General features: G+C 34.8%; 10 protein-coding genes and 2 long non-coding RNA genes across 20 annotated transcripts; 5 read left to right on the forward strand and 7 right to left on the reverse strand.

Annotated features, from left to right (window-relative positions):
- Nucleotides 1-40,160: 40,160 nt before the first annotated feature.
- On the reverse strand, nt 40,161-42,596 carry LOC130613473 (zinc finger MYM-type protein 1-like). Its single transcript, XM_057434812.1, has 2 exons — nt 42,547-42,596; nt 40,161-42,432 (listed from the first exon to the last, which is right to left on the reverse strand). The coding sequence occupies exons 1-2, from the start codon at nt 42,594-42,596 to the stop codon at nt 40,161-40,163; spliced, it is 2,322 nt and encodes a 773-aa protein (XP_057290795.1).
- Nucleotides 42,597-48,121: 5,525 nt separating this feature from the next.
- LOC130614038 (kinesin-like protein KIF15) lies at nt 48,122-159,911 on the reverse strand. Of its 5 annotated transcripts, none has more exons than XM_057435433.1 (35): nt 159,722-159,911; nt 132,686-132,719; nt 132,384-132,567; nt 132,149-132,225; nt 129,052-129,089; nt 126,043-126,143; nt 125,687-125,968; nt 123,419-123,526; nt 121,811-121,936; nt 121,035-121,093; nt 109,773-109,924; nt 109,675-109,707; nt 89,038-89,144; nt 84,732-84,902; nt 83,909-84,002; nt 82,889-83,268; nt 82,421-82,498; nt 81,762-82,121; nt 75,058-75,271; nt 74,749-74,879; nt 73,709-73,786; nt 72,839-72,955; nt 68,801-68,869; nt 68,541-68,618; nt 68,214-68,444; nt 67,756-67,839; nt 60,912-61,010; nt 57,883-57,930; nt 57,393-57,682; nt 55,916-56,003; nt 55,741-55,778; nt 55,494-55,565; nt 48,954-49,047; nt 48,625-48,756; nt 48,122-48,323 (listed from the first exon to the last, which is right to left on the reverse strand). In XM_057435433.1, exons 1-35 carry the CDS (start codon nt 159,894-159,896, stop codon nt 48,273-48,275), a joined length of 4,473 nt encoding a protein of 1,490 aa, XP_057291416.1. In that variant the 5' UTR covers nt 159,897-159,911; the 3' UTR covers nt 48,122-48,272. The 5 variants fall into 5 exon arrangements, with proteins under 5 accessions (XP_057291416.1, XP_057291415.1, XP_057291417.1 ...); XM_057435432.1 differs by having other exon boundaries at nt 48,122-48,326; XM_057435434.1 differs by lacking the exon at nt 159,722-159,911 and adding an exon at nt 156,114-156,392 and having other exon boundaries at nt 48,122-48,326.
- A 5,549-nt stretch (nt 159,912-165,460) lies between these two features.
- LOC130613882 (uncharacterized protein K02A2.6-like) lies at nt 165,461-175,330 on the reverse strand. Its single transcript, XM_057435236.1, has 5 exons — nt 173,981-175,330; nt 173,808-173,884; nt 167,617-167,701; nt 167,445-167,498; nt 165,461-166,836 (listed from the first exon to the last, which is right to left on the reverse strand). The coding sequence occupies exon 1, from the start codon at nt 175,322-175,324 to the stop codon at nt 174,512-174,514; it is 813 nt and encodes a 270-aa protein (XP_057291219.1). The 5' UTR covers nt 175,325-175,330; the 3' UTR covers nt 165,461-166,836; nt 167,445-167,498; nt 167,617-167,701; nt 173,808-173,884; nt 173,981-174,511.
- Nucleotides 169,497-169,952, reverse strand: LOC130613474 (transmembrane protein 229B-like). Its single transcript, XM_057434813.1, has one exon. The coding sequence runs from the start codon at nt 169,950-169,952 to the stop codon at nt 169,497-169,499; it is 456 nt and encodes a 151-aa protein (XP_057290796.1).
- On the forward strand, nt 172,615-179,246 carry LOC130613883 (uncharacterized). The gene is made up of 3 exons (XM_057435237.1): nt 172,615-173,995; nt 178,110-178,219; nt 178,303-179,246. The coding sequence occupies exons 1-3, from the start codon at nt 173,921-173,923 to the stop codon at nt 178,739-178,741; spliced, it is 624 nt and encodes a 207-aa protein (XP_057291220.1). The 5' UTR covers nt 172,615-173,920; the 3' UTR covers nt 178,742-179,246.
- A 3,149-nt stretch (nt 179,247-182,395) lies between these two features.
- On the forward strand, nt 182,396-183,332 carry LOC130613475 (uncharacterized). The gene is made up of 2 exons (XM_057434814.1): nt 182,396-182,483; nt 182,560-183,332. The coding sequence occupies exons 1-2, from the start codon at nt 182,396-182,398 to the stop codon at nt 183,330-183,332; spliced, it is 861 nt and encodes a 286-aa protein (XP_057290797.1).
- A 23,708-nt stretch (nt 183,333-207,040) lies between these two features.
- On the forward strand, nt 207,041-209,133 carry LOC130613994 (uncharacterized). 2 transcript variants are annotated; one of them, XR_008975790.1, is made up of 4 exons: nt 207,041-207,164; nt 208,305-208,351; nt 208,646-208,706; nt 208,987-209,133. It is a non-coding gene; the product is annotated as an uncharacterized LOC130613994 (long non-coding RNA). The 2 variants fall into 2 exon arrangements; XR_008975789.1 differs by having other exon boundaries at nt 207,042-207,164; nt 208,992-209,133.
- LOC130613993 (uncharacterized) lies at nt 207,171-208,160 on the forward strand. Its single transcript, XM_057435374.1, has one exon. The coding sequence runs from the start codon at nt 207,221-207,223 to the stop codon at nt 208,157-208,159; it is 939 nt and encodes a 312-aa protein (XP_057291357.1). The 5' UTR covers nt 207,171-207,220; the 3' UTR covers nt 208,160.
- An 8,257-nt stretch (nt 209,134-217,390) lies between the features above and the next one.
- Nucleotides 217,391-218,893, reverse strand: LOC130613995 (uncharacterized). Its single transcript, XM_057435375.1, has 3 exons — nt 218,304-218,893; nt 217,758-217,878; nt 217,391-217,668 (listed from the first exon to the last, which is right to left on the reverse strand). Exons 1-3 carry the CDS (start codon nt 218,584-218,586, stop codon nt 217,464-217,466), a joined length of 609 nt encoding a protein of 202 aa, XP_057291358.1. The 5' UTR covers nt 218,587-218,893; the 3' UTR covers nt 217,391-217,463.
- A 22,162-nt stretch (nt 218,894-241,055) lies between these two features.
- Nucleotides 241,056-243,792, forward strand: LOC130614400 (uncharacterized). The gene is made up of 2 exons (XR_008975867.1): nt 241,056-241,927; nt 242,198-243,792. It is a non-coding gene; the product is annotated as an uncharacterized LOC130614400 (long non-coding RNA).
- Nucleotides 243,793-254,223: 10,431 nt separating this feature from the next.
- Nucleotides 254,224-256,624, reverse strand: LOC130613712 (uncharacterized). Its single transcript, XM_057435045.1, has 3 exons — nt 255,631-256,624; nt 255,253-255,303; nt 254,224-255,115 (listed from the first exon to the last, which is right to left on the reverse strand). The coding sequence occupies exons 1-3, from the start codon at nt 255,664-255,666 to the stop codon at nt 254,873-254,875; spliced, it is 330 nt and encodes a 109-aa protein (XP_057291028.1). The 5' UTR covers nt 255,667-256,624; the 3' UTR covers nt 254,224-254,872.
- Nucleotides 256,625-256,753: 129 nt separating this feature from the next.
- Nucleotides 256,754-268,293, reverse strand: LOC130613711 (uncharacterized). 4 transcript variants are annotated; one of them, XM_057435044.1, is made up of 9 exons: nt 266,047-268,293; nt 265,288-265,350; nt 260,365-260,559; nt 260,249-260,293; nt 259,801-259,839; nt 259,468-259,507; nt 259,128-259,312; nt 258,327-258,399; nt 256,754-257,105 (listed from the first exon to the last, which is right to left on the reverse strand). In XM_057435044.1, the coding sequence occupies exons 3-7, from the start codon at nt 260,387-260,389 to the stop codon at nt 259,174-259,176; spliced, it is 288 nt and encodes a 95-aa protein (XP_057291027.1). In that variant the 5' UTR covers nt 260,390-260,559; nt 265,288-265,350; nt 266,047-268,293; the 3' UTR covers nt 256,754-257,105; nt 258,327-258,399; nt 259,128-259,173. The 4 variants fall into 4 exon arrangements, with proteins under 4 accessions (XP_057291027.1, XP_057291026.1, XP_057291025.1 ...); XM_057435043.1 differs by having other exon boundaries at nt 256,754-258,399; XM_057435042.1 differs by having other exon boundaries at nt 256,754-259,312; nt 266,047-268,288.
- Nucleotides 268,294-274,743: the final 6,450 nt, after the last annotated feature.

Raw genomic sequence — 274,743 nt, forward strand, 5'->3', positions numbered from 1 at the left:
AGCTTTTCGTACCCCTGTCCAGCTAAAAAAAATCGCTCAGCCATTGTGTTTCGCAGAAAAAGTTTCCAAGAAAACAATAAAAGATGTAGCTACGTAACTGCATTTGGCATAAGAATTGTTGCTTAAGAATACTGTTGTAGCCAAACTGCATTTGGCTACTATCACTTTTGAAGAAGAGGTAGCTAAAAAGCTAGCTAGATAGTCACAACCCAAACGTAAAAATAAATAATATTGACTATGACAAAAGCTCTTATATTAAACTGAATAACACCCTAAAAGAATAAATAAGGCTAGCTAGCTGGTTTTAGGATGTTTCCTCAAAGTTTACGTTCATAGCAAAAATCATAAAATTGGTGGTTTATGATTTGTAGCTACGTGGCTAAAATTATATTTACCTTAACATGTGGAAACATACAGAAAACATATATTATATACAAAATAAAAAAGCAGTGAAGATAAAAAGGTCAAACAGAAACCTTACAAAGCTAGCACTAAACACACCACTTCCAAAATCAAAATGGCCTTTGTGGCTCTGCTTTACATGTTCTTTCGTGGGCATGTGAGCTGCTACACGCGGGCGATTAAAACAAAGACGATAAAAATACGTCGCATTTGGTATTTTGTGCAGATATGAAAATTTTGTGTTACCGTAACATTAGGCGTCTTTCGCGGACAGACAGACAAAATACGCCTTTTATTAAAGAGACTAACTGGGTAAACCCGGCATCGAAACGCCGGGTTAAGCCACAAGTAACTGTTTTTGAACGCCCTGAGGAGCGCTTAGTAAGAGTCGTAGGTCAGGTAGAGTGGTTTAGTACAGATATGCAGTATGTCGTAAATCAAGTAAAGCGCATACACCATTGTAGTGTTGCGACTGTCACATATTTTAAAAAATAACTTTCGCGCAACAAAAAGCTGAAATAAAAAACAGAGTTTACAAATCGTTTTTCTCCGTTATAGCAAAAAAAAATTGGTCAATATTATTTTATAAGTTTCAGTAAATATTAAGAAATTAATTGTGACACTGGACTGGGTGCTTAGCACGGCTAAACCGTGTCACACATGAGTTAATAGCCGTATAAAACCATTTTCCAAAAAAACTGTATCGCAACAGTTAAAATAAAAACAGAGAAAACGTTTTTGGAAAATGTTTTCGGTGAAAGCTTAGTACAGTTATACGGTGTTGTACAGGCGTATAAAGATAATGCCATTTTGAAACACAGTTTCTTGCAGACTGTGTTTCAATAAAAACACAAAAAGAAGTCCTTTGATAACACGGGGTTGAGCGGTTAGCCCAGTAAACAGTGTTGCACGTCCGTACATGCGTGATTCCCAAAAAAGTTTAAAAATCAATTGTCACAGTGGGCTGACCCCTTAGTACAGGTAAACCACATTGCACATGCGCCTAGGCGTAACAGCCTTTTTCAAAAAACAGTCCGTTGTTAACACTGAGCTTAGCGCTTAGTACAGGTAAAATGTGTCGCACATGCGTATAAGCTTAATAGCCTTTTCCAAAATACTTCAGTTTAAATAAAAACATAGGAAACAGACCGTCGTTTAACAACATGGGATAGGCACATAGCACAGGTACTCCGTGTCTCATTAATAAACTTTTGACTTTTGCTAAAGTTTATATTACAGTAAAGTGGTAGCTAACTACTTAACTGCATTTAGTATGAAAAAGATTACTTGAAGATTCTGTTGCAGCCAACTGTATTTGGTTACTTTTACATTTTAGCTAGAGGTGGCTAAACCCAGTCACAACCAAGTAAAAATCAGATTGGCTAAGATAACACAAAAAACGTTGGTAGCCAGAATCTTAAAATTGGTTTTGTTTAAGATTAATATATGGCTAGAGAACGTGACAGTAAGAGGTAAATAAGACTAATACAAAGCTTTAGGTGGCTGAATAGGTAGCTTAGCTTTAGCTAGCTAGCTATAAAGTATAGGTGAATAAACATGTAAACAAATAGAAAAAATACCCAAAAGTAGTTTTAAATGAAACTGCGATCTTGTTAGAATACAAATAGAAGTATCAGAAAATAAAAATGAACCAAACAGTTAATGAACTTTTCTTTTCCCAGCAATGATTTGGTTCAATCTGCTTGCCAAATTTTGGACCGTAACCTAAAAATCGTTGCTAAGAAATATAAAGAGCTTTAGCTTCTGATTGGTCATTCATATAAAACTCTGCTCCTGATTGGACCAGCGGGAACCCTTCCCTGTGCAAGCGGAGGCCTGACGGGTTTTCGTCCCTGCGCTAGCGGGCTAGTATTTCGTGTGTGGTTAACACAAGTCGCTTTTGACGCACAAACAGACAGACGGAATACCGCTATTATAAAAGAGACTAGTCGATAAGGCCCGTGGAAAAATCCACTGAGGCAGAATAAAATTTTTGATGACGTCAGCAACCCATCCGCAAGAAAAAGTTATAACTTTGTTTTCACGTTGCCTCTATTGTGTAGAACTTAAACTGCTGATCAAAAAAATATATATATTCGTTCGAGTGGTTTTGATGAGCGATTAATAAAATATAAGGGTTCAAAAATTTTGCTGACGTCAGCAATGACCCGTCAAAACTATTTTTTAGAAATTTGTATACCTGTTGCCTTCATCGTATAGATCTTTAAACCCTGATCAAGAAAATGTATAGGATCATGTACTTTTGACAAACGGTTGCAAAGATATGAGGGTTTAAAGGTTTTTTGATGACGTCATTAACCCGTCCATTCCGAAAGGAATTCGGGGACCCAGTTTTGAGAAAATAACCCAAATTGGTCCCAGGTGGTCCCTAGTTACCCACGCGGTGAAAAATCATTGACGTCACCACCTCGTTGTCAAGTTTTTTGGACTCAAAGTTTTAGGTGCACTGTAATGGCTGCATTTTTTAATATAGGATATTGACGTTAAAGTAGTGTTATTTTCGTTGCACTGTAACGTCAGAATATTTAACATAATAGACATGCATTTTTCGGTTACTTCAAAGAAAATTTCGGTAAGATCAAAGGAAAATGACGATATCAACTTTGCTTGTCACAGAGACACGGAACTGGCGTATTATTATATAAACTAGTCGATAAAGCCCGTGGAAAAATCCACTAAAGCAGGATAAAAATTTTGATGTTAATGAGATATAAGAATTTAAAGATTTTGCTGACGTCAGCAATGGCCCCGTCAAACCCCCAAAAAATCTTTTTAAAAAATTTTTATACCTGCTGCCTTCATTGTATAGGTCTTGAAACGCTGATCAAAAAAATGTATAGGATCGCGTATTTTTGACAAACGGTTGCAGAGATATTGGGGTTTGAAGGTTTTCTGGTGACGTCATCAACCCGTCCATTCCAAAACGGATTCGAGGACCCAGGTTTGGGAAACGTACCCAAATTGGTCCCAGGTGGTCCCTAGTTGCCTACGCAGGAGATGACGTCAGTTATTTCAACCCGTTTCCAAGTTATTTAGCCTTAAATTTAAAAGTGCAATGCAATGGCTTCACTAATCTTAATATACTTTCCTTTGACGTCAATATTGCTCTAACGTCAAAGTTTGCTAATTTACAGAACAAATTTATAGGCGATGTTTTATAGACTTTATAAACTAGAAATTAAAAAAAGGTTGCGAAGCATTACGCAAGTTGCAAGCAAAATTGAAACTAGCCAATAGTTGACCCTAGTGCTTTTGTTTCTCTTTGATATAATACGGCGAGGTGCTAACATCTTCTGCAGCCGGTATCTGGGAAATACACCAAAACTGAATATCATAGCCGTAGAAAACCCTGGAGACGAGGTTGCACGAAAAAATTTACCGCGGAACAACAACAACTCGTTGTGCAAAAGTAGTTATTTTTTGGCAAAATTACAATATATATATGCGAAATAATTCTTTTCAGAAGGTACGAGAAATTTAGATGGCGCGAAACTAAACAAAAACGATAACTAAGAAATTTTGGTAAAACCTCTTTTTCACAAAATTATAAAATTAAATATTGATAATAATCACAATATTGCCAGTGGTGGCCGACGTAAATCCAACATTGCTGAAGCTTTTAGTGCCAAAAATCCATGCAAAGTTATACTTTTATGAAGTTAGAACCCTTATTTTGAAAGAAATGCAATACATCGAGTTGTACAATCCGTAGTGTGCGAAAATGTCACGAATTAAGGGGATGCGCGTCGTAAGATACACTCTTCCAACAGGAAAATAATACTCAGAACGCAGATAATAATAGAGACTTTCGGAGATAAGAAGCCAAACGAAGCAGCTTGTGGGGTTTTTTTTCACGTAAAAATAACGGCACTAGTTATGAAAACCGATTTCTTGAAGCCAATGAATCTGCTGCAATGAATTTTGTAAACTCACGGGAAACAATAAACAAAAACAAACAATCTACAGAAACGAAAACAATTTATTAACTTTATCAAGATTTATAAAACAGCTTTAAATTTTTGACAGAAAAACTATAACAACACGAGATTAGGTTTCGCTTTCTCCTTTTTATCTCACGTATTGGAAGATAACATCTCTCGCTCTCATTGTACGCAATCTAAAAAGAAACAGAAAGCATTTTTATGTAGTACATTATATTATATATATAGTAAAGTTTCTAAATACAATAAAATCCAGTGCCTTTGAGGGACGATATTTAGAGCTAAATTTCCAAACTACAAATATATATCATTTTTTGGGACAGAGTGCTCAAAAAGTATTTACTAAATACAATATGCTTGACATGTGCATAATTAATAAAGTCATGCAAGTCTGTTTACTTTGAGGGTTGTCTTCTTTTGGGGATCGGTAGTTCAGTCGGTAGAGCGTTCACTTCATATTCATATGGGTTCAATCCCACATAACAGCTGTTCCTCATTGAACAGAAATTTAAAGGGTTTTTGTAGCTCAAATGGAATCTTTTTAGCACTCTAGAACCGTCATGTTGTCCCTCCTGGAACAAAATTGATGGGGTAAATTTATTGGAATTAATGAGGCTAACCAAATCAAATATAGATCACTACTTTTTGTGGCCAAGACAACAGAATTGAAGGCACTGTTTTCCATTTGGAAAGTCCAAATTGTACTTAACAATTTGCTCATGGTTGCCCTCATATTTATGTTTTTTTTGCCAGTTGACACGCATACTAATCTACCATACTGAACACAAAAGTTACGAAAAACACAAAATTTGATTAAGGTGTATTATGTGCTTTCGCATTCTTAAAGGATCATTTAAGAGTAGTTTTTACATATCAAAACTTAGCTATACCACATTATTGTAAGCTCATGAAACACAATGCAAAAACATAGGGTCATAAAGAAAATGATGAAGCCCTAAATTTTTTTTTATCTTTCTTAAATATTTTATATATGTCCAAACTTAATCTCCCCAAAACAATAATTACATTAACGGTTGCCACCATTATTGAACACTTTTACGATAATTCAATTGTACATGCGTTCCTACGGCTCTCCACCGTTTTACTATATCGGAAAAAAGGAGGTAAAAATCGTGTTTTTATGAGAGTTTGTTAGAGAAGAAAGCGTGTTTTCCCCAGTTTTTTAACTTCCGTTGTATCAATTTCTTTCAAATTTTCAGGAAACGTTAATAATAATAAGATACAACTTATGTGTACTTTTCATTAAAAACAAAACGCGGCAAGAAAATTTATCATGAAAAAACGTGTTTTCTCCTTAATATAAAAGTGTGATGGAGTGTTAGTTTTCCCGAATTATCGTAAAGGTGTATTGGTCAATTGTGACTTCACGCATCGTACATAAGCTCACTTCTTGAAAAATTTATTGCTATAGGTTTGAGTGTTGAAGAATTTAACAACATGTGAAAGTAGGTAAACAAAGTAGAATTTCCAGATAAAGGCACCATTTGATAAAATAGTTCAGATTTAGAACATATATAAGTAAAAAAACCCTAGTAGCAACAGTACAAATGAGCAAATATACCTTAAATAATAAATAGTTATTTTCCCCTTTTAGTTCTGGATTGGTGACTTAAATTTATTTCCACGACGCAACAAAAAAAAGAAACAACTTGAGTTTTAGGAAATATTTAAAAATTGTATAATAAAATTTAGAAGAAAGAGTTTTGTTAATCATTATAAATTGAATTTTCTTCTTCTGACAGTAGCTAGCTAGAGCTCTACCTCTAGAGGTAGCTAGCTAGCTAACTAATGATTTGATTAAAGGATGACAGCGAAAATAATTTTCCATGATGCACCAAAAAGTAATTTAGTTAGCTAGCTAGCTACATCAAACCAAGGAAAAAACGTAAATACATCTTTCAAATCATCCATAGCTTCGCAACTCACTTTTTTCTGCTGTATGAAAAGGATACCACAAACATGCCAATTCCAGCTGATAATTTGGTACTTTTAAATCTTCTTTTTAATGTAACCATAAATATAACACGTTTTTGCGTTTATAAACGTTCAAATTAATATAATGTGCCTTCAAAAGGTATATACAAGATTTCCAGGTGCAAATATTAGGAGAAACAGCATGCCTGCTAAGCCAATTATTATCAGGACTAAGTTAAGGATTCCGTTAACCGTTAAAGATGGCGGCACGAAAACATAAACAAGAAACCGAAAGTAATTAATTAGTAAACACATCTACGCGAAACTTGTGTTAAGACACGAAACGGGTTTCAAAAGATTAACAAATTAATAATCACTTACTTCTTGACATTGTTGACTGCTGTTTAAACTGGAACTCATAGTATAATTGACACACGGCTTACATCCAACACAACGCTGAAAAGACTTTACGCAATTAAAGATTTGTTTTGTTTAAAGATTTGCTTTAAAAGGGCACCCTCCTCATCGGGGACCTCTTAGGTAAGCCAGTAAATTTAAAATTCATTCTTATCTGACAGTTGGTGTTTGCGAAGAGTGTTTGGTATCAAATTTAAGATTTAAAGAAGGCGCATTATAAAGGCACCCTCCTTATCGGGGTCCTTTGAGGTAGGAGAGAAATTAGTTTTAGTGTATTTGTTTTGCGTCTATCGATTGTACTGAAACAGCATTGATGGAATGATTAAACGATTATTTTATAATGATCAACCACCACCACAAGACAATGATTCTAAGGAAAGAAAAACAAGTTTGGGTGAAAATTCTATGGTTGAAACAGGAAATCAATCTTCTGGAAACACTGCTATACCCAACACAAAATGGTTTGAAAACTACAATTGCACGCATTGTGAGAAGAAATGCAAGAGTTCCTCTGGACTTAAATTGCATTTGAAAGCCTGTAAACGAAACCTGGTGATAAAAAACCCAGAAAATACAAGGAAAATTAAAAAAGTCATTGCAGGTGTGTCTTTAACGGAAACTTCAAAAAAGGAAAACATTAAATTGAAGTCAACAACGCAAAGCTCAGGTGTCAAAACTTTGGAAAATCATTACGAAACCACTGTTATAAATAGAAATCAAGCACAAATCAAGATTTGGGGTGATCATACGTTAGATGACGTGATACAAATCTTCAATGCCACGTACGACGAAGTTGTGCACTGGAGAAGAAACTTGTTTTTACTACCAACGGGTGCAGCAGGAAAGAGATATATTACTGAAACAATAAGACTCATAGAGATCTGGAACCAACAAGTAGATTTATTAAAGGGGATTTCTATCAAAGCAGTTATGACGATGCCGATGCTTCTACTACAAAAACCATCATACAAGTCCAAAGCGAAGGATCACTCTGAATGTCTTAACCGTAGATTAAATCTCTGGGTGGAAGGAAGATTCGATGATTTGATGAGAGAATCGAGGACTATACAATCTAAAATCCCAAAACCAAATTCCCTGAATACTCCAGAGCAATGCGCTAAAAAATTCGCAAAACTAATGCTTCAAGGAAAGATACATGCTGCACTAAGATTATTGGATGATAAGATGTCTGGTGGAGTACTGGATCTAACTGATGAGACACTCCAAGAACTGAGGTTGAAACATCCAAATCCTGTTGACGCTGATGAATTTGTGCTTCTCAAAGGGGAAATCCCATTTATCGATCCTGCTATTTACAACAACATAGATGAAACAACAATATTGAAAGCCGCACTTCATACAAAAGGTTCAGCAGGACCGTCAGGAATGAAATCAGATGGCTGGAGACGTATATTAGTGTCAAAGAATTTTGGAAAGATCGGCGTGGAATTGAGATCATCTTTGGCTCGGTTCGCGAAAAATCTTTGTACAACTGCATTTGATCACACAGAAGGCAATTCACTGGAAGCATACATCGCTTGAGGTTAATACCACTAGATAAGAAACCTGGTGTGCGGCCTATCGGTGTGGGGGAGGTTCTTCAAAGGGTGATTGGAAAGTCCATAATATCAGTAATCAAACCGGAAATACTTGAAAGCGCTGGTTCTCTCCAATTATGTGCTGGTCTACCTTCTGGATGTGAGGCAGCTGCTCATGCCATGACAACAATTTTTGAAGAAGAAGGAACAGACGCATTACTTTTAGTAGATGCTACGAATGCTTTTAACTCACTTAATCGGAAAGTGCTACTTCATAATATCCGATACATATGTCCAGCTATGTCTACGTATATACAAAATTGTTATAGCTCACCATCAAGGCTGTTTGTTATGGGTGGGAAAGAAATATTATCGGCAGAAGGAACAACTCAAGGTGACCCGTTCGCTATGCCACCTTATGCAGTTGGAATTTTTCCTCTTCTCCCGCTGTTGAAGAATGACGTGGAAGATAGAAAGTTGAACATAACTCACTGCGCTTATGCTGATGATCTGGGAGGTGCCGGAAAAATATTTGAATTAAGAAAATGGTGGGATAAAGTTGAGCATTATGGTCCATTATTCGGCTATTATCCTAAAGCATCAAAATCATGGTTAATAGTAAAGGATGAACATAAATTAGTAGCTGATGATGTCTTCAGTGACACGGAGATAAACATCACTACAGTTGAAAATAAATATCTTGGCAGCTTTATAGGCACACAAGATGAGAAAGAAAAGTACATCATTGGGTTGGTAAATGAATGGATTGTTCAGATAAAGAAGTTAGCTAAAATTGCACTTTTTCAACCACACGCTGCCTATGCTGCTTACATAAGTGGATTTCAACACAAATTTACCTATTTTATCCGGACACTTGGGGATATGAGCAAGTATATCAAAGTACTGGACGATGTTATCGACAATACATTGATCCCAGCATTGACAGAGGGACATAAATGTACCGAAAACGAGAGAATATTACTGAGTTTACCAATTCGCTATGGTGGTATGGGAATTGTGATATTAGTCGAATCATCAAAGAGAGAACATGAAAATTCTATTGAAATGACAAAACAACTAGCAGAAAGAATTAAACTACAGCAAAGTCTTATAAATTTGACAAACATTTACACAATAATATCAAAAGCAAAATCCTTAAACAGAAACAAATGTTGCATAACGAAAAGCTGACGTAAGGGTATTTAACCCATTCGCTTTGACATACCTCAATCAGAAACTGCCTAATGCATTCAAATCGAATGAAAACATCAAGAAACGTGCATATGGACAAAGAGTGCTAGAAGTAGAACACGGATCATTTACACCGCTGATTTTCACACCATATGGGGGATCCAGTCGAGAGACAGAACATTTTATCTCCACTCTGTCGCATAAAGTAGCGGAAAAAAGAAATCTAGAACAAAGTACCGTTACAAACTGGCTTCGGACGAAATTACCATTTTGTTTACTGCGTTCAGCAATACTCTGTATTCGAGGATCAAGAAATACAAAACGAAGGTTGATAAAAGTAGATGTTGATTGTCTCGAGATATCAAATGCAACGAGCCAACTTGTCAACTGAGAGATTTTCTAAAATTTTTATGTTTCAATATATTGAAACTCGATTATACTACGCACAATCGCCTGTACTATATCAGTCTGAGAAACGGAGAACTTTGTTTTGCTGTTTAGCTAGCTATTTTCTTGTCACTTGTAAAGTTTATAACTATTTAATATAGGATATTGATTATTATTAAAAAAATTACAAAAAAAAAAAAAAAAAAAAAAAAAAATTTAATATAGGAAAAATTATTATCAGGACTTGGTATAAACTATGTATTTGTTTTAGGTCTGTAAAATACACGATAATTCAATTTAGCCGATAGCCGTTTTCTGATTGCTTTAGTGTACTTCGCAGTCTTTCGCTTCCGGCAAACGGATAATCGGGAAATAACGGGGGTGGGGGGGGGGGTACGAAAGACGGAGGGTAGGGGGGTACAAAGCCTATTTACTGGCACTTTTAGCTAACATTTATAAGAGCTGCTTGGTCCAAACTTATTTTTTCTATTAGACAAAAAAATAACCTACCTTTTCATGAAAAAATATCAGTCATATCTCCTTAAGCTGATTTTATATGACTTTTTTTCTATCGAAATTTTGAGAATCTCAATAATTCTCTTGGTATAATTCGTGTAGCAAACGTGCTCCACAATTTCGCTTCGCAAAAATTTTACATAATAGCTGTATGAAGTATTCTAAAATAACAGTTAAAACTTTAACTGGATATTTTCAGAACTGATCAGGAAAATTCCAGAATACAAATCTTGTTATGTATAAACTTGACGATTCGAATATAATAACTTCTGAACAAGCTCAATTTAAATGAATGAAGTAGTTCATTGTTAATTAATTCAGCAATAAATACATATTAGCATTTGAATGTGTCAGTTTTTAGGCCTTTAAAATTTACTCTCTTGCTGAAGATTTTTTGAAAGTGCTGATGGTACATGGTTTGATAACAGCTGATCTGAAAAAGAAAGTACGCTTTAAAAATGAGAAACAAGAATACAATTTTGCCATAAACTAAATTAACACCAGATTGCTTAATTATTGTCCCTTTAACCTTAATTTTTTAAAAAAAGATACAAATCAATGCCATGTGATACACAAGGTATATTATATATATAAATATATGTATATAATTTTAATCAAGCTGGCTTTTGATATCTTTGTTAAACAAGTAACATATTAGGCAGGCGATACATGATTTTGAAACCTGTGGACAAAACAGGATTAATTTTGTTGAAATCGATTTCTTGAATTCAACAATTTTGACCGTTTATTATCCATTTTTGATTCGAATTCTCAAATTTGAACTTTTTTTTGGAGAGTCTGATTAGTCGCAATTTTCCATTTTGAGGACATTGATTGGTCATTGCTTTGTTTGTACATATCTAACTTTTCAAATTTTAAAATGGCAAATTGAATTCAACAAATTGAAACAAAAAAGGGTAAACACACAATTAATGAATTTGTCGGATTTGATAAATCGATGGCCCTTTTGATGAGATTTTTTAAAATCAAGTCTTTTCTAAGAAATCTTAGAAAAATATTTTATGATACTTTGGAGGAGTTCAAGAAATTTTTTCTAGCAAATTAGGCACCCAGGCAGAACTGATAATTAGCCAGTAACAGAACAGTAAGCCGATGCGGAATAATTATATATATGGTGCGTACAGTATAATTAGCCGCTCATAGTGGTAATTATACGATAGATATTTTTTTTACTTAAATGTCCACAGTTTTCTTCGTTATCGATCTTTCCATAGCCATCTATTTTTATATAGATCAACATAAAGTTGAGCTTCAATTACAACCCAAAAAAGGAACAAGAAACGATTGTGCAAAATAGTTATTAATTTTACTGTATCAGTATGTCGTATTATTAAACAAGAAAAGATATGGAATACACTTAGTTAGCTGTAAAGAACACAAGGAAGCATTTAACAGCTTATACTGTGCGTAGCGTCTAATTATCATGCATCGGCTTATATATTTTGTTACAGGCTAACAGCTCACCCTGACTGTTCGGTGCAAGCAAAAGTAAAGTTTTTGTCACCTTTCGACAACTTTTCTGCAAAAAAATATAAAAAAAACTGTGCGAATATATATCTTTTTATCTGATAGAAGCTCCCACAAAGTGTCGTTTGGAAGTTATCTTTAGCCCTCTTTTTTACCATAAGAACAGGGACAGGATTTGGGTGTTCAGCCATGGAAAAAATACGCAAAGCAGGACAAAGGTTTTTTGTTGCTGACTCTTTAAGAAGAATAAGGCGCTCTAATTAAAGCACTATTTTGTGTACCTAGCTAGCTTGATAGCTTTAGCCATAGCTAGTAAGTAAGTAATTTCAGGTTATCAAGAAGGGTATGTCAGTACCAATGAAAAGGAGATCCATGTCACCACTTAGCTCATCACTGCTTAGCTCTCCAGCTACATCAATAAAGCTACTACGACCAAACCAGACCAGCAAGGGGGCGACCAACAAAACGTAAGCACTTTTAGTCATGGCCGTACACGGAATGTTTTGGCCACACGAAGAGTATACAATCTCTGTTCAGATTGGTCATTAAATTGACAGAGATTAAAATGAAGGATCTTCATTGGCTTTCGAGAAGACGGAAATTTTCCCAGGTTGTAGCCTGGGACATAAATTTAGCAGCGTCCGGGCTCTGTGCTGTCTCTATCTATATAGATATATAGTAGTATAATTCCCAAAAATGGTATAATTTCACTTCGCGATTTCCTAATTACTCTTTTGTCTATTTTAGGTCATTTCTCCGTGACTAAGACATTTTAATGTATATTTTCGCTATTTTTTATTGTGTGTGTGGATTCACTAATTTATTCTGATTTCAAATTATTACTGTTTCGGTGGTGTTATTGTCATGGTCAAAGTCTGCTAAATTTTCGACTTCTCATAATACGCCTGGTTTAAAGCAGTGGTCAAGCAGTGTAATAAAATTAAATAAATCGTTGTAACAGGTTATTTATTTGCTGCATGATTTTGAAAATTTCTTTTAGAAATATACCTTATCAAGAAAAAGAAATCGGGGAAAAGTGACTAACTTTAAGGGTTGGTGACTGATTTTTCCCCGATTAACTTAATCTCCGACTAAAAATTTTCCAAGAAATTTACTAACGGCGTATTTTGCATTGAAATGTTTCGATTTTGTTTTAATCGACTTAGTTTTCATACTAACTAATGAATTGTAATTATTACAAATAGGGAAATATAGCAAGGAAGTAGATATATATTTCTCTTTATTGAGACCCAATTTTATTCTGGGGAAACTGATTAATTCTATGTAATAGTGAGTTAAATTTTCACCGATTACTCCCTACTTTTTTTATTCCCCGATGAGGTATTATATTTATTGTTCTGAAAATACACGCATTTTTATGTAAGCAACAAGCTGTAAGCAACATAAGGTCAAATCTTTAAAACACGAAGCAACTTGTCCAACACCGATCCCGAAGTGAGTAAATAAAAAAATAAAAATAAAAGGACAAATTACAGAAATTTTGACAACAGCAATAGCTTCCAAGAATTTCCTTGTGTGGAAGTTCTTGTTACATACAACGACAATGTCAGTTTACCAGGCTAATTGATCAAGCAAACACATTATTTTGGTCCGATCTCAAGTTGATCATCACAATAAAAAAGCGTGGAAGTGTATCCTCAATATATGTTTATTCATTTACACACCTACCACCCCCTTCCCCCTTCCCTCATCCTTTTACACACACGCACAATTATACACGGATTAAAAACTAGATAAAAATAAAATAAAAATAAAAGCTTGGTGTTGTGAGGGAAGCACAGGAAGGACTCAGTCGAGAAAACAGTGAAAACACCCGACTCTTGATTACCAGAAAGGGAACAAATCGCGTGGCGTATAGAAACTTGAAACCACAAACCAGGTTGTGGGAAAACTACGAGCTTAAATCTTTACCTTAAGTACAAAAGCTAGCCTAAGCCACTAACAACATTGTCCAAACGGATCTCCTCAGTATTGTACGATCTGAATGGAGTCCTTGACCCTCTTAAACAAAGCAAGGAGGCACGTGTCAGTTGCATAGAGAGTCGTGTACGTAACCATGTAATTGTCATCAGTTAGCTAGCTAGAAAACATCCGCATTTGTCACCAACACCTCCATTTGTCCCAAAGAGAAATGGCGTGAAGCAGGCGTGCTCAACTTCCAGTAGTCGTTCAAGGTACTCGCATTTTTTGGCTTCTTCGTGTCTTCTAAATTGTTTTTGCGTCTCAAGGTTTCTGGAGGATTCTGAATTAACGGGCGTGACTTTAACATCGAAAAATGCAGTATCTCCCGTCCTCCAAAAACCTTTCGCTTTAACATCCAACCTAGCATCGTCGCTTGTTTTAGCAGTTTTCAAGAAAAATTTTTCATTTGTGATAGACGTTAAACGCGGTTCTGTTTCTACATCATTGCAGACTTTCTTTAAACACACTGCCAAAAAATCTTTAATGTTGTCGTGTCTGTTTATTACAAATCCACCCTTCTTGAAATTCATTGCGTGACATTCATTTAATCTTTTGACACACGCACAATATGTTGGTAAGTTTTTGAGTGGCGCATTGTACCATAAGCAAAGAGCGTCTTGGAATTTCTCTTTGTCAAGGTCTAGGTTTTTCTCCTTAATGGGTAAAGCATTCAACCATCCACTAGCTCCTTTGTCAGATGCCTGATCTACCAGTGATTTTAAGTGATTGGGTAGTTTTTCGTGAATGGCTTTAACCTCATCTTTTTTCGACATCGTACGTTTTGATTTTACTTCTGCTTTTAATTCGCTTATCGATTTTCGTTACCATTGGCTTCAGGCATTATATTTTTCTGACTTAAAATTGCATTGACATGTATCTCTGTAATTTTAACGGAGACTTGGTGTTGTTCGGTTGCTATTTATGAAATGGTTCCAATTCCGAGTCCTCCTTCTGATGGATTCAAGGAGAGGAAGTCTCTATAATTGTTAAATACATCGCATTGGCCTCCGAACAGGGCCGGTAGGAATTTGTCACTAAGCAACGGGTCAATAGTTCAGTGAATTGCTCAAATCCTTCGATTGTCCGGATGAAATAAGAAAATTTGGATTTGTATCCTTTCGTAAAAGCTGCATAAGCAGCCTGCGGTTGGGTGTAGGCGAATTCACACAATGTTTTAAGGTCTTTAGTCCAACTTTCGATCAAATCTCCACAATATCCTCGTCGATAGTCCTCTGATCCGATAGAGGCACCAAAGGGCCTAAATCCACAGGTAGTGATATTCACTGATTCACCGAATATTGTAGCTGCTTCTGTTGCTAAGTCGTCAAGTTTGACAATGAGCCAGCATTTTGATTGATTAACATAGTAACTGTAACTTTTGCCAATTTTCGCGAGTTGTTCGTACCACCTCTGCAGTGAACGTAAATTACCAGCTGCACTTGCATCATCTGAAGCCACACTTGCTTAATGGATTGTTCACACTGTCTCAACGCATCGATAATTTTCACTGTACTCAAGGAGTACCATGGCATTGCAAGGGGGTCTCCCTGAGTCGTCCCCTCTTTTGAGAAAATAATATTTCAGCCTGAAACAAATAAGGTCGCTGGTTGACGGTATGTGTTAATCAACTACATCGATAAAATTGAGCAAGTTATTCGAATGTTATGTAAAGCAGCTGCTCTGTTTAAACAATTAAACGCATTTCCAGCATCGATGAGTAGTACACCATCACTGTCATCCTGCTGGAAGATAAGTCGCATGGCATGTATTGCTGCTTCTGCTCCTGCGCCATGCCCTGCACATGTTTGAAGAGGACCCGCGGATTCCTTTATCTCCTGTCTGCAATGGCGACTAATTGTCTTTCCAATAATCCTCCGTAAAACTTCCCCCACTCCTTTGGGCCGCACACCAGGGTTCTTATTAAGAGCTATGAAACGACATGACAAAAAACTATCCAACAAGTACGGGTTGGAAGAGCGTGTGGCTTCGTTTCTTGTGAAATTTGCAATTTCTTCACGAAGCGTTTTGCACTGACTTCCGAAGGACCTGGAACATAAAATTTGCCGATATAAATCACAGTCCATTTCACTCCAGATCCCTTTGTTCGTAGTGCAGCGTTAAAGATGTGCATTTCGTCAATTGCATCGAAGAAATAGGGCGGTATATTTTGCAATAGACCATGAAGGAGACTGTCTTTCTAAATTTCTGCCGCGTCCGGATGCTTAGCTTTAAGGACTTGCAAAATTTCAGAAGTATATTTTAGAACTCCAAAGAAAGACTCTTTAACCCAAAATTTCAATGCTGCCGATATTTTTCCTTCCATGACCAATTTCGAAAAAATTCTCGAAATATCATTCGCTATCCTCTGTTTTTTTTGATGTACCAAATTTTCGCTGTATTTGCCTTGCTTCTCGCATTATAATCTCAAAGTTCCCACTTTGCCATTGCTCCAATCTCATGGTTAAACAAGCTACAATCCCGGACTTAATTTATTGGAAAAGAGGGCCGAATTTCATAGTTCGTCCCACAAGCAGTTATAAACACTGTTTCTACAAAAGACAAAAGCATTACGAACTTGTCAAAGTTCACTTGTCAATGATCGCACGGATCTTAGGTTATTTGGTTTGTTTCAAATTCTTAACCCATACTAATTTTTGCTGACGTCAGCACACCCCGTTTCCCCGAATTTTAGCACCTGAGCGGGCCGTCGTGTAGATTGTTCCGAAATGCGGACATGGCAGAAACTGCCAGTAGCGCATTTTTTACGCTATTTACCTGGCCTACACATCTCCCAAAGCGAAGCTTTTGCAGCCTGCCGGTTGCAGAGTTTTAAAAAGGCAATTCCATTTGGCCAGTTCGAGAAATAGCCAAAAATCGGCCTTTTCCAATAATATTATGTCCAGCATTGTAGATGGTCTTTTGCTGTGGAACGCGGTGACGGTCTTTGGAGCAATAACGTGGGCAATATCATGAATACTTTAATCGCTATTGCATTAAGTTTTGTATTGGCGTTGAATTGTTGCAACCAAAAGCTAAGATTATCAATAAACATTTTCCCAGCCTTTCCTGTTGGTACTCTAAACATGTTCTTGTGAAACTTTACGGTCTCACTGTATATGGCCAAATCTCACTGTAAATGGCCACACACCCACATGCACGTTTCTCTTTTTTAGTGAGCGCATGTAATTCTACAGCTGCAGAAAAAACATTAAGCTACCAACGACCTAAGTCGACATTAAAACGTGTTCTGGTAATCCTTGCAACAAAGAAAAAGAAAAGGCATTTTTCTAGAATACTTTGATTTATCCATTAACTGTTAAATGGAAAATTCAACACCACTAAAATAACATCAGCCGTCAAATAAAGTAAAGGCCGGCCCCCACTTACACGCGCGATCTTACACACAAGAGTTGAAACAACTTCCACTTCCAGACGTACAAAATATGCGCGCTAGCTTTCGCTTTTTGCTAAATAAAAACAATAGACTGCCGTGATTACGGTTGTAAGAGGAGGCCGGCTCTAGTGATTTGAATTAGCACCCAACGCTTTTGAATATGTGCCATGTAAATTCCTCAAATTTTCGTAAGCCGCCCCATCTATAAACAAGAAGCACTGATTATGATGATTATTCCGTTTTTTTGTGTATATGGATTTTATAGCATTTTCATGATGTCAATTTTTTTGCAAACATTAGCTATTTTATCGAGTCACTCAAGTTTCAAATTTCATCAAACTTTGCAAGATCTATTTTTCGCAAATCATTCTGCGCACCAAATCTTTTGCAAAATAAAGCAAGAACTAGAACCTATCTTTAAAATTCCTAACGTTAAAGTAACAACTAGGAAAAAATATTAAAATAACAGGAAGGTACCATGAAAAAATTGTCTTCACGAAAGATTATTGGTATACACCTTTAAATAGTTTGTTGTTGCCTATAAAATAATTTAACATCCTCACACCACTTTCCCCATTTTCTCAACGTTTTAGCGTTTGCACTTCTAAATTTATTGCGCAGCGTATGCACACAGTACTTCAAATCATTGACATTCATCTTCTTTATTATGTCAAGCCACGGATGGTCAGATACTGCCAATTTGTCATGTAGCTCTAAAATAGTGAACGACTTCATATTATACTCGTTTGCGTAATCAGTACGAACGACGATATCACGAAAAATATTGGTTAGGGCCAAGTATGTCTTTCTCCCAAATCTTCCGGAGGGACAAAAATCGTCAAGTTTGGCCATATCTTCGTCATCCAGGCGTTTTCTCTTATTTTGTTTCCGTAACGGCTATGGATATTATAATAAAGTTAGACAGTTTTAATCTATAAATTTCTACAGAAACTGTTTTCAAGTTTGTTTTTAATTATTATTTTAGGGTGGTTATAAAACTTTAAATTTTTCAAAATATTTCTTGGAAAGGCGGGCTGGCTCGCTTTTCTTTTGAACACATGTTTTATATAAGGTTTTCTGAACAATAGCAAGATGCCGAGTCAGCCAGGTCAACCGAACCTGCATATGCGCAGTTCATAACTCGTCTCCATATGCACAGCCTCGAAGTTTACAAATTACCACCGAACTATTTTAATTTTGTAAACAAAAGAAAAAAATGGAGAGAAAAAAGTGCGGGTAAAAGCACCTTAACGAGCTCCTCGTCGTTCTCACATTCAAGTTCTTCGCTCAAATTTTGTGACTCTGGATTGTACGCATCATTTGACTTAAGTAACAAATAAATAAATAAAACACACATGCATGCACTAAAATTTAAAATGTACAAAATAGAAAAGTTTTTAGGAGCGCTTATTGCTGTTTACCAGTTCACGATTGCATTGAACTAAGTTTGGATTGCAATGAAAAAATGGCCTTAGATTTCTGTTATTGTTAAAATTATGGCTTGACCTAAAGTTCGCGTAAAATAGAGGGCTCCAAAATAGTACATCAACACGAAAGTAGGTGAATTAAGATTTTTAACATATTTAAGTAATTGTTGAAATCAGTAATACGAACCGTGGATGGAGCATTAGCTAAATCTGTCTTTTGCAATGGAAATTTACATTCCTCCTGAAATAAATTCTTTAAAAAAGGACTGAAAATTAGATTAGAAAATTAGTGGCGCCGTAGATTAGTGGTTATGTGGCGCCGTAGATTAGTGGTTATGTGGCGCCGTAGATTAGTGGTTATAGCTCTCGTACTCTGTGCGGGAGACCGGGGTTCGATTCCTCTTGACGGCGATTCAACATGGGCGAGTGAATGTTACCATAGCATATAATAGACAGGGTATATCCCTCGATATTAGTGAGGCTAGCCATGCAAAATATGCAAATCTGTCTATCTATCTAGACAATGACTTTCATAATCAAATGAGCATTGAATATCTACATCTCTTATAGGTTTGGTTTTGCAAGTATCTACACAATAAGCAGGTTAGATTTTAAAAAATAATCTTAACGCATATTTAGTGCAACAGCTGGCCAGTTGAAATTATTTTTATATTTTATAAATTTTTATTTTGGGCATTTATAATTAAGCTACGCAAAGCTTTAAGGAAGATATTGTAATATGTATGTTATTTATGCCGAAAGTTAAGTGTTTTGTTAAAGAAGAACCACAGTTAATTCACAAAGCGTGTTCTTCAAGGCTCGATGCTTGATTAACATCGTTCTTATTAAGCTTTATATCATAGGTTACTAAAGTTTGGAAAGTTTCGTTACTATTGGCGGTATTTATCCTTTATTAAAAATATCCTTCATTTGAAAGAAGTTTTAACCAATAGCTATAAATCATGTTAAAGTTACCTTTTTTCTCCACCAGAGATTTTTTCTATGATGGTATGTCTTTGTCGGCAAAGAGACACAAAAAAGGCGAACTTCTGACGATGAATTTATTCATCACACAGTTCGGAAATGCAGAATCATTGACATATTTGCAAATAGGTTCCGTATTGGTTGCATCAACACTAAATTAAATAGACATAACATATTTCAAAGAGACAAATGCAACGATTTGGTTTCAAATCGCTGACATGCCGAGGCAGTTTGTTTGTTTTGGACAAAAAAAGGTTTTTATACCTTCGCTATTTTTATACTGTGTGTTTTTTGTTTTGTTTTCCGTGAAAATTTATAACATTCAATTCAATTTGTCTCACAGAAAATTAGAAGCATTTAGTACAGCACATAATGTGTAGTAAAGCATAGCATATTTAGTACAGCACATAATGTATAGTAAAGCATAGCATATTTAGTACAGCACATAATGTATAGTAAAGCATAGCATATTTAGTACAGCACATAATGTATAGTAAAGCATAGCATATTTAGTACAGCACATAATGTATAGTAAAGCATAGCATATTTAGTACACCACATAATGTATAGTAAAGCATAGCATATTTAGTACAGCACATAATGTATAGTAAAGCATAGCATATTTAGTACAGCACATAATATATAGTAAAGCATAGCATATTTAGTACAGCACATAATGTATAGTAAAGCATAGCATATTTAGTACAGCACATAATGTATAGTAAAGCATAGCATATTTAGTACAGCACATAATGTATAGTAAAGCATAGCATATTTAGTACAGCACATAATGTATAGTAAAGCATAGCATATTTTGTATAGCACAGCTTATACTGGTTTTCTTTAAAGAATTAAATCTAGCATTGATTACCATAGTGTTTCTTTTCTCTCGTTCTTTTTATGATAAAAAAAGTAGAGAAAACAGCCGGAACCATCCTCTTCGTATCGCGTTTCGTTCTTCTCAGCTTCGTCTTTGGAGAGTAACTGCCCTTTGTACTAAAGAAGGAACTCCCCTTTCTTAAAGCTTTTGATTGAAAATATCCCAAAACCTAAGAAATATAAAAAAAAGAATGCAAACAGTATACGTGTAATAATATTCTACTGTATTAAACTAATCTTTGACACTAGCTAACTATCATACCAATGTCGTCGTTAATAAAAACGTTTTCAAATCCGTCTTGGTCAATGCCGAGTTCTACAAATCTTCTCTCTTTCTTCTGTTCATCTTCTATATAAACTTTTCCAATACTTATAAATCCGCACTAAATTTGCATGAACTATTAACTCTAAGATGCATTTTAACTAACTTTTCTTCTACCACCATATTCAAAGAATAATTTAATGTTGTAGAACCTTATGATTAGACTCACTAAAATTAGTTCTTATGTTATAAACAAAACTTTCTTTCTAAAACTGCTAATTTGAATCATGAAATACACGACCCCTTAAAATGAAGGTTTTTAGAAGCAAAAGTATTGTGTAAACAGCAGATAAGGATTAAAATTTGCTAAATCCTTTCTTTTACTTAATGTAATACCAAAACGAAATAGATTGAATAAAGGCCTTGAACAGGCATAATCCTGCTTATTCTATTCAGTGAGGAAACAAGACAATGATTAGAGGTGATCACGTCACTTTTTGTTCTGGGAAAATTGAATTAAGTTTAATATTTTTTCGCGAGCTAGCAAGACAGGACAATAACGAGGCAAGCATGTTTCGTATCACAGGTACAATGGAAATATTACGTCGGTATGAATTGTTATTAGGACATATATCATCAAACGCCCTTTATTACAAGCAGATAATAATTCCAATGTTTATATCTTTAAAAAATGGCATTTCTACAAAGCAAAGAACATACCGAAGCTGTATTCTCCATTACGGAGTTTCATACCGCGCAGGTCTTGGCACTAGCGAAGCGCTTGTAGGGATATCCCCCGCAGACCGTAAGGCATTTGCTAAGAAAAACATGCAGTACGAAGAGAATTATTCACTTTTTCCTTTGTATTTTTACTTTTTAAACTGGTGCGATATATTGATTTTACAATTATTTAAAGGAAGGATACTCAGTATTGACTTAAGATTGTATATTATGAAGGTTCAAGACCTAAACTTGGTTATTAATTTAACTGCTTCAAGTTGTGGGGTACACTCATCATGAAAAGTTGGCAATCAAAAGAGAAAGAAACCTTATTTTGGTAGCTAGTTACATCACAAGTTTTAATAGTCTTAAAAATATCACAGTGCTGATCAAAGAGTGATTGCTAGCATGTCATTCGAAATTTATATAGCTACTAGTAAAGCCAAAATAATGTAGCTTATTAAACACATTAAAGAAAACAATGGGTTTTTTTCTAAACTAATAGTTTCATGCTCATTAAACAGATACCTAGCTAGCTATAATATTAAAAAACAATTCCAAAATTTATTATTTTGTGTTTGCTAGAAACTTTATTTAACTAACCAGGGCGGAGCTACAGTACCGCCTGCGTGTAACTTTACATGTACGCGAGTTTTACGACCTCATGTAACGATCTCATGTCTACATAAAGAACGTTCACATATCTTTTGTTTACACACGAACTTAATTGCTTTCTATTGTTATTGTCGTGCGCGAGTCATAACAATAAGATTTGGTGAATCCTTTTGTTGTCACATGTAACATGCATGTTATTGTTTAAAAGTGTTAAAGATCACGAAGGCTATTGAAATATATTATTTAGAAAAATGAACGAACATAACACTAAATTTAAAAAAAAACTAATGTTGCTACTTTTTAAAACTTTTAGTAATAATTCTTTATCATCGAAGCATATTTTTTAACATGCAAAACTTTTAAAAGTTCTTCTTATAAAAAGCAACGTTTAACAGCGCAAACGGAAAAACCCTACTTTCAGGACTTTCCCCTTTACGATAAGATTTTGAAAACAAATTAAATTTCAATACCGAAGAAAGAAAAATCTAAAAATCTAACTTTTGGCGTTCTTGACAGATCTAATTGTGAGAACATTTTTTTTTGCGATGCGATCTAAAAAAGCTTTTCTATCGCCGTTTTTCGTTCTTAAATTATTAAAACGCGATCTAAAAAAGCGTTTCTATCGCCGCTTTTCGTTCTTAAACTTTTAAAATGCGATCTAACAAAGTTTTTTAATCGCCGCTTTTCTATAATTATTTTGCTGTGTTATAAAGTCGAGAGTATCAAAAAACAATATGTAGAAAACATTTTTTTTTTAACTTTTTATATATATACAAGTTCTCAAAAAATAAAAAAACTTAAAAAAAATACAATTATGCTGAATTAAAATCAATGTCACTTTCATTATGTTTTTTTCTGTTTAAATATTCATTCATGCTATTTTTAGCTTCACACCAAACAGCTTTCTTCCGACCTCACTAACAGAATAAATGTTAAATAGAATATTTTTAATATATTCCACTTTAGCCACATTTAAAGGTTCTTTCGTTATCACTTGTCCGTTTTTAACAATACTTGTTCCATACATGCTGCGTCCCTGCCTTTCTGAAAACGGGAAAATCCGTCGCATCAATCTTTGCGCAAAAATTTTTTCGGAATGCGAACGGTTTTTGATGTTGACAATTTCCATGTTGCTCAACATCCAATTGTTTTGCGCGGTAGTCTGGGTCGAAGTTGGAAAGAACGGCTGACGGATAAAGGGAGGATAAAAAGGATGGTTACATTTTTTATAAAACAAATTAAAAATTGTCAAAAAGCTGGCTGTATCTGTCTCGTTGTAGTTCTTGTTAGCTAGTGGTCACACTAGGTCACTCATATATATCGTAGCCTTATTCATACAGTAATCAGATATATAGGTGGGTAAGTGCCCAGATGCTAAAAATAGGATAATAAAAAGTCATTTCTAATATCACTCAACTTAACAGTGCAATTCAAACACCAACTTAGCCTTAAAAATTGCTACGCCTCAATTTTGCATTGGAATAATTTTAATCTGTAAAGTAAAAAAGTTTCGACCGCTACGAAATATAAAATAAAATAACATACTGTGGTTAAGATAAACAAATTTAATGAAAAATAACTTTTTAAACAAATTTAGTGACTTTAACTGTTTTCGTCAAATATTTTCGGTTGCCAAATTTTTCTTTTGTCAATGTAGCTACCAAAATTACTATAGCTATCACAAAATTGTAAAAGTGGACCTTGCCTAAATTTATTCTTGCATTTTACCAAAATTAAGAACACAGTGTAACATGCTATTATATATATCCCTTCCTAGCTAGTTATGTAATATTTATATACAATAAGTCAAAGCCAGTCATTATATCATTGAAGTGTGTATTTTATTTTCAGTCGATTTCATCTGTGCTCTTTTTTATATAACTAGTTAGCTATACTTTGCAAATAAATCCTTTATTAAATCCTCTTCCACGTTAATCCATGTCAAACTTGCAGATCCATATATAGCTGGCTAGCTATAGCTTTACTGTAAAAAAACTTCCTTTAAAGCTTACCTCCCACTTTAAAAAAAGTATGCGAAAATCAACTCAAAATATTGTACTATTAACGAAAAAAAAATTCTTTTGTACCTATTTTGATTTGTTCGCAAGATATTCGTTGTTGAAGTTGTAAAATATTAGCTGAAGAAGAAGCTTCGTGCCAGTCGCCATCTTGTGTCCTGATTGTAAATAAAATTCCTTCACGGAGGGCTTGTGACGTCAACTCCCGGATGATAATTTCGCTGACTCTGCCGTTGGCCCATGTTTTTATATACAAAGCGGTTTTTTATAATATGACAAAGCGGTTGTTGTTTTTTCAACATTTGTAACGGGTACTGAAGATGAGTTTGCAACAGGTATATACTGAAGATAAGTAAACACTTGTTTTTTACTTCCCTTTTTAAAACTGAGTTCCCGTGAAAAAGTTGTGGGCTTTCTTAGTTTTGAAGTTTCGGCCAGTAAAAAGTCTACAAAACTTGACAGTGATTCAGACTCTAGCTGGGAAAGCTGATATGAGGATGCGAATGGAAGTTGAAGCAATAGCTTAGTAGTGAACCGTGGCCTTTTTAGCTATTCCAATGCTCTCAGAACGAGATTGGCTCTTTCTGACTTATGTAGAGACTTCAATGCCCACAGGAGACGGGTCGCGGCGCCGGAAAGTATATTTTAAAGTGAGAAAGAAGTCTGTATAATCTGTACAAAATAAAGAGACAAAATGAGTTTTTTTAGAAATGCAATCAGCGCAATATACAACGCTGTATCAGCACCAGTAGCATCCACTCCCGATGCTCTTACCGCTAGATTGCAGAGTGTGCAGATACTGTTACTGATTATTACAACAAAATAAAGGACGGAATAAAATAACGAATTAATCCAACACTACATGATGAAATCGAAGCTGAGGCACAGGAATACTATCGTGAGCGCGAAGACTACCAAGGAAAAAACTACATTGAAATCGAAGACATTGATGAAAATGATATCGAAATGTTGAAGGATGGGAATCGTGTTAAGACATAGCGGTTTAGGAACAACCTTAACCAACCGCTTACGCGTGTTATTATGGATAAAATCACCCCTACTATAGACATGCGGGTAAATGTTGTTTACAGTTGGAGGTGGTGTATCTCCCTATCACAAAACTAAGAGCTCCAAGTCTTTATCAAGCATCGCAGAGATTGAAGCATTCATACAGGAATGTGAAATGAAGCGTCTGGATCTGGAGGATGGTGAATTTTAGAGTAAGGGATATTTACTAGTTTGAATGACAACCCAACGTTCGTAGAAAATGAAGATCCTAAAGTTTTATTGAAACTTTTTGTAGAGGAGCTAGTAAGGAGACACGCTCTTATTGTCGCCGATGTGGAAATAATGTACCCGAAACCTACAGATTTCGACATGCTTCCCAAAAACACACAGGATATATGGAACGAATGGATAAACCAAGTAGCTGTGATTGCTTTCAACAGTGAAAAATGTGATCTAAATATAATCAAGCGGTATTTTGTTGAGCAAATTGCTCAAAATAAAAGTGAAAAAATAAAAGTAGCCAAGAAAGTCAATAATTATATGTTCGTGACAACATCTAAGTTTAAATTTCTAGACATTAAAAATTTTCTTGCTCCTGGTATGAGTTTAAAGCGATGGTTCAAGTCTCTCAGATGCAAGCTGCAAAGCTTGTATTCCCCTACGACTGGTTAACGAGTTACGACAAGCTGAACCGTGTCGGCCTGTCGCTCACGAACATTTTTATAACCGATTAAAAGGTAAAAATACGCTATCACCTGAGAAATACGAAGCCTTCTGCACAGAATTCCATAATCGAGGATGTCACAATGATGAACTGGTTACGTGAACACAACATGGGTGACGTTGAACTCTTCATCGAAGCAGTTAATAAAATCAGACGTCAATATTACGGAGATGATATAGACATTTTAAAAGATGCAGTTAGTATCCCGGGCGTCTCTATGAGATATGTGCTGAACAAAACTCTAAAACTAAACCCTAAGGTAGAGCTCTACGCACCTGGTAAACCATGCAAGCACAAATGTTAGGAAGACTGCCACAGCAAGATCTGTAAGGATTGGAAAGAGGTGCGCAAAGCCTGTACGGAATGTACGAAGAATGAGGCTTACGAGCTGCTACAAACAAGTATGGTAGGAGGTCCAGCTATCGTGTTCACTCGATACCACGAGCGTGGTGTTACAGGGATCAGATCCCACATCTACACGAAACCACAACAGTGCAAAACAATCTTGGGGCTAGATGTTATAACATGTTATATCCTAGCACACTGATGCATGACTTCCCATGTGGTAAAGAAAAATTGTTCAAGATTGATGAACCTAAATCGCCAGAAAACGTTGATAAACTAACACGACGCGTGCAAGAAGGTTCATGGTTTGGGTTGCCCAAGTGGGCATTGAAGTACCTGCGGAGTTGTATGATAAATTCTCCGAGATGTTGCCTCTATTTGTGGTAAAGGAGATACCAAATGAAGCAATTCCGGATCATATGCACGATTATTTAAAAGCTACGGAACGCAAGCGTATTCCTGGTACACGTAAGCTGTTGGGTGTGATGAAAGCAGAAAAAATCTTGTTATATACGCCTTTTCTAAAATGGTACCTGGACCATGGTTTGCAAGTGACAGCGATCCACCAATTTCTTAAGTATGAGCGAGGTAAACCATTCGCTTGGTTCCCTGAAGAAATTGCGGCTGCTTGTAGGCAAGCTGATAAAAAGCCAGACAAGCGGATAGCTGGAGATACAGCCAAGCTGAAGGGTAACTCGTTCTATGGGAAGATGATCAAAGATCTAGCAAGGCATATAAATAAAATGTTCACGAGTAACGAAAAGAAGGTCGATCAAGCGATAAGATCTCCCTATTTCGAAGACTTGGAGCCGATAGGCGATGCTTACGCAAACACAAGTGCAGCATTGACAGATCCTACCAATGTGGGGTTGCAGTGTACCAACTAGCCAAGTTACGTATGCTTGAATTCTACCACGATTTCCTGGATAAATATGTAGATCGTGGAGACTTCGAGTATATCTACATGGATACAGATAGCGCGTATTTTGCTATCTCTGGTTAAAATCTTCGTGATGTTGTGCGTCCTGAGCTGCTCGAGGAGTACGACAAAGATGTTGAAAACTGGCTGGTGATGGATGATTACTCGAAACGAACAGGAGGGTTATTAAAACCAGAATTTATAGGGTTTAGAATGATTGCTATCACAGCTAAGTGCTACTTTGTGGAAGGAAAAAAGGGCACCGAGTTTTCATGTAAAGGGATGTCGAAAAAGCAAAACGAGAAAACATGGAAACGATATATGAACGCGTTGAAAGGACATCTAGACACTGCGAAAAAACTAGGTTTCCGGGTACACAACCAGGGGGTGATCACCTATGAAGAAAGTAAGCTAGGGCTCTCAGCATTTTACGATAAGAGAGTGGTGCACGACGACGGTATACACACCTCTCCGCTTGTGTTTTAAAGTTTCTCACAATATTGTGTATGACAAGATCAAAGAAGATCAAACCTCATTTGCCTCATCTATTCAAAAATGTTTACAACATTCCTGAATAATCAAGGGTTTTCTGCATGATGCGCAAATAAGATGCCCGGTGAGGCGTGATTTGCCACACGTGCAATACTCAAGGTCATAGTGCAAGAGTATATACGAAATTTGAATTATAGTACAATTGTGGTACCAGGCTTAGTCCTGGCGGAAGGGTAGGGATGCGCCAGCGAGGGCATGCCTTACCTGAAAGCAGCCGTCTCATACCGGTTTGTACCACACTGTCGGAAAAAATGTGCAGGAACGGTCTCTGAAAGTTCTCACTTAAAAAAGGTGAATTCATTAAAACGAAGTACAGCACAGACATTCAAAAAAAAACTCTAGGTTTCAACCAATAACAACAACAAACAAGAATAAAAAACCCTGAGGGTTCTCCTATGGAGATAAATAAAACATGAATCTATATCTCATAAAATGCGATAATTATAGCTTATATGATTGTACTTCTCTGATTTGAACGTTTTCGATCTATAATAAATAAAATGACTGAACTTGCTAATATATTTGATGTTGTTGATACTCCAGCAGAAGCTCTACAACAGCAGCCGAAAAAATCAATCGATAGACGCCAAGTTTTGAAAGATGCAATCAGGGAGGGTAAAGCACATCTTTTACCAAAGAGATGTACTGAGGGCTTTGTAGAAAAGGCGTCAGATGATGCGGTCGAAAAAGTTTATGGCGAACATACCCAACGAGAAATTCAGGATAAAGGGAAAAAAACAAGCCAGGCATTATCTGCGCATGTAGTAAACTTGTATTCCAATGCTGTAAGCAACCTGATTTGTATCGACCCTGTTAAAAAATTGAGAGAAGATATCAATGAAACCCAATCATTAAAGAATCCATGACTGACCTCGGTATTTTGTTTCATGTTACATTCGGTGAATGTTTAGCACCACTTTTAGTTTTGGCGCACACTGCAAATCATACCAAAGTGCTTAACGCAAAATATTTTGAAGCATCAGGCACTCAGCAGCGAAAACCGAAAAGAAGAAGAAGATAATGGGAATAATCTGTCAAAAGTAGCTCTAGGATTACGCGAATTATATGATCAAGACATTGCAGTAGTTTCACGCTTTAAGTGTAGGAATACAAGCTTTGACACATGGCTCAGCCATGGTCTTGATGTGGCTAGAAAAATTATACTCACTCCACCCGCGGGTAGGTTCCCAGCCCATGTCTGCGTGTTGGAGTTAGGTGAAAAGAATTCGAAATATGTTTATGAGAATTGAAGGAGAGCTTTGCAGAGCGCATGGTACAGCGCGAAGCTATTTAAATTTTATAGAGGTACATCTTTTATAAAATAAATGGGTGAAGAACCAAAACAAGTTATTATAAAGAAAAATGAAGGTCGAGTTGCCGCCGGTCAGAAACTTGCCGAATGAAATAGGAAAATAAGGAAAACCTGCACAAAAACAAGGGTGAAAGTGGTCAAGTATCTGAGGGTAGTACTTCAACAAGTACCTCATCAAGTACCTCATCAAGTTCTACAGCCGTTTTAGGAGTGAAAGCAGTAACGGTAATTGTTATAGTAGGCGTTGGTATTTGGTATAATTTTTTTAAAAACCAGCAGCAGCAACCTGAAAAATCATTAGAGCAGCCGCCTCCTGTTGAAAAAAAAGTTCAACACCAAAAAATAGACATTTTTAAAATGCATTAACTATAGAATAAATGTCAAATGTTACACCGTACGAAAAAGAAATAATCGATATGTTATACGAAACCTTGGTAGATCTCGGATTAACCTTCGGTATGCCCTAAATTTTTAGGAATTACACGACCCTCTGCAAATATGGACATGAATGATGTGTTGAAAATGACAGGATATTTTGCTGCAGGTCGCGCCAGTCTGGAAATGGCCGTGAAAAAGGATGGATTCCAGCGAGTATTGTTCCAAAAAAATAAATAGAATAAACTATAGGCGTTCTTATCGCAGGAGCAGCGATAAATGCACTTGCATTTTCTGGTAGTAATTTTTTAGTCAGTAAGCTCTCGGGGCGTGGAGAAGAACGGAAAAGAAATGATAAAGCGATCGAACAACTATAAGCTGCGCAAGCACAATGGGTACAGGATCGTCAAGCAAAAATTGATTGGTTAATCATCAACGAGAGCTGAAGAGGCAAGCCTGTGAGGATTTGAAAGAGCTCGATGAAGGGATACGAGAATATTATATTGCAACAATCGATAATGCACCAAAAATTTCAGTTTTTAATGTACCTTCCAAACATCAACAGGACGGTGAAATCACGTTCATTGTAGGATCACTAGCCCTTTTGGGGTTTGCAGCGTATAAACATTTGTAAGAAAAAAACAAAAAAATACACATTTTAACATGCAATAAACATGTCAAAAGTAAAGAAGTCACTAGCAAAACAGGCAGCTCCAAAACATATGGTTACAGAAGAAGAGGCAGAAAAATTAAGCAAGAACTACTATCAGCCTGAACATCTTTGGGTTGGACGAAAAGCTATCAAGCTACTATCTGAGGAAGGTGAATTACCACGTAAAAGAGTCGTACATTGGTTGTCTCGCCAGCTCCTATTGCTGCGACATATTCGGGGCCCAAAAAAGATTGACTATCCCCATTTTACAATTACAAAACCGAACGAAATGCACCAGTTCGATCTTTTGTCTATGCCGCTTGACAAAGTTTATGGAAATGTCTATAAATCCTGACAGGGATCGATGTCGCTTCAAGTTACAAGGTTGCAAGACCTCTACGTATGAAAAAAGCTAGTGAGGTTGCAGATATGATCAAGGACATATATGAAGCAGGACCTTTACGCTATCCTACAATTTTTCAATGTGATAATGGTTCAGAATTTAAGTCAGATGTGACAAAACTTTTGGAAGGTAAAGGGGTGGAGATTAAACGGGCTACACACAAATCTCATCACACCTTTACAGCGTTCGTTGAATCGTACAACAAGGTGCTTGCGGAAAGACTTTTCAAGCTCAAGGATGCACAAGAGTTGGTCACTGAGGAGCCAACTAAAATATGGTTGAAAAACCAGTACACTACAGTGGATAATCTATACAATAGCAAGACTGTAATGATTGGAATGAAGCCTTCAAAGGCCATCAAGCTGAAAGACGTACCACTTGTAAAAAACCAAGAGTATCCTGATGAAAAATCTTTACCTGAAAATGGGTTGTATTTATCTTTGTTGCAACCTGGAGAAGAGCATGGTGATCAGAAAAGACGTGCGACTGATGCTATTTGGAGTAAGAAAACATATGGACTGAATCACACTGTAGCAGACCCGAAAAGTCGGGTCTTTTATTATTTGAAAGATGGACCTGACCGTAGTTTTGTTGCAGAAGAATTAATGCTAGTACCAGAAATACCTCCGGATTAGGTGAAAGAGTGGTGAAATGGTATCTGTCATCAAGGACGTTTTTATTGTGTGACTCGCAAAGAGTCACCAAATTTTAGTAGATGCATTAATCGTCATCCTGATCATCGTCATCCCAATCATCTTCATCTGGATCTCGCAGATAATCATCAGGAGGTAAGGTATAGAACGGATATCCATAGACGATTCCTTTAATAACATTTGGCTCGTTATCAAGGTTAATGTCAACCAGCCGTCTATCTGCTATAGGAAAGTCTAGGATGTCGTCTATTTTTTCCAAGTCTGCTAGATCTGATAGCTTTGCTTCTTTATTTTTGATTACTTCGTAACAGATATCACCATATTTGTTAACATCCGCACTAACCATATGCAGCCCTAGACGTGTTATAAAATTTCTAACATCATGTCGATCTCACATCTTGCGGATGTTGTCCATGCTTTTTTTGCCTGCTGCTACTCTATATAAAAGCTCTTCATCTTCATCAATTGGATTTTGATACTCAAAGCCTTCATAGTATATTCCATTTCGAAATCTAAAATCTTCCAAGCATTGCGGGCAATAACCAGTAACTGACGCTGCTTTAATACAACGTTGGAGTACAGGCACAGAGATATTGTAAAGATCCGTAAATTGTAATTTTTGTACGTATGCTTCCATATTTGTTTTTATATTCCATTACTTTTTTTGTAGTGGTCAAGTAATAAGCATTTTTTGTGACTCGCAAAGAGTCACAAAATTATCGCCTGCTTACACCATATCGATGGCGACGTTCTCGCGTATCTCCATCAGGCAATGTGAAATGGTTGCGAAAAAAGTTGTCGGTACCAAGGACATCTTCCTTGAAACGATACCAGGCATGTACAGCATTAGGATGGTCGCATTCTGGTTCTCAGGGTACCTCACTCCTAAAAGATTTATTCTCTCCGTGAGCAGTTTACGCTGGCATCGGATCATGAAGTGGCTATGTCTGCCAGCCATGCTATGCTCATGAGGATCGTTCTTATCCAAGACACATAGCACGGTGTCTATAGGAATTCGATGTGGAACATAGCGCGGTGGGAGTTGCTCGATCTGCTGGCGCAGAGCTGCAGCTTGGCTATCTCTAACCTCGAGATCATCTTCAAGGATCGCAATGGCTACGTCTCTTTCTTTGATGGCCGCGTTTTTTTCTTAATGAATCCCTGCGAGCTTTCGCATTTCTCTAGGCAACACCTCCTCAGTAACTTAATCCACAAATGGTTCCGCTTCTTTTCTACCACATATCAGCAGAAAGCAATAAAGGCCTGGTTCCGTCAATAAAACCGTATCTGGCTGGGGGAGGTCACGGTTGACCTGACTTTTTTTCACAACATTTTGAACGTCCTTATAGCGTTTTATATCATTCACCCCGCCCCTCAACATACACAGATCGGACTTTTTTTCTATTAAAATTAAAGGATTTAACAACTGATCGCTGGATTAGAAGAGGCATTTTTATCTTGTTATTTTTTTTTTTGAAAACCGAAAATTTTTTGTATGGACAAGAAAAAAATATACGGTGCGGCTTGCCTCACCCCCATGATATCACAACGAGGGTTGGTTTTCTCGATTCTGAAGGCCAGTTGACCAACGTACTTGCCGCAAACACCTTGGTGAAGTGACACCTCTGAGCGTACAATGTTCTCTGACAACGCGAGCAGTCACGCCGTTTTGTGGACCAAATCGATCCATAAAATCGCCTAATGGCTCCGCAGGAGCACCACCATTCACTCGAGAATTTTATAGCTTCTAGGGCGCTGTAACCTAATATACAAGCACGCATGTTTTGATTCGTCCAGTTAATCCTTGATATTGGAAATTTCTTTCTTAGTCGAAATAACATGGCTTTCTTCGTGAATGAGATCAAATTCTTTCCGATTCTGTGGGTACCAAAGAAAAAGCATCTTTAGCTGGTCCCATACCGTTATTGGTATCTTCTTATATCTCTGTGTAAGCACCCATAAACTATACCTTCAATGCCTTCCAGACACAGCTAGTTCTATCAATGGTCCACGAGTTTTATCGAGAGATTCGTCTCCTATCACATCATCGACAATGCACAGAATTTCTTCACCAGCTAATCGCGAGGATAATTTTTCAATCCATTCAAAAAAAGTCAACGTAGCATTGCGCTAACAGTTTATCCTCGGAAATAATCAAGAACACATAGTCATCTTGCCGAAGCGAGGATCTCTCGAGGTACTTGCTACTCCATCGTATAGTCGGGCAGAGGATGACTATATTGTCAAAATGATACCACACCTAATAAAGGGTTTACCGACGATGCTACACCTATTAAGAGGTTTACCGACGATGCTAAAGTCCAAGCCAAAAACCTTCTGGGCAAGTATAAAAGAGTCGAGAAGCCTGCTAAGACTAACAAGGCAGACGATATAGTGATGGACCCACTACTCGGAAATCTTGTTGATGAAACGAAGAGCCTTCTGGAGACTTCCTTTGGCGGCGGCGAGGCATTTACGGAACGTAAAAGAAGAGGATTTAATCGCTAACTCCAAACCGTTAAAGGAAATTTAAAAAATTTGAAAAGTAAGATGATTTTCTATGATGGTGAGATTGGAAAAACAGAGGGCAAGGTGAAGGGGCTTGAAGCGAAGAAAGCTGCACCTGGAGTATCAGAACAACAGATAGAGATTTGGAACAAGGACATTGCAAACTCTAACGAAGATCTAGAACGACTCCAACGTGAAAAAGAAGCCGTACAAGAAGCGCACAGTTTACTATCATCCGAGATTCAGCTTACCGCTATTAAAGACACGCTGATGAAAATTGCAGGAGACGACAAATCTCTGGTTGAAAACTCAAGATTTCTTTAAAGGAACAAGGAATTGCTATAGCTAGTATCATTTCTGCTGTTGGTTTGTTGATATCCACCATTGTACTAGCAGTTACAGGTGGCGCAGCAGCTGGTGCTGCAGCGGGAACTGGTGGAAGTAGTGAAAATTTTGTGCAACAGCTGAAAAGACTTGGAAATTCTTTAAAATATTGGGCAGGAAAAGCCGGCGCGGCTCTTCCGGGTATTATAGGGACAGTAGTCTCCTTCTTTTTCAAGGTGGCAGCAAAAGTTATTGAATTTGTTGCGCAGCAGTTGCATATTGCGATCGCTGGCGCTGTTGCTATTGTTGTAGGCTACATGGGTAGAAGCAAGGGTAAAAGATTGTAAAAAAAGTCGTGTGTGTGCAATCACACACATGACGTTTATTAATTTTTGAGCCATGTATAAAATAAAACCAATTCCTGTTGAAACTAACGCGGTCTTAGTGTCATCGTGTTGCTCTGATTCTATTTTGTTGCTGTCACAGTCTGCGACTCTGACGTATGACTCGCCACATGTGTAAGACGCTTCGTTGACCCTGGGGACTTGTCAACCTGCTTTGCGTTAATCTTGGGATTGACACCGATAGAGAAATAATCCTTGTGATCAAAATTTTGTTTGTAAAATTCACGATTTTTCCAATGTGCAGGTTTATATCACTAGGTATCATATACACACCATGGGCAACACTGAAATCAACCTTGGATCTCGCATACTTCAAGACATTTTGGAATTGAGCAATTTCCTGACCCGTATCGCTATCCTTAGTTATTAAATCTTCAAATGTTGTTAGGTACAACCGTGGGGCATCGATCGCACTGCCTTGGTTTCCAATTATACTAGATCTCGCGCTCGCCTGACTTTCGAGAATTAAGTAAGCATAAAATCTCACACTTTGCGATAATCGTTCGATACCAATGCGAGTAAGACCTTCGCTTTTTTCAATAATCCAGCGACTCCACGAGTCTTCATCGAAATAATTTGGGCCTGAACCAGGATAGTCCTTACGATGAAGTTGCCAACTACTGAAAATTGTTTTGTTCCTCCAATTCTGTTCAGCATCGGGTACTCAAAACTCACGAGCTTATTACTGGAGTTTCTGTTGATTGAATAGGTTGTTCAAACGTCGAAATCTGGCCGAACCCGATAGTGAAATTTCTAGTTGGGATAGGTTGTTCAAACGTCGAAATCTGGCCGAACCCGATAGTGAAATTTCTAGTTGGGATAAAACTTTACGTATTATACACTGCACGAACCATAGGCAACTCAGCGTTTAGATGTTGCATGATTATACCGCAGGCGGACGTTGCACAATAAGCAGAAAAATTAATTTGCGTAGACCAGAGGCTGAAAGGGTGAGCTCGTACCAGAATGGAATTCATAATCAACAAAAATGTCTGGAAATTTTACAGTGAAAGAGGACCCTTTATCATCAATAACAATGTTCTGCACCGTAAGGTCATTTCCTCTGAGACGTTCCAGATATCTCCCATGATTTGGTGTATACTTTGTTTTGGGGTTATACGAGTAAATATTCATAGTTTGTTATAACAAAATAAACATGAAACAACTCTTCATCACTGAGATTGTTAACCCGACTATTTTTGATGATTACCTAGGTCAGTGCACGAGGATCGCTCTAAAATCGATCAGCATTCGAGGCGGTCGGCCTAATCTTGGTAATGATAATGATTTTATTATCTAGAAGGTGGTACCTAATCAGAAGGAGACCCGGATCTGGATCGTGAAAGGTTTGTACAAAATCGAGGATCTGGCAGATATTATCAACAAACAGCCTAATGGAAAGGAAGAGATATTTATGTTGAATAATGGATACTGCCGACTTCGTGTAAGTGACGGAATTAAGGTTGTTATTAATAAAGACCTTTGAAAACTCCTTGGTTTATCTAAACCTATTGATGGTAAGAATTATACTAAAGGCGACTATGATGTATACTACATGACCGATGTTTATCAGAGATTAAGTCTTATATGCCCCCAGTTAGATGAGGATGATTGCTTGTATAATGGTGAAAAATCAAAAATTCTCGCGATGCTGCCCACCAAAGAGTTAGATGCTTGGGGAGATATGCTCACCTGGAATTTTGACACACCAGTATATCTTCCGTTGAAAGGGTCGACGGATAGGCTCGAGTTCATGCTTACCGATCAATATCACCCTGAAAAAAAGTAGCTTTTACAGGACTAACGATGCAGTTGCTTATAGAATAATAAAGTAATTAAAGAACATGGATAGTATGAAATTAGACCCAACCTTATCGCCAAGTGCGTCTGAGGACGATACTATGCAGGATGAAAGTCAGGTCTATAGATTAAAAAAGATGGAAGAGATCGAAAAGTTTCTACGATCAGAAGTGAGCTATAGAGACAACCTTACCAAGCGATGCAAGCGTCGTGCAACTGCAGCTACAATCAGTGACACTTCGGTAGTCACCGCAATCACTGTCCTTGAAGTCGCTTCAGTCGTAACCATCACTACAGGAGTTGGAATTTCAGTGAGTATTGGTCTGGCTTCAGCTGAAATCATCCTTGGAATCTCTTCAGCTGTCGTGCATAAAGTGCAAAAAATCTTTTACTCAAAAGCCAAGAAACATGACAAGATTAGGACTCTGGCTGAGGCCATGTTAGACTCCATCTCGACCCTCATCTCAAAAGCAGTAGAAGACTATCGGATCTCGCATGAGGAATATCATTTCATCCTTAAAGCAGTAGAACACTACCGTAATTTGAAAGAGCAGATTCGATTAAAATCAAAGCGTGTTGTAGAGACCATCACTACTGAGCAACGTGAAGCCATCTTAGCCGAAGGTAGGAAACAAGGAAAGCATGATTTTTTACAGCAAATCGCCCGCACTCCCGATACCCCACCAGTCAATGTCACATAGCCTATGAAGATCCACCAAAGTATTATTTGTGATGGGTTAACAATTACAAATCATTATCTCCCATAGTCAACCTCGCATCCTAACACTATCACCATCGATCAGTAGATCCCCCATCATGTACTATGCGTCGCAGTTTTTTAGCGAATTGTCGCAAATATTCTTCAAGATTTTTTTCATATGCAATTTTAACGCAAGGTTTGCAATAAGGACCGTCTGTCTGTGTTGGAGCGTCCTTGTATTTGATTTTACGGATTGCCTCAACAAGATCTTCCTCATTCAATGTAGAATAACGAGGAATTTTCATTAATTTGGCTTTTTTTCAAAGTGCGTTCATTTATTTTCATATAGTTCCTTATCAATTATATAAATGCAGGTGATGCAAATAAACTATAACTCAGTACTCTCATCATCCTCAGATTCAGATTCTGTAAGATAATTAGCACCATACCTTTTAACCTCTTTATATTTACACTCTTCTAGGTAGGTTTGTCCATAATAGTTGCGACCCTGTCTATAGATGCTCCCTATTTTAATGATGGCCGTACATTCGTATGGTCCTCCTTGAAGTGGTTTCCTTTGCTTATGAAAATTGGTTCTAATTTTACCTTCCCATTCCTTGCGCTTAGGATTGATATAAAGGTCTTTTTTCACAATTATGTTGGTGAAGCAATAACCTCCCAAATCCTCCACTTTTTTCAGTATCTCCTCGTATTTTTCTAACCATTCAGGATAGTCACCAAGATCAAAAGACATAGTGAACGCGGAAGTCTCGGTGTATTGAGAGACACCCTGGGAGTAGATATTTTAGGGGTTTTTATCAGTAACGGTGTAACTCGACTTGGTCATGATATCCAATCACAAACCTTTCGTCTTTGCCTTTGTTTGCAGGGATTGAGTCGCTTAGAATTTCAATTTTCACATCTTCGATGTTTAGTGGTGTTGCATTACAGTAAAATTCTTTTGATTTAACAATTTTGTCTCCAAATTTCAACATGCTCTTTTATTTATGTTAAAAAATTTTATCAATAAATTTTATAAATAAATTTTATTTTTCTGGTCAAAGATTTACAACAACCACCGTTATATAAAGTGTATTCCTGATAACAAGGCCAACATAACATTTTACCTTTCACCACAAGTTTCCTTCCACATTTGCACCTATCATATATATCAAGTAGACATTCATCACACTGTTCTTTCATCGTTTATCTTATGTTTCGCTAGAAACATAAAATCCTGAATAGTGTCATTACTCTAAATCACGAACCCTATCCTCCAGGTCTTTAATCAATCTATCGTTCTCCTTCTCCTTATCGCTTTCTTGTGCGAGAGCCATGGCCATAAGTGGCAGAGAGATACCAATAGCAGCCATAAATATCGTGAGTGCTGTCCCCAGAAATATGTCGAGTGTTGATTGCTGTTAATTCATTCATTATATAGATTTTTTTTCAATACACCATCCACGGCTTAGTTTTTTTCAATACACCATCCACAAATCGAGCTTCAGAAACGGCTCTCGTGCACATGTTCAGATCCAGGAGATAATCTGGAACATATGCGACCATAGAGGTATCTACCTCAACGGCTTTCATGCACATGTACTGGCTCTTGAATTGATCCGAAACATGCAAGAGCGACAGGGGCCTTTCTTCAACTGCCTTGCTACACATGTACTGAGTCTTGAATCGATCCGGAACATGCTTGAGCGCATAGGGATATCTCCCAACTGCCCTATTACACATTTCCTGCGTTTTTAAACAATCTGGAACATGCTCGAGCGCTTCGGTATCCCCCTCAACTGCCTCATTGCATCTGCAACTTTCTTTTAGTATATTCATCAATCAATGGGGTATACTCCTCCTCAACTAATTTCAACATTGCTGGCGTAATAAACCAATCCGGAACGAAGCAGACCGGATTGAAGCCGATCGGCGATATAAATCCTGCGAGCGCTCTATTACACATTTTCTGCGTTTTGAATATATCCGGAACATCCGGGAGTGTGTAGAAATTTCTTCCAATGCCCTGGCGTACATTTCCTGGGTCTGGAATTCATCTGGAACATACTCGATCGCTTCGGGACACCTCTCAACTGCCTTATGACACATTTCCTGTGTCTCGATTGATCCGGAACATACTCGAGCGCCTCGGGATCCTCCTCAACTGATTTATTGCACATGTCCTGACTCATGAGATGATATGGCACATACTCGATCAGCCAGAGATCCTCTTTAACCTCTCTCGTGCACATTTCCTGCGTCTTGAATCGATCCGGAACATACTCTATCGCATAATTCCCTCCTCCAACGGCTACATTGCACATTTCCTGTGTTTTTAGATGTTCTGGAACATGTATGAGCGTATAGGGATCATCCATAACAGCATTATTACACATTTCCTGGGTCTTGAATTGTTCTGGGACATGCCTGAGGCACCAGGGCTTTTTTTCAACGGCCCTGCCACACATTTTCTGTGTCTTGAATTGATCCGGAACATCCTGGAGCAACCAGGGCCTTTCCTCAATTACCTTGCTGCATATGTCCTGAGTCTTGAGATAATCCAGAGCTTGGCAGAGACTCCAGGGATACTCCTCGATGAATTGTGCAAGGGCATTTCTAAACAAACTCATATCTTTTATTTATATACGGAAATTTTTTATCAGAAATTGAGACAACTTGCGCATGATGACGTCAAATTCTGTCGGATTTATCGGATGCCGTCGAATTTTCCGAATATATTTGCGCATGCACAGATGGGGTGTCGGGGGAGCTCTAGAGAAGCGGCGGCTTTACGCATGAATCCCAAAACTATGGGGGTGTCGGGGATCTCTAGAGAAGCGGGGGCTCTACACAAAATATATACATGATTTTACGTAGTAAAGCGGGGGGTGTCGGGGGATCTCTAGAGAAGCGGCGGGTTTACACCTGTAACCCAAAATGTTGGTTTGAGTGACCCCCTACATCTACTAAAAAATCTCATTTAGAACTACCCAAATTGTTTTACACAAAGTTAGAAGCTAACGTCCGTCCGACAGAAATTATTTATTTAAAATAACGGTTTTTAACTTGAGATCTGGAGAGCAGTGCCGTAACCACGAATTTCGTTTTGGGGGTGCAGCCTAGTTTCAGTGTCTAAGGAAGCCCCACCATGGTTGGGGCCGACGAACCAAGAAAATTTTTGAATTTTGAGTGCGCTAGATTGGCTAAAACAGCCTTTTTGAGAGTACTTTTTAAAGAAATTTAATCACTAGAAATCACGAAAATAAAGGAAAATACAGACAATTGCTCCAGTTTTCTGAGTTTTTTTTTTAAAATCAGGGAATAAACGTTTACATAAATTTCATGAACAAAAGACTAAAAATGTTATCTATTGTAATAGCCAAAAGTGTCTATTCTGCTTTGGTGTTTATCGATAAATTCATCTCCTATTTGAGTTAAATCCATTTTGTCAACGGAATCAGTATGAATATGGAGGACCATCAAATTGTTCAAACGTAAATTCGTGGTTGTTGATCTAAGGTACGTTTTGACTCGTTTCAAAGCAGAAAACGATCTTTCGCTGATGGCGTTTGTGGACGGCATCACCAACAACAATTTCGCTATTTTGACAACTTCACTTAGAAGAGTTCTTTGAGATTGATCAAAACTTTGTAACAGCTTGATTAGATCGGTTACTTTGAATTTCTCTTTGTCGTAACCAAGGTTGGATGCGATGACTGGGAGTAGCGGTATTTGGACTTTAGCAAGTGACTCGTTGATATCTCCTTCGTAGAAACGACAAACTGCTTTTAGATGACTTTCCCATTCCTGACCAGTGATCGATTTTAAAAGAACTTCCTGTAAATTGACGTATGTCTTGTAATCAGGTTGATCGAATCTTTGTTGGATGTAGTTAATAACTAGATCGAAAGTTTCAAAGTAAACGTGGCGATAGTGATCTTTGGCAGTGTCATGAAAATGATATGTTTCAGGAGGGCCATCTGATACTTTGTTAAAATAATCTGGCATCTTTCTTCTTCGTGGGAGTTTAGGATCAGATACTCCGAGTTGTGATTTCCAGACAAGAACTCGCTCCGAAAATAGCTCAAACAATTCGTTGCTTCTGATCTTCTCTAACACAGCTAGAACTTCCGACACCCGTTGTTGTCCCTCTGCTGCCGAAATATCTCCTTGGAGAGACCTGCTAAGATTATCTGTATGTTTCAATAGGGTTTCACCAAGACAACAGCAGAAGACAAAATTAAAACTAGACATAACAGTCATTACTCCGTTGATTCTCGCTCTCATATCTGGAAGCTTAACATTCGATAATGACCATGTCCAAAGCTCCATTAATTCCTTATGGTTTTCAAGAAAGGATTCAAGAACCTCACCTCGCACAGTCCATCGTGTAGGAGAAAACTCATGGACCGACTTGGATTCATTTCCTGTTGCTTCTCTGATATTCTTTAATTGTGTGTCTCTCTTTGGCGATTTTTTGACAAGTTTACATATTTCATAGGCAGTTCCAAACGCTTCTTTAAGTTCAGGGATTTCTTTTATCACATCGCCAACAGCTAAATTCAAAGCATGTCCGTAACAGTGTGTGTACAAACATTTTTCATTCGACGATTTGATTTGGGTAGCAACTCCAGATCTGTGACCAGCCATGGATGCAGCTCCATCATAACATTGGCCGCGAGATTTTCTAATTTCAAGTTCATTCGTAAAAGAATATCTTTGCTTAAAAAAAACGATTTGGTCAGCACTAGTATCAGGTAGTGGATGGAGGCCAATGAACTCCTCGTGAGCCTGTAATTCATCATCAACCCACCGAATGCAAATGACAAGTTGTTCCGTATTTGAGACATCCCCTGTTTCATCTGCAAGGATTGTGAAAATCTCAGCTGACTGAATATTTTTTGCAATGTCACGTAAAATACTAAGTGCTTCGATTCGCAGCATTTCGTTTTGAATAGCCGGTGACGTGTAGCTTTGCTTTTTTGCAAGCCATGCACTCAGTTCCTTATCATCTTCACATCGGAGTAAAAGTAACTGGTGGAAGTTCGAATTCAACTCGCTGTGTGTTTCCTCATCCCAATTGCCTCTAAACGGAAGTGATTGTCGCCCTAGATGTCGAACGCTTTGCAACAGTTTTAACAGCATTCGTCTATTCCTTTCCTTCGTGGCTGCAAGATTATCTACCATGATTTCACCAATGTCCTTTGATGTACCTGGCGCAGTAATCAGTCTTTCAGTGGCTTCTTTATGGGAGTCGCTACATTCGTGTTTAGAAAATCCTCTTCCAGATTCAAGCGCCTTTTTCCAATTTCGGTAGCCGGTTTCAGTAAAAACTGTCTCTGCTTTTGTTGCAGAAATCATGCTTTTTCTAAGAGCACTGAGACAAGTAAAGCAGAAAGCAGCGTCTTTATCTTGGTCGTAATGTAACCAGAGGAACTTGTCAAACCATGTTGGGTTAAACGATCTTTGTTTCGGATCTTTACCAAACGTTGTTTTTGGAAAACTCAAAGAACGAGGTTGGTTCGGTTTAGATGGATCACTCGTTGTTTCCTTAAAATTATTCTCCAAGTTTGTTGGTGCTGTCGTTGTAGGTGTCGTCGTTGTAGGTGTTGTTGTTGCTTCTTCGTTTGTTCGTCTGAAAAGCAAAACAAGTGTAAAGGTTGCTTGGATAACAGTTATGGGATGAATTAAAAAGCAGTGGTGGGGTTAACAAAGTAATTAAATATTTATTTATTAATAAGTCACTTACTTTTCAGGTCTAATGAGCCATTTTGATAAATCACTTGTTTTCTTCGGCATTTTCACCCTTTTTCAAATTAGTCTGTTACTTTGTTAATTCTATATTCTTACACGTTTTTTTTTTTTTTTTTTTTTTTGAAGTCAGTCCAACTCGTTCTCGTCTTCTCACAAACACTATTTTCAGAATGTAGTTTCCATCCAATTTCATCATCATTTCCATGCAGCAAACACTATCAGAATGTAGTTTCCATCCAATTTCATCATCATTTCCATGCAGCAAGTATAAGAGTCACGCGTTTTAAATAAATAAAAGAGTGGAAATCGGTTATAAATCATTCTCAATAAGTGTTTAGTTTGTTTATATATAACAAATGGTCTTTAGACATAAGACAAAACGTTTTTCTTAACTTGTCATAACCATCTTTGAAAAAATTATTGGGGGGCCCGGCCCCCCCTGGCCCCCCGGTGGTTACGACACTGGGAGAGTTTTAAGACACATTTATCAGTGACATATTTCCAGTTAACCTTTTTTAAGGATGCTTTTACCTCGGAAGATTGTTCTAGAAGCAGAATTAGTATTTTAAAATTCGTCCGACAGATTTTTAGTAAGGACAACTTAAGGCAGTTATATAATGATAATATATGAACTTTATGCAGAAAAATAACTACACACACGTTTTACGTTTATTTGCCAGTTATTAGAAGCTGTTGCAGTGTCATTTAAAATTCAATTTTCGAATGAACATAACAAGAAAGTTAAATGGAATGATTGATTGAAAGTTTTTGAATTAAAGGAACATAAACACAGAAAGCGCATACAAGTAGAGATCTGTTCTAAAACTACAGACGAATGCGTAGACGAGTACAGACGAGTAACATACGAGTACAGACGAATCACAGACGAGTACAAACGAATCACAGACGAGTACAGACAAAGTACAACGAGTACAAACGAATCACAGACGAGTACAGACGAATCACAGACGAGTGCAGACGAATCACAGACGAGTGCAGACGAATCACAGGCGACTAGTGTAGAGTCATGGGTATACCAGTAGTACCTTAATTATTTTTTAAGGTTTTAACAGTAACGTTGAATTGCGTAAAATGTATGCGGGTATTGAAGTGACAACCATGGAATAATAAGCAAGTCTCATATTCATAACAAAGTTCATATGATAGATAAATATGATAATATGATAAATCATATGATAGAAATATCAAAGAATGGGTGAGATCGTACGTTGGAAGTGTTCGCATGCGCAAATTGTCATTAACTTCATCTAACTCCATCACGAAAATCACGTTGCGAACAAAGTTGAAGGCGGTACATTTCTCTGTCTCTTTGTGCTCTGCCCTACGTCTGATCACCGCCACAGTTTTGATCAAATTCGCTTTTCGATTAATCCAACGTTTGCCATTTCCTTGACAGTTTCCGAAATAACTTTTCCTGAAGCGTTTTTTGCACGTGTTCGTCAGAATAAATCAGGGAATCATCATCATCGAAATCCCACTCATATAATCGTATTTTGTCATTTTTTTAAAAAGTTCCTGATATATTATAAGCATCTAAATCGTATGGATGTTTTATGTTGAGGTTCTTTTGGTGCAGTAAGAAAGTCACCTTAACTCTATACGGTCATCTTGTTGCGACCAAATCTCTGTCATATTTATCTCCTAAACATACTTCTAATATCTCTCTGATGTCTACACTTTTTTGCAATAAACAGGAAGCGTTGTGTCATCGTTGTAAAATTTCGATAAGTTTGATACAGCCTGTGAAAAAGAAGAAAATAAACTACTTGCTACTACCTCTTTATATTTTTCACAGTGTTTAAATATGTGGTTTACTCACCTGTGGTATTTGATTTCATGTCTGAACTGCCGATTTCCGTTTTGATTTTACTTTTTTCAAACCCATTTGCCTCACAACCTAAGTTAATGGTGTTTTAAATTATATTGGATATTTTCACTACTGGGGAGAGAATATTTTAAGAAACGCACCTCCAGTTATCATTTAATGGTCATTTTTTAGTTAAAAGCCTCTAAAGGTGAAGAAACTCTTACTAACTGGCCTTTTGCTTCGTTTCCTATAGAGACAAAGACGAAAAAAGGGTACGCGCTTCCTTTCAAACTTGAATTACAAGAGGCGTCGATTATATAACGTTAAAAAGATAGGGAATTTACGATAACTATCAATTGGGAAAATAAATAAAATGGGAAAATAAATAATATCAACATATATATATTTCAACATACTTTTGTGGCGCCGTAGATTAGTGGTTATAGCTCTCGTACTCTGTGCGGGAGACCGGGGTTCGATTCCTCTTGACGGCGATTCAACATGGGCGAGTGAATGTTACCATAGCCCCGGGTTAACCCAAGCCATGTGAGGGAAATTGGGAAGATGGCACACTGTGTGGGCCGTTGGATGTTGCCGGGAGTTGTCTAGTAGAGCGCGGGCTCCAATTGGGTCTGCGTAGCTCAAAATGAGCATTAAATACTCTAGGACTCTCCATCTACGCCATGGCCCCTCCTGGAAATAATAGACAGGGTATATCCCTCGATATTTGTGAGGCTAGCCATGTAAAATATGCACATCTATCTATCTATACCACGAAATTTCACTGCCTTTGCATTTTTGCCTTTCCAAATTTTTTATTTGGTGTTTCAACAACCTTTTTTGGACTAAAATCTTTGCGTTTCCATATTTCATCCATTTATGAACACGCGCTCACATGAACAGAACTGTTTGTTATTTTATATTTATGACACAAATCGAATCATACATCGAACGAAAAGGTGAATCGAATGTCCTTTCTGCAGTTTCCTCTAATTTTCCTATCTTTAACAATGATGTAGCATCCTATACATTTTTGAGAAATTTGGAAAAACTACATTATTTTAAAATTTTAAAGATTCAGTGGGGAAACTCACTTTTCTTCTTATGAAGTTTCATTTTTAAAGATAGAAAAATAAATCGACTAGTCTGTGACTTGTTATTTGTCTGTGATTATCTGTACTTGTCTGTAACCCGTCTGTGATTCGTCTGTAACTTGTCAGTACTTGTCTGTGATTCGTCTGTACTCGTCTACGCATTTGTCTGTAGTTTTAGAACAGAGTACAAGTAGATGCGTATAACTCTTGTAAAACAGATCTAAAGCAGGAAAATCAGTCTTTGGACTAATGGATGTGCGGCGCAATTCAGATGACACTTTGTATTCAAGCTCGTATCTACATACCATCCCGATTTGCTCATCGATTAGCATTACAATGAAGCCCAGCATGGCAAAGGGCCTATGGACGGTATAGGTAGTACACTAAAAAATGTTGTATTTCGTCAGGTGAAGTCCGAGAAAATCATTATTAACTCTGCAGAAGATCTCTGTAAGGCTGCGAATAAAATTTGCCCTTTAATAACCACATTATTTCAAAAAGTGGACGTGATCCTTAGTGGACCTGACGACATAGAGCAGGCACCTGTAATACCAGCAACACTGAAAATCCACAAGCTAACAACAAGATCTAAAATATGCTACTAAAAAAAGATGCGGTCATGTAGATCGTGATTATGATTCTTTTGCTCAATTCAGAAGCGCATGCGCCTACCGCATGGTAAAACACTTGAATGATGATGAAATCCAAGACTGGCTGAGGTGTCCCATTTGCATGAAGCTTGCTGTAAACAGTAGCTTTTAAATTACTTTATTTGTCGGACTGATTAATTTAGTTGATTTTCTTTTTCATTTTACGATTAGAAAATACATTTTTGATGCTTTTTTGTTTAAATTTTATGTTCGTTAAAAGATTATGAATATGTAGTTCAAAGAACGTTGTTTTACTATATCATAAAGGTGGTTTTCAAAATATCAAAAAATCTGTAGGACAAATGTTTTATTTCAATCCTGATGAAATTTTAGGTAGTAAAAGGGAAACAAATAGAACTTTAAAAAAATGAAAACCTCTTCCTTTTTTTAATTGAAAAATGTGTTTACAGGAATATTTGACAATGTTCGATTGTTGTTGTCAAAAACGTTCATTCAACAGATCCGTCAGACAGATTTACTTAGTAACTAACTTGTAAAAATTATTTTTAGGCAATGTAACATTTTGCCAAAATGTTTTCTTAAACGAGTTTCAAAAAGATTATTCAACAAAATCGATGTGTATTGTTTTATTCAACCTAATTAAATTTGATGATATGGCACTTAAAGTTTTAAAACGTAGAAATTGAAAACTATCGAATCCGTCCGACAGATCAATATTTCCTAAGAATATTCAATGAAAAATAGGGCAGTCCAATCCTTTATAGCGGTTTTTAAAACTTGCAAATGTACCCTTATGAGAAAATAAGGCAAACCGAGCTAAGCTTCTTCGGTCCATTTTCTATGTTGCTTCAAACTATCGATAATCCGTCCGGCAGATTTACTTATTAAAAAACAGACCCAAAACATCTCATAACATTCTGAGGATTTTAAAGGATTACGTGAGCAGAAGCAGATGTAATTTGTTCCAAGTTAGGACGAAGAACGGTCCAAATCTGCGCATTATAAATAATTTTTCATTGCCGGTTGTTGTAATGGCAAAAAGGCGTATTTATTTTATATTTTATTTTTCAAATTCTTGCGGTTTGTCCCTTTACACCTCGATTGGTACTGGCCTCTGATATTCCTGCTAGAAAAACTAAAAAATATGGAGGATTTTACAGGTTGTCCCCTGATTTTAAAATTTACAAAGAATTTTTAAGTACTTTAAAAAAGCTTTTTAAAAATAAGGGACTACAGAAGACATGGTCAAGCTATTCTAGGTAGGTACAATACCAACAGATACGCATAACACACACAAAAAAAACATAACAATAAAGAGGACATGAAAGAAGTAAAAAACATTATTCCAAGATCAGAAAAAGGTTACACAGCTGTTAAAAACGTCAACATAATAAATTTTTCCAAATAATAATGTTAAAACTATCTACACATTTTAGATTTTTTAGAACTTCATGTCCTAAGATAACATCAATAAGGCCAGCATGTACAAACAAAGATAACAGACTATTGTTGGAGAGAAAGTTGTTTTAGACAACTATTCTCCATAAGAACTCTAGGAGAAATGCTGATAGATTTTAAAAATAGATATATAAAAAACTGGGGAGTTTCCAGAAGCATAACAAAAATTTCGTGGCAATCCTGTCGTCTTTACAAGTTAAGTAACGTTCAACCAATTAAAGAGGAACAAAAAAAATAATATAAAATAATTTCGACGGGATCAACATTATAGCAAACTTTTTAGCGGAAATATGACCTCGGCTTTATCTCAATTATTCAGGTGGTTGCTAGCAAAGAAAAACATGCAAATTTCAGTGTTGCTCCTTTCATTTTTCAGAAATATGCAATTGCGTAAAACCGCAATTTTTATTAAATCAGACATATTGAATGAATCCGAAAGTAGGTGACACATCTAAAAGAGATTTCAAAATTTTTACGAAAAATTACAGTGCTTTTCAGAAAAGTATTAGGTTTTTAAATTTTTTAGGCCTCAATAATACACGGCAGATAGTAATACTTCGCAATAGGAAAAAACCTAAAGAGTGGCACATATCATATATTTGCGAAATTGAAAAAATTGATACATCATAAAACGCAAAAATTTAGCAATTGTTTGAACAGAAAAAGTTTGTTTTCGTCAAGCAGTTTCGCGCCGGATGGGCGATGTCACTTATGGTTATGCAATGAATGGTCACGTCTTTGATTTTCCACCACATGAGCATAAAGCGACGAATTTGTTGACCTGCTAAAGAGTAAATTAATGCACATAGGGAAGACTTGTAAATTGTTTGAAGATAATAGAACCATTGTTACTAGAACAATAATAGAACAGCATTTAACAATTGAAAACAGCTCACTGTACGAGGGCGAGAATTCCAAAGGTAAAATTAACACATGCCTCCAGAAAACGTATAAAAAATTACTTGAATTGACACCTTATAAGCTGGATTTCCAGTACGCAGAATATTTCCAGCGAGTTAAGTTAAGGTTTATTCGCTGGCAGAAGTTTTTTCTCAAATAAGAATGCATAAAAAATCACATACTTCTCTGAGAGCTAAATTTTCTTTCTTGATCGACATTAAATGCTCAATACGCTGGTTATGGTTGTGATGACCGAAATGTTTGGATTTCTCCAGTTCTAACGATTCCTTATCTTTCAGTAACTGAGTAATTTGCTAAAGTGAATAAAAAGTCAAGAGTAAGTTCTTATTTTACTAACACAATGCCCGCAAAAGCGGAGAACACCCTTACAATTAAGGAATTTGGAAAAAAAATTAAATATGCTGTAACTGACTCGTTAAAAGATGGTAATTAAAAAATACAATCTTCCATGCATCTTGTAGGCGAAAGTTAAGGTGCGGCAAACAAATACCTGTTCAAATCTTGTTTTTTCTTCCACTACAACAGCCAACTTTGATTGTAAGTTAGTTTTCTCTTCAAAGTATTTTTCCTCCAGCTCTTTTGTTCTGTAAGAAAAAGTCAATTTTAGCTTCATTCCTCAAACTACAACCGGAATAAGTTTCATTAAAATCACGTATCCATGGCAACTTTGCAATACGTCATTTTTCTGGAAGGAGGCTTATAAGTGTTTATCTTTGAGATTTCGATAATAGACAATTAAGAAATAACATTGATGAGTGTTGTCATAAAAAGGGACTAGGATTTAGTTAGCGAAGGGCCGATACAGTAATACATTAAGTAGTTAGCTACAACTTAAGCTGCAAATGATTAATCCTTTGTAGCGTAAGCTGTAACTTTAAGGGTCAGGAGGCATCTATAAAGTATGTACAGAAGAAGGGGAACACAGGAGGAGAAGAAAGAAGGCCGTGAAGGTACGAGAATACGCATGCTCAACAAGCGGTACAACTTCGTCACATTGTTTTTTTAACTATTACTGCGATATTTTCCTCTTTTCATCGAGAAGCGGCTAGAAAAAGAAAAATGTTCCGTATTAGAATTTTTAAGATAACCAAAATTGCTATTTTTTACCATCCATGTCCCCAGGGTTATGTCAAAGCCGCTAGCGCTTACTTGATCGCTAAACAAGACGCTGGTACAGGCTGCTTTTCATAACCAGTATATTGGTTACTATAAATAATTATTGAGTTGTCTCGCTGTTACAATTTCTGCGGCTAGTAAAAGCAACTTGATCGAGTCCTCGTTTTTCACATGGCTAAGAAGATGTCTTTTGGTTGCTTATGTTTTTTAACGCTTGTATTTAGTTTTATTCCAAACCAATTTATTATGTGTTCACCCTGAAACTATATTTTATAGTGATGAAATATTTAAGAAGCATTATTTAGCGATATAACGTGGTAACGTGTGATTAGATAAAGCTGATTTGTTGGGGTATACCAATAGAAGACAACTTAGGCCCCATTTAGCTGGCTAGCTTTCATATTTTACAAGTCTAGCACCTCTTTGGGAAAAAGTTAAGTCTTAGATTGTAGCATCTAGCTAGTTATTATATATTAAATAAGGAAACAAAACCGAAGCTATCTTAGATAGCTAGCTAAGTATAAAATATATTTTAAACGTCTTATATATGTTGGCTGAATATTTTTTATAAGCAACCCAGTTGATAAGACTAGGTTTAAAACTGAGTGAAAAATTAAGCATCTTGCTTAGCAACCTTCAGTCCTTATATCTACACTACGATCTCCTCCCTTCTCTCAGCTATCAACTTTCCAAGTTGAACTATGGCGATAGTTTTCCCAGAAGCAATATATACTGCGTTTAAACAGCAATATTTAGCATGACAAATTCACTACTGATGAACATGATCTGAAAGGTTAAGGTCTGGTTCACATTTCCCGAATTCTGCTGGTAAAATAATTATAGATTATAAAAACAACCACGTGTGAAACTTGTGGTCAAGTTAGGCCTCCCCAATCTAATGTCTTACCCAAGAGGTTAGAGAGTAATCTACTTATTACTTAAACGTGTTATATAGCTAGTTACATAAACTTTTTCTTTGGTTCGTACTTTTTGAGGATCTTTAACAAAATATGTCCTGTGGATAATTTCATTTCAGCTGTAAATCATTTTTGTGTTGTTTTTAGAACTAAGTTTCGGTTTAAAAAATTTTAAATTTAAAAATTTGGTTTAAAAATTTTGCAAAGTGTGATGTGTCTGCTAGCTAGCTATACAACTGAAATCTGCGAAAATAACATCTTTCATAAAAATATTTACTGTTGGCTCACAGCTTTTTTTGTCAATCTTCTTGAACATTTCTCATAGTCAGGAATCCTCTTGTGTTTCAATGTTTTTGTAACAAAATCCGCCATCTTTATAGTAAATCGTTGCATATACAATGACGCGTGATTAAATTATCTAAGTTGGATGTAAACCAATTGCATAACAGAACGTTTTTCGCCGCCGGCCTCAATGTCAAAAGGGCAAAAGTCCCTGGGGACGAGGTTGATTTTTGTACACAATCAATCTCATTTGAAAGAGAACAAAAAATGAAGCCTATTGTGCATGCGCTTTCTTATATCGATTGCAGAAAAGTTCGTTATTTGTTTCGTGAACATTTCGCCGAAATTAACCGAAGTCGAGGAGATATTGGAAATGTTTTTCAAAAATCGGAGATTTACCCATTTATCCATTACGAACAGAATACCAATCCTTTATAGATATAGGTTTACTTTAGTAATAACCTTTGAGTGAAGGACGATCGCTAGCGAAAGTTTAAAGTCAAAATTAAACTATTGATTTTCAGTGTTGATAAAGTGTCCGTTTAAATTGTGCTCGGTGTATTATCCCACATTTTTTTAACGCAAAAATGGCGGTCTTTGAAAACTGTTTGCTTTTCATTTATAAGTTAAGTAATATCAAAACAGCTTTAGCTACCTACTATCTTATTTCCATTCGAAATGATTGGATTGCAATGGGCAGCGTTTATTTTTAAATGAGTCATAACTTTTTTTGTCACAACTATCAGTTTTGACTTGCTAGTACTTGAACCACATTCAAGTGATTGTAAGCTCTGAACACAACTGTATTTACATAAGAAGACTAAAATATACACTGCCAATTAATTACCAAAAATTTCACAACACACTTTATACGAATTGAATATGGCAGGTAGAAATGAAAATATTGACTATCCGGAAGTTACTTAGGTAATATCAAAATACGCCATACATAGCTATTGAATTTTTTAATTTTTTGGACTCAAGTATTGTCCTAAAAGATCCATTTTTGATCAGTGATAAGTTAATCGAGCTACACAAACATGCTATACTGACACATAAACAGTTATAAATGGACATTGAATTGGATTGAAATATTGAATGGTGAACGATGTGACACCCGGAAAGTTAGGAAGTTCAAAAAGTCGAGTTGGGTTAAAAAAAAAAAGAAATGTGGAAGAATTTAGTAAATTTTTAAAAGGAATTCTGTTGTTAAAATTTTAACAATACGAGTATACCCAGAAAATGTTGTTCTTATAAAAATGTTATTAGTACTGCATCAAAGCTTGATATCACTTTTCTGATCCAGAACCATGGATATTTTTGGCTTAGCTTGGTGTTTTCTTCACATGTTCAGCCTGAATTTTGAGCATTCTTTATTTATTTTGCAGTACGTACATTACAAATATTTGCAATGCAATATCTAAGTATATACACGTTTCGAACAATTGATTCTGTGAGATTTTTGCCTTAGGGATATTTTTGAGTGTGCGTGTTTTTTAGAATAAAATATCGGTAAAATTTCAGCCTGTTCCATGTTCTTATTTTGGTCTTATTTTCCAGCCGTTCTCAGCCTAATTGTCTTTAAGTTATAAGTATACTTTGCATGGGAAAGTAAGGGGATTTTCATGTCAGTCAGGCGAAATAAAAATTAACTGGATACTACAAACTACAAATTTTGTGATACTTTAGCAAGATCTCCAAAAATGAGTTACTGGTTTGATAATATGTGGCATACATAATATTTACATAGGCTTAGCATTGGAATGTACCAAAAAAACAACTAACTTTTGTAGTTTACATAGGCTTGTTTCATGACTGTTTGTTTTATGTGCAAAGATGTGACTGCATTTTCGCAGATGAAACAGTATGAGGAGTGTACTCACTTTCATGACCAAAATCAGTTGAGAATGGAAGTTATGTCAGTATGAATAAAATTATGTTCTTGTGATTTTAACTGCAGTACAATGCCTACTTAAAATTATATTTATTTTACTTTTGCTGATATCATAAATGCACCATCGCAAATGTGTATTTACACTACCTGCTGGTTGGTATTTATAACATTTACAACATTAAGAGCATTTTAGTGGATACCATCTATACTAAACAAGAAAAGTTTTCATCTATTCATTTACTACAAAGATAATCCCATTGTACTTGTCTTCTTCTAGAAGGAATTGACAAACTTCATGAAGCAATCAACTTTCACATGAAGCTATAAAAATAAACATTAGTAGTTTACATGTTTTGTTAACATATTCTGTGTTTTCTGAATATGTTCACACCCCAGTTTTCCGGATATGTTTGTATCCATTTTTTAACCTGTAATTCGAGGTAGAATCTTTATAATTTTCCCACGTGTTTGTGTTTAATGGATAATGGGCTGTATTCCTTTGTCCGAGCAAAGGCAATAGGGCCAAGCACCTCTTTCTTAAACAAGATTATAATTAACATTGTTGATAATATTGAAGAAACTAGACTTACATCTGTTAGTTGTATAAATACAGTTTTCAGTTCATTCATTGCTGCTAGATGCATTTTTTGAACTTGGTTGCAAAATCCTTACAATGTAAACCACAAATAATCACACAAACCTTGTAGCCGTAATTTAGCGGAGGTGGTAGCGCATTCGACTTGTAATCATAAGGTTTCAGGTTCGAGTACCCACTCCAGCGCACTTTAAATGCAGTGTTGTCACCCCATTTGGTGCCATCTACTGACCACTAACCGGCTTGTGTGGCAGGCAAGCAAGTTAGAGCAATGCTATACGTACCTCTGGCAGTAATGTAACATAGTTACAGTCGAAGGGGAGGAAGAGGCAACAGTTAGGATGTAATCCCCAAGGACGTCAAAACTTCCCGTTACTTACTTACTTATTTTTTCTTTGAAATTTCTTTTAAAGTATAGTTCAAAACTCAAGCCTTTTATCTCAAAGCAAACTAGAATTTAATCGAAAGTGTGAAAGCTAAGGATTGTTTTTGCATTATAAACCACATAAATGAACATATAGCATTATTTCCTTTTGTAAAATTATATAATTTTAGGTTCTTGCTATTAAAAAAGTTACACATTTCATCTTTTAAGAGAGATCGTGTGGATGTCATTTAGAAACAGTTATCAGAAAAGAGTAAACCACATAATATCACATTAAGCCTCATAAATAAGGTTCAGTGATTTTCGGTTCCTTGTTTTCTATGCATATTGTAAGTATCAAGTTAAAATAAGATTGTTGATAGAAGTAATTGCAATTCTATTGTTCCCCCTTATAAAATACCGTGGAAATTTAATTCATTAAAATCCACATAAAGCCATGTAAAATACATCACACGAAACTATGGACCTAATGATGGACACAACATTATCAAGTTTTCTACGTATATTGTTTTTTTTATCAGCTATGTGATTTTATTTAGCGGACATTTACTTTAAGTAGTTGTTCTTTGCTAGTTGTGTCTTTACCTTTTTGTGAAAAATCAGCATATTTCAGAAGTTGAATAATTAACTATGTTATTACTATAGCTTTGTATATTTTTGTTCATTTTTGCATTGTTAGTTTTATTCTTTGTTTTTTATGATAGCTAAAAAGATTTGTTGGTCCACAACAACAGGTCAATTTAGGACTACCTAGCTCTGCTTAGCTAAGACAAAGCGTAATGATATATTTGTCAGTATTTTTGAGCTTTTTTAGTACGGCTCTCATATATTTACACTGTATACGGTAGAATCCTTTAGTTATTCTACTTATGACTTGATATAAAATGCTTTTTATTGACATTTTCACATTCTTCTTTTCGGGCCTTAAATTTTAAATTCAGGACAACTTTCTTTGATGTAATTTGACGAACAACTAGAACAGTCGTTTTAACGAGTCTAAATTATGCAAACACGTGCACTTAGCCCTCATACACCCTCTACGGGGAGAAAAACAAAACAAACAAAAAAGCATATTCAAAAAAAAAATGTTTTCAAAAATTTGTTAAAAACTGATAACCCTGCACATCACAGCTAATACGGAAAGTCGTATGGTAAGAAATTATCTAATAAGTAGCAACAACCAGTAGTATTATTTCATGTTTGTTTTGCTACGTCCTTTGTTTTATTATCAACTTCCCTACATTAGAAAACAATCGCAAACTTTTATTTTTTCCCCAGCGTGCGACGCCAGGTCTCCCGGCTAGCATGATCTCATTGTATGCACAAGACGACTTATATCAATCAGCTAAAATACTTTTAACAGAAAAAATGTTCTTTGAAAAGATATATGTAGTCATAAAAATAACCATTTCTTGGTGTCAATATTTAGCTTCTTTCGTTTTCTTCTTTTTCCCATGAAATACAAATACTATTTCATTATTATAAGCAGCTGATGACCGAAATATTTTATACGTTAGCATGCGAACTGGGAAAATTGATAGTTGATCGATAGGTGATCATAGCCTTCTAAAGTATTCCTAATGTCACTTAATCCTTTTAAGTTTCCGACGTTTTGTCATTTGGCGAGTGAAAAATGTTTCTTTACATAAACAAATACTAAATGTTTCCACCCTAAAAAGAAGTCAAATTGTCATGACGTAAATACTAGAACAAATACATCATTGACCCAACATCAGTTACATCAGCTATGACTCTTGTTTACCCTTAATCACTTCTCAAAAACTGGTCAATAGACCAGTTTTTAAAAAACATTGTATTGTAATGAAATTTGAAAGATATACTTCTCTAGTTCTTCTAGGTTAGCTTCCAAATCGTCTTGGACGTTACAAAGATTCATCTCAAGTGCAGCAAGTCTGGAAACAAAATAGCAATTCCAAAAATAACAACAGTAACGACAACAACAATAATGATAACAACCCCTACAACAACGCCAAAAACAACAACAACAAAAACATGAACAAAAAAAACAACAACAACAAGACAAGGCAACAAGATCCCTGCAATCAAAACAACGAAAAAAGCACTTACTGTTGCCGAGATTCTAATGTTGCGTTCTCAGCTAGTTGCTAGTGGAAAAAATGGCTGATGTTAGATACAGCTAAGTTCCTATTTACATTTATTATTTGCTACCTAAAATATTAACAAAATACCATGCAAATCAAATGCATTATATCAAATACATGTAGCTAACATAACGGCTTACTTTTTTTTCTGTTACTTCTTTTAATGCTACTTCAGACCGCTCTTTTGCTTTCTTGTATGTTGCAACTTCCTTTTGTAAGACTGCTTCCCTAAATAACAATTTACATTTTAAGATATTTTTTCTTAACGATAGGCAATATCGCTTCATATTGGCCCGTCGCTGAGAGCGCTAAACCAATCAGAATGCCTGAAAACCCGTATTGCCCGCTTGCAAAATCCAGACGGTGAACAATAACATGTTGACCAGGTAAACAGTAATTTAGCGCTGTGTTTTGTAGCCGTTTAAACATTTTTTATTAGTTTATATACATTATTTGCTAGAACGTAAACATACTTTGTACATATCCACCCTTTCACTGACTGCGTATTTGTACCAGGTTTCTAAATGGAGACACCCGCACTAATACTTTTAACTTATTTATGTGTTATTGAAATTATAAGAAATTAAAGGGGCTACAAAACGGCTGTTGGTTTTCGACTTTAATGACTTACACAAAAGTCGAGCAAATGGCGGTGGAAAAGTTTATGATCACTGAGGACAAAAATAACATCTGAAATCATCTTTAATATCGAGCATTTAAATATAAATGAAAATGAAAGAAAAGTTCCCTATATATATTGTATATCTACAATAATTTATTCGATATAAACTTTTTGAAGTAGCTACCGAACTGTATCCTTCGAAATTTTGCACATAAAGCCAGTCGAAGCAACAACAATGTCTGTAAAACCTTTTTATAGGTTTTAATTACCTTAGCACTTTTGATAAATACAGCTCCTCGTGTTACCTCTGTTCCCTCGTCCAAACAAACTTTCGATTTAATGATATTTAATATATTTTACAGACCGTAGGTTATTTTACCGTCAAAAACAACACTGAATTTTTTTTTTCAGAAAATGAAAATAAAAAAATCGCAAATTCATCATAAAAAATTAGTTATTTATAAACAGGTTGTCTAGACGTCTATGTGGTTCTAAAGTGTTTTACAGGCTATTCTTCGCAATGTGCGAGGATTGAGCTTATTGAACCGTTTCTTAGCCCCTTTAAAGGCGACTCGTCATATAAATTTCGACCCCCTGGACTACTACTAAAAAGGATCAATTTTTTTCTGGATTTTTGGAAACTTTCTTCATTTGCAAGCCCCTTGCAGCAGATTTCCTCAAACCATTTAAATAGAAGCGATAACTGATGTCCTGCTGATAAGTTGTAGACAAATATTTATTGCTTTTTGTACAATATAGAATTTGAAATTCTCTAACTCTAACAAAGGGAAACAATTGATTGTTTAGGAGTAAGATGATTGAACTAGCTGAATAGATGTGCATATTTTACATGGCTAAAATATGCACATCTATTCAGCTAGTAATAAAGATTAATTTGCATTTTCACTAACCAATCCTGCCGACCATAGCATGTTAACCAATAGAAGTGCGTAGCATTTATGCTGAAACAAAATAATTGATACACAAAGCATTACCTTTCCAACCACTCTTTACGTTCACTTTCTATATCCTCAAGTTCCAATTCCAACATTTCGACTCGACCCTCCAGCATTTCTTTACCTGACTCGATTATCTCAAATTCACTGCAGCGACGTTTCATTTCTTCCAAATTTGTTTTGTCATTTAATTTAGATGATTCCCAATGTTCGGACAGGCGAGCTAATTCCACCAGTTGTGCTTTCGCCTCCATATGTTTTTCCTGTCCAACGAAGACTGAAGAAGTATTGATGTTTCCCTCAGTAAGCTTGTCTTCAAGGCCAGTGATCTGAAGAGTTTTTAAAAACGTAACCATAGTTGGAGTCTTTCTAACCAATTCTATATCTAACTCTTCTTTGAAAATTTTTTTACATAATTTCTTAAAATTTCAAAAAGTTGCAATAACCATAAAGAAAAGAGCAGGTAAAAAGCATGGTAGTAGATTATTACAAGAACATTTAAAAAATGATTAGTTGAGAAGCAACTTACCGTGCTGATCTTTTGAGCTAACGTCACTTTTAGTTCGAGGTGTTCACTCTATAAAATACACGTCAGATACATTTTATGGATCACAGTTATTTCAAACAACACTTTTTATGTCTTATTTCAACGTTCTTAAAAATAAATATAGATTGAGGATAAGCTATTTGTTTTTGAAAGAATTTAAATTTTGAACTCCAATATTACGACGATATTTTACAAGAAAGTGAAAAAAATAAAGCAAAATTGACAAAATAAAATAGTTAACAAAATACTTAAATCCAACAAATAAAAATTAATGAATTTTCATATTCATAACACATTATGATGGAGTGAATAGTCTGAAACAGAAGGCTTGCATAAGTAATGTGGCAAAAAAACATGGACTTGATTTTAGAGAAAGTTGGAAATTGTGAATGGGTTTTAAATTGAGGAGAAAAACGCAGTTGAGAAGGTTTGAGGAATAGTGGGGAGAATTAGAGGTATAAAGCGAAATTTTAGTCGGGAGTTACAACTTTTATCTGCAGAAAGTATGAAATTGATAAATGTACACTACTTTCTGTCTGGATGTTTTTTATACCAAATTTTTCCCGTTATAAAGGTTATTCAGTCATTAAAATTTCTGAACTTTTGCCATATCAATTTACACGTTTCTTCTTTCAAAATTTAGAACGATTGACCAAAGGTTGAATTTTTTACAAAGCAAAAGTATTACTCCTACATTTTTAAAATTTCTGTTTTTTTTTTTGAGACTGAACGGACACACTGTAAACATGCAGACTCTGATAATCAACAAAAAATGTTATATTTCGTAAACGTGTATGTTGTTTAGCCACTGTGGATGGAGACGGTTGATATGTAACCAAACTTCTGAAACACGACAGGTCAAGCTACCACCTTGAAAAACAACTATTTAATAGTGTTCGTAGCACCATTTACAAAGCATATCCTTCAATTATCCACTTCCTTGAATTTTGAAGTACTCATCTCCACCGATTTTGGCAAAGTAATTTAAAAATATTGCCGCTTTAAGAACTGCATAATTAGCTAGGCGAGAATTAATATAATTAATGAATTAAGTTAAAGGTGAAGAGTTCATGATAAATTGGACTTGTAGTTATCACACTCTGCAAAATCTTTTCCGTGCATTTTCCTGAACAAATTCGTCAGGGAAATATTTTATTCCCTGAAATTCCATAACCTTCATTGTTAAATATATAATTTATAACTGACTTTCCAGACGCCAACAGAACTAAAACTTTTTTTCGTTATTAACACAATAATTACAGTTATATAGATAAAGATTCATCGTGGCACATCTTTCAGTAGGCAATGAATACGTAGATATGCCATAAATTTTCATCATGTACATGCCATCTGGATAGGTGTATGCCGTTATGCCGTGGACCAAATCCTGTTATCATTGCGCAAAGTAACACTGTTTCAATTTAAGATTGTAGTTTGCATTAAAAAGCAAATATTTTGATGCATTGATTATCAAATTATTCAAATTATGTACACATATATCTGTTATAGTTTAGCAAACATAATTTGCACATCATTACACCAGTAACATACTCCCAAAAGTATACCACACTAATTACAGGTACTGAAAGGTAAGCATTTGGTTAATCAAGTTTATGGTTTCAGATGTGATGCACGAATGCATAAAAAATCCTCCATCGTAGAGCCATAGAAATCACAAATACCTTAAAAACGCTTTGGATTTTACAACTCGGTAGACCTCACTGATATAAACATGTATGAAAAAAGTTATTATTAAGCTTGGTTTACTTTAGTCACCTAATATATTGCTTGCTTACACTGCAGAGGTAATTTTCCTCTACCGATCTTCCACCTTTTTATTCCGTGAATAACCGCACTGGAATATCGCTTATGCGACTTGTGTGAGCCAGGCTTTTATTATATTCTGTTCACATTATAAAATTATAGCTTACAACATGTCAAAATTAAACAACATGTCAAGAATAAACAAAATATTGTCTTAAATGGTTCTAAAAGTAACTTTACTGTGTGACGTCATTATATAAAAATGAACTTACAAGACCTCAAACATAATTATAATATAGACAAATATACAAGTCGAATAAATATAACTTTTAAAAACATGCACTGTTACTGCACAATGCAAGAAAAGGACATTGTTTTTTACTTAAAAATAAGAATAAGATTTAAGTTGTTGTTTAATTTAAACTATAAAATTTCCTTTTTTAAACAGAGAAAAAGAAAAAAAGAGCCTTTTTTCGTTATTTGAGACGTTTTTTTGGAAGTTGAAAAATACGTAACTTGTTAATGCTCGATGCTATATACATGACTGGTCGTATTCAGCTACAAAAATATATCTTATATATGAATGTTAAATTAACAGGTGACATGCACCATCTCTAATTGTCTCGTATAGAATGTACTTTCTCCAACAGTCGCAAAATACACGAGAACAAGGTTTGGTTAAAACACCAAAATTATGATCATATCCCATAAAAATCAAGTCGCGGTCTGGTATTCAATCAAAAGCAAGTTTGATGAATCTAATGCACAGCTAGCTCTTTCGGAAACACAGTCACACATTCTAAAAGAAAACAAATTTGAGAAATTCTTTACGCTAGCACCTAAAATCTTGGATTTAACATTTGACAAATTCTATGGATTTCTTTTCTGCTGAATTTATGAATGAGTAGAACATTTGTCAGGATCTCCGTCAGGATGAAAAGCGAAACAAAAGATTTTATTCAAATTGTAAATTGTGTTGTGAAGAACTAACCTCGTTAATCAATTTTTAGGTACAGAGGGAAGCTACGTAAAGCATAGCTAGCACTGAAAAGTACTCTCTGCCTAACTTACATTTAACCATGTCTATCTGAAAAGTCAATTCCTTTTTTTCGTATTGTCAAAAAGTAAAACGGCTTTTCTCAACGAACCATATTATTCCAATTTTTATCATGAATTACATTATTATTACAATAAGAGTAGTAAAGATATGGATATACGGTGAAGATAAAAAACAAATGTACGTATACTTGCAGAACTTGCAGCTGCTGTCTCTCTTCTTGAAGTGTCAGAGTTACTTCTCTGCACTGATCTTGAAGTATTTGTATTTCATCTTGCAATGTTATCACCTAAAAACAAAATGCTTGATTTGTGAAACACTGCTTATGCACTGCTCTCTAATAGAGAACCCAAAAAACTGCAGAACGGGATTTAACTTATTGCTTATTTTTTTGCCTTTTTCATGTTAACGCTAGCCCTGGTGTTATTTTTCAAGCGTACACAGCCACTCTCACTAGACAAACAACCAAGAGCCCTATGTTGCAAGAATTAACATTAAAGACATGTAGAAAGGGTAGATGGTGTATAACATAAGTTTCTGCAAAAATAAAAGTGCGCGAAATCCATCAACGTCTCGTTTTGATGCCCATTACTAACCACTGCTTGATGTCAGTTCTAAATTTTCTGATAACATTTAAAACTAATTTTTGGGAGAAATTTTAAAACAATTAAGTAGGACTAGCTGTATGCCCGTGGAAGAATCCACCGTCAAGGATACCAAAATGTTAAGGTGACAAACTAAGAACACAAACAGAATTCTGAACAATCTGCATTAAAACTGCTAAAAGAAAATGTTTAAAATTGTAAAAAAAATGACACAGTGGAAAAAAATAAATAAAATACTTTCATGCTGAAAACTACAACAAATTGTTGTTCTGCATATTGCATTGTGTCAACCGGTTTTAAACAATGTAAGACTTCAAGTCTGACACAATTTACTGATCAGTTCATTCTGTTCTAATTGCATATGGACCCAGCAACAAAAGTTATTGAGGAATGTCCGAAACCAACAGTTACAGCACGTCAAGTGTAAATCAACACAAACGAGCGCTTTTAATAAGTGGATCTTCCTCACAAACGTTTACACGAAAAAAACAGTTTGCAACACTAAGTTCTAAATGTAAAAACTTAATTATTTGGGTGTACTGCAAATGATTCTCCTAACATAAGTTTGCAAAAACTGTCAAAACAAAGGTTCAACAATTGTCTTAATATACTGCATGGTCTGGTCCCGCAAGAGTTTACCCGAAATGGGCAAAAGCAATAAATTTTACCAAAATTCGTTTCAGTATATTGTAAGCGGTAGAAATGTTTACTCTGATCCATCCAGCAAAAACAACACAGCACTTTGAGTTTTAAACATCCACCATCTGCATTATTCCATATTTATAACCTCTGAAATAATTGTTCTTAGAATATAACCAGGGACATCAAAAAAATAAATTTTTATTTTAGTTTTTTAGCCCAAATGTCGAACAAAACCGAACAACGGCAGTATAAATGTAACACGGAAAAGCTAAATCTGATAAACCTACTTGCACTAAAAACGCACGCGAAAAGTCAAGAAAAAAATTCGCCAAATACTTTAAAAAACTATTTCACCTAAAACCCATAAAATTTCACTGAACATGTTTTCCAACATATTTGATTTTGTCATACAAAAAAATTAAGACCTTTCCCGAATTTCCCAATTATGCCAAATTTAATTAAAGAGGTCAATACTAAAAACAATTCTTATTCCTAAGTTTTTTAGTAAAAGGTAGAACAAATTACCTAATTTCGTTAATATGTCTGTTCATTAAGTGCCCCAATACACCTTTCCCGAATTTATATTTTGTAAAATATTGCGTGCATGAAAACGAGGCAAATCTTGGTAAACATTATTCGCGTTCATATAAACATGGTGGAAGACAATACTATGAGAGATATTTTGCTTAAAAAAATTGAGGAAAATATAGCTTTAGTCTTGATGAAACTCACGAAAAAGTGTGAGGGAAAACATGAAGGGAATGCCACCGTTCACGATAAAAGAAATTGAAATGCATCGACAAAATAGTGGTAAACAACGTGGTAATTATTAAGACTTTGGAGCGTGGCAGAAAGTTTAGGGATGAACTATACATATCTGCTGATAGCATTTTCACATCAACAACTACATTTGCTCCAAGTAAAAACGGAATTTTTAAAGACTTAGTTATGGTCAGCCCTGTAAAAAGTAATGCTGACAAAAAGGTATCCATCTAACGTTATATGATCCTAGAATTAATGATAGTTTGTGTAACATAAATCCAAGAATATTAAAACTGCAAGAAGATATGCTTATGGTTGACAAACGGGTTGGTTTTACTCATTGTATTAACAGTACACTAAAAAGAAAAAATAATATTAAACATGCGAACTTTCTTGACGGATCTACATTGTCACACCAACTACTGCCATTAGAACATAACATCAAGGTTGTTACTAATATTAATATATTAAATACTTCAAATAAATCAAAACATAACGAAACACAACCATTTGAGTTTATTGATGTATTAATCCCAAAAGATTGGGGTAAATTAAATCAACATTACACACGCCTAGCTGTTCAGTAAAGTCGTTTGTAGTATCATCAATTAGTTTTTCTTTTAACATTGAATTCCTCAGTTTTGATAGTTTCTAATTCATCAGGAGTGAAAAAACCAGATTGTTCTTCAGTGATCTCAGCAGAATCAGATGAAGAACTTTCATATGTGCTTTCAGAATCTGTTTCGACTACTACTGGAAGGGCTCTTTCTTCGGAATTTTCCTTTCTTGTGTTGTCTTTGTTTGAACGTAAATATATTTGGCACAGAGCCATTGATTAATGTTTTCCGTTCACAACCAAAACCTAATTTTACACAGTGTACTTCAAAGTGGACTTCGCATACTTTTGTGTTTTTGTTTACTGTGAACACATCACACTTCCCCTTTTACGATATCTTGAAATGATACTTACCCATTGATTTCTCAAACTTGGATCCGATGGAAATGAAAACATTCCAATGCCTGTTTAACTCTGGGTTTATTAAGAGTAAAACTTTTGCATAACAGTACGCAACAAAAGTTACCAGGTCGAGAGGTCGATATACCTGGATAGATTAAATTATGATAAATTTCTTGCTGGCTTTTCAGCAATCGATAATTTAAATTCGGAAAAGGTGTATTGCGAACTAAAAGTTACGGTCAAACCCTTCATATAGCCGAGCTTTCTAAGAATGGCCTCGTTTTCAAAATAATTATTTTCTTCAAATCTAAATAAAATCCAATCTTATATTGCTCTAAAAACTTCAGTTTAGTCACGATAATTTGATATTCTATCTGAATATCCTTATTTGAAGAGCATAGAACCATTATAAAATTTTGGATGACGTCATAATTATTATAATTTAGGAAATAACAACACATAAAATAGAAATTTACAAAATTCAATTACTTCAGTATTGCATTCTACCCTATTTCGGAAGGTAGAACAGTTAGTTAGTAAATTCTAAATAAAAAAAATCAGTTATTTCGGCATTTTGATTTGATTTGATCGTCTTTACCTATAAAATCTGATACTCATATGTATGCCTACAAGGTTTTTTGTTTTGCGGATATGCAGAATTAATAAACATAACAGGAAACGGCATATGTTAAAAAATGCGGTTCAATTTCCTTTAATGATTTTAGTGTCGTCACAACAGCTCCCAATAATTGTGTTTTAGAAATTAAGGAGAGTTTAATGATTTATAGGAAGAAATCCGAATTTAATAAGAACATCACGTCATTTCCTTTTTTTTTGATAAATGTGGTCACTTCCATTAGTGTGTACTAGAATATTAGATATAAAATATTGTGTTACTGATGATTGCCGCAGTTACGGCCGAAAGCTCTAATAAGAAATAATTACCAATGACTTGGATTTTTCATCGACCGCCTGAAGGCGGTCACTCCCGGAGGCCCTGGGTGCGTAGTCTTTCTTGCAAAAAAATTCTGCGTTCGTAGCTGTGGTGCCATGTTGAATGTAAAGGTCGCGGAATGATGGAGATACAGCTGAAAACAGTTGAAGATTTGCTGGCTTCGCCATCATATGATGAGCAGCAGACTGCCCTTGAAAGAACAAGTGTGCACGCTGCTGTTCAATTCTCTCTCTTTCGAAACGAACTTTACTATAAGCACGTGTTTGTGGTGGCGGTATTTTCACATCTCTCTCTTTCGAAACGAACTTTACTATAAGCACGTGTTTGTGGTGGCGGTATTTTCACAAGTAAGTAGAATTATTATAGAATTTTTATTTCAACGGATGAGCGTGAAGGCTCGAACGAGCATGAAAGCTTCACTCATATTTGATTGTTCAGTAAAGTGAAACTCGTCTAAAAAATGTTCATTTCTCAGCGCTACCATCTCTTGAATGCGGTCCTTAAAAGTCCAGGTATATACAGCTGTGCAATAGACACATTTTTAGAGTTGTGTTACTATGTTTTTTATCCATATCTGAAAAATATTCATCCAGATATGACACATTTTTGTCACAAAATATATGACGCATGTGTCAAATATGACCAACATCTATCTTCTAATGTCACTGATCTTTCACTAATTTACGACTTGATCGCCTATAATGTTAGGGATCCCATTTGGACTTTGATACAATCAAGATGTCCCTCATTTCGTAGGAGGGACTGCAATGCTCAGTTCTCAGAAATTTTTCAGGAATCAGTGTTTGGATCATTGAATGATTCTGAAAAAGCATTATTTATCACATCTTTTCAATATAATGATTGTTGCGAGTGTTGTGGGAGGATTATATGCGGTTCGATGTGCAGTTTCGTACAATACGTGTCCAATTATAGATCTCTTCCACTTGCTCATTTCAATGACAATTGGCATATGTATTTATTTGCACATAATTTTTTTGTCACTAAGATTGTTTGTCCTCTGTGTGGAGAACGTACTACTGTGCCAAATGCTTTGACCACCCCAGCAACAGTTTTTTTCATTGAGTTTTCCAATGAAATGCAGAATCAGTTGAAAATACAGACCATCATTGAAGTGGGTGGTTTGCGGTATAAACTTTCAGGTGCAGTGAAAAATAAAAATATGCATTTTACGACATGTGTTACTTTTCAGAATTCATGGATGTATATAGATGATTTGACCTTCAATGAAGAGCTGGTTCTTACAACCAATTATTCGACAATCATTTGCTTTTTAACAGAAGCGTTGGATGTACAATTTGATGAGTCTGTAGCGCAAAAAGATTCTACAGCAACACCGCCTAAGGAAATGATCGTATGTTGTCCCATTATTGAGAGTATTGTCGTGAAAACCTTCTTACAATGCAAAATATGTAAGGGAAAAGTAGATATTCGTCCAGGAACTGGTTTGGCAACCTGCACCAATGTTCACTGTGGTCGAGATTTCTCAGTCACTCTTTTAAAGCAGCAACCGAACTGCTGCCAAATATGTGTTGTTTTGGATATGCGTAACAAATATGTTGCTTTAACCGTAACTGCTTACAGAGAAGTCCTTGAAGAATATTTCAGCGAAGAAATTGCGGATGAGGTGAAACTGCGATCCGATTTGTTGAATCTCACAGATGTTGATTTTGTTATCACCAAAGGTCAAAAAGTTAGCAAAATGACCATGCATAAAAAATGAACTATTCAAAGATGATTCCACTATGGCTTTTTTTTTTGTACTACTTGTGTTATTATTACCGTAGGACTGTGAAAACTGCTTATTTCATGCTATATATGTACCAATTTGTCAGTTGTAGAAATTGAGCTGATTTGAGAGATCATGATCCAACACTTCGTTTCTCGTTAATTTTCTATTACAGCTTTTATATGAAAACTCTTTTTATATCATGTTGATAGCTGGTCTAACACATAAAGATCAAACACTTTTTTGCTCTCTATTTTTTGTTATTATTTTGATAGGTATGTGACTTTTCTTTATTTTCACATTGTAAATATTTACTTTAAAAACAAAAAGTACGTTTGGTTTTGTTATACCATGCTTCTTCAATTTCCAATGCTGAAAAGTAACTACGCAATGTGACCTCTTCCCGCGCATTATATTCTGTTTTTTCATGGCCAAAAATTTTCCAATGAAAAGTTAACCTGCCCTAGCCGTACTGAACGATGGAAAAATGAATTTCGCGGTATTGCAAATTGGTCACCTATCGTAGCGTACCACTTTTCCAACTGCTGCGCATATGCAGGCTTTGCAGAAAATAGGATAAGTTCTTCCATAGAAAGTATGGAACCAGCAGCATATTCAACTGATTCAGGTATACAAATAGGTTGAAAGGCAGTCAATAATAAATATCTGTAATATATATACATATAAATTGGCCTTCAACAAAAGTGATGATATATATGACAATTCGCAAGAAAACTTACTTATTTGAACTGAAAAATTGATGCACGCAGCGGTCGCACCAGTGTGGACACTGCCCTAGTATAGAATGATATAGTAGGCATGCTCATAGAGATTTACCTAATATGTAAAAGTACTTGCCGAAATTTTACTTGCATAAAATAACAATGTTTTTAACCGGGCAGTTTTTCCACGAACAAGTGACCGATGAATTTTGTGCTGGGGACACCCAGTGGAGAAATCCACGGGTTCGCCAGTCTTCAGATTTTCGGCTGTCTTACGTATTTCTCACATCACTTCGTGCAACCGTAGCACAAAGTGGCGATCAGCTACCATTTTGAACAGAATATGGGTATTTTTAAATAGATGAACAGAACTAGAAAGTTTTGGCAAATGTTTTAAATTTCTCAGCAAAGTAAATAAAAACTGGAAGAATATAGTACAACACAAACCTTTTAGGTTTAAAAAACTTACAAAATACAATTCACTAATTTTACAATAGGTTTTACAATGTTACCACCTGAACACTGAAAAGCCCTGATTTTTTCTAGTTGAAAATTTCTTACCCTGCGACCTTTAGAAAATTGTTCTCCGTTTAATGCCTACAATCTAGTGTTTAACATTCAATAAAAAGAATGCTTAACTTACCTCTTTTTCTCTGTCTTCTTTTTCTTTGACAAGTTTATCACTTTCAACTTTTAACGCCTCGTTCAATTTCTGTATCTTCTTTTTCTAAATGTTTTTTTTTAATGTGAAATCCTCAGTGAGTTAACCATAATTTTATTTATATATGAGCAAATATTTTATATCGAAACATGCTTTTCAAAATACCGTAATGATCCGAACAAGCGCCCTGGGCGCTTATTAAAGTTTTGGATTTTTTGCATGGGTGCGAGGGGGCGCTTAAAAAATGCTGGGCGCTTTTAAATTTTTCTTAATTTTGTAATTTTGTAAAACGGTAATTTTCAATTTTGTTCTAAGAACGAAAGAAAGGCATTTGTGTTTATTAAAAGATGCATAAAACATTGCTTGTCTCAAAATGTACTGTTATTAAAGTGATCTTAGTGGTGAAAATTTGAAAGGTCTGAATACAAACACTATAATACCTTTTCATCATAAGCCTCTTGCAAACTCTGTTGTTGCTGTTTCAAATCTTCTAACTCCGATTGTAAGGATGATATAATTCCGTCTTTCTTTAAAATAACATCTCTTAACTCTTGTGCACCTTTCATAAATTTATTGATAGCTTCTTTATCTGTTATGTTCACCCATTTCTGTGTGGCCACCTCAGAACGAGACCGGTCTAAATCGCTTGACAGCTTGATAATTTTCTCATCCTGTGATAAAAGATTTTCCAATAAAAAGTATTTTATATTGAGCATTAATAAAATGCATATACAAACCAAAAAAATTATTGGAAATAAAATTTTAACCTGTTCTTCAGCTTTTCTTGTCAGGAAACTCAGTTCTTCGCGTAGACTATTAATAGTTTCCATTGACTTTATTAGTTCCTGAACAAAAAATTGTTTTATCAAAGTTTTGCACCACTTCTAATTACGGTAATATATGCCAGAATAAGCTGTCAACGCGCTGTCAGAGTAGAGGTGCTTTGAAAGCACGCAAAGTGTACTGAAAAGATAAAAAAACGTTTAAGCAGTGAATGGCCTTGTAGCAGCACAAAAAACTTTCTTACCTCTTGTTTATCTTCTTGCGTTAATTTAATTTTTGTTTCCAATTCATAGTTTAACTTTTCTAGTGCAATCTGTGGGAAAAAAGAAAGAAAAAAATTTCACTTCAATTACGTATGCTGCACGTAGTAAATGTCAAAAACAAAAGTTCTGAAATAATGACTTTAAAAAGTTATAATTGCATAGAAAATGGTACTGAGGGTACTGAAATACGAGTTTGAAATATGACAGTTCTCGAATTGTAAAAGTACTAGTCAATAAGCCCATGAAAAAATCCACTTAAGCAGAATCACAATGAGAAAAATCCATAGAAAGAAGACAGGAGACATATGTGGAAAAATAACAATAAAAAAAATATTGACAATAATTTAGTGTATTTTTATACATCAATCTTGTTCACACAATGTTCAAACAATGCAACGAATTGACGAAAAGTTCAATTAGGTCTTTATCTAACCATTAATGATATAGTTTTAAAGATTACCCCTTTTAGCAATCAAATTCGCGACATGTAAGTAAAATCGAACGCATTCCCTCGACATTTCTCCCAAACATAAAAATACTAGCGGTGTAAACGAAAAATAATTAATATGAACAATGCGTTCATTATAATTATTATCAGAATTTCGGTGACGTCAACAATGACTTGACAATAAGCTAAAAAATATTTTTACACTATAGAATAAAATTTTACAAATTGCAATTATTTCAGTATATTGAATCTGAAATGTAAAAAAAGAACGTTGGCGGCGGGGAGAGTACAATTCCTAACTTAACAAAAAAGTTTTTACAATCTTACACAAAATGTCAAATTGCATTCAGTCCTCCCCCACAACACGTTACGCAAAATATAAAAAACAATATCTTGCAAGGTGTAAAATCTAGTTGATACAAAAATTAAAATTTTTCAGTATATTGCATACGGTCATCCCTCCCAAAAGTTAAACACGAATGTAAACAAAAAAAACAATAACAAAAACTAGGTCACAACTAAAGCCGCAAAAATCAGTTTCTTTGGTATATTTCATACTGCTGTTTTCCACAAAGTTTTACCTAAAAAATTCGAAAACCCACTGGAAAACCCATTTCCCCTTTAAAGGTTATAAAAAAATATCAAAAAGCAACAGTTTGGAAATACATCAAATTTAAATCTAGAAAAATCAGTCATTTCGGTTGCATACCATCCTCTCCCACAAAAGTTTACACAAAAATGTAAAATCAACCGGTAAAAAAACATAAGAATTTGCAAAATTCACATTTTTGGGGGATGAACCATATTTCCCTTAACAAAACATTTTAAACCAAAATCAAAAAAGCAGTGATCAGGGAGTAAATTTAAAGAACAGAACCGTTTCTGAAAAGCAAATCCAAATCAACAAAAAAAAACTTCATTCAGCATGTTGAATATTGTCTTTACCCATAAAATCTTACACAAATATCAAAAGCCAGGGTTTCAGAAAAACCAGTCATTTCAGTATATTGCTTACACTCCTCACCCATTAAAGTTTATAAAAAATATAAATAAGACAGCTTAGCAGCTTTAACAGTCATACTGTTTCTTACCCAACACATTAGTAACGTACAAACTCGAAACTAAGTAGGAGAATAACTTTCAGCATATTCACAACATAAACATTATATCTTTGCATTTTTAAACCTTCGTTAGCTAGTCGTTTTTATATATTGCTTTTTTTTCTTTTTTTTATATATATATATCCAAACTATGAATTAGTTTTGTAACCAAAGTTAAGTAAGTGCCATATATTTTCGTTTTTGCATAACTTACGATAAAATAAATGTCATTCTACGTTCTTTTTTGAAAAATATGTTGTGTTTATAACATTTTTTTTATACCGCTAACATACCGCCATTTTTTAATAATTTTGCCTTGTCTACCTCTTCGTGGTCACATCCGCTTAAATAAAGAAAATATCTTGCATTTTATCTTCAATATCGCGTTCGGCCACATATCACAAGTAGAAACCAAACACTTTGCTTCGCAGTATAACTGAAAATACAACTTAAAAGGTGTAATCTTATTGTATAAAGTTTCTTTTTTTGTTTGTTTATATATATATATTTATTGCATATGGTCCTCCTTTACAAAAGTTGACTATAAAATGTCAAATAAATAAAAACAGTTTCAGTCATAATATTTAGTCATTTTTGATCATATCCAAAAATTAATTTCCGCTAAATCTATTGAACTTTTCTTCCCATAAAAATTTGCACAATAAAGTACAGAAATGACTTTTTTTATATAGAAATTTAACGTGTTCCAAACTCTTTCTAAACATGTCGAAAGAAGACATTTATGTTGATTTAGAATTTACTTCTTGCAAATTGTTCTCCTTTGACATATTAGATTAAAATATAAACCATGAAATTTTTTTCTGCAAAACTTTTCCCAATTAAAGTTTATAACACAAAATATAAAAAAACATCAGCTTACACAACAGCTTACAATAAAGTCAAATTTTACAAAAATTCTTTCTTCCGGTATGTTGTATGTGGTCTATTTTCGCAATAGTTTCCACAAAATTTTAAACAACAGCAGTTTGCAAGGCATAAAAAATTTACAAAATTCATCTCTCTCGTCATATTGCATGTGGCCCCCTTCCATGTAAAGTCCTCGCACTATTCTACAAGTTCAGTAAGTAGTTGAAAGATTTTTTGCCTTGTTACATCTTCTATAATATTCATAATCAAAAAAAATTCCTAAGATCGTGACAAGGTAGCTATAGATAGGTAAAAAAGAGGAATAACAACATAACTTGAAGCTACCATTAGTAACTGGGGAGCTAGGTATATAGCTAGCTATTTCTGCTTTTTATTACTAACGCATCAGGTGCCAGGGGGACACTAATTATGCAAAATGTAAACAAATATGCTGGCTTTTTTTATATAAACAAACAAATGCAGTAAAATATAAAAGTTTAATAATGTGAGCCTTAAAGTGCCTTTTTTCTGGGAATACAAGTTTGCTTGTTAATTTAAGTGTGCAACATAAAAAGGTATAACACGTAGCTCTGGCTAAATAAAAAATGAGCGTCAACAATATCAAAGTTCTTACTTTTTCGAATTCCAATCCTGTGTAAATTCTAACCTATTTTAAACTTAAACTTCTACGTTCAACTTTACTTTAACTTCAAACTCCACTCTCTACTTCTGAAGAAACTTCTTGAAGTTTCTGATTATTATATAGACTAGTCTAGGCAAAAAGCGAAGGCTATTTAGTCAAATAACAATTTTCGACTGCTCTTGTGTTTAGAATTGTATTCTTTGTTCTCTATTCTTTATGGCAACAAGTTTCTGAAATAGTGACTGACAATTATTATCTTTCTTTCTCAGTAAAATATACTTGATTCTGGACTTAAATGAACTTGTCTTGTAGCATAAAGACCATCATCTTTCTTCACGTTTCCCTGCACCCAATAACAATAAATTAAACCTTTAAAGTGTGTAGAAGTCCCATGCATATCAAACGGGTGCAGAGATATTGAGGTTTTAAAGTTTTTTTGATGACGTCATCAACCCGTTCATTCCGAAACAGATTCGGCGACCCAGGTTTAGAAAACTTATCCAAATTGGTCTTAGGCGGTCCCTAGTTACTCACGCAGTAAAAAATGACTGACGTCACTACCTCGTTTCCAAGTTATTTGACCTCAAAGTTTCAAGTGCACTGTAGTGGCTTCATTAATTTAAATTAGGACATTGACGTTAAAGTAGTGATATTGACGTCGCGCCGAAACGTCAGAAATTTAACATTTCAGACATAACTTTTTCGGCGACATCAAAGGAAAATAAAGATATCCATTTTGCCTGTTACAGACACAGTCACACACACTCTTTGTATTATTATAAGAGATTGAATTATGAATGTATTGGTGTTATGGAATTATGGAGGTTATCAAATTATGGCGTGAAAGTTTCTTATGGAAACTTCATGTGGTTTGGAATCTATTTGGCTGAATCTAAGTCAATATAAGCGAAATAAATCGCACAGGGTCCTAGGCAAAAACAACATGAAAAATAAATTATACTTGTAATTTTTCTTCGCCTTCTTTGACTTTCTTTCGTTCTATAGCAACAATTTCTTCTAATTCACAATTCTTGTGCTGTGAAAATTCCAGCTCTTCTTTACATTGTTCAAAATCAGACTGAAAAAATGGCTTCTTTAGTATCACGAACAGAACAAGCATACTTAATAGAATTACTTATTCACAGTAATTGAAAGCACAAATATCACGCCAGCTTGTTATCAAGATTTTAAAAAACATTCCGCTATTTTTAATTCATTTAAAACCCTCACCTAAAAATTTCTAAAAAATTTCCATGGTCTTACAAAAACAGCTCAATTAAAAACAAAATCTTAAATGTATAAAAATAACACATTGACAATGGTAAAAAAAAACACATGACAGGCACTATTTTGATATATCGCTGACTATTGCTCTGTCTATTTAACCTTAAAGTTGGTCAATTACCTTCTGTCAAGAGTTACAAAGGGATCACAAGAGGCATTTGAAAGCAGTTCAAAATCTCTTTGGTCACACTCGATTTTTAAAATTCTGGTGCATATGCCACTCAACTCTGCTTGAGTGGCTTCAATACATTTGCTTGCAAATGTTTTTTAACCAATAATTTTTTGTTATTTCAATCTCTGCATGACAATAGTAAACACAAGGACACATTCACAATGGTTACAATCACACTTTTTCAAATTATTCTTTAAATTTATATATTTAACTGAGCCTATAATTACAGAAATTTTCAAGTTTTCTAGATCTATTAAAGCTCTCCGATTTGTTCCAACCCGTCCCAATAATATAAATTTTGTTATAATATCAAGGTTTAGGATATGGCCATGAGGAACAAAAATATTGGAACACAATCTCCTTTTTTGTAATCACCTGTAAATTATTATTAGATTCAGCAGTTGTATCCATTTCTGTTTGGAGGTTGAAAAAGTCAATTTCCAATTTCACATACTAAAAAAAATAGAAAAAAGATATATTATTTTAAACTTTATCTGTAAATCTATTGCCGGTAAACAGTCATTAACTATCGAAATTTGACACTTGACCATCAGGATACAAAAACAAAGGGTAGGAAATTAAACATGTTTTTCGTTCGTGAAAGGGCATCCCAAAACTAAAGGAAAGAAAAAGCATAATTCAATCTCTTTTACGAGGCTAAGCACAAAGCATGCTAAACTCTAGGCTCAAACAACCAATATTTCCTTGAGCTTCAACTGGGTCATTAAAATAGTTCCAAATTGTAAATCAAATTATTCTAGAAGCGATATATTGCATTTAATTAATATGCCATCATTTGCCAGTAATTAAATAAAATATTTCTTATTTTTCTTATTTATATATATTTATATATTTTCCTCAAATCTTTAAAAAAAATCAAAATCAGAATCAAATGAGAATCAAAAATATTTTTTGATAAGTTTTTTATTTTTTTATTTCTATCTTTTTTTAATAGTGTGCTTAAAATATTTAAAATGTTTAAAATTCCTTAGATATTTTTAGACTTGAGCAGAACAAGGCACAATTTATCGTTTTCAAACTTTGTTTTTGAATGCAACAAGTGAAGAAATTAGTTATAAAACAACGGTTTTGTTATTCCTTTGGAACGTGTTGTTTAGAAAACAAAGAAACAAAGTTTTTAAAGGTAGGTTTCCATACGACTGAATTTTCCGCTCGAGCGTAGAAAGCTCGGGAGCATTTTCACTTGAGTTTCTTTAATTAAACTTTAATTAAAAAGAGAAAATATTAACTTGTGGTTTTCCTCATCAGGTCACATGTTTTACTTATTCCGTTTAAACACTATCACTTTCATATCTTTGTCTTTGTATTGGAGACTGAAAAATGGTATGGAAGATGGCGACGTTAGTACCAAATCTAGCACTAAAATATAATATGCAAATAAAGTGTTACTTTACTTTGCTTTCAATAGCAGCATATTTTCTACCGGCTTCAATAATTTCTTCTTTCTTCTCCTTTTTCAGTAAATCTAGCTGTTTATCAGCTGACGTCAGAAGGATACGCAAATCGTCAACTTCGCTTTTTAAGACTAAAAAATGATGATGGCGCCATGAACACAAAGACTGTGCTTTGAAGCTAGACCAGGATTTGTAAAAATCTAATAATCTAAATATTTTCTCTAACATAAATTTTCTTTTTTGTCACATAATATAATATTGAAGCAAACACTTGTATTTTATTATTCCTGTATAGCTAAAGTGACTTACTCGTAGCACTGCCCTGAGTTTCCTTATATTTATCTCTTAATGTTGTTAACTGTGTGGTTAACTCAGATTCTTTGATGGACCAATTTTGACGTTCACTTATAAGCAGTTGTTCTAAGTCTTTAACTTTGTGATCAAGTTTCGCTATCATTTCGGTTAAAGGTATTTTCTTTCGTTGTTCATCATGTAATGTTTGGATCGACTGACTGTACAAGTCCTAAAAACGAATGTTTATTGAAGTAGAAATTGATAAACTGCATACCTGTTTCAATAAGCCGAAGAAATGTGCAACAAAAATTACTTATTAATTACTTCATGCTGGTGATCTGGGGATTTTTCACAGACTAACGACTAATCTGTTAAACTGCGCGCAGATCTATTTCAGACCAGCCACAAAGTAAGTTAAATTGGAAGTCACGATTTCAATAACACTAATTTAACGTCAATAACTTAAACAAATAAAGCCATTACAATGCACTTATAACTTTAAGGTAAAATAACTTAAAAACAGGATGGTAACTTTTTCGTGGCAAATTGTTCAAATTTTGCTAAACAGAGTTAATTTACCCAATTCAGGACAATAGGTTTAATGACATAACCAAAAACATTTAAACCTAAATATCCCTGTAACCGTTTGTCTAAAGTACAAGATCCTATGCATTTTTTTCATCTCCATTTATAATTCTATGCAATAGAAAAAACTGCTAAACAAATTGCTAAACATAATTTTTTTTAGTTATGCAGAGATTTCTGCTGACATCATTAAAATTTTGGCCCATGTTTGATTCTTAATTCATGTGAAATAATTTCCACTGGTCCAATCAACTAGTCCGTATAAGAATACGCGAGTCTGTCTGCAATAGCCAAAGTGATTGTGTTCATTTCCATTTGAAACAGTCAAAAGCGTGTCTAAATTTGCAAACTTTATTAACGTTACGAGGTCAATAGCATTTTCAAAATTATAGAACTGACGTCACTATAAGCAACTAGGCATTTTAGTGCATATATCCTATTGATTATGATGCGCCAAGTGGGGATATAGCAGGTGCTAGACGCTTTCATTAAAGATGCAATTAAAGGTTGCTAAACGTAAACATAAAACATGTTTGATATTGGCATTTAACCACCAGAGACAGACAGTAAACAAAATAATGTACTGAACTTTTGCATTTTTGCTCTGTTATTGTGACAGAGTTATCGATATTTTTTTCCAAAATGTTAGGAACAAAAAAGACTTATCATTAGTTGATGGGAAAATAAAGAACTGGTATGTAAATCACATGGAAAAACAACAGCGGCAGTCAAAAAATCTTAAAAAAGTATTTTCGCTCTTTTCATTTTCAAACATAGATTTGAGATTAACAATTACTATTAAGCCTGAGAGATTGAAGTATACATAGTATATTTTCCAACAGTTTGTGAAATCAAAGTTACATTTTAAAATATGCTTCGTTTGTAACAGATGCAAATGTTCTTTTTTCCTTGTTTGAGGTCGAGCAGTACATAAAAATAAACAAGAAACGTTTGAAAAGTGAAAGTCAGGTGGTAGTAAAAAAAACTACTTACAAGCTAAACGCCATGCTCATACAGCAGTGTAAGTCAGAAGCAAAGATAAATGGATTTGCAGATGCGTTAATAAAAGAAGACCAGCGTAATGGAGTGTTCAAGATAACAAAACAAATAAAGAAGACTAATCAAGATGTTGTAAGAAGAGCATACGTAATGATGAAGGTGTCTTGGTTAGTACAAAGGAGGAGAAAAGTTATAAGAGGTTGCTTAACACTAGTAGATTAAGTTTGATCTTGACTGTGTGGAAAGGCATGATAGAAAAATGTTTAGATCTGTGTGTACACCAGATTGGAAGACAGAAAGAAGAAGAAAGAAGAAGCAGGCCAAGTATTTATAGCATTCGTGATGTTATTAAGTTTGTTGGGACCTTGAAAAGAACAGAGAAGGATAATTGGGTACAGAAGTGTAGACTTGATAGTTCTGAGGTAGACCAAGAAAGACTTGGTAAAAAAACAGGTATAAAATGATGTTAGACCATAATTTTTTTTCTCCAAAACTACACTTGTTTGCTCGTTCCAGGCCTCTCAATTTTTGGCTGATGACCCCATAACTTGGGATCTGCATGTCGGTTTGCAACCAAATTTTGTAAGAACATATAGGGCCTATACAAACTTACCCAGAAAATTTTATTGCAAACTGAGTGCATATCCCGAGTTATTGGGTCATTGGAAAAAAATATAAGAGGCCTGGGACGAGCAAACGAGTGTCATTTTGGCAAAAAAAGATTTATGTTAATCAGTTCACCTTTATAATATCTATGCATTAATAAAGTTGAATGAACTAACACAGGTTTAATCAGATTGGAAGAAACCATTAAAATACCCTGTCCAACACATGCTAATACGGAAAACAGACATTAAGCAGAGAATGATGACAATGGCGATGGTGATGATGAAGTGCTCCACTGGTTTTGTAACACATCGTATACCTGTACTTACGAGTAGGCTATACAACAAGGCCATGGCAACTTAAAGACAAGAAAGATTCCTGATTAATTTTTTGAAAATTTTCCAATTAATTCTTTGCCATCTTACCCTTTTTGCTAATTTCCACCTGTGGGGATATTCTCTACTTAAAATATACAATTACAATGAGCTATACAATTACAAATGCAATTAGCTAACTACATCTCTTATTGCGTTTTCTTAATTTTTGTTTCTTTTTCTTTTTAGCTACGCCCATTTTTATTCTTTAGCTAGCTAGCTAAAAATAAACATTGACAAAGCTAAAAAAATTACACGTAATAAAATGGAACATAATTATGCATTATTGGAACATAATTATGCATTAACCCCACTTGGAAATGTTGTAGATGTTGGGTTTGAGCATGGTGAAAAGCAAAGGTAACAGCATCTTAAACTTTTACAACAAAGGAGAGTAAACTGCTAAGGATGCCTAACTACACAAGCACCAAAATGCTGTCAGAATGTTAGACGTGTTGCTGAAAATGTTGCAGATGCAAATGCACACGATCACACTGATGCACAACGTCATTGTATAATTAAAGCCAATGGATTGCACCAGCAAGCTGCAGCTAGGCGTAGAGCAGACCTTTTGTGCGATCACGGTAGGCCTCCATGATTTTTTAAATTTAGTTAGACTTAATAACAATGTGTTACCTTCTATGCAATCTGTAGGTGAGTTTGATAATGTGTGTGAGCATTGTGGAACTATTAAATTTAATAATGAAAATCATTTTATGTGTTGCCTATAATACTACCCATAAAATACCGCTTTTAATTTTGCTTCTTTGTCAGAAAACATTAGACCGCCGCCAGGTCATGGACCTCCCTGTTTTGGAATATGTTATCCAACAGGTGTGGTGCTTATTACCTGACCAAAATGAAGTGCATGTTAGTCAATTATACATTGAAGAGGCTGCAAATGCCTTATATGCGCATTGTAAATCCGACACATGCTGATTGTAATCATGAAACAATACAGATAATTCAAGATATTCTAACTAGATTCTCCATACATCGCAACTTATAGAAATATGGCTCAAATGGAACCTTAAGAAACAGCTATAGCAGCAGCAGAAAACAGAGAGCCTTCTGTTGTAAGTATAGTGATGTGTGAGGGTCATGATCGCAGAAGGTGTAATACACCTTCATATCAGGAACTTGCTGCCAACTTTGTTGGTAATGATGCAGAACCTCTTGCTGCACAAGATATTGCTTATCCATGTAATCAACCATTATGGCAAACTCCTTACATATCGTGCATGTATCTCATTTTATTACCACATGGTGAGCCTGGTTGGGACTGAAACATGGCCCATATCAGGGAGCATTCAATGGTAGTTAGAAATAGGGTCAGTTGGATTATTAACATTTAACCCATTGCCATGAGGCGAGAATTTCATGCCCTTTATTTAGCAGGCAACTTGTTTTAACAATTTTTAGTAGATGCATATAAAGTTAAAGACCAAAGGGTTGCATGCATTCATCAGAATCAAAATTAGCTTTGAGCAGGGTCCTACCAAGGACTTACGGATTACCTCGAAAATGCTACAGGTTAACGTAACCCACATGCAGGTAATTGACAGAATGTTCAGGATACATGTGATACTAAAAACCCAATTGCAGATAAAGATATTCTTTTAAAAATGAGATTCACGACAAGTACTTTCTGTTGTCAAAAGAGCTAGACAATATTTTCCTTAGGTTGCAAAATGCCTTTATCAGTCAGGGAAATTCTACAATTGCGGTATATCAATTATTTTTTTTAAAAAATTGTTTATCCTGTGATTATGGTACTAAGTGGGTATCAAACTATTGTTTACTCAGTGACAAAAATATATAAGATCACCCTACTTCTAAATGGCAAGGTGAATCTTCTGAGATTTTTTGTGTACTTTCCATAAATATATATTGAGATTGTGGTATATGACAAAAAAGTCTGGTTGCTTTCGAGCTTACCTTAATTTTTTTATCTCCATTAGTTTCCACAGATAAAATTAATTCCCATTATCTCCATCACAGCCAGGGGCTGCTCCGTCATAACTCAAGGCTGCAGTAATGCCACATAAACTGCGTAATCAAACTTTTGTAAAAAAAAGAGAAGAACATCTTGGTTTGGATCAGCTGGTTTTTGTCAAGGGCTAGCTTTTTAAACAAATTTCTACAATTTGTGCAGGTCCAGCTCTTCTGACAACAGGAAGTAAGTGACGGAATTCTCATCCTAGAAAGATGACTTCACCTTCAAACGGGATTTTAGTATTACATACATCCTAAACATTCTGTCAATTGCTTTAAAAGCATTTTAAGTGTCATATTGGCTTTATCAAATAAAATGATGTGTTGCCTTGTCAAATATACTGCATGGTCACCATTGGGTTTAACATGGCGTTTAACACGCATTGTTGTTTAAAACAGGGACTGGTAACTTAAAAAGAGAGTGAACAGTATCAGCATTTTGCAATAACATAGGTCAATACCTGTCTATGCACAAGTAGCAACACAGAGATTTCTTGCAATAACTTCCATAATAATGTATTCTATCTTTAGTGAATCTTGATGAGGTAGAATTTTCACGTGTCATTTTAACGCTAACTAACTAAGACACGTTGGAAATAAATGAACAGATTATGGCTCAGATTTCTGGCAATACCTGTACGTACTACAGTATCGACTCTGTTGTTTCAGATGATCAAGAAGAAATTGATTTATATTCAAAAGAGTTTAATTCCTTAATACTAAGTGGTATGCAGCCAATCAATTAAATGTCAAAGTTAGATTTGTTGTAATGATGTTGAGAAATCTGTCTTCAGGATTAATGGTTTGTGATTTGACTGCTAATTTTATCTATTGTAAAATTCTTACAGGTAGTCGTAGAGGTGATCATTCCACGCTACCCTTTGTTCAAATGGTACTAATCCAACCTTTCAAATTAAATACATTTTTATTTCCCTTAAATTGTCTTATACATTGACGATAAATAAGAGTAAAGGTAAAACTTTTGGGAAAGTTGGCATTTATCTGGATATTCTGGGTATACTTCGTGTGTTGGGAGAAAGGTTGTTGCATCCAGTGTTACTTTAGAACTTTTATCTTCTACATTTAATAATATTGCTATCTAACCAACGCCTATGATAGTTGATAACACATTTCATCGTGGTAATGTGTGTTTTTTTCTTATAGGTGTAGTGCACAACCAAATGGCTTACCCTGCTACGAAAGTTTAACTGTTTCAACACGCCAGGAAAAATACAGAGTTACCAGAACTTAAAGCAAACAGATAACTACTTTTTTTAAGCATTTTTTGTCCACCTTTTTTAAAAAAAAGGCAGGGTCATTACATAAAAACCAAAGATGTTCTAGTATCTTTGTAAAGTCTTATTTAAAGATACTGGAACAGGTTATGGTACTTGATAAAATTAAAAAATATACACTTTGTTGTGCAGCATCCTATTTGAAATTACTTTGCCCAACGGCTATGGGATTTATTCACATATCTTTGTTTACCTGTGGCCTAACACAGCGTAACGCAGCTCACCCAGCTAGTCTTTATAATAATAGCAGCCATATTCTGTCTGTGAAACATACTGGAACATGTTATGGTTTTCATCCTTTAGTATAAATTTTTCTTCTTTTTTAAATAAAATTAAAAAATATCCACCTTGTTAAACAACACCCCATTTAAAATTGCTTTGCCTAATGGCTGTGGGTATATATTTACATGTCTTTGTTTACCGGTGGCTTATCATGGCGTTTTGCTACCCAGCTAGTCTCTATAATCTCAGCAGACATATTCTGTCTGGGTGTTTAAAACTTGTGATTTGTTATAAATTTTTACACAGGCTAACAATTACTCTCTATAATAATAGCAATTTTCTGTTGAAGTGTTATTTTATGCTATGTCTTGCTGCTGATAGGTAAAAGACAATATATTTTTATCAAATTGTTTGCAACAGAAGGATTTTGACAGATCTTTCTGTGGGCTAACAACTATAGTCTGTTATAATACCAGATCTCTCTCTGTTTGCCAAAAATGGTAGCTGCAAGATGGGACAAGTGAATACCCAAAATTTTCCCACAGGCTAACAACTAGTTTTTCGGCAATAAAGTCAATAGAGCATATTTATACAAAAATGTCACTAAATTTGAATAGCATATTGAGAAAAAAGAGATACAAACCTGGAGCTGTTTAATTTCATCTTGCAGTGCCTCAATGTAAATAACTTCATCATCCCTGGTTTCATTTGTGAAATCCCAAAACGGATTTACATCATCTTCATCATCACTCACGTCATTTAGGCTGTCTTTACGCTGCATTATTTTGGGAGGTGGCTCATCTTCCAGACGTCGATTAGGGTCATTCACATATTCCTCATTTAGAGATTTGTTTTTATCATTTTCTTTGGCATGTTTATTTTTGTCAACACTTCCATTTAAATTGCATTTGTTGATAGGAGTAGACTGTTTTGAGCTAAGAATACTTTCGTTTTTTCGTGGTGTCGATTTTGGAGTACCAAATTTACGAGGTGATGAAAGTGTCTGGAATGCAAAGATACAAAGACAAAAAGTAGACAGAAGCATACAAATTATGTTTTCTTAAATACTCCAAATCGCAGAATCTGAAAAAAATATATGTCTATAAATTGTAATTTTCAACAATTTTTTGAGGAGGTATGCAGTGTAGGCTAATTTCAATTGTACCGATTTCAATTGTATTTAACTTTCAATTCACACCTCCCTGCACACCATGTTTATTTGGAATGCAACACCTTGCATACTATGTTTTCTTGGCATGTGACCCTTTGCATAGGTAAATTGCAAGGTAAATTCAAGCTTACCTTAATTGTTTGTATGTGCAAGCTATTCATGGCTGTTCGCTCAACAGCTGTTTTTAGTTGCAATGCTTCTAATGCACGCTAAAAAAGAGAGAAACTTTTATTTAAATAAGGGAATGCATATTTTTTTTAATCACGATAAAATGTCTCTAGTTAAAAAGAACTAAAATCTTTGTCTTTAATAAATTATCAAAAAAAAACAAACAAATATGCAAAAAAAAATTATTTAAAGTGTGTGCAAACCTTATTTCTTGCTTTTAATGCACCTAAGCGGTCTAAAGCCCGTTTTAGAAGTTGTGCAATGTTGAAATGAGCTTGTAAAAAATATTTGAGCATTGTTTTGGGCTTGGCTCAGTGTAAAATGATTTTTCTTCAGCATGACTAATCATGTTATGCTGCTTAGCCTATCACAACTAAATTTCTGGTTTGACCTGGTACAGCAGATTTTATTAAACCAAAGATTTTACTTACCTCCAATTCATTATTACATTTTCTAATGGCTGCTAAATCTGATTGCAATTCTAATTCCTTCTTGCGTGAATTTTCTCTCATACTAATAGTTTCTTCAGACGCTTCTTGCAAACTTTTTCTACACTGTTTCACTTCATTCTGTGAAATATCCAATTTTGCTTGCACTTGGGCTAGTTCAATTTTAATTTTTTCAATCTCAGCATTTGAAGCTTCAAGACTTTGCTGAGAACTTGATAAACTTTTTTCTAAGTCGTTCGATTGTGAAGTCATCAGTTCATGCAATTGTCGCTCAAGTTGAAGAGTGTAACGATGTTTCTCAGCCATTGTCTTAGTGAAATCACCATTGGAAGGGTCAAGTGCTTTTAATCGTTTAATCTCCGCTAAACATAACAAAATGATATAAATGTTTTTAGGATATCACAGAACTTTTTTAAAAATAAAATTCCTGGCTTTCAGACATGCAAAATACACTATTTCCCTTAACCAATACAGTAAAAAACATTATTTTTCTGACTTTGGCAAAAAAAATTAAAATAATGAAGAGTAGCTATGGAATCAATCTTACCAGGACCCAACATAACCAGTTGAGAGTGAATTATTAATGATTAATAAATTGAAAGAAATCATAATTATAAATATACTAAGAACAGACGTGTAAAATTTTCTGACCTAGTCAAAGTTTTAATTAAGAATGTAATAAGAATATTTGTGACATGGTTTACGATTATCAATTGTTCGCTTTTTAACTTTATTTGACATTTTACCGACGTTAATAACACGCTGTTGTAAAAAATATAACAGCGTTAAAGTTTATCTTGCTTACTTCAAACTGATTGGCTTTTCAGTTAGCAGCGTTATAACGGCGTTTCAGATTTCCTGAAATTTCGAATGTAGAAAACTTTCGAACATTGCTTAGACAAGTAAAGTAGAAGTTAATTTAACCCGTAAATTTGCATATACTTATAAAAAAGGTTATATTACATACCAATGTAAGCTAGTTATAAATACGAATAAAAATACCTCTTAATTCTAAATTTTCCATTGCAAATCTTTTCACCTCTGGATGATGGTCTATACTTGACTGTAAAACTTTGATTTCTTCTTTTAACAATTTCTATTCAAAGTAAAATTAAATTCAATTTCATTAAATTAACATCTGAAAACAAAAGCCAGAAAAACAGGAAATTTGTTTCATTAGCTTCCACAACACACAATTCAATTCCTGTTTGTAAAACTTACAACTCAAAGCTAGGGTAAAAATAAAAATAGTCACAAAATCTACTACTAATAAATCTAATACTATAATACACTAGTTGATAAGGCTGGTGGAAAAATCCACTTAGGCAGAGCGACAATGGAAAAATAGGCTGTTTTAGATGTTTTTCTGACGTCAGCAGTGAATATAAAAAATATTGCAAATTTTTTCTTTAGAAATTCGTATACCCGTTGCCTCGTATAGATCTTGAAACGCTGATCAAGAAAATGTACAGGATTATGTACTTTTGACAAACAGTTATGCTATCTGGTCTCAAGTTTTAAGTGCATTGTAATGGCATATATAATTTAATTTATTCACGTTAAATTAGTGTTATTGATGTTTCAACGTTAAATTTGTCGATAAACATTTGAGACATAATTTTTCCGGCTACGTCAAAGAAAAAAACACATCCACTTTGCATGTTACAGACGGACAAACACACTCTCCATATTATTATATAGATGTTTAATATCTGTGCAGTGGTACCTGCAAGTATCTACACATATTTGTGGATTTTTTCACAAGGTTACCACCAGTATATGATATAACAAAGAAAATAAATTTAAATTAGACCAAAGAGCTTACTATTTCCTTATCTTTTGAATCCTCTTCTTGGGGTCCCAGTTCCTTTTTCAACATTCCTTCCAATTTGACGATATGTTCTGTACGAAACTTCAGGATCATTCTAGTAGACTGTAAAAATTTCTCTTTCTTGCCACATAGTTCTTCCAGTTTCACTACTTTTTCCTGTAAAGCCTATTAACCAAAAATGAAATCTAACACTTATAATCTTTCCACCTACCACACCATGTGACTAACTTACAATATACAGCACAATATAAACTTAAAACAAATGCCACCAATAACATGTGGCATAAAATTACAGACATAAAAAAGAGGAGATATATCTAATAACGCAGCTATTTAAACTTCCCTTGAAAGAATGCTTGATGTGCAGTTTACTGGCGACGTTTTACCCTTTTTTGTCCTGTTTTGATAATTCTCAAGTAAACTACAGCAGCCTTTTTAGCCATCTAAAATCTTGCTTTGATAGTTTTTAAGGTAGAGGCATGGTAAATAATTATTTTTTTTTACTTTTTTTTTAAGGAACATTTTACTTTTAAAACTGCTCTTTTTAATGAACTAGTTTTTATTCCAAAATATTTCCTGAAAATTGAAGGATTTAGTGTAAAGGGCCTGATACACTTGTACAATATCACTGAAATATAACTTATAATATCAATATAATTTCTTAAAATATGTTTAAAATAGAGTTATAATTTCTTATAATTTCTTATAATACAGCTATAATATGTATAATTTCAACACCTGACATGTGCGTCATAACCTCATAATTTGCTGCATGGCTATAATATTTGAATAAAATCAAAGGAGTTTGATTTTAATAATATTGTTGGTGATCTGGTTTCGAATGCCTTTTGTTTGTGTGACAATAGATCTATTATCTGCTAGCGTTGTTGTGGCAACGATGTTATGAAATTAAATGAAATTATAAAGATATTTTAACAAATTATAAGTATATTATAGAAAAATTATAACTGTATTATAGAATATTATACAAGTGTATCCTGGCCTTAACAAAATATTCCACTTCATATGTCTTTGTTCTGGCGATCAAATATTTCTGTGCACAAAATGAATTATGACTCACGTTTACTTAAAAATATCTGACCTTCAGCATTGAAAACTTTCGGTTTACACAATATTTATGCAAGGTGTGAGATATAAGCGAGACAAAAACCACTGGATAAAGGTTAAAATATATAATATAGCATTTTGTCATTTTTTTATTATTATAAGTTTCTTTTTGTTATCGTGAAAATCTCTTCGAAATCGTCAAATTATCGTAGAGATTCATTTAAAACTTCAAGAAAAAAAAAGGAAAAATAAACAACGAAAATTTGAATGAGAGAAACAAAATGTGCTAAAGGTATTGGATAACAAAATTGCAAATTATAAATTCAGCTTGTCTGACGAAGAAGAAAAATAAGAAACGAAAAATCGAGGTTATGGATGATGAACAATTTTCCAAGGCTGTTCATCATTGGATAATATCAATCGAAGCCTTGGTTTCCCTCGCTGTTTTTTCTCTGCGATGTTTTATTTGCTTTTGGTATTTTTATATTCCTATTATAACAAATATTCTCACAAAACAAAAATGAGAGTTGAATAGAATCATTTTTATGATTATTACATTACCTGTTTTTGAACATTTATATCCATATTTCACCTTTAAACCCCCTGACGTGAGAAAAATATCATCATATCAGAAACAAATGCTTTGAGAATTATTTATTTTGTCTTATTATGACAGGGGCATTCTTATGCACAAAATGTGTTGAATAAGAGTTCTACAAGACAATCACAGGTCGAAAGAAAAAACTTCATTAAAGGCCAGGATACACTTGTATAATATCATTAAATATATTAAATATATTCTTAAATATTAATTTTTCTACATTTCATATAGTTGTGTCAATGACTTTATTTCATATAGTCGTTGCCACAACAACGATAGCAGATAATAGATATATTGTCACACAAACAAAAGGCATTCGAAACCAGATCACCAACAATATCATTAAAATCAAACTCGTTTAATTTTATTCAAATGTTGTAGCCATACAGCAAATTATGAGGTTATGACGCACATGTCAGGTGTTATCTATATTATAATGCCCGTAATGTCTGTCCGTCCGTCCGTCTGTCTGTCACGCAAAATGGTAGCTTAGCTGCGACGGGCGAACCCGTGGATTTTTTCACGGGCTAACGACTAGTTATATATATTATAGCTATATTATAAGAAATTATAAGAAATTATAACCATATTTTAAACATATTTTAAGAAATTATATTGATATTATAAGGTATATTTCAGTGATATTATACAAGTGTATCAGGCCCTTAACGAATATCTCCGAAAAAATTTTTCGTAAAATTTTCGGTTGCCTACTCTTCATAAAAGGGATCTGTTTCCAAAATACATAAGATGACGTCATGAAATTTTCGTTTTCGGCTGTCGATCTCTAATCGCGTGTCTCATTTTAATTTTTGGTCAGCGGATTTGAATGCAAAAGTGATTGAAAAAAAAGAAAAAAAATTTACGTCACATTTTCAAATCGATTAAAGTTGAGAAAAAAATGAGACACACGATTTAAATTCAGACTATGCTGAACATGTGGACATATTTTTTTTTTGGAAAACTTGTATACTTTTGAGACTAATCCCTTCACAGTTGGCCACACCTACTTTTTAAGACTTTCGACTATATTTTTAATCTGTTACAACCTTTTTAATATTTTTTTTCCATCATATTGTAGAACAAACCATTGTTAACAAGTACATTGTTAACAAATATACTTTTATAATGTTTTTTTAGAAGGAAATTTGAAAAAAAATGCTTTATACAGAAGAGGTGTAATTTACCATACCGCTACCTTAAGTGAATAATGGCGACTTTTAGGCTTTCCACAGTCTCGTTTTGATAGATTTTTAGGCGAATAGAATTTTAACTGTCACTGCAAACAATGCTCTATAGTGCAACCTTGTCTTTATTTTGAATTTTAATACATTTATATTTTTGCTATCATATTCAGTTTTCACCTAGAGTAAATCTCAAATGCAAAAGTTCGAGTTTTACAAAAAAAGACAAAAAAACTTTTTAACATTGATTTAGCAATTTAGGCAATTCAGTAAGATCATAATAAACTCATTTTCAAATGCAGCTATCGGAGAGAAGGAAGTTATGTTTTAGAGAGTCACTATTTCAGACACCCTTGTTCACAAATTTAAACGTCTTTCACTTTTCTTTGATGTTTGTAATTATCATTTACAAAATAATTTCTAGAATAAGAAGTCTGGCAGTAGGAAAATAAAGCAAGCTTTCAAATATATAAAAAGAAAAGATCAACTTGATGATTTCTCAAAACAATCTTTACAAGGAGGTTGCAACAATAATTCTTTATCAATTTCGAAATAAATAACTCGTTCTAAATGGTATGTCGTCTGAGTTATCTTGAGAAATAAAAGTGTTAAAAGACATTGCAAAAATGTGTGCTTTTGTTGATATTTTTAAACCATGTGGTCAAATTTTTAAAAGACAAGTTTGATTTCTTTATTTTTTATCCCTAGACTAACTTCATAATTTTTCTTAGCTATAGCAATATTTTTATTATAAATTAAAGAATTAACCTAAAACCTACATTTATGTTTTTGTTTTGGTGATTCTTACATATCACGAAAACAACATCGCATAAAATGTTTTATATCTTCACAAGTTTTATCTCCAAAGAGCAGCAATTTTGTGATAGTTGCAGCCATTATCGAACAAAAGCCTACTTGGCTTGCATGTTGATTTGTGACATCATGTGGGCAATGACAGAAAAATCTTTAAAATTGTTGTCTTCTTAAAATGATTTAAAGATATCATGATTCTTATGTCATAAAACACAAAAAGCCTTAACTATTGTGTTTTATCAACATCATTACTTCAAGCACTTTCTTTTAAAATTGAAACATAGCCGTCCCTTTCATTTCGAAGAAGAAATATTTGCACAATGCTTGATGTTGCAAGGGCCTTAATTTATTTGATGGACAGTAGGTCTAAATTAAACAAGCACAGTCTGTTATTAAACAATTTAACTAACAGCCAGCAAACAAATTTCAAGCAAAGTTCTTTTTTTAATGCGATAACCTGTTTTGAGCATTAAGCATGTTTTCAATGACTATTTAAAAGATGTATCTCTTTCTCTTTAACACCTCCATGATCGGATATAAAAATTTACTTAAGGAGAGAAACATTTTATTACACTAAAACAAAATATTTCAGCTATGGTTCCAAAGCAAAAAATTACTTTATTGTATAACGTACCATTTTCTCCTCCTCTGCTTGGTCATGTGCAGCAATCGCGTTAATCATTAATTCTTTCCACTGACTACCATCATGGCTACTACTTTTGCTTTGTGCTGGAGATGTAACTAACAAGAATTTAATTGACAATTCTAGATGGGATGGACATGGAGTTATTTAGATTAAAATTTCAGCTATGGTGAAAATTTCAGCTATGGTGAAAATATCAGATGTGGAAAGACACACAAAGACATTTTCAAATTATAAAAAAAATATTATGTTTATTTTTTCAAAAAATAGATTGCCTGGACTTTAGGTTCTTATAGAGGTATTAATCAAGATATGATACATAGAAAACACAGTCAAGACTTTCAAAATATGTAACATTACTAAAAACTGAACTTATTCTTTAACATAGGTCTCGCGTACAAAAAAGTGGATTTTGAAACATTTCTTGCAGACAATTTGCAAATATCATTTATAGATACCGAAAGATCTATCTATATATTAATACACCTTGTGTGTGTGTGTGTGCGCACGGTGAGGCCAAGGACAAAAAATTACAGGTCACTTTCTTATGGCTCATGCATTGTGTCCCCAAAGCTCAGCGTTACGCTAAAATTTACTAATTTAAAAAAAATTGCTACACTAAGGTTTATTTGTTGTTTACTTTAAGAGCCGTACAGGGTCATGGATAGAATTTAATTTTACCCCCGGTTTACCATGTGCTCGCCATATCTCACGGAAACAAGTTGTTTATCAACTGAAAAAAGAAAACGGAAGCGAAGCGAAGAAGGTTGTCTCTTTTTAAAAGTAATCCTGAAAAAGGTTACTTCAAACAAGGTCTTCCCGCATTGAGCGCGAGTATGCCTCAGACTCTACGAAGGAACACTTGGTTCTCCTTCTTAGTGTTTTGTTATATGTTTTATTTACTCCCTTCGCCTTTGTTTGTTGTATGCAACGTTTTTCTTGTGTTTTGTCTCTTGGGTATAGTGTATTTGTCGTAATTTGTGTGCGTATGTTTCTTGTTCGTTAGTGTGAAGTATCTGTGCCGTGTGTGTGCTATTGTAAAGGTGAAGTATTGGGATTTTTGTGTTTTAGAAAGTATATGTTTTTGTCGTATGTGTTATTTCTTCTTTATATTGTATTGGCCGTTCGGCATCAGGCATTTTGTAGTTAGGTTTAATTTCTGTTATTTATACGTAGTTTGTAACTTAGTTTTTTTGTTTTTGTTTGTAGCATCACAAAAGTGTGAAATAAATGTTATTAAAGCCACTTCGTGTCAGTAAACCCGCCCCTTACTCGCCACTGCTAAGTTGCCGTAACAGTAAAACACAAAACGTAGTAACCTTGTTTACCTTAGTACAGCTTAGTTATGTCTTACACGCAGCCAGATAGACAGGTGAGGTTAAGTAGCCTCACTGAAAGAGGCAGACTGTATGAGCTTGGTGAGAACCAAAGACGTCAAGGACTGTTAGATAACAGAATTCGCACGCACCTCTTAAGAATGGAACTTTCTATAGAAGATAACAGATTTCAAGGGTTGATAAACGAATTTGACGTTGTAGACAAACTGTTTAGTGAATACATGAAGTGTCATGCAAAATGCCAGATATTAATCCAGTCAGGAGTAGATGATGTGGATATTTACAGTACAGCTTCCATTGATAGGAAAGTCACCTTTATCAAGCGTAAAATGGCTGAAGTATTGGACGAGTCAGGTGATTTGTTACATAAGGCCAGTAATGATAAAGAAGCAACGAAGGTAGAGCATACCTCGCACAGACCAGTTAAATCCGGATCCACTAGAATGTCTTCCTCAAAGAGTATTTTAAGTCAAATGGCTAAAGAGAGGGCTAAGTTAGCAGAGCTTCAAGTGGAAGCCGAATTCATGGAAAGACAGCAGAAAATAGAACAACAGTCTAAATCACTGAGTTTGAAGCTAGAGCTGGCTAAAACCGAAGCTAAGATAAAAGCTTATCAGTGCATTGAAGGTGATAAGCAGATCCTCCCAAAATCTCTCTTTGACGAAGTTGATAAATCAAAGTTGGTAGCAGCATACGTCAATGCTCACCATACAGAAGTTCAGGATGAAATTAAAGGCGATACTAGAAAGAAATCTCCTGATAGAGGGGTGAATCGTTATGACCAGTTAGATAACTTGAGATCCCGATTGCTTAACAAAGCAGAAGTAAACTTCGAGTTAACTGATGAGTTTCTGCAGTCAATTCCCACAGACAGAATGACAGATGACCATGAAGTGAGAGGACATATGCCCAAGTTTGAAGGAAAAGTGTCTCATGATTTGACCACCCTTGTAAATCATCTGCAAGCACCATCAGTCGAGATTTATACTTTTAGTGGAAACTGCATCGATTACCCCTACTTCATTACAACATTCAGTGAAGTTGTTGAGACAAGGATACCACATTCTAGAGGTAGATTAACCAGACTATTTAAGTATCTCAAAGACGAGGCTAAGGAACTGGTTGAGTCATGTGTATATCTTCCACCTGATAAAGGATATGAGAAAGCTAGACAACTGCTAGAAAAGAATTATGGGGACCAGTACCGAATTATGAGTGAGTACCGGAAGGAATTAAAGTCTTGGCCAAAACTCAAAGCTTACGATGGAAAGGGATTCCGAAGTTTTACAGTTTTTTTATGAAATACAAGTCAACAATGATGTCCCTCAGGAATTGCAACGTTACGATAGTCCAGAGCTACTTCAAAGGCTTCAGTTGATCTTGCCATCCAACTTAGAAAAGGGATGGAATAGGAAAAGCTATCACATTAGAAAGAAGCAGCAAGTCGAGGCGGGATTTGATAATTTCATAGACTTCATGGAAGAAGAAATGATGCTTTTTAATGATCCAAACTTCTCAAAAAATGCATTGTTTGAGCTAAAAGAGGATTCATCTCATTCCAATCAGAAAAGATTTGTGAAGACATTGCTAACAAGCTCAAAAGGAAAATCAAAACCATGCCCTAAGTGTACCAGACTTCATGATTTGGACGAATGTAAAGAATTTTTGATGATTAAACTTTTTGACAGACAAAAATTCGTTTTTCGGAACAGACTTTGCTTTTCGTGTTACGAACCCACTAGTGACGATCACATTGCTGTAAGTTGTCCAAAAAAACGAAAATGCGATGTGTGCGATGAACCACATCCTACTGGTCTACATGGTTCCCGACATGAAGACAAGCCTCCTGATGGAAAGAAGCCGATAGGTGTTAATTACTCCAAACTAAAAATGGAAGTGATAAGTCTCAATGTGGTTCCTGTAAAGATAACGCATCCTTCGTCATCAGTAGAGATAATCACGAAAGCACTACTAGATAGCTAGCGTGTTAAACTGGAAAGAAAGAAGGTATGTAGTAGTTTTATACTAACCATATAACTTTTTTGTCATGAGTCGCGAAACCACTGTTTCAGGTTGTTCGCAAACTTTTATCGAGTAGCTCACATACTGTCAGTGGTTGTGAATTAGAAAATTTGGAAATATATCTGGAGTTATTGAGAATAATATCTCAATGCAAGCTGATGCGACAGATAAAGTATGCAAATGTTGAAATCCGTTATTACAAATACCCAACTTGCTGGCAGTTAGTAGCACTTGATCACAACAACAACATAAATCGCGATCAAGTGTGTACTTTCATTTCTATTTTTGTCTTCCTGCTCAATTCTCTAAAAAGTTATTAATACCTCCTTTTACTTTTAGGCCAAGCAAAAAACTAAGGAAGGTTAATACGTCCCTCGTTATAAAACTTCTTTTTCGCGCTACTCGAAAAGATTTGTTGCAGAAAAAGTGAAAAAGTACAAATGTTATGAATTTTTACGGAACATCGCTATTGCAACGTATTAACGAGCTTTGGCAAAAATGTAGTCGAGGACAAAATGGCGAGGGAAAGTAGAAAATAAAAGGAATTCTTAGCACCAACAGAACGACCTGAGAGAAGTGAAATTATAGAACGCTCCTTAAAGTATTGGCGAATGTAAATATAGTTATGCATGTACACATTTGTTATAGTTATATGTTTTATAAAAATATTAGAGTTGGATTTCAGGTTAAAAATAGTAGATGTATTGTGTCTATTATTTAGAACAATAGGGAAAAAAGAATGATGACCAGCCTAGAATTTAGTATTCTTGTAAAAAAGCATGTAAGTTGTATGTTGTAGTTCATTTGTAAATATTCCTATTCGCCCTCGGTATTAACTTCGTGCACCTATGTGAAATTCATTTTATTTACGTAATCTCTGTCTTTGTATCTGGTGTAACTACGGTCTAAAGAAGGAAATTCTTCTCTCATTCGCTTGACAACACAGGCTGGAATCACACGTCGCACAGATCTGCCACGACGGTTATGTACCAAAGGAAAAAGCAAGTGTCAAATTATAATTACTATTAATCGTCCCCCAAAGAAGGAAGGCTGATTTTCCCTGTCGTACATTCCCACTAATGCCGTCCAAAGATTTTATTTCGTTAGGACGATAGAAAGAAAACGATTGTGCTCCGTTATGCACCGTTTATTTAAGATAGTAAAAAAAAATATTATTTCTAAAAAAAAAGTCACAATAAGACACTAATCACTAACTGAATTTAATTACCGCCTAATTCCCATAACTCGGTTATATCCATTCCTCTATAGCATTTACACTCCTTACAAGTACTCATTTTGATGCAAACACCACATTTGCAGCAGATACAATTAATTTTGTTCTGTCAGTGACTCACCCGATTCTGTTTCCGGCTTGTCCATATGGTGTGAAGTCTTTGAACAGAGTTGTCTCCCATTGGTTCATATTGAAAACCCAAAAATGTATTTTTATCCATACTCATACTCGTGTTGATATACTTATTAATTTCCTTAAAAATTGGTTTTGCTTCTGCATGCTTTTAGAATTCACTTTATAATACAGGAAAAGGGGGGGGGGGGGGTGGGTTAAGTGAAAAGTCAGCATAATCTTTATTACAATTTTCATTCTGGTCAGTAGCTATCTCGTGATGACGTCACATTGCTGATGTGAGCATTTTTTACCGTTTTCATAATGCCCGCGTGACTAGGGTTTGAAGAGGTAGCTAAACAGCAGTAAATCAATTTCTTTTCCAATGGTACTCCTTTATTCTGTAAATATAGTGAAAAACATTGTTATTTTGTTGAATAACATGTTGTTGTGGATTATTTTAGGGCAACTTATTTTTGCTCAGGAGGTAACCTTTACGTTTCTTACACCAATCTTATACTTCTGCATAATAATTGATCACTATTGTAACGACTATTTGTTAACAGGTTTTTTTCACATCTTCTGTTTATGCTGCACGTGTTCGCTCACATTCGCAATTATCCACAGTTGAGTATGGGTAAAACAAAAACAAACTCTAGAAACAACAATCTTTTCGACTAGTGCTAGCTTGGCGATCGGCAGTAGAAACCTTTTGCTTTATTCTTCTTTTAGCTGGCGAGTCAAATATTTTTGTTTTAGATTTTCTTCTTCTTTTTGATGACATAAAAGCTTTATGACGATAGGACATTTTTATTCGCTTTTAAATTATAAACTGGTTTTGCCATGTTTTTCACAATAAATTATATTTTACAAAAAAGAAAAAGAAAATATCCTTATGGGAAATAGGAGAAAAACTTCAAAAGAATCTTTTAACAACATGCGAAAATCATTTTCCTCTTTGAGTCGGCTATCATTTATAACCTTGAACATAATTGAGTAGTAAAAAATAATACCCAAGATGATTACGTGTGAACAAATATTTGATTTTTATCGCATAACAAAAAAGTAATTTATGAAAAAAAACATTTTTTGGGATAATAAGCTATCTTGAACACATTTTTTTAAAAATATTTTGCACCATTTTAAAGCCCAGATCTTTTTCTATCTAATCACTGAAAAAAAATTTTTTTAAAAAAAAACCACGCCTTCATTTACTCAGAGTGTTTAGCAGGAAATTTCTACCTGTTGATAAAGAAGATATTCCTACGTCAAATAAAGTAGCAAAATAGAGTTATTTAAACGAGATCCACAAGAACCTTCAACAAGATGAAGACGAAACAGATATAGGCATATTGATAGGTGCCAATTGTCCTCAAGCTCTCGAGCCTATTGAGATCATTCCAAGTCAAGGAAATGGACCTTATGCCTTTCGATCAGTGCTAGGATGGTGTGTAACGGGTCCGATAACTTCTAAACAAACAGCTCAAAAAGATGTAATTATGTATCAATTTCTGACGATAACGTGCCAATTCGATTCGTTCTTCAAGATAATGTGAAGGAGCATGGTTTGGCAGAAATGAAGCTTATGATAATTCGTCAAGATTTTAGTAAAAATACATTGGCTTGAGAACCTAAAAAACTTTCATTGCAAGATCGAAAATTTCTAAAGCTGATGGATGAGAACGTAAAATTGGTAGATGGACATTATCAACTTCTGTTGCCATTCAAAGATCCTATGTGTGAAGTTCCAAACAATAAAAGTCAAGCCATTAAACGAGCCCATAGCCTTAAACGAAAGCTTCAACAGAATCAGCGGATGCATGATGACTATTGCACATTTATGAAAACCATCCTCGATAAAGGATTTGGTGGTGTATCCCTTAACTCTCATCTCTTACAAGGTCCTGACTTGGCAAACCAAATCGTTGGAGTTTTGACAAGATGACAACATCGATAAATATGGTGAAGAAGCTTTAACCCTGATAAGAAATTTTTACGTCGACGATATGTTGAAATCTTCATCAAATGCCTTGTCGACTTTACGCCTTATTGAGAAAGTAAAAAAATGTGTGCTGCTGGTGGCTTTCCTTTGACCAAGTTTGTAAGTAGCTTAAGGGAAGTATTAGAAGGTATTCCAACGGAAGAAAGGTCGAAAGATGTCAAAGACCTAAATTTCGATGCTCAAACCCTCCCAATCGAAAGAGCCCTTGGTGTCAGTTGGTGTGTTGAAACAGACTTGTTTTGCTTCTGAATTGTGTTGAAGGACAATCCACTGACCCAAAGAGGTATTCTATCATCAATTAGTTCTGTGTATGACCCTCTTGGATTCGGAGCCCCATTTCTTTTACCATCCAAGAAACTCCTACAACAACTTTGCAGTGAACAAAAGGATTGGGATGATGACATCTCTCAACAACAACGAGCAATATGGGAACAATGGAGGAATTCTTTACCTCTGCTGAAAGACATAAGCAAATTATGTTGCATTGTTCCGGAATGTTTTGGTAAAGTTTGTGATATTTCACTTCACCGTTTCTCTGATGCTCCCACAAGTGAGTATAGGCAAGTATCGTATCTTCAACTAGTCAATGATCAAGGTGAAGTTTATTGTTGTTTTATGATGGGCAAGGCAAGAGTCACACCATTAAAAGCAATTAATGTCCCACGTCTCCAGTTATCTGCAACTAACACATCAACCAAAGTAGCTACGCAGCTTAAAAGGGAGCTCAATATTAATCTATCGTCTGAAGTTCTCTGGACAGATAGCAAAGTTGTGTTAGGCTATATAACAAATCAGTCAAGGAAGTTTTATTTGTTCGTGGTTAATATAGTACAGGTTATTCATGAAGCTTCCAGTGTTGAACAATGGCGTTACGTTCCGTCTTCTCAAAATCCTGTTGACGATGCATCACGTGGTCAAACTTCAACTTTATAAAAAACGACCGTTGGTTATCTGGACCCAAATTCCTACTCCAATCTTCAGTCAAGTGGGATACAGGTGAAACTTTGACAGTTTACAGTGACGACATTGAATTCAAGAAAGTGAAAGTAAATGCAGCTACTTTAAAAAAGGACCTACCAAATGAAGGACTGAAAACTATCTCACAAGATGAAAACGATCCATTCCAGAAGCTTTTCGAAAGGGTTTCCAGTTGGTATCGTCTGAAACGGATCATTGCTACCATTTTCACATAGATATATAAGAAGAAGAAGATTGACGTGAGTGTCCTTGAGAAGGCTGAACTAGCCATTGTCAGGCTCGTTCAAAGAAGAGCATTCAAGACGGAATTGACATGCCTGCTAGCGAACAAAAGGAAACGAAATTTAGGTTCTCTTTCTCGCTTGAGCCCATTCTTGGATGAAGATTCTATCATACGAGTCGGTGGGCGATTCGGAAAATCGTCAAGTCTGGATTGGAGGATAAAGCATCCCATCATTTTGCCAAAAATGCATCCTATTACAGAATTGGTGATACGGTATCACGACAAGAAGGTGCAAGATAGTGGTCGAGATGCAACGTTAAACAAGATACGACAGAGAGGTATCATGATAGTTAATGCAAGTTCACGTGTTGGAAACGAAATCTTCAAGTGTGTTACATGCAGGAAGCTTAGAGGATGATTCGGTGAACAAAGAATGGCAGACTTACCTTCAGAGCGATGTTCGAAAGCTGCACCTTTCACGTATTCAGGAGTGGACATGTACGTCCATTTCTACTTAAACGCGAACTTAAACGCTATGGCGCTTTATTTACCTACTTCTCTAGTCAAGCCATTCATTTGGAAAGTACAAACAGTCTCGAGACAGATTCTTTCATCATGGCCCTCTGCCGATTTATTAATAGACGAGGGGATGTACGTCGATTACGATCTGACAATGGAACGAATTTTGTTGGTGCTTCAGCAGAACTGAAGAAAGCCGTTAAAGAAATGGACCAACAGAAGATTGCTTCAGCAGAAGTGAAGAAAGCCGTTAAAGAAATGGACCAACAGAAGATTGCTGAATTTCTTCTCAGAAACAACACAGATTGGATCGGTTGGGAACACTCCTACTGCAAGCCACATGGGTGGTGTCTGGGAGCGACAAATAAGTTAAACAACCACAGTCATAGTTTGAATGATGAATGCTTTCGAACCATTCTAACAGAAGTGGAAGCAATAGTTAATAGCAGACCTTTGTCTGTAGAAACTATTAATGACAGTGACAGTCTTATTCCCCTTACCCCTAATCTTTTACTGACAATGAAGTCTTGATTGTCATGGCAACACCTGGGGAATTTAACGAAAACGACATGTACAGTAGACAACGATGGAGAAGAGTGCAGCATCTGGTCAATGAGTTTTGGACGCGTTGGCGTACAGAATATCTCCAAACGCTTCAACAAAGACGAAAATGGCAAACTCAAAGACGCAATTTCATAGTTGGCGATATAGTGATAATTAAAGACGACGCTCCTCACAGAAATGACGATGGTCAAGTTAGAAGTGTTTTTGTTCAAACTTCAACACGAAACGCATACGAGCGTCCGGTTTCAAAGATCGTATTGCTTCTAGAATCACGTGAAAAGGAAGTAAAAGGTCGAATTACCGATGAGGAGTCAGAGAAGCAGAATCCGTTATGTATCTGAAATTTATATGATAGTAGTCAATTTTGTTTGTCATGATATTTTTTATATCTTGAGGGGAGCCAGGTGTTCCCGCACTGAGCGCGAGTAGGCCTCAGACTCTACGAAGGAACACTTGGTTCTCCTTCTTAGTTTTTGTTATATGTTTTATGTATTCGCTTCGCCTTTGTTTATTGTATGCAACGTTTTTCTTGTGTTTGTCCCTTCGGTAGAGTGTATTTGTCGTAATTTGTGTGTGTATATTTCTTGTTCGTTAGTGTGAAGTATCTGTGCCATGTGTGTGTGCTATTACAAAGGTGAAGTATTGGGATTTTTGTGTTTTAGTAAGCATATGTTTTTTCGTATGTGTTATTTCTTCTTTATATTGTATTGGCCATTCGGCATCAGGCATTTTGTAGTTAGGTTTAATTTCTGTTATTTTTTACGTAGTTTTTAACTTAGTTTTTTTGTTTTTTTTGTAGTGTTGCGAAAGTGTGGAATAAATGTTAGTAAAGCCACTTCGTGTCAGTAAGTAAGTATGAATGTAATTCGAATCTAAGATGTAAAAAACAAACTGTTGTTGTCAAACGAAGTTGGTGTTGTTAGTTAGAAATATTTTTTAAAAAATAAAAACGTACAATGATATAACATTACAAAGAGAATAGATTGAAAATGTATCAAAAAATTGTATATGCTTAAAATTTATTCTCTTTGGGATACAGTGAAGTTTAGTATTCCAGGAAAACACTGATTGAACTTTTATCAAGAGAACGCTAGCCAGCTACCTACTGAGAAAGCGAAAGAAATGCAGGTGTGTTGTTTAGATTATTTAGTAGAGAAATGAATTTAGGTACGATTTTTTAGCCGTTTTAGCTTTTAGAGCTTAATTTTCCCTTAAATATTAACTTTGTCTTGAGCCGGAAGATATTTTGAGTACTCTTTTTGGAAGAATATATATATAGAATATCACAGAACCAACTGCGCGTCATACACGCAGTTGGTTCGGTTGTAAAAGACATTTTTTAAGTACCGTCGCACGATAGCGAATTTTCTCATTCTTGATTGGCTGATTATTCAGAGACTTTATTGTGCATCTTGTTCGCAGGTTTTTAAAAAGATGTGCACAAATCTCGACCCACCTTGAATTTTCTGACTTTCACAGCATTGCTGCCAGGATGGTAATAAGTTGATTATTAAACGTTTATATTCTACTGCCTGTTATTTGAAGTTCTGCTTATGCCAAGCATAAGCAGAACTTCAAATATGTATTATGTCACATGTCACTGTTGCCGCGAACATGCCTTCTCTTTTATATCTTTTGTCATACTTTGCTAAAAATTCTACTGTTTGGTACTGGCGACATAGAGTTAAATCCAGGTCCTTATGCAATTATGAAATGTATTCAGGCATTATTTCACCAGGGTCACGAAAAGTTTGGAAATACTAGGGAAATACAATGCTCTTGCATATCTCTCTTCAGTATATGCTTTTTAAATCTCAAAGCAGTAAGTCGATGGACATGCAACGACTTGGAATATATATTGGAGCAAGGTGACACGTTGTATAAACAGCAAAATAGTCTGGACTTTCTCTCCGCTGCGGAACTGCCAAAATTTATTACAATACAACATTTAACTATAAGCCTTGATTTCACAGCAGATTTCTTTGGATTTCTTCACAGTGGCTCTAATTCACAAACTGAATTTATTCATAACATACATAGTTGCAATAATTTCACAGGGATATTAATTTTTGTAAGTGGGTACACTTTAGCTGTTATTCCAAACAAACGCCATTACTATTTATTAGACTCTCATAGTCGAGATAAGACAGGTATGCTTTCAGCAACAGGCTCTGCAACTGTATTAAAATTTGCTGATGTTGTGCAACTTACTTTGTAGATTTTTGAAGTTTATTCTAAAAGTTCATCTAGTCAGATCCAGTATGAACTTCAGTTCATAACAGTGGATAATAATGGATATTCTGCAAGTGACAAAAGTAAAATTGTACCAAAGCCCAGATCTAAAAGATAAATTCCAAGGAAAGATACTTCTGATGCTGAAAGCAAAAATTGCTCAACGTATGAAACAAAAAAGTGCATGTATCTCAAAAAATATTGCGAAAGAAAATACTAAAAAGAAAGCGTCATCTGTGTCTTGCAAGAACACTGCCCATGCGATGACTTCACCCCATGGAAAGAAACCTGCATCACCTCACGATTGCATAAAAAGGTTTAGACGAAAAATACGACTTGGCCCTGTCCACATTTGTGTTATATGTAATAGGTGTTTATATCGCAGTTCTGTCAAGGTTTTTCAAGACCACAAAAACAGCCATGTAGACAATCTTAACACAAATGTAGTTAGTTCAGATGGCAAGAAATATATTTGTTTAACATGTTCTTCAAAATTGTCGAAAAATAAAATCCCATATCAAGCAGTGTTCAACAAGTTAGCCATTATTGATATTCCTATTGAGATATCAAGACTAAATAGACTAAAGACTGCCCTGATATCAAGGCGGTTACTTTTCAAAAAGGTTGTCATAATTTCAAAAGGCCAAATGCCTAAACGCAAAGAAGCAATTTGCAATATTCCCAGTTCAGTAAGTGAGACATTTAATTCATTGCCATGTCCGTTGAACACTTCTGGTTTACTCCTCGTATAGTTGAAAAAGAAAAAGATATTTAATGGTCATGTTTATTTTGAATCAGTTTCCCCAGCAAATATTGAACATGCATTGTTATTTTTGAAATTGAATAATAACTTATACAAAGATATTAGCATTAACCTGGACAATGTCCCATTAGAGTTATTAAACCTTGACCATGAAGAGGAAATTGTTATTAATTTAGAAACAGAAGAAGACTCCAGCGATTCCGAATCTGAAAGTCATGTAAATAATTTAAAGCAAGGTGCATCAGAAGTTTTTGTTATGCCGTCTAAAAAGAATAGTGAACTACTTGAATTAGCAGGCGAAGGTAAAACCCCAACAAACATTTTACTAGATAAGTTTTGTGAGGAATTAGCTTTTTCTAATCTGTTACCCAATGGTTGCTTTGGTTACCAAGTTGAAAGACAAGAAAATTATCTTCAAAGTATTTTAATCAACGATTGCTCAACTACAAGCAACATTTTGCTTCAAATTCAGATTATATATTTTTTACCCAGTTTGTTTTACAGCAGCTGAGTTTGTCAAGCCAGATAAATATTGCTTTAAAGAAAACACTCGGTAATGTGACTGCATGAATGTTATCTGCTAGTCGTAGCTCGACGGTTAAGTTGTGATTGCTTCTGATTCTGGGTTTATGTTTATGAATACTATTACGGGAAGTCCAATGTATTGGAAGCGATTCCAATTAGAAGCACTCGCTAAGATAAGACAACTTGAATGCCCCACATTTTTTTTAACTCTTTCAGCTGCCGATCTTCATTGGGACGAGCTTGTTGCTATTATAGCAAAGTTACAAAATAAATCTTTGTCTGAGGATGAAATTCAAAATTTGTCATATATGGAGAGGTGTGACATAATTAACAGCAATCCAGTATTAGTAGCTAGACATATTCAATATAGGGTTGAAAATTTGTTTGCTAAAGTGCTATTAGGCTGTGATACTATTGGAAAGATAACAAATTATGCAGTAAGAGTGGAGTTCCAGTTCCGCGGCGTTGCACATACACATTCCCTTATTTGGACCTTGAATCCACCACAATTGACTAAAGAAACAATATCAGAGTACACAATTTTTATTGAATCTGTAATTAAGTCTCAAATTCCAGCTGCGTGTGAAAATAAAGACTTCATGATTTGGTAAAATCTTACCAGTTGAACAAGCATACCTGCTCTTGCCAAAAATATAGGAATACCAAGTGCCGTTATAACTATGGTCGTTTTTTTACCGAAAAAAACTATTATAGCACAGCCACTAGAAAATGATATTGCTCCTGAAGAGAAAAGCAAGATAATCACACACAGAAATGCTACTCTTTCGAAAGTAAAATTGTTTATTGACGAATACTTAGACCCCAGTAAATCCACCTATATGACTGGTAAAACGAACATTATATTCATATTCAACCAGTATTCAATTATTACAAAGCCGCTTGCTACATGACTGCATATTTCTCAAAGTCAGAAATTGAATCATCACAAGCTCTAAGACAGGCTGCAAAAGAGTGCAATTCAATGAATATAGAAGCAAGAGAGTACATGTATAAGGTTGCTTCAGCGTTTGCTACATCTCGACAGGTGTCTGTACAAGAAGCTGTATACTATAGCTTACCAGAACTATGGCTTCGCAAGTGTTTCCTTAAAGTAATGTACATTAATACTAATATACCCTCGAACGTATACGGATGTGTAACTCACTAGAACAAATTGAAGAACTTGATCCTGATAGCACAGATATATTTAAACGTAATATTGTTGATAGGTATGTAGACCAACCTAATCAAAATTTTAAGAAGGGCTGTTATGCTGTTGTTGACAATATATGTCTTGCAATATTCGCTTCATATTATTATGTTGATTATTGTGTTGACAATAATGACTCACAACCAGAATTACTAACTGATGATGTAAGTGCCATCAACCATCATACCCATGGTTATCATAAGGCATTACCACTTATGAATTCATCTGAAAGATTGAAGTGTCGCCGTGTGCAACAAGTTTTGCGATATTATATACCTAAGAAAGACTTGCATCCAGAAAAGTATGCACACTATTTACTATTTTTATTTTGTCCATTCCGTAAGGAAATTGATCTCCTTTCAGATAACTGTTATTGTGCAAAGCTTCAATTGAAAGGGTGATGGATATTGTAACCTTAAACTGGCTAAACTTTGAACCTCATGCTGAGAAGTTGAACCATTAAGGTTATTTATAACTGGTGGTGCTGGTGTTGGCAAGTCGTATTTGATCAATACTATTTATACATCTCTCTCAAAATGTCTCAGTTTCCACAATAAATCACCTGACAAGATCAAGGTTTCGAAAATTGCTCCAACTGGTATAGCTGCTATCAATATTGATGGAACAACCATTAATACAGCACTTGGAATTCCTTTTCAAGCCATATCTCCGGATATAAATAGACTCGGTGATAAGTTGAGGTGTAAGTTCAGGGAAAAATATTCAGAACTATCTATCATTATTATTGATGAAATATCAATGGTTTCCAATAACCGTCTCTATCATATTCACAAACGTTTGTGTGATATATTTGGTGTAGCACTTGACAAATTATTTGCAGGATTATCAATTATAGTTGTTGGCGATTTGTACCAGCTACCACCTATTCGTCAGTCTACTGTCTTCAGTTCTTTTAAAAATGATTTGCTAAATCTTTGTCATCCTTGGAAACAATTTTCCTTTTGTGAATTGACTGAAAGTATGCATCAACAAGGTGACAATCGTTTTGTGACGTTGCTCAACAATGTTAGAATTGGAAGAATTACTGAAGATGATTTAGTTTTACTTAAAAGTCGACATACTGATTTACATAAACTTCCAATTGACACAGTATTCATTTATGCAGAAAATGCTTTAAAAGATGAATTGAATACTTCGAAACTAAATCAACTACCACATTCACTAATCAAAATTTAAGCTTTAGATAAAAGTCCTGCAGGTGTCTCCCAAAACAAATTAGATAGTATTTCAGACTTGAACCAGATACTGTCAACCTAAAATTATTTACATTAAATTTTCTGATGCTGGTGCCGGGATCAAGACACGAAGAACTGATAAATATGCATATGATAATTCAGTTGTTCCTATCAAAATGATTGAAGGCAGTATACCTCTAAGTAATAGTGCATCTTCCACATCAATCTCGCGATTGCAGTTTCCATTAATGTTAGCCTGGGCACGCACAGTTCAGGAAGTGCAAGGTCTGACAATTCCTAATGCGGTAATATCTTTCGAACTCCAAAGACAATGACAGTTCAGTCATGGTTAAATTTATGTAGGCTTGAGTCGGGTACAAAGAATTGAAAATCTTTACATATCTGGTGAAGTAACTCCAGAAGCCATCACATGTAATTTAAATGTTACCTCAGAATATGATAGATTGAAAGCTACTGTTGTACAAAATCAGATTCTACCTCCTTTCATAACCGTAATAAATATCAGATCATTTGTGAAACATGCAACTGATTTGGCAAATCACTCACTTTTAAGGCAATCTAACATAATATGTTTAACTGAAACTCAATTACCTATTAGCTATGACACACATGATCTTGAAAAGTTGTTTCCGTATCATCAGCTAATCTTCAACAATAACCAAGATAAGTTCAAAAGTATTCTTACTATGATAAACAATAATGTCGCACTGCGTACAGTTCAACATTTTGATGCTATATCTTTTGTTTGTGTTGAATATTGTTTGGACAAAATAGCAATACTAATCGTATACAGAAGCCATAGAACTTCCATGAATCAATTTACTGAATTACTCTCCTATTTGATTCAGTCCAAGTCACCCCATATCATTTTTAGTGACTTTAACATTAATTATTTAGACATTCCCATGGGTACACTCAACTTGCACAGGAACCAACTCATATATCAGGTGGCATCATTGACCATGCATATGTATTGAACAATCATTTTGATAATCCCATTTCCAATGTTGTATCATTGTACTATTCTGACCATGATTCTGTCATATTATCTCTGCACTAAATTTTATCAATATTTTGTATGCTATACTGTGTTACATTTTGTGGCACCCGCTTGACTTGCTATACTTTCCTGACATTCTCATGATTTTACTCAAACATTCAGTCTGACCTCATGTTTTTTGTATTTTCTTTTTGTATATATTTGGTATAACAGCTATTCTGACTTTAGACTCTCTCAAAAAACAAACGATGGAGTTCAAATAAAGAAACAAGTAGTTATGTCATCAAAAAGTAAGATATTGCACCATACGTTTTGTTAACTTTCTAAATGACTGCCTACTTTTTAAATATTGAAATTGAATATTTTTAATTTCTGAATTTGTAAATGAATAAATCTCTTTTTAGAACAACTACCATCAACTCCAGAAAAAAGAAATTTAGAAGCAGGTAAAATTTTTTTTTTGAACTCAACTTATTTAAGCAAATTTGTATTCATGAATTTAATCTACTCGATCCAACATCGATTTCACAGATTTTAGCCATAAACGGGAATATCTGTGTAGTTTATGTTGCTATATGTTACTTGGTGACAGCCAATACAATTAAATTCAAACTTTTATTCTACATGCAGAGATCTCACTAGTTCGAAATATCGATCCATTAATAGAAACATTGCCCCTAAACGTAAATTCCTTCTCTTTAGAAGTGTCTACTGTCAGTGGTTACATCACTGGGCTATCACCCATCAAAACCTCTCAGAACAAGAGAAAGTATTTTGATTTCACTTTTCACGCAGAAGAAGATGTTCGCCGGGTTGTATGTTTCAGTCCAGAAAAACGTGAACTGTTAAAAACCTTTCAAGAAAATTCATTTGTGTGTGTGATGAAAAAAAACAAGTTTTCAAATGAAGATATTCTTGTAACAGACTATTCATCTGTCAGAAAAGCTGAACTAAAGTTTGACAAAACAAGTCTGGAATATACCTTTAAATCCATTAGTGATATTCTTAACGAATCCGCTCTCTATGAAAGAGTTCATTTGAAAGGAGTTGTTGCAAACATGTCCGAAATAGAAAGTGCTACTCATTATGATAAAAATTTGAAATATGTGATGTATGAACACTGGATCTATCCATGTTACGTTTTACGGAGATTTAACCAATGAAGTGGAGGAGGATATGTGCTATGAAATAACAAATGTAATGGTTCATAAGTTCAAATCACGACGATTCTTAAAGACAACTGAACAACAGATAACAGTTTGCGAAAACGAAGACATTGATATCAGTGTTAAGTTTGTTGTCAATGATGTACAGAAAGAAATATTAGGAAAAGTGTCCTCTATCGATATGAAGTTGTTTAACGCAAAATTATTATGCACTAATTGTAACGGTGCAGTGTCTTCTACTGATACTGAAGACATAATTGAATGTACTAAGTGTGACCATGTCATGTTGTCAGGAGAATGTGTATCTACTCGGAAGTTGTCATTTTCATTTAAAGACAATGCAACAAAAGAGAAATTCCCATGTAACACTAAATTTGAAATCGTTGAAAAGTTTTACAATGTGCCTTCCTCAAAAAAATTGAAACTTGTGAAGGCGATGTAAAGCACTCGTGTGAAAATAAAGTATGATGTTGATGAAGAAAGAGTTGTTTCCATTCATCAACCCAATGAGAAGAAAAAAATTGACGAAAAACTTCTGTCGATGTCGACTTAAACAACAAAGAGAATATTGATGTTGAAATGGACAAAAATGATGAGTGAACTAACATCCAACCTAAAAGGAATTCATATCTTGATTCTGTTAACATTTTTTAAATTTTTTTATATAGATATAATACAGGTGTATATCTTTCTACGTTGTTGTGACATGCTGTTATAATTTATATTACAAAGATGATACTTTATGACTATATTTTCTTGGACTTGTACCACGCTGTGTCAGATACTTTAATAGTATCAAGAGTTTTGTTTTTACTGTGTAGTGTTTTGATAATGACTGCTTCTTTTGTTCATATTTTTTTGCTTAACGAAAACAGTGTATCCGTCTCTGCATAACTCGTGTGTTAAACATTCATAGATGCCATAATTTTGTAATGGCACCTTTCTATTTTGAAATTTGAAGCTGACACTTTATATTAGGTTTTTATAGTTATATTTGAAGTGTAACTATTTTCCACGAAAAAAAAAACTGTTACTCACAGTGGTAATATGTGTATTTAAATACTTCACCTGCCAATTTTTCGTGTTAGTAATTTTTGCCCAAGAAAAATTTGCAAAGCAAATTATGGTAATTTTTGGTATAATTTTACCAAGTTCGACTCTCTTGGCAGCCGTTCGACGTTGGACCAATCAGATTGCTAGGAAATGTAAACAACGTAATCCCTTCCCCCCAATCACATTCCCACATGATATTTGTTGAATGATTGAACGCAGCCATATTTTTTAAACTCTGTTTTTCTTTTGTGTGCGCCAAAAGACTTGGGTAGAATTGACGATGTAGGCGCGCATGTACAAAGTTTCTGCGCTTGCATACGCGCGGCAAGTGGAGGTCGGCCCTTACTTGCATTTAAAGCGCTATTCCTTCAATCGAATTTTGCGGTAGGTTCCACAGTTCCTTAGCCGCCTGGCTTTCTTGTTTTATACGTAATGAGTACTACTCAATGAATCTTCCTTCAAAATCCTGTTCAGAAAATGCTGTTAAAAAGATAAGAGAAGCCAGGCATATATTTTAAATTGTTCTGGTTTTTAGTGAAATCTGCGAAATTTAGGTCTTGTAAGTAAAAAATTAAACTTTTTCTTTTTATTTCAGTGTAATCTAAAAACATGAACAGGTGACTCCAATGCTTGCTGGTCCAATAACTTTGGATTTATTTTATCGTGGACAATGCTTGCAAAAGTTCAATTTTTAACGTTTGTTTCCCTTTCAGAATAAATTATCAATAGAATTATGAGGGAAAGTTCAGTTGTTTACTTTGTAACGGACCAGTATCTTCAAGTCTATGAATTTTTTTTCTTTCGAAAGTCAGAAGAGGATGTCTTCAGGAAGTTTAGGCTTTCAAATGGAAAGAAGAGAGCAATGTAGAACAAAACAATAGGCCAAGTACTTGCAAAGTCCAGATAAAAAAGGCAAACTTGTGAGCTTTTTGCTTAATGATTGGTCAGATGGTAGAAGATATTCTAAAGTGTTAATGGAAAAAACGGTATATGTCAATGGCGGCTTGAAATTCTTTAACCTATACACCAGTAAAAAAAAGGTTACACCACATCATGCTTGAACGATATTTAATGGCTATTTATTAACTTTCCCTTACACTGATAACAATTTACAATACACTTTAATAATCTCTATACTATTTTAAGGTTGTATGCGAAAATGATGTTTCTCCCAGAAATAACCAAGAAGAAGCAGATACAAAGTCTTTTTTTGTTCTCAACACGCTGTAACACGCCACAATATAACAACCGTGACATAGCTGTGTACTTATTGTATTTCCAACATAAAATAGGCATCGCGTTCTTCATCAAGACTGGTGTAAAAGAATGGACACATATCACTTGCGCACGTGTCTGATATTGCGTCGCAACTAGGCAAAGATTGTTCTACGGCTCTTCCCCCCCCCTCCACAAGCTTTTCTCGAAAAGACTATACGACTGTGTTTTGTGGTGTTGGGAAGACCAATCCATGCAAGATACTGGGTCAATCCGAAGAATTTCAAACAACTTTTGGAAAATTTGGAAATTCAGCGGTATTTGATGCAACCGTTTTTTGAATCAGTGATAAAGTTTGTATCCAAACTGTATTGGTTCAAGATGACAAACGTAAACAAAGCGAGATTCTTTAAGTTTACTGCATCTAAGTTAACACCACTTCCCCAAGAGCTACCTCTAACGCAAGACACCTTGCCGTTTCATTGTAAACATGTTTCATACTTTACTTTAATGGCTAAAACAACATTAGATGGAAACTTTATGATGCCATAACTAGATGGCCATGGATTGATGAGCAACTATCGATTGAATGGGATGGTGTTGCCACTTAGCCCTGATGAAGTTCTATAGGCAAGTGTGAGAAAAGCACGTCCAAAAGAGCCACTTGTATTCACTCGTCCTGCAGTTGTCTATGCGGCTGCAGTGAAATATGTAAAAATAAAAATAAATCAGACAGCTCGGATAAGGATGACTCTGATGGCGCAGGTTAACTTGATAATAATGACAACAGTGTTAAAAATGAATATGATGACTAAAAACATTGTTTTATATATTATATTATATTTAACAAAAGTTGTTTATTGTATTTTTATTTATTTAGTTTAATAAACTTTATCCAATATTTTAATTGTACATTTAAAAAAAGATGACGTCACTAAGAAAACTTATATCTTCTTAAATAAGAATACTCATCATTTATGCTTTATATATCCAATTTCACCGCATTTTAATGCTCCTTCGTTTAGTCTAATTATTTTTAAAAAATTACTACTAATTCTAATGACGTCATAATGTAAATCGTTATCCAGTCTTGATGTGCAGCGTTTTGGTGTTTAGACAACATGGTATTTCATGGTATGGTATTTCGTTATCAGGGGGTACCACCTAATCTGTTTTAGTTAGTTGTACATTGTCCCCATACTGCCAACTTTTTTTTGCACCACCGCCCTGACTATTTAGATAGAATTACAACCTTACCATCAGATGTCTTGTGTTCTTTAATAACTTCCACTAAAACACAATACATTATAGTTTATTTCTTGCATAAAAATATTTACAAATAAGAATACTACTACCTTTGTTTTGCGCAAGAAGTTCTTTGAGTTTACGGATTTCAGCTTGCAACTCTGACACGTTGCCAGTGATATCTTCATTGACGACTGCTTTGTTTTTTATCATTTTTGCACGTCTTGCAAAATTTAGGGTTGACAAAGTTTCGCCAAAACACCTAAAATAAAAATCCATGTGTAAGTGTTTATCACACAGAAAATACACTTTCAATTACAGATTGCAATTAAAATACTTTGTCATAAAATATTAAGTAATGAGTCAGTATTCTAAAATTGTGTTAATTGAAAAGGTATTGGATAAGGTATAAATTGTTGATAGTTCAAAGTGCCTTAACCTTTTTGGGATTTTCTTTTGTTAATTTAAATTTTGTACTTTATATTTTAAAATTAAAGGGTGTCTAGTAACATCTGAAAATTACCATTAAGGTATCTAGGTATGTATTATATATGTATGTTTAATGCATATTGATCAATGATTTAAATTTTACATTGCAACATCAAAAAATAAGTGCCTTTATGTACATAAGAGAATAATAATAACCCTTAAATAACTGCTTATTTTGAATATTGACTGTTACCAATATTTAAATACGAGTTCAATATTTGAAGGTATTGCCTGAAATAAACAGTCATTATATGGATTAGCATCTGGGTTTGCTTCATTTTCCAAAACAAGGAGAACAGAAGAAGCAGAACATAGAAGCCATTTTATCTCTTATAATATTACAGAGACTGTGTCTGTCTGTTTGTAACAGGCAAAGTGGATATCGTAACTAGTAACTTTAATAATTTAAATTAAGATATTGACGTTAAATTGGTGTTATTGACGTCGCAACGTTGAGTTTGTTGATTAGCATTTAAGACATGCATTTTTCGGCAACGTTAAAGGTAAAAACACATCCACTTTGCCTGTTACAGACACACGGACACAGTCTTCCTATTACTATACAGCCTATAAACCAACTTAGGTAGAAGAACAGTAGAAAAGATCTGTCATTTGAATTTTGAAGACATCAGCAAATATTTTAGCATAATAAATACTGCTCTTTACTAAAAAGAAAAAAATGAAAATGAAAAAGAGAAACGTCCTAATTTTACAAAAATGTTCTTAACATTTTATATAAAATGTCGAATGTCAAATCGCATGAAATCCTCCCATCTAAACCTTACAAAAAATATATAAAAACAACAGATTGCAAGGTTTAAAATCTAATTGATAAAAATTTCAACATCCACACTCACAACCCGATCATATCAACGTCAGAAATAACACATCTCAAATAAACCTGCAATATTTTATTTAAGGTGTCAAAAAAGAAAGGCTTGAAAGAGTAAGCACAAATCATTAAAAATAAGTTATTTACGCATTTTAAACATTGTCTTTCCCTAAAAGCTTCTAAAACGGAACGGAGTCGAGCAAATCCAATTCAACAAAAATCTGTAAATGTTCTATATTGTCTTCACCTATAAAATCTTCTACAAAAAGGGTATGAAACACATCAAATTATAAAAAGCAGTTATTTCAGTCCTCGCCCGTTAGATTACTAAATATATAATTTTGAGAAAGGTAAAACAATTCATATGTGCATCACTTTACTGGAAACTTAAAAATTTAAATTTACCTTATATAATAATATAATTTATCTTATATAATAATACGGAGGATATGTAAATCATTGTGGATGTGTTCATTTTCTTTTGAAGTCGCTGAAATTTATTTTTGAAGTTGCCGAATCTCAACTATCAGAAAAATATTTTAAATGAGTCAAAATTCAAGATTAAAAAAAAATTTCTGTACAGTAGAAATATAATGAATATGGAAAATTTTTTAAAATCTGTGCTTTATTCCAAGATAGAAAATATTGTAAACTCCATTGGCAATAATAAAACTGCCAGACAGGCTCGTGACACCATTGTCAACCCAATGAAAAAAGTAATTGCAAAACAAGCTCTTGTAATTTATCAGTTAAAGGACAAACTCAAAACCAGAAAAGGACCAAAGTAAGAGGAAACAGCATTGGGAAGTGCATATAAGACATACACCTTTTCTGGAGTGAAGGGATTAGATGTTAAGGGTTATCTTGAATCGTGTTGGCGTGGGCTACACCATGTCATTGAAACACAAATAACCATTTCTCTTATTCTAGTTATCGAACTCGAACGACAAAACATGAAGACTGGAAAGTTGGAAAAAGTTAAGCATCATATTAGAACAAAAAAGCATAGGTATCTCGATTCAAGTAATTTTAAAGATCTCTTTAATAAGCTGGTGGAGGAAATCATGAAGGGAATGGAGAAGGTTGATCAATTCTTGGATGGAGGATGAGTGGAATTCTTGGTATGAATGTGGAGATTGATGTATTCAAACTATTGAGAGGGTCTACATAGATAGATCTTCCTAACAAAATTAAAGCAACCAAGGGTGTGCTAAATGTACAGAATAATAATAATAGGAGTTTCATGTATGTGGTTTTGTCTGCAATACACCCCCTGTCAAAAAATGGTGGAAGAGCAAGCCTTTATAAACGATTCTTAGGAGATCTTAACTTCGATGGGATAGAGTTTCTGGTGAAATAAAGGATATTGGTAAGTCTGAGAAGCAAAACAATATCAGGGTCAATGTGTTTGGATATGATGCCGGGTGCGTATATCCCATAAGGCTTTTTGGCAATGACAATGAGATGAAACTTTTTAACACTGTTGGATTAAGAACTTTTCTAGCTTGATCTCATCACATGTAAATAAAAACGAACAAAAGAAGTTTATCTGTAAAAGGTGTATTAATGTTTTTAAATTCGAATCGGCACTGGATAATCACAAGAAGTGCTGTTCAGCCAAGGAAATGGTGGTATGTTTGTAAGAAAAATTACAAGCTGGATCCAGCCTGGTATCACACAGCACCAGGGTTTTCACAGGATGTACTTCTCAAATCAACAGACGTTGAGTTGGATTTACTTAGTGATGTTAATATGTTACTTTTCTTGCTAGAGGTGGATTTGGAATTATCTGCAAAATGTACACGATTTGCACAACGGATATCCACTCGCTCCTGAGAAGATTGTCATGAATGAGGTTAAAAAGCTGATCCCAACCTTGTATGATAAGAAGAATTATGTTGTGCACTATAAAAAATTTCAGCTGTACCTATTCCTGGGGTTGAAGTTGAAAAAAATTCACAGGGGGATCAAGTTCAGGCAATCCTCATGGATGGAGCCATACATCAGGAAGAATACCAAGCTGAGGACGATCACTACAAATGATTTTGAGGAAGATTTTTTCAAGCTGATGAACAACTCAGTATTTGGGAAGACGATGGAGAATAGTAGGAACAGGACAAACAAAACCCTGGTGAAGTCATAGGAAAGGCAATAAAGATGAATTTGCTGCCTAACTATGATAAGAGGACGATCTTCAGCAAAAACCTGGTAGTGGTTCACATAAAGAAGACAAACACGGACAGTTTGTGTTATGAGATTTAGACAGAGGATGTGTATGAGGATGTCAGAAAAAAAGAAGATCTCTACGACTTCTCAAACTTTACAAAAGATCACCAAACTTTAACAGGAAAAACAGTAAGGTTATCGGGAAATTTAAGGATGAGTGTTGGGGGAGGATCATGACAGGGTTCATCGCCCTCAGATCAAAACTATATGCTTTAGAGGTGGGCAAAGATGAGGAGAACGATGATAAACAAATCATCGGAGACGACAAAATACACACATATGCCTACGGACACTATGCTTCCTGATCACCAATAAACCATCTTTTCATTAACCTTTCAGGTAAATTAGCGATATCATGACCGGGAAGAACCTTGTGATGAACAAGAACTTTGTAAATAGCCCCACAAAACGGTCTATAGTATTCGGTGTGTATCATACTCTGCCTTTCATCATCAGTATAATCTGGTGATGTTGAACCATAACCACCTCCAAGCTTTAATCCTTCCACACCATCATATTCATTATAAGGACTGTATGTTGTAAGTATGGTTACACCACTTGATGCGTGTTCATTGGACAAGTAAAACATAGATCTATATTATCTTCATTACTAAGTGTAAAAATAGTTCTCTTACCATCGTGAACATATGCTTTATTTTTCGTGATGTCTTCTGTTTTAAGTGTCGTAATGAAAATATCTTTACTGTTGTAGATATTGGTGTGTATAGATATAATTGAGTGTTATTGAAGATATTATTTCGGTTTGTCTGTTCAGTATTCATATTACTGTGGAAAGTTTATCATTTCTTGAACATGATAGTTTAGTAGGCGATGTCGTCTACTAAACTATCATGTTCAAGAAATGATAAACTTTCCACAGTAATATAATTGAGTGTAAAAGAAAACATCACCAGTTTTATCAATTAAATATATTGACGACGTTTCGACTGTATACGGCCATTGTCAAGTCATTTACAAAACTATTTTGCAAAAGATTATTTAAACATTATGATTGTACGATACAATTATCGTACAACATATTATTCAGCAAATAGGAATAATGGAACAGATGCAATATTTCTATTCAAAATGAACTTCATTACGTGATTCATTCATGGTTGATGGTGTAATTCCATCGCTAGCAAAGGTCAGTTTTGGAATATTAAAATGAATGAAGTGTTTCTTTATATCGTTATCATACCTCTTTAAGATATGGTTGGACAAATTATATATTTTTGTTTTATCACGCACGTACCTTATTGCCTTACTATCATCCTTCGTAGCTATACTCAAACTATATCCACAATGCATCCACAAAACAACACCATCAGCTGACGTACAATATTTATCTGTATACTGTGAGACAATAGATGTAACTATAACCTAGCATCTTCCTTACTTATAGTAATATCCCTAACCACCATACAAATATACCCAATATCAGGATTTCTATTCCTCTCAACTATACCCTTAACATAATCGACATTGGATCAACAGGTCTCATTCCAATAAGTCTGGTCTTATCCTCATTAATACCATTAATATGAATCACACCCTGCAACCTCGCTACCTGCTCAACATTCCTCTTACCACTTTCCATCTCCTTCCTATATTGAGGACTAAACAATCTCTCCGCCAACGTTCTATTAAACCTTTCAACAATACCCTGACTTCTATATTGTTTTGGATCACCACGTTGGATGGATGTGGAATGTTTTTTGAATAATTTTGTGACATCACCGTAAAATTCCTTTCTCTCAACGACCATAATTAGGCCAGGGTATGTTAATGGTATTGTCTTGTATATTTCTTAAAATGCAGCCATCAATTCATTTGCTGTTTTTGATGTAAGTTGGTATGTCGTCTAATATCTGGATGCTACATCAACGACACACAGGACGTACTTGTATGTTCTTCGTTTATATTTGTTGTGGGGAAGGTATAGGAGGTCAGCCTGATGGATTTCATTTGGTTTTAGGAATAAGTGATACGATGAATTTGGTCGTGGTATGTATTTTTATCATGGTAGATAAATTTGGTATGTTGGTTGTTTCCTTAACCATTTCTATGCCTCATCTCTACTGACACCAGCTGCCTTTGCCAACTCACCCACAGCTGATAAGCCCTTCCAATATCCACCAACTCCATAATAAATCCATTGTCCATTTATGTATAAAAATCATGCTGCAGAATAAATTTTTGTTCAAGGCTGTCCATCTTTTCCAATATCAGCCTCATTTGATCAGTTTTTGACTTAATACTCTCTTTACTAATTTCTCTAGTAATTCAAACATATTCGTCCCTTATCTTCTTAAACTCATCTTGCAACTTCGACCTCTTGCAACTAATTTCTCCCAGATTTGACAAATCTCCTAAAAAAACTGGATAACCCTTGGAAAACTGGGTAAACACATAAAAAGTGCTTTGAATTTGCTTTGACAGTCTCTTACCACCAAGGTTCTTTTCTAAACAATGGGTTAAATCAATCAAGTCTAAGGATTTGCCTCTAAAATTTGTTTCTGGTTTTTATCAACCATCTGCAAAGCTTGTAACATTTCTGCCTTCGTTACTAAATTTTCTTAGCTTAGAAATAAACTGCCTTGACTAAGACTTAACTTGCCATCTTCGGAACTAGTTGTAAATGTCCTATGGTTGATAAGCTTTTTTTGACCAAGATGCATGACACTTTGCATGTGATTTTACTTGAGATAACCCAGTGTTGTCATTTTGAATGCTTCAACACAAATTTTATACTAAGCTGAAAATTTATCATTTTTAACAAAACTAAACCAAGGATTGCCCCACTCTGGACGGTGTTTAATCAATCACTATCTTATATATTAATTCCCTTGCGTGAGTAAAACTGTGAGTCCACGACACGGAAATCACGGGTCACTTTCTTATGACGTGGCTGTACGCTAAAATTTAACTAAAAAGATTAGGGATGTACTTCATAGAAATCGCACATAAGGTGTAAATATATAACCCGCTGCTAATAACGATATAAATATATATACCCTTATGCCAAAAAACTCTATGTTAGCATATATATATAGGTATCGCTACATATGAAACGGTATTAGATATTCACAAAGCATACGGACTGTTAAATGAAGTTCCTAGCATAAAACGGAAATTGTGTTTACGAAAAAGATGGCTGTTCTTTTTGAGTATTCTCTACTCTTTCATTCAAAATAAATCTTTAAAAAAACATTTGAAGAAGAGCATGGTTTTATAAATTAATCATAGCAAGGTTCTGTAAGGTTTTTTCATGTTTTATTTTCAGTTTTGATTATATTATTGTTGCCACACATGTTTCATAGCTAGCATCATAAAAAGCCAACCACCACCAACAACTAGCTAGCTAGCTAGGAATATATATATATATGTAGCCATGTTCTTTATACCTAGCTAAGTCTCCAGTTTATATTTAAGTGACTAGCTATTAGATGCTGTAGCTAGCTAATGCTAGCTTTAAACTAAAGATTCCCAGTATATATATTCCCACAAAACCCATCAAACGTTATTAACCCTGAAAATTTTAAACATTTTCCTGGTTTTTTTTGGTTTGCGAAGTTCTTTTCCTCCAAATATTCTGAAAATAAAGTTCAGAAATTACTTATTTTTAAAATGTAATTTAATTTGCTTCAAATTGTGGTTTTGACACTTTCATGTAAGAATTTGTGGGCAAAAACCTTAATCAGCATGCTAAAAGAACTGACTTTTCTTAATTTAGAATTACTAAACACAACCATTTTTTTACATTTAGTGTAAACATTTGTGCGTATGGCTTATATTTAATACACCAAAAGAGCTACTTTGTTGATTTCAATTTTATACTCTTTGTAAGCTATTTTTTTCTTCTTTTTGACATTGTGAATTAACTTATTGTTGTAGAAGGCATATAATATACATGCATATAAAAAAATGGAATTTTGCAAATTTCTGTTTTACCACTCAATTTTTACATTTTATAAGTTATTTGGAACAGAATGGTATGAAATAGACCGAAATACCTGATCTTAGTTGTTTTTAATTTGCAGGCTGTGTCTGTGTAACTTTAAGGGGAACATTTGGTGGAAGACAATGGCATGACATATACTGATAGAACTGATTTTTGTTGTGTTAGATGTTATATCTGAACCTTTTTGACATTTTATGTTAATTTTGCGAGGAAGGACCATATATATATACACAGAAGAAGAATTCAATTTTACACCTTGCAAGCTTTGTTTTTCTATGTTTTGTATAAATTCTTACTGGGGAGGACTCCGTGCAATATATCGAAATGACTGATCCTTCTCGATTTAAATTTGATGTGTTCTAAATCGTATATAGCTTTGGAAATTTTGTGTAAGATTTAATGGGTAAGGGCTAGATGCAATATGTCAAAAAAACTTTTTTTGTTGAATCAGAAGCACTCCCTACAACCATTCTTTTTTTTACAGTTTGTGAAGCTTTTGTGAGGAAAGAGTGTATGCAATATTATCGAAATAACTGATTTTTGTTGCAAACTGTTTTTCTTTGGCATTTTGGATTAAAATATTGTTTTAGAGGGCATATGCAGTAGATATATGCAGCATGCAAATTGCTAAAAGGACTTTATTAATTTTTCGATTTAAACACCGTTATTTTGTTGGCATTTTGTCTAAAGTTTGGCGAGGAAGGACCGTATGTAATATTTCAAATAATGTTTTATTGCATTATAATTTATCCTTGCAATCCCTTTTTAACACGTTATATAAAAATTTCTACTTAGGCAAAATTTTTTGTTTATTTTTCACATTTTGTGTCAACCTTTGGCAGGGTTTGCAATAAACTAACTGATTTTAACATATACAATGAGAGAGATTTGTGTTTGACATTGATCAGCTTTTTTGTATATATGTGGCGTTTTGAGTGATTTAAATTTTATGGGTGAGATGTATGTTGAAATGCTTTTAAAAACTTTTTTCCGAATAATTTTCGCAGTTGTCAGATGGTCAGAGCAAGTAATTTTAGTAGATTTAGATTTTAAACGTCACATACATACTGCAGTTGTTGAAAACCTTTAATTTTTTTGGTCATTTATATAATAATGCAGATGTAAGATGCGCACTGCTGTATTGTTTGTTTTTTGATGGACATATATCTGCTACATAAATTAAATGGAATACAGTGGATTCTTCCACGGGAAACAGCTAGTTGTAATAAATAACCTTGAAAAAAGTAGTTGTACTCTCTTCTTCACTTAAACAATTGCTTCATAAAACTGTGGTAAATGTCATAAGAATAATGAATGCTGAGTAAAAAGCAAACAAAATTAAAAATAACTGCGTAAACTAAATTTTGGAGAACACGTGTGCAAAAATTATGATTTTTTATGCCAACAAATCAATTTTATGCTAATTTTATGATTTTTGAGAAAAAATTGCTCATTTTATGATTTTCATGAATTTATGTCGGCTGGGACCTGTGTATGGCATGCAGGTGGAGAAGAGATTCGATATGGGGGCGTTGTTAATGTAAAACCTAAGAATATTTTGTTGAGGTTGTTGTGGGCGAATATTCATTCCCTGGATGTTAGTATTGTGGACGGTTATGCAAATAAAATTAGTATGGACTATCCTATTGAAGTGGTTTTACATTTTAGAAAAAAACCTTGGTAAATAGTAAATGTATGGGAATAAGTTGCCACCTTCAAAAAGTTATAGAAGACAGCGTGTAATTAAAGGTTTGAAGCAGCATATATCGGTGACTAATAATCCAAGTATGATTGATCAAAACCAACTTCTGATGGTTAGGCTTCCCAATCTAAGGATAATGATGCAACGGTTGTTAATAATTTGGGGAGAGCGATTGTTAAGAAATTTGTCGTTAAGATAAAATCACATGAACTTGTGTCTATTGATGATTTTGGTAAGGGATATTTGTACTGAGAATCTTCGGAAGTTGAGGGTGGGTACAAAAGATGCTGTGGAAAACAAACGTAAAGAAGAATAAACTTGCTAAGGTATTCGAAAACAAGTTCTGTATTCCTCTAGATTTTAAATTGTTAGAGAGTACTATGCCCTTCCATCAATCTGAATTAACAGAGAGATTGACTTAAAAATTGACATTTAATGATCATAAGAACGTTATTGTGAGTGTGGATAAGACTGCTTCATATAAAATTGATGGGAAAACTTTGGAATATGATGTTGTTAATAACAAGGCTTTGGCAAGCGAGGTTAGGATGAATTATGCTGATACTGCCATATTGTACGATAGGATATTAAAACAGAGAACGGTAACTGTTAATAAGGTTGATAAGGTTTGGAATTTCGGCTTTAATAACCCTCTATATCATTGAAAGGTATGTTGATTTTGTTTGAGGATAAAGATGATTATGGGAGAGATAGTGAGAAGTTTTACAATCCAACTATTAATATGGTAATTGTGACAGCGAAGGGTCAACCTAATCAATTCTTTAGTTCAGGTCTTCTGGAGTATCATCAGTGGGATGAGGTAATTAAACATTTTGGTGGTGGACATTTACAGGAATATGGAATTGTTATTAAGGAAACGATGATTGGAGAAATGGATATAATTGAATATTATACGGATAAGTTTGCATCATGGATAGATTTTAGAACTACTGAAGATATTAAACTTCATGGAAGTGGAAGAAGGGTTGAGAATGCTTCAGAAGGTGTTACTTTGCAAATAGAAAAGAGGGTAAGGATGATCTGAATGCACATATATTCTTGTTTATGGATGTACAGATTAATATTAAGGGTGGAACATTTGCAAATCTTGTGTATGAAGAAACATTGCACGGCGTTATTTGTAGAGCTGACGGGTTGTGGAAAGACTAAACTGGTTTTGGATTTGTTAGCTGGTGAGTTTAAGAGTTATTTTGAATATATTGTGGTTTTGTGTTCGACTTTTAGGTGGCATAAGAAATATTTGGAAAAAAAGGTGGTTGTGAGCCGATGATTGTATATTTTTAATGGAACCTGGTGATAAACTTTTTGAGGTTATCGAATTTTTTAGTAGAGAATTGGCTGGTAGTGAGGTTCTGTTTATTGTGGATGATGTTATTGCTTATGAAAGATTGGATAAGAGGAGACAACCGTTGCTTGATTTGAGTATTAGTGGTAGGCATAAATTACATTCTTTGTGGTTGTTGACCCATGTTTATTCAGCGATATCAAAGAATATTAGGAGGCAACAGAAGATGCTTTATATTTTAATTCCCATCAATGTTCTGATGTTAAAATGATTGATAAAGAGACAAGTGTTGTTGAACATTGGGGCAGTATTATTAATAGGTTGAAAAAAAATAAGCACTCGTGTTTATATATTAGGTTGGAGTATCCTGCTTGTTTTTCATTTATTAAATAAACTTACGCATTCTATTTTCTAGGATAGTTTTTGAGGGTGGCAGCCCTAATAATCGTTCTTGATAGTCTTCCCAGCCTGCCGCGTGAGATGAGGTGCGAGGTGACTTTTGAAATGGCTTGCGGTGTGGGGTACGAAGGCATTAAGAGATTATAAGTTGAGATTCAGAAGATTTCTGAGATGGTTTTTTAAGAGTGTGAGATGTGGGGCTTGGTCAAGGGATTTTTTTTTGAGATGGCTTGGAAGAGACAGGTAGTGATATGTGTGGGAGCTGTGTGAGTCGTTTTGGGTGTCCCTCAAATTTTCCATCCTGACGAGCACGGGTGGGGTAAACAAGCGAACCGTCAGGATGGAAAATTTGAAGGACACCCAAAACGACTTGAGTCAAAACCAGTCTATTTATACTACTATTTCAATGGAACATTTTTAATTCAGGGTTAGTTCCTGGCAAAGTGTAAGTTACCTTGAAGAGGGATGAACATTTGCGATAATGTATGTCTTTGCATTTCCACCAAGTGAATCCTAAAGAAACATGATATATATGATGAATTCTTGAAAAACTGCAAATACTCCACATTTTTTTAATGCTTTAAAAATAATAAGGTAATTTTGAAAAAAAATATTGATAGCTGTTAACCCTATTTGGTCCAGGGCATTTTAAACATAATATCTGAATCTGCCTCCCTTCTTTCACTTTTAAAAGGCATTCCACAATGCATCCACAATGCCTGCACAAAATTTAGTTACTTTAGTTCTAGATCGAATTTCAACATTCTGTTTGATGTTTTTAAAATCCCTATAAAAGTTATTTAACATATCATCCGTTTTATTTAGTACAGCAATGCGCAAAAAATTGACCAAACATTTCTAAATTTAAGGGTAAAATCAGATAAATTATATGCCTATAATTATTCCTCTTGATAAAATAAAGTTGTGTTGTAAGTTTCAAGTTTTGAGTACACTTCTAAGAGAAGTTATTATAATTTAGTTATTATAAGGATTTCATATAAACTTAAGGAGTTAGTTTCAATAATAGCCTATATCTAAAATAAGGGACCTAAAAATAAGGTAGGTGTCTAATATGTAAATGCTTAGTGCCATAGCTCTGCAGCATAGTAAAAATAGGGAAAGAATATGCAGTGCTTATTTAATTTTAATTATAAGTTTAATTAGTTGCAATAAAAAGTAAAAGGATTGCAACTAAATTTAAAAAGGTAGTTGCAATCGTTAATGTCATACCCTTAAAATAAATGTTAATTTGGAATCTCTGTAATGAATATGTCTGGTTTTACCATGAGCAATATCAACTAAAGCCATAATAACATTTCCGAGTGCAGACAATGACTTATTTATACTACCAGCTTCCTAAAAAACAAACGAAAAACAAAACAAATAGAATTATATAACATAGCAACAGGTTGTTCAGTCCATGGAAACGCCACAGAAATTCACCCTTCATTACTGCAGCTACTCTCTTAATCCACAGATATACACTAGTATTAGAGCAATAAATATGGCTAAAAATAGAAGACGGTTTTGTGAACTTTTTTGGAGCTTTATTATAATAACTAGTCGATAAGGCTCGTGGAGAAATCCACTTAGGCAGAAGGACAATGGGAAAATAGGTTGTATTAGATTTTTTGCTGAAGTCAGCAGTGCAATTACAAAATTTTTTGGCGAAATTTAGTTTATTCGTTGCCTCTATTGTGTAGAGCTTAAACTGCTGATCAAGAAAATGTATATGATTGTGCGTTTTTGATGACCAGTTAATGAGATATAATGGTTTAGAAAGTTTGTTGAAGTCAGCAATGGCCTGTCAAAACCTAAAAAATTTTTTTTAGAAATTTATATACCTGTTGCCTTTATCGTATAGATCTTGAAATACTGATCAAGAAAATGTATAGGATTATGTACTTTTGACAAACGGTTGCAGAGATATTAAGGTTTGAAGGTTTTTTTATGACGTCATTAACCCGTCCATTCCGAAACCGATTTGGGTACCCAGGTTTGGGAAACTTGCCCAAATTGGTCCTAAGTGGTCCCTAGTTACCCACGCGGTGAAAAATCATTGACGTCACTACTTTGTTTCCAAGTTATTTGGCCTAAAAGTTTTAGGTGCACTGTAATGGCTTCATTAATTTAATATATAGGATATTGACGGTAAAGTAGTATTATTGACGTCGCGCCGTTATGTCAGAAAATTTAACATATGAGACATGCATTTTTTGGCAACATGAAAGGAAAATGAAGACATCCACTTTGCCTGTCACAGACAGACACACTCAGCGTATTATTATATAAGATACTGTAACTGGGTAACAGGCAAAGTAAATGTGTTTATTTCTCTTTGAAGCAACCGAAAAACATCTCTCAAATGTTGAATGACAAATTACACCCCACAACAACAATTACATTATGTTACTTTCAATTAAAATTAAGCCATTACAATGCACCTATAACTTTGAGGCCAATGAGTATAAAAAATTTTTTGCATATCCACGGGTCATTGCTGATGCCATCGAAATTTAAAAGATGGATTATTCTGCTATTTTTTTGCCTAAGTGGATTTTTTCACAGCCTGATTGACTAGTTAGAGATAAAAGGATAAATTTAGATGTAACCCTCAACAGAAAGGTGCTCTCTAAGTTCATAAATGTCTTCAAGGATAAGTTACTACCACCCTTATTAAGTATTAAAAACACAAAGTAAGCATTACATTTTTTTTATTTTATAAAAACGCATTCTTTTTAAATAAAAAGATCTCTTGCTGTTTTTGATAACCAAGAATTATACTAGGTGCTAGAGGGTGCCTGACGTTCAGATTTGTACAGAATTTGCCATACTTACTTTTAATCGGACATCTTGAGTATGTGTATCTTTCTGTCTCTCTGAACCAGCCAGATCAACAAGATGTAGCTTTGATACTTTTATATTTGCCATTCCACCAGTACGTTTCTTAAAAAAATAGTGTAACTAGGAATAAACTAGTCAGATATGCACACTGGATGCAGCACTGAAAACCTAATTTTGCATCCCCTTCTAGAAAGTCAATGTTTATCATATATAAAAAAAAATAACAAAAAAATCTAAATCTAATTTTGTTTAACCGTAAAATTTGTATTAGCTATGCTTCCTAAGTTTCGGAATTTAGGTATTTTGCAGGACGGTGGTCAGACTTTTTGAAAAAAATACTGGATTTTGACCGAGTAATGAACAAATAGGCACAATTTTTCTAACAAAATGATTTGTTTAAAGCCTGTGCAAATGCTTTTTTTCAGACCAAATGAACTTGTCATTATAATTCTGGGCCAAATATTAAGCTCAATCTGGCACGTTTTCATATTTCACGACATGGTATGGATCAGGTAAGGCCCTCTACAAAGTACACTACCGTAACTCAATTCATTGTGACTGTTGTTTTCAAAGGATATCAGAGATGAAATCCCTATATACTTAAACACATAGCCTGTCAAACATGTCAAACATACAGTACTTTGTTATAGCTAAAGCTTAAAAAGAATCACAGAAAACAATCAAAGAATCATGTGGCTTGTTACCTGACATCATCAAAATTCAAATGACAGTTATTCTTCATTGTTCTTCTGCCTAAGTAGATTTTTCCACAGGCCTATTGACTAGTACTATTATTATTGATAGGATAATAGATAAGTTTGTAAAGAACACTGGAAAAGAACCATCAGTTGATTTTTTATGACAGAAACCACTTGTTGATACAAAAATTTTTATAGGAACGTGTCTTTTTGATAAACAGTTAAGGAGATATTGGTGTTTAACAGTTTCTTAATAATGTCATAAACCCATCTGTTTTGAAACACGTTGATTGACCCAGCTTTTAAAATTTGCTCCTGTCTTGGTTCCTAGGTGGACCCTGGTTGCCTACACTGTGAAAAATAACGGATGTTACAACCCTGTTTCCAAGTTATTTACCTTCAAAGTTATCACTGCATTGCACTGTAATGGTTTTGTTAATAATAATAAAGTTATTGATGTCAAACTAATGTTTTAACATCAAGAGTAAGTTAATTTTTTGGATAACCAATGAGACATAAAAACATCTTCTTTGCAAATCTCAAAGACAGACACTACATGTTAACTGTCTGTCTGAAACTTTCAAAGTAGACATGTTCAGTTTCCTTTGATGTAGCCAAAAAACTTCTGTCTTATTTGTTATTTTGTAATTGTTTTTGAATTTGAAGACAAAAAAACTTGGAAACAGGTGGAAATAATTGACACCATACCCTGTGTGAGGACGACTGGTAGCCTTTTAGATGCTTCATATATGGGAGCATAGTACAAAACGTTCAAGAAGCAACGTTTTTAAAATTTGTAAAAAAATACAACAGCTATTTGCTAGCTACTTTTTGTTTTGGTTAGAAGATTTCTGCTATTTTTTCTTGTTTGTGAGAAGAATATGAATTAAACTTGTCGATTGATAAACAACTGATCAAGTTTTGTTTTTAATTGCCAATGAAAGCCAATGAAGTTTCAGTATTTAGCAATCTACTGTAAAGACTTGTTTGAAATGAGCTTTAAAACAAAATCGTAGATAGGTACCCTTTAAAAATGTGGTATGTAAGCGTGTGTGCCACGGCACTCCTATACTGAAAAGCCTTTGTTATCTAAGTTCGCTCAGTATTTCTATGAATAGTTTAGGTCACTTGCTTAGGTCACATGTTAAATTTTTATCTCGAATGATATTGCTTCGAAATATTCTTTCACTTAATTGTGACATTAAAAGTAACTAGTTAAATGGCCCATAGAAATATCCACTTAGATAGAAAATCAAAAGAAAAGAGTAAAAATTGTAAAAATTTTGATGATGTTAGCAATGCCGGGCTCATCAAAAATTTCTTATTTTAGGAATTTGTGGAGCCATTTCTCTTACTTTGTAGGCCTATTAAACTGTCAAGAAAATATAAGTGTTAGGAATTTTTGATAATGTCATCATGCCATTCATATGGAGAAAAAAAATTTCTAACATTTTGCCTCTATTGTGTAGATCTTGATCACAACCAGTCAGTAAAAACAGACAGAAAAAATATGGCTGTACAATGTATTATTGTACCAACTTACGGCAGTTACAATGGTGTTTACCTTAGACTCTAAAGACACTGTGAACACAGCATGACTACGACTACTTTCTCTATTCATTGAGGTTGATGCAACGCGACGGTTCAACCAGCCAGCTTGTAAAACTGAATAAGCATCCTTTGCTGAAGAAACGTCCCTTTCTGCTAAACCTTCCACAAAAACACCCTTCTTTATATTTTCTCGTAAATGTAGGCTTGCTGTGGAAGGTTCCAAAAGATCAAAAACTTGTTCATTGTATATTTCAAGAAAAGAACATCTCGCTAAGAACTCAACACGATCTCCAGCCTAAACAAATAAATTTAGAATTACAAAAAACCGCCACTTTAAAATATTAAAAATCTTGGATGACAGATTTTTACCTTTTCTTGCTGGCGATTTATCAGGCTAAAGAGATATTCAAAACCCCTTGGTATAACGCCTCGTAGCTCATGCGTAAAATTATCAGTATCATCAGCAGGGCCTGCGAAGCATAAAAGAGTACAGCTTGAACATCTGAATTTGCATATGGGCTGGGTGAGAAGTAACATCACATGACTAGTTAGATTGCAAACTTAAATTCGCACATTAAAAAAAATCTGCTCAAGTATTCTATTTGCCCTAAACATTATTTAAATCATCCAGGCAAAATCTGGTTTTGAATCAAAAGTGTAATAACAATTGTTTGTCAATTGTTTTTACCATTTATAATGGGTAACCAAAATACTTTGCTAACTTATTTATCAAATTTAATAAAGGAATTGTCTGATTTGCCATTTACAATCTGCTTTTACAAACTCATAATATTAAAATGCTCATCATCACAAAAGAGTCTGACCTTGTTGCTGTTATTTTAATTTCTGCTGGGGCAAAATTTTTTCACATTATCACAGAAAAAAAAAACATGAAAAACAAAGAAAAAATCATAACGCTCCTGCTCACCCTAAGAACACAGGACCAAAAAATGTTAATACTAAGTCCCTTTAAACTAGTTTCTTATGTAAAAATATAACTGAACTACTTAAGTTAAGAAACTTGGAACAGTTGTTGATTATCTTGACACAGGATCTTTTCAGGTGAAAAAAATGTCACACATATCAATAATGAACACTTTTACTGTTGTGACAATATATTTTAGTTTCTCTCATACTATTTATGATATAGCCTTTCTTTAGCACTGGTGAATTAGTAGAAAAGAGTTTAATTCAAAAAATGAATTTTAATAAAGAGTTACTGGGATTTGAAATTTCTGTCAAAAATGTCACTTGACATAAAAGTACAAAGAGCTGCTTCTTCCAAACTATTTGTGCTTATGTCATCATGGTACACTTTAAAAATATTGCATTAAAAAAGAGTTAAAGTAAAAAAATAAAATAAACATAATGATGTACTATTTATAATATAGCCTTTTTTAGTACTGGTGAATTAAAAAAAAAGAGTTTCACACAAAAAAGGAATTTTAATTTTAATTAAAAATAACTAGCCCACAAAAGTGAACAGATACAAATACTTGCAAGCTCAAAGAAAAAGTAATGCAGCAAGAATTATGCTTGTGCTGTTTTGAAAGTTATAAAGCAAGTTATACTTGCGCTGTTTTGAAATTTATACAGCTAGTCAACAAAGGAAGTTTTCTTTTTTTCCAAGCAGAACCTATTCTGCAAGTAACACTTCTTCCAACACCCCCTTCACTGCCCAACATATCACCTAAGTAACAGAAGTTCTCAACTATCTCTAACAAGCCACTGTTGTACATCATTGAAGCTGGAAATACTTCATTCTCTATAATCTCACTTTTGCAACGCTTGCATACAAACTGAATGTCAGCTCTTAACCTTCCACCAATACTACTGCACTTCTTATGTACCCAATGCTTGCAAGTCTGACAAAAAATTGAATTACTACCAACCCCTTTCCTGCAAACTCCGCAAGGCCACTTTCCCATTACAAGGTCACACTTGGCTGCAATGCTACTAATCATGACTTTAGACTTTGCTGTGTTCACCCTTAGCCCTTTCTCGTCTAGTCCTTTCTTCCACTTCTAAACTTTTGAACTAATTCTTCCATCAACTCTGCTATGAGAACCAAATCATCTGCATACAATAACTCCCATGGACAACCTGTTCTGAACTCCATCGACAGCGCTTCTGAGACTAGAACAAACAACAAAGGACTAAGTAGAGAACCCTGATGTACACCAACATTTACACTAAATTCATCACTAAGTGAATCGTTAATCCTGACACGACTTCTAGCATTGCTGTACATAGACTGTACCATCGTAACTAGCCACTCATCCACACCTAATTTTCTCATAGCCAACCAAATAACTTTACGTGGCACTCTATCAAAATCTTTCTCTAAATCTACAAAGCTGTCTGAGTGAAAATATTGCATCTGCAGTGCCACGCCCTGGAACAAAACCAAATTGCATCTTATCTATATCAATTCTTTCTCTAAGTAACTTATCAATCACTCTTTCAATAACTTTCATTACTTGATCAACCAACTTCAAACCTCTATAGTTACCTCTTTCTAATGTATCACCCTTGCCCTTGAAACAATTCACTATTACACTCGACTGCCACTCACTCGGAATAGCACCATCCTTTATAATCTGATTAGCAAGACTTGTAATAAGCTCAACTCCAATATATCCAGATGCTTTTACCATCTCTGCAACAATACCTGATACTCCTGCAGCCTTGCCAATCTTCAATTTCCTAATAACCTCCACTAGGCATTCTGTCTTCATCTGCATAGATGTCCTTTCTACAACATCATCATCAGACAAATTATCCTCATCCCAATCAAACTCAGTGTTAAGTAACCTCTGATAATAATTCTTCCAAGCTATCCTTTTCTCCTCCTCTGTGCTAGCCAAAACACCTTCATCATTACGTATACACTTCTCACCTACAACATCTAAATTAGTCTTTTTCATTTGCTTTGCTATCTTGAATACCTCATTGCACTGGTCTTCCCTTCTTAACATATCTGCAAATCTGTTTCTCTCTGCTTCTGATTTTGCCTTATCCACTGCTGTACAAGCACGGCGCTTAGCTTCTAAGTAAATATTTTTACTACCACCTGACTTCCACTCTTTCCAAAGTTTCCTCTTTTCCTTTATACACTGGTCAACCTCATTATTCCACATTATTCCATTATTCCTCATTATTCCACCAACTTACATATTATTAACTCCCAAATTTATCTACAGAAAGTAGTTAAGTCTGTGTAAAAGTGCTTGTAATAAGTAGCTTTGCCCACAATTGGCACTGTAACAATGTGATTGCTATATTCTTGGTTACACCTGTGGATGTGACTGTCTAAATTTTATTAACTTTCAAACCCTTATTTATTTCCTAATTTAAATATTATTTGACATGACTTACCAAGCATAGTAAATGTTTTTCCAGAACCAGTTTGACCACTAGAACAAGATAAGATAATTTTAAACATACATAGACAAGATTGTTGGAATCTTTACAAGAAAATGGAAAGGTGTATATACAATGAATAAAGTCACAATAATGAAGCTAGAAAAGGTTTAAATGTCCACAAAAATATCCCAAAAGTTTTCTGAGTCCAAAATCATAATCTATAGTAATAAGATAAAGCTTTCAAACTAAAAATCTAAAATATATTCGTTAAATGGTATTTCTAAGAAGTTGTTTATGATAAAAGCATGTTTTGTAAATAATATTTCTCTTTAATTTTCAATACATATAACCAGCAAAATATAAAAAAAAGCATAAAATATCTCATTTCAGCTGATTGTTCAAAATACTTATGATGCTTATGAAGCTTACAGGCCCTTGTGAATTGCAGGCAGTGACGAGTTTGCACCCAATATTCATGTAGCAGTCAAATAGCACACATAAAATAATGTGCATGGTTTCCTACAAAAGTATAATTACATTAACAGATACATGATATGATGTTCATGCTAAACATAAAATTCACAGACTGAAACTGAATATTTGAAAAATATAAAGACGGCAAAAATTTATTTTGCAGTGTTTTACATGTTTTTATGGTTGCCATAGCATTGTTATAATGCAAGTATTGACGAAGTGACTGATCAACACATTTGGAACGTTCACCTCCAATCTTTTCCAACTTTTATTCACAGTGAAATGCTGGAACAAATTAATGCAATACAAAGAATATACTTGCATGCTATTAATTGTGAGCGCAGGTTTTTTAGGATGAAGGCAAGAAAGAATAAAAAATTTATCACTAATCAATATTTTACCTTATAAATTATTTTGTTGCATTTCTAATTCTTCGGCTAGCCGAAAGCCTATATAGGCAAAAGTTTGTGAAATAACTATCAATGTTTGGAAAAAATACCTGCCATGCTACTCTGCTACTTATTTCATTATTACAATACTATTCTAAACAAAAGAAAACATTTCTCCAGAGTTATGGTGCTACAGAAGTGTAAAAGGGATGTGCACAATTACTCTTTTAAGTAAAATTATGTCAACATTAATTTTTAATTAAGATGGGAATTGGGAATTGTTATTCAGAATAACAAAGCTAAAAAAACGTGTTTACGAAAAAGAAAAACCAAAAAATACCAGTTATTTTTCTGATTGACGAATACTATAACTTTCAAAGGAAAATATTTTTTTGTGTGCCCTGTTTTGATGTTTAAAGGATCCCTTCAATTTTGTTCAACAATTCGTTGAAAGCACATTATTTTTTGAGAAATTAAAAAAACTGAAATACATCTATGTATTTCTATGGGCTGATGAGTCTTGACTTAAAAATGTTTGTGTTTGCTGCTGTCCCGCTGCATCAATAAAATTGCACCGTTGGAAAAGTGCTTCTTTGAAGGAAAGGGTAGTTAAAATGATAATGCATTATTTCTATAGCATGAGGACCAGTTTCAGCTATTATGATAATCTAGTAAACTCACATTCATGAAAAAATCTGTTATTCAATATATATTCAAGATGTATAAAATCATTAGGTTGGAGGATGGTTTCTTCAGGTACATTGGATAAAATATTGTAAAAAAAGCAATAAAGTAAATGAAAATAAATGTTGTCAGGGACAAACATGTGGACACCAAAATTGCGCTACCTTATAAAGACTGCAAGAAAAGATGACTAATTGACTGAAGTTGAAAAGAGATCATTATGGTCCTGGGTTACACCACAAACAAAACCTGATTGTTACTTCGAATTTGTTGTGGTAACAATGGAAAACAGCCAACTATTAGAAATATAGTAGAAGCAAACAAAGCTGTTGTTGTATAGTGTCTTGTGTTTGCAAGTCTTTAATGTACAAAACCTTTAAAAAGATTATTGCATATGCTGATGCTACACATCCAAGTTTGCCTAGTGGAACTTCTGAAGAAGCACAAATTTTACTTTTTATTTGCAAAGACTAGTTCCGGATAAATCAAAGAAACTATGATATCAGAAAAGAGGGCTCTAGTGATTTAGTAGATATTGGATAATGATTTGCTAAGTTTTTGGTGTGAGGAAAAGTCCTGAACAATCACAAGTCATAAGAACATCTTCAGAGCATTGCATCATCAATTTATCCGTTTAATTTTATGTTTTGTATTAGCCGCTTGTTCAATATCGTTTTTGTTACTTAGATATTGATTTAGCATGTGTAAATTCATTTAATAAAATTAAAAAATTGTACTTTTGGGAAATATTTAATTGTCTTAAACAAATTGTGTATTTAAATTTTATTTAACTAACTTTTGTTAGTTTATCTAATATTATTTTGTCAATATGGATTAGCTTGTGTATAATTCATATAAAATTGTACTTTTGGGAAATATTTAAATAACTTTCGAAAAATTTTTGTATAAAGAGTGTATGTATCAACTTTTGTATAATATTCTGAAGATGACTTTGGTAAAGTCAAAACATGTTAAAAATAAAACGTGTCGTAATTTTTATGAAAATCTTCAGAGTACCAATTGCATGTTGATATAGTCTGAATAAGAGAAATGCTGGAAATGGGTAAAACCAAAGCACAACAGATTCACACTAACCATTAACTGGTTGACTTATTAACAAAATCTGGCATATGGCAGCTGGTTGATCATTTTTAACCTTTGGTGATTGTAAAAGCAACAGATTCTAAACAGTTTACTAAGATGACACCATCATATTATAAAAGTGTGCTTTCTTACAAGAATTTGATTGTATCAAGGAAAAAGCATGCAAAAACTTAGCAGTAAACTACTTCAAAATCATAGACAACAAGACAAAAAACAAAAACCATCTTACACCCTCCAAGTTCAAAACTCAGAAAATATTTTTACTTTAACAGTACACTACAAAAATTAAGGAATTTTTTTAATTTATATAAAGATTTTTTTTAATGTTAGATCATAATTATTCTTAAAATGTAAATTCTGAATTATCTCCACTTTTACGAAATTTCACACATTCAGTTTCCATTATGAAGATAAACATGCTTTTTATTAAACTATTCTAAGTTAATATAGAAACATACTAAGCAAATATTGTTCCATTAAATCCGTTCACAAAAGCCTCAATGATACCCTTGCCAACAGTTGCAAATACTTCCTCCTATAATAGAAATAATACAAGCTTCACAAAAACAAGACTAATCAATGAAGTATATCACATACAAAAAATAATCGAATTAAGTTTTAATATGAACTAAAATAATTTCATATCTTTAAAATTCATTAGGCTGAATCAAATGGTTAGACAAGAAAATGCACCTGTGTTGTCTCCATATGAGCCACATGATCGTAACTGAATTGTTTAGGTTCTGGTTTTGTAGCAATAGTGAGTGATTCAGGAGATGTAACTTCCAAACAAATACTGTTATCCACATTTCCTTCCAAAATCTGCTGGTGAGGTGGTCGTATTCTTACGTAAACTTTAATATTATCCCCTTCATTGCTAAAAAACAAAAAAACTAACATCATATTTTAAGAATTAGCTTTAACCAATACTGACTGAAATTTAAACAATAACACAAAGCCGGAAAAATGGCTAACTATTCTGATTTTTGACCTACCTATTGTAACCAGCATAACTTGAATTAATGTTTTCTAAAAAATACATACACGTTGGTTTACTATAAAGGTTACAAAATCATTCTGTCACACATCTAGTGTAGGTTAAAGGTTTTTGTTGTTATGTGCAAAACAAATTGATGAAAGCAGAGCAAAAAGCTAAAAAAAAATTGTAATTAAAATTTTATAGGATGGTTCATTAAAAACAATAATGCAAATCCTATTATTTGGTTTAAATCCCCCTAAAGGTAATGTAAAGTCATCACCTCCTCAATGCAATCAGCGGTCAATTTTAAATCCCAAAAATAAAAATTTAACTATGACAGCTAAGTTCAAGCACATTTGTGGTAAAGTGTAAAAAAACACCTTACTAAACTTTCTTCTTGTGTCTTATGGTGTTAGATATTACACATGTCATTATATTTACATAACATTGTATGCTTATGACAAGTTGTTATTGTCACAAAAAAGTGTTCTTAAATTTTTATTTATTATGCGCAACACACTGTATAAAAATATATGTCAAAATAGTTTCTTATGACAAAGTTTTAAAAAACAAAATTGGAAAACACTTTAATTTTTATTATTAACTTCTTAACGTTTGTTTTATAAGAAACCACTACTTAAAGCAACACAGGCTATATTGTTTTTTGCATTCTTTTAAAACGAGCATCTCAGAACTTTATTAAATTCCCTTTTTGTGGGATTATCCAAAATGAAACAGGGATTATTACATGTGAAATCTTATCCTGAGACGAGTTTCATCCTGGGATGAGTTCAACCGTCTCTAGTGAAAATCCTCGCAACATTTACACGTTTCAGGCAGGATGAAATTTCTTCCCAGGATAAAATCTAATCCTGGGATGAGATGAAGAAAAAAATGCATGTAAATACTTTAATGTATTTCATCCTGGGATGAGAATGTTGAATGTACACTTTTTCACACTCTGTAAACATGATTTTAAATATAGGAGCCATGAAAACATTTCCTTCATTTTATCTATATCTTTATCAATATCTAGCCAATGCTGTGTTTCTAACAAAAACAGCTTCTCTCAGAAGAATTACATTTTTTCTATGTTGCTCAGCTAGTTGTACTAATAATACTATATGCAACTGTAACAGAAGAAATGCTATAGTTAAACTAGTAGATATAATTGTAATATAACAATAGCGTTCATTTTGAGGGCAATATCTTTATTTACCGCCCGCAGAGTGAAATTTTCATCCCAACAGTACGCATGATGCGAAGCAGATGGTGAAAATGAGAGTGAAGGGCTGAAAATTTCACTCCAAGGGCAAAGTAAATAAAAATATTGACTGAAAAATTAATGCTATTACTATTATAACTTATTTCAATATCTTTAAAGCAAAGTTGTTGTTTTTTTGTTTTTTTCGTATCTCAAAATTTCTGAAAGTAGCCGTAACAGTAATCATTTTTGAATACTTTTTTTAAGAAAACCAAATTTGAGAAAACTAAAAATCAAATAAACAAAAGGAATCATTTTAATTATTAAAAAGTGCAATTATTATTAAAAAAAACATTTGTACAATTTTAACTAATAAATAAATTAATTATATAAACCTTAGTATAAACCTTATAATATTGTAACAAGCAAAAAAATAATATGTCAAAATATAAAGTTATGCAGCATGATTGTTTAGAAAATCCTTGAAAATTGATGGCGCAGTTCCATTTGGCATCACAGACTGTATCAAAGATTTGTGGGTCTTGTTAGGATTTATTTCCACATCCACAATTGAAGGTGATGTTGAGGTTGAAGGTGATGTTGAGGTTGAAGAGGACGACGAGGTCGAAATAGTTGGCAAGAGAGATCTTGTCAAAATTTGAGAGCTCTTTCTTTTCTGCTCATCTGAATCTGAGAAGATGTAATGAGATAATGTAGACTCGCTCTTGTGCTTGGTAATAGAGCAAATCTGTTGGGTGTCATCTCCAGCATGATACAGATTTCAACTGTAGAAGCTCGCACAAAATGAATGGTGTAGATTTTGCTTAATCCTGCTTTTTTAGAAATCTGCTTCATGGTATTGACAAGAGTGTTCTTACCGATGACTCCCTTAGTGTACCATTCTTCATTTGAAAATGTTTTCTTAGCTTTAGCAAACAATACTGGATTTTGAGAATTGAGCTTTTCAACATAGAATTCAAAGGCTCGAACAGGATCAAGAGGATTTGTATCTACTTCATACATTCTTACATCACTGTAATCCTGAGCACTTTGTTTATAGCCCCCAGAATTGTTTTTTGTACTCTCTGTAACTATCACCTCTAAATATTGATTCCCTTGGGCATCCATTTTTACCAGAAAATGTTCCTTTTGCAGGTCTCTCCAGCCTTCTCTTCCACGTCTTCCAAAGTGGAAACAAAGTTGAACCAAATATACTCTTGCAATTTTACAGGATCGGTTAAACAATTACTGAAATAAATTTTCAATAACTCCATATCTTCTTTGGCATCGAATGTTTGTGTTGCGGTTTCTTGTTGTGTGTCTTTTAATACATTTTGCATCCAGGAGCAGCAAACATTTCGTTTGCTGTTGTGAATTCGCGATCAGCAACGATGCTCATACTCCTTGAGTATGGTGGAGAAATGAGAGTTCTGTTAATGGCTGCTCGAATTCCTACAAGTGAACTAGGGGTCAGCATCTTGTTGGAATCGGTTGTTACTTCAGCATAAAACTTTCCTAATGTTTAGTTGAATGCTTCAGCAGTTAGGGTTTATTTTGATATCTCTTTTTTCCATCCATCTTCCAAACTTGTTAAATCCCCAGGCAGTGCTTCTTTTGGTGTTTTGTGGTTTAGAATCGATCACTAGCTTATCTTGCTCATACTCAACCAAATCAGAATTTTGACTAGAAATTAACACACCAAAATCAAATTCTTTTTTCTTGTCCTGATCTTGTGCCATTTTGCTGCTGTTGTTTCTCAGCAGATTTTTTTGTTTTGTTTTTTGTCTCCGAGAAACAAAAAATTTGAATGTTCGATCGAATAAAACAGAAGACATTCTATTGTAGTTTGTGGGCCGATAACAACTTTACAACCCTGGAAGTGGGTTGTAAATCCATTATCGGCCCGCATTTTTTAAACGCAACAAAAACACAGGGCTGATAATTTAAATTAACGCCTGAGGCTGTTATATTTACGCGCAATAAAGTTGTGATATTATCCAGAGAACGCCCTGAGTTATAATCAACAATATTAAACTTCTTCTCTCAGGCGCAATCTGTCTGCCCTTTTCGCTCAACTTTTGTACTCACTTTTAAAAAAAAATCACTTCAAATTATCATACGCAAAGTTAGCAAAATTAATGGATTAGATCACTCATCCCAAGATGAAAATACACTGATTTCATTCGGGGATGAGGCTCACGTGTGATCTTTTTTCGTTTTATCCCGGATGAGATTTCATCACGCCTACGTGTAAACGTGGTCTAAGTCCTGAAAACATAGAAAGTGTTAGTCAAAAGTCCCAATGCCTATCTTTTTATATCTGAGAGACAAATTGAAAGACATAAGCATCAGATATAAGCGACAGATTGTAAAATGTGAACAAAAAGAAGTTTACGGTTGTTGTTGAACTGATGCAAAAGTAATTACAATAGAATTATTTCTGCTTGAACACTTCATGTAAAGCATACTAAGAAATTTTTAAAAATATATAGAAAAATTAGCAGGGCTAAACTAGCAGCTCAGAATTTGCAATTGGTAAATCGAAATGTTATATTTGGAAATCAATTTACAATTACGTTAGAAAATGTTAATTTGCAATTCCCATACTTTTATCATTTCTTTACCATTATCAGCAATAGTGATGTATCTGTATGTTTGTTTTTAGCTTGCTTGTTTCCTTTTTTCAATCAAATGAAAGCTAAATAAGTGGTTGTTTTGGTATGACAAGAGATCAGTTTTGACAATAAAATATCAAGTTAGTCTTACTTACTAAATATCATGCTAGAAATTTCCCAAAATATAAAGCAAATTTTGTAACTTAAAAAATTTATAATTGACAGTTTCACCCCCAAATAATTTGTGATTTTGAGACTATAGGTGATGTACTTTCACTAATTTCCCACAGAATAGTTTCTTAGACATCAGTAGAGAAAATATTAACCAGTTTCTATTAAACATCAAAAATGTAACATTAAAGAAGAGGTTTTGTAACCCAGAGTTTACAACAAACGTGATTAAAAATATACGAAACAGTTATTCCCCTGTCTATTTTTCCTAAACTACAAAAAAGTATATAAAACGAAATATTTTCTGAATGCCAGATAAATTTCCTATCGATTATCAAAGACCTTTTTCAAGTTCCCGACTTAAAGTCATCACATGAAAATCGCACTATTCAAGTCTTCTCCACTTGGGTGTCTGGGTGTTGCTTTTAAAGGACTAGTTCCAAATTTTTATTGAAAAGTTGCCTTACGTGCTTTTCTTAGTTGTACCCTTTAACCTGTACACCATGATAAAATAAATTACATTCATTTTTAAGGAGAAAACAGAGACGCTGTTGCCCAGGAAATTAATTTTTAGTTTTGCCTTCACATTCATAAATTCTTGTACATTAACATAGAGGTGTATTAAGAAAAATTTGTTTTTGAGATACCGAGATTTAAACTTTGTACAAATACTTTCCACCAATGTGATAATGCTTCGGCAGCTAAAGTAGATCTTGAGTTTCACTGATGAGTACAGCTTGATGGTTACAGTCAACAAGGGAATTGATATGTCCACCTTGACTACCATTGTTTGATAAGTTGTTTAGACTGGCATTTGCAAATAGTTTTAGATGCAAATTGTTGACGTCCATTCTACTAAAAGTTATAGAGGTGGGGTTTTGATGAATTTGATGAATTATTTTGTTAGCATATTGGAGATCTGCAACAGTTGCTGTTTCAACCGTTAAAATTTGTGTCGGCATTATTTGCCGACGTAAAATACGAAGATACAGCGTCGGCAAAAAAATTACCTTGTGGAATTTTTAAAAAACAACAACTCTATTTTAACATCAATGAAAAAAAGAATTTAACAAAGAATTTATTTTTATTTTGTGCTAGCATGGGTTGGATGGGGTATATTAATGACCCTCTTCCAATCTGATCTAGACTGTGTTAGATCTAAACTCAACTTCCTCTGTATCAAGTCTGTCCTTATAACCTCCTGCCAAGTCTTTCTTGTTCTGCCTCTCGGCTTTGCCCCACGAACTATCCAGTCTCTACACTTTCTTACCCAATTATCCTCCTCCATTCTTTCCAAGTGCCCATTTACCTTGCATATTTATTTCTTAGCTAATCTTAGTTAAACTGCACCACGAAAAGAACATTTACATACGAGAAACTAATTTAGAACATGGTACAGTACCGCTTAAATGTAAATTTACATGAACCCGAGTTTTACGACGTCATGTAACAATCTCATGTCTACATAAAGAACCTTCGCATATCGTTTGTTTACACATGAACTTAATTGCTTTCTATTGTTATCGTTGTGCGCGAGTCATAACAATAAGATTTGGTGAATCCTTTTGTTCTTACATGTAACATGCATGCTATTGTTTAAAAGTGTTAACGGTCACAAAAGCTAATAAAAGATATGTTTTTAAAAAAATGAATTACCACGCGTAAAGCGTTAAAGATTTTGTGTTTAATGTAAATCATGTTTATGCGAAGAATGTAAAATCAAAACGATCATGCAAAACTTTTTATAATAGCTTTGTATCTTGCACATTGCTACCTGTTTTTTTATTACATTTTGAGAACACTGTTTCGATACTCACATGCCTTGATTTTTGTGCATGCGGCTAGAAATAGTAGTTTTGCATACTAGTTTTCTTCGATCAAATTAAACTTATTTGACAAAGATTAAAATAAATAAAGTAATTTGTCATTTTCGTGAATCCCAAGTTTTATTAATTTTTGTTGCGTTGCGTTTTGGTGCATAGATCATTGTATCGATCGCTGTAGATCGTTTAAAAATCATGAAAACGGGATCATAGAAATGATCGTTTCAATTCGTATAAAATGTACCTGCTCAGTATAACATATGAACATGGTTTGCTTTGGTCAAAAAAATAATGAATTGTATGGAACCGAATTCCCAAAGTTTAATTTAAAGATGGAGGTAGAGTGCCGATGCCAGGGTTATGATGTGCTATTTATGGGTTATTTATAAGTTATGATGAATAATATATAATATTATTCTTGTTTTGTTAGCTAGTGACTTTCTTTCAGCATCTGATATAAAGTTAATGTGGAATTTAATAATAAGTAACATATTTTAAAGAACCAGAGAAAGCCTGTTGGAAGAAAAACATTAAGTTCAGAGATTTTAAAACAATTTAAAAAAAAACGCAGGCCATCGCACGCCCAGGGCCTTTTGCGCATTCGATTTGTCACATTCGCAACTAAAACTCATGGCAAGGCAGGCCCGGTCGGGAAAATTTACCCCCGCGAGCGCTAAATTGCTCACGTAAATTAATCTGCTTGAGCCATCCACGTGCAATCACAAAAGCTTGTGCAAATTAGTTTGCGTGGGTGGTCAATGAAACAAAAAGTTACGACATGCACATGCTTGATCTGTAAAAAAAACTAAAAATAATCCAGTCGTTGCTGATCAAAAATATCAACAAAAATACTCGATTGAGAGCCCTTAAAATTAGAATTTTTTTACGTCTGCAATAAAACGACGTGAGATTCATTTTAACTGATTTGCATTGTCATTGTGTCGGCAATATTTTTTTGTAGTGAAATTGATCAGCTGGCAATATCTTTCGTCATTCACCTTTTATAAGGGCTAGACCTCTTTCATAAATTCAATGCACTGATCTCCTAAGACGATGACAAATGAAAATGGAGTGCAAGTCTTATTGACATACCTTCTGGATGGTTAACTTCGTTAGGTTAATAGTTCACTGCCAACTGGCTTTTTATGTTTCTAGATGAACTTATTAGGTTAGGGCATCATTAGGTTGTATATCGCAGAAGTCGCCGGTGACATGCTTCGAAAATGCTTGTCACCGGCACAGTTTAACATGAAGCAAAACTGTACAGGAGACTCAATTGTTAGAGTCTTCGCAGAACATCTCTTCTCACAAAACCGAGGGCAGGGCTGACCTGCTGTTTCGTGTGGAAAGAACTTCTGGACTTCTTTTTACTACAATATACAATTTTTTCGATTATTATTATGAATCGAAATATTTGTGTTTGTCGTCGCCTGACCGGGTCAGTAACATAGCGAGGGTTGAATTTTTTTTTTTCGGTCACCGTTACAAAAAAAAATTTCTTTCTGCAGATGCAGGAATGCCAGCCTTAAAACAAAACCCAATAAAAATGAATTTTGTAAAACGTATTAACCACAAGTAAGTTGAACGGGATGATGTGTTGGCAGATTTGCTATATTTTTAAAACTTTATTTAACATGTTTTTTCTTTGGTATACATCACAAGAACATTCGTCCGAAAGCTGTATTAAGGTACAGGGCACCTAACCTCTCCCATGTTCTGGTTATAGTTAACTTGCATGCGTGCACACTCTTCTCGCAGTATTCTCTGTGACGATAAAGGTCGGACTGACTTGTGGCATGGTTCCAAATGGTCTTCCGTCTTTCGTTCGAGTCTCAGTGTAATGCACCAGCCGAGCATAACAGTGTCAGCATGAAGGAAAAGCCGACCTTAATGTTCTCTTTACCTCATGTTCTTCATAATAACACGATCATTCTTCATAAGCTTTGTGTTTTTGGTGGCGCTTATTTAGTAGATTCTCTTAAAATGTGAAAAAATTATATCGTAGGATCTCTAGAAAATTCTGATAAATAGTCTCTTACGTGAGCGATAAATCGCTCGCGTAAACTTCTTTGCGCGCGTGTGGGCGTGTGATTGCACGTGTCTCCTGACCAAGCCTGCAAGGGCTGCCATATACAGCTTAATGATGCAATACATTGAATTTATAAGAGGTCTAGCTCCAATACAAGGTGAATAACGAAGTTTTTTCCTGCTGAAAAATTACACTCAGAAATATTGCCAATCCAATGCCCACGCAAATCACTTGAAAGTGTCTCATTTCAGCAGTTTTATTTGCAGACGCATGCAGATGCAAATCAGTTAATGTATCTCACGTCGGCAGTTTTATTACTATTATATTATTTTTAAGTCCCAACATGACTGACAATGATTGTAAGAGTCAGTCTTAAGCTTTACTCTTACTTCAGGCTTAATGTCGTTTCCCTCATTGATAAGGCTAGAACATCGATCATGTCTACGGCCAGGTTGTATTGGATTTCTTCAGGCTAAACGGTTTTAGGCAACATCATCAGTGAGGTTTTTGGATTTCATATCGCGTTGAACGTTTTTAAGCCATCATTGGGGGTCGTCCTTTCGGGAATTTTCCAGGAACATCGCATTCCAAAATTTTCTTTGGTCAACAATCATCATCACACACAAAACATGGCCGTACCATCAGAGTCGGCGGGTCTGCACGAACTCCCCAATTGATTTCAAACCAAGGGGACTGTGTTGCTCCACTGTGGAAACTCTGTCAGAGAGCTTAACAGATGCAATCCACCTCAATATATCATTGTCATTTCTTTTAATGCGGCTAACATCCTCAACATTGACCGTCCAGGTCTCACTTCCATATAACAAAACACTTCTAATGCAAGCATTATATAGGCTTTCTTGTGAGCAAGTTGATAAGTCTATTCAGAAGGATCGTTCTTTCTGAAAACCTTGTGCAAGAAGTCGAGCTTTACTGGTTATTTTGCAATCAACAAGTTTTGGTTTCACAACCCACTGAACGGTTACACATTGCTGTCCTGGTTATGATCTTAAGGTATTTCTTGATTGACATAAGTCCAGCTTTCTGTGTCATGTTGAAGGTCAAGAGACGTGACATAACCATCTGGTGACAAGATATTCCAGGACTGGCTCCTTTTAGTATTTACTTTTCCAATCTTTCCTAATCTTAATAACAATTTGACAGTAAACAACTTTTAAGATGTCATCTTTCTTTAACTGGCGAAGTGTTTTCTTTTGGGTAGGGTGCGAAACAGTTACTAGGAAGATTTGGTGAAGATGATCTGGGTAGATCAAGATCCATACCTGATAAATCAGCAGTGGACACGTGAGGAACAATAATGTCATCAGGTCGGATGGTGTTACTATAAACTAATGTGGTGTTGTTTAGTTCAACATATGGCTCAGAGGCTGATTCAGAGTCTTTATAAACAGGTCTAGCAGATGTGTTTTGTTTTATTGCTTGTGTAAAATTATCTGAAACTTTGGATGAGGTGGAAACCGAAATGGTTGAATTGTGTACAGTTTCTCTACAATTACTCTTTAAGTATTGAGAGAAACAAGCAGAATCTGGTTTATGTGCAAGCCCGCAAGAATGTAATATAGTAACCTCCATGCATTAGAAATACCTGCTGACCCTCTTTTCCTAACACTTTTGCTGGTCTTCTTCAGCATCTGTCTGATCGACAGTATACTTTATCCCCTGTTGGGTAAACAGCATAGAGTAGGACTGAATGTTGTGGTTAAGAGCACAAAGATTCCTTGCAGAATTTTCAGCTTTGACAAAGGCTTCTCTGGCAGCTTGAATTGCTTTTAAAATCTCAACAAGAACTTTACTAGAGCATATATTAGCTGATATAAGGGGGGATCTTTTGAAATGGTATTGAGCAGCTTCGCATTTTCACCAATGGCAAGTTGGTAAGGTGAGAAACCATGAACATTCTGCAAACTATTTTTAGCACTGAGAGCCTACATAAGTGCAATGTCAAAGTTTCATTTTTCTTTATTTAGAATTTATTTGCATTAATAAATTGTGACGCTCAACCAGTCCACTAGACTATGGCGATTCAGCTTCAGTGGTAAAAGTACCACAGCTGTCTGCAAGTTTTAAACATTGCAGATTAATAACTCGCCTCCATTGTTGAACCAAAAACTTGTCCGCCGTGCCGTAAACAGTCACCTAGATTTTTAAAATTGTTTTCACAATAGTTGATAGTATTTTGTTAGGTATCTGTAGTGCACCTGACAGAATTATTTTACCTTCTAAGAACTTAAGGTATAATGCAATAGTTTTCTTAAAAATTTGTAGTTGTTGGCAAACCAAGAACTGGTCTTGGTAGAACAGAGTGGTAAAGTGCACCAGTTGACAGTTGTCTGATACTTTTTTCAGTGCTGTTAATGGTTGTTCAGCAGATTTTATTAGGCTATGCAATTTTTTATAAAGGGTGTGCAAACTGACGATGGATCTTTTTAGCCATTTTCTCTTTATTAATATCTTCTCCCACAGTATTGCTTGAATGTAACTTTACATGTACGTGATAGATATCACATTTGCATAAGCTTTTGGTAACGTCAAAACTTTCATTGTCATTATTCGAAAACAATAGAGTTTGTGACTGGTTCACAAAATGTAATTAGCTCATGTGAACCTAGTGTGTCCCATTGTTGTATTTAATTGCTATAGTCCTCAAGAGATCAATGTAAAAAAATAAAATTCAATGTTTTTACTCATGAACAGCAATGTTGAATCGTTCGTTAAGAAATGTTATGTTTTCTGATACCCGTGTTTACGAAAATGTGCGTGCGATTTTATTTCTTTTCACACAAAGCTATATGTTATATTTCGCACATAAAATATAAGTAACTCTTAAAAAATTGCGCAAACAATTCTCTTTAGCGTCAATTTGGGAAATGGAAACAAACAAAATAAAAATATTGTTTTAATGTCTGGATGTCCAACCTTGTCTTTCAGTAACGATTGGATTGACTTTATACAAACGATCAACATATTAAATTATTTAAACATTCTTATGGCATTCAAGTTTTTCGCAGCTAAATAATCTTAATTTCGCTGTAAAAAAATTGTTTTTCACTTGTTCAAATAGAAAAAAACCAATCGCATTCTGAAAAAAAAATTTGCTTAAAGATTGATGCAATGGATTTTCCCTCTTTCAGAAAGACAGGGATGCAACCTGTATGGCACAATTATTGCTAAAAACGGACACATGATGACTAAAGAACCTTTAAATGTGGCTAAAGTGGATTACATTGGAAGAAAGATGTTTGGTGTGATGCTTAAAAAAGCATGAAAAAGTATCTAAACAGAAAAAAAAACAATGAAAGTAACATTGAATTTAATTCGGCACAATTGTATTTTTTTGATGTTTTTGTTTTTTTTGTTTTTGAGAACTTGTATATATACAAAAAGTTATAAGAAAAAAATGTTTCTTGATATTTTGAAATTATAACACAGCAAAATTATTAAAGATTTTCGATGAATTTAAATTTGACTAACTGAAACTAATATTTTTAACCGAATGCACAAAATCTGAGGCAAGTAAGTATAAACAGTTTTCTGAAGAATAAACAGGTAGCAATGCACAAGTTACTAAAGCTGCTGTTTTTAGCCGCATGCACAATAAGGAGGCAAGTGAGTATAAAAACAGTGTTCCCAAAATAAAATAAATGAAAAACAGGTAGCAATGCACAAGTTACAGAGGCCTCTATTTTAAGCTGCATACACAAAAATTGAGACATGTAAGTGTGTATGGAAACTGTTTTTAGAATAAAACAAAACAAAACAGATAGCAATTACTTTTTGCGTGAACATTATTTTACAAAAATACAAAATGCACATAATGATTTAACTTTTCTCATGTGTTATGTTTGTTCATTTTTTTTTAAAATAAATATTTCAATAGCTTTCACTATTTTTAACACTTTGAAAGAATAACATGCAAGGCTTTATCATATCTTATTGTTATGGTTCACACAGATGATAGGTTCTTTATGTAGACATCAGGTCGTTACATAGGGTCATAGAACTCATGTACATGTAAAGTTACATTCAAGGGATTAATGACAGCGATTAAAGCACATTAATGACATAAATAGAAAAATACTAATTAAATATTCTAAAATTAGAACCATTGCATCCTGTTTAACACCTCACACAAAACCTTTGAATTAATGCACTTATCATGCCATATTTTAACTACTGCTCCTCGGCATGGGCTTGTGCCACCCAAGGTAGATTGGAAAAACTAGAAAAACGATTAAAATGTGTTTGTACCTTTCTTGGGAAAGAGAGGAAATATTCAATGAATAATTTACTCATCAAAAAAGATGTGATATTAGTTTTCAAAGCCATGAATCACATTGCTCCTGATTACGTGCACTCAAAATTCCTTTTGGCAAAATGTATCATCATCAAAAAAGAGGAGCTTCAAAAAACAGGTTCACACTTCCCTTGGTCAACACGGAATTTGGCAAAAAAAGCCTTCCCATTTAGAGCTGCAAAAGTGTGAAATAATCTTTCAGACCAAGTGACCTGTGATGGAAGTTTGCTTTCGTTTAAGACTTCCATCTCTAATGCATCAGCCCTTAAAATTAGCGTCGGCATTCAGCACTGCCGACGTAATTGCCGACGCAAAATACAAAGATACCGCTGGTACGTCGGCAAAAAAATTGCTGACGTAATTTTGTTGTGAAATTTTTAAATAACAATAATTTTGGTTTTGTTTGAGCTTCTTTCACTCAATGCGACTACAAAATAATTAAATTCCATTTTCAGTAAGCTAGGCCATTAGGCTGAACTAAAGCGTCACCAAAATCAAAAAGCTTATGAATGCCAAAATTAAAAATGGTAAGTGTTATTATGAAGAGCGTAAGGTATAGAGATCATTAAAGTCGCGGCCCCTTTCCTTTATGCTGACACTCTTATGCTCGGCTGGTGTATTACACTGAGACTCGAACGAAAGACGGAAGACCATTTGGAACCATGCCACAAGTAAGTCCGACCTTCATCGTCACAGAGAATACTGCGAGAAGAGTGCGCACCCATGCAAGTTAAATATAACCAGAACATGGGAGAGGTTAGGTCTCATCCGAAAGCTGTATTAAGGTAATACAGCTTTCGGACGAATGTTCTCGTAATGTAATACCAAAGAAAACAAATTGTTGAATAAAGTTTAAAAACCCTTTTACAAGGGGAAAGAGAAATCAACTATGTTTAGTACAATAATCGAAAAAATTGTATATCGTCCAGAAGTTCTTTCTCCCACACGACACAGCAGGCAATAAGTCAGCTTTGCCCCGGTTTTGTGAGAAGAGATGTTCTGCGAAGATTGAGTCTCCTGCACAGTTTTGCTTCATGTTAAACTGTGCCGGTGACAAGCATTTTTGAAGCATGTCACCGGCAACTTCTGCGATATACAACCTAATGTACTCTAACCTAATGAATTTATCTCAAAACATAAAAAGCCAGTTGGCAGTGCACTTTTAAACTAACAAAGTTCACCATCCGGAAGTTATGCTAATTCCCGTTTTTCACTGTCTTATGAGATCAATGCATCAAAATTATGAGAGGTCTACCTCTAATAAAACGTGAATGACGAAAGTTATTGCCAGCTAAAAAATTTCATTAAAAAAATTGCCGACCCAAATCAGTTGAAATCTATCTCACGTCGGCAGTTTTATTGCCGACGTAATAAAATTCTAATTTCAAGGGCTGTGTATTTGGCAAATTCTAATGGAGATAACTTTTCAACTTTATAAGTTTAGTTTTTTTATTCTTTTTCTTTTCAATTTTCACAGATTATAAATGTTACTATGTTTGATTGAGCTAAGGCAGTCTAAGGTTTATCATTTTTTGTTTCTTTTTTGTTCTAGTGGTCCCCAGTGGAAACAATCCACTAACTATAAGTTTTTGTGATTTTCTGGGCTAACCACTTTAAGTATTTATTATTATTATTTTATTAGCAGTACTATATGGTCAAGGTTATTGATGGTGGATTGTGACACTCCAGCTCCTGAAGTATGTTGGTTAATGTTGATATAGGAATGATGTAAAATCCTGTTGTGGTGACTATTAGATGAATGTATTGTCCAAGCTATCTAGTGACTGAATCCTGGTTTCACAATACTTGACTAGATCTTTAACTGCTGATATTCTCTCACTTTGTTCACACTGGTGTATAGATAAATGTGGATGAGTAACTGACATTATACTTTTACTTCATCTTAAGATATAGATATCATCAATTTGTACTATAAGGTATACTATTTCAACAATGGTAAATTTTGAAATAATGCGAGTGCACAATAACTAAAGTACTCACAAGTACCTTTTTTTTAAAAAATACGTCATTACACTTAAAGAAAATTCAAAGCATTGATTTTAATGCACCATTCATTTTTATTTAAAATAAAAAAATTCTTAAAAAAATTAAATTTTGACGTTTTACTTCTTGTACATTCATTTCTTTAAATACTTTTGCTACTTTTGTTATGTCAAATCATCATTTTTTTCACAAGTACAGTGTCAGCATGAACAACATAATAATTATTATGGATTGTATGTATAGAATGGATGGAACATTCATGTTTATGCAATTTTGTTATCCATTTATATCAGCAACCACAGTGTGTATGATCAAATTAAATGAAGCAGTGGGGAGGAGATACTTCTAAGGTTCTTATTAATTGAATTTAATTTTTTTTACATATTCTCAGTGGCCACCTGTTGCTCGAAAGTATCAAAAACAAAAAAATTAACATCGATTACATTTAATTTTAACTTTTTTCAATATTTTCAACAGTAATTAATAAATAAGTCCTAGACACTACGTTGTATAATACATATCAATAACACCTAGAAATGATACCTGCCATATTTCTCTATTACTAGAAACAAATCATGACAATGCGCTCAATGTGATTGCAAAGATATAAATAGATTAGAATAGCATAAGACGAGAAAAACAATGCTCTACTTCATTGTGTTGAGGGAGAGCGTGAAAATCGATAGGAGCACTTCTAAGAAATAGAAAAAATCAATTTCACTTTGTAAATAAAATAAATTGCGTAGGTGAAGTAAGGCTATATACCTACGTGATCGTGTATGCAGTGATATCAATGTATGCGTTTTATCCTGAGATTACCATATTTTTTCGTTGTGAGGCCTGATTTAATGCAGAAAAGTGGTTTTAATCTTTAATGCAGAAAAGTAGTTTTGATTTTAATGCAGAAAATTGGCTTTAACCATTAATACATAAAAGCTTGTCCTATAACACTGCAATTTTTTAGCATATAAAGTGAAAATATAATTTGGTAAAAAAGTAAAATATAAAAAAAAGTTTTAAAATAGAGCATTCCAAAACGATACAAAAGGAATGCCATCAATGGTGATCTCGGTTGTGCAAATCATATCTCGAATGACTTCAAAATGGAAAAGAATGTAATAAGGAAAAAAATTTCGAAATGCAAATCTCCCTTCCAGGTTTGTGGAAAGCGTCATTGATCAATTTCAAGATCCACTTACTAATAATACCGAAGATGACGAGTTTATAATTCCACCCAACTTTTTTGACTTACCAAAGCCATTCATTCTTTTAAAAGTTCCATATTGTGAAGAAAATGAAAAAGTTTCCAAATCATTCATTTCAAAGTTTCACAAGTTTACCAAAATAAGTTTGAAGTTGCAATAAAATGGAATACAAAAAAGATATGCCAACTGTTTTTCACTAAAAGATTGAAATTCATAACTTTCTTGCGTTATTTAAGAAGGAACGTGTACCACTTATAACACATCTTACATTGGCGAAACAAGAAAAATGCTGTGACTCGCTGAAATGAGCATAATAATTCAACCAAGAATTCCGAACCAGCTAACCATATTTACCATAATCCTGATCATCCGTTTAGTTGGAAAATTCTGATAAAAGCACCTCTGAGAACGAGGTTGAGAAAAAACTTGGAAGCTTCATTTATAGCATTGAAACGTCCAAAATTAAATGAACAACTTGACTTGAACCTAAAAAACTTCTGTTATTTAGAAATGGAGTGACATGACAGAAATGTTTGGTCATACATCTAAGTTATCACAAAATGTTTATCAGCTGAGAAACATGTGTGATAGCAAATGTGATTTAGATGTATGTAGTTAATGATTATTGCCTTCTTGAGGGCAGTTATATTTTATTGTATATGTGTTAATTAATTTTTTAAAAACTCATACCAATGTAAAAATACGTTCACTTTAAAATTTATTACATCTATGTATGCACTGAGGATGGTTTTAACTGAAAAGCTTATGCTATTTTAAAGCTTGTTTTTATATTTTACTTTTTACCACAATCGTTCTATGGCGAGTTTATAATAAAATATAATTTAATTTCTTTTTAACTAAAATTTTTTACTTTAAAAAAATAAACTTATGCGAGTGAAATAAACTTATGCAGAATGGACAGAATGGGTAGTGGAGGCTATCAGGAAATTGAAGATTGGCAAGGCTGCAGGAGTATCAGGTATTGTTGCAGAGATGGTAAAAGCATCTGGATATATTGAAGTTGAGCTTATTACAAGTCTTGCTAATCAGATTATAAAGGATGTTGCTATTCCGAGTGAGTGGCAGTCGAGTGTAATAGTGAATTGTTTCAATGTCAAGGGTGATGCATTAGAAAGGGGTAACTATAGAGGTTTGAAGTTGGTTGATCAAGTAATGAAAGTTATTGAAAGAGTGATTGATAAGTTACTTAGAGAAAGAATTGATATAGATAAGATGCAATTTGGTTTTGTTCCAGGGCGTGGCTCTACAGATGCAATATTTTTACTCAGACAGCTTCAGGAAAAGTATTTAGGAAAGAGAAAGAATCTCTATTTTGCCTTTGTAGATTTAGAGAAAGCTTTTGATAGAGTGCCACGTAAAGTTATTTGGTTGGCTATGAGAAAATTAGGTGTGGATGAGTGGCTAGTTACGATGGTACAGTCTATGTACAGCAATGCTAGAAGTCGTGTCAGGATTAACGATTCACTTAGTGATGAATTTAGTGTAAATGTTGGTGTACATCAGGGTTCTGTACTTAGTCCTTTGTTGTTTATTCTAGTCTTAGAAGCGCTGTTGATGGAGCTCAGAACAGGTTGTCCATGGGAGTTATTGTATGCAGATGATTTGGTTCTCATAGCAGAGTCGATGGAAGAATTAGTTGAAAAGTTTGAGAAGTGGAAGAAAGGACTAGAAGAGAAAGGGCTAAAGGTAAACACAGCAAAGTCTAAAGTCAGTAGCATTGCAGCCAAGTGCAACCTTGTAGTTGGAAAATGGCCTTGTGGAGTTTGCAGGAAAGGGGTTTGTAGTAACTCAATTTATTGTCAGACTTGCAAGCATTGGGTACATAAGAAGTGCAGTAGTATTAGTGAAAGGTTAAGAGCTGACATACAGTTTGTATGCAAGCGTTGCAAAGGTGATATTATAGAGAATGAAGTATTTCCAGCTTTAATGATGTACAACAGTGGCTCGTTAGAGATAGTTGAGAACTTCTGTTACTTAGGTGATATGTTGGGCAGTGAAGGGGGTGTTGGAAGAAGTGTTACTTTCAGGATAGGTTCTGCTTGGAAAAAGTTCAGAGGGTTACTTCCTTTGTTGACTAGCAGAGTCCTGTCAATTGAGGTAAAAGGTAGGTTGTATGAGGCCTGTGTAAGAAGTGCTATGTTGTACGGTAGTGAGACATGGGCAGTGAAGCAGGAAGATCTTGACCGTTTAGAAAGGAATGATATGAGAATGGTTAGGTGGATGTGTAACGCCAGTCTGAAAGACAAAAAGAGTTCAGATGAGCTAAGAAGCAGGCTAAGTCTCCGTAGAATTAAAGATGTTATCCAGATAAGAAGATTGAACTGGCTGGGGCACTTGGAAAGAATGGAGGAGGATAATTGGGTAAGAAAGTGTAGAGCCTTGATAGTTCCTGGGGCAAAGCCCAGAGGCAGACCGAGAAAGACTTGGCAGGAGGTTATAAAGACAGACTTGATACAGAGGAAGTTGAGTTTAGATCTAACACAGTCTAGATCAGATTGGAAGAGGGTCATTAATATACCCCGTCCAACCCATGCTAGCATGGAAAACGGACGTTAAGCCGAGAATGATGATGATGATGATGATGAGTAGACTTGCGAGTAAAATAATAATTTTCATTCAGAGCATGTTTAACAAAAAATATGGGTAATATCATTCTAAGTAAATTACTTGCACTCTCACTGATTAATTTCTTCACTTGTATTCTCACAAATTTGTAGCTTTAGTCGCAATCAGTACTCACTGTATATTTTTCACTTTTTCTTGTGGTGTTCTTCAACGTTATCTTCCAGCCACCTTCCTCCTCCACCCATCTCCTTGGCGCGCTATAATGGACTTTAATACTAAGTTCCCGGTTATAATACTAATTTGTCGATTATAAAACTAACTTATCGATTATAATACTAAGTTATTGATTATAATATTAAGTTATTGATTATAATACTAAGTTATTGATTATAATACTAAGTTATCAATTATAATACTAAGTTATCGTTTATAATACTAAGTTATCGATTATAATACTAAGTTATCGATTATAATACTAAGTTATTGATTATAATACTAAGTTATCGAATACTAAGTTATGCCTTTAAAAATATAAATATATGATTTCGAGACCTTTTTTTAATCTAGAAGCGGTCAACAAAACATAAAACGGAGAGATGGAGTGTTAAAAAATCAACAAAAGTCATCAACGAAACCAAGAATTGATTAACTTAAACCCCTTTACTGTATGATATGTTATATCAAAAAAATAAGGATTGCCTATGCATACCTAATTTCTGTTGTTCTTTCTTTGCTTTAAATTCATCTAATTTTGAGAAAAGGAATTTTTTAATGGCTGAAAATTTGCATATAATGCTGTTTAAATATTTGCTTTTTAAATTCGCGTTAATTACCACACATTTAAATACCAAAATTTATAAATTTGCGTTAATTTTATGTAGTATCATATTTAAACCCGCTTTATTAAGTTGACTACTTATTTTCGTGTAATAAGGTAGATCAGAATAGATCAATTATAAATCTGAGTTTAGATTCAGATTTGCAATTGGAAAATTATGATATGAATGAGCGAATGAATGAAATAAACATATATTTCAGTTTACTAGGAGATAAATACATTATTGATTAAAAATTATGCCCTAGTAAACCCTGGAAACTGCCAAAGTTAGCAGAGCTCGAAGTATGACAGCCACCGTGGACAATACAAAACACACAACTTACACAGACAACACTACAAAACAAGACAGACAAGCAAAAAAATATGAAAATATTGCAATTGCAAATCCCAAGAAAAAAAGTGGTGTGAAAGTGATTGTAAACAATAGTAATTTTAGGTATATATAAATTAAACATAATTAGGCAAGAATGTATGCTTTATTAGAGATTTAAGTCTATGCAAGGGGAGTTTTAAAAGTCTTATTTCAGGTAACGCATTTTGACAAGTAAACCATGATAGGACACTTTGATGCCTAATGGATTTCAAACTAAATGCAGAAGTACGAACAGCATGCGAATTTATAAAGCCTAGGCTGTTAGCATGAGTATTATGAGAGTGAGAGAAGTCAATTGAAAAGGTACCAATCAGAGGAACAGGTAGATTGTTGTGACATAAATTATAAATAATACAATTTGCAGTTTCACAGTATCTGTGAATTTAAAGATGCCTAAATCTTTATAATATTGGTTTGTATTTGTTCTATCATCATCATCATTCATCATTCTCGGCTTAACGTCCGTTTTCCATGCTAGCATGGGTTGGACAGGGTATATTAATGACCCTCTTCCAATCTGATCTAGACTGTGTTAGATCTAAACTCAACTTCCTCTCTATCAAGTCTGTCCTTATAACCTCCTGTTACGTCTTTCTCGGTCTGCCTCTGGGCTTTGCCCCAGGAACTATCAAGTCTCTACACTTTCTTACCCAATTCTCCTCCTCCATTCTTTCCAAGTGCCCCAGCCAATTCAATCTTCTTATCTGGATAACATCTTTAATTCTACAGAGACTTAGCCTGCTTCTTAGCTCATCTGAACTCTTTCTGTCTCTCAGACCGGCATTACACATCCACCTAACCATTCTCATATCATTCCTTTCTAAACAGTCAAGATCTTCCTGCTTCACTGCCCATGTCTCACTACCGTACAACATAACACTTCTTGCACAGGCCTCATACAACCTACCTTTTACCTCAATTGACAGGACTCTGCTAGTCAATAAAGGAAGTAACTCTCTAAACTTTTTCCAAGCAGAACCTATCCTGCAAGTAACACTTCTTCCAACACCCCCTTCACTGCCCAACATATCACCTAAGTAACAGAAGTTCTTAACTATCTCTAACGAGCCACTGTTGTACATCATTAAAGCTGGAAATACTTCATTCTCTATAATCTCACCTTTGCAACGCTTGCATACAAACTGTATGCCAGCTCTTAACCTTCCACTAATACTACTGCACTTCTTATGTACCCAATGCTTGCAAGTCTGACAAAAAATTGAGTTACTACCAACCCCTTTCCTGCAAACTCCACAAGGCCACTTTCCAACTACAAGGTCACACTTAGCTGCAATGCTACTTATCATGACTTTAGACTTTGCTGTGTTTACCTTCAGCTGTGTTTTGCTTGTCTTTGCTGTGTCTTTGCTGTGTTTACCTTCTATGGTTGGCAAAATTCATAAGACGTGAAGCACAATTTTGAAGGACAGTGATTCGGTTCACTTGTAAACTTATGGACTGACTCCACACTTGGGAGTAGATTTGAGTGGAAAAGAGCATTATAAACTGATAGAAGAACATCCATCGGCACATAATGTCTTATTTTTGCAATGATTCCATTAATATTTTTCAGTTTGGTTGCAACTGTATTAATCTGGGACTTCCATCCTAGGTTAGAATCAGGCAGTACACCAAGATATTTTATAGTTTCACTAGGAAAAACCTTTTGACCACCAATAGAAAGCTTAAATTCACAGTTAATGGGTTTAGAGGGGTGTCTAAAGAGTATATATTCCGTTGTACTAGCATCAAGAGATATTTTGTTAGCACTGAGCCAGTGCCAGTGCCTAAGATTAAGATTGACTTTTTTGACAAGGGATTTTAATGAGGGATTAAAATGCAGCAAGTTTGTATCATCAGCAAAGTGATGAACTAGGGAAAATTTTATTGTTATTGTTATTGAGATCATTCAAGGGGGACAAAAAAGATTTAAGTTTAGTATTTTTTGCAGAACTGGAATTTAAAAAGTCAGGAAGAGAGGTAGTACTCATGTTAGTAGAGTTGTCAGAGAAAACATTTCCTGGGGGAAGAGCATTTCTAAGGCATTTTTGACAGGCCCAGTTAAATGGTGAGTCTTGGAGCAGAATATATTCACCAGTTGTAATACTGTTACATTTGGTATGAGACCATAATTTGCAGAGATCACAAAATACTGCAGTATGGTTGTCATTTATTTATTTTCCCCACACACTGCAAGAGAAAGGGATTGCAAGGTAAAGATAAAATTTAATTTATTGTGTTACTTTAACACGTATTCAGAAAAAACTTTATTATCCAAACAAGATCAAGTACTTCTTTCAAAATACAGCCTTGGCAACTGAACAAGCAATACCAACTTGTAAAGACTGTTTTGGATTTTTGGAAGAACTTCTTCCTTATATTTATGCTTTAATAATCAAATGTAAAAGGAATTAGGACGATGAAGTTGAGTTAACTTTTAGAGAAATTGTTGAATCTTAAGCTGTTGCTTGCCTTTACCAAACTCTTCAAACTCTCAGTACACCAAGGAGTGCTTAGATCATTACCAAACTAGAAGATCTGCTGAAGGTTTTCAGTGATTTACGTAACAAATATCAGGTTAAGTTGGATAATTTAAATTTAATTAATTCCCAAAACAGGTAAACCTTGACGTTCAAAAATAAATATAAGTTAAGACCAAATTTGAAATTTGAGACAACTAAGGATGCAATGGACAAAAATCACAAGCTTATTTGGTGTTAGTGAAAAGACGGAAATCATTTGTAACGGTTATCAATTATAGTGTTCCAGCTGACTATGCCCTGGATGATATTGCTAGAGAAATAATCAATCAAAGTCCCAATTCTGGTGAAAAATGGTTAATGGTTCCCTGGTATGTAGGGGGAATATCACTCAAAGAGATAGATTGCGACAATCTATCAAAAGAGTGAACCCAAATCCTTTGAGTATAAATAAAAAACGAATATTTAGAAGAAAATACAATGTGCCATGTTCAATTACTCTCTGTAAGCATTAATATAATCACTGTAGTTTATTTCGCGTTTCTACTTAGACATTCTGAAATTTCTGTGAAAACATTATAATGTAGTAAAATGTTGTAATTTATTAAATTTCCAATTTGTTATTATATTATACGCATATGGATGGTAATCACAAATTGAAACAACAGAGCAGATACAGTTTTTGATCAATTTCTACTTGCTTCGCAAATATACAGACTTCCTCTTAAAATGACAACTGACCACAGAACAGAAAATATTTTGGTTGCTTGTTTACCTACTTCATGTTTACGGAGTGCATTTTAAGACAGAACGTGAAAATCTGTACATAACCAACGCATTGAGCGCTTATGGGTAGACATATTTGTTTACGTTTTACAACAATTCTGGAATTATTTTAATTTTAAAGCACCAACATAATGATTTCCATTTATATGCCTTACATAAGTTTACATTCCTAGGATAAACGATGCTCCAGGAATTTAGGGAGTCCTGGAATAATCACTGAATTAGAACCGGAAGAAATAAAACACCAAAGCAGATTTAGACTGAGGGTTTTAATAAATGGGACCTGAACTATTTGAAATGACAGATTATGAACTAACTCAATTTGGAATCAATTGCGACGGTCCACTTTCTCCTTTTCAGGCAGCGCAACTGGAACTAGTATTATAATCGGAACTGAGAATTAAAAATCGGAAACTTAGTATGAAAATCCAGAAACTTAGTATTATAATCGATGAGATTACTGACTGGTAGCCTTATAGTAGAGCGTTCGCTTCTAGTGCGAGAGGTCTTGGGTTTATTTATGCCAGAGATTATAAAATGAATTTATCCTTTCTGCTTAGCACTCAGCATAAGAATAGGATTCATATCTTAGGCGGTTGTCTAGTTGAGCGATTGCTGTAAAAACAATTGAAATAATGGCTTCACTACTTTTAAAAATGTTATGTCAGTATATATAATGTATTAATGACGTGTGCAACATCAAAAAATCTAGCAATTCAGATGGAATGTGATAGATATATGAAATATATAGCTAGCCATCTATATATAGCTAACTAAAAGAAAGGAGTTAGCTATAGATAGCTATCACCTGGTTTCCCTTGGTTTTAAATTTTTGAAGAGAAACTACTTGACAGTTACGTTAAATGACTGGTTATTTTAATGTTACTTAGCTAAGAAAAAACAACGGTAGGGTGACTGCAAATGCTCATGACTGTTCATTTTTTAAAATGAACAGTCAGGAGCTTGATTATGGATACCAAAAATAAAATAAATACTAAAAACAGAAAAAAATTACCAGCAGAAGCCGAATGTTTAGATACATTTTTACTGATTCTTAATCTGGCTTGAGCTTCCATTTTTTAAGGTTGATAAAACAACTTAACATACTTCATAGTAACGAAGGAACTTTTCTAATTTTGTATATTCTTTAAAGAAGCGCGCATTTCTAATGTTTACATCACGTGCGCATGCGTTTAACAAAACATCGACGCGCTTCCGCCGCGAATTGTGTGACGACCCTGCGGCTAGTTACGGTTATTAGTGTCAACAGCTTTTCAGCGGGCCTGTCGTTGTTTCACGAATGGCGGGTAGTGGTTTAATTAACTATACAGTAGTTTTATTTAAATAGACCGTATTCTCACCGTAGCTGGTAGTCTACTTGTTGCACTTCTCTTCTCACTTACTTCTTTGAGTAAAGGCTGGTTTCCATTTAGCGCTATATTATAAAGGGTTAAAAGCGCTAAATGGAAACCAACCTCTTCTCCCTAATGCCTCTAAAAATAAGGTTGTTGCTTTGCATTTTTATTCGTGTTTTATTCTGTCCTTAACTCAAATCTCTTACATATTTTTATTTTATGTCTAAAAGAAACAATGTATATGTCGCTTAATCAATGGCTTATTTTAACACATTTATTATATAAATATTTATTTGACTTTCTTTCACTCGATTTTGGTTAAGAATTTAAAAACAAAAGCGAGACCATTCACGTTGTTACTGGCCATCTTCAAATAAAAATCTAATTTAGAATACTTACGTAATTCAAGTAAACTTCGTTGTGATTGGCTGTGGGCTACGGAAGGGCTGTTGGTTTTCGACTTTAGTGACTTGCACGAAAGTCGAGCTGATGGCGGCAAAAAACAAAAATGGCTATTTTTCCGGCATGTATGCAATTTACAGACTCGAACATACAGATATATCTAGAATTTTCATCTTCTCCAGCCTTGGTCATGTTTTCATCCAGAATGAGTCTCGCTAAAATATTTCTTTGTAATATACTTTTCGAAAAAAAATATTGAACCAGCGAGCGAAGTGCGCTGGTCTGTTCATTGCACAAAACGCGTTTGCCGGATTTTTAATATGTGCGCAGGATATGCGGTGTGAGCATTATAACCGGTTCGTAGCCCCTTTAAGTTAGTTTTTTTTTTAATCACTTCAGCGCAAACAAAAGCGCGAGGTCAGCGAAATTATTCTGATAATGCGCATGCGTAGATCAAAGTCACAGCGCTTTTTACAACTGGACCCAAAATGCTGCTGTGTATGGAAACCAGCCTTTATTCACGAAAGGGTGCAATACATTCTGTGAGACCGGTGCTATGTCGTGTTTGGTGCTGTGTACCGTTCTGTACTTTATGTATGTGACGTCATAGTATATTGGTGGAATGTAATTAATGTCCGTGTGGGACTACACGTGTGTTTATTTGATATACAACAACCGCGGTAACGTAAGTTTTCGGGCGATTTACTTGTGCATGCGCAATACACAAAAAACGCCTGGTTCAGAGATTTTTGTGATTTGGCGATAGAGAAAAGCTCCCTTGCAAAGTTGAATCAATTCAACTTTGCAAGGAAGGTTGTGAACTATAGCCAATCAACTCAATGAAATAAAATGATTGCATCACCCTTAACATCGCTAGCGACATGCAAAAATAAAATGTCATATAAATGCAATGGAAATCACAAAAATCATAAAATCGCTGTCCCAAAAATCAACGTTCCTTTTTGCGCTCAGGCCCAAAATTTGATCTATATGAAGTCCACCTTTAAAGAGGTTTATGAGACCTTTAAATATATTTAATTTTCCGTACAGAGGGTAACATTCAGTGGTGTAGATGAGAAATATAAACAAAGAACGATGAAATAAAAGTGAATTTATTATGATATCCAGTTCCACGATTTTGAATACTTTTTTTTGTGTTTTCGACTCTGCAGACATTCGAACATAAAATTGCTCCATTACACATATTGAAAAACAGACAACAAAAATGCGCAAACTCATTAGGCTAAGGCTAAGCGTTATGTTGCGATATTGCTCAAGTTACAACTCGCCAGCTACAGAATGCGAGCGACGACTTCTTTGTAACTCTTTAATTCAACCACATTTCGACTATGCCAGTACTGTGTGGTATCCAAACCTGACAAAAGTTTTAAAAAAGAAGCTCCAGGTTGCTCAAAACAAATGTGTTCGCTTCTGTTTACAAAAAAGTAGCAGATCACATGTAGGTGCTACGGATTTTAAGGAAATAAATTGGCTACCAGTTGGCGAAAGGTTTAAAGTATGCGTAAACAATCATGCATATAAATTTTTTCAGAAAAAATGTCCTCTGTACATGTCTGATGTATTTATTCCATCAAGTCATAGAAGAGCTTCGACTCGTTCATCATTCCAGAGGCTTGAACAATCTTGTGTAAAAACATCCCAAGGTCAACAGTGTCTTTCCTATCTTGGACCCTCTTTATGGAATACTCTTCCTAAGGGTCTTAAAAGATCTAGTACTACAAACAGTTTTAAACACAACCTAAAAAAGCACTATTTTGATGTTATAACGAGAAGGGACTCAGATGATTTTGTGAATTAAATTCATATGATCTTTTGATAATCCTTTCGTTTTCGTTTTGCTTATCTTTTTTTCTATAAGGGTAGAAATGGACCACAATACAATTCTCGCCTTGGCTTGTTTTGTGTTATCCAGCCATCAAACATATCAACACTCAGGAAAATTGCATTTAATTTTATTTTATATTTTTTATGATACATTTTAATATTATATATAGTTTATTATTTTATTTATTTTGTTTTCAATTTCTTTTTCTCTGTAAATATTTTTAACGATTTTACTTACTTACTTACTTACTTAATGATCCTAACAAATGTCATCAGTTCGGGAGGGGTATATCAAACCGCCTTCAACAGAAATAAAATGTAAAAAATTATAATAGAGTCTGAACGAAGATGGATTTTTCCCAGGTACTTATCGCCGCAATTGACGGAAAACATGTAATTGTGCAAACACCGTCTCGTTCCTCTTCATTTTTTTCAAATAAAAAAATGGTATTTAGCATCATTAGCAGCTTCTGATACAAAGTACAAATTTACATTGGTGGATATGGACACTGGAAGAGAAAGTGATGCAAGTATATACGGCAACAGCTTTTAGGACTACGCTAATAGATTAAACAGATAAATCTTCCTAAAGAAAATATACCGCTCGGCTCAAATAGGCTTCTACCGTACGCGTAAACCACTTGATTAAAAAACTGTTTAACTATAGACCTTCTCGAGCAAGAAATGTAATAGAAAATTCTTTTAGCATTGCTTCCATTCGTTTTCGTGTATTTTATCGTCCATACATACAAGTAAAAAGCCGTTGTTGCTCTACGTAAATTCTTAATGAAAAAACCAAAAACATGCAAATATATACATGTTATTTTCTATTTAATATTTTCTCAATACTTGCTAATTGCATCTTGTTTTTACGAAAAAGATGAGCTTATTCCGGCTGGTATTAGGCACTTATGGGTGACAGAGAAATTCGTCACAAGGCCAAATGACTTTTCTAAATTATGCTGGAAGATATGAATAGCATGTATTGGTGTTTAAATTAAAGAAAAAGGTAGATACTTACTCAAAAAACCAGCGGAGTGTCTTCTGTTGTCAAGTTTCGCAGTCAATTCCATTGGTGCTATAATCTCAACATTTGGTAATACCGAGTGTGATAAACTTTTTTTAATTGTTCGTCGTTGCTGTTGGTGATTATTGAAAACAAAACTCTTTGATAAATATGATGGAGATTGCAACATCTTTCTTTTCTATATATACTATACAACTATAAATATGTAAGCTTAACACATTTGACATTCTTTTAGTTAGATAAATAGATATGGATGGATGGATGGATGGATGGATGGATGGATGGATGGATGGATGGATGGATGGATGGATGGATGGATGGATTGTGATGTGGACCTCCTAAAATTATAAAAATATAAATTTACAAATAAAAGTACATGAAATTACATGAACATTACATGAAACTCTGTATTTTAATAATACTCATAAGCATCATCTAGTTTAAAAACATTTTCATCGCTCACATTCTTTTTTATTCTACCGATGAACCTGGCAGCTTTTAAATGAATACTTTCTATTGGTTTCATAAGCGTAGACGAACTGTTACCCCAGACACTTATGCCATACAGGACAGATGGAAATATTCCACCAAAATAAATCGATTTCAAATCACCAGGTTCCATAAACCTCATTGAGTATAGCTTCTTTACCTTTAATGGAAAATCTTTACATACTTTATGTACCTGGTCATTCCAAGACAGGTTATTGTCAATGATAAGACCAAGACATTTTGTGGAGCTGGTAACACTAATTGTATTTTCATTCAATTTAAAATGTGGATATGGACAGATGAACTGTTGACGAGACATAAACATAATTTCTGTTTTACTTGCATGAATATTGAAGCGGTTCAGAGTAGCCCACTTGCTAACTTGATTTAATACTCTTTGGATTTCAAGAAAAGCTTGTTCAAACAAACCTGTAATACAAAACGATGTTGGATCATCAGCAAACATATCAGTCTCACCATCATCAACGTTATCATGTAGATCATTGGAATCAATGGAGAAAAAATGAGGACCAAGTAGTAAGCCTTGGGGTACTCCAAACTCTACTTCCTCTGAAACTGATTTCTGTCCGTTCACAACAGTAAACTGATTCCGTTCTCTAAGGTAGTCACTAAGCAAAGAATACATATTTCCTGAAATTCCAGAAGCTATCAATTTCTTTTTCATGATATCATGTGAAACACAGTCAAATGCTTTCCTAAAATCAATGAACAGAGTAGCAACAATATTTCCTTGATCAATGGCTTGTTGCCATATCTCAGTCATGTGTAATAGGGCATATTCTGTTGATGTATTTGGCCGAAAACCCCACTGGTGTTCACTTATGAGGTTGAATTGGTTAAGATGATTGTCTATTTGAGCTGAAAGCATATTCTCAAAGATCTTACTAGGAATGCTTAACAGTGTTACAGGGCGATAATTATCACAGTCTTGTTTCGAACCTTTCTTAAATAAACATTTTACTTTCCCTGCTTTCCAACTAGATGGATATTTAACTGAGTTGATACTTTATTTAATTACTTCATACAGGCCACAGTTTTGAGGTCCAATAAGTTTTAAATGTTTTGCAGATATCTGATCAGCACCAAACGCTTTACCTTCTTTTATGCTGTTTTTAAATGATTTTTCATACAACTCATAGGAACAATCGATGGTGTTAATACATGGAGTTACTCTATATATGTGCTGTATGCTATGGTCAGGTGAAACGTTCCCATTTAACCTCTTGCCAACAGTTGCAAAGTGATGATTAAGTAACTTTGCCTTGGCTTGGTCATCTGAAATTATTCCATGTTGTTCATCTTTTAGAGTAGCAATTTCACAATTTGTTCTCTTACCCTGAAAATCATTTACAGTTTTCCAGAATGACTTACTACTTGATACGCCATTAAACTTTTCTTTCCAATAATCCTTTTCTGCAAGACGAGCAAGGTTTGTACATTTGTTCTTCAACTTCTTATATGCCTTTCATTCTGTTGAGCCTTTTGATGTTTTACGAGCTTTTAAAAGCAACTTGTGTCTGTTGTTTAGTTCTTTTCGTATTTCACCGTCTAGCCATGGTTTTGAATTCTGTCTCACCTTAACTTTTCTGACAGTTACATGTTTTGTTACAATCGATTTATAAATGTGTTCCCAACACCAAAGTGAATCGTCAACATCATCGAAAATAAAACAAATCTGCCAAGGAACATTCTCAAAATCTTTTATTAATTTCGATACATCAAGGTACTTTGACACTTCAATGAATTTTGGTGTTCCCTTTGGTTTTTTAAAATTAAGTGATGTATAAACCAAATGATGGTCGGACATGGATCGTAACATCCAGTCAGACAAATATGAGATTTGATAAAAAGTTGCATTGTTATAATGAGATCTGTAAGACTGCTTGATGTATCTCTTATACGTGCTGGTTGTTTAATCAAGTTCACTAAATTAAAACTATACAAGGACTTTGCAAAACTGTTAGTTACCGCATTGTCAGTTTTGTTTGAGTAAGACAAGTCATAGTTGAAATCTCCTAAAATAACCATGTTTTTACGTTTTGAACGCACTGATTCCAATGTTGGCACCCATTTATTTAAGAATTTCTTTTTACTTTTAGGTCGATAAATACAAGTTACTAATGCCTTTTGAGAATTCACAATAACATTTAACCAGATGGATTCAATATTTACAATTTTATCACCAAAGTCTGATTCTGATACATTTAAAGCATTGGAAATGTACATTGAAAACCTCCCCAGTGGTGTTTGCCGTTGTTTATTGGTAGATAGATTTGGCCCAGGGTACTTATTCTTACTGGCTACGAAATATAATTTGCAGATTTAGTGACTTTAACGCAAACTCGTCCCCAGTGCCTTTTGTCTCTTTTTTTTTACTGAACGGCGAGACGTTCAGTAAAAAAAAGAGACAAAAGGCACTGGGGACGAGTTTGGACTTTAACGTAATTCAACTACTAACATTGTAATTCAAAAAAAATCGAGAAATTTTGTATTTTCACGGAATTTTTTATTTTCGCATTATAAATTTCACGGTTAAGGACGTTTGTTGGTAGTCCGCAGAATTTAATTTTCAAGAAAAACCGTAAAATTTTCTCCCTGCGAAAATTTCTGACAATAAAGCTAAGCGATAAAAATTGTACAGTACTGTATGCAAGCTATTTTCACATTGCGCAGTGACGGAGAGCAGGATCAACAGAAGCTCTTCTGTAGCACTGCAAATTAGTAAAAAGACAGAACAGCATGACACGCTTCACGCAGAACTCCTGCTAAGTGAAATGTATGAAAACACTCTATCTCCGCAAGAAGAGAAAAGCAGGGCATGTGAACTAAATATTTCTTTAACTGTTGTAAACTATTTCATTTCATCACGTTCTTCTATCTTTTTTGAGCATTCGTACTGAGTGACAGTGGTACAGGCAACCTTGGAATGTAGTTGTAGTTCTCCATCACATGGTTTTTTGCTTGTATCTTCGTGATTTTTTAGTGATCTAGAAACTATGTTTTGCATGTTCTGAGAGCAAACTTTTATACTCATTCGTTTTTCGCACTTAAAAAGATATAAAATGATGATTTCTTTACCTATGGTGTGTTATATCCCCCTTATATACGCCTTAGCAACGAGCAATAATCGCTAGTTCTAAGTCAGTTTTGGGATACTTCTCATATCCTCTTAAACTGGAAAGGAAAACGAAATATATCACATATAAAGTATACCATTATTTATTACATCAATCTAAAGCGGGCGATATTCTGGAAGTTTTGTGCCTCAATGTTAGAAGGTTGTTGTTTATTTTTCCAAGTGAAGTGAAAAAAATAGAACTGAGTATGATTCTGATACATATAGGAATTAACAAGTTTTATAAAAAGTTCAGAGTAATAGGAAAACACAGCTAGCTTAAGAAAAGACTTAGAGTAGCAAAGATACTTTCCAAGATAACAACTAACCAGACCAGCAGCAGCATGCATGCCCCGAGCAGGAAGATTCAAACAATATAGAAAACACATCTACATCTAAGAAAAGTTAACGCAGAAGAAAACTACGGGGGGTCCTATCATTGGAGACCTTCATCAGGATGTTTGCTTTTTATTTGACTCCAAATATTTGAAATGTTGTTGTATACGTCGAGCGATATGTCACCAATCGAATTGAACTAAGACTTTTTATGTAAATACGTACATGGTGAAGCTCCAAACCTTAATAGGGTGTTTATAAATAATGTATGGACAGAATAAAGATGACTAAAAATTTATGTAAATCGCTCAGCGACATAGCTTATTTAATCTCAGCTGTATTATACCATGATTATACATTATAAAGTATTTTATATCAACTGCAGGATTATGATGAAAAACAGCAACATGTAAAAAAACAACGAGTATAAAAAAATGGACAGTGAAAAAGGGAAGAATAAAGCATACTGCAGATGGAAAACAAAACGATTGCAGCATAAAGAGAATTTTAATATTGTTTTTCTTTTCTCTTTTTGTTCCTCACCATTTTATATCCAACAGAACTGGCATTTTCAGAAAATGTTCGTTGTTTAAATAGCTATAGACATAAATAGCTATAAAATGCAGACCGTAGGTAAAGAAAGTAAAATTATGGTTAGAAGCTCTTGCACTGTAGCTACTGGCATGCATACAAACGCAAATTACATGGCTAGTCTCTAAACATCGAGGGATTTACCCTGTCTATTATTTCAAAGAGGACTTAGATGCGAAGTCCTAGAGTATGTAATGCTCATTTTGGGCTATGCAGACACAATTATAGTCCGCGCTCTGCCAGTGTGCCATCTCCCCAACTTCCCAAACGACATTTTGCCCACAAATCTGCCGTTGTTTGGCCGTGAAAAAATATTCTCAACAAACTTACTTCGTCACATTTGAGGGTCAATTGTTCTGTCTTTGTGCAAAAAATCAGAAAAAACTAATAATCCAATTCTGAGAAAAGCTGGTAACGGACGGACGGACACAGGTCAATTTATGACCTAACAGGTATGTCCAAAAAAGTTGAAAATAAGCAGATTAGGAAATAAGTTTTTTTACAGGTACCACCTAAAAGTGGTGACATTGAGAAAGATAGAGCTGTGACTAATTTTTGAAATTATTGCATTACACGTTCAACCAGTGTCAAAATAAAAATCACATTATATACGACTAAATTGTTATAATCATACGTCAAGTACTGTTTCTGCATGGAGATAGTTCCAACTTTTACACTTTCTAGTATTTCTTCTTTCTCTTTAAGTAATAATAAAAAGAGAAAAAACTTAAATCCAAAATTATGTTTCAGAGTTGTTTTAAGCATTTGTTGTACTCCCTTAATTATATTTGTCGCACATCGAACTTAACAATTAGTTACAGTACACCCTTGTCTATTCTCGTTAATTATAATGACAAAACATGGAAGAGATCGGTTAATTGGAAGTGTAACTAAAGGATTAAAAAATTTAGAAAATTCTAATAGGCTTAATTCAATTGATGAACCCAAAGTTTAGAAGTTAAAATCACTATACGCTTCACATGACTTGTCATTATAATTTACACAGCTTTTTTTTATAAGAATATCAGGTTGGGATTTCAGGTAAAAACAACAGGCCTATTGTTTCGAACAACAGAGAAATAAGAATAATGGCCAGCCTGGTTAGAATTTTAGTATTCTCATAAAAAAGCATGTAATTTTTTGTGGCCGTACATGGCTCTAAATGGGCTGAAAACACTACATTTTATACGCTGGAATAGGTTGAAAAACCTAGCCAGAAATATTTTCTTAAGGTAAGAGCGAAATAAGGTTGTATAACAGCAAAAATTTAAGCGACGCGATCACATTAGTACTTCTTTATATAACCACAACAACAACAACAACAACAACAACAACCACAGCATCATACACAAAACCACTATTTATTATTTTCCTACATTACCGTTCACATCTTACATTATTTATAAGAACAAAAAAAATTACTTTTGTTCGATGAATCTTGTGAGAATAGCAGCATGAGAAATCAAAATACTTTTGTGCAGATGTTTTGTTTTTCTGAGAATAAAATACATACAAAAACAACGCTTTAATACAGGAACACACAAAATGTATATAAACATACACAGATAGATATCTATTAACGCTGTTGTTTGTATTGCTATCATGTTAAAAGTTCCTCTACGTCAGATATCCTGGTTAATCGGGAAATTATATCTAATTATAAAGTAGAACGATCACTAATTTGTAACTTGTATAACTGTATAAAAAATAAAAATATGTACGAACATAAAAAGTTGTGAATATCTTGACAATACAGACGACCGCATGTTACGCTTCCAAAATCTCCCTTCTGATGTCTGCACAACCAAAAATCACAGCCCCTTCAGTACTACACCAGAGTTTATACGTGAATGGAAAATAGTCAACTCAAACAACTACAAGAACTACAAGAACCTTTCGCGAGAAACTCTCGTGTTCCGATTTCGCTACTTTTGACCCAAGCTGCGAAAGTTAGACCCCGCTAAAAATTTTAAAAGGGCTTTATCACAAAATTATTCCCGCGAAATACGTTGACAAAACCTATTCGCGAAAGTTAATTTTGCCGAACTTTTGAAATATGATGAAATTGATGAATAACTGTACATTTTACGCAACATTTTACTTCTAGCGTCTGAAATGTAAACCGTTATTGTTATATTATGATTTTTATAAGCATACATATTAGCAGATGTAGTCAACACCACCGTCAATCGCGAAAGTTATTCCCCGTGAAAAAATTTAGAAAATGGTCATTCACAAAAGTTTTTCCCCTTATTTCGTAATTTTTCCGACTCGCAAAAGTTTTCCATTTAAGGTAAGTACGTTAAAAAACAGTTTTAAATCAAAAGCGTTTACAAATCATCGTATTTTAAATTGTTACACTATGAGATTATCCTGACGTCGCATAAAGCAGTGTTCTCTTCAGAAAGTCGTCACGGCGCTTATTCTGACAAGTAAGGCAAAAGTACACACGCCAGAATACGTTCTATTCATCTCGATTGTTTTCTTCACAAGATTCTTTCGTATATTGCTCCGCTTTGTCCTGGATCAAGCTGAGTAATTGTCTGACATCTGGAACCTGTGTGAAGAATAAACAACAATAACAATACTTTCTGTTCTTAATAAATACTTCTCTTCTTTCCTCCGAAATATTTTCTTTCGTTCGAAACACTTCTCTTTCATAAACTCAAAAAATTGCCACACCAAATTCTGTTCAGAAAATTTGATTGAGCTGGATTTTTTTTTTTACTTTTCGCGAAAAGTAAAAAACATACAAACCATGGGTACAAAATTGCAGACCAGCTTTTTTAATTTAGTTGTTAAGAGAAAGTTTAGGACCACATGCAAAGAAGTGTTAAGTGCAGAAGAGAAGTGTTAAAACACAGAAGAGTGTTATTTTTAAAAGAAACCAAGCAAAGAGATAGTAGTTTAAGTTTTATAACTTCAGTATCAAAACTTTTTTATGTAGTTTCTAAAAAATGAAGGGATAATTCATAAAATATTAAATATTGAATTTTCAGAAGTTAGTTCACAATTGTGCTTAACTAACAAGACAATGTACAGTAAAGTTAATTTTTTCTTTAAAAGGTGTAAAAAATCTCCCAAAAAAGTTTCTTGTTTCTAGTACACGGTTTCTTATAATAAAAAAACGTGGTATTCTGCAATGAAGGATATAGCCAAACTCACGACATAATTCTGTGCTAAATAAACACCAAATATTCCACCTGCCGTTAAGCCACTCTAAATAAAAAAGAAAAAGGTTGAACTGAAACAAACAAATCAATAAACAACTAGAAATCAACAAGTTAATTATTGCCAGCAAGGTCAACAAGATAACAAAAGTTTTTACGAGTCTTACCAGCAGTGAAGTTAGCTTTCCGACATTGCCACTCATTTTACCAATGTATTGTGTTAATTCGATGTTATATAAATCGCTTTTTTTTCTAAAAACAATGCAGGTTAGGCATATTAATACGTGATTGTTCAACTTATCGGTAGAGTTACCATGGTTACAGCTAGAAATGTGGTTATTCATACGAAGGCGGAAGTTGTTTGTTTTACCAATATAGGTCGTATTTATAGATTTTAGGAAGTAAATTACGTTGATAGATAAAACTTTGTTTTAATGAACTATTCTTGATTGTTTGACGTTCCAAATCGATTTACAAAACTATTTAAAAACAAATACAAAAGAACTCACGAGAAAACTTAAACTTATAGACTACTTTTACGAATGTGACCACAAAGAAGAGAGTCTGATCAGAAACAAAAGCAGATTTTCTCCAAAAAAATAATAAAGATTTAACACATATAATCTCTAAGTTAAGTGAATTTATATTGCATCATTTGTAATGCAATATAAACTAACCATCAAAGAAAGAAACGCTCTAGATGAATTAATTTCAAATCAATCTAAAGAGTCTTAAGTTTTATAATTGTTAATTCGAAGTTTTAAAATATTATGACAATTTCTATTTACGAATATAATTATCTTTTAAATCTTTTTTATTGTACACATTTCATGTTGCTATATTTACCGTAGGAGTTACGCTTTTAAAGCAACTGTAATAAGAGACATATCACAACTGATGAGCTTTCATAGCGAAAGACCTTCTGTATTTTTCTTATGTATTACTTTATTACATCCAAATTAATTTTTTCACATAGTAGGGTTTTTTCCTAGAATTAAACAGATATTGAAGAAGTACTCAAAATGTTTGATAAGAATAGTTGATAAAGATTGAAATTTTCAGAATTATTCTGTAAATAAACAACAGTTTGAAAATAAGATGTTATAGGACCAGTCGCAAATTAAGAAGGCTTTCACCAGGATAATAATGATAATAAATTAGTGGCACTTTCTTTAAGCAGAATTGAGTCGGAAATTGATACACATAAAAATATTAACTAATACTAAATTTTAAGTTAAAAAAAACAAATCAGAAAGTTTTTAAAAGTAAAAAAAAATCGTGAAACAAGTTACCACATCAAATATTATTCCAAATTAATTATAAAATAAAGTTGAAAAAGTAAGTTGTCCTAAATTATTTTAAATAAAAACGTCTTGCATCTTATCGACCTCGTTTTATCTTAATAGACTAGACATTACATCATTTTCAAGTGATTATTCAAACAGGAAGCAAAACACTACAAGTATTTGACGAAGAACTACAAAACTTTTGAGCCTATAATGACTACAGTACAAGCTTGAAAAAAATAATACAACTATAACCCTTTTGACAAAAATCAAAAATTGAGTAGGCCTCCAGAGAATTTTCTTGTAATATATGAGTAGTGAACATAAAATATGTGTAGTGAGCATTAAATAATGTGAAATGAGCATAAACGTGACCACTTGTCTGCGAGTTTCTTTGAAGCCCACTAAAGCAAAGTAGGACATTATCAATGCAAATAAATTTCCTTTACAATTTATCGTTGCAAAAACTGTTAATGGCCACTTGCTTGCAAGAAGAATGTATGTTAATCACAAAAAAATAAAAACTTTTTAAAGTAATTTGTTAGCAACATTATAAAAATGCACACCCTTTTAAGTAAATGAAACAAGATCAAATAATTATTTTTGTTATAGGGAACGTGTCCCTTAACTCTAAACTGTTCAGTAGAAACCATGAATAACCAGAAGTTTCCAATCAAAGTACTCGCAACAAAATCTTATTCAGCTGTTAGTTGCTTGCATAATAAACAATTAACATGTTTATATACTTAAAAATTAGTTTTTTATGATTTTTTTATTGACGGAGAGACAGCTTCTATTTTGAAAGATAGTAATAAATCTGACACAATTTCTTGCAAAAAACCACAAAAACACCAGACAGGTGCATAGTCAAGAGTTATTAGTCCATAAACATTAAATCTTTTATGAGAGTAATCCCATGGACAAGCAGAAAACCATGTCAGCATTAAACCAGCATTAAACTCCCAATAAAATGCCCATAAAATGTAAAAGAAGCCACGCACTATAAGATTGTGCTTTTCTTTTAAATAATTAAGATATATATATTCAACAACAAGACTTGACAAGCCATACAAAAAAAATGCATATATAGAGGAGTAACCCCTCAGTTTGGCATCAAATCCTTCAAAATAAATGTTGTGAAGACAAGTAAACACCACTTCATCAAAAAAACCATGAATGCCATAAAAATATAAACGATAATACCATGGTATTTGCATGTTTCTTCATATCACTATAAAAATATATAAAATAACTTTGACATTATTTATTTGACTTCTGGAAAAATCTATATCAATGTTAACTGCAAAAATAATACTGCTCAAAAATGAATATTTTTCTGTTAGAAATAGTAAATTTTACATTTTTTTTCTTATTATGTATGCGTACTAATACATAAGCTTCGCCTATTTCAGGTTAAAATACACAATCATTTTATATGATCCTTTTCTCAAAAAGCTGTTTTTAGAGTTATTTTTTATCACCTGTCTACAAGATCAACTTTTAAATGATTAGTTAAAGGGGAAGTTAACCCAAAAATAATCTTTTGGGTTAGAACACACACACACACATAGTTTGTTCTCCTTGTTTCAATGATGAAAGTATCGTCCTGATACCGTTCATTCACCTATATTGTGAATAAAACAGGCCTAATATTGTAAACGTTTTGAAAAAAACAATAGAAACTGATTGTTAATGAACCTGTTTTCAAAATAATTCTGATTCGCGTTACTTTGATGTTTTTTGTAACTCAGTTGAGCTTAAATCACATTAAATTCTTTTTTGCAATTTGTTATAGGTATTCCCATTAACTTTTTTCATGTTCATTTATGATTGTTAATTTTTTGCCTTGTTAATTTTCTGGAATAAGGTAGTTGATTTTTCATGTGTTGTGTATGTAGACATTTTTCTCTCTATATTGTTTTTTGCGTTTGTGGACATTTTTAATATCATCCAATCATCTTCCTTTCTCTTGTGTCATCATGTTTTGTTAAAAAGGCAATTCTAAGGCTAGTTTACGAAGAAAACACAACATTATGGAATTTTATTGACTAGTTAGATCAAATATCAGAAAATAATTTTTGTTTAAAAAGTAGACACAACATTGGGAAAACTTTGTGAAGCGAATTAACAAAGAGAATCTGTTGATGAGCACATTTTATGTTAATATAGGTTTGATTTGATTTAATTGACAGATAACAAAGAAAACAATAGATTTAAATGGTATGTCCACTGTGTACAAGTTTACTCAATGGTTAATCGCTGGCGTAATACCAGTATCAACACATGTAAAACAGCATTGTTTGGCGGAAAGTGGGAGATCCAGATGTGTGCGTGTATTAAATGGTGAGATAAAGTCGGCTTAGACGATAGCTCAAATAAACTGTCAACAAGGACAGCTTAAAAACACAAACTATCAACAAGGACAGCTTCAAAATTGTATGAGGAAAACTAAGGACTAAATATAAACCTTATGTAGCTACACGCAGCACACCCCCAAATTTCCTAAAACCGCATAAAGTGTATTATATAAACCTGAAATGATGATGAGGTGGATTGATCCCTGCCTCGAGTAAAAGCCTGAGTCATGCAGAGCCCTTGTGAGAGTTGTGTGACAGTCGTCCTATTCAAATGACAGTTGTCCTACCCAAGATCTTTATAATGCTGTCTGAAATACCAGCTGATGCAGCCACTGAAGTGCCACCAATACGAAACAAGTGGGTATTAATGTTCGGCAACCTGGGTAAGCAAGATTGAAGCAGCTGAACTATGTCCATCCGAGTTAAAAGGCAAACCAGGACCTGGATGGACAGTTAAGAAATGCAACATAACTGGCATCATACAAGCATAAGTGTTAGTGGCGCCAATCCTAACCTGACATCCTGTGCAAAAAGGATTTGACTTTGATAAATGCAAATTGTCTGTCATAATTGTACGACCTAAAGAGATCACAATGTCATGGACCATCAAGTCATTGGACGCGTCAAAGTAGCAGCTAGATGAACATGTATACCCAGAGCAGCGTAGTAAACCAGTTGCCCCAGGTCAACATGCATCTGTTTTGCCTCGATTAATAATACAAGTCAATAAATACATGACACATGGGTCAGTCCAATTTTCGCCATAAAGAACTGAGGTTGTTGAAGATTAAAGCTCCTCAGATTTGAAATTCTTGCTCAGCAAATATCCTGGACAGCAACACTATGGCACCTAAAAATAAACAACCTCTTCAAAAAGGCACTAAAGCACCAGCAACCGACACACCCAGTGAACAACCATGCTGCTCATCCACACCCCAGTCTGGTAAGCAGTTTTTTGACACTCCTGTGTTTGAAACAGAGCCTCACATACGCACAGCTGAACAGTGGTCCTCTATGGGCAAGGAAGCGCTCCTTCTACTGGCCAACTCCTTGAACATCCACACAAGAGGGAAATCTCTTCTGAATATTGTTGAGCTTTTGATGGCTCATTTTACCAGTGCAACACGTATTGGAGATAGCGACCTTCCCAGCAACACGTGGTCACTGGATTATCCTCTGACGATGCCGACATCAGCAATGCCTCTGGTGAGGAAATTCCTTTGCACAAAACCATACCGCTTCGTCTAAAGTTCACAAAGCGTCGAATAAACGAGTCCTGTTCAAACGAAAAAATACAACTTTTGACAATTTAAAAAAGGACCTATTTGATTTTGTTCGCACGGAAATTCGTAGCCAAGTAGAGGCTAACCAATTAAATCATTTGAATTTAACTGTACCAACCACGTCTTTGGGGCACCATTACACTGCGCCATCTTTGTTTTCCTCGCGCTAGTGTGTTCGGCCCGCCGGCTCTTTGGACCCAATTCTTGATTATGAGGGGGGATCCGGGTCAAAATTCCGTGCATTCGGTCGTCCGTTTTAGGCGTTCGTTTTAGGCATTCGTGTGAACTGTCGTCCGTTTAAAGCATTCGTTTTAGGCGTCCGTTTTAGCGGTTGGTTTTAGGCGTTGGTTTCAGGCGTTCGTGGAATCGTTTGATTGTTTTGATGATCGCGAGATTGAGCTCTCAGTTTTTAAGTATTTTGCAGAACCAGTCCTTGATTTATTACTTAAATTTTGATCTCCATCGTTGATGTTAGTTAAACATAAAAAATGGCGGATATCACGTCCATGCTGAGCGATGTAGTAAAAACACTAGAGAATATAGCTAAAAGAAAAAGCCAGAGAAAAAACGAATCAAACGACGAGGAAGACAAGCAAAGAAATAGGGAAAGATCAGATAAGATAGCAAAGCCCAGAACGACTCAATCTGAATTAAGGTATAGTTTGAGCTAGCTAGCTAACAGAAGTTCACAAAATGTCAATTCAACAATATCATAGATGGAAAGACAATAATACCACATAAAGTTTCTGGATTTTTTTTCTATATATAGTTCTGTCCATGCATCTTCATTTCCAATATTATATACAACAAACAACGTTTTTGAGTGTATTTTTCACTACTTTATTATAGCACCTTGTTCCCTCAATAAGAAGCAAAATACCAGATTCGTTGAAAAGAAGAAAGAATGAAGGTGGTGCCTGTGCTGGAAAAAATTCTTTTGTAACTGACACTTGGACACGGGATTTCTGCTGTCTTCCATACACGTTTTCTGCTGAAACACCCTCTGTTGATCTTCTTGGATTGTTAACCGAGGCAGGAGCCATAGATTAGTGGTTATAGCTCTCGTACTCTGTGCGGGAGACCGGGGTTCGATTCCTCTTGACGGCGATTCAACATGGGCGAGTGAGTGTTACCATAGCCCCGGGTTAACCCAAGCCATGTGAGGGAAATTGGGAAGATGGCACACTGTGTGTGCTGTTGGATGTTGCCAGGAGTTGTCTAGTAGAGCGCGGGCCCTAATTGGGTCTGCGTCGCTCAAAATGAGCATTAAGTACTCTAGGACTCTCCATCTAAGCCATGGCCCCTCCTGGAAATAATAGACAGGGTATATCCCTCGATATTTGTGAGGCTAGCCATGTAAAATATGCACATCTATCTATCTAGGATTAGGGAGGAAAAGGATAAAGTTTAACCAAAAGGATAATCATCACACCTGAAGCATATCCTCGGCTGAAAGTTGTAGGTGGGTTCACTTTGTATAAAGCTGTAGATGGTGGTTCAAGGAGACCACTAAAAAAAATTGATATTGATTGGTACGATGTTAAGATGCTAAAAAAAAGAAAGAAATACATAAAGCCTCTGCAAGAGAATTTAGATCTGACTCACTTAAAAGAAAATGAGGTGTTATGTTTCAGGGTCGATTAAAAGTCGAGATATGAATGGATCAAATCGTTACATAAATGAATACAAATTGAAGGGATGCTGCCATCTTGGATCTCAGAATCGGAAGAGGAGACTTGCGCTGACTCAGCAAAACAAATAAGTAAAGATGGCAGCTGCACTGCGGGATACAACAACCCTCCCCAAATGGGATTCTGCCCAGAAACAAAGAGCAAGACAAAGAGGCTGTCGCAGAAAAACAAATGTAAATATATCGTAAATATAACCATGTAAATATAACCGTGTATATATGTCGTGAAAATAAAAATAAATTTCAATCTCCAACTTTGAAGTCGTTCATGTATCCAGGAAGTCTAATAGCTCTACCCGATCTAGTAAAATATGCTGGATCATGTTCATGATCTGAGTCTTCTTGATATGCAATAGTTTCAAAAGATTCGTCTAAGTTGATTTCTTCATCTGCAAGTAATGTGAAGTATTGCGGCTGGTTGTCGCTTATAGTGTCGGTGTCTTCGGCTATATTGGATGATTGAGATAATGGAAGTCGTAACGATACGGCTTGATGTGACTCTTGTGTCGAATTGTCGTTCTATTCTTCTGGTCGATCAGGGTGACGGTGTTTCTGTGATTTCTCTCGACACGGTATGGTGTTTCTTCATAAAAGCTGTCCAGTTTTGACTTGAATTTATTGCGTTTGACTAAAACCATTTCATTTTCTTCGAAGTCTCGATGTTGTGCATTTCTTGCGGCATCGGTATACATCTTGGCTTTTCTTTTCTTTTCCATTTCTTGTGAAGTGTTCTCTATAGCTGAAGTTGGTTCAAATGATGGTATACCGTTGTTTGGTTTGTGTTTGAGGAGCATATCAGCTGGTGAAACGCCGGTGATAGAGTGCGGTGTGGTTCTGTACATGAGAAGAAAGTGGTCAAGTTCTTTCTTCCAGTCTTTCTGTTCAGTGATTGCACATTTTATGACTTTACTTAGCGTCCTATTGAATCTCTCTACTTCACCGTTCCCTTGTGGATTATAGGGAGATGAACGTTCATGGTGAATGTTCCGCTCTTTAAAATATTGCTCGATTTCTGCTGATGTAAATTGAGGACCGTTGTCGGAGCGAATTTTGCGAGGATATCCAAACATAGAAAAGGTTTTCTCGAGACAATTGATAACATGTTGTGTTGTCGTTGATCGGATGGTAATGGCTACAGGATATCGAGTTTTATAGTCTATGATGACAAGGATTGACTCGTTGTTCGTCGGCGGAAGCGGTCCTTTAAGGTCAATTGCTAGATGTTCCCAGTTGTTTGTTGGTGGTGATGGTATTTCCATAGGCTGATGTTTTCTGCTGCTGGGAGTGTTCACTTGACATGCATGGCATGAATTGATGAGGTCTTCAATTTCTTTGTTGATTGTTGGCCACCAGACTTTTTCGCGTAGTAGACTCTTCGTTTTGACGATGCCTTGATGTTGAGAATGCGCAATGTCAAGGACTTTTCTGCGTAGTGATTTAGGTATCTTTTGGGTCGTAGAATGCTAATGTTGGTGCTTTTGTGAGTGCTAGCAGAAGCTGTTGGTACGCGTTTTCTTGATCATCACTCCATACGAAAGGTGTGTCGTTCTTTGTTAGATCTCTGATTGGAGCCGTGATTGATGAGTAATTTGGAATGAAGCGGTTGCAAAAGTTGACCATTCCAAGAAGCGATTTTACTTCGGTGACGTTGCTCGGTGTTTTCATCTGCTGGATGGCTGAAATTTTAGCAGGATCAGGTGAGATGCCTTTATCTGACAAGACATGACCGTTGAATGTGAGGGTAGTAACAGCGAATCGGCATTTGCTTCGGTTGACTTTGAGGCCATTTTCGTCTAGTGGCTGGAACACACGTTCAAGGTTCTTGTCGTGGTTCTCGATGGAGGTACCCCAAATCAAGATGTCGTCACTGATGTTTTTCGCACAGGGGCAACCACTGATCGCAACTTCAATTTGTTTTTGAAAACTTTCAAAAGCACTGTTGATTCCATATATCAATCGTTTATATTGATGTAAGCCTTTATGTGTCGCAAAGGCGGTGATGTGACGGCTTTTCTTCGATCTTTGAGAAGTACATGGCACCATGGAGTTCGGTTAAAATGTCCTCTAACTTTGGTATTACATGACGTTCACGTATGATTGCTTTGTTTGCCTGTCTCATATCCAGACAAAGTCTAATTTTTCCAGAGGGTTTGGCCACATGTACGATTGGATTGAGCCATGTGGTTGGGCCGTCAACTTTTTCGATGATGTCTGCAGTTAGGAGTCGGTCAATTTCACAAGCTACCTTTTCTTTCGTGTGGAAAAGGTACCCTTCGAATCGGTTGTTGAACTGGTATAACATCCGGGTTGATGTGTAGTTTTAACTTGAAATCTTTCAGTAAACCGGTTCCTTCGAAGACAGATTGATGGTGGTGTAGGATCTGCTTGGTGGATAAAGGTGTTGTGTCTGGATTTATCTCCATGGCTGCGACTTGTTGTTGTGGTCCAACGCGAAGGATGTCAAGAGCTTCAGCGGTGTCTTTACCTAACAAGGAACCCTTGTTACCAGGAACGATGTAAAATTTTGCGATATTGGTTTGATTGTTTGAACCAATAGAGGCGGTAATAACTCCTTTCAGGAAGATTGGTTTTTCAGCTTTGTATGGGTAGATTTTAACTTTGGATTCGTGCACAACTGGTCGCGGTGTTATGAGGTTGAAGCTGGCTTCATCTAGGATGTTGATGGTGGAACCTGAGTCGATGATGACTTCGACGGTGCATCCATTGATGGTGACAGGAAATGTTGGTGATTTTTGTCCAAGTTGAAAGAAGTAAACATCGTCCTCATCTTCTGAGCTGTCAATTTCTGTGGCACGGGCATGTTGACGATTGTGTGTGGTATCTTTTTTCATCGAACTTTTGGTTTTTTGGAAGCAGACGGTTGCGAAATGTCCGATTTTCCCACGATGATTACAGGTAGCGTTTCTGCTGCGGCGGCATTCTTGAGCTCGGTGACCACTAGCTCCACATCGTGTACATGCGGTGTTGCTGTTTCGTCGATTGTTGTTGTTGCTATGCCCATTGTTGTTTTGGCGGTTGTTGCTGTTTTGGCGATAGTTGTTATTCTGTCTGTTGTTATTGTTACGATGTCTCCTGTTGTTTTGACGCCCATGATCGATGTTGTTTGTTGATTCAGCCGTGGAAGATGATCCAGAAGCATTGTTGTTACTCTCTTCTATGGTCTTGTTGAAGTGACTGGCATCTTCCATTGCTTTGGATAATTGCTGTAGTCTCTCTAAGGTTAGGTTCGGTTCTGTTAGGAGGCGTTTTCGTAGTTTTGACGAATGGCATGTGGCAATTACTTGATCACGGATGTTGTTGTCGACTTCATGCTCATATTCACAATACATTGCCAGTTGTCTTAGGCGCGTGACGTATTGTTCTATCGATTCTGTTTCGAGTTGCAGTGATCGAATTTAAGTATAAGTTACCTTCTTCTTCTTGTTCTACGTCCAGAGTTTCGTATATGTCCTGGGTTTCTTGACCCACAAGGTGTAGCAAGAGTGCATTTTTTCTGCTGTCATTGTTGATGCCTGATGCGATAAGGAAGTATTCAAACGCTTTCTTCCATTTTTTCCATCTTTGACTGACTGTGTTTTGATCGCCGTTTGGATTGAAAGCCGGTACTGCAGGGATTTGAAGAGCCATTTTGTCTTCGATTTTTCCTGTGATTCGGTGGCTTTGTCGATAAAATATAACTGGATATAGTGAATTCAGTGATTCCTCTACCTCGTCGCCATTTGTTATGTTTCAGGGTCGATTAAAAGTCGAGATATGAATGGATCAAATCGTTACATAAATGAATACAAATTGAAGGGATGCTGCCATCTTGGATCTTAGAATCGGAAGAGGAGACTTGCGCTGACTCAGCAAAACAAATAAGTAAAGATGGCAGCTGCACTGCGGGATATAACATAAGGTATATATAATAATGATTTAACATTGTTTCAATAATATATATATATATATACAGTATATACAGAATTACATACTTTTTATGTGATAATTGTTTGTGTTTCTAATATCTTGTTTGCATAAATTCAGGTAGTTTGTCAGGAAAACATAATGAATAGATCTGGACCTGAAATAAAATGTTCCGGTTGCTCCCATCTATTTCCAATAAAATCACTTGAGGCACATAAAGCATTTTGCACGTATGTATTTTTTCGATATTATTATCAATGTTCAATATGTATTAAATTATATATATATATATAATAATAATCTTTTTCTTTAGTCCTACTGTAGTGAGCCAAGTACTTTCGAGTTGCTCTGATGACGAGGATGAGGAACAGCAGAAAAAGAAAAAGAAACAATCAAAGATAAATTTTGATAAATTCTTGGAGCAGGAGCCAGTGGAAAGACTTAACGAGATGTTTCCAGAAAAAGATTATGAATCATTGTCCAAGACACTGGAAGAAAATTCTTTTGATATAACAGACACTATTGATGAGCTGCTATTAATAAAATCATGCTTTTCAAACAATGCATCACATGAAGTTTCGAAAGTATGCAATAGGTCACATGAAGTTTCAAAAATTTTTGACATAAAAGATGCTTTGGAGGTTTTATCTTCACAGTTATATGAAACATCAAAATCCCTCGATGTCAAGCCTGATTCAATATTTAACGACATCATGTCGTATTACAAGGACAGCAATTTCAATCCAAAGTAATGTTTAAAAATAAGATACATAGACCAACCTGCGGCAGACACAGGTGGGGTTATGCGTCAGTGCTATACTGATGCATTTGAGTTTTTCCTGAATAATTGGTTTTGTGGAATATCTGATACCAAGATACCCATATATAGGTCGGATATATATGTCACCAAAATTTTTGTTATCCTGGGATCAATTATCTCACATTCCATTTGTCAGGGTGGTCCTGGATTTCCTGTATTTCCCAAGTCGGTGTACAGGTATCTTATTAGTGGTAGCACCAGTGATGCCATACAATTTTTAGATGTGAATGACATGGGAGATATGCAAAAATGGAACTATGTAAATCAAGTGAGTGGAATTGCATTCTTCTTTTCCTTACCATAGCTTTACCTTCTGTACTTTTGAAAAATATTTAATGTATGTAAAATTATTTTGAAATCAAGTTTAGTGACACAGTGACATTCTTTTCTGTGGTGAATTAACTCATTGGTACAGGTCTAAAACAAGAAATCGCAAAAATTTCTCCCAATGAAGTATCTGTGAAAAAACCTTTTAGACTCCTAGAAAATCACTTCACTTGAACTATCATGGTTTTTATCTTAGATAAGGACCTGTTATGGTGGAGATTTAAAGAAATTTGCAGAAGATCAGGAATTTCAGAATGTTTTATGCGACTGTGGAGAAGTTTCACAATTAACTGTAAGTACAATTTAAGTTTTATTTGTGTAGAAGCTTTTCCTGTTTTTATTTTCTTTTTTTTCGTGTAATGATGAACATGCCTGTGGAAAGAAACTTAGTGAGTTCATTAACTTGAAATGAACAAAATTAAATTCCCGGAAATATCGATACCCAATTTCTGAATTGAATTCCTGCAACAATGATTTTTTCATTTTTTTAGGATGAAACAAAGAAAGTATTATCCAAAACATAATAACTGACGATGTATTTGGAAAACGATTGGTTTTATATAATTAACTGAGAGAAGGGTTAAAAACATTAGGCTTGTTAGAGATGGTGGAACACCATCCAAATGTTTTTACCAAGTTTTTTGTTTTTAATGAAAAAGATACTCTGAACTTGGAGTCTTTTGAAATATGTAGCCAAAGTGAAATATTAATATCACATTTCAAGCGATTTGTATCTGGCGCATCAACAGAGATATTGGATTCGATGTGTGTGTTTGCGACTGGTGCAAAGACGCCGCCATTACTAAAGAAAATAAAAATCTACTTTGACGAAATTTCAGGGAAATTTTACGCATCAACTTGCGAACAAACGATTACAATTCCATTGAAGTACGAAAATTTCGATTATCATGACTTTAACTTAACATTTCAAGCTGTCCTTCCGAAAAGTGGAAAAGCGTTCAACACAATATAATGTCCGCTCTATTTTGTTTTAAACAGTGACATACTTATGTACTTGTTTTGTTTTTAAGTTTCTTTTGTTACCCAACGGAAAGCGATTAATTCGAATTTCAGTGAGGTTTTTCACTTCTGTTTCTTAGATTGTCACACTACAAAGTCGTTTTTTGTAAAGCCCGTGAATGCGGTAAATTCTGTTCGTTTTTTATATGCATATGCTGACGATATATTCTATATTACGCAAGAAGTTAGTGTTTCAACTTATTGATATTTTTTATTGTAAAATATTTCAACAAATGAGAGAGAAGTTTTGTAAGATAATTTTTATTTTTATCTAACTAATGTAACAGACACATATGGAGTATATGAGCTAATCCTGCGTGAGATAATATATAACTTGGTTTAAACAATTGTTTGTTTCGCATGTTCCCTGAGAGCCAAGTATATATCTGCTCCGAAATTTTCACTTTGTGCTTTTGGGTTAAATAATGCTGTGACAACTCTGTACTCTTCTGTCGTGAAAGGGTTGTTAATTTTCGGAACTTCTACGGTAACAGCGTCGTTGTCGCGTGAGCTCGGACCACACCAGTCGATCCCGTATAATTGCACCTCCTTTTCATTGCCTGGCTCCCATATTTCACGATCTATGTCCGCCCCCGTCTGTGCTATATTATGAAGCCCAAATATCCATAATTGATTGGGGGTCATGTTTCTCTCCGAGCTTAAAGGATGATTATTCCACCCATCAATAAACATTTGAAGATGCTGATTAATTCTAGGGAGAAATACGTAATGTAAACAAAAGAGAACGATTTGGTTATTGATATCCAAGTGACCAGATTGTTCGATTGAGAAAAACTACTTGAAAAATTTGCGTAACTGCGGAGTAAACATCGACCCACAGTCTTTCTATTCTTTGATTGTGCACGCTCTTCGATGCTATGAAGCTTCCTCTTTCCAATCCTCTATTTTCCAACATGTATTCAGCAGCTTGGATATTTTCGCCGCCGTGGTCGCCTCGCACTCGGGATGGTAAGCCGTGTATAAGAACAGCACTGATGAAAAATTGATATACTGTACTGGCTCTGTTATTATCCGCACAGTGCAGGTAGATAATCTTTCTCGAATAACCGTCAATACATCCATGGATGACTAATTTGTACCTATTAAGTGTGAATATAAAAAGTTGAATACGTAATAGACGCACAAAAAACGACGAAACAAGATCAAGAAATACGTACGCAATTAGTTTATGGTTTCCATCCATGTGCCATAACGACCAAGGGCCAGCTACTTTATATGTCCTGCGAGCGACTGGATTGAATTGAAGACTTCGCAGAAGAATACCCTCTGGATCCACTCGCCTCATTGATTCCCTAACTCTATCTTCTTGCACTTTTACACCAGTAGCCACCAAAAAACCCTTCATTCTTTTGTATCCTGTATTAGGGAAATCTTTCAGTATCATGATTATTTTTAAATCGAGTTCGTCATCATTTAAGTTAGAGAAAAGACTGTTTCTTCGCAAATTATACTCTTTTAAACGTCTTTTGACAGTACTCTCACTAATTCTCAACATTAAGGCTATCTGAGGATTTGTGAATCCATGACTTAAATAATATTCGAATACGTCTTCTGGTATTTTGAACTTTGGTGCACCTCTACCACCACAGTGTTCTCTACTTACAAAAGGTAAACAACGCTCAGCATTGTGATCATCATCGCTCGAAAACAACCGAGAAATATCTTCGAGTTTATTTATCAACCTATCATACCATATTTTCGCCCATATACTGCTTCTAAGTAAATTGCCAGTCTGTGAAGTCTCTCGAATCTAGTAGAAACTGCATCGTAGTCATTGGCAGACAAATTAACATTAGAAGTTTCATGAATGATTTTAATGATCGTCTTTTTTAATTTATCAAGAATCAGGATCAATCCCTCTTTGTTTTGCTGAAACAATAGAGATTACAATTATTATTCACATTATTGTTTTTCAAAACAACTTCTCAGTAAATAAATGTAACATACCAACGAAGTAAGTGCAGCCGCCATGTTGTTTAACCCTGTTAGATAGTCAGAGTTAAATTTTATATATATTTTCAAGACCAGTTCTGTATTTTAACCGATAGTTTTTTCCATTGGCAACGCCTGAAAAACCAACCGCCAAAACGGACGCCTAAAACAGAAGACTAAAACGAATGCCTAAAACGGACGACCGAATGCACGGAATTTTGACCAGGATCCCCCCTCATACTTGATCAAGGTGGCGCGGATGCTGTTGCGGTACCTCAGCCTACAGATGAAGCTGTGCGCATTGAGGCCCCTTTGTTGTCTTCTCACATCCCCCAGGCCCAATGTTCTGTACCTTCTCTGCCCGCCGTACCTAAGTAGGTCCGCACTGCCTAGGAATTCCTTTAGCCCCGGAAAAAATTGTTGGTCCATCCCGCGTCCTGACCTATTTAGGCATTGAAATTGATACCACTGAATTCGTTATACGTTTACCTCAGGACAAATTTGATGCTATTTTGTCCTTGTTAAGAGTGTGGAAAGGAAAGAAAAAATGCACAAAAAAGGAGCTACTATCACTCATAGGACTGTTGTCTTTTGCATGCAAAGTTGTCAAATGTGGTCGCATTTTTCTGCGCCAATTAATTGACCTTTTTACTACTGTAAGTAGCCTTTACCATCACATTTCCGTTACATCGGAATCCCGAAAGGACATTGAGTGGTGGCTGAATTTTTTACCCAGTTGGAACGGGATGGCAGTCATCCAAACATCATTCCTCACATCAGAAAGTTTAAACATGTTTACAGATGCTTCCATGAGTGGTTTAGGCGATTTTTACAATGGGAAATGGTTTTCCATCCCTTTTTACAACACCAAATATCACAGCATTACCTTTCTTGAGTTGCTTGCGGTTGTTATAGCGGTACATTTGTGGGGTGAGAAGTGGTCTGATACCCTGGTTATCATTTCTACAGACAACGAGGCCATTGTCCGCATATGGAGTACTGGTTCGTGCAAATGTGAGCACATCAGGAAACTTGTTCGCTTGTTGTTTTATTTTACGGCAAATCACAACATAAATTTGCTGATGCGCCACATTTGTGGCACTTCTAATATTTATGCAGATTTACTTTCGCGTTTACAGGTCGCAAAGTTCAAAGAGCAGTGCCCATACGCCGAAGAGCTTCCTACTCCTATCCCCTCGTCAATCTCCGAATGCTTAGTGTGACAATGAATTACCTCTTCGATGCTGCTTTATCGCCCAACACCAGACTTACCTACCGTTCTGTACTCTCATCCTACAGAATGTTTTGCCACTTTCCGCTCAATGAATCCCACCTTCAGCTCTATGTCAGTTTTATGTCAACGCGGGTCAAATATGCTACTATTAAGGTGTACTTGTGTGGGATACAGTACCAAAGTCTAATCTGTGGATTTTCCGAAAAGATATCTGACATGGGAAAATTGTACTACGTAATGAGGGGTATTCGGCGAACTGAGAATGTTGTAAGCCGCCAGAAACTGCCAATCACGCCCTCCCACCTACACAAAATGCCCGATCTCAATACGCATAGCTTCAGGATTGGTGGGGCCTCTACCGCAGCATCTTGCGGTATTCCAGACTCTGCCATTAAGATCTTAGGCAGGTGGTCCAGCGACTGTTATCGTCGATATATCCATCTTCCCAATAAAGTGTTAACACAGTGGTGTTCTAAAATGGCCAACCTCAATGACGTGCCTAAGTTGTGGGACATTCGATCCATTTAAATTTACAGAGTGATCTTTGTTATTTATTGTATTATAATTACTAGACTAGGTCCTGTGGTTACATACACAATTCGTGTCGTAATGTGGATTTTATATATGTCAAGTATTATGACTTTGTGTTTATTTGGCCATAGACTGTTGTTGGCTTTTTTTAGCTATTGTACAGTTTTACGTGTATCTAGGCTCCTTTGTATGTATGTATGTTGTTGACGCATATAAGCCGGTACTCTTAATGACTGACTTTTTCCTCCAATACCCACACTAATTTTTGGGAAATTTGGGGATGTCGGGCTTCCTACGTCAGCCATATAACATTTGGACAGATGCGTGTGTGAGGCTTGTGTATCTTATTATTACTTGATATTATTATCCCTTATTATCATTACGGTGAGGCACACCCTTTTATGAATCCTGATATTATTATTATGTGGTAACACACGCTGGGCCAATACTGGACCAGCTTGTGCATTCCACCTTTAGCTCATGATTATTGATAACACATGTTTATTGGGTGCAGAAGACACCATATGTGATTATCGGTTTATAGTGAAGTGCAGTGTACCTTCATGATTGAAGTAGAAGAGAAACAATATCCTTCATGCATGAGAATAAATTATTAAATAAGTATATAATTAATAAACTAAATAATTAATCATTAATTACAAGTGATAAGTAAATGTATAATTAGTTGTGAAATGTACCTCGTGAATAGAGGATATGAGTATGTAATTCATGCATGAAAAGATCTGGGTCATGCCTTGGAAACCGTTCACAATATTATGATCCATGAGGACATAAACTTGTGAGGGGCAACCAAAACGTGCATACTCTTAGGAAATTACCTTCTTTGCCTTGGGCAAGCATTTTGGTGTGATTACCTTGTTATGATTACTAGCAGCATGCGTTATCTGTCCTGCCTTACTTAATTATTTTCTTACCCGGCATCCCGATCCATTCCCCAAATTTACAAATTGCGTTCCATGCGTATGATGTTGTATACCAAAATGTGCCATAATACAATATTCTCGATTAATAAGTGTGTTTTTACTGAGTAACCAAGACAATTAATTTTTTGTTTTTTTTTTCATGCAAGGCGCAGCGAAAGCGGTTGTGTGATGACACGGGTCAAAGACTGATTCTAGTAAAAGTCTGTATATATAGTAGTGTTTTAGAATGTAGAAAAATGTTAGGAATACAGAGTAGTTAAAATGAGTGATTACAATGATATTTGGTTTCAGGCTTTAATTGATTTTAAATCGTTGTAAGAAGATGTTGTTTGTAAGATTTCTTAAAGGTTTCAAGAAAATTTGCTTATTTTATTGTACTTGGAATGCCACGATTCCAATTGATTACTCCTTTATGTTATAAAGCTTTTGGCTACCTCTGTGTTTCTACTACTGTTTTGTCTTCAGCCACTACTGGTGGTACTCATAGTGTAAACTTTTTGCTCCGACTACCAACTTTGGCGTCGTAGATTAGTGGTTATAGCTCTCGCACTGTGTACGGGAGACCGGGGTTCGATTCCTCTTGACGGCGATTCAACGTGGGCGAATGAATGTTACCATAGCCCCGGGTTAACCAACATGTGAGGGAAATTGGGGAGATGGCACATTGTGTGGGCCGTTGGATGTTGCCGGGAGTTGTCTATTAGAGCGCGGGCCTACTAAATGGGTCTGCGTAGCTCAAAATGAGCATTAAATACGTTAGGACTCTCCATCTAAGCCATGGCCCCTTCTGGAAATAATAGAAAGGGGTATATCCCTCGATATTTGTGAGGCTAGCCATGTAAAATATGCACATCCATCTCTCTCAGCCATTTTATTCTGATAAAACGCGGCCATTGTAGTAATTTATTCGCAAAAAGTTACCATATTTAAAATAATTTTTGTATAATTTATGCTTGTTGCGTAGTAACATAATACCATAGTCATAAGAAAAAAAGAAGTCTGGTGACAAACAATGGCCTATTGTTTTATGTTTTTGCAAGCAAATGAAGCTTGCACCCAGATCTCTGATCCTGCACAGAAGTTTAAAATGGCGTATAATTGCCTGTATGTTTTGGTTTGATTTCATAACAGTTTGATGTTTATTCTAATATGCCTGGGGAAAATTGCGCAATATTTGGTTGTTCCACCTTTTATGAAGTTATTTTGGGAGGAGCAACAAAAGTATGTGCAATCTTCTAGTCCACATAGTGTCAGATAACATCCTATGATCATCAAATACTGTCTGAATCTAGCTGCAAAATTTTCCTCTGTATATTCCGACTTGCAATTTGATAAAAACACTGGTTCTGGAATATTAGTCCTTTCCAGAGGATTTAACTATCAAATTATTGAAGAAGAAAACAGCATTATTTTCAGCACCTGAGAGATTTGTCACCATACTATTTGACGAGATGAAGATACAGGAAGATTCGGTGTGGGATAAGTACACAGGTGCACTAATTTGTTTTGTGGACCTAGGTGATATTAATACAAACTTTGGAACACTCAAAAATTTAAAAGAATTAGCATCCCACGTCCTCGTTTTTCTTGTTAAAAGCATCGTAAACCCATTGTCATTCAGTTTTGCGACATTTGCTACCACCAGTATAACCTGATTTCAGCTCATGCCTATTTTTTGGAAAGCAGTTTCTTATTTAGAGCAAATAAATTTAAAAGTTATTGCTGCTACAGGTGATGGTGCTTCTCCAAACCGTCGTTTTTTTAGAACGCACAAGTTATTATGCGCAGAGAGTCAGAAAAAAAAGTAGTGTATCGTTCCATCAACCTATATGCTACAGATAAACATTTTATATATTTTTTTGCTGATGTACCCCATCTCATTAAAACAGCTCACAATTGTCTGTCCAACTCTGGTTCTGGCAGAGCAACACAGTACATGTGGAACAGTGGGTTTTTTGTACTTTGGAGTCACATATCTCAGTTATATCATGAAAATCTTGAAAGTGGCTTAAAGCTAGTGCACAAGTTAACAAATGATCACATAAATTTGACACCTTATTCTAAAATGAGAGTCCGTTTGGCTGCACAAGTACTAAGTGAAACAGTTGGAAATGTAATTAATGAGTTTGGTCCACCTGAAGCAGCTGACACTGCACAATTTTGCATCATGATGGATGAGTTTTTTGACTGCCTTAATGTTAAAATGTTAAAATTGAAGAGAAAACTATTTTTAAGACCATGTGAAGAAAAGAACGCAATGATCATCCTTATACTGATAAAACCATCAAAAGCCAATTTTCTGTACGACCAATTGCTGGAAATGTTTGTGCCTCTGGTAGTAGCAAATTTAACCTTATTGATGATAGTCCATTGCCAAAAAGAAAGAAAAACTCTCAACAGATGCTACATCTCGGACATGAATTAAAACTGTCAAACCGGCTATTTTTATAGCCACAATTTAAAAAAAAACATTACACTGGCTATCAATATTTTTGGTTACATTCTTTAGTCCCCTTTATACTGGCGACTGGTGGGTTATAGCAGAAAAATTTTTTTCGTTGGTACACATGGTATTTACTTCACCTGGAACTTTTTTCAACTCTACAAATTGAAAAATATTTGGAAAAAAACTTGCAATCATTGATTTATAAGTCACTGAGAATTTTTGGTGTTATCGACAAAACCTGTGGATTTGGCACTCTAAGACAGGTTAGGCAAGAATTTGCCATTGATTTCTTAACAATAATAAAGTTTAAATAAACAACGTAAAGAAATATATCAGGCACATAGAATAAAACATATAAGTTAAAGCCAAAACATGTTTTTTGAAAATTTGTGGCTATAAAAATAGCCTTTTTGACAGTTTTTAGTCCATGTCTAGGACTTAAACATTTAATGTTCTTTAGCATTAGCTGTTTTCTCAAAGCACATTTTTTTAAATTCTTAGTAAACAATGTTAACATATGCTCCAACAAGTTTAAACTAGCTTCTCCAACAACTTGTGGCTCCACTTCATAACAGGCACTCTTAAAATTATATAAAATTAAAGGGTTTTTTAGCATCTTGTGGACTATGTTGTGACATACCAATTTGGTTTGCAAATTAATAGTTGATAACCGAAATATTTGTTCACATTTAACGAAAACTGCTTGCATATTTTGTTTACCCTCCACAAACCTCCACGATCACGAATAATAATATATGTCTGAGAATCATCGCTATCAACCTTACATGCTTGCAGCAGTGCAATAAATTGTGTGCGATTTGTTAAAGTAGCCTTTGAAAATCGAAACCTAGAATGTAGCTTGTGAAGAAAATATCCAACAAGATAATCTAAACTTCTGAGCTCTTTTTCTGAAATTTCTGCCACCTGCAGGTCTTTGGGTGTATCTTTACCAATGCCTGATAAATGGGTCAACATATGATTTGCCACTTCTTCTGCAAGTAAAATATTGCTAAATCGTGTTTCTTCAAATTTTGATGGTAGGATATTTTCCTTCAACATGCCATACATACATATATGTAAAAATCTTTAGCATCCCCAGAGTATTTTTCAATCATTTCAATCATTGGTCTGAACTTGTTCCATAATTCAATAGCATCATCAGTTGAAAATATAAAATTTTCTTTCGAGAACAAGCATCTAATATTTTCAGGCAAACACAAATCTTTAAAGCATGAATCAGCACATTTACAATTAATTTTAAAGTTAAGGGGTGAAATTTTTTCAAACATTGTTCTTCCTTTGACAGCTGTGGTATGGAAACACTAGAGTCACAAGAATTTTTCGAAGCCCAGTGGTGCAAGTTGAACTTTGAACCCTATATGCCATAGTAGAAAACTCTCTTAAAACACACAAAAAGAAACGAGTTTTGTATACACTCTTAGCGTGCCTAGGTCTTCGTATGTTTTTATCTAAGTAACAGGGGATAGCACCAGACAACATTTATTTAAGCGTATTGATTTGATCTATTAATTAATTAGAAATAGCAATTAAATACACGTGTAGGATGTAGCGATACTAAGTGTCTTTTATTATTATTTTAACGCTGAAGTGATATATTTAATCAACTTTAAACATATTTTTACGATCGAATTATGCCGCTTACAACGTATGAGTAATTTTTTTAGAACTTAGTGTGAGGCATCTGACTGACTTCTTGTCAGCTCTTACAACGTATGAGGATTTTTTAGAACTTAGTGTGAGGCATCTGACTGACTTCTTGTCAGCTCTTACAACGTATAAGGATTTTTTAGAACTTAGCGTGAGGCAGCCGACTGACTTCTTGTGGACTGAGTAATAGTTGAGTTAATCGCCAGAACTTTTTTTTGCTATGGAACTTATTATGCCAATAATTCAAACGAGCTTCAAAGAGTAATTTATTTATTTATTTATCATAAAGATTTACACTTTAGTAATAAATTACTGCTATAATTGCGTGTCCTGATAAAGAAACCGATAAAGACATACGTATATATAACAAAAAATCATGTAAAATATACATTGTGACTGAAACAAGTAACATAGAAAAACAAAAAATTGAATAACACTTAGTCTGTAAACTAAACCCATCATTTTTCCCTTTTTGATATTTTTCAATAAGGGAAGCGTACAAAAAAATTATAGGGCAATAGCAAAAGCAGGGAAGAGAGACAGGTATTCTTTCTAATACCACTCTTAAAAGACTTCAGATAGGAGTGTTTAGGTAGACGAATCAAGAGACAAACATACGATTAGTGTAATTATCATCGAAAAACAAAATTATAAAAATATCAAAATAATAAAAATTATTTGCAATTAAAAATGACTACTGACTCTATCCTAAAATTTTGCGACTGAACCTGTTCACCGTATCTCTATGGGGAGTGTATTGAAAATTTTTACGATTATGCGCCATTATGGATTTTCGAAGCCCGGTGGTGCAAGTTGAACTTTGGACTTCACGTTTTATTCAGTCTTTTGCCTAACGGACGTGCTGGCGGCAGGACAGTTTTGCTTTTTGTTATCTGTTTTTATGTTTGTGATACTAATTTTATGATATATATTTTGAAAGATACTTTTATTATGCACTTATTTGTACTTTTAATTTCTTTTTGTACAATAAAGGCAACTTAATATATCCTAAAAATCTTTAAACTAGATAGCTAGCTAGAGGTCTCCCAAAATGCTTTTAGGACACTGTACTGTAGCTAGCTATAAGTCTGTAATTAGTAATTAATGCTTGATTAAAGGTAATTTCATTTTATATTTAGATATTTAAAATTGTGTATTATAAAGATATTGGCATTGGATTTTAAACTTGGATTTTTAGAGAGAAATTTTGGATTTTGGATTTTGGCAAAATTTTTAAACCCTTTTATATCAATAGCACATTACAGGAAACAAATAAACTAAATTTAGCCAATTTTTTTTATATATGCACTGCTGACGTCAGCAAAAATCTAAAACAACCTATTTTTTCCATTTTTCTTCTGCCCGAGTGGATTTCTCCACGGGTCTTGATGCCGCCGAAAAAATTATGTCTTAAATGTTAAATTTTATAAGCACTACTTTAACGACAATATCCTATATGAAATTGATGAAGGCATTACAGTGCACTTAAAACTTTGAGGCCAAATAACTTGGAAACAAGGTGGTGACGTCAATGATCTTTCACCGCATGGGTAACTAGGGACCACTGGGACTAATTTAAGTAAGTTTCCCAAACCTAGGTCCCCGAATCCGTTTCGAAATGAACGGGTTGATGACGTTATCAAAATACCTTCAAATCCTAATATCTCTGCAACATATTTGTCAAAAGTACATGACCCTATACATTTTCTTGATCGGAGTTTTAAGATCTATGCGATGAAGGCAACAGGTGTAAAAATTTTCTAAAAAAATTTTTTTAGGTTTTGACGGGCCTAATTTTTAAACCCATATATCTCATTAACCGCTCATCAAAAGCACATTATCATATACATGTTCTTGATCAGCAGTTTAAGTTCTGCACAGCGAGAAAAGGTTCTATTTTTTTGTGGATGGGTTGCTTACGTCATCAAAATTCATATGACGATTATTTTTTAATTTTATTTTGCTTCAGTGGATTTTTCCATGGGCTTTATCGACTTGTGAAAATATAAAGAAACCATTGGTGAAATTTTTTTTATGATTTAATGACAATTTTTCTTCAAAATTTATGACTTTTTATGACATTTTTCCAAAAAGATTTATTTGCCATTTTATGACAAAATTTTCAGAAGGGAAATTTTCAATTAACTTAAGTTTCCCCGCAAAGTTAAGTTACTTTACAAGGAGAAGGGGAGAAGGAAGCAAGGAAAAAAAGCAAAATATTTGGGATTTTATCTATCTATTTATTTTATCTATTTCCCGTAAAATAATATTTAGCGTTCAACTTGAAAAGTGAATTTTGGGTGGGATAATTTTTTTCGGTTTTTGTGCAATTTTTTTTCAATAAATTATTTGCAATTTTGACAAATGAAACAAAGATTTGTTTACATCAACTTAATTTTTTCTTTCTCATTTATATACTTTTGCAAAAATGGCCAAAAAAGCGAAAACATGAAACTTTCTCCTAGCAAAACTTTCTCCCTGTAAAGTAATTAAAAGATCAGCATACATCTATACAAAGAACCTGCTAAACTTATCAATAATATTGTTTTTAAATCAATTTGTTGTTTTAGCGAACAACAAATTTAAACAATATTTTATGGTATTTTTAGCAATATTTATGACATATTATATTTTTAAACGTTGAAAGTTAAATTTGAAAAGTTTAGTATGGTGGCCGAGAACTGCCACACGAAAAAACCTCTGTTTAATTGCGTTTTTAATTGATATATTTATTTATAAATTTATTTAACTTCTGTTTTTTGTTTTTTATAAACTTTTATTTTACTTCTACTTTCAATTAAATTTATTTTTAATTTGCTTTTTCTATTTTAATTTATTTCACTTTGCATAATAATCAGTAGCTTTATCTTGTTTTTATTTTATTTTTAATTTATTTTTAATTTAAACTTGTTTTGCATTTACTTTTAAGTTTTTAATTTAAAAAAATAAATTGAATTTGAAAAATTAAATTTAAAATCTGGCTTGGCCGATTCCAACACCTGGTTTCTATACTGCCATAAGGACATGTAGTGTTCGACATCTTGTTGCTTTATTGTCATTAACCGGTACACCTGGTTTCTATAATTTCGTAAGCTCCTGTATTGTTAGACACGGACGTAACTTCGTGCTTAGTCCCTTACCTTACTTAGACGCTATTTCAAGAGTGGCGTGGTTTGGATTAAGAGTCTGTACAAAAGAATAGTCTAAATAAATCAGTTCTAAATCGGTTAATATATTTTACATATAACAACACACAATACAAACATTTCACCACCGTAGTTTTTTATAACGTATTTGTAAGCTTAGCTGAATTCCTGCGCTTCTTTCTCCTGTTCTTTTTTCAATGGTCATCAAGACCTGCATCCATGACTTCTTCAATTTGAGCAATGTCAAATTCGATAGTTTTCATGTTTGGTGACCAGGAGATTGCATCTTACAAAAATAATGTTTAAAGATGTTAAGTGATTGAGTGTTTTGGCGCTATGCAGAAAAATTAAAACATGCTTTTTTAATGTTTTCAATTGTAACTTTTTCGTAGTCATAGAAGACTAATTCCTGCGGATCCATCCTTTGCACTACAATTTCTTGCCTATCCAAAATTTCTTTAATTTTATTGCAAAACTTGTCCTTACCAGCTGACGTGGCTGGTTTAGTTCTCTTTGCAGCAACGGCTTTTCGGAAAGCTTTAACATCTGTTATTCAAAATAAAAGAAGCATAAAAATTGTCATAATATAGTAGAAACCGGTGTTTTACACTGTTAAGAAAGAATTTTCCGCAACTCCCATGGGTAGTCGAGTTAATATTTTGAATTAGCTTCTCCGTGCCCACGTGTTGTACTACTGGGCTGGTTTCCATCCCCTTTTAAAATGTTTTTACTTGCACACGTCTTAATGTAGTCGAAATGCATTGTGGTATACTCTGGCAGCTCTCGGCCAAGCGACAAATAGATTTTAAAAATTTAAAATAAAAACGTCTTTAAAAAAAGAAAAAGAAGGTTCTCTGAAAAAAGAAAAAGAAGGTAAAAGTAAAATAAATTGAAATAAAATAAAAATGAAAAAATAAAAAATGAATTAAAAGTAAAATGAATTGAAATAAAAAAGCAATTTAAAAATAAATAAATGAATTAAAAAAGCAATTAAACAGAGTTTTTTCGTGTGGCAGTTCTCGGCAGAAGTTGAAAGTGTGGTTGTGTTTCTTTTATGCCAGCGAGCTAGCTGCTCCATACTTTATTTTTAAACTTTCGGTTGTGCTAAAGAACCGTTTTCCCTCTCCATTTCTCTTACTTTTTCCTCCTGTCTCCCTTTCCCTCCCCCTCTTCCTGTCTTTCTGTTTCGTGAAAAGTTGGTAACATATTGGTTAAAATTGTTGGTTAAAACTATTGGTTGAAACTATTGGTTAAAACTTGGTTAAAACTATTGATACACGACTGATATTAGTTAATCTCATTGGTCATTAATTAAGCAGTTTGACTTAAGAGTTGATCTAGCTAGCTAGCACAATTTCAAGCTAGCCATGATGCTTTATTACTGTATTTTTAAGATATATAGTCTAAAGATTACTGCTGTATTATTGTTACTTTTGCTAATTTTGGCTAGTGATGTTGAAGTATATCCTGGACCAGGTCCTCCGTTTCGGCCAAAGGTTGTTCTAGGCTCTTTTCATCAGGGTGATCCTAAATTCGGTGAGAGTAGTGGCATGCAATGTGTCTGTAATGCACTTTTTTCAATCTGTTTTTCAGCAATTAAAAAGGTTTCGGTTTGGAAATCGTTTGATTTAGACTATGTTTTAGAGAAAGGAGATGAATTATTTAAAATTTATTACATATCTACGGATTGATGGGACAAAATGATATTTTTTAAGTCACGAAAAAACCAGTGAAATGGTCTAATATTTATGGCTAACGAAATTAGCTTTTCATTGATTTGAACAAAACTTTCAATTTTTTTGTTTGACTCTCATAGTCTTGATAGGGATGGCTCAATAGTTGCAGATGAAGTTCAATTCTTTTATCCTTAAGGTCACTTTTTGATGTGCAGAAGCACATTAAGTGCTAACATTTTCAACAGTGTGCTGATAATCTTTAATGCATGGAACACTTCCAAATACGTGATAAAAATGTTTTCATTCAGCTTCCTGATATCTTTACAAATTGTGAATTCATGACGACATTCTTAGGGGCTTCGTGGGCAGGTGAACCTGACGTTAACCAATTTCTGTTTTGAGCCTCTTCGACGGAATACTTTTATGCTCACATTAAGTGTAATAAATACCAGGCAACGAATGTCGATTACACGAGTGATGAATAACTGAAAGAAATCGTTCAACCAATTCTTCAAGATTACCAGATTGTCTTTATTGACCAATATAAATGATTTACTATCGATAGAATCCACTCTCCAAGTTTTTGATACGCTATAAAAAAGCTTGACAATTATATTGCACGTAATCACTATATTACTACCGGATACCATTTCAGAACTTACTTTTCTTCATTGCAAACTTCGCAAGCTGTTTTGACATGTTTTTAGCTAAGTGACAGGGATCGAACTGGTGTATTATGTGTTTAAATCTATCGTCTGTTGCCATTAATTTTCTTATTTGTATGTGCCTATCAGCTCTAACACCAACCTCAACATTCAACCTTTTCACGCAAGTCATGAAGCCGTGCTTTTCCATTCCTAAATATGAGATCAGTGTCACTTTTAAACAGTGTATATATAACAAGCAATGCGAATTTTTGACTTGCTTTACATTTACAACTTCCACATCTAAAATTTTGTTTGTTTTACAGTCCATTGATGTTACTGTATAATACGTTGCGCTGTGGCCAGGGCTGTCACACTGACCATCTACACCGATGTCGATATTACCACCGCGCCCTTTTATTCTTGCTAATTCAATTTGCTGGTGTGTATTCCAAGCATTGTGAATCTCAGGAAATACGTAACTTTCTAGAGGAAAAATAAAGAACATGCTTCTGATTATCACATATACCAACAAAAAACTTATTACTTGGTATTAAAAAACTACCAAAAGAACCTCTTAATCTGTAAAATGTTTCGCTGCCGAATAACTTTAGGTTCAAAGTACTTGCAAAACGTTTTGGAAAAGATATTCCCACCATATCAACGGCTGCAGTTACCATAATATTGCCAGCATCCTTAAAGTAAATAAATTTAAAACATATCTATCATCAAAATATTTAAACCTTAACGAAGCAGTATGTCTCACCATTTGTTGCTTCTAATGCAGGCTGCATTAGAAGCAACAAATAGAAGCAAGCTCAATAATAATATGCATATTTTATTTAAACTGGTAGCCGAATTGTTATTTTGTGCCAAGGACACCTGAAAAAGGATGACAGGGAGATATATCATGGGCGAAAATCTAAAGATATCTGCGATAGTCAACCGTTGTTTTATGGGTTGAAGGCTAGTCCAATAGAACATCCTTTAAGACATGGTCTGCAGAAAATTTCTACAAATCTGAGCAAATTCAGACTAGTTCCATTGTGATGTGGTGTTGTCTTAGTTTGATCTTAAAATTAAAATCTAGTTTTTTGCATGCAGATTATAATTTACATTATACATCAGTGAAAAAATGCTACTAGATACTTTTTAACCATAACTTGACCTATCAGGGTGAACTGATAATTAGCCTTTCAATTTAGTTAGCCATTGCAGGATAATTATACGATACAGTAAAATGAGCTGCTTGTGCGGTTATTTATACGGTGAAGATGTGATTTGCTTAAATTTCTGTACTTTTCTTCGATATCGATATTCAAATAGTCCTACTACTTTGTGGCTAGCTTCAGGTTCGTAAAAAACAACACAAGAAGTAACAATGGCTAGCCCAAAATGGAATTATACCAAACTAAATGGAAAACTTGAGAGAAAAGCACAAAATAGCTAGCTAGCTGTCTGTATGTATATATTGCCATCTAACTGACACTGACTACGTTAGCTGGTCATGCGTCCGTGGTAGTCAAAATAATAAAAACATTTTACTAAGATTTACATAGGTGTGATAGTATAGAAAAACATACGCAGCATTTACAAGACAAAAAGAGATCTTTTTCAAACCTGAGCTACGCAGCTTTTAAAATGGCAGATTCAACGTCAATTTTACTAACCGCGTCCGAGATACGCATATCTTCACTTAAATTCCAGAAGATCAGGATTTTGTTCGAGCCTTCAACCGAAACGAGAAGCTGTGTGTTCCACAGCTAACAAACCTTTAGAAGGCGTGCTGCTGAGCTCACGGACTTTCTGCACGATGTGACGTATGTTCATTTATTCGGACATAGTCCTCTCGACTTTACGCGACCTTGCAAATTTATTTGAAATTGAAGATGTTTACAGGCCCGATCAAGGTATAAATAAAGATTTTTAACGATTGTAAAAGGTTTATTTTAACATATTTATGTATTGTCTTATCAAAATAACATTTTTTTTCAAATATTATTTTTCACTGGAGTGCCCTATGCCAAATGACACTTTTTCACAAAGTCCCCGTTTTTTGATTTATTTTACTTTTTTCAAAAAAGACATTTTTTTACTTAAACTTTCGTCTTTAAGATTTAATATCTAGAGAATCGTTGATTTTTTGAAGATAAAAAAAATCGCTTTTAGATAAACACGTTGGCTTCAGCACTGTAGCACTCTCCCTTGTAGAGCTTCTTTATTTTTGTAAAAGAGATTTGAAATGTAATAGATGGTACACGAAAAAAAAAACAATTCGAAAAACTGTTTTAAAGATTTTTTAAAATATTACACCTTTGAAGCATACTCATGATGGTGGGGATACTTTTACACTTCTGAGGCGATGAATATCAATATTTTTTTTGATTTCAAAAGGTTGTCCTTTTAAATTTTATTATTCGCAAAGACGTGACTGAGTATACCATAGAAATAGAAATTTCTCACTCTTTAACATTTTCTGTAAAAAAGATCGTCGTTTCTTTAGTATAAATGGCTAATAAAAATAAAATCGATTTTTTGATACAAAAAGGTATACCGTCACCTTAATTTGAAATCAAAATGTATATATGCAATGAAATTAAGTTGTGGAAACATTGATTTAATGTTGTTTCTCGCAGAAACTTAACATCACTACTACTTGCCGCCATCTTGCCTGTGCATGCGGTTTTGGTTGAATAAAAACAAGATGGATATAATATACAACTTATTTAAGCAAGGGAGTTTCCGCGTAACACGTGTTCCCTTTATCAACTTTGCTATTTATATTGCTTTTCAGCACAAAAAGAAGATGCAAATTTCAGCTTAATTGTGTGCATTTTAAAATAGTTTGCTTTAAACAGTTTGAATAAACGATTTGCCGCTTAAGCAGAACTTAATTGCAGTTTATTTATTTCTTCATCCCAAGGTAACAGCATATTTAAAACTTTCCCCTGACTGGTTTAGAGGGAGGTTCACAATCACTTTCACACCACTTTTGTTCTTGGGATTTGCAATTGCAATATTTTCACATCTTCTTGCTTGTCTGTCTTGTTTTGTAGTGTTGTCTGTGTAAGTGTTTTGTATTGTCCACGGTGGCTGTCATACTTCGAGCTCTGCTATCAGTTTCCAGGGTTAACTAGGGCATAATTTTTAATCAATAATGTATTTATCTCCTAGTAAACTGAAATATATGTTTATTTTTTAAAAAAAATGCATATGCACAGGCAGCATAGACCGAAGAATAAAGATTCATTCATTCATTTATTCATTCAAAAAATTTGTCATAAATACTTATATATATACTGTTTTGTTTTTTGCCTGATTTGTGCCTGCCCATGTTGTCCAAAAAAGTTAAGGCAAATGTGGGTAAAGGCTATATAACTGCCCATGTAATCCGAGAAGGTTAAGGACAATATGGGTAGGGGATATATGCTTGCCCATGTTGTCCGAGGTTTAGGACAATATAAAATATATCTATATAGCTACTTAGCAATTCCTTCCTATTATATGCTAAATATGCAAACCTGCTCAGCTTTCGGTTGTACAAGTCGCTCCACGTTTAATAAAGAGCTTAGTTTTCATAAGATACCTTCAGAAAAATCGAACAACAAATTTCGTAAAAAATGGTTGCAAGCGATTAAAAGAGAAGGATCTTTATCAAAAGAATCTGGTTTTTACATCTACTCAAAACACCTCACTGACGATTGTTTTCAGAGGGATATGGTAAGACAAAGTTCATCTGGATTTCTGCAAAAAATAAAGTTTTCTTTGTATTTGCACATATTCACTGGTCATCAAATCCACACCATTGTATAATTTACATTCACTTTTTTTTACTAATATTATTTCACTCGTTTGTTCCCCTTTTCCATATTTAAATTTATTAATTTAATGTTTTAAAGTTAAATTTTTGTCCTGCTCGCCACTTATGATGATCTTTTCTTACAACTCATAAGCAGAGTTTTGTATTTTAGTTTTGCACGAATAAAATCTAATTTCTGACAGGGGTAAACATATTACTTTGCTAGAGTGAGCTTATGAGTGAACCGATGTCATCAACGTCTCGAACATCAAACGAAAGTGAAGCAATTTTTAAGACTGGTTTCTATAGATCACAGTTTTAAATTCCACATTTTCTGTGATACACTCCTTTTCTAACGAGAAAAATTGTCCCTTTTACCCCTGAATTGTTTCTCATTTAATATGCAAACTTTCCAAGGTGTGGTCCATCACACAAAAGAATTAAAAAAAGGGTGGGCTACTGTTCACCTTCGTCGATGCAATTTCATTTTTTTAAACTTTTTTTAAAATTATAACTTGTTATCAACGGAAGAGGGAAAATGCATCAAAAGTGTTTGAAAACGTCAAAGTTTTTTTATCAAGACTGTTTGTTCATTTGAGAAATATTGTTGGTTGTCGTTGTTTTTTGACGAATAAGAAAGATTTATTTTTCGTACATACTCTTAGGATTTACTTTGTACATTTGGTTTTATTAATGTGTTAATAAATTTACATTCAAATTATTCTTATGGTCTTTGCAGTGTAGAAAACTCTGGCAAATATTCGCTATCGCTTAAAAGAACAATATGATTCGTAGTTATTTTAGTTCATGTGTATTAAAAAATAAGTTACAACAAATCGTAATGTTTCCTCTTCCGGTTTTCTACGTGTTGCACATTGCAACATCATTTTTGTTACTATTTCCAGTCTCCTTGTTTTTACGCGGCCCATTGAAAAAAGGCATATTGCTGGCAAAGAAATTGCTCTTATTGAGGTAAAAACAGACATAATTAAGTTGCACTTTTTTTATTTTTTGAATTATATCACCCATTTTTGACAATATATCAAAAAACTAGAAATTAAAAAAAAAAAGGTTGCGAAGCATTTCGCAAGTTGCAAGCAAAATTAAACTATCCAATACTTTGCCCCTAGCGCTTCTTGTTTCTTTGGCGCTAACATCTTCCGAAATACATCAAAATTGAATATCATATAGAAGAACCCTGGGGACGAGGTAGGAAAATGAACGCTCTGCAGAACAATTCGTTGCGCAAAAACAGTCTTTTTTTGCGAATAGACTGCGCGAGTATTTGATGTGCGTGGGATATTCTTTTCAAAATGTGCGAGAAAATTAGATTACGCGAAACTAACAAAAACGAATAACGCGTGTTAAAATTTTGTACCGCCTTTTCCCACAGAATGATAAAAGTAAAGAGCGCAACACAAAATTACACTTTTAGCAGTATTCCGAAAGATATGTAATACATCGAGTTGTACAACCTGCAGAAGTTGGTCCTAACGTTAACGATTTCGTAAATGGCCTTACAACAAAACAGTATTTTTTTTCACGTAAAAATACTGGCACTAGGACAATGAACTTATTTAATTTCCCTTGGCCTTGCATCAATCAAATTCTGAAAAAAATAAACACTTTTAAAATGGTTTTGTCAGATTTGGAAACTGTCGGCATGGTTGGAACTTTGCATATAAAATTAGTAAAGTTTGCCGGATTGTTTAGTTTTTTCTTGAGATGAATTCACGAATGAATTGAGATGAAAACACATGCTTCTCATCATTCAGGTTTTTTTTCAACCAACATGAATGTAATCACCCAGAGGAAATTATTATGTCTCTTGTTTGTGTTTTAGAAGCTGAGTATACAAATACAAAAATACTACAAGTGCTGAACTTTGGCAATCATATTTTGTAATCAGACCCTTTTTAAAACTATGCTGAATCATGTCAATTATTAAATTCAGCACTAATAGAAAAGCACCTTGGATAGGATTCTTTGTTGGATCAATAAAATGACTGAAAAATGCTTTATCGTGAAAAAAATAGTAATTTTTACACAAATAATTTAAAAAATAACAAACTTTTTTATGTGGGTTTTTCTCAAACACACGTGGGCGGTGGACAAGAAACTGTGATGTAATTTCTCTTGGTCTAATATTCCTGGAATATTCTAAAATAAGAGGGTGCACTTTCCCGAACTTGCCTGGAGCATTTCCAAAATTCAATTCCTTGTAACATACCTTGTGGATGATAGTTGGAAAAGGTGCTTTAAGAGAAAGGAGTTAATAAAGTTTTTAAGTTATTTATCAAGTAAATTTTATCAAAAACCATCAAAAACAGTTCTTTTAAGAACTTTGCTACCACATAGTTTCTTTTATGGTCTATGCGGGTTTTTTTCAAGTGAATATTTGAATTTTTTTTCAAAACGCCAAACTTGCCAAAAACGCCTGCACTTTTTACGCTGTATGCAGCTTATCAGCACCCTTGTTCTAAAATTACAAGCAGTTTTGAAGATGTCCACGCCGTTTAGAGGACGTGTGCGGCTGGGGCACCCTTGGAGTTCAGTTTAAATGACAGTTTTAATGTCGTTTTAAACCTTGTTCTCAGGGAGGGTGTACGGACAACTAATTTCTATTAACAATTACATTGCTGTTGGTTTGATAGCAAAAGTGGATATTTTTTTCAATTACTGTAACAGGTTACTTATATAATAAATAAAAAACTGTGATAAAAAACGGTTGGTCGGCTCACTCTAGCACCCAGAGCTATTTGTTCTGTCTGCGCCCTAGCTACAGGGTTTCCTATGTCTGGCTATCAGTCAGGTAGTAATACAGCTTCTCCATATGTATTCTACAAATTACTTTTAATTCTTTTATACAAAACAGAGCTCTAGCTAGCTACCTTTCGTGTGATTAAGCCTTACCTTGATTTGGATTAAAATTGATAATATTGTATTCTTACATCTTCTTAGAAACAATAAAATAAAACATAGCTCGGCGCATTATAATTGTACAAATTATTCAATATTTCTTTAGAAAAGGGTAGCTTAAGGCTGAAATACACTATCATTTTTCAATGATCATTTTCCAATGATACATTCCAATGACATTAAAAATAACAAATTTTGCCGCGAATACACTATCATGTTTTTCTTTGCAATATGGACTCTGAAGAAGAAATAGCAGCTGCTGTTGTTGTGTATATTTTATCAAAAAAGAGAGCCAAACGTAGGAAAAGAAAGCAAGGAAATGTATGGGTGAAGCCGTGGTTAAGTAAACGAAATGAACTTGGCATCTACAATACTCTCATGTATGAACTGCGTGTAGAGGAAATTGCAGAGTATACGCGATTTTTAAGAATGCCGCCGAATATTCTTGATGAGCTCCTAAATCTCATAGAAGTTGATATTGAGAAAACTTTTTGCCTTCTCGTTTCTGTCCTTATAGAACGGGGATTTAACATCCCACAAATTGGGCTGGCTTTTCGAAATCTCAATAAAATTTTCGGTCGCTTCTTTGCGTCTTCATTCTCGGGTGAATTACTTGTTCAAATCTTTGATTTTATCTATGTTTATGCCTAAACTACATTGCGTGCAACAAACACGTGTGCGAAAACAATGGATTCGATTTAAAACAATAGAAAAAAAGTCATTGAAAATGTTGAACATGTTCAACTTTTGCAACAAAATTGCAAAATAATTACTTAATTATTTATACAATAATTAGCTATATTACAAAGAAATAAGGCATATTTTAGGTCTGTAAAATATATGTGTCTAAAATGCCGACTACTGTTTCTTGTTCACAGCATATTCCTCTTTGTGTGTTCAAGTTCGGCGGACGTATAATCTGGACCAAAAGACAGGGAAGGTCAAAATCCGGGGGGGGGGGGGTACGAGCCGTACTTATTGCATTTTTTACTAGGCTTATACTTTAACCCCTCGGTCCAAACTTATTTGTTTTATTAGAAAAAAAATACCCTAGCTTTATGTGCAAAGATATCAGTCCTCTTTCTTTACGCTGATTTTATATGATTTTTTTTGCTATCGAAATTTTGAGAATCTCAATAATTCTCTTGGTATATCTCGCGTGTAGCAAACGTGCTCCACAATTTCGCTTCGCTCGCGAAGCTCAATTGCTTTGCAATAATTTTTGCGTGTGGTTCCCCTTTAACTGTCCTTGCGCACCACTGGCCGGGCTAACTACAGCTAAAAGCTGCTTAAACTATCCTTTTGTCAGCTAGCTACACTTTCTTACTTTTGAAATACACACACACACGTTTCATTAATTCTTCTATGAACACTTCTTCATTCACAACGCCATCATTGAAAACTTCCAAAATCCTCAAAACTTTCAAAAACTTCCTCTTGCATATTTTGCGTACTTTGTTGTTGCGAATTATTTGGTTGTAATTGCATCAGGAGAGCTTGGATTTGATCTTGAGTAAGTTGCTAAAATTCCATCTCATTTCTATGTCAAAGTTACCCACATCTCCCATTATGATTTCAATGTTTTGAATTCTTGATAAATAGCGGCTTCTGCTTGGTTAAATTGAAGGATTAATCGAGTACTTACGTATGATGACTGATCCAGATTTAACTTGCCATACTTCACGGCATCAAAGGCAGAAACTAATGTTCCAATAACCCTGGAAACAAATCTAACTGTGGGGTAAGGCATACACAACAAGTCCTTACATAAACACTTCAATTTTATGACCCTTTTCTCGCTTAAGGCTATTGTCATCTGAGTATAGTTTAATACAAACCCTAAAAGCACCATGCATTGGGTAGGCACTACAAGTGACTTGTTTGGATGTACAGTAAATCCTAAGCTGCTCAAAAGTGAGACAGTTGCCGTAATGTTTCTTTGGCAAGATTCATAATTATCACCTTGCAAATAAGAATCGTCTATATATACAACAGATACATGACCCGCCCCTCTTAGTACTTTAAAGGGAGCTTTAAGAACTTTGATGAAGATCCTAACAGCTGGACTAAACTCAAACGGTAAAGCTAGAAATTGGTAAAACTGTCCATCCCAAGAAAAAGCTAAGAACTTTTGGGAGTCAATATGAAAAGGGATGCTGTGGTATGCGTCCTTAAGTCAATACTTCCCATCCAAACACCTGGTTTGATAAGACATAGAACATCTTGCAGTGTTTCCATTTCAAAATGGCGATATCTGGCAGCTCTATTTAACTGTTTAAGGTTGATAATAATTCTTGAGCTACCATCTTTTTTATGGACAATAAATATACCTGAAAGAAAACAGTTATTTGTTGCTTGTATCTGCTTAATTGTCTTGTTTTGTAAAGTTGTTGAATTTCCTTACTTATAGTTATACAATCTTCTTGTGAAAAATTCACTGGGTGGTAAGATGACACTGGGACACTAATAAATTCAATTTTAACCCGGTGTTTAATTATGTGTAGGATATACTGGTGTGAAGTAATAGTCCTCCAAACTTCCAAAAATTTGTGAGTATCACAAGCTTGATAACGGTTAACTGCCAACTAAAGGTCAGCAAAAACAAGGTCTTTACCACCATTGTTTTCTCCCTTTGTACCCTTTGTACTTCAGGGTTTGAGTGGACCTTCTCAGGGAGTGGTTTCGATCTTTGGAGAAGGTCTTCTCGTTTTTTGACTGGTTATACTTTGCAGAGAAGGAATAACTGGAGGTTAGCTGGTTGTACTTTTTGAAGTTATTTTTTGAATATGGTGTAGATGGTCGTGAGAGCACTTTACTAGTTTTGTCCTCAACTTGCAATGATTGGATTCTTTTGTTCAAATCATCTCCAAAAAGCAACAAGTTTTCTTCAGACACATGCTTTGCCAATCCTTTTAGGTGAGGCATTGCACCGATTAATCCTACTCTTCTATACTTATTTACCTGCTGGTAAGCGTTACCGATTAGACAGAGGGCATCTTTAGCCAAATTTAATAAAATGGATGGTTTTATTACAATAAGGTTTCCTTGCTTGTGTGCTTTAATAATTTGGTCTGCCAAGTGTAAGATATGCACTTGGCTTTTCGAAATAGTGGTTTGCAGTTTCTGCACTACCAGATCTTTTATCCTTTGCTGTCTGCCTTGGCCCGTATAGGTTTATTGCAGCTCTTTACAGACAAAAAACGGCAATTCGTGGGAATTTGGACCTTTTCTAGTCTACCTAATTTTTCATTGGTAAGCTTCTTCGACCACATAAGCTTAGCCATAGATGCTAAAGGTGGAGCTACTTCTGTGCCAAAGGAGTCTTCGCCGTTATATTTTTTGATGAGGTCAGACCAGACCTCTTGGTCTGGGTCCTCCAACTGGTTTTCTTCTTGCCCCAGAATCTCATTCATTAAACGATCATACAATTGGTTGGATGCTGATGTACTTATGGCATCGACATCTTTTTTACTAGGCCTCATAGTAGAAGAGCTATATTCTACACATGACTGAAACTAGAAGTTTCTGCTGATGAAGACCTGGATGTTTTCCTTCCTCCAGGGTGATCTACAGATATGGAAGCATTTGCTTCATTTTGTTTATCTGCACCATGACTTGGAGCAGGAGAATTGCGGTCCACATGGAAATTATTATCATTGTTTAGAACATCGGCTCGGAGGCTGTTCAATGAAGTGGAAAATTTTTCTCCTAGGCCGTGATTGCTTCCAGCTGCTGTTGGCTGGAAGAAGGTTAGTTAAAAAATCCATTGGAGTTTCTAACACTATGGGAGCTGAGGTGTCTGCCTTTTTGATTGCAGCTCATCATAAATTTTAGATCCATAGCTAGCTAGAAGTAGATAAATAAAATTATATAAGAGAAGGAATAAATATAATTCTCTACTACTTATGGAAAAATAATAAATATAGCTAGCTATAGAAAAGGAATAACAAACGGATTAGCATAGCTGAAGTTTACCAATCACAAACACCAGCAAATTGCTCACGTCCGTCCGTCAATGAACTGCTGAGGATTTTGGGTTATCGAGTGTCGCTGTCATAATCTGCTTGCGCAGAAGATTGGGTAATAAAATTATTGTTCTACGGCTTTAGCCGGTTAAACGTTAAAATGGGCTCTTTTTTTGTCGCCGTTTTTACTACCGAGACTAGTGAAGCACGGCAGGATATCAGTCTAGTATAGCGGTCCTGGAATTGTTAGTTTTTGAGTGTTATAACAGACTACTCTGTTGCACAAGGTACAAAAACCTATTATTTTTGCATATTAATCAATATTATTTTATGTTCAGTTGGTGTCGCTAGTACCAAGCTGCCAACGGTCGTTTGTTATCTAATCCCAGGGCCTGTAGCGTTTTTTGATATGAGGATGAAACGTCAAAAAACGCTACAGGCCCTGAGATCGAGGTTGCTATCGCCTCCAATAAACACCTCTTTAAGAGGGAGGGGCGTCTATTCGAGGGGGGGGCGTTTAATAGAAGGGCGGCGTTTATTCGAAGCATTACGGTATTTTTTCATTAAGCGAATTTTGGAGTCGCTCGGGCTCTAGCGATTGTGATGTGAGCATGCGCATAAAGTTTGTTTACGTAAAATTGCGTAACATGAGCTGTTCGCTGAGATCGCCAAAGGAATAGGCGATTTTTGATGTCACAAATCTTTGACAGCCAATCAGAATCAAATAATAAATATTATGCTCAAAAAAATGTGCTAAAATATTTTTCTGTAGAATACTAAAAATAAAATTTATGTTTTTACTTTAAAAATTTGTTGCTCATCTTTACTTCGCTATGGTATATGGAGATTAAACAGTCGCCAAATAGAGGTCAGCTTCAAAGCCCTTACAACCGCTTAAGTCGAATTTCCACTAGCCGTTCCAAAACGCGGTAAGCGTGGCGGCTATTGTTCTTTCAGTCCCAAACCCGCTCAGTGGGGTTTCAAAAGTCGACTCTACTTCGACTTTTGCGCGTGTTCTCAAAGTGCTATCCAATTAAAATGCACCAAAGCCACGTGATATAAATAGCTTTTTGCGAAAGCCATCAAAATCGCCTTTAGAGGGCCGGACTGCGCTGTTTAAACCTTTTCGAAAAATGACGTCATTTCACTTGAAAACTGCAGCTTTGTCACTTTTTTTAAGGCAACAACAAAATAATTTATTCAGATTAAAAACTTTTTTTTATTATTATAGCATAAATTTGTAATATTAAATTATTTTGCAACTATCTATATTATAATGCCCGTATACGTCTGTCCGTCCGTCCGTCCCCAAGAAGGTTCAGGAAAACGTAGGTAGAGGTTTTATGCCTGCCCATGTTGTCCGAAAAGGTTTAGGACAATATGGGTGGAGGTTTTATGCCTGCCCATGTTGTCCGAGATAGTTTAGGACAATATGGATAGAGGTTTTATGCCTGCCCATGTTGTCCAAAAAGGTTTAGATGAGGACGTGACTTGCGTTACCTTGTGAATCTTGTTGAAAGGTCTTACCCAGGGTGTCAACAATCCGCATTAACAAAAGATTAATTTTCTGAAAAATAACCAAGCGATAAGTGTATTTTACTTATCCCAACAATATGAGTTGGATTCAGACAATATGGGTTGTTGCCGTTCTTCGGACAACATGGGTCGGCCGGACAATATGGCTCGGAACAGTGCTACTGCTTATTTAAAAATGGAATCATATAATGGCGTTAAATCTTTTTTCCGTTATTTCCATAGCAAAATTATATTTTTAAATGTTGGAGATAAATTATGCCCATAGTAGTTTGCGTATTTAACAGATGTAAACAAACTACGCTATGGCGGGCAAACATTTACTAATTTGCTGTTGACTACAACTACCAGAATGCATTGTGCATTTATCGTATAGAGGGAACGGGGAATTCAGGAGCTGTGTTTTACACGACCTCTCCCCAGACTTCTAATGTGCACGGACGAAAAAACGTTCCCAGAACGTATTTTTTTCTCTTGCCAAAAAGTACGTGGTGTGTGTGGTTGGTGATTTAATCAAAACGAAAGAAAAGAAAAGAAGAAAAGACTTCAGGTTAAAACTTAATTTCAGTTTCCTTTTTGCGTGGCATCTTAGTATTACTTAAAGAAATGGATCTTTTCGAAGATTTACCTTGTAAACTTGATGATATCTTTGGTGACAGTGAAGTATTGGATCTTTGTAGCAACATCACGTATACTCCGTCACACAGTTCTGACAGCGGTGTTGTTGATGTTATTTCAGTAGGTTGCAACGAATTTCTCCCAAATTTTGATGACTTTAAGAGTGATTCTCCTTTGTGTTTTGCGGCACAGGTAAATAGCTTATTTAAGCGTAGTAGCATAAGCAGCGGAAGTTCAATTACATCCACTGAGCTTGATCATTCTTACAGTAAAACACACACCATTTCTGATTTATATAATCAAGAAAAGGAAAAAGCAATTGAAGTTGGTCTAAATAATGAAAAGGTATCGTTTAAAGCTAACTCAATTAATGTATTGAACGTGCCACTTCAACTAAAACGAAACTCCAGTGAGGTTCTGGCAATGAATCATGTTAATGAAAGCAAATTTAAATATGTCAATGAAAATGGAACACTTGTTACGGTGGACAAATCACGGAAAAATGCAGAAATGGCCAAATTAAATCGTGAACGAAAGAAACGTTATGTTTCTAATTTGGAAGCAGAAATAAAATCTTTGCGTAACAGAAATAATAAACTCGCTGCAGATAAAAGCATCAGTGAGAACAAAATTAAAGTGTTGGAAAATGAAGTTAAATATCTACGAAGTGTTCTTCATAACAGAACCATCCTGTCATCACTTGTCAGATCAATTTCAACCATTCCAGAAATTCAATTAAATATCCATAATAAAGAAAATTCTGAGGCTCAAGCAAAACAGCCAAAATTTGTGGAGCATTTACCAGGCAAGCGTATGCCTTCAGTTGAAATGTTTAATGCAGAATATGATGGTGGAGTATGTTTGCATGTATCTAAAAATAAAGTTGCCATTGAATTGTGTGCTGAGTGTAACCAGAGATCCAAGTAAATACTGAAACAGAATATTGTACATATGCATATAATTCCAGAACATATTTCACTTCACGAACCCAAACTATGATTTTCACAATTGTTGTTATTGTAAATATGTTGTATATAAGTGTATATATTGATAAAGTTTTTTTCTTTTTCAGGAAGCTATGGTATCTGATACTAAACTCTATCTACTATCAGATACTTGGTTAGTATTTTTAGTTATTTGTTTTTATGTTATAACAGTGGTGTTTTGACACTTACAAAACTTGCAATCTTAAGTCTTTCTCTATTAATGTCAATGTAGTGCAAAGACACTGCTGTTATAACAGGAACGAATAAGAAAATTAAATAAAGTAAAAATAGAATACTGTCAGGTTTAAAATTGAAGTGTTTCTATCAATAGTTTTGAACTGGACTGGACCAGTGGGTATTAAAACTAAATTTTCCTGGTATTAGTATTGTGTTTTAATAAATTTATTGTTTTCTTTTATGAACACAGAATCCTCTAGAAGATATGAATAACTAGCTACAGCTAAAATGTAGAGAATTTTCATTTCAAGGTTGTAGTACTTATACATATATAACTGTCAAAAGATGCCTAAAAAGAACCTTTATTTTGCAAATGGTTCTTGTGGATTTTTTGACAGTTTTTCATTTTTTCTTTTACCCTTCGACCATTTCTTAATCCAATTTTTATAAAAATTTCGCATCTTCCAATCTTTTTATAAAAAGCTTTTTTTGTCAACTAAAGTCTATAATGATGCGTCTTTTAGTTGTCCTTACGCCCATATACTACTGTAACCAATATTAATATTATAAAAATATTTTTTTCTCTTTCAGTACAGGATTCATTTTCCAACGACAACAGCGTCATCCATTATTTTCCTCAATGCATTGGTAATGCTGGATTTGGTGGACCTTTTGTCCAGATTTGTTGCTGTAATTTCAATTAGGAAAGAAATTATTAGAAAAACAATTATAATTGTATTGACTTATTTTATTATTTTCCCTTCGTCTTCAAAATACAATTTATCGATTTTTTCTTCAGAAAAGATTAAAAAAATTAACAGTCAGGAATTAATTCGGCTGCAATGTAATTTGAATTTTATGAATAAATGTTGAGTCATCTCAATTGGTAACATAGCGATAGTAGGGCAAACTATAAGGGGTATAAAAAACAAGTTATTGTGAGGAATGTTATATTCGCTAGATTTAAATTAATTTGTTAGCACGAATGTAACCACGATAACTCCCACGATAGTTCCTCCATAACTAACATCTTTGATTCCATGTAGTTTTTCCTGACCAATGGGCTTGTTTAAAAACATCTTTGATAGCCTTGAGTAGAGTTGACTGTAAAAACAGAGTTTCTATTCCTGCTGACTCGTGAAATGATTTTTTTAAAAAGCTGCTCGTTCTCAAGATATTTACATTTAAAGGAACTGTCAAATTAAAAATCAACTAAAATTTTGACAAAAAATTCTTCTTTGTAACTAAATTCTATATTTCTATAAAACAAATAATTATAACGTAAAACCAATTAAACAACATCTCATTTTTGTTTACAAAGACCGCATTCGGTCTCTCGCTTCAATTGTTTATATGGATGGTGGATGATGGGCACTAAAGCGAGGCTGAAATAATATGTCGCGTGTGACGTATTTACCTGAAGCGCGCCAAACTGACCAAAATAAATGAAATGGTATTTAAAATTTTTGGTATTTTTACCCCCCTGAGTTGTGAAAGACCGCTTTTTATTAATTATTCAAATGGAATTATAAAATCGAAGGCAAGAGATGTGTCTAGACATTAAAGTCAACACACACTGCCAATTCTGCACGAATCTTAAGAAGCATTCGCTAATAAAACTTAAAGCCCAATATGACTTTAGCCTTAGGTTTGCATAGTTGTTTCCAGCTACTCTAAAGCCAACCAATTATAAATTCAAAATTAGTTTCCTCTTTACTAGATGTCCCGACACAAAGATATTAGACTCAGATTGCACATTCAGTAAGGTTGAGAGGAAGTATAATGTCGTGGTGCGCTGTTGTGAATTATACTAACAACAGTCGGAAAAACTAGGATAAAAATTTTTTCTTTCCGCCCAAGGATCCAAAAATAAAATCAGCTTGGGTTAAGTTGAGTAATCGAACAAGCGTCCAGAGTATACGTTTTGCTCTGATCATGTTGAAGAAAATTGTTTCTACCCTTCCTGAAAATTTCAGAACGAATTGTTTTACACAGGGAGGAGAAAAAAGCATTAATTTTACCTGGGTCTATCCCTTCCATTTTTCTGTATAAGGAAAAACTAAAATTCATGACGCAGAAGAAAAGAAAAGGGTGTTAAGGAGGTGAGTGGGGGCTGGTACCTAGGGGGTCGTTCGAAATCGAATAATAAGTGTTAGGGCATTTAACAATATTCTATCTTCATTTTATAGATTGTAAATCAAGCACTGGAAGAAGTGCCTAACCAATACGAAGATGTTACCGACTTCAGGTGTACTACGTCGGCTATTAATATTTAGCTAGTATTTAGTCCCGTGGAAAAATCCACTATAGATACCGAATAAAACACAGCGAAATAGTGAGCGAAATTCATTGTTCTTTTCCTTAAAACGTTTTGTTGTTAATTCCATTCAAGCGGGAATAAATAAAACCAATATATATAAAAGTAGACAATAGACACGTGCTTAAGGGAGTAATAAAAATTAATTACCCGTGACTTTTGTGTAATAAAGTTTATATCATTACACAAAGGTTTTTATGAGAACAATAAAATAAATTAACTGTGACTTTTTTAAAACAAAAATTTTAAATCAATTTGAAAAAGCACACAAAAGACAGACTAAAAATAAAGTTTAGCAAAAGTAACATGTTATTATTATTATTATTATTATTATTATTATTATTATTAACATTTATTTGGGTTCAATTTTGTACAAAATTGTTCTTCTCCCTAAAATGAAATATAAAAATGAAAAAAATTATAGATTAAGAATAAATAAGTGTTCAAAAAATAAATTTTTTTATATACATTAAATAAAAAAGAAAACCGCGATGAGAAAAACTGAAAAGGCTTGAAAGAAATTGAAACGCTCGAATCGACGAGAAATTAAGAAACGATATATGGAATCAACCTAAATTGTAACTAGACAAAAAGCAGAGAAAACGATAAATGGCCTTGAAAGTAAGGAAAATATAAATAAACTATAAATAAAGAATAAATAATTGTTCAAAAAAAAAATATTATCTTTTTATATATATACATTATAAAAACCGCGATGAAAAGCAAAATTAAAAATAAACTTGAAAGGCTCAAAGAAATTGAAACACTCGAATCGACAAGATAAATAGAGACGATATTGGAATCAACCTAGATAGGAGTAACTAGAAAAAAACCCCAGAGAAAACGATAAATGACCTTGGAAGTAAGAAAATATAAAATAAACTAATTGAATTATGAAAAAAAAAAAAAATATTTCATATATATACTTGGCTAGTCGCAAAAGGAGAAAAGGCGGAAGTAAACACAAGCTGAAAATGAGTAAGGGTAGATTGTGAAATGTCGATTGAATATTGGCACCCAAACTTCGGCGAACAGAATTCAAACAGACAAGACTCTAGCGACTGCCTTATTTAGATAAAATTGTTTTGCTTCTTTAGTAAATTTTTCTAGAGTTTCAATAATTTTTATACAATCCGGGATTTCATCGTAACATCAACATGTTACCGCGGCTGTTTCATTAGAAAAAACAACACATCCACTTTGCCTGTTACAAACACACGGAACTAGCGTATTATTATATAGACTAGTCGTTAACCCGCCTATTTATATCACATTTCATGTTTCCGTAACAGGACGCGGTAACCCTTTTAAAGACAGAGAAAAAATACGGCTATTATAAAAGAGATGTCGAACATATTCCATTGGTTGTCAAGCTGTTGTTCAAACACGGAATGATTCAACGCAATATAAAGATTTTCGCATGAAATTCCCATCGTGCCAAACAACCAACCTCGTTCCCAGGGTCGTGTGGCCCCTGAGCCGTTATTACGGAGTGGATCAACAAGGCAAAATGCCTTGCTGCTGACGCTCAAACACAACACCAAATTGGTCTCCAGTAACTATAGATGCAGGTGTTCAAGTGGATGAAATTGATAAGACTGGTAATAGTTAAAATTGCGATCATCATTCCGTATTGTAAGCGGATACGGTCAACTTCTTTATAGTTATAGATTCAGGCGTATCAGACGATGATGATGACGTTGATGACAAATCCGAAATAAGTGAAGAAGAGATATTCTTGTTGATTTGTAATCCCACTTTTAATAAAAGTAAGTATATATCATGATAAATTCTGCTAATAACGCTGGGGATGGAGTTGTTCGTATAATTAATTTTTTTAATAAATCTCTTTAGACATTGGGATTGACATGCTGTATATGCTGGGTTTTACTGAACATCCAAGCAATCCAGGCACATCGACGTACAAGGAAAGTCCATAAGTCGAAAACACTCGAAGCAAAAAGAACGGGAAGCCAACTGACATTTTAAATCCTTGTACTTTTATTAGGAAAAGTTTCGCTAAAAAAAATTAGTTGAATTTTTAGGCATTTTGGGCATTGTTAAATTACAGTGTAATGAAATCTAAAGAAAAATTGTAATTATATAGAATGGTCATCTCACCCAAAATGGACTGGATCAAGAGGTATCGGAATTCTCCTACTTACATCTGCAATAGATTTGTTGGGCTCTTCATTCCATAAAATGGAGAAGTTCGCAAAATTGTCAAATCTAAAACTTCTAGGCAAATCCGAGTATTATGATCATCGCGGAAATTATGTTTAGCCCGAAATCGATCACGCTTGGCGAAAAAATCAAAGAGAACAAATTTCGGAAATTACGGAGATTGGAAGATCCCTGCAACTGGCAGTTGATGGACAATGCTACTTGCCTGGACACAACGCTACCCATAGCACTGTCTCAGCTATGGATACAACAACAAATGAAGTATTGAACTTCAAAATCGTGCATTTCAAGGCAAGTTCATGATCTTATGTTTCGTAATAAAATTTAATGTGCACGTTTTTAATTTTTCCCTTCATTTATAGGAACTTACAAGTTCTCAGACAATGTAGAAGGAAGGATTTATTCGTTGTATCGACGATATTCAGATGACAACATAAACTACCCATCAGGTTGATTTCGACGGATAGACACGCGTCCATTAAAAAACTAATGAGATCAAAAGAGCAATTTCAAGCCATCATACACCAGTTTGACCCATGGCTCATTGGCAAATGCTTTATCAAAAAGTTGGTGCTTCAAAAAAGAAAAGTTAGGATGAATAAAACTTTCGCTCTGATCACCTCAAGTAAGCAGCTAGTTAAGCAAAGTAATTTTAACACTAAAACAAGTACCAATGTTCGTTACCTAAAGGTAGTATATCATGATAGAACTAAAGATAATTGCCAGATGGGCACCGTCAAACCATTTATATCGGTCGATCGCAACTTCGAAACGGCGGAGAGATGGCAGAGCGATTTACTTCTGCAGTCCACCATTCAGTCAATAGGTATGTGTTCGTACACAATAAATACTACAAAAAATGCGACCACCCTACATTATCAGAAGAAGAAGTACTTCGCAAAGAATGGCTTGTAAGGGTTCACCTGCACACGAAAAATTGCTAAATATAATTACCCAAAGCAAATCCACTCCACCCTAATGAAGGTTTATCGTGCGCTAAAGATTTGTTACCTCACCAAAGCCACCTACTTCAGAATGGAGAAGATGACTCAAGTAGCAATATTAGAACATAACAACAACGTTAATCGGGCTCAGGTAAGAATACTTACGATTTTCAAAAAATAAGCAGTTACAAATAAGCATGTCAGTATTTTTTTATAATTTTTTTATTTTTTTATTTTAATTGCTAATTAATGACTTTATTTATAACTTAGAAGTGCGCAACGGACGAAGGAGGCGAAAAAAGTCCGTTATTTTGAGTCGCGTATTCCATGCCCAAAAAACGGTTTGTTGCGAAGGTTGTACGAGAGGACAAAAACTATGAATACTTGAGCTAAATTGGTCGCAAAATTTAAAAAGAAGTCAATTGAAGACAAAAGCGACGAGTGGGACTCGTTTAAAACGTTAATGTTCTTTACAGATAGCGCCTAAAGAGCGACCTCCAAAAGAAGAGATCGTGGAAAAGTGCCAACAATTTAAAAGAATTAAGTTGTAGATGTTGTACTTTTTTAAATTATGCTTTCGTCTAATAATTTTCCCTCTCCCATAAAATATTGAGCTCTGGAATTTCCACCTCATCTTTGTAACCAACATAAACTCCATCAACAATAAAGAACTTCTTGCGAATCTTGGATGCCATGCATGCTGGTATAACTCGTCGCACACCCCTACCCAAACGATTGTGCACGAACCAGCAGAACTGTCGATAAGCGGCATAGAGGTATGATCTAAACAAGGTTGTGGAATTGGTGAAACAGAGGGAGAGAATTCAGAGGAAATCGAAGGCAAGGTACAAAGGTTGTTTAAAAATCGATTAATCATCACAAAAGACATAGAAATTGAAAGAATCCATAGAATGGGACCATATACAGCACAAGATAACGCCAGACCAAGGACAATAATATTTAAATTACTGAATTACAAAGACAAACTCCTAATATTAAAAAATGCTAACAGATTAAAGGACACGAACATCCACATTAATGAGGATTTTTCGGATGCAACAAACGAAATAAGAAAGGAATTGAGAGTACAAATGAAAAAAGACAGGGAAAACGGAAAAATATCGCGAATTGTTTATGATAGACTGATCACAAGAGAATTCAAAGAGAAAAATACAGGTGAAAACTAACTCAACATAAAAATGGATGATAACGCATCTTTTTTCGATATATTTAACTCTAACTTAACATTATACGACATGACTGATTCAGACTTGAATTATTTTAAAAATCTAAAAATTGAAACTACTAATTTTCCTCTGATTGAAACAAAAACTCATCTTGCACAATGTAAAAACAAATTTTCATTGCTTAACATTAACACAAGAAGTATAAGCAAGAACTTCGAAAATCTGAAAACAACTAGTCGTTAGCCCGTAGAAGAATCCACGGGTTCGCCCGTCGCAGCTAAGCTACCATTTTGCGTGACAGACAGACAGACAGACAGACAGACAGACAGACAGACAGACAGACAGACAGACGGACGGACGGACGGACGGACGGACGGACGGACGGACGGACGGACGGACGGACGGACGGACGGACGGACGGACGGATGTATACGGGCATAGATGTTATGCAACCTCAATTTTAATTTTAAAATCATTTGTGTAACAGAAACCTGGCTCAAGGAACAGATGATAACAAATTCAAATTTTAACATTCCGGGCTATAAGTCAGGAAATAGGACTGGTGGTGGTACATGTCTCTTTATACACAACTCTATTAATTATAAATTAAGAAGTAACTTGAGTATAAATACTGACGACTGTGAATCATTAACTGTTGAACTTATAAACAAAAACACTAGAAATAAAATTGTAACTGTTATGTATAGAAAACCTGCTGCAATCTTCAAAGAATTTAAACGACACTTTAAATCACACCTCACTAAACTAGATCACTTTAATAAGCACATTTACATTGCCGGAGATCTAAGTTTAAACATTCTTGAATATACATCAAATAATGAAGTAAAAACCTTTGTAGATACGCTCCTTCAACATAATCTTATTCCAACAATAACCAAACCTACGAGAGTGACTTTGACATCTGCTACCATAATTGATAACATAATCACAAATAATTTTCATAACAACGAATATCAAACTGGAGTGATTGAAACTGATGTATCTGATCAATTCCCGACCTTCTTACTATCTGTATCCCGGGTTCCTGACGCTCTCGGCATTACGGGGACTACACGGTACAGGGCCGCGAAAAGTAGAAAATATCCAAAGTACAAGTCAAACAGGAGAGCGTCAGGTGGACCCTCCTTGAATTTGAATTCACAATCTGAATTCACGTCGCTGATTGGCTGAAATTTTAATTGTCGGCGTTAAAAAAAAATATAAATAAGTTGTCGGTGAGGCACGTTCAACGAGCCTCACCGACAAAAGGAAAGCCAAACGAAAGCTTTTTTATCAACCTAGACCCCAAAGTTAGTTAACTTTATTTGTTTAAGTTGTCGAGAATTAAAGGGGAAGTTCGGTCAAAAATTATATTTTCATAATCAATAGTCATAAAAGAAAAAAAAAGAATACGATAATTCTTTTTAAATGAAACCCTTATTTTTTTTAAATAATCTGTGTTAACCACGCGTAAAAACACCTCCGTAGACTGACCCCTTTACGTTTTTACGAAGGCTGGGTCGAGTTTGAATTATGACGTTTTATAGTTCAAAAAGCGAAGTTCAGTGTTGGGGATTAGGTGTAATCACACGAAGAAGCGTTTTGTTTATGCATTTTATTATTTCAATATGCCAAACTGTGCTGCCATCGGCTGTACAAATCGAAGTAGCAATAATAAAAAGACAGAAAAGGGTAAGGGAAGCGAGGAAAATAAGGAGGTAGATAACGAAAAGCTTACGACAAAAGACGAAGATAACAACGAAAGAAAAATCCGGGTAGTATTTTATCACATTCCTAGTGCGAAAAAAGATAAAGAGCTTCGGAATAAATGGCTACACAATATAAAAAGAAGTGGTACCTTGCCGAAAGACTCTGGGTTTTATATTTGTTCTCATCATTTTGAACCAGAGTGCTTCGAAAGAGATTTACAAGTAAGTCTTTTCGTTACCTATGTTTCACCAAACAGCCAAACATTTGTCTTTCTCGTATTTAGAAAAATTCAACACAGTTTCATTTATTACAGCCATTTCCAAAACAAAACCATGTCAAAAAAAATCATTATATTTTCTTCGCATGTTCGCATTTTCTTTCCCCCAGTGCTGAATGTTTTTTTAACATCGAAAAATCCTTCAAGAACATGTGCTTTCGTAAGACGGGGGTAATGGAAATCTATTATTTTTAAATTTCTAGGCTGAACTAATGGGTTCTCCACCGCGGAATAAATTAAAAGATGGTGCTGTTCCGACCTTGTTTAATTTTACAAAACAGCCTGAGAAACGTAAAAGAACAGAAAAAAGAATCGAAGACCGTCAGAAACGACAGGAACCAGATAAAAAAGAAGCCATTGAAAATATGAAAACAAGCTTTACATTGTAATAATTTTTTTTTAATTAGTATTCAATCCCCTCTTTAGCTCTAAGGTTGAAGTTGGTTCTTTTATTCAGAATCGGAATCCGTGTTTTCATACAGTCGTTTGTCGTCGGATTTGCTCTCCGTGAATGGGATATAAATACCATTTTCAGATGGATATTTATTACGAATTGCCCATAAAGCACACGACGGTATAATTTTTCGCACACCTTTTCTCAATCTGTTATGTATCCACCACGTGTACTGTTTGTAACCGGCAAAACGTAGTGAACTAAAAAGAAATTGTGATATAACACAAGTTTGATCCCAAGTCCTTTCTTGCCCTTAACCCTTAAAATAGGATGCAATAAAAAAACGTACCAATTATCCGTGTGCATTGCATCGCCCCTTAAATTATTTAGAGCAGACAGTGCAGTGGTTAGTACTGGTTTACATAGACAAACCATCCCAAAAGTTTCGGCTTCAGTTATACATTGTTTTCCTAAAAAGAAAATCTTAAAAAATGACCCCCGTCTCAAGTTTTGATTTTTGAGCGCACGCGTTCTCATTCGATTTGTAAAGCTGAATAAAATAAAACAACCACCGTTGTGTTTTTTTTGTGAGATTGTTTTGGCAGTAGCGAATGATAACGAATAAAATATATGCGAAGGAGAGTTAAATGTTTTTGAGAAAAAACTCATGTTAGGCAAAATATTTTATTTATATAATATTTATAATTATTATATTATATATTTATATATTATATAATATAATCATTTATATAATATTTTTATTAAATCGTGTTCGTAGGGATATTTTTTTTTATCAACGCGAAGACCAATATTTAAAGGGAATATGTAGAGTTTTGTTATGGTTTTAAACACGAAAAAGAAAATTATGCTTGGCTAAATTTTTTGTTTATTTTACCTTCAAAATGATTGTCAGGAATTTCATTTGTATCCCTGCAACACAAGCTTTCACTGTACGACTCCATCGCTCTACAGTGACCACCGCATTGGCACCAGTTATTATTGCCGATCCTTGAAACTTCATCTTCTTCCTCATCACTCTCGGAACTACACGTTCCTAATTTATTCAGTTCTTCCAAAGAAAATTCTGGTTCAAAATTGAAGGGTCTGAGAGTGGATAAATCAGGTATGTCATCGTTTTCATCTTCGTTAGAACTTGAATCGCTTCGAATTTGATCCATTGCTTACAAAACTAACACTGTATTTTCAAAGAAGTAATTTGTTACAGATTTAAAAAGAAATATAGCAGGAAAGAAGTAGATTCTTCTAGCAAATTGTGTAGCCTGTGTTGTGACTCTTTCACGCGATGCAATGTTTTGAACTATAAAACGTCATACTTGAGTTAGAACCCAGCTTCTTTTTTTTCTGACGCGCTTTTTCAAAAATGGAGCATTTTCAAGAAGTTTGTGTCAACATTAGAGACATTTCCGAAACTCCAAGTTTAATGAAGTAAATTTTTTTTGTTTTTATAAGTATAAATACATGGAATTATAAAATAAAATAAATTTATTTTTTTTGACCGAACTTCCCCTTTAAGTAATAAGTTGTTCAACCGGTGCCGTCTAATTTACATATGAATAGACGGCAGCTGTTGGGGATGGTTTCCATGATTATTAGCTGTTAGGGTGGTTTGTTTTTGATTTTTTATAAATAATTCTGCTTATTGTCATTTCTTTCATTCTTATGTCATATTCCGTACTTCATAATTCTATTTTATTGCTTATAAAATGTTCATAAACACCCTACCTCCTGTAAATGGCTCTCGCTAATTGAGTAGGACGTAGTGTACAACTGAAAAAAGAAAAAGTACTGATGATAAACACCAGGCTTTTCCACAAATTTCTTTTTGACGTTCTTTGTGATCTCACATGCTCACATGTACTATGAAAAAACAACAAGAGTTTCTTCAAAGAAATACACCTATAGCATGTTCTTCTTCTTCTTCTTCTTCTTCTTCTTCTTCTTCTTCTTCTTCTTCTTCTATGCCTTTTGGATTTGTAAAAACAGTGTTTTATTTATCTTAGGCGAGGCAAATGACTTTAGATAAATCACTCCATCGTTTTCTATCTTGTGCAATCTGTTTTAGTGTGCGAAGGTTATCAGTTGTTGTAAATTCCTTAACAGGGAGTGTTGCGTTATTTTTGAGAGTTGTTTTGATATCTTGATCTATAGAAGTTGGTATAGTAATTCGTTTGTTTCCTGAAAAGTTCTTTGCATCTTTGGGAATTTCGAAGTAGTATCTCATAGCTTGTTGTGCAGGTGTAGTCTCTGGTAGTCTAAGGATATGTCCAAGTAGTCTCCATTTGGTATGTTTCATAGTTTTACTTATGGGTTCCTCTTTGCATTTTTCTATAATTTTTGATTCTTGATCTTTTTATCTTTTATAATATTTTTAAGTTGTCTTCTATGTACTACATCAATTTCGTTTTGCTTTTTCTTTGTCAGTCCCTATGTTCCAAAATTGTAGGTTATTTTTTTTTTTTTTTTCAATAATATAATATTTTTTTTATTTTCAATTTTACAACAATAACTAGAACATTATATGATTACAAGGGACTAATTTACTACATAACACAACATATTCCTAGCTAACGATTTAACAGTTCAACTTTGAAATTTCATGATCAACCACAATATCATCTCCTACATCGAACTTTTTATATAAACTTCTCGAACCTCTTAAACATATTAAACCAGATCTCAACAGAGCAAAACAAAGTTTTGTGCGTATATGTGTGACTGCAGTTGAAATGGGTATGTTCTTCTTATCCGCTATCATTTCCGAAAGCCGACTGTAAAAAGTGATGCATTCGCGACCCATGCTTCCGTGAATTGAGAATATAAGCGGCGTGAAACTGCCATTATCAACACTCAAAATTCTACGATTGTAATTTCTTTTCTTCTCGTTCTCGTTTGAAATGAAAGATTGCTGTAAAGTTTGGTTGTTGTACCTCGAGGCAGTGGGGTCAAAAACCCTTACGTCAAAAAATGCCTGTTGGCCGTTTATCCAAAAATCACGACCACGAATGTCCGGTCTACAATCATCACCGGTTTTTACACTCTTTAAATCGAAACGTTCTCCAGTCAGCGGTAGCAAATTCGGTTCTAACTGTACGTCATGACAAACATCCTTGAGTAACTTTGATGTGAGGTCACGAATGTCGTTGTGACGTCTCGTAACAAAGCCACCCATCTTACACTTCATGCTGTGTTCAACGTCAAATCGAGCTCCACAAACGCAACTGCTGGGTAAGTTGGGAATGCTCCAATTGTAGCGTAGACGCATAGCATCCCAAAACTCTTGCTTGTTGAGATAAAAACCTTTCTCAGTTATTGGCAATACCTTTAGCCAATTGGAGACTCCTTTTTGTTGGTTGATGTCGTTTACCTTAACTTGCTTCATTGCATGTTATATCTGCATAGGGCCAGATTCTCTTTCTGGATATCCAATTTTAAAGTTCTAACTTTGCTTTAGCTGTTTTTGTTTTTCTAACATCGTAGATACCGTCTATGTCTTGCTTTTTGATAGAGTCGACAAGACATTTTGTGATCATTCTCGATTATTAAATTGTACTTGTGCGTCGTCAGGAAAAATAGTGAGATTCAATCCTCCAAGTCGTGTGGGAAGTGATAGTAAAAGCCTTTCGTTTTCGGAGCATAGATGACAGTTATCGCAGGTATGAATTCGTTTCTGACGACTGTCTCTATCGGTTGAAGCAATTTTTGTCAGGAACGGTCCGGAGAAGAAATGTCAATTTAGCTTTAAATAACCAAACGCACAATAAGATGATTGAGGTACTAGTTCAGCAATCTTTGATAGAAGTTTTAGCTGTTCAACTAAGCTTGCAACTTTGCTATTAACATATTCAATCTTGTAAGACTGACTACCAATGACTGCACCGAGATGACGTTGACCAGTCGATGTTACCAAAATATTTGAATCTGCAAAGATTTGCTCAGCACTAAGTAGATACTCTTGTTTCACAATTAGATGGGATTTAGTCGCCTTCGGGAAGTAGCCGTATTTCGGACCGATGTCAACGATTTTCGACCAAAATTCTTTAATTTCGTAAAGTTTTCCAGCAACAGTAAAATCATCAGCGTATGCAACCTCTTTAAGGGTGTGGTCATTCGAACGTGTATTGTTGAAACGTGCTTTCAACAATGGTATGATTCCAATAGCATACGCAGCCATCGACGTCGGATCGCCCTGTGTGGTGCCTTCCCTCGAAAGAATCTTCTTTCCGCCTATCACGAATAAACGTGCAGGCACAGCATAACAGTTGTTAATGAACGTAGCAATCATTGGGCATAACTTCGAAATGTTATGCAGCATTACCTTTCTATTAATTGAGTAAAAGGCATTCTCAGCATCGATTAGAAGAACAGCCTCAGTATCGTCGTTGTCGAAAATGTCATGCATCGCATGGACGGCTGCTTCAACACCAGCATTTTGACCAGCACAAACTTGTAACGAACCTGCTGCTTTAATTACGTCATTTTTAGATATGTTTATCACAATCTTCCCAACTATTCTACGAAGCACCTCACCAACACCAATTGGTCGTAAACCAGGATTTTTGTTTAACGGTATTAAACGGCAAGCAACAAAAGCTTCAAGCGGAGATCTATCAGATTCTGGAATAGATCCAATACACAGCTTCTTCGTTAACTCGGCTATGGCTTTACGTAGATCAGTATTGGTTGTACCAAATGAAACCTGACGGACCAGAACCACCTTTGGTATACGTGGCAGCTTTCAATACCATGTCTTCATCAATGATATCAAAAACAATATCATGGATTCGCTGTGACGGTTGATCTATTAAGTTATCTTCGCTAAGATTCCCCTGATCTGGATGTTTTTGTTCCAATAATAATAATGTCTCGTCGTTAAGTGGAAGGATACCTTGCGTCATGTTGTCAGTTAATAATCGCAAAGCACTGTTGATATTTCCCTTCTGCATGAACAATCGAAACTTTTTCGAAATAGATGAAATATCACTTTTCGGATTTGGTGGTTGAAGTCTTTCCTGAATAGCGACAGCTTCATCAAAAAGTTCTAACAATTCGCCATTCTCCCATAGTGTCAAGCGCCGTTCTAAAGCTTTTGTATGGTCTTTTGATTTCGACTTCTTGCTGGGTTTTTGTAACAATAGTGAAGGCATTACATAAAGTGCTTTTAACGAAATAGGTTTCATCGGCGAATCGTCGATCCAAAGATTTATAAGACGTGTCATTTCTCGAATAAACGATTTTCCAGCCGCACCAGAAGGTAGTAAAAACAAATTCTTTTTCCACTAAACTATTCTTTCATATGTATAGTCTAAATCATGCGTAAATTTTGACCCTGGAATGTTCTTCCAATAAAAATTTTCATTTACTACAGTTGTTGGAATAATTCGTTCGGCAGCTGGTTGGCTTGAAGAGGTTGTAATTGTCGCTTCATTTGTTTTTCGTAAACATGTTCTAAGATGTATATTCAAACCTTTATATGTGGTAAAAGTTCTCGTATTACAGGAGTTGCATCTGAATGATGTAAAAGATGTCGCCAATTGAATTGGTTGCGCGGAACTGCCATTTGCGTTTGAATTTCGATTCGATTCGTTATTCACTAGCGGTCGATTTAAAGTGGCCAGTACCAGTAATTTCGCGGCAAAGTTAATCTGCTTAATACGTTTAGTCACGAACAAAAACTTCACATTTACTGCTTTGTTTCACATTTCCAATTAACCGTTAGCGGAAAAACGTCCGCCATGTTCGAAATCATTGCATTGTAGGTTCATACTGCTTTAACTATTGATTTATAGATTGTTAATTTCTTCTCCCAGTGTATGTTATGTTTTAACCATACTTGTTTTGTTGAATTGAATGCTGCACATGACAGTTGTATTCTTCATTTCATGTCTTCATAGCATCCAAGTAGACTTCCCAGTTTCTTCACTGTTCTCCAGGTTTCATCAATTTTATCTTTATTTCTCTTTATCTCAGTTTCTTTCGTTTTATCTTCGTTTACTTTTAGATTATGCTCTGCAAGTGTCTTTACCAATGCTTTTGAGGTAATCCTTTTCTGCTTTATCTTATGTTTAGATTCCTTTGTAGTGCTATGTTTAGATTCCTTTGTAGTGTTCTAAGGCTTTTTTCAAACGCTATGTTAAAAAATGTTCCACTAATTGCATCTCCTTGTAGTGATGCTAGTCTTCTCTCCTTGTAGTGTTCCATGTCTTCTGGAGGACTATCTGCAAACTGCACATTGATGCTTGTATTACTGAGTAGTAGTCGGCCCTTTCTACATTCATCTTCATCAAGGAAGGTTTTCAATTCTTTCATTAGTTCATTTCTGTTGATGGTATCGAAGTCTGAGGACATGTCTATTCCAATTATATGTATTTCGAGATATTGGTAGAGCTGTGCTTTTGCTGTTAGAAATCTGTGGGCCCATGTTATGTCTCCTGTTGATCTGTTAGGCATGTACGCTCACTGTGATTGCAAAAGGTATTGATCAACTTTGGGCTGGATTCTGTTGAGGCTTGTAAGGGAGAACAGTTTTCTGACCCAAGAGCTCTTGCAGCTGTCGATGAAGGGAAGAGAATTAGGGCATGACATAACGCAACTTCAAAAAGTGCTGCAATATGCCCGAACTCCGGTGAATTTCGCCATTATGCCAAGCGTGTACATGTTGCTTTCTGATATGAACCTGCGTATAGGTAAAATTGTGGGGTATACCAACAACATTTTGATCGCTCCTGGAAGCGTAAGTGTTGGGGTCCAGGTTGACGTGAATAACAAGCCTATTGTGAAGCATACAGAAAGGGCTATCAAACATCCACCTAGGCATACCGAGCATACCATCAGACATGTGGCAGCTATCAAATCACCACCTAAGCATACTATCAAACCACCTCCTACACCTCCTATACATACTATACCTCCTATACAGGCTATACAGGCTATACCACCTACACCTCTTAAGCATAGTACACACCCTAAGCCTACTACACCTCCTAAGCATGCCACGCCTCCTATACATACTCCTAAACAACCCCTACAGGGGGACCAACACGAGGATACCAAGACCGCATTGATCACGACGGGGGTGGGGATTATCATTGCATACATATGGCTCAAATAGTAGATCATGATTTTTTAGTCTTTCTATCGTAGACCACGACAAACTCAACGGCAGCCGCGTTGGCCATGTACAGGTGTTTAGCCGCATATTCTACGACGGTTGCCGCTATCCTCAGAAAGAATGAGACTACGGTACCAATAATCCTGGGTAATGCAGTACCTGCCTTACCTGCCAGGTATTTGAGGAACTTCCCTAATCGTTCCAGCTGCTTCTCTACAAAGCCTTTTCCTGCACCGTCCGAGGCACTTCCTCCTGCAGCACCCGCCGCGTTAGAACCTCCTGTAACGGATAGTACAATGGTTGAAATCAGTAGACCAACAGCCGACACGATACTCGCTATAGTCAGACCCTGCTCTCTGAAGAGGATCTTTAGCTTTTCCAACAGAGACAATCTCCGGCAATCCGGCCTATCCAAATTGTCCCTTTGTCCCCCAGTTGCCCCGGCTTTCTGCTTCTTAAATTGTTTCTCCTTAGCCTCTTCTTTTCTGATCTCACTATCATACGAAATCATCTTACCCCTCAATTCTTTAATGTTACCCTATAAGGTTTGAATTTAGAGGTTGATTCCTCTTATGTCACTTTCATCGAGGTCAACAAACGAAGTATCTATAAAGCTTTGCATATCGTATTTAACATTTTTGACATACTCTAACGAATCCATCTGAATATTTTCACCTTCCTCCTTCCCTTTAGACCTGAAATTTTTCACAGCATCATTAACCTTGTTCTGGGCCGTCGCTTTACCGCCTTTTTTGGGTGTAGTATATTTATCAAAACCTTTCAAAGGCTTTCATACGCGTAATACCTAACAACGTTTCTAGGGTGTTAGGGGCTTTTAATTCACCATTCTCATTCGTAAGATTCTTTTTCTTCTTGTTATCTGTGTAAAAATGAGTTGCTTGCCTTCACCCGCTCTGAAATAATAATAATTTTTCTCGGATGGTGTCATATTCAAATACTTACTAAGAAGTTCGTAAAGCTATCGACATCTGTTTCTAAATTCTGTTCCCCCAACCCCACCTCCAATCGCTTACGTGTACCCGATTGTTGTCCTCCCCGGGTTGAAGACCCCGGTGTTCCAGGGAGTTGTTGCGTTAGGGAAAGCTAAGAGTCTCAAAGGCGTCTTACTACTCTTCATAGACCCCTTAAAAGTGAAGCCCTATTCAGGCATCAACGAGGTTGTTGGATGATCTTGGTCATCTTCATTTTCATCCCCCACCATTATCCTCTAAATCATCCTCATGCGTAAATACTGGTTTCATCGGCATCTTTATTTAAAAAATCCCCATAATGATAAATGAGTACATTCGGAACTACATTAGACCCCTACGCAGAAACGAAGCAGCTATTTGGTATCAAAAGACGCCGTCAACGTGTTCAAATCAGTAACATACTATCCAGTATCAACCAGAACAAAGACCTCTATCCCCAACATGGAGCAGAATGATGTCATCTTTCCTGGCAGTCTCAAACTCTTATTTGACCTGGTGCTGACGGGGACCAATACAAAACGCACCATGGTCAGCAAAAGCCTGGTGCGAGATCTACGTATCACCCTGAACGGTAACGAGGTACAGAATATAAGCGATTTCAGCACCCTAGCAGTCTACTGTGACCTATGGCTACCCAAATTTGATCGTGACAACAACCTCATCCTAGAGGGGATCAACCCAAACGATGGTACCATCAGGGCCTTGCAGGTCAATGCTAGTGACCATGTCAGGACTGATGAGGAAAAAGCCATAGCTGCGGCGTATAGCGACACTTTCTGCATCACATTGGGCAAGATGTTTGAACTGACGAGAGACTTGTCGCTTTGCCAAGCAGGGCTCCATGACAGGCTACAGTTTATCCTACATTTCGCATCGTACGGCGACGTGATCAAGGATGCAGGAACAGCATCCTCGTGAAGCACGGCAGCCAAGGCAGCCGACGCCGCGTACAAAATCTGTAACATCAAGCTTGAGTTTGACAAGATCACCCACGAAGGTCTTGCGAGTGCCATGATGTCCCGTTACGCAAGACTCGCTTTACCCTATGAAAGAATCTTAAGAAGCAAGGTGGTTACCATGAAAAAGGCTGATACAAGCTACAACCTCCAAATCGATACCCCTGCAAAGAGTTTGAAAGGCGTCTTACTACTCTTCATAGACCCCTTAAAAGTGAAGCTCTATTCAGGCATCAACGAGGTCTTTTCAAACCCAAGATTGAGAAGATAAGTGTCACTGTCGAGGGGGAACCCAATGAACTGTATTCCCATGCCATGTTACCCAAAGACCACCTGGAACAGATCGTGAACCTTTTTGGTAGTCACGACTCGAATGTCACCATAGGTCAATTCTTCAATGAGAGATATGCGTTGTTTGTGGACTTCAGAGCCTCTCCTGATGATATTCTTAACGGTTCCGGAAGGCCCCTGCAAAGGCTTAGTGACAGCATTACCCTCCATATGACCAAGAAAGCCGACGGAACCGGGGATATACGCTGCTATGTGTACTTGCTCATGGATGCACAGCTGAACATCCTAGATGGTAGATTCCACAGTGTTGAGTACTAATAAATGGCAACTCTTGCGATCATGGCGGGAGGGGCGCTAATTAACGCCCTCGCGTTTAGCGGTACCAACTTTTTGTTTACTAAGCTTTCGGGACATGGCGAGGCGGAGCGGAAGAGACACGACGAGGCCATGGAAAAATTACAGAACGCTCAAGCTCAATGGGTTCGGGACAGACAGGATAAGATCGACTGGATCAACAAACAACGAGAATTACAACTATAAGCGGGGAAGAGCCTAAGGGAGTTGGACGACGACATGTACAAGTATGATATTGCCTCTAACGAGAAGGTTCCAAAATTGTCTGATTATTATACACCTTCTTCCCAGCAAAAAGATGGGGAACTCACATTCATTGTTGGCTCCTTGTCCCTTCTAGGATTTTTAGCCTACAAGTATATGTAAAACGTTTTCTGACATGTATAATAAACATGTCAGAAACATCACATATTGTTACCAAAGAAGAGGCTGAGAAATTCGGTCAAATTTACTACATGTCAGATCATCTGTGGACTGAACGATAAGCTATTAAATTGCTAGCCTCGGAAGCTGGCCAATCCTAAAAGAAGGTCACTCATTGGCTTTTTTGTCAATTGCTCTGGCTCCGACATATCAAAGGCCCTAAAAAGATCAATTATCCGCATTTCACCATTACGACGCCCACTGAAATGCATCAATTCGATCTACTGTGCATGCCCCACGATAAGTTGTATGGTAGCACCTATAGGTACATTCTCATGGGGATTGACGTGGCTTCGAGGTACAAGGTAGCGAGGCCTCTGCGTACCAAAAAAGCCAGCGGAATCGCGGACATGATCAGGGACATTAACAAGGCTGGACCTCTACGAGACCCCAAGATTTTTCAGTGTGATAATGGTAGTGAGTTCAAATCGGATGTAACAAAGCTGCTAGGGGATAAGGGAGTGGAAATGAAACGGGCTACCACCAAATATCACCATACATTTACGGCCTTTGTAGAGTCCTACAACAAGGTACTCGCGGAAAAACTCTTTAAACCTCAAGATGCACAGGAGTTGGTCTCCGAGGAGATTGAAAAACCTGTATATCATAGTGAAAAGTCTAAACAATACCAAGACTGCTATGATTGATATGAAACCTAGCAAGGCGATCAACGGATGTCCCGCTCGCGAATGGGGCAACAATATCCGGAGGAAAAACCACTACCTGAGGATGGTCTCTATCTCTATCTGCTACAACCAGGAGAGGAGCACGGTGACTCTAAAAGACGTGCAACTGACGCCTTTTTTAGCAAACATACTTACAGGTTAGATCGTATAGTAGCAGGTAGCCGTGTTTTATACTATTTGAAGGACGGCCCTAATCGTAGCTTCGTGTCAGAAGAACTCATGCTTATTCCAGAGGATGTTCAGGTACCGCCGGAGGATGTGAAGGATTGGTGAAGAGTAATTTCAGGAGTACCTCTAAAGGTTCCTCCTCCAACTCTTTACTCGGATCTCTTACATACAGCAAAGGAGGTTCGGTATAAAACGGGTACCCATAGACGATACCTCTGATAACATCAGGTTCACTTTGAAGATCAATTTCAACCAATCGTCTATCTGGTATAGGAAAGTTGTCGTTGTCAAGTCAGCTAAATCCGATAGCTTCAAATCCTAATCCCTGATGACCTGATAACAGATTGCGCCATAGTTGTTCTCTTTAACATCAACAATATGGAGCCCTAAGCTTTGAATATCGGCCTCTAGGTCCTCGTCGACCCCGCTCCTTGCAAATGTTGCCCATGCTTTTTTTCCTTCCAGGCAGGTATGGCAATAACCAAATTGTAAATTGTTGTTTTTGTACATAGGCTTCCCTCTTTTGATATTTCAATACCTCATATCTCGAAGCCAAACTGGTCAAAAATGTATATTCCATAGGGAGGGGTTTAGGGCCTTTCTGCTATATGATGGGGTAATTCACTACCCGCAAGAGTAGTAAAAATTGTTTTTGGTCGGGTGTGGACAGATCTGTCCACACCTTGGAGACCAACGTCTGCCTACAAAATATCAATATCAAACATCCCCTCGAATAGATCCCGCGTATCATCGCCAGGTAACGTGAAGTGATTGAGGTAATAATTCTCAATGCCCAGGGTATCGTCCCTGAATCGGCACTAGGCATGTACGGCATTTGGATCGTCGCATTCCGGTTTCCTCACAGTCATCTCAGGGTACATCGCCCTTAACGTGCTTATGCTTGTGCTGAGTTGCTTACGCTGGCTAGTGTTTATGTATGCCTTTTTTTCCACGCTCATGGAGATCGTTTTTATCAACCACGCATAGCACGGTGTCATATTGATATCGATGCGGGACATGTCTCTTCCTAAAAACATCAAGCTGTTCATCCCTATCCTCAATTTCATCCCCGAGTGCCATGAGTTGGTTGTCCCTATCCTCAATATCACCGAGGAAGGCCAGGGCCCTATCCTTATCCTCGAGGGCTTGAATCTGCTCCTTGAATTCATCTTATAATTTTTCCACCCCCTTCCCGGCCAACCATTTTGTCAAGGCTACGGCCTTGGGCTTTCTCGATTTAACAACAATTTCCAAGGCTCCTCCTAGGGTGACAAAGACGTCATGCGGATTTTTTCCCTTAAAAAGATTGGGGGTGGCACCCCCAACCTGCTGTCCTACAATTTCTTATCTTGTTGTAGTTTCTTCGGCCAAATATTGAAAGTTGCGCACTATGTCAGCAATCCCTAAAAGCCTGCCCAAATCAGCACGTTTGAACAGAGGCTGATCTTGCTCATCGAACAGAGTCTCGATGGCTCCTGCGGGTATGGCGTTGAATAGCGAAAGTTGCGAAGACATTTCTAATAAAAGGAAGCCAGCTAGAGATTTTTATCGTGGTCACTCGAAAATCTTCCAAGTCCTAGGGTGTTCCAATCTCACATACAGGCATGCATGTTTGGATTTTTTCAATTCAGCCTTGATCTCGCCCCAGTCCGAAATCATGTTTGTCTCTTCGTCGATCATCTTCATATCGGCCCTTTCATGAGGGTACCAGAGGAAAAGCTGCTTCTTCTGTCTCCTCAGATTCTTGGATATGCAATGTAGCTCTGGGTTACTAACCAAAGACTGTGCTTCCTATGTCTACCTGAAATAGCTAATTCAAGTAGGGATTGTCTCTGCTTGTCAAGGCTCTCGTCAGCTATACAGTCATCGACTATGAGGAGACTCTCCTCAGAAGCCAACAATGAGGACAATTTTTGTATCCATCCAAAGAGGTTATCTTTGGGGTCTATCAGGAATACGTAGTCGTCCTGCCAGAGCGAGGCCCTCTCAAAGTAGGTGGTATTCCACCTAATTGTTGAACATAAAATGACTACGTTGTGATAATGGTGTGTGTATTTAATTTCCAGTAGATCCAAAACACGTTGTGTTTTTCCGCATGATGTAGGGCCAGTGAAGATTGCCGTATGAGGTTCCTTCACAACGTCTAGCATTTATTGATAGCCCTATTTTTTCTCATCAATTTTTGGGTACAGCAGGCACACCTGGAACAAATCCACACACCGCCGTGATTGTTCACCAAAGACCCCCGGCAGGCAAGGCATAGCTTGTTATTTTGTGTATGATATTCGAGGGGTAGGGGATCAAACGATAGCTTACCCTCCAGAAAACGCAATACCTTGCGATACCTCTTAACTAGCCGCCCTTTTTCCTGGCTAATTTGGCTCAGAGGGTGCTACAATGAGTTCGGCGTACTGGGCTATAATGTCGTATGTGAACAGGGTGTAAAGAAGCATGTAATTCTCATCCTGTTGAAACCCTCTAATCTCCCTGTCAATAGTAAGAGGGTCTACTTCGTAGTCAATATTACGGTCTTTGTATTTGGCACCCCTCTTCCCCTTCATCCTGGCAACCTGAACTCTTCGTTTGACTATTTCCCCTGATCTTAAAACTGTCCAGGGAAAGAAGGTTTTTACATTTTGAACCAGTCTTTTCCATTTAGTCTATTCCTGGACTCGCCCTCAAATGTTGGTGTAATACCCTAGCAACCTCGGCAAGCGTCGGGTGTCTGCCAGCTTCTTGATATTTATAGGGTATCTTGTGATGAATATGAAGAAACTCGTAGTGTTCCCAGTCCAATCGCCCAGAAAACTGGGCTTCAATATGATCTTGCAGCATAGCCATGAGCTCCTTGTTTTCATGTAGAGGCTTGCGGGGTCGGCACCTTGTACGCTCCTTTGACACTTTGTTGTCAGCCCAACAAGAGATGCACTGTTGATTTTTTTGACCATTACGCTTCATCTTGAAATTGTCCATAGATAAAAAGTGCTTACATTTTGAACAATTATTGCCCTCCTCCATATTTGATTTTATAGGACGGTCTATTTTGGAGGCTTTGGGACTATGGATGCGGGGATCCACCCTTTATTGACAGCCATCTTGCGAGCTGCTCTCCCTGCAGCAAAATAGGCCACCATCTTGAGGACATCGTTGGTATCCATCTTGATAGATGGTCTCGTGATGCCCAAGAATTTCTTACCTGCCATGGCATAAGCGAAAGTGAAACTAAGGTCTACGACTGTTTCATATAGCTTGTCCAGGATCTCCTTTTCTTTTGGGGTTACGTTGCTTGTACTCATTTATTAAAGCATTTTTTGAAAATATTCAATGCATCTATTGATATTCAATGATATCAATCTGAGGCTAGGCGTGTTGGGACTCTGGATGAGTCGCTGGCTTGTGAGATTCATTTTTGCCTCTACAAAATTTGTACCAAACCCCATTCCCCTATCGCGAGCACGGCCAGCGTACCTACACCATAGATGTAGATGTTGTCCATTGACTTATGAGGACCTGCGACAGGTTCTTGATCACCTGGTGAAAAACCTTTGCCCACGTTCTTCTGTGAGTCGGCCTTGTTCTTTCGGTTCCACTCCGCAAGTCTCTTGCCAGCAGCAACACGACCTTTGTTCTTCTTGGTTATGACTTGGTTAGTAGACCTCTCACTCATTTGTTATAGGCCCTAAGACTTATAACAAATTACTTCTTTTTTACTACAAGATGGATAGATAGGCCTTGGTCCTCAAGGATCTCCATGGTCTCTTTTATCCCTTTGAGTATAGCTTCAGGAGTGTTTAGATCTCTCTCGAAGTATCTCAAGAACTCACTAAACGCCATGGGTTCTTTCTTTGGTGTGGCTATTCCAAGCCTCCTCTCCCTTATCAGTGGCGCTAACTTGTGCCCCTGAGCAACTCTTCCCGGGTGCTTTTTGTGTACTTCAATAATTTTTTCCGCAAGTTGTTGCTGATTGATAATAACACTGCACGCGGTACTCATCTTTGTTTCCTTTGGTCTCCTTCGCCTCATCATCCTTTTTGCTTATGTGTCTAGCTGTATGCCCCGCAACCAAAATTGGAGCCAAACATCTACCGATCGTACAATACACTAAAATTCCGAGATCTGTCATGGCGTCTCGAATAATGGGTCTTCCTCGATATCTTGCCGCAGGCCCTCGACACTGTCGATATCCACGATATTTTCAATCATGTTCGCATAGAGGCTGACAACGTGAGTAGTCAACGCTTATGCAGTCTTCTCCCCCTTCTCCTGAAGCTCTCGTTGTACGTACTCGGCATGTACCTTTTCTACCGCCTCATCAGGGGCCTTGTCAACAAATCCCTCTGTACATTTTTTCCGTAGAAGATACCCCTTGCCCTTCCTCAGGGCTTCTTTCAAAGCCTGACGTTTATCCGTTGGTTTTTCAACATGTTCAAAATTGAGACTGTGTCGAATACTTGTGCAAGATCTGACATTGGTAACGAAAAAAAACATAAGCGATCAGGGCATAGGGTAGAAGTATGGCTATATACAAACACGCTTCCATGGCTTTATTCTTGGGTGCCGGACCGGGGGCAATGGCCACGGGCCAGCGTGGTAACCTGGTCTGGTTGCACGAGCCTTTTGTCATCTGCCCTGTTAAGGGCTAACTTATTCACATTTTGGGTGTATATTTGATTCTTGTTCTGAAATTAAACCTGAATTTTGTATATATCAACGCCCTCCTCCAAGCACTGCCTATAGTCGTCGAAGGTGATGGGATTCTTGGTCACACATCTCCTTACGCCCTTGGCTTTCCTATCACCGCCCTCTTTTGTGAAGCTCTCGTAGGCATATAGCTTTGCCCTCAGCGTTATGAACTCCTTCATGATTTTCCCTGCTAGTTTGTCCTTCATCAAGCCAACCCTTTTTTTGTTTTTCCCTATGGGGAGAGGCCTGTTATTATCTAGATTATAGGCACTCGTGTCGAAGTGTGTCTCAACATCGTTGGCGATATCCATGTAAAAGTCGTGGGTTCGAATGTGGTATACAAAGGAGTCCGTATCCATGTAACAGAGCATATGTTGGCTGCATATAATCATAGTGGAACTCGTACATCACCATTTATTACATATCTAGGATTGCCTGACCTATATACACCGGTTTGTTCATTTTGACCTCGGTCTTGCCCATCTCTACACCTAGGATGTGTTTACCGAACCGGCTTCCGCCCTTGAAATTTGGTTTCATGACGAGCTTCATATATACGTCCTCGTTGGTGACGAGTTTGAAATTACGATGCTTCCTAATGTTCTCCATGGTCTTGCCGAACACCGAGACGTTCATGAGCTTGTAGAAATCCTTCTTAAACTCGTTTCTCGCATTTGTTCTCAGCCTCGTATTGCGATCGATGTATCCCCTAAGCCAGGGCTTCTGGTTAAACTGGATGACCCTATGCACCTTTTTCAGCTCAAGCCCATGCTTTATAGCCTCGTGAAGGGCTCTAATATGCACCACATACCCATGCTTATGTTTTAAATTTGGTACCAATTTTACAACCTTGTTGATCGTCATGCGTTCAGGTAAAAATGGTAACTCATTATGTTTGTCATGCAACGTCTTGGGGTAGTCGATATCTACCTCCAAAATGTACCCATACTTGTTCTTTTCGACAAGCTTTCTAATTCGCTCTTCGGTGAATACCTCAACGTTGGAGATCCATTTAAAACCATTCGTTGGTAGATCTTGACACATCGCCCATCCGTATAGATTATTCGCATCTAAATACTGTAGGTAGGAGGATTCTTCATCCGGGTTATACCGGTCTCCCATGTACCTATTTTTTGCCTTGGCATAACGGTGTACCGCCTGGGTTATACCTCCTCGGATACCTTTTTCAAACATCAGGAGCATATTGGGATCAGTGAGGAGCTCTAGCTGAATTCCGGTATACTTGAGTGCTGCTTTCCATGCCAACCCGGTCGCAGAGTAAAAGTGCGCAGGACCAAGCTTGTAGTTTGTCAAGCACACGTCCCGAAAGGTTTCAAAAACGTCGGCCAATAGCAGGACGTCCGTGGTGAGGTATAGGCATAATCCTCATCACTGATTCCCTTCATGTTCAGCTTGCTTCTTCAAGCCCCAATATCACTGCAACCGTTTGTCAAAGATACATTTTCATGATCGGTGTTTTAAGATCTATACGATGAAGGTAACTGCTATATGAATTTTTAAATAATTTTTTTTTTACTTTGCGGGGACTTTGCTGACGTCACCCAAATTTTTAAACCTTTGTATCTCCTTAACCGTTCGTTAAAAGCGCATTATATATTATTTTGATCAGCGTTTCAACCTCAAAACATTTACAGGCAACGGATAAGCTAAATTTCGTCTAATTCATTTTTTGTAAATACACTGCTGATGTCGGCAAAACATCTAAAACAACCTATTTTTCCATTGTCCTTCTGCCTAAGTGGATTTCTCCACAGGCCTTATCGACTAGTATTACAATATTACTCAATTACATTCGCATCTAAGAATTACTCATCAAGGAGGAGAAAATTGTATAGCATTTAATTGTGAATATTTAATACAGTCTATCTCGTGACAGCACAAACATTCTACTTTTGAGGGATCCATCTCACATTTATCGCACAGGCACCATAGACCTGCTTTAACATTTAGGCGAGTAGGGGCAACAAGGTCTCTGGCAATGTTATTTTCTACGTCTTGAAGAGTCGGAACTAGCTCATCATTCGCTGCTCTTTCCGGCTCGAATTGAAATCTTAGAACATGCTAATTATTTGCATTCATTGCTATCTTAATGAAGAATTTTTTTAAGCAAAGGAAAAAAATTATAAATAAAACTTTAGTCGTTCGATGCGCTAGTCAGGGGGTTCGCCTAATAAGAATGCATATAACTACGTCACAAGCAAAAATGTGCTGAATAATGATGGTAGGCGATTATAGAAAGATCAAAACAAACAAACAAACTACAGTACACTCCCGATAATTCGAACCCCCAATAACTTGAACTTTCAGTAACTCGAACTGTTTTTGAATTCCCGTTGAACCTTCACTAACACTTTCTCACAAAGATTACTGGATTACTCGAACCCCCGATAACTCGAACATTCGTTAAGTCGAACCATTTTTCCTGTCCCCTGGACAGAAATTCCACCGATAACTCAAACTTCAGAGAAAAAATGAATGCACTCTCAATTTTAATTGACAAAGACATTACCGCTACAATGAAACAGAGTCACATTAGAACTTTTTTTCTGTGATGTATAACTATGACTGTATACCTTTCTTGTTAGAATAGAAAAGAAAAAATACTTTTAATAACTCGAACTATTTTCACTTATCGGCCAAAGTTCGAGTTATCGAACGCCCCGGTAAGTCGAACATTCGATAACTCAAACTATTTCTTTGGTCCCTTGGAGGTTCGAGTTATCGGGAGTGTACTGTATTATTTTTAATTTGTCAGATTCAGATTCAGAAAGTTTTCCAAATCCTGATGAACTGGCAGGTATACTGGGGTAGGAAAGTTCTCTTTTCTTGGATACAATTTCACTGTACTAAATTAAAAAGAAATCTCGTGATGACAGCAGCTGTCCTATTACCCTGTGAATTTCATTTTGTGCGTTAGAAAATTGATCCACAATAGAAATTGATTTTTCATTAAAAAGGAGCTTGAATGCAGCCACATGGTACCAAGCCACGAAAGTATTTCAAAAAAATTCTAAATTCTAAATTAGGCATAAAGGCCTTCTGCTTGAGTGAAATGTATAGAAAAAAACAAAAGGACCCGAAGAAAGGCATTCCTCATGGGGAAGTGGAGGATGTGCGAGCAATCTTTTAGGCGAAAATTTACTAGGGGCAATTTTAATAGGGGATTCATCGGAATCGGGGAATATTCTCCGGATGATAAGAAATTTTAAAAACAAAAAAAAGCAAGTACAAAATCTGAAAGTTTTCAGCGCTATGCTATTGCTGGATGGTTAACCAACTTTTTACCATTTTTTACAGTTCCATTCAGCACTTTAGATAATGGAGAGGACTACACTATTAGCTTTTTATTCCGTAAAAAAATGGCAGAGAATTTTGAATCTACCGAAATAGGCATTTCAAATGATTCAAACACACTATGCGATGAAAGTATCCTGACCATTAGTTCTGCCGCGAAGGGTGAACTAAAATATCGCACTACTTTGTGTGTGATTTAATTAAAGACTCCACTTGCGACTGGTTATTATATTCCCCGTTGTATGCCATGTCGGAACTCAAAATTGCAGTCTCTGCGCGGAGAAAACAAAACTGCAAACAAAAAATGTACGTTATTAAAAACTCCGAAGAAAATCTTTCGTACGGCTGTCCGGTTACGGTGACTTTCTTTCGTCACCTGGTAAGCTGAAAATATTTTTGACCAACTTAACTCTTTAATTTGAAGATTCATTAAGGTTTGCATTTGTTAAGATTTGATGGAACGTCAAATAAAGAAGTACCTGGACGGCTGATTAGAAAGCATAGGCGCTGGACGTGAGACCGCAATAAAAGTAGATACAAAAAAAGATAGTAAAAGATAGTAAATGATTATCTAGGTTTTTCACTCATAAACCTAATAAGGTTTATGAGTGAAAAATAGAAGCACAGCAGCTTAGTCAGATAAGGCATATGGTAAGATCTTGAACTCCAAGAACTAAAAGTTTATTCTGCTAATTATTACATGGAAAACAGTTTTTGTTTGTTACCATAGCAAAAAATGCCAAGTGAAAATTTCTCAAATCCGTACTTGTTGATCATATGTATAATTAGCCAAATTCTATGCATGCTTGAAATTGAAGATATCATTTCTAAAAAAATTTTTCTTTTTATTTTTATCCGTGGTAATGTCACTTGTAATATGCTAGTGCGGGGTGCATTTTATACACAGTGCTTTTTAACAGTACTTGAGTTGCCAAGTTTGAACTCAAACTTTTTACTATTTTGAAAACAAAGTTTTCATTAAGTCAAACTTGCCACAACAATAAAAAACTAATTCATAACCAAACAGATAATATATTCAAAGCAAATAAATTAAAAAAAAAAGAAGTAACTAAGTGAATAACTAATTAATCTTTTTTGGAATAGTATGAAAAATTCCACGTGTTTCTTAACATGTTGATAAAAGTCAAATATAACCTAAGAAAACGTAGTTTATGTTTTTAGGCCAGGAAATAATTTGTCTTTCTTCTTTTTTACCAACAACGTGAGTAGAACCACAACCAGACCAAAGACGAAGAAGATTCCACCAAACACCGCCAAAGCAATGTATCCTCCATTTGATGAATCGTTCGAAGTGGTCTAAACAATAACAAGATTACAGGAAAAGTTATTTAAGAAGAACGTAACCTGCTCTGTTTGACAGATTTACATGATCTGTTTAACAGATTTTCTTGCTCTGTTTGACAGATTTACTTGCTCTGTTTGACAGATTTACATGATCTGTTTGACAGATTTACTTGCTCTGTTTGACAGATTTACATGATCTGTTTGACAGATTTACATGATCTGTTTGACAGATTTACATGATCTGTTTGACAGATTTACATGATCTGTTTGACAGATTTACATGATCTGTTTGACAGATTTACATGCTCTGTTTGACAGATTTACATGATCTGTTTGACAGATTTTTTTGCTCTGTTTGACAGATTTACTTGCTCTGTTTGACAGATTTACTTGCTCTGTTTGACAGTTTTACTTGCTCTGTTTGACAGATTTACATGGTCTGGAGCATAGGCATGTTTGAGTTAAGAACTGGTATTTCATACACAATATTCTTCTTCTGTGAGTTGGTCATGATTTCCATTTTGGAGTGTTTATTAATTTGTGGGGTGGTGGCAGCTTACAACTTGTCAGCTACTATTTAATGTGGCCTAAGGACACAATTTATGGAAAACAAAGAAGTAAGTAAGAAGTACTTTATCAGAACCATGGTTTGCCATCACAATCCCAACGATGAGCATGACAAGACCAAGCAATGAGGAAGCTGAACCAACACCAACAAAAATTTTCCATTTCTTTGCAAATATAAGCAGCAAACCAAAATTCACTGAAATAAAATACATATCACGATAAGAAAAGTGATGCTTTGCTTGAAAAGCATATGGTCGAAACAACTATAGCTTAAACATTTAAGTAGCCTAAAAGCTGTAGTTAGCTAGATCAAGTTTATGACTAAATATATGATAGTTTTGGCATTAGTTTGTTTTGGCTTGTATTATATTGTATATACAACACATTTGAGATTTTAATTTTTCACCGTTTTTCGTTTTACATATATAAGGCCTTTGATATAGATTTTATACTTTTAACACGATTTATAATGACCGCAACATTATATTATATATCTTTCCAAATATAAATTGTCCTTTCTTATTTATGAATTTTGTTGTATTATATGTTTATAAAACTACTGAATCAACTACTATCATCGTCGTACGGTAAAGCAAATACTCCTTATTTTCTTATTCTACGGAGAGGTGTAGGCATGCTATCTCAGACAGTAGCATCCACTGTATGGTAGTGTTTAGTAATTTATGCATTGCACAAAAAAAAAAACTTCACTTACCCTTCATATTTCTCTACTCTCTTGACGAAAAACTAAAAAAAAGAAATACTTTTAATATTTTTTCTCAAGCCAATAAAATATCTGTCCCAGATGACACAAGAGAAATGAACATTCATTGAAAAAAGGCGCGAAAACAATAAATTATGTATAAAAATAAAAAAGGCATATTGGAACCAACTCCAGCCCAGGCTACCTTTAGTTACCAGTTTTGATTTGGGTAAAATTACCTGATATGCCAAACCGTGACTAACTTTTTTATTATTAAAATTAATTTTAGATTTATCACGGTTGTGTTTTATGATTATTTGAAAACGACTTTTAAAATGCATTTCACAAATCTTTTATCATCTGCTTCGTTTTCAAAACGTGAAAAGCAAACTATTAACAACTTTGTTCTTCACTTTCAAAAGAAAGTCAAATAGTTGTCAATAACCTCTTCAAAGACAAGAATGTTCGCTAATAATGCAAATGCAGAGGTCAGCAAAAAAAAAATCAACTTCGTTTCAGGGTTTGTTACGGCAGAATATAATTAATTCATTTAATTCATCCGTATGAACTAGTAAATTAAAAAAAGAAAGGACATTTAAAAACATCCGCAGAAATTCTTTTTTGGAATGAATAATAAAATAGTTTTAAAAGTACTGGAAACTAAAGTGTTAAAGAATTCGGTGTATATCACCTGTTCTAGTTACATGTTGTAAATTGAAAACAAAACAAAAAATAGAAAAATGGTTTAAATTGAGCACAACAGAGGCGATAAATGTAGCGTGTTTTTTTTCTTTACAACTTTGACTCATCAATAAAGGAGGGGAAAGAAGAAATTTGACATGTAAAGAATGCATTGATTACAAATGGATACAGTCAGAAAGCCATCACGCAAGTAGAAAATAAAATGAAGAAAAGATGCAACCGAGACAATAGGGAAACTTCAGAGGAATTTATCGCATCAGCATTCCTACCCTTCGTACCAGGTACCAGCGAGGTCCTTAGTCGAGTTTAGGGCAACACAAGATCAAATGCATACTTAACCATAAAGACTCCCTACGAAGCACTTTGTCTAAACCAAAAATCAAAATAAACCTGGAAGAACAAGGCAAAGTTGTTTACGAAATCTCGTCTAAAGAATGTGATGCAGTATATATAGGCGAAACAAAAAGAAAGTTCAAGCAACGAGTTCAAGAACATATGCGCGTAGTGAGAAACGGATATGTAAAGAAAAACGAAATTGCGGACCATAGCTGGAGCAGAAGACATCAGTTTAATATGGATGAGAAGAAAATCATTGACAGAGAATCCAGAACAACGGCTAGAAAGATGAAAGAAACTATCAACAGTGTAGAACGTGATAAACACATAAACAGCATCTCGTATCAATTTTGTGAGATTTGGTTACCAGCCCTACAGAAGAAGTAGTTATCTCCATCTAGATCCGGTAATTATCAGCTTGTTCCTGTTTGGTTAATTTTTATGAATTTCGATCCTCTGCAATTATATAAATACATGCTCAACATCATTTTACTTTGCTGTTCAAGAAATAATAAACTTTCCAAAATAATACGAATACTGAACAGACAAACCAAAATAATATCTTCAATAAATAGATTAATCTCTAACCTCTTGGTTCAGGCATTATATTGCTAGGGACTGCTCATAAGTTTCTTAGCTGGTTATTTTTAGCACCTCTATATAATTATTTTACCAATACAGTTGAAATTATAATTTTAATGGTAACGAATTAAGTGTGACAATACATCTGTTGAATCATACAATTCCATGTTAGCTGCATCTGATGACGACACTTCAAACTTGTGTGTTCCTTATAGATGACTTGCCAATGTTTACAACAGTTAAAAAAGTTTGCGGTTTTCTTTTGCACATTCGCAAGCATTTCTGTAGGTAGAAAATATAAACAACAGACCACAATAATCACAGAAATCCATCTAGAATAAGGAATATTTTTTAAGAAGAATTAAAAGAATATATTTAAAATTTAATTCTAGTTCCTCTTAAATCTTACGCTACCCAAAAAATCTATAATCTTCATTAACAGCCATTTTTCCCTGTGTCAGTCCGGCTTTTTTTACCTATACAAAAGTGCGCACATGCCCATTGTTCTCAAAATGAAATCAAAACAACTACGTCACGCAGAAAGTAGTCTATGCCATTGCAATAAACTTCCTTAAAAGGATTGCTTTTGACATCTCTGCTCCTAACGATAACGTAGACCCAGATATATTTTCTGAACCAAATTTTGATTTTTACCTTGGTTCAGTAAATAGAAAAAGAGTTCAAAACGTGTCGAGCTTTTGTGCAGTGCGTAACGTGTAGCGTAACGTGAGGTGCAACGTGTGTGTATTTTTCAGCTCTAGGCCACTGAGTATAAGCTCTGAAAAACAACGGTGACATGGAGACATTTCCTTCTGAACTTAAAAAACATTAAAACGTGTAAGCGCATAAGGATGCGCTTACACGTTTTAATGTTTTTTACGTTTTATATAGCTACTGACAGATTTATTCACATAATTAGACAAACGTGTTGATGTGGCTCTCTTATACCTTGTTGATTTGTCATAATTATGTCTTTCATATCTTGTTTCTATCAAAATAGATGAATTTATTTTTGTTTCTTTGACGCGCCTTTATGACGTGTCCTAGCCTTTTAAGGGTGTATCGTCTTATGACTCATCACAACTAAACTGACTCTACTATAAGTGATAAAGAAATAAAGATAATAATAAATAAAGTTATTTTCGTTTGAGGTACGTATTAGAAAATAACTACAAAACATGTATACGTTTAAATTTGCGGCCAAATTTTTTTTGATGTCATGTGAAATTTACACGAACTTAAATATGTAAATTCAAGATGGTTGTCGGCCATGTGGCATATGGTTTTGAAGCTGTGATAGTCACACACTTGTTGTGGTTAAATACAGGTACTTTTTAGCCTTTATTTCAAAGAATTGGTTTTATGACACTAGGGAACTTTTTGTTTTTATATTTTTGACAATCCTTCACAAAAATTATGAAAGAAACGTGAATTTTTGCAAATTTTTGCCCCATCCCGCCATTTCAATGTTGAGGCTACTACATGAAAATCAACATGTAAATGCGATAATAAAAATTTAATTGTTTTTGGTAAGTTATGCCATAAATGTTATTTTAATTAAGTATATGTATTTTATAGTGGCCTTGTTTTGTTTTAGTTCACCTTGAGTTTCATATGTCTTTTTATTCTGTCCCTCGGGAATTTCAGCGTTACTATAAATTTGCGCTGTCGTTTGAACTTTACTATGAACGTATTACCTGTACAACCTCATACCGCGATTTGAAGATTATAAGGTAACATGTGCTTAGTAAGTATTTTATTAGATTTGAAAAACTTGTAACATATTAATTATTCTACGTTATGATTCTTGTACAATTAGATTTTAACTGTAAGTTATTGTTTATAGCAAATTTATTATCAAGATGAATCTGTAAACCATCAATCCTGTCTTTATCCTAAGGTCATACATTACGTTACACACGTTACGTTACACACGTTACGTTACACACATTACGTTACACACGTTAACGTTACACACGTTACGCTGTTACGCTCTGACAAAGATACGTTAGTTCATACTTGAATTCTGAAACAAAACAATTGCTCGTGTTGTCATGCCATAGTACAAACTATTGTTCACCAACATGGTGCAATGCTAATGACTCATCTTTAAATAAAGTGAAGAAATTACATTTTAACATCTTGGGTAGAAATACTCCAGATCTGAACTCTCTATTTAATTTCAACTCAACTATCCCCAATATTGCACCAGCATATTTGACTAATAAACTAACATTAATTAAATGCAATCACTGTCTTCAAATAATTATTTATATAATTGCAATTGGGAATCCCCAATAAAAAATTTTAACCCTATTTTCCTTTTTTTTAACTCAATTGAATAATTCAGAAAGTGGCCCCCAGTGGAAATATTATTCTGGGCATTGCCACTATAAATACATTATTACATTGTTGTTGTTGTTGTTGTTAGTTTGTCAGTTCCTGCGCATAGTTAATCAAAATTTGAAATACGGCGCGCTTATTGGCTTTTAATAAACAATTAACATCGCGCTATGATTGGTTATTAGATTTTAATTTATTTTCTCAAAGACGTCAACAAATATGGCGCATTCTTGGAAGTAAATTTTTAATATATTTTTTTGTTTATAGTATAAAGTGTTTTTGTAATCAAGCTTAAAGCTAAAATCTTGTAAAATTTGAATATTATGCTTACCAAATAGATTCAGAAAGACGTATTCTAGTCGAATTTTATTTTTGTATTTAACCCTATTTGATATGGGCTTTTTTGACCCTTGTATGTATGGGGGCGGAGGCATAAAGTGCCCGTGGGCTGTAACTTTTGTTCAGTTTGGTTTTAAGTGATGAAACTTGGCACAAAGAAGCATCAATATATTGTGACTTAATTAGGGAGAAAATATTTGGGTTGACATGTCATCACAGGAAGTGATGACGTCATATTGAGACAATGGTCGAAAAAAATATGTCTTTTTGAAAATTCTCGTTTTTTATCTTTTTTAAAACTATTTACAGTACTAGTCATTAAAAAAACTGATATGTAAGATATTATTAGGAACATTTACAGGTGTGTTGAAGACAAAGGATTTCTTTAGGGAGAAAATGGAAATCGGTCAGAATTCATTTTTTTTTTTTTTGAAATATCGATATTTGAGAACCTTGGTGTTAGTAGCTGTCATAGAATAAAACTTGGTTTATTTTTTATAAATATATTTACGTGTATTAAAAGGGTTACACAAAGTTATTTTAAATGTTCTATATATACAAGTAATAAATAAAATGTCAAGTTCAATAAGAACAGTGAGTGTTAAATGTAATAACACACACATAAATAGCAGACAGAGTAGTGAGGAACGAGTTATTTTCATTGAGAGGCGAGTTCTAAGCCACGTTATTACAGTTCCATAATTTTTATTGTTTTTTTCTGACAAAATCTTCGCTAGCATAGATAGAAACTTGCTGCACTCGTCTCCATTGCTACCAACTATCAATGGTGTAGAACTTCCATGTTCGATTTCCAAAATACGATGTAAATACTCTCTCTTTTTCGCTTGCTCGTGCCGCTGGAAAATTTTATGGGTCGCCTGATTTCTGGATACTTTGGAGTTGACGTGCGTTATTCTAACATCGAAAAATGCAGTCTCTCCTTTTCTCCAGAAACCTCGGGCTTTAATATATATAAAACTTGGTTTATCTATGCGCATTTACGTCAGTAACTACTCAATCAAGGCAGATTGGATTGACATGTGACGATGGAAATAAAAAATAAGAAAATACAAATATTCCGGTCTGTAAATTACCAATATTCCGGTCTGCAAATTATACAGTATGCATATCGATATTGTATGATGACTTTTTGTCACTATCACATGCATAACCACAAATTCATACACCTGGTTAGTTTAGAACACATTTACCTTCAGCATTATAGCAAAAGGTGATATGATCATCTGTATAAGTAATAATAAAGGACACAGTGACATTGACACGACAATTTTTGTAAAATTTTTTTTTCTAATTCCAATAAAAGTTAGGAAAAGTCACAACATTTCAAGGAATTAAATCCAATAATTAAAAAGTTATGAGACTTTGAAAATGTCGCGGGCACTTTATGCCCACCCCCCATGCCAAATAGGGTTAACAAATACAAAAAATGTTAAAATAGAGTTGTTTGATTTAAAAGATACTCAAATCGAGGGGAAATACAATCTTCATGGGATGTACTATCTCGTTGTCAATAAACCATGTGAGCTACCAGGAGAAGCTTACATAACACTTTCTGCATGTATTCTCTCAATATTTATATCCTTTCCTTGTTTATACATTTGTAAGTAAAGAGACAACTGTTAAAAACTTGACTAAATTTAATGTTTTAATAGCAAAAAACAAAAACGATTATACCCCACAGAATCAAAATTGATAAGTTATCGTGTCACCTCGCACGTATTCAAAAGGTGTCAAGGGAAGGATTGACATTGCAAAGCAAATCTTTTAAGAAAATACAAATTAACCTCATGCGAGACATGCAAAAATACATTTTACTTTATTCACGATGTACATTATGTGAAAAGAGAGAAGTGTTATGTCAAACTGTATAATATATAAACGACAAATAAACGAACTGTGAATTTTCTTTATTTGTCATGACGGCTAGTTTCTGACATTTTTTTCGGAGTTCTTGACTTCTGTACTGAGGGTTAGAACTATCTTTACATCCACCGGCAATTTCCTGTCATTAAAAATTTACAAAACATTACTTCAATGATTTCCTGCAAGACAAATGTTTAATAGAGTATTCCATAGACCGAAGAAATAAAATTTTTGCGAAGCAAAATTGTGGAGCACGTTTGCTACACGCGAGGTATACCAGGAAAATTATTGAGATTCTCAAAATTTCGATAGCAAAAAAATCATATAAAATCAGCGTAAAGAAATAGGACTGATATTTTTGCACATAAAGCTAGGGTATTTTTTTTCTAATAAAACAAGTAAGTTTGGATCGAGGGGTTAAAGTATAAGTCTAGTAAAAAATGCAATAAGTACGGCTCGTCCCCCCCACCACCGGATTTTGACCCCCCGTCTTTCGGTCCAGATTATACGTCCGCCGAACGTGAACACACAAAGAGGAATATCCTGTGAACAAGAAACGGTAGTCGGCATTTTAGACACATATTTTACAGACCTAAAATATGCCTTATTTCTTTGTATTATAGATAATTATTGTATAAATAATTAATTAATTATTTTACAATTTTGCTTCTAATACTACTATAGTTGTATTTTAATGAAAAATAATAGTATTACAACGGTTTTATTAATAGTAATAATTATTATTATTATTATTATTATTATTATTATTATTATTATTATTATTATTATTATTATTATTATTATTATTATTATTATTATTATTATTATTATTATTATTATTATTATTATTATTATTATTATTATTATTATTATTATTATTATTATTATTATTATTATTATTATTATTATTATTATTATTATTATTATTATTATTATTATTATTATTATTATTATTATTATTATTATTATTATTATTATTATTATTATTATTATTATTATTATTATTATTATTATTATTATTATAAAATGCACCATCGGGCTGTTTTGTTACAAATCGTGCGATAATTAAATTTGTCGCTAGCTGCCTCACGCGTCGGTTTTTTTTGTCATTGTTTACTTTTTTTTGTAGTATTTTGTTCTTCTCAGTAATTTTAATTGTATTTGTCATTTATTTTTCTCTCGAATTAGGGATTAGCTGAAAAATTCAAGAAAATTTCACCCAAAACATGCCACTTTTTTACATGACTATTTTTACGTTTGGACAAAATTTTTGCTAAAAATCTTTTTGTATCATAACAGTAGTGTAAAAAACCTCCTTAGCTGTCACTTTTAAAGGTGTTTCCACCCAACCGGTGTCAAGAAATTTCCACTGTCACGTATTATTCTGAAATAATAATTAGTGGTTATCATAATTAGTGGTAATATTAGGTGGTAGTAGAACGCAACCGAAATTTAAGAATTCTCAAACTCAAAGCGTTTTTAATAGTGATTTAAGCTTTGTTGAAACAGCTGAAAGGTTAAATGGGAGGAATTACTATAGATATTATAAGATAGAGCAACCTAAAGCTATATGACATGTGATATGTCTGTGAAGCTCAATAACCGATGAGATGAGCTGAAAAGGCGGTTCAGAAAGACATAATAGCGGTCGTTCCAATCTTTCTTAAGTAATCACTATTACTTATTGCAACTTCATGGTTAAATAAACTTCATTTCGGTAACTTAATGACGTTAGTATTAGCATAGACTCCCAAAATCTTTAAATTATGGAAATGTGTTTAACAAACCCTGTTTTGAGAGCATCAAAACAATGTATGTGTTTACTTTTGTACTTGTTTACGGATTCACAGGAACGCATCCTGGGATAACACGAGACAAAATTAAAGATTTTTGATTGAAAAAGGGCTTAAAACTGTTTTATCAAAGTATTCGTGGATTGTAACGAAAATATGGTAAAGTTATGGATTTGCTTACTAATAAAAAATTTCGACGTATTTACTTTGTCAGTACCTTTCTCGAATGAAACAGTATAACCGATCTCAACATTATTTTGTTTCAAAACGACAGTAGAAATGTACATCAGAAACAGAATAAATTTTATAGTCAGGCATGTCTTCAGGACAATTAAGGCAATCTACCAAGAAAATCAAAATCTTTTACTTCTTGTATCATTTGCAAGCCTCCGAACTCTTCTGAACATCTATTAAAAACATTTTAACAACTATCTCACCTTAAATGATAATTGTTAAAAAGGAAGATATTGACGAAACCACGATGTTCGTGAATATATCACTGATTATCTACAAAATAGTGAGGAAGATATTGACGAAACCACGATGTTCGTGAATATATCACTGATTATCTACAAAATAGTGATCATCTAAGAATGAAAGACAATTTTGAAATTAAAGACTTTAAACAATTATTAAAATACGCGTTTATTCAACAACCAAAACACTGATTGATATTGTTTTAACCAACAATGTAACTAGCATCAGTAGTAACATAAATGCCAATTGAAACTTTTTAATTCAACCTCGACGTTCACAACCTTGAATTATCTAAAAAATGTTTTAGCAGATGTGTTCAATCAACACGCTCTTTTTTCCTTTTTCCTTTAAAGAGATGTGTCAAGAAGAACATATGACCTTGCCTAGACAAAGATGTAAAACGAAAATGAAAACCCGAGATCAGCTCATGTACACGGACCGTAAATCAAATAAACTGTCGGAACTGGATGCCTACACACGACAACAAAACTTTAATAGAAATGAGTTAAAAAGATCAGAAAGAAAACGCATATAACTTCGTTTATTTCTAGAAAACAGGGGATTTTTCGGACACAGCTCAGAACTAGCAATCAACCAACCACGTTTACTATTGACCTCTCAGTGATACAGATTTCTGTAAATATTTTACAAAATTTTGGAGTTGATTGAAGCGTATATCGTTCACCCTCACGAACTTACATAACGAAACAAAAAACACTGAAAATCTAGTCCACAGCGACAGACTTTACATTTCAGACAGTCGCTAAGACTGGAGTGAAAAGTCATCGAAAGGAACTCAAACTTAAATGGGCTACAGGGTTAGACAACATTTCCAGGTGCTTTCTAAAGGTTGCTTTAAGCGTCATTGCGAAGCCATCAGTGTACGTCATAACGATATCACTGGTTTCAGACGATTTCTAATTAGCACGAATTTTTTCTGATACTAGAAATTATTAACTAAGGTATCCAGTTTAACCTTTCACCGTGGTCAAAAGGTAAGTTGCCTATCCGAAAAAATTTCCAAATTTTTTAACCCTTCCGATATTTGTTCCTACATGCAGCCGACAAGTTTTTTATTTCCATGGTTTTGTAATTTTGTGCTTTTTGATTCGTTAGTTTAAGCAACAACCGCGACTGCCCATCGTTCGCCCGAGTGTGCAGAAAATCTAGATTTAATTTTCGCTCTGTTTACAATATGTTACAATTAAAAATATCTGGAAATTAAAATACTCGGTGTCTTAGGTATATCACAGATGGCCTGCTCACAAATACACCCGACAAATATTTTTATCTGTAGCCATATGTAACTAAATCTGAGGCTTATTGTGAGGTGACTACAAAGTTTCTATCCATGTTTTATTTTGAAATGACGGATAAAAATGCAAATAATTTTTTTCAAAATACAAGAATCTTATCTTCCCTTTAAAAGGATCGCGTATTTCAGCCTTTAACTGTATTTAACCATACTTTAATGCCATGAACTTAAATATTCTGCGTCAAGCCTGAGAAAACACATGCAATTTCTCCGAACTGGTTAAATCATTCGATCTTAAACCTAGGACATGTTTTGTTAGACTATATCTGGCTGATTTCAATAATGAGAAACGCTTCATGTTTTTGTACGCGAGGCTTTTTCAAAATTAATATGCAGCCAAAAACAGTTTATCGTTTTCTTGAGGAATGGGTCACTTCGGGAATTCGGGCACTATGACGATAGTAGGAAGAAAATCTTGTCTATTGCACCAAACCAGTCCAAAACATAATACCATGTTTCAATTCATTATTTTAATTTTTACTAAAGTTATAGGGCAAAATTATGGTTTTTTATACCGCTGACAGCGAAATGGTCATGGAGGCTAATTGGTATGAAGTTATTTTGTAAAACCTGAAGATGATTTCACTCTAATGATAATAAATGTTTTTTTTTAAGATGATTTATCATCAAGCTGTTCAATATATCAAGATATTTAATATCAATTGATTTTTTATAAGACATTCCCAAAATACGACATGATTTAACTTTGCAAGGCCCTCAAGCTGGTGTGTAATACAAGGGGGGTATAAGGTCAGACATGTAGCAAAAACCTGTGCTTTTATTTGTAATGGACTTGTGAAAACATTATAAACACGGTGCAACACTATAGGCAATGACCAACCTACCTATACTAAATCCTCAGCCTGGGCAGCCTTAATTCGCGTGGGTCACACTTGTCCACTTAAGGTTTTTCAGGTCGGAACATTATCAAGATTTTCACAGGGAACCTAAAGAATTAACTGCTGCGTTAGTTTTACCGTAACATATTTTTATTAAAGCAGATAGCTATATGTTTATGATGTTTTCAACCAAAAAACATGTCTTCATAAAAGCATGCATTGTAGGACATTTTTGTCAGCATATCGTACATATTTCCCGCATTGTTATTTCATGCATCCATGTTCACTTGTTAGTATGATGGAATGCAATTTATTTGAACGGGTGTTATTGCTACAATCATATGTGCGATTATAATGAGGTTTTCTATTTATCAACACCTTGTTTCTAAAAAAATACGGAAATTCACAGGTTATACCGTCCTTTATATATTTCTTTTCAACTGTATACAGTATAACATTTTTCTAGCGCATAAGCAATATACGGGTATTGGTATTATTATGCATCGAAACTTTAAGCCACATCGAAATGTTTTACCCAGCCTTTAACGGCAAGTTGACTGACTGTTTAGTTGCAGGTAAATCGTTCACATATGTTGGTTAGACTTAAGGACAGATATTCTGCACATCCAGTGGGGCGTCTGCAGGTGTAATGTCTTCCGGACTTCGAGCGTTGAGCACTTCAATTATGTTGCGCTGAGGAAGAGCGCTGTAGTATTAGTGTATTTTACCTTAACGAAGCATAACTTTAACTAGTCATCAAGTTATGAAATTTAGCGCTATTACTTAAATAGAAAATTACATATGAATTTCGCGGTCATTTTGAAAGTTTACACCTCTAGATTGGCGGAAAATGTCCTTTCAGACGTCAACGATCTGATGGTTCAATGTTATGTTCAATGTTCTATTTCTCTGACTCTCTTTCTCTCTTTTCTTTTTTTCTTTCTTTCTTTCTTTTTTTCTTTCTTTCTTTCTTTCTTTTTTTTTAGTAGGAAATTATTGAGGGGGGGGGGGGGGGGGGGGGGGGCTGTGGTTACGGCACTAAACTAATTTACTAAAGTCCAACCATGATACATAAAATATTAAAATAAACCTAGTAGTTAAAAGAAAATTAAACCGAAATAAAAATACTATTGCCGACAAAATAAAAATACTATTGCCGACAAAATAAAAGTACTATTGCCGACAAAATAAAAATACTATTGCCGACAAAATAAAAATACTATTGCCGACAAAATAAAAATACTATTGCCGACAAAATAAATACTATTCCCAAAATATCTTACACGTACAGTAAACGTTGTCTATATTGTATTCTCGAAATCTCAAAACAAGATAATCATTTTATTTAAGTTAGTAGAACCACCTACGGATTAAAATCACGCTTGCATTAATTTGCACCTTCGCAGTAAAACATTTCATTGATTTAGCTTATAACAAATGAAGAAATTGGGGAAAGAGGGGAATACTCTATTTTGTATTGAGTAACAAAAGTAAACTGGGTGGTACAGACACAGACTCTGCTAATGATATCGGTAAAAATATCAATTCGATAAATTTTTCCACTGTAGTTTTAATTAACGAAACAGGATATCATCTTTGGGAAATGCACCTTTCTCTAATTTCATGCATTTTTAAACCTGTTTAAACCTGTTTAAGGTACATTTTGTATATCATGTCCATAAAATTAAAAGAAAAGATAATTTTTAATAACTGTTTATAAAAGAGGACACATAATTAAACAAACCGTTAAAACAAGTTAATTGTCTGCCGCGGAACAGCAGTATTAAAGTGGTCATTGTATACAAGATTAATAATGCCTGAAACGAGATTTGTATAAAGTTTGCAAATAACTGAAGTAGAACGAAATTTATTTTCAACTTCAACTCTTCTTTTCTTCCAGGTTCCTTTATAATGAGGTTTGAGTGTCATACGACTCTCCGTTATTCTCTTGTCAAATATACGAACATGAGCAGAAATAATACTTTCATAAAAAGATTACGTAATCACATAAAAACGAGACAAGGGGAGCAAAAACTTTGTTCTCGCGTAAGAAAACAATATTCAATAGGAAAGGCTCCGAAAAGCTCCAATGTAGCGTTTATCACCAAGAAAAGCATGTAAATTGTCCGTTGAACCTGAAAACAATGCTAGTAATATTTCTGAAATCGATTTTGACATTGTTGATAGTAATACTAAGGACAATAATACAGGAGCAGAAGACCTTATTAAGAAGAAGGAAGAACTCGTTACCAAACGCCAACAGTATACTAACTACGTTATGCAGGCATGTCAAGTATTGAAATATTAACTGCGTTGTTTGGTTTCATTGATCCCGGAATCGATGGTGAAAATATTATTTTACATAATAGTCGTAAAATCAAAGGGAATGATACAAGAGACAGAAAGCAATTCTTTTTTAGGGCCTGTAGCGTTTCATTGTCATCTCAGAAAACGCTACAGGTCCTGGTATGGAGGTTGCGTTGTCGTGTGAATCTTTTTTATTACTTACTACTTAATTTAACTAAACCAAAACATAGATATTGAAACTGTTATGCTGTTGGGAACCAACAATGCCCAAAACACTTTCACAGGATAGTGTATTTCCTGACCCCGGCAACTCGCATTCATGTTTGTTTTTACAGCATTATATATCATGTTCACGACCAATATCGTTTATCGTAAATAAAAGACAAAGTGTTAAAAGAACTATTAACATTATATATTATTCTAGTTTGTATCACTGAGACAAGTTTTCTGTAATAGGATTGATGGTGTTCCACCAGTCGGGATTGTAGCATTGATTGACAAAAATCGTTTAAGACAAGTAAATATGAGATAAAATGTTGAAAGAAGTAGTAGGATTGTATTAGTCGACTAGTTCATCAGAAACTGACTTTTCGTAACAGGATTGATGGTTTCAAACCGGGCGAGATTGTTACATGTTTGACCAAAATCACTTACGACAAGTATATACGAGATAAAATGATGAATAAAAATAGCAGGACTGTATTAGTCCATTAGTCTCTACTACTGAAACTGACCTTCCGTAATAGGATTGATGGTTTCAAACCGGGCGGGGTTGTTACATGTATGACCAAAATCGCTTACGACAAGTAAATACGAGATAAAATGATGAATAAAAATAGCAGGACTGTATTGGTCCACTAGTCTGTACTACTGAAACTGACTTTTCGAAATAGGATTGACGGTTATAAAGGGGGCGATATTGTAACATGTTTGACCAAAATCGTTTACGACATGTAAATACGAGATAAAATGATGAAAAAAATAGTAGGATTGTATTAGTCTACCAGTCTCTACTACTGAAACTGACTTTCTGTAACAGAATTGATGGTTTCAAACCGGGCGGGATTGTAGCATGTTTGACCAAAATCACTTACGACAAGTAAATACAAGATAAAATGATGAAAGAAATAGCGGGATTGTATCAGTCGACCAGTCTGTGGTACTGAAACTGACTTTCCGTAACAGAATTGATGGTTTCAAACCGGGCGGGATTGTAGCATGTTTGACCAAAATCGTTTACGACAAGTAAATACGAGATAAAATGATGAAAAAATTAGTCCATTGGTCTCTACTACTGAAACTGACTTTTCGAAATAGGATTGACGGTTTTAAACGGGGCGGGATAACATTATATTAGTCGACTAGTTTGCATTACAAGAATAGTTTCTTGTAGCAGGGCTCACAGTTTTGTATCCGTTGTACTAGTTTATTGTAGCAGGATTGATAGATCGGATGCAGATGTTGCATAACCAAATTGCCTACACAAAGTACACATAAAACGTATTGATGACACAAAAGCAAAGAGTACATAGATTGTATGCCTCAAACTAATTTCATGTAACGGATTCAATAATTTTAAATTTGGTTGCTTGTTACAAGTGACAAAATCTAAGCCCTACATACGCGACAAGAGTATTTTATTTTGAGGTTGAGAGTATTATATTCTGCTGTGAGTTTTTATTTGCAAGTTAGAAAAGACTGATAACTATTTGACCTGCGTTTTTAACATTAAACCAAAGCGAATTTGGTATCAGAACTCTTCCTATAGTAACAGGAGAGAGAGAAAGAGTATAGAAAATGCCACTACACCTTCCGTAGCAGATTTGGACAGTCTTCGTAAAATTACCTCGGGTTTATAAGCAGTCTCTTAGGCGGCGGCTTGTTACATGAGGCGGTTGTCCGCATACCACAAGTGCATGGCTAGCGATTATTAAATTAGCGTAAGTTTTGCTATCATGCAATTGCTTTATATGCGATTTTTATATTTCAACCTGTGGTGCAACTTTTTCCGATTCGGTTATCTGCGGACGTGTAAGTTTTTTCACAACAGCTCTAGCGACGGCCTAAGAGACCACCAGTTTGCCTATGGTGAGCGCCAGACTTTTTAAATTTTCGATACTGTTAAGAATATCAACCGAAACGAACAAGGCCAAACCAATTTACTAATATCATATACAAATACTTTTTGCTAAAATTTTATTCGTCGAAGAAAAGGCTTCTTGACCAATGACTTCACCTATGATACTTTCAGCAACAGCAATGTCGATATTTTCAGCAACCATTACTTTAATAAATAGTTTAATAGTTAAGGTATGCATGCCGGAAAAGTAGTAGACAAGTCCAATAAAGTGTAGGTAGTAGTTTACGTGTCCTGATCCATATCTCAATTTATATTTACATTATACACAACATTTTCCACTATATACAAACAAGAGATATTTCAGTCTACATTAAAGCTAATTTTTTCTTTAAAAACGTGTGGTTAAAAGTACAATAATAATGCTATGAAGCATGCTCTGAAAACTTTAAATTGAATTCTAACTTTTAAACGAGTTCGTAAAACACGTGCTTATACAAATTACGAAAGTAGAGGGTGTAATAACAAGAAGATTCAAGTTTGCTAAAACAGAATCATACATAGGATGTAGTAGAGAAGACCAATTCCTTTACAGCTCATAAACAAAATATAAACTTTAGAAAGCAGTGCATCAAGCGTTATATACACAAAATAAAATTAAGCAAGGAAACACATTTTGTCTAATCAAGGTTGTATTTAAAGAAAATGTCAGCTTAAACTTAGTTTCATTAATTAAAACTAGTTGTCAAAAATTAACTCAGTATTATAATCGTCGTCAAAGTTAGGAAAGTACAGTATCGTGCGTGTTAGCAGTGCTGCCTCTGGGATAACATGCAACATCAATTATAAGAACAATTAGTAAAGAAACAAAAGCAGAACATTAACATGTTTAATAATTTTAACGAAGAGTTATTCGTTTTAATGACTGGCATAAGTTCATGGAACAGATGTGTTCATAGTTGTTTTCTTTCGTAGTGCAAACGAGTACGAATTTGTACAAAAGTAAATTTTTTAGTATATCTTCCCCTTCCAACGCCTTAGTGACACCTTGTTTCGTTAAAGGACCATTAGCAATAATATACGAGCACTTTTGACGTATCAGTTGAACATCTTTATCGCAAAATAAACTTCTTCTCTTGCCCTAGTATAACAGAAAGAAATAAAAATAAGTATTTTTAAATGATATTTCTTCAAAGAACATTCACGGCAATACATTATACACATTGTACCTCTGATAATCTTTGGAGAGCGTACCAAAAAATTAAACCTACTACTTACTCTAAATAAAGATTTTTGCTGTGGCACACTACTTGCTGTACTTACAGTTTCCTGAAAAATGTGAAAATGTCATTTAGTTAATCTCAGGTTAAAGCTAATTCTCAAGTTTATTTGCCTTCCATGTGAATAGCACAATATGCAATGTATGAGCGGTGCTAAATGCGTTTTTTATACACCTCCCATAAGTTGTATTTACAGCTTACCAAAATATATTTTCTCAGTTACAAAATTTTCAGGATTAATCAGGAATCGCGATTAAATTCAGAAAAGATATGATTATTTAACGTCAAAGTAAGGAAACGAAACCTTAAAAAAACTAGCATCTTATAAAAAGAATCAAAAACTGCAGATTTAAACAGAAGCAGATCCGCTACTTACAGTAATTAAAGGTCGCTTAACAGGAGTATATCGCATGAAGCTACGGACTTTATACCTGGATTCAATATTACAGAAGAAACATCTAGGGAGAATTTTGTTTGGATCAAGGGATTATAAGGGAAAGATTATTTTTATGCTGGCCAATGTCAGTGTTAATATGGTTGTTACAAATTCAGAGCCATGTTAATAAATACTACCAATTTTAGGTTATATTTATCGATCACTTAATTATGAGAAAAATTCCATCGGGAAAAGTGTTGCTAGCAAGAAAAACCTCACCTTATAAAAACTAAAAATTTCACGTATAAAAGACTGTCCTTTTACTTGTGCGTGAAAAAGAATTCGTGTTGCGAACATATGCCATTTGTCCATGAACTACGTACTATCATGTCTAACAAAAATCGCTAATCGTGCGTTTCTACCTAAAAACGCCTTGAGAATTCACGAGTGATGTTGGGATTAATTCACATCATCACTCGTAGATTTCCAATGCCAAATTCCAGGATGGAAAACATATTTGACTATTTTTGTTAAAGAATGAGAAAGGGTTCTGAGCTTGCGGGTAAACTTGAGGAAGCGTGACAAATAGACAGAGTTTGACATGACCAACCTGGCCAATGAAATAATTAGCTAGCCGCCTAAAAGCAAACTGAAAAAATAGTTTCAAAGTTTAAATGTTCAGCTTCTTCTTTCATCAAACTATCAAAGTCGATATCCTTTCGTGCAATATCTACTAGGAATCATGGAAAGTTTTTCATACACTAATACAATTATTACAACAACAACACCACCAAACGTAGATTTCCTAAATAAATTATTTACTAAGGAATCACCTTTACGTCTACATAACGTCTATAAAAGATAGGCGTAAATTCTGTAGGACAACTTTTTAAAATACTTGCTAAGGGAGGCCCTAAGGGGAAGCTTATAGCTACACCATCAATTTGATTTTAAACTTTGTTAAAATGCTAGCAGGCTAAATTGGTCACAAGTCCTAGGTAAATTGTTTTGGCTACGAGGTAGTATTTTAGACACAAATGTGCGAGATCATAAAACATCATTGTTCCTCACTCAAATTTTCTGACATGCGTGACAAGCTTGTCTTTGTAAAGAGCCAAAAATATATAATAAAATATAATCTTTTTTCCAATAAGAAGAAATATGAATTACAATTAAAATGCTATGTTTTGTAAATAGAAAAACATTTATAGCATAACCTAACAATAAATTGAATGTTCTATAATACTTTTAATGAATTTCAAGCCATGAATTGATCAAGTCAATAACTTGTGTAAATTTATTTTCATCTTATTGCGAATGTTTGATGCATGTTTGTTGCAAATGTTCAATAAATATCGTGGATGGAAGAACAGATAAATTTTGGCAGCTCTGAACCAGATGTTTCTATTCCATATATAGTGTTCTGACTCCCTACACTTTTCGCTAGTGAATCATCTTCGCAATTAAGCCAGCACCTAAAATCGATGTAGATTATAATATGGATTATCAATTTTTAACCGATAAGTGTATGTGGTCATTATATATTGTCATATAATACTACTACTTTGAGTTTTTAACACCTTTAAACTGTACTGAATAATAATAATAAGTTGTAATTCGTATTGCAACTACTGTTTAAACTGTGTAGCTGGTTTACTAACTAGGTAACTTAAAGACTAAAAATACTTACAATTAGATTTATCACTGTAGACGCTTCTATTTAAAACCAGCTTACTCAAAAGTTAACGTCCTATTACTAACTAGCATCCTAGATTTTCTTTTTACTCTACTTGATATAAGTGAATTTGCACGCGAATCTGAATGCTAGTCCAACGATGAGATCATCTTGTCGTTAGCAGATTAACTGGAGTTTGGACCAATCTTCTTTCATACACAGCACCAGAAATTTTTATTAAAAACAGATAGGTACTTGACATGATGCTGATGATGATGCTAACAAATCATAACTCTAATTGGGACATATCGCTTTTGCTTATGAACTACGAAACGACGGATATCACTTAGAAATCAAAGTAAAAAAACTGACGCCCAAAAACTATGAAGCAAAAATATTAGCGTGAGATGAAAAAATATTAGCGTTTTTTCACATATATTCGGAAATGCACGCAAAAAATGATAGCTAATTATTTATTTGGAGAATGTCCTGAAGATTTATTTTTCTTTATCAAAACCTAATAGTTAAAATAAAAAGACTATTATATATTATGACTGAGAAAGAATAAAACGTATCTGCTTCTAATACTTTTCCTCGTAAGAGTTGTTCTAAATTACTGACATTCACTTCTGTTAATGTGTCATACTATTATCACTTTGATGAACTAATACAACATACTAAATGCGTAGTTTCATGTAACTACTTATAATATAACATACTTCTCTAAAATCACATTTCCTATTATTTCTAAGTACATACTTTTTAGCAGCTTTCTTCTTGCATGCTTCGACAAAGTCGCCACAACCAACTTTTTTAGCTATCAACTGGTCTACTTTATCATAATTTTTTTTTTTAGTAACGAAGCTTTTATGACGATCACTGTCGAGGTGCTATCAAAACAATAACAATAGCTAAACGAGTCTTTCTGTCAAAAAACTATCATTTTTATTTTTCCATCGATATAATTCTTGTATCCAAGAAACAGATTTGATCTACAAGAAAAAAAGGGGTCATAGCATACATATACATGTTGTAGTGATGTGTAACGTATCTTGCAACATTCACAAAAGCCATCATCGGCAACATCTTGAGGTCTAGGAAGAACATATTTATTACGTGAACATTAATAGAAAGGATCTTAAGAGACGTTGTTGGAGTTATGATAAAACGAATACTATTGCGCTTTCTTTTACAAATGTGTAGATTATTAGATGACGCTCAAAAACCTTGAAATCGTAAAAACATTTTAGGAAAATCCCCAGTTTCAGCTTGTCAAGATTCAATTTTTAAAGACCTTGATATTTAGATTTACAGTTACCAAAATCACCGTAATTTCAGAAGAACACAATCAAGTTTCTTTTTTTTCAGTAAAGTAGCTATACAGCATTCATGGATCTCTGGAGGCAAAATGTATTCAAAATAGTGGAATTAATTACTAACAAAGTTTTATCCCAAAATAACAAAAGAGGTCTTTTTTTCTTCAATAAAAATGTTATTTCAAATGTCGATAAAATATAGTAGTTATTTATAAAGAAAACAAAGAGGAATAAAAATTAAGAAAAAAAATAAGAAAATTTGAGCCTATATTCAGTCATTTTGCAAAGAAAATTGAGGCTCAGGTCAAAATACGGTTATCTTTCAAAAAACAACGTGTAATGCAGGAATTGTAGAAAATACATCTAGGCATTTTCTACGTTGTTGATTTGTCATACCATAAAAAAAGTTTTTTGCCGCCCACTAGCTGCAAAGCACCAAGTAATGCTTTTCCAGAAACAGTTAAGAAGTTGTAGTTAGCATAAAATTAAAACACACAGACTCTTACTTTAAAATAGTGACCCTAGGAATAAAAAAGAGCACCATAGAGAATACTAATTTAGATGTGAACTGTTAAGATGCCTTGTATCACACGAGTCATGTCTTGTGATTTCCTTGTCGATTTCAAACAGACAACCCTTTTCAAAGTAAAGATTAGGGATCTTCGTCGTATATATTAATGGCTTGAACAAACTAAAAACATAATAAAGAAACAGGCATATTAACAATACGTTCACGGTAACAATTCAAATTTAATCATGAGATTCAGGTTGTAATAAAGCCAAATCATTATTATTTTTATTTACTGAACACGTTAAAACTACACAAGAAAGGAGAGAGCTACTTACTTTTCACGATCTCTGATAATCATGTAAGGCTCTTTTAATACTATAAAAATAATTGTGTCACAATACACGTTTATTGATGAAAGGTTATACTTCTCATTGTAAGTGTGCTCACCTTCTACCTCAATTACAGTTTTTTGCCCTTCCTACAATGAAATCATTGATAAATTGAAATAACAAGCAAAAGTTTTAGTTATTAATTAAGCAATCGTACAAAAATTCAATAAACAAGAATGCTAGTTTTATATATTAACATCTCAGGAAATATGCAACATAAAAACAGCGCTTGCTACTAGTTTATTATTAGGAAATGAAATTCAGTGATGTAATACATACCTTCAGTTTCAGAATACTTGCATGGGAGATCTTTTTTAGCTAAGAATAAAAGATAAACATCATATATATATATGATGTTTATTTTTATATAACTTGTAGTGGAAGAAAGAACAGAAGCAGAACCTTGAACACACTAATTTTTTTGAGCCTTGATAATATGCGAGTTTAACATGCAGTAGGCAAGAAAAAAATTGACTTTGTTTGTGCAAATATAGAAAACGTGAATTCACAATGAAGCTTCTTTTAAATCACAGCTCAAGAATACAAACACTACATTTCTTATTTGTGATCACAAAAATCCAAACAACTGCCTTGTGTGCAAGAATATTTGACATCAATTAATAACTTGAATTGAAATTATAGAATCCTGGTGAGAATATTTGCTTCTCTGGATCTTTAAATTTTTTACTTTTTACTTTTGTACACTACAAGAAATAATGATTTCTACCTGATTCTCTATATCTTTTAAATGTAATGGCACACACAAGTTCTTCTATAAGAAAAAAATGCAGTAAATATTTGGAAGCAAAATAACAGTAAAGTTCCTTAGAGTTAATAAATTACCTGCTTTCACAAAGACAACATGCATTTGTCACCATAATCGTATCTAAGCTCTTCATTAGTCTTTATGAGTTTTAGAGACTTTAAGCCTAGATACGGCACTTTGTCACGAACCAGTAACACCATTTTACAATTGGCACACCGGGATGGGCATGGTTCACGAATCTCGCCAAGCAGTTGGAATGTGTTGCATCAATGCTTAAATATAGTAGAAAAACTATTCAGATACTATTTACGGATTAGAAACAAAGTTTAAAATATCTTGAATTAGAGTTTTTGGGCAACATTTGTGTACCATTACCAAAAGCTGCAATATAATAATTTGTATACCTATATTTGTTATATAAATAACTACATAAAACGTTTCTATCTCTTATAATAATACGAAGTGTATGTGACGGTCATAGTGGATATCGTCATTTTCCTTTGATGTCGTCGAAATTTTCTCTGAAGTCGCCGAAAAAAGTATGTCTCGGATGTTAAATTTTATGACATTACGGCGCGACGTCACAGGCCTATCAATAAGAAAAAAGCTCCCGCGCGACAAAACGCGCGCGCTGAGAGGGGGAAATTCTGTTCGCGCGAGCGATCTTACAGTTCCAAAATTAAGACAAAAAGAGAAAAGAAACATTAATTTCTGAAGTCGGGGGACGATTTAACCAGTGAACCCCTGAACACTGGAGACTCGAAAGCCTTTATCTTGACTTCATTCGTTACGAAAATTGTATCATGTATATATGTTAATCTCTTTTTATCTACTTGTGGTGCTTAATTAATATAACAAAATTCTATTTTTTTTTTAGGTTCGTATATATATTTGAAGATAACTATTTATAGAAAGTGTTTCATTATAGTTTTACAAATAGAGATCGTCCTCGCTGTCCCAGCTCTCGTCACTTGAACAACTATCATCATCTGAGCGATCATCATCAGTTATATTATCGATACGGTTTGGTTCTGACGTATTCAACTTGAGCCGCCTGCGTTTTGCCATGTAGAGCACTCTCGCTCTTTCGATGATTTCTTCCCGCTCCTGAGGTGACCACAGATTATCGTTGCCAGAAATGATCAAAGTATCCTCCAATGTATCGTGAGCCATTGAAAGTCGCCGGTCTGATAGAATGGAAGTGACAGTACTAAAGCACCGTTCAACACTGGAGTTTGATCCGGATATGCTGAGAATCAAAGAGACGAGAAGGCTCACGTTGGGAAATGATTCTCTTTTGTATGTCAACACCGACTTCCACATGTCGCGTACTGCCATTTTATTGTAGTGAGTCGCTGCGTGTATTTTGAACTTTTTCCATTCGACCAATGATCGGTTCAAGTCGAATCCTGCATACACAAGGGACTTGGCGGAATGATTATGTAGAAGAATTATTTCCCGATTACCGTAATCTCTATCAGATTCCCAATATTCCATGTCGATGAATCTCATTGATGTATACAATTCCTTGTCCCTCTTATAATCACAAAAGCGCTCCTTGAGAACTTTAATCAGTGACTCGCACAACTTTTTTTTCAGAGCTCGAACAACATCAATGGCATGGTCTTGATTGATTTTATTAGTTTGGAATTTTACAGTGACGAAGGTTTTATCTTTTTTCCGCTTTTCGCCAGCTTTAATGAATTGACCCTCTAATGCTCCACTCAACCAATTCTGATCACCCGCTTTGGTACTAACACTGTAACGTCCAACATAACTGTCCAAGAACTTCAAATCACCCCCAATTTCGTCAATGTTTTCATTCAGTTCAGAAGTTGTTTGGTCGATAATCGAATTGACTGAGTAAGGTAAAAGATCATTCGATTCAAATATTTTTGAGACAGGAACAACCATTTCAAGCATATCAAGGTAAGTTGCTATAGTCAACAAAAATTCATAGGATTTGAACTTTTTAAGAAGGCCTGAAACTTTCGCTTTCGTAGTAGCATTACTCCCTTTATCGTCCGCGATGTAATTTTTCGTATGCTGTTATGTACGCTGGCCATGATTCAAGGATATTCTGAAATCCCCGCCTACGATGCCCAACAAACCTTGTTCCTGTGATCTTCGATATGTTATAGTATGTGATACCTAACGCCTTTGCACATTCTGCAACTTCAGATTTTAGTTTGCCACTATTTCGCAAGAGATAAAAATTTGTTGTGTAGAACTGATCAACCTCGTTCAGCTTGTTTATATTGAATGCTTACTTAACTGCGAGTTCTATGCGGTGGTTTGCACAGTGAATCATCAACATCCATGGCCGCCCCTAATCCTTCATCTGCGTCAAAACACCCTTGTATTTACCAAAGTTAACACTGGCTCCGTCCGCCGTACAACTGACAACCTTTTTAGTGAAGCTCTCTTGGTCCATCAAAAGCGCACTATTGTCGTCACGGAAAATACTTTCAATACCGGCAACAATCGAACAAGCATCACCCCCACCGAACCTAGCCACTTCCAGCAAACTCGCAACCACGTAAACTGGAACACCACTCCTCTCAGTTCTCACTAAAACAAGTTCTTTTTCCCTTCCAGTTTTTCTGGCTTGGCTACCATCTGATAGAATCGACATAAAATAACCACTTGCAAGTACAACTGCACATTTTTCCCTGACAGCCTCAGCTATGCAATGAACAAACTCACGTCCAGAACGACCGTCTTCTTTCCTCTCTATGAGTCGCACACCATTCTCCTTGCAGCATTTAACCTGAAAAGTCAGATAGATAAAACAATAATGGTCGTACTCAAACAATACTCGAACATGGTTTCTACCTATTTCGAAAACTTTAAACATATTTATAAGGGCAACTTACCAAAACACCAAAGTGTTTGTGTGGCATTGTCGGTTCCATCGCCATGTGATACGCACATTTGATAAGCTTCGTATATGCCTCAGCCGCGGATTTTGCGTTTGCTGATTCAATAGTCGTTTGGATCTATGAAATATGAAGTGAACGTAATTGTGTTAGAGTGAAAGTAAATAAAACTTGAAAAACCCTATTTTGTAGAAACAAACCTTGTCAACGCTAGCTCCCGTCTTAACACATGTGATTGATGGTAATCGATCTTCCTTTGGTTTACTTTTCTCACACGATAGTGCGAGAGAATGACCTTCGCCGGAAATATGTCGCGTAACAGAGTGTTTTGTTACGAAACTTGTCCCATCAATATATGTCAGGACAGCTTCCTTCACTGGTCCCTTGCAATTCGGATGCTGAAGAATAGCAGGCTTGTTTTTCGCACAAAGTTTGCACCAAACGAAGTTAACAAATCTATTTCCGTTTTCTTCTAAAGTTTTATGTCCGATAATATCATCAATACCCCATTTCATGAAAGTAGATAATTGGATTTTGTTCCCTTTGATACTTTTTTTTGACGAAGACATGTCGCGATAATGATTTCAGATAAATATAGCAATCGAGTTTTCAAAACATACGACCTGCTGTATTCTATTCTATTTTAGAATAACGTTTCGAACGCTCTCACCCAGAGATGTTCCCATAACAAAACTATTTTTGAATGAATGGAGAAACAGGGAGATGGAGTGTTATGTAAAACAAAAGAAATACATTACTCATTTTCTTGTTTATTACAAGAACAGGTTCCACATAAATACGCGTGGTGTGATCAACAAAACAAATTACAAGTCTTGTTACACAACTATAGAAAAAAACGACATTTGATAACTGAAAGTACGAAAACAAAAGAAATATATTGCATTCACAAACAAAGAGAATCATTTAGCAAATATTTCTTGGGTTTAAGGCAATAAATAACAAATTAAGTTTGATAAATTTTCTCCCTGATCTTTGTCAGAGCATCTTCAGATCATAACTAAAAACGTCTTTCAACATGCATGTAAATCATAATTGTTACGTTACAAAAACATCGTTTGACCATGTGACTATAAACATCATCCACTTCTAACTTTTTCATGTCGATGTATCTTCGTACGATTCCGATTTTAGCATGTCGGGGTCTGGTAACAAAGTAGATTCACAAAACGGAATATCTAAAGGTCATTACTGGAACGATATGTTTTCGCTTCGCACCTAACGTGAATGGTTGGTCAGTTTATGATTAGTAAAATGAACTACTCTATCTAAAATAGAAAATACAATCTCAGGAATTTAGGATATTATCGCTCAGCTACATAACATGGAATCAATCTAGGCGAGTGAAAAATCACTCCACAGAGGCCTCATATTTCAGAATTAGGCGCGTGTTTGCGTGCGCGGGAGCGATCGCGCGCCTCTTATTGATAGGCCTGACGTCAATAACACTACTACTAACGTCAATATCCTATATTAAATTAATGAAGCCATTACAGTGCACTTAAATATTTGAGGCCAAATAACTTGGAAACGAGGTGGTGTCAATGATTTTTCCCCGCGTGGGTAAATAGGGACCAGATAGGACCAATTTGGGTAATTTTCCCAAACCTGGGTCCCTGAATCCGTTTCGGAATGGACGGGTTGATAACGTCATCAAAAATCGATTAAACCCCCATATTTCCGTAACCGTTTGTCAAAAGTACATGATCCTATACATTTTCTTGATCAGCGTTTAAAGACCTATAAGTTGAAGCCAACAGGCATACAAATTTCTAAAAATTAATTTTGTTTGTTTTCGCGGGTCTTTGCTGACATCAGCATATTTTTTAAACCCTTATATATCATTAACCGTTCATCAAAATCACATGATCACATACATTCTCTTCATGAGCGTGTCGAGCTCTACACAATAGAGACAACGGATAAAATGAATTTCGTCAATTTGTTTTTTCATATGCACTGCTGACATCAGCAAAAGGTCTAAAATAACCAATTTTTACATTGTCCCTCCTGCCTAAGTGGATTTCTCCACAGGCCTTATCGACTAGTTTATTATATTGAAAATCACTTTCCCATTTCCCCATAAAAAAAGAATTCACTCACTGGATATTTTCTAGCAGCGTTTATGTCAACTTCTTTATCTTTATAACTTCTTTATCTTTATAACTAAGAAAAAGTAATTCCTATGAATAAGGATAGACAATAAGGCACCAAACATCAAACATGGCTAACCTTTATATATAAAATAGCAGTTGTCACAAAACATATACATAATAAAAAAATAAAAATGATGTTAAAAACATTAAATAAATTAGGCAATACAAGAGTTCACAGTTTTAACTAACTATTGTTTAAATAAATCTTTCTTTTGTTACAATGCTCTTTTTTGAGAATTGAAAAATGGGAGTAAACTGTTATGAATTAAGAAAAGTTACAAATCATTCACATATGTTTTAAGTAGGGTTACTGGCAATAACTTACTAAATTTTCATGCCTTAAAACCATTTTTTTTAGAAAATACAAAATACTCATAATGCCCATGGTCTTATTAAATTCACTCTGTTTACTTCCTTTTTTAATACAGAAAATAAGTGAACAACTTAAACTGTGAAAAGGTCAATAAAAGAGAATATAGCACATTGAAATTTTATGCGGGATAGAACTTTACACTAGAGGTTTTGGATATGTAATAGTTATAAACCAGAAAATGTACATTACATATACTTTAAAGAAACATATACATGGTCGTTCAGCATATATATTTTTATGGTAATATTTCGACCTCCATATTGGAGGTCTTCATCAGACTATAAAAATTTTTTTAACGGTTGTCATTACTTTGACATCAAATCGACGTCGTACCTTACGATCAAATTTATTAAATTCTTGTTTAAGCATTTTCGCATTGTCCCAATCATAACCAGCATTACAAGAACTAGAGTGAAATGAATCTCCTGATGCGCTCCACTTTTCTTTAATGTTCGTGTCTTTGTGTTGTTCGAAGCGGGTAGCAATTCCCAACTTCGTCTCCCCAAAATATTTTTTGCCGCATTTGCATGGGATAATGTATATGCCGGGTTGACTTAGTGGTGGTAGTTGGCATTTGTTTTTCGATGTCAATATTGTCTGAATTTTAGCAGAGCTTTTAAAGACAGTTTTATATCATTTAAAGAGTACATTACATATATAATATATAATTGCATCTACCACCGTATCCAGTAGCACATATATACTTTCTATGGCAAATCAGCTGTTCATTTGTTCTTAAAGAAATATTAAAGAATATGCAAATAATAAAAAAAATTATAGACATTATCTTGTGTTCTTATGGTATCATTATATTATTGCCCTCCAAAAACCAAAGAATGGGTGCATAAAAATCCCTGTTTTATAAGCCATAAACAAATCAAACCATTGCATTTTTCACATAACTCTTCCGTGTATCAGTCAAGTAATAAAAAATAAATATAAAGATGTTTTTTGCATTCAAAAGCTTCTGTGTTTTAACATGATTTTTCACACACTGATGTCAACAAAAGTTATGACATTTTTACCGATAAAGAATGTCATTGATGTATATATAAAAAATATTGTATAATGCCTTTAAACAAACGACTTCACTGTGCAAGGTACAAATGGTATTCAAAGACCAGCTATGATGTATATAAGTTGTAATATAGAAATTCACAGCTTAATATATATAAATAAAGTTACAAATGTCCAGAAACAAATGTGTTCAATACCAGAAATGTTGATGCAGAGAAACTTATGAAGTTGTCACAAGCAATAAAAGAACTATATAAATTAACACTTTTATATAAAAAGAATGAAAAGATAATAAATATTTAATATCCATGATTTGAAAAGCATTTATGCCTACCATAATTGTTTGGCTAGGAATGAAATGTCTTGTGTTGTACATTTATGAAGCTATGCTATCTTATTTATATAAAAACATGAAATATTGCACATTGTTCCAGTATGCTAGCTAGACACTTCACAGAGAAGTGAACACAACACAATATTTTCACAAATTAGTTTGGTGTTTTTGGAATAAATATTTGTATATATATTATATTTTTTCACGACGATAAAGTAAATGTGGTACAGGAAAGACATTGTATTTCGGGTAAATGAATTAAAAGAAAAAAAAATTATATTGTATCCAATATGTCCATATTTTAGTCAGAAAAACTAGCTCTTATAGAATGCTATATAGCAGATACTTTTTCCAAGGTTACTTTTAACACACTCGATACATTTTTGGGAGGTCACATAACTCACATACTTTGTGCAGGAGACACCGGTTCAATTTTGTAATGCGGCTATTATATATGCTGGTTATTGAAAGTTACCATAGCTCCCCCCCCCCCCCCCCATCCAGATGAACCTCCAAGGGAATGTGGATCATGGCTAATTACCCTAGTTACATGTAACAAACTTTCAGACAAGTCATAAAAGCAGTAACATTTTTTAAACTTTTTTAACCCTAAGACTGATAAAGGCTTGGCGCCACAATATATATGACCAGCCAGCCAAGGGAAATTGAACACTGCTCTGGTCTTCTGATGATTTTAAACACTACAATTAGCTACAAGAACCTAGCTAGATAGCTTCTACAACTAACGAGCTAGCTATAGCTTTTGTAACTGGGTAAGTTAGCTAGCTATTTCACCTATTCCACAACGTTTTTTAATAATAGTAAAACAAACATAAAATACTTTCATTGAGATAGCTAGCTAGCTAGCTATCTACAAGAGTGTTGCTGCCAGCTAAACTGGCGATATAAACCAAAGCAAAACACAGTTAGCTAGCCAGCATAAACTTTGAACAACTTATTGTAGAGAGAGTTTTGTTTACAATACAGCACAGGCCCCAAACTTAACCAAAAAGATTTGCTAAACTACTGTTGGAGTGTCGCTGCTGCCATTCACGCTGCCATCTTGAAATTATGCACGGTAACAAAACAGCCGGAATGGTAGCAAAACCGCCCGATCTCCCGTAACAAAACAACCCGATGTGACAAAACAGCCCTATTTATGTAGCAATCCCGCCCGGATGTAACAAATCAGCCCTGCCGACATGTAACAAAACAGTCCATGAATATAGTTATTATTATTTATTATTATTATTATTATTATTATTATTATTATTATTATTATTATTATTATTATTATTATTATTATTATTATTATTATTATTATTATTATTATTATTATTATTATTATTATTATTATTATTATTATTATTATTATTATTATTATTATTATTATTATTATTATTATTATTATTATTATTATTATTATTATTATTATTATTATTATTATTATTATTATTATTATTATTATTATTATTATTATTATTATTATTATTATTATTATTATTATTATTATTATTATTATTATTATTATTATTATTATTATTATTATTATTATTATTATTATTATTATTATTATTATTATTATTATTATTATTATTATTATAAACAATTTTTATACAGGATATAGATTTTCAATATAAATAATATTGCTATTAACAAACGTCCTGTCTTTAAAAATCAAAATCAAAATATAGTAAGGTAAAAATATATATTATATAAGAAATAAAAACGAAACTAGTTAAAAAGTCTTAAAATTAGCTAAAACTGCCAGATTGTGTGTGAGATGATAGAATAAACAGCAAATGTCTGTTTATGAAACTAACAGGCTACAAATAAAATATCACAACTGAAGTAAAATCTCGGCAGGAAAAATAAGCACGGTAAATCAAACAGAACACTCTGTATTATCAAATGGAGTATGGGACTATCGGATATAAATCAAATCAAAGGTTAAAAATCTTCAAAACATTTTTCCTAAACAAATTAAAATTTTCAATTTTACGAATATTTAATGGTAGCTCGTTGTATAGTGCAACACCCATTGAAAAGAAATCAGATTTTGCATATTTGAGTTTTGTGATTGGAATTTGTAATTTATAACCATCATTTCTTGTCCCCCTACCATGGGACTGTACTTTGAAGTAATCAATAAAGTTTGCACACGTTTTCCTTTCTAAACATTTTTGCACAAGTAGAATTGATTGTTTCTTCAATACGTTTTCAACAGGTGGTTGGCTTGTTCCATGACCGTTTCAGCTAGATTATCAATAGATTTAAGCTTATTTCTTTGCGTTTGGCTTAAATTTAAGTTTACCGTACAGTTGTATATTATGCAAGGAACAATCATTCCATTATAAATCTTTCTTTTTGATGAATCGTCGAGATAAGTTTGAAGAGAAGACAACATACGTAATTTGGATACTAAACGCTTGTAGATTTTATCAAAATTAGTAGAGAGTGAAAGTAAACTATCCAACGTAGTTCCCAAGTATTTGTATGTTTCAGTAGCCTGTATCTCAGTGTCATCAAACAACAAGGACATATTTTTACCACAGGATGATAGTTTTTTCGAGGTACCAAAAAGCATAATTTCGGTTTTGCCTTTATTCAAGTTGATAACTAGTTGGTTGATTTGGAAATATGTTGAAATCAACTTCAAGTCCTCATTTAGCTGGTACTCGATTGATTCCTTGTTCTTTCCCTCGACATAAACCACAGTGTCATCAGCAAAGTTCAAAGAATGCATGTTTTTTAAGCACTTCTCAAAGTCATCGAAATAAATCAAGAAAAGAAGTGGTCTCAAGATCGAGCCTTGGGGCACTCCACAGGTGATCTTCATACGTTCTGATTTACACTTCTCAACAATACAGTATTGCTCCCTATTGAAAAGGTAGTCAGCGAACCAATTTCGAGCAGAACCTCTGATTCCAACACTTTTCAACTTTTCCAGGAGAATTGAATGGTTTAAAGTGTCAAAAGCCCTTGATAAGTCAATATAAAGTGCACCTACCAAGTTGCCTTTGTCGACAGCTTTGCGAATATTGTTTGTCAGCAGGATGGTAGCTAGCTCAGTTAAGATGTTGTTATTCTCGAGGTAATCAGATAGTTGTTTATGGACAGCTTTCTCGAGGATTTTTGATAAGGAAGAAAGTACGGAAATCGGTCGATAATTATTGTTGCTGTCAGTTGCACCTCCTTTGTGAATTGGGGTAATTTTCGCAATTTTCCACTCTGTTGGAACCAGTCCAGTGGAAATCGACATGTTGATGAGGTGAGTTAATGGACCCGATAGGGGTTGGGCAGCATCTTTCAGGATTCCTGGAGGTAGGTTGTCACAACCAGCAGCTTTTCTCCGTTTTAGTGATCTCAGTTCTTTTCCCACAAATATTCGACTAACGTAGCCGAAAGTAAACACTTTTTCTGACGTAACAAGTTTTGGTGATATCTCCCAGACGAAATTTCTTAGATTGAAAGCTTTGGATTTAATTGATTGTGCAATGTTTGCAAAAAACTTACACAATACGTTCGCAGTATTCAGGTTCTTTTCCTGATCGATGCTCGTAGTTGCAGAAGCTGGAGGATGTTTTGTTGGAAATATTTCTTTGATGCATTTCCAAAACTTAGCCGGGTTTTTACAATTCTCGTGTAGAAGATCCTTGTGGTATTTCTGTTTTGCTTGTTTCACTTTGTTGTTACAAGAATTTTTAAGTCTTTTGTAAGTCGACCAGTCACATTCATTTTTCAATTTTCTCGCTTTGCGAAGCAACTTGTCTCTTGTGTTCATGAGCGCTTTCAAATCATTAGTAAGCCATGGACAGGGCCTACCTTTGACACGTTTTGTGATGAGAGGTGCGTGTTGTGTAAGTCCTTCTTTCATGTAACTCCAAGCTCTATTAACATTTTGTGTTTCGTAAAATGGTTTCCAATTGAAATTTGCAACATCGAAAGAAAAGTTTGTGTGATTATATTTTGAATAATCTCTGCATTCAATTGTTCTGAATTGTTCTTTACGATGGTTTAATTTTCGTACACATGCAACACAATCATGATCACTTAGACTCAGGGGGATAACTTCCGTACAATGAACATGAGAGAAATTGTTTGTTAGAATAACGTCAATTAAAGTTTGTGTGTCTTTTGTTACACGAGTTGGTGATTTAACGATTTGTGTAAGTCCGTGAGTGACAAAAATATTTTTAATTTCTTTGTTATTCGATTTTGTAAGAAAGTTTACATTAATATCTAATTTGTAGAATACATGTGGAGAAGCTGTATTACTACCTGACTGATAGCCAGATATAGGAACACCTGTAGCTAGGGCGCAGACAAAACAAATAGCTTTGGGTGCTAGAGTGAGCCGATAGCACCCAGAAGCTTCATGAAAATGTTTTCTTTTTCTTTTAGACAATGGTAGTGAGTGATGTAATCTTCTAATGCGTGTGGTGAAAAGAAGGCGAAACCGTTATTGTTTTTCTGCCCAAAATTGAAGCTATTTAATAAATCTTGATAAAGTTAAAAAACTATTTTGATTTGTTTGTTTTTGTTTTAATTGTTTCCCGTGAGTTTTTGAAAGTCGTTCCAGCAGATTATGTGGCTTCTAGTGCCGGTATTTTTACGTGAAAAAAAAATACTGTTTTATTGTAAGGTTAAAAAAAATCGTTAACGTTAGGACCAACTTCTGCGGGTTGTACAACTCGATGTATTACATATCTTTCGGAATACTGCTAAAAGTGTAATTTTGTATTGCGCTCTTTACTTTTATCATTCTGTGGGAAAAGGCGGTACAAAATTTTAACACGCGTTATTCGTTTTTGTTAGTTTCGCGTAATCTAATTTTCTCGCACATTTTGAAAAGAATATCCCACGCACATCAAATACTCGCGCAGTCTATTCGCAAAAAAACTGTTTTTGCGCAACGAATTGTTCTGCAGAGCGTTCATTTTCCTACCTCGTCCCCAGGGTTCTTCTATATGATATTCAATTTTGATGTATTTCGGAAGATGTTAGCGCCAAAGAAACAAGAAGCGCTAGGGACAAAGTATTGGATAGTTTAATTTTGCTTGCAACTTGCGAAATGCTTCGCAATCTTTTTTTTAATTTCTAGTGGTAAAAAACTCTTTTAGACTTGTTTGTGTTAAACAACTCTTGAAAATTTCTGAGTCATATTACCCACAACGTTAATGTAGCTAGCTGTAGCTACCACTTTTTCCAATACCTTGACCACAGAGTTTATAGTTTTTTATTCTTTGAGTAGAGGAAAATTTGATAAATTATATAAATGAATTCCAGCGTAACGTTATTTGTTTACTTTTCAGTGGTAAGCTCTTTGGCTCTGACATTTGTGTGGCAGGAAAAAAAGATTTTAGGAATTGGTGAGAAGAAGTCTTCTCCTGTGGATTTCTTCTCATGGAAACATCGCTGAAGTTTACTATTATTGACTGTAGACTGATGCCTTCCGATTCATTTGAATTTATTTAAAGTGCGACAAGGCCTTTGTGTAACGAAATGGACTGATAATTACTTCGCTGACTTAGCGCCCCCATCTTTATTCTTGTCACGCATATGCCAGAGCCGAATTAAACGAAATCCTGAAGCTCTAAGCATAAAACTTCACAAAAAGCTGCACGAAACACTACTAAATTAGTCGTATTGCAACCCCTTTTACAGCCGCTTCAGTTTGTTTGTATTTCGTTAGTCAGTAGACAACACTTTCAACCTTCCACAAACTTCAAAATGGCGATTTTCAAGTCCTCTGCACGAATGTTTCTCATGTGATTTGTTGATGCACCAAGATACAAGCTATTTACAACGTTTAATTGCTACAATAAGCACAATGCAGGCCCATATGACATCCAATTAGTAGCTTTTCCCGCACTCCGTTTTTCAGGATAAAGTCACTTAGATCATATTTTAAGCAAAAAAGATTCGGACGAGTCAGAACAACAAAACATTTACAAACATTTTACATTTTACAAACTATGTATATATCAGAACTGCAACTAAAACATGAAGAAGTAATCTTAGCACGTTATGCCATATTACCTGAATTAACTCCCTATTTAACTACCACTTCTTTGCATGCTTCCTTTCTTGCATGTTATTTTCCCCTATATTAAAGTATGGTAGGCGTTAATGAAAAGGTAAAAAAAAACGTTTTTCGACATTCTGTGAAAAATTTAATAAAAAGATCAGGTGACTCGAAAACACCCAACCTCGTCCCCAGTCTCTTGTGACCCATAAGCGTTTTCTGTTATTTCTAGAAACGGTTAACTCACTCAAAATGGAAAATTCATTTCTGAAGTCTCATTTTAACCAGTGACCACACATACTGTTTTAATCTTTTTTCTTTTTTCAATCTACAGAATAAAGATAGTTTTGGCGGGAACCAGACATTGCAGGATATAGGAAGGACATATATTATAATAATAATAATATACTAGGCAATAAGACCCGTGGAAAAATCCACTTAGGCAAATGAACAATGGAAAAATAAGTTGTTTTAGGTGTTTTGCTACCGTCAGCACTTCATATACAAAAAACTTTCTCTGGGCTGAATGAAGTATTTTGTCCTAAACCTAGGACACATTTTATGTCCGATTTATTTCTATTCTAAGATTTAATGTTTTCTGTCGTATCTTTGTTAGTTAATATGCTGTCGAAAACAGTTTATCGGCTTCTCCAAGAATGGCTAAATTCAGAAACTTGGAGACTATGATAGTAAAAATTTCTTTTGGCTTTACTATATCACTGGTCTCAAAACATATAATACAAATAAATTTTTACTGAAATATTAGGACTTTTACTTGTTACAAAAAGCATGGTACTTTTTACCGCTGACACCAAAGTTGCTGCAGGGACTAATCTGTTTGAAGTTTATTTATAATATTTTGATAAAAATCTTTTACTATTTATGTTTTTATTTTCCTGAAAAAAAGAATTTGTTGCATAGCTTAGTGACAATAGGGTAAGAACAAAAAATACACACTCTGTGGGACATTGTTTTTAAACCTGAAAAAATTCTTAGCGAGAAATTTGAAAAAATTATAAATTACAAAATCGCAAAAGGTTCTCTTGGAAATATTTAATTTTAGATAATGCAAAAGTAATCCTTATAAAGATTTTTTTGTTATTTTATAAGGAAATTTTCTACATTACCCAACCTCGTCCCCAGGGCATCTTGTATCTTTTCTGACCCTGGGACGGCGATACAAACATGGCCCTGGAGGAGGCTGGTCCGATATGAAACCTGATTGGCGCGGATCTATCGCATAATTATTGCGTCACGTATAAACATTGTGGCGAGGTAGGCGGCGAGGAATGCGTCGAAACAAAGACAAATCTTTTGCGACGGAATCTGTTCTAAATAAAAATGTCTGACGAGATGAAAACAACGTTTTGCAAGACAAGTTTTTACTTTTTGGTATTGGCAATTACATTTTAAATTTATGGTCAAGACATAAAGTTTTTTTATTGTTTCAGCTTTAAACTTTTTATGGCTTAAGGAGATTATGTTGCAAGAGAAAAATCTAAAAAAGCGTTATTGTAGCAATTTAAGTCTAGTAGCTAGCTAGTAGCTGTCTAGCAGTCTAGACATGGATGCAAAGGTTTAAAAACACCTGGTTATTGGTATGATGGTAGGTGCGTTTAATATCGTTTTAAAGACTACATAAACAAAGTGG

This window comes from Hydractinia symbiolongicarpus, chromosome 11, assembly GCF_029227915.1.
Source record: "Hydractinia symbiolongicarpus strain clone_291-10 chromosome 11, HSymV2.1, whole genome shotgun sequence".
Taxonomy (NCBI): domain Eukaryota; kingdom Metazoa; phylum Cnidaria; class Hydrozoa; order Anthoathecata; family Hydractiniidae; genus Hydractinia; species Hydractinia symbiolongicarpus.

Coding starts and splice junctions, on each gene's coding strand:
- LOC130613474 (XM_057434813.1), bottom strand. CDS start 169,952: ATGCAAATACCATGGTATTATCGTTTATATTTTTATGGCATTCATGGT.
- LOC130614038 (XM_057435432.1), bottom strand. CDS start 159,896: ATGTTGCAATCTCCATCATATTTATCAAAGAGTTTTGTTTTCAATAAT. Junction 132,226..132,383: donor CTCATATGGAGACAACACAG/GTGCATTTTCTT, acceptor TTTCTATTATAG/GAGGAAGTATTTGCAACTGT. Junction 73,787..74,748: donor ATGCTGCTATTGAAAGCAAA/GTAAAGTAACAC, acceptor TATTTTTTTTAG/TATGTGAAATTGGAAATTGA.
- LOC130613882 (XM_057435236.1), bottom strand. CDS start 175,324: ATGGAAATACCATCACCACCAACAAACAACTGGGAACATCTAGCAATT.
- LOC130613995 (XM_057435375.1), bottom strand. CDS start 218,586: ATGGATCAAATTCGAAGCGATTCAAGTTCTAACGAAGATGAAAACGAT. Junction 217,879..218,303: donor TCCTGACAATCATTTTGAAG/GTAAAATAAACA, acceptor TTTTCTTTTTAG/GAAAACAATGTATAACTGAA. Junction 217,669..217,757: donor GCAATGCACACGGATAATTG/GTACGTTTTTTT, acceptor ATTTCTTTTTAG/TTCACTACGTTTTGCCGGTT.
- LOC130613883 (XM_057435237.1), top strand. CDS start 173,921: ATGCTAAAAAAAAGAAAGAAATACATAAAGCCTCTGCAAGAGAATTTA. Junction 173,996..178,109: donor CTCACTTAAAAGAAAATGAG/GTGTTATGTTTC, acceptor GCATAAATTCAG/GTAGTTTGTCAGGAAAACAT. Junction 178,220..178,302: donor GCACATAAAGCATTTTGCAC/GTATGTATTTTT, acceptor CTTTTTCTTTAG/TCCTACTGTAGTGAGCCAAG.
- LOC130613712 (XM_057435045.1), bottom strand. CDS start 255,666: ATGCGATATACTCCTGTTAAGCGACCTTTAATTACT. Junction 255,304..255,630: donor TTAAGCGACCTTTAATTACT/GTAAGTAGCGGA, acceptor CACATTTTTCAG/GAAACTGTAAGTACAGCAAG. Junction 255,116..255,252: donor AGCAAAAATCTTTATTTAGA/GTAAGTAGTAGG, acceptor CTGTTATACTAG/GGCAAGAGAAGAAGTTTATT.
- LOC130613473 (XM_057434812.1), bottom strand. CDS start 42,596: ATGCCGAAGAAAACAAGTGATTTATCAAAATGGCTCATTAGACCTGAA. Junction 42,433..42,546: donor TGGCTCATTAGACCTGAAAA/GTAAGTGACTTA, acceptor TTTGCTTTTCAG/ACGAACAAACGAAGAAGCAA.
- LOC130613993 (XM_057435374.1), top strand. CDS start 207,221: ATGGATCTTTTCGAAGATTTACCTTGTAAACTTGATGATATCTTTGGT.
- LOC130613711 (XM_057435041.1), bottom strand. CDS start 262,210: ATGCTTGAAATGGTTGTTCCTGTCTCAAAAATATTTGAATCGAATGAT.
- LOC130613475 (XM_057434814.1), top strand. CDS start 182,396: ATGAAGCTGTGCGCATTGAGGCCCCTTTGTTGTCTTCTCACATCCCCC. Junction 182,484..182,559: donor TCTCTGCCCGCCGTACCTAA/GTAGGTCCGCAC, acceptor TGACCTATTTAG/GCATTGAAATTGATACCACT.